The sequence below is a fragment of the Plectropomus leopardus genome, chromosome 9, assembly GCF_008729295.1.
Source record: "Plectropomus leopardus isolate mb chromosome 9, YSFRI_Pleo_2.0, whole genome shotgun sequence".
In the NCBI taxonomy this organism is placed as follows: domain Eukaryota; kingdom Metazoa; phylum Chordata; class Actinopteri; order Perciformes; family Serranidae; genus Plectropomus; species Plectropomus leopardus.
This window is the reverse complement of record NC_056471.1, coordinates 31,692,870-31,938,889: the sequence shown is the minus strand read 5'-3', so window position 1 is coordinate 31,938,889 and position 246,020 is coordinate 31,692,870. Positions and strand designations below refer to the sequence as shown.

Here is a 246,020-nt window from a genome sequence, read left to right as displayed (position 1 = left end):
AAAAACATGCAGAGGGTACCTGTAGAGCACATATAATGAACTTCCTGTGATTTTATTGTACTTGTAAACTGCCTTTAGCAGCCGTTCAGTGTGTTAGCGGATAGTTAGCAACTGATCGTTGTTTGCAGTTAGCATCCACAACACGCCAATCCATTCACAAAGTAGTTACCCAATCAAACCAAAGAGTAGTGCTTGTAGTAGTAGGCTTAGTCAAGAGTTTTCATTGTTTTTATTTACAGCATCTTATTTATTTTGAAATTCTCAGGTACTTTAGCGTTACATTTAAATAGAAGTTTAAACCATTGCAAGCCTTCTATTAGCATAACTAGCCTTCTCTGCTAAAAATTGAAAAAATCTATTGCTAGGGGCCTAGCAAGCATTTTTTTTTTGTTTTGGAATGACATATTGTTTGTTTGGCCCAAGAATATTTCAGAAAGCTACAATTACTGCCCAGTCAACCCAAGTACTTTCCCAGCGACAAAACCTTAGTAAACATCAGTGGCATGTGCAGTTCTTCAGGCTACCGGTCTCCAAAACTGGTACGCTCTGAAGTCACGTCACCATTAGCATCTCATCCACCAACGCCATCAGAAACCCATTTATCAATATCTTGTAAATGCCAATTGATTGCGCTCTAAATGGCTTATTGATCACTGCCCAAACCAACTGCCCAAGTCATGCGTAATCAATATTTAGTCGTCCAGTGTCAGAAATCCATTCCAGTGTTCAGTCGCTCATTTGTGCCGCTCATACAGCCATTAATATGATTAAAAAACTGCCTGAAAAATATGACACTTAAAAACTTACTCCTTTGATGTGACTTGAATGTAACTGTCTAATGTTTATCTCCTTGCATCTGTCTTTCTCTGTTCTGTACGTGTTGAGAAGATGCTTACTCTCGTGCAGTATTTTTTCTTTTCTTGTCTGTAGCCGGTCCTGTTTCTGTCCTCTGGTGGTTGGTATTTTGAAAAAAAAAAAAATGCATTCTTTTGTACTGCAAAATCTTCTCACCCTTCTCCCTCTCTCTATCTCCCTATTTGTTGACAAAATGTATGCATGCTTATGGTGTGCAATGTAGGCAAGGTTGTTGATAATCGTTTTGTGTCTTCTCTGTGTTTCAAAGCTCCACCTGTTAGCCTCACTGCATGCCATTTTAGACAGATATTTGAGTCTGTAACTTTCCTGCAAAAATGGAATCACCGCACACTCTGAGAATAAAGTGATTTCATATAATTTTTCATCGTCTTGTGTTTCTGCATTCAAACAGTACTGCAGCAGAACTTTGACTGCTGATCCGTTTGTGTAAAATTAAAGAAAATATAATACTATATGGAAGCAGTGGGAGTGCAACGCGTTCTCATCTCAAGTCGTCACATGTTGCCGCTTTGCAGTGGACTTCCGCGTCTACATATTATGCTCTTGGTATCTTGTGTCTGATGTTGACGTTAGGGTGTCGCTACTATGATATCAACATAAGCACATGGTGAGATGACGCCACATGTGGTTATGGTTAGCCAACAAAATCACACAGAAACAAGCGACGGGACGTCAACAAACACATGTTAGCATGGATGGTTAGTTTTAGGCAAAAGAAGCACATGATAAGATGAGATAATAAGGACATCACATTCAGACAGGAAGCAAACACCAGACTCCTCCATGAAAGTCCGGGGTTTGTTGGATCCATCCACAGCCCCTTCTGCCTTGCCCTATATGAAACTTTCAACCTGATGGCGTCCAGCGGCATATCATGCAGACACAACAAGTTCAGTCCAGCCGTGTTCTCAACTGACGCCAACTTTCTACACATCATGGCATGGTGCTGTATAGTTGTCGGTGGCGTATAGTAACACCGCAAACTGTTCCCGCCGGGTTCTCAGACAACAGCATCCAGCTACATATCAGGTAGATGCAAAAGGTGACTTTTGGTGTCGGGATCTTACGCCAACTGCACTGCACTGCAAAAAGCGGCGGTACTTGATGACTTCTGAATGAGAACAGGCTGGGTAGTGAAGAACGCTGTAATTCTGGTTTGGGAAGGGACATCGCCCCTGACTTGTGAGACTGAGTCATGGATCACATCCCATTGCATGGCATTCGTTAAGGAAGTATATGTGCAAAAACCTTCAATGTATACCACATGTTACTGTTTCTGTCAGTCAACCCTGTTTTTCATCAACATGGCTGTTTTTTTTTTACATTTTATTTTCTCTCAGAAAGAATTTCAACATCTATTCAATAAAAGCAAAAAGGGCTGTAAACCGAATGCACTGTGTTGTTCAAATCGTGATTGGAGGGGTTTTCTTTTTTAAAGAAACAGACTTGTGATCGTGTCACAGCGAGTACACCGCGGGGACATCAAAGCGATGCAAATAGCACCGCTCTCACAGCAGTTTGTTTGTCATAAGTGGGTCTGTGATATCTGCAAACCTTTTAAATGAAACAAATTCAATGAAATGATAATGGAGAAATGCCAAGGAGAGATAAGGGAAGGCAACGACTTCAGAGTTGGGTTTAATTCCAAGCACAAGAAAGGAGGCTGACATTAAAACAAAAATTAATTGATTATGATGCTTTGACATTTTCGGGTTTACTGCTTGTCAGAGTTTTTGTTTTTTTAAATGAGGTTCTTTCACAAGGTTTCTGGCGTCGCCCTTCAGCTTGTCATCTATTTAGCTTCCACTCATACATCACTGAGTCTGAAAGGTTAGCTGCCACGTCAACCATATTTGCAGTACGGCTGTGCTTTTACAAAAAGGCCTTATATATTTGAACACCTTCATTTATTTAGAGCTTCAGTCAGAACATGAATTAGTATTTTCATTTGCTTGATAAATCAGACAACCTGATAGTTTGCTGTCGTGCTTCGATAAGCACATGTGGTTTGCAGAGCAGGAGGGAACAAAATCTTTCTGGATGTCTGTTGGAACAGCTGTTGAGTGATTTATGCTCTGCTGGTTCCTCAACAGAGAAACTCCCATCCCAGAGACAGGTTGTTAATGTTAGCATACCAGTGGTGGAGGCAAAAAGCAGTAGTATTAAGTTTAACAATTCGGTACAGTCACCTTGCTTTAGTAGGCTCTAAACAAGATTTCATGAGAATTTACTCAGATCCAAGTCAAAGAAACAAGGCTCACAGTCATTTTGATGGAAAAACATACATTACTACATTCTGCAGTTCTACTGCTATCCAAGTACCTTAATAGACTTTAAACTCTTTGCCATATAATATTCATGCATGTAGCAGTTTCAGTAAAATAAATGGCCGATTAGTTAATTTTCAACTAGGAGATTGATTCATGTCATCTAACCTTAAAATAATCATTAAATGTTTAGTCTTTTGTTGGTTTGGACATGTTATAAAGGCCAATTGGCTCTGTTAAGTATCTTTGCAGCCACCATACTGCTAGTTTAAAGGCATTTTTGGGGTCAAAATCATGGCTCAGTGACAGTCAATATGTAACGAGATGTACTATGCTTAATATTTGGAGTATAAAAAACAACAACCAAAAATGTGTTTCAGGTTCAATGTGACTGAACATTATGAAACAGATAACACATTGGTTACAGGTCTTGGAAGCAACAAAAATCACAGACACAGCACAAAATGCAAAAATGGTGATTTAGAGGTTGGCTTTCCCTTTTTAGTTTTGCTGGGAATACTCTTTACAAACAGTAGTCAACAATTTCTCGATAATGCACGTCTATCAAAGTTGTTCAAATTATGAAACACTGGTCTCAAAAAAGCAAGAAACGGCAGAGCAAAGGTATCTTGATTTTATGTCGCGTCAACTCAGTAGCGTCTCAGTATTGTCGCTTCGTGTCAATTCTGTCTTGCAGAATTGTCAAAATTGTCATCCCAAGATAGACATGTACTGTGATCATTTTAACTTTCTTGCCTAATCATCTCTTTCCTCCAGTTTAATGTACACTCAAGCTTACATACTGGTGGATACTTGCCTCTTTAATGGCTCGGGTTGCACTGTGCAGCCACATTTTCTCCACTTCAGGCCTTTGAGCACACACAAGGGTCTTGGCTCCTCCTTTGCAATAAAAGTCCACGATTCTCCCTGCAGGAAACGGAGGTATAAATCAATTCCATTAGCATTCACGCTCTGAGGTAGCCTTTTCAGAACGAGCTGCCTTTGTGCTCTCTGAGCAGCACTCAGGCTGCAGGGAAGCCTTGGCTCCATTGGTGTCCTGCAGACATGCAACAGTCAATGTCAATTAACTGCTCTCTGCCTGGCACTGGACAGACTGGAATCTGGAGGAGGATTTTTTTTTCTTGTGCATGGACAGAGAGAATTTTCCTTCATGGGAACATGGAGAGAATTTGTCTTATCAATGACCATCTGGCTGTTTTGACTGCTGTGCCAATTTGTTAAAGGCCCTCTGTGTCAGAGTCTCTGACAATAATGACCACTGATGGCACATCGACTGCAGTGCTGAACTGACAAAAAGAATCCCACTGGGTGAACTAAAAGTCAGAGGGTGTAACCACACAGTTAGATGAGTAAGTGTACTAAAAACATCATGCTGAATTTCAGATGCTGCATTGCATTCAAATACAAAGTTACAGAGTGGCTATAAAATGCCTTTAACCCTTTGCAACCTGAGAAAATTGTCATGATTTCTTTCAAAAACATGGGAAGAAGGAAATAAGCGACAAAAGAAGAAATGACCCAAAAACTAGCAAGAAATTAGTGAAAAGTACAAGAAAATGATTAAATTTCATGAAGAAAGAAAGATGGAAAAAAGAAAACAATTCTAAAAAGTGAAAAGACCTTGAAAAAGTGCTTGAAATTATAACAATTCTGTAATGTAATTTTAAAAATGTAAATATAATAATTAGCTATATATATAGTTTTTATATTTTTAGGAACTCAATACTGCAAATATTACTACTGTGGCTCCAAACGATGTCATCAGTGCAAGATGGCAGAGGTTGTATTCAGGATATTTTGGCTTCATTTCTGTACATTGGGAGCATGGAGGCGTGCTGACCATATATACAGTCCTTGGTTTATAGCCACAGTTTACAGGCATGAGTCTGATGGACTGCACATAAAAACAACACAATCAGCACCCCACATGCAGCATGTGTACACATGGCAGAAAGCTTTGTGTGTGAAACACAATCGTGCCTCAGCTGTAGATGGAAATGTACAGTGTGACCAACAACGCATGACCGGCAGAGCTGAATTTCCATTTTGCAAGACTAATACTCAGAGACAGGCAACCACCATGAAAGAGCTTTGTTTATTTTCTCATCAAACCACGTCCAATGGACACACCATATGCTGCGAGCAGATATGCACGCAGATTCTCTTCTGTTATGTATAATCTCAGTATGCAAATGAACCATTGAGAAATGTGATTCATTTCAAATCCATCAGACTGCTGTTTGACTGTCATCACCCTGGAAAAGTCTTTTCCTCCACCTTTCAGCTTTAAGTCCAGGGGACCTCGATAAGTATCACAGCATCCCAGGGAAGACTCTGATTGACAAGTCCATTGATGTGAGATCGCAGCAGCCGCGGCGGCTCAAATGAAGCTATAATAGGTCCGTTTAATGAATAAAGTAACCCAGGGACCTTCCCCAACCGTATCAGCCACGGACGTGGGAGCTGCTTTTCCAACCACCTCAGTGACAAGAGGTCTGACGTATTATAAGGCATTTAATTTCAGCACAGGACTCCGAGGGGACATTCCTCCATTTCACTGTGTTAAAAAGAGCGGACAAATGGGCTGAAAAGGATTAAAAAAAGTTCGGTTAAAGAGCACTCCTGACCTCAATTAGTGAGCATTTCTCCTCTGAGTCTCAAGTGCTAGCTGGCATATGATGTTAAGTCTTTGCCACACAGCCTCCCAACCATCTAATCCTGTGCAGTGGCCTGCATTATATATACAATTTCCTCCAGAAATAGAAGACTTAGAGCAGGAGTATAAATACTGTATGTTCCACCGAGACAGTCCTCACTCAAAAACGACCCAAGAAGTTGTTTGTACAAGCAGCTCATTACAATCCAAATTTATTTTTTGGATGTTTATGGATAGGTCAAACAAGCATGCTACTCTGACCCAGGAGGCTGTTTTTCATGTTGCATGTGAAACCAAGTCAGTGCTGAGTTATTTTGATATATGTACAAAGTTAATTCACATCACATATGTGATGTAATTCAAGACATTCAGATCAAATCTATGACTCTAACATGTTCTCATCCCAGGTCGCCACATATTGCCGCTTTGCAGTGGACCTCTGTGTCTACATGTTATGATCTATGTGTCCTTCTGTGTCAGGTGTTGATGTTACAGGATGCCGCTATTGTGATGTCAACACAAGCACATGGTGGGATTACACTGCACATGGTTATGTTTACGCAAAACAAAAGCACATGGCAACCAAGTCAAGTCAAGTCAATTTTATTTATAAAGCCCATAATCACAAAACACAGTTTTCCTCAGAGGGGTTTACAGCATACGACATTCCTCTGACCTTTGACCATTGTATCATCTTAGGAAAAACTCCCCCAAAAAACCCTGTAACAGGGGGAAAAGTTGGCAAAAACCTCAGGAAGAGCGACTGAGGAGGGATCCCTCTTCCAGGACTAATGACAAAAAAGAATCAATGCCGGGATGTAAACAAAATGACAGTGAGCCTCAAGTGGTCATTTAAGGAACTGGAGTTTTTGTACTCCACTATTTCTTTACATAGCATAGTTGTTGATGCTATTTCAATGTTACATACATGATTTTTAAGTAGTTTTGGTGCCTAAACCTAACCAAACTGAGACTGTTTCACAAACTTCACCATGTTTGAACTGTGACCGTTAATGAATATATGTGTTGTTTTGGGAGTCACTGGCAAACGGCTTGCTCTGCCATTTAAGTACGAGGACATGTTGGTTCCTCCTCGAGTATTATCGCGAAGTCAACAGGATGTTTTGCTCAGTCTATAAATACCACTGTGCTTCAACAACTTTTTATTCAGAGAGGCTGTCACTCTCACGCTGTTCTGATGCTTCTCCCCGTCTGCAAAACAAGACATCATCTTTCACTCCATCAAACCTGAGCTGGTGCAGATTCTGTCAATCTGCCTCAGAATATGTTGTTTGGGGTGATTCAGTTCAGAGCACCAACCGTTAAACGCAATGTTGTTGTAAGTTTACTCGCTTCATTGCTTTTTTTTTGGTGGTGTCTGTCTTCATGTATCCATGTATTGTTATTGAGTTAAATCTTTGAATTAGGATCTGATAGAACATATGCTAAGCCTCATTAACCTGTTAAAATGTTGTTTCCGTGATTCTGTTTGAATAAATCTAAAATAAAAACCATAACAGCTAGAAAATGCATTCTGTTTGCAGCAGAAGGCCAAGGCGTGTGTGCTGGTAAAGACAACACTGCGTTACGTTAACTGCAGTGTAAAAATGTGCTGTGGCGTCAGAGAAATGAAGGGTTAATCTGTAACAATGCCTTTCCACTCTGCCCATAAAAATAAGCATTTCTCAAAAACTGAAAAAATTACATAGTTCAAATTACAACTGAGGATTGGTACCATGTTAAAGACAAAAAAAAATTCTGAGATTTCGAGAATAAAATCATAATATTCTGAGAATTAAGGTAACAATTAAGGGCAAAAAAAGCTCTAATATTATGAAAGAAAACTGGTAAATTTAAGAGAATAAAGTTGTAATTAACGAGATTGGACTTGTTAATATACAAGAAAAAAAGTCAAATCACAAGATGTAGCCTGGCCTTAACTCCAACCGTCAGCATAAAAATCTTCTTTCCTAATTTTTATTTAAATTACCACTATATTCCTGTAAATTTATGACTTTATACTCAAAATTTTTGATTTTTTGCCCTAATCCTCCATAATATCAACTAATTTATGGAATGTCAAGAAATATTTTGTTAATTTGTCTACATTTAAGATACTTTTCTATCAAATATTTTCTGATTATTTTTTTTTTTAAATCTAATGAAAAAACATGTCTGATATTTTTATTTATTTATTTTTTAAGGGCACTATTTCTTTTATCATTTATTATGATTTTTTGACTGACATAAACTTCAAGTTTAGGTTTTACAGATTTTAGAGATATGATGCATTTGAAGATATTTCAAGAGATGGTACTGCGGCAAGCAAAAATACCAATGTATGCTGGGAGAAAATTTTTATTGCAGGGTTAAAAGGGTTGAATACTACTACTACTACTAATAATAATACTAACAATAACAGCAACAACAACAACAACAATAATCATAATAAACTTTATTTGTATAGCACTTTTCATACAAGAAATGCAGCCAAACGTGCTTTACAAGAAGGAAATTACATGCACCAAGTGCTTCACATCAAAAGACATTATTATATAATAAATAATAATAAAAAATAATACACCTGCATGTTAAATTAAAAAAAGATCAGAATAGGATACATAGAATAAAACTTCACATGAATAAAACCCACTTGATAAAAGTAAGATAAATTAAGGATAAAAATGGAATGCATACGATGGAAAATGAAATAAATAAAATAAAATCCATTGACATTATTAATAAAATACGACTAAAAAAATAGAGTGTATAAAATGCATAAAATTAGGGATATTCAAAATTATAAAGAGGTGCAGCAGTGTGTGATTGGGAAGCAGAATGCAAAGCAGTAAAGTCAGGGCTAATTAAAGGCTAAGGTAAAGTGATAAGTTTTGGGGCGTAACTGATAAACGCTGCATCCTTAATATTCTTTTGGATGTTTTTTTGGAACTAAGAGGAGAAAATGAACATTTTGCACCAAAGTCATTCATTCATTCATTGCAGACATCCATGGTTACCCTTCACTGTCAGAAGTTTTACGGTTTTATGCACAGTCCTGTCAATGTTTATGAGGAATATTTGAGTCCTGACTGAGCCCTGCAGATTGTAAGCAAAGCTGAGATGCAGACCTCCACAGGGAACAGAAAGTGCTCCCCTCCCACATTTTGCTGTCTTGTTTACTGCTCTCTCTGAGCTGTGGGTTACTGCCCCTCCCCTTGTACTTTACATGATATGTTCATAAACAGGCCTGTTTTGCAGCATGGCGTCACAGGCTTGGTTTTGGGTCTTTTCCTCAGCATGGTGTTATTACGACGCACTAAATATTACAGCACATTTCGCCGGGCTAAATCTGCAGCCTTACTTCCCCGAAAGTGCTCCTCTGGATTAAGCTCTGCTGAGCTGCAAAATTGAACTGCCAGTCGTCTATGGAAATTTGATAACGCGGGGTAATGCTCTGAGCCTGACATCTGAATTTTGACTCTGTAGCAGCTGTGGCAGAAGGTTGTGTAAAGTAAATCACGCTCTCTATGGCTCTCAAGGCCTGTGGTGAGCAGTGGGGGAAAAGAGAAAAGGAGGAAACAGAAGTGTGACATACAGATTGTACTGGGTCCCAGTGGAAACAGTGTGATATCTTATTACCAAACTGTTTGATGAAACATCTGGGACTCCTCAGCCCCAGTCCCCTTGTTGCGTCCTTTAATCCGCCCACATTTCCTCTCATCCGGGCCTGAGTTGTGTCCGTTTGATCCATCCAGAAAACCAATTACATATAGCAGGCAGCCTAATTGTCTCAAATTTAATTTAAGACACTCATTTGTTCCACAGTCAAGAGATGGGCCGGGATTTATGCAGAGGGGGCCCTGTGCTCCTTCAAGTAAACGGCAGCTTTGATATTGAAATGCTGGCGTTTGTGGAGGCGTGAGGCAACTCCTGATGTTTAATCAGAAGTCAGAGGCTTCAAGAGAAGGTCATTTAATCTGAGATCCTTGTCAATGGTATTCTAAGAGATCTGTGTGCTTAAAATGCAGATTGGCCTATTACTTAAAGCATAATGTGCCACAGCGCTGCCCGAAACGGTTAACAATACCGAGATTCAACATTAAAATACAGTGTTTCATTTGTATGCTGTGGGTCATCTCAGTATTAATGAACATTTTCAAAGTCTGTGATTTCCTTTTCAGTGTGCAGCACCTCTCCAGAAAGCTTCACACCAGGGACGGACTGAAAGACGATGGGCCCCTGGGAACAGACACACTGAAGGCCCCACCACCTCTCCTACAGCAGAGAGACACAGATTTTAAGGTTTTGTTGCCATGTCTAAAGTAACTTTTTCCCTTTTTTGTCTTTTTGTGGGTCTTTTGAGTCTCTTTGAGGTCATTTTTGTCTCTTTTTTTTGGTTGTTTTCACCCTTTTCGGTTTTCTGTGCATCTATTTGTAGCTGTTATGTGTCTGTTTGTGGTCTTTCTGTGTCTGTATGTTGTCATTTTATGTGTCTTTTCTGTCTCTTTTTGGTCATTTTGTTGTCTTTGTACTCCTTTTGCTTCTCTTTGTGGTCACTTTGTGTCAAGTTACCGTTTTTTTGTCAGTTTGTAGTCATTTTAAGTCTCTTTTTGGTCTTTTTATTTCTCTCTGTACAAGTTTCTGCCCAGTTGTGGTCGTTTAATTTATGTTTGTAAGTGTTTTATGTCTCTTAATGGTCTTTCTGTATCTTTTAACACTTGTTTTGTATGTCTTTGTATTTGTTTTGTGTTCAGTTGCAGCCTTTTTGTTTCTTTCTTTATGTTTTTTTTTTTATTTCACTTTGCGCTCATTTTTTGTCTCTTTATAGTTATCTTTTTGTGGTATTTTTGATTTTCTTGTAGTTATGTCTCTGTGTTGTCATTTTGTGCCTCTATAGTTGTTATGTGTCTGTTTGTGGTCTTTTTAAGTCTCTTCGTAGTCGCTCTGTGTGTCTTTGTGGTCTTTTTGTGCCTCATTGTAGTTTTTTTGTCTCACTGTGGTCCTTTTGTAGTTATTATGTGTCACTTCGAGGTAATTATGTGTCACTTCGAGGTAATTTTGTGTCTCTTTTTAGCCATTTTAAATCTTGCGGTATATGTTAACATCAGTGATATTTTGTGAGTGACATTTTAGGCCTGTTCCCATTAGGCCCATTCAGTAATTTATCTACGCTCTAGATAGTTATCTGAATTATCAGATGGGCTACTTTTTGGAGTCTTAAAACAGACAGACATCCAATAATAAACAAGACCAGTCTAATTACAATTAAAAAACACTTCTAAGTTTTCCAGTTCGAGATAAAAAGGGAGACAACAGGATTTTTTTTTTGGCTTACTCCTTATCAGTTGCACCATATGGATGTTTAGCTCTTTGGCAAGACTTGACTGACAAAGGTGGGGAAAATGGCTGTGCTGATATTCAGGAGGATTTTCCGGGGATTGGAGTGGATTTCCTGACCCAGAAATGATAGAGCAGATGAAATGCAGATAATATGGGTGTTCAGTCTCAACAGTCACTGTTCACAGAGCGACAACATGTTAACAGTGTTCACTCCTTAGGTTGGTGCCTTAATGGGACCCAATAAAACAGACTTCTATATAAGCAGTGATGGCATTATGTCTTTTTTTATTAAACACATTTAAATATGCAAGTGTTATTATGTGATTCAGATAAGACTGCTCATTAAACCAGTGAGTCAGACACTGCATGAGGTTGCTTTAATGCATTCAATTACGATTACTGCACCTGAAACACACGCAATATTCTCATCAGACAGTGCAACAATGGAAAATCTGACACTTCAAATTGGATCTAAAAATAGAAACAGAGAGGTTGAGATAAACCGTGTGAGCACTGCAACATATGAGCTAGGCATGCGTGGGATATGGTCCACTTGCTAAACTGTCCACAGAGTGTTGGGAAGGACCGGTGAGATGGGATATAATTGGTGTATGAAAAAGGAAGACCTGGCACTTTAACACTTAAAGTCTCCATAAAACCACAGGGAATATCAGTGAAATCGTAACTTGTGTGACACTTATATTCCAGGAAATGGGTAACAACATCCCTTCTGTACTTTCAATAGCTTAAATGAATGTTTCAGCCACCAAATTACAATTTGTGTATCATTTAAGCCTCATGTTTTATGCTCCATTAGTGAATAAGCTTTTTTTTGCATGCCTCTGGTGAGCGAAGAATTCCAAATTATAGAAAATTCCCGATCAATTGAGGTCATAAAGGTTTCACAAAAACGTCAAAATATCTATTTACACACTATCTGTAGTTTGTCAAAATAATTCTTTACAACACCAAATTCATACAATAAAACAAACTAACTAACTGATCATGGCAGCCATAGACCAGCAACTTAAATAAAATGACTGTTTTTGTAAATAAAGTGTCTGGCTTTGAAGAGAGCAGAGTCTCACCATTAGTTCAGTTCTCCGTCATAAAGATGGTCTGTTTGGAAAGTACTGAGCATACGACTGGACAAATGAAACTCATACTACAGGAGTTGTGTGAAACTGATGTTTTGAAAAAGTGTTGCTGTTGTTAAACACACACCCATTTGTCTTCAATTCAAGTATTTTTGGATTCAGTGGAAGCATGAAAGAAAAACAAAGCTGTGTATTCTTTAAATACATAGCAAAATAGACAAAAACTGACTTTATTTATTTTATATTCATTTCTGTAAGGCTGCAGCATGCAGTGTTTTGTACCTGTTACATTTTGTCCATTAACAGAAGCAGGAGGACATGGTTTATATTTTATTTTTTTAAACAACATTTTTATTGAAATTTTGGTAACACAAAAAGTGCAGATAGATTGCACATCAATATACAGATAAACAACCCCTCACACAGTCACACACTCCCAAAGACAAATACAAACAAAACAAAGAAAGATGACAATAACAACAATAATAATAATTAATTAAAAATAAAACTGATGAATTTTCTTAAAAAAAGGCAGGATCGATACCTTCATGTATTCTACGTCACGTCATCTCTTCAGTCAGCGGTAGATGCCTCGTTGGCCAAGAAGGACACAAATGAATCCCAAACAAAAACACACTCTGTCTGTTTACCTTCAGCAATATATGTCAACCTCTCCAGCTGGAGACACGTAATCAACTCCTTTTTCCAAATTCTGAGTGATGGTGGTTCACATGGACATGGTTTATTAAATAAAGTTTGTGTTGTGTTTGAAGGTGAGCTTATTCATATATCAGAGGCAGTTTCTTTTATCATTAAAATGCCCCACACAGCCCTGATGCACCCACACAGGTGCTGTCACTAATTTTTCCTGATAAGACCTCATGTCAGGACTGTGTGGGCTGCACACACTGTGTTTGACTGACATCTCCCACATTCTTCTTTTGTTCCACTGTTTTTGCGATTTGCTCCTCGTTCATTTCGTTAAGACAGGGTAAGAGGCATTTTCACGCCAGGAGTTAGTTCCACCTCCATTATTTCATGCAGAGTGATAAAGCTTTGACCTGCAGACATCACAGGGCTGCACAAAAGACTGTGATTGAGCTCCAACTTAGAAAATAATGGTTATTTCATTGCTCAGGGGCGGGAGGTGCAGTAGCTGGCGGTGCCCCAACAGCAAAAAGGTTTCAAGTTTGCATGTTCTTCCCGTGTCAGCTTGGGCTTTTCCGAGGTTTCCAGCTTCCTTTCACAGTCCAAACACATGCAGCTTTAGGTTAATTATTGACTCTAAATTGCCCGTAGCTGTGAATGTGAGCATGAATGGTTTTATGTGTAAGTGGTGATCTGTCCAGGCTGTACCTCTCTTTTTTCGCTCAGTGTCAGCTGGGATCCCCCTTGCAACCTGTGGAGGATAAGCAGTCGAATGAATATTATTGCTTTTATAACTGAATGTGAAATAATACAAGCAGCAGAGACGTATCAATGTATTTGACTGCAGAGAATCCGAGGAGAAGCAAGAGGAGCAACTTGCATTGTTTTCAGCCTGGTAGCTATGTTGCTGCAGCTTTTGCACTTTACACTAGAGCTTGAGAGGGCTGGAGCGATCCATTGACATAGCTGACATCGTTGATCACATGAATACGTCAATTTGCAAAATCTGCACCAGTGCATCTCAATAATAGCTTATGTTGCACCCAGTAGAGTGGTTTGGTGTATTTAATAAATTTAGTTAATAAAGAGCTTATTCATATATTAGCAGCAGTTTCTTTATCATTAAGCTCCTGATCCACCCACTTAGGTGCTGTCACTAATTTTCCTGATTCCAGGTGATTTCAGGTGATTTCAAGTCATGCTCTTCTGAAGCGGCACATTTTTTAAATACATGTCATAATAACCATAAACTAACTTTATTTATTAGTATTATTATTATTATTTTTTGTAAGGCTGCGGCGTGCAGTTCTTTGTACCCTTCACAAAGTTTCAAAAACAATCACAAGCACATTTTCACTTTTCTTTAATGAATCTGAAACATAAAACAGGTGATAACTTTAACTTACTTATAACTTGTAACTTTATACACGTCAGGAGCATATTCACAGTGTGCTATTTCTGTACAAACACGGATGTGTAATTGTGGAGCAAAGCTGTTGACACATACTGTTTAATTCGCACGAGATGTCTTCTCTGTGCGAAAACTGTTTCAGGTCATGAGAGAAAACATTTGGAACAATTTTCTCTTTCACAATGGGAAGCAGTGACAAGAGGTTTGAGACAAATTTAGTACAACCCAGTTTCTATTGTGTTACAGTTCAGTAGCAAATACTACTACTGTGGTGTTATCTTTTTCTTTCGGTTACCTAAAGAGAAAGATGGCAATGTGACCCCATAAAAACTAACTGAGCAGATAAACAAAGAGTCTTTGTGCGAGCGCAGACGACACATTTCCACCGCACAAAAGGAAACGCTGACTTTTCTAATAGGCGCTGAAACAGAGCCCTATTTCCCCAGGTGTCACGGTGAGAAAAGACCTTATTTTTGTTCTTGTACAGGAGCAGTGTTGCACAAAAGATGCCCCGCAAGTGTTTGTCTCTTTAGTGCTGCAGATTTAATTGGATTTCTTTGAAAGTTCAGATTAACCTCGAGGGGGCTTCGGTCTCTGGTTGTGGCCTGACACCCAGTTTCAACCTGTGAGGCTGATTAAATCGTTTCTCAGGGCTGCTTTTCATTATGTCTAGACTTGCTTTTGATTGATTCTTGTTTCGCAGACAGTGTTGGATGGTCACAGGGGATTCGCGTACACATGCATTTAATCACAATCTTGAAATATATTAATGCAAAGCTGCAAATTTGTGATCGAAAAACATTGTTGTCACGCATGAATGCAGAGCTGCTTTTCCTAAATTTCCATTTTTTAAGAACATCCAAAGAAATTATCCAAACTGTTTTGTTTGATTTCCGTGCAGTAGACCTCACAGTTCCAGGCATATACATTTACACTTTAATGAAAACTAAATAAGACGAGTGTGGCAGTTTTTAAGCACTCTGCGCCCTCATGGAGACACTCCTCTAAGATATTTAATTAGCCTGCTCATTTAAATCTCGTTTGGCTCTTGGTTAACACCAGTATCTTTCCGTGGTGGCCTATTCTTAGGCCTTATAAATATTCAGTTCATCCATAATTATCTTGATTATAATCAAGTGTTTAACAATCATGTGTAATTAAAGGCTGCAGGGGTCATGAAATCCATCCTTCCTCATATTTTTTTTTACAGTTTCATGGATAAATTTAATCAGTTAATAAATTAACTTATTTATGGAATAAATAAGTTAATTTCTGAACTGATTAAATGTGAAATGTAATAGTTGACAAGCCAAACCAAACATTTATATACTAGTTTTTCTTAATTTATCAGATTAAATTGTAAATTGGAACGGTGGTTTTCAAATTTGCAGTCACATCTTGTCACAGAACTTGAACTTTTGAGCACCTGTAGGTCAACAGGTGCGTAGGAGACCAAAGGCAGACGAAGGCAGAACAAAAACTCCTGCCCACTGTTCGCCTCACTTTCAATCAAGAGTGAACTTTAAAAGTTTCGGTACAAACACCCTCATCAGTTTATCTTCATAGGTAAATAACCATTAAAGGACACACTGTCCAAAAGGTTGAAATGACCATAAACAGTTATTGTTAAATCAGTCTCACCACAAAGTCATTTTAGTGGCAGTTCTAGATCCGTTGATTAAATCACAAATTAGTCCTCTACTGTGTTTTTTAAAATTTCAAATTTTTTTCCAGTTATTGGGTTGAAACAAGATGGTTAGTCTCATTTGCATCATTCAAAAATTAGAATCACCTAAAACTACATAGGAGGAAGTGATGTGAATCTATGAATCAAATCACCTTTTTTTAGCATGCACATGAATCTTTATTGTGCGAGTTTTGTTTTTTTCTTAATATAATTTTTAAAAAAATCACTATTTGCATTTTTCCCTGCGTGCAGAATGTGCAGCAGAAATTGTGGCCTCTGCTTCACACCAGCTTTGGATCTTTACACAGCACAGTGAGCGTGCCGGTGGCCTGAAGCAAAGAGGCAGCAGAGAGCGGTGCCCCGATCTCTGTGGGGACCAGTGGAGTGAACAGATCCTGAAACATTGATGTGGAAGGCACACATGTACGTGTCCCCCGGTGCTGCACATTCTCTCAGTCACCTCCAGCAAATACTACTACAGTAGAAACTGTCAGACTGAGACACTGTCATGCTGAATAAGTCATGGCATCGTGTATTTACTGTTTATCCTGTTTTCATGGAAAGGGTAGGTGGATGTTCTGGAATAAGATTAGAGTAGCAGAAAACTGTTTCACTCTCATTTTTCTGCAGTTCCCCTCAGCTAAGTGAAACGTGGCTAACTGCAGTCACGTGATGTGCCATAGTTAGCCGTAAATGCACAATAACAAGATTTATAGTGAAAAATCCCCAACGAGGGCACTGAACCACTCAGAGTCCAGCTGTGACAAAACTGTGACGGCGTTCGGGGAAGATCTCATTAATTTTCCATCATGGACTCTTTCCATGTCTGGTTCCTGCTCCCTGATGATGTGTGACAGCTGCCAAGTATTTTTTTTTTTATCTTGTCACACACTGATTGTAGAATTACCACTGTGCAAGAGACGGAGGACACTGACACGTTGATCCAAATAGAAAAGTGACTGTTTGGTTCCAAAAAAGGGAAGATGTCCAGCAAGGCATCATTTTGGCAGAACCTGCTGTAGTGCTGAAATTTTATAATCCAATTATATATTAAAAAAATTATAATATCAATCCAAAAAATTAGGTCAGCCTTTTGTTAAATGTCTCCTTTAACTGCTGTATAAAAAATTGGATGACCAGAAATTGAATCTTTATTTTAGTCTATAAAAACCCCAGCTCTGTTTTTTATGATCGGAGTTTGTTCAGTGTGTGTAAGTGGATTTAACTGGTCTAGTTTCAGTGTTTTAGTGTCTTATATTGAGACAAATATCTGTCTGCTTTCTCAAACTGAGTGAGACATTGACTCTGCAAACAACCCAATTCTCTTACGTGTGTCTAATGTTTTGTTTTGGTTTTTTTTTTCTGTAAATGGATCCCTAAAATTGTATATTCTTAAAACCATTAAAAAAATTTGGAGTGATATCTACACCATTTCCAATGTAAACTAGCTTTTCTTCCTCCCTAAGTAATTCAATCTATATTAACTTATTGTCAATTAAAGACACAACACTCCAGACACTTCAGCCATACGACAGTAATCTGTCGTATGGCTGAAGTTAATCTTAAAACAAATGTGGGATGGGGCTGTGAAGTGGAGGAACAAGTGTTACTTTCCGGCTTTATAGCAACTGACACACCAAGCGGCAACCTTCAGGACTGCAAATGAAGCCAACACACGAGTGCCAAAAACTGCAGTTCCTCTAATGGCCACTTCAGGCTGGCTCCAAGAGCGATTCGGTTCCCATATAGCCCCCCATGTTAAAATGTTCAACTTTACAGCAGAAATAAAGATGTTTACAGTCGCACTATAGCTATTTTCCTAACAATTTTTAACTCTACTGGGGGTGAATTTAATATAACCTCCACTTATATGTTTTATTCTGGCTTAAACTTTTCATAATTTAGGCCATGACTCTTGAAATTTGTGTGTATAGCTGTAGGTGTAACAATTTCAGTGTATTTTCAGTTCATATATGTTAATTGTAATGTTTTGGTCACCTAAAAAAAATTTGTTCTGCATTTGTACTAAAAGACCTTCTAAAGAATCTGATGTTCAGTTTTCTGGTAAATACATATTATCTAAACGGTCTTTTTTCTCAGCAGTGAATATTAGCATGAGCATTATCACAGTTAACCATAGCTCTAAATGCACTGTATGAGATTAGCCCCACTATCTCGTCCAAACATGCTCACTTCTGGCTCCAAAAAACATATTGGCGTTGGCCAAATTATTAAACTTAAGGCTTTGAAATGGGAGTCCACAAACCGATGGGTGGCTATGTCAACTACTATAGTCTATGGAGCACATCCGTCTTTGAACTTGGCCTTTATTTTGATTTCAACTACACATGTGTAAACTTCTCAAAAACACTATAAAACACTCAAAAAACAAAAAACTCAAAACGGCTTCTGTGGTACTTTCCACTAGAATAAGTGTCACCAGGACCACATTTTGGCACCACACACACAGTCTCACGAAGTAAACAACACCAGGCATAAAGGCCGGCAAATATTGGTATTTTTTTTTTGCTATGTGCTTATCTCTAATAACCCAAATAATGTGAAACCTCTTTGGAGCTATAAATCATAATGATACTATCCTAGTAGCTGACTTTGATTCAGCAGCAGAAGCTTCTACATTTTTCACACCACGTTTGAAAGATCATTGTGTTCATTAGTAGCTTCAGAGACGTGCTTCACACCATGCTGGATGATTCTCGACTAAAATCACAAGCGCATAGCATCTATAATGGCATTAGTGGGTGTTGAACACTTTTAACACCATTAGGATAATCCCCATATTACTGTTATTGAATGAAACCCACATGCTATAAAAAGTGAGCTATACACTATACATTGCAACACTGAATTTTTGTGGGCATAGAGTCTGGAAATTAACTAACAAGAGACACAATGATAATTCAGCAATTTCAGCTCTTTCTGCATTGTCAATAAATTCCAGTTTTGCAGTTTTATTTTGGTGTCACCGGGCAAAAATCTCATAATACACATATTGTGGACTAATAACGTAGTATAAAGAGCGTGAGTGTGCGCAAAGGGCAAGCTGTTTTGCCTAATCCTAACCATCCGTGCCATCATGTGTGTTTGTTGACGTCCATTGGTTGCCATGTGCTTATGTTGTCTAAACATAATCACGTTGACATCAGGGTATTGATAGTGGCATCCTGTGATGTAGAGAACAGATGCAGGAGGATACCTAAAACGTAATAAACAATTAGATGCAGCGATTCACTGCAAAGTGGCAATAGAAACAACTCGGGATGAGAACATGTTGCGTGTGTGTATGACCACGGTTGTCTGGTGGGAGAGCCGTAAAACAGAGAGGGGAGAGCTGCAGTAAAAGGGTGTATTTTAATATTTTGCCATTTGTTTTTGCATTTTCTGGATTTCAGCCTACCCCAGCTTTAAAAATAAACTTGTCCTTCTAGCAACTGTAGCATTATTTATTAGTTTTTAATTTTAATAAAATTGTCATTTTTAAAAAAATTGTTATAAAAGATACAACACTAGTGTTAGTGATAGGAAAATAATTGAAAATTGTTTAGTAAAGATATTTCTGTCCCCGGAACACAACAACGAAGGGACAGATTGAGGGGAGTTTCCCCGACTGGGAGCGACAGACTACCGTATACCTTCAGCTCGTGATCAGTGTTGATTTTTCTGGGTCTTCACATTGGGGATCATTTTTTCCCCCTGATCCGCCATCTGAGCTGAATACTATACTGCCAAAGCATGTGACTGCTTTTTTCTCTGTAGCGAGATCAAAACGCTGAGCAGACCTGGCATCAAAGCCGACGACTGTAGCGCTCAAAGAGAGCTAGTTAATATCTAATGCTATGATGTCATAATGCACAGAATTAGTACCGGCAGGCAGAAGGAGGTCTTTCACCATACTGTCAGACATGTTGGCCTACTTATACTTGAGCTCCAGCAGGAGAGATGGTAAATAAATTATTAACCAGACCGCTGGAGTGGTTGAAAGGCCACGTGTGCTGCCATCTCTGAAGAGCAAAAATCCATACGCTTTGCTGTGAAATCAAACATCCTGAGTACCCTGTGACCATGTATCAGCTCGCATGTCGATATGCAGAGGCTGTGAGAAAGATTTGGAAACCGAAAATGATGGATTGCTGCAGTGAAGCTCATGACTCCCTCATTGACCAACGCCCACTGCTGCTCTCGGGCATCAGTCCCCTTCAGCAGTCTTTGTGGAGCCGTGATACCGTTCAGTGTCACGGGATTAAATACAATACTGCCCTCACACGTGAAAACAAGATTTTTGTGTTACAGGAATAGCATTTTGGATAGTTCCTTTGTTTAGGTGAACCCTTAAATGGGCTAAATGTTTTGCAAAATCACTTAATTGCTATTTACATTGCCCATTTAGGGTATAAATTTAACTCTTTCCCCTTTATTTAACAGTATATGTATCAACTTTTAAACGATTTTGTAAACAATTAATTAGCTGCTTTCTTTCATGTTTTGCAGACAATTGTTTTGTGAATTTGGAGGCTTTTACTGATGATTCTTCAGAAAGTGTTGCTTTACTCCTTTACACTCCCCAGCTGAAATTATGGTTCAGAAACAACAGATGTATAAAGAAAACTGGATACAGCATTTGAAGTGGGGCCAAGTTAATTCCTTTTTGAAGGATCTCAAGGGCACATGAAGGCAAATAAGGCTGACCTACCAGGTGCTGAGTTACCCAGATCTCTGTATTGTTTCTTCCCAAACACTACGTGCAGTTAGCTTACAGTTGTAAGCCAAAAGTGCTATCAAAACTGCAGTATTTGACAATTTAGAGATGAGGATGGGCTGGGTTGCTTTAAGAGACAGCGGGTGAATAAGGGTGTCCCAGCAAACACTGTGAGGAAAATAAATAGTTTTTACATGTTCAACTAAAAACCCAAAATAAAACTATCAACATGACAATTAGCATAAAATGTCCTCTTTGTGGTGGTATGGATTCTATCTGTTTTCATATTTTCTGGATTTTTTTGACTGTGTTTTCTGCTGTGTGCCTTCAGAGGCTGGGTGTGGTTTCTGGAGCTGGAGCGCTGCGTGCACACCTGCTGCTCGTTCCACTCATCAGCTGCAGCTTAAAAACCCTGGACGCACGCTTCCACGCTGCCAGTATTGTTTCTGCTCCTCACAATAGATATTATGGGCTAATCTTGCAGTTTTTAGAGAATTAACTACCTGTGTCATTCTCTGATTTTGCTTTTTCCATTATCAGTGCCTCATTCCTCCAAGCTCCAGCACTACAGCCAGTCACCACCCAGCCTCTCAAAACCTGCACCTCCAGCCTCGGCTCCACCACCTTTACTCCAGCCCCTCACCACCAGGCTCAGACTCACTGCAATCTGCCTGCTTCATCCAACAATAATTTCCCTTTTCCCCCTCGTCTACTGGTCTTGCTCTTGGGTCCACTTAAAACTATTGTAAACCATTTCACTCTTTAAGCACAATATTCTGTTTTTGTGACGGGCACACTTCAGAGGAACCATTTGTTTAATCACTGTAATGGTTTCATTATCATCCAGATTGCTTAACTCTTATTTTGAAAGAGAATGTGGGACACTGTATGCAGATGTAAAATACATAGTAATTTTCTAACAATAAGAGACCAGTGTTTGTGTAACACATTTCCCAATAGTTTTCAGAATGTAGTGTATTCTCAGCAATCTGAATTTATATCATGCAGCTCAACAAGAGGACGAGTATTAGAAACAAAGTGATGTGAAATATTGGATAATAAAAGCTGATGATGAGGCTGGCAAACATGCCAAGAAAAAGCCTTCAAAACATCGGTGTGAAATCTATTAATCAACAGTCTGTCATTTGATCAGCGTCCCCCCTACACTGGCGATGGCAGCAGCAAATAAAAGACAAGATTTGAGAGAATTAGTAATGAGATACTTGAAAGCAGCGCTGTGGATCCATCCTTTAAACCCCAATTCTTTCCAGCCTGTTTCACCCATGACATCCCATAACCATAATGCCTAAAAAAGAAGGGCCGACTTCAAGTTCAGGGACATTTTGGGGCACAGTGACGATATTAAATTTTCAATTATTCATTTGAATCATAACAGGATAATGAAGAAGAGGAAAATTAATGATAAGGACCACCTTTAGCTCAGAGTATCAATTTGTCCCCATGCATAATTTAATCGATTCCCCACAGAGCATGCTCACTCCAAACTCATGCGGGGAGAGATGATTGAGAGGAAAATGGAAAATTAATGTTCCAGTAGGCTCTTAAAATATATGTTGTCTCATTTTGGAAGGCTTCCCGAGGCGGCTGTGTAATATTTCGGTGTCCTTTTTATCGTTTAAGTGACCCAGTGCTAACTGAATGGCAGCGAAAGGGTGAAGTCATTTCTTTATTGGTCTCAAAACTGAAGTCCTAAATCAAATCAACCTGAATGTTAGTTCTCAATATAATACAATAATTTAATGGAAACACATCTGACATCCATCCATCCACTTAACCCAAGAAGATGCACTGAAACAACATAATTACATAAAAGGCAGCTTAATACCACTGTTTAATGTATTAAAGAAAGCGTCAATTAAAAATTCAGTGTAATAGGCATTTCAATTCATTAATGTTTTTAACCCTTTCAAACCTGCTTGATATCTTTCAAATACATGGGAAAATGGCCATGAGCAATTTAAGAAGAAATGACCCAGAAATCAGTAAGAATTTAGAACTAAAATACGAGAAAATAACCTGAAAATTAGCAAAAACACACCCCCACAAAACCTGAACAAAAAAAGTAAAAGACCTGAAAAACTGCTTTTTTATTTATTATTTAGTTTATTATTTAGTATTTAGTAAAAACAAAACATGTCATGTGTCATGCTGCGGCCCAGTTGCCAGAAGAAAATAAATGTTGTGTTGAGTGATTCTGCAAACCAAGAGTCATTGCTGCATTTTCTGCAGGGAGAGTTACATTAAAAAAAAGTTGTTTTCTATTGAGAAATTGCTACATTTCCAGCTGGGGTAGTGCCCCCAAAAGAAGGTATTTAAAGCCTAAAATAAATAATAAATAATCTTTTCCTAACCATAACCAAATGTTTTTGTGCCTTGACCTAACCACTTGATAACCACATCATGTTAAAAAGGAAAAAAATAAACGTAATGTTGCACTTCATATTATACAAAAGTAGCATATCCAGTGTTTGCAGAAGGTACAATGCCAACACTAATCCTGGTGACTGAGTTGCATGCTGTCATCTGAATGGTTGCACATTCAGTCAAGAAACTAGTTTTAGTTCAAACTGACTGAGGTTTGTCGTCGAATCCAAACAGTGTGCAACCCCCAATGTGGCTCTATAACAAGATTTAGTTTCTTTGCTCTCTGCTAAGAAACAATTGCATATCTGTGTCAGTTTCATACGTGAAGAAGAATCTGAAAGGTGACATATTTTAGTTTGCAACAACAGCCTTCAAATCATAACTGAATGTTTTGTTCAAGTACATATTTTGGAAGAAATTCAGCAAAAGTCAGTGTAATTCAGTCGAGAGCGTGTTTCTCCCCTCTCACACCTCACTGATGCTTCACTTTCTGTAGAAGTGTTGCAGGATTATTGAACATGTCACACATCAAACTCAGCACTATATGAAATAGCAATGTCTGCCCTAAAATCAGTCATGCCCAGTTATTAGTATAATACAGCAGAGCCTCTTTTCACCGAGGGATGTCTGACTGAGAAGTTGTTCAGGCATCAAAGACTCAGCGAGAGAGGAAAAGCTCTCATTTGAAAATCGTGTGAAGCCGCTCTGTTGTCCAGCTCTGCTTGTGATGGGCAGGATTATCACTCAGGCATGGGAGGCAGCGATACATGAAGGACAGCACCGCATCAATCTTTCGCCACCTTTTATTCTCTCAGAGGCTCATTAATTTCAGCTGGAAACCCGAAAGCTGTGTAGATGTGCGAGAGGACATCAGACATTATCCACACCTGACAGCCGGTCAGCTGGAAACTTTCAGACTTTCCGATAGTCAACTCGTGACCTTCTCACTGCCGTTCTCAAAGCTGCTGGTGAACTCTATCGACCCCCAGACTTCCTCCTGCATAGTTAGCTAACAGATAATGCTGAAAGGTCATCAGAGAAGTTCATTTTCATCGTCTGCTAATGTGATAAAGGTTAATAAAAATACCACCAGGACGGCACTCAGGTGGAGACAGGTTCTCCTGGGGCGTCTGTTTTGCATTCAAATTACGCTCTTTCACTTTCTGAGAGACAACGTTCAACTTACATTGTCTTTTCATCGCATTTCAAGTGCCAAATTAGTTATGTGATGTTTGATGTGCTGAGCACGGAGGTACCTCGAGGACCAATTTATTTGTGGCAGACCCGCACTGTTGACTGACACTGCTGGCCATGGATGATGACCCCAGGTAATTGCATATGTGGATGAGTGTGCGCTGAAAGAGGCGACGTAGTATTTGCAGAGAAGGATCTTGGACACAGTGAGGTCTCTGAGGTCCGGACCTTGACGACCTTTTTCTGTGAACTATTGATAACATTTAGCTATTTTTGATGTTGTTGTCCCTGTGGATATCACTGACAGTTCTAACGGAGCAGTCAACAAAAGTGAGAGAGTCAACTGAAACACTTGTGTAATGTAGCATGCTAGTAGAGTGCATACCTGCCTGGTATTAGTTACGCATGAAGGTCAAACAAAACGATCTCACTCCGGTCCTGCACATGGTGCCGCTCTGTCAGGACCTTCCACGTCAGCCTGTGATGTTTTAGGTATTCCTCTGGTCAGCTCCTTACGGTCCAGGATGCCATTACGGTTGTGTCAAAAAATGCACATGGTGGAATGACGTCATGTTGGGATGACGCAGCCCGTTGATGTGATGTCAACAAACCAAAAACAAGATTGGTGATTCTCTCCGTAGTCCATCTTTAATTCATCACAACTTGCGAACCTGCGGCTAAAAGATACGTGCTAAAGCCAACGTGAACTCCAAGTAGTGGTTAATGTAATCTTATACCTCCAGGAGACATCTGGGTCGGTAAAGTGCTGAGGCAGATGGTCCTCACATCTCCAAGATGTCTTATAACTCTTATTTTTTGCCTCCGTAGTTTCCTGAATTCCTAATTGGCATAGCCTCCAGGATAAGATGGACTATTTTTTGCCTTTTCTTTGACTTTCCATCAAAATAGAATAGAGAGGGAAGAAAGAATTGAGTGTTTCTCCCTCAGAGTGAAGAAGAATCAAAAAGTAATGAGGTGTGAAAACAGATAAATCAGAATTAGCTCTCATGGGCTCCAGCTAAGAATGCTGGGATCTGATTGAGCCGCCTGCCACAAACTTTCACAAAGTGCTGCCTGGACTCGTGGGCTTTCAGAGGGCAGCAATAACAGCCTCAGTTGTTCTAGTCAAACCCCACTCTCCTCCACATGACACTTAAGAAAAGGCTGCCAGCTCCTCCACATCAGCGGTCACCGTGCTGTCGACTGTCATCAGGGGGCCTGCAGGCAGGAAAGCTGAGGGCAACTGAGGAGGCACAAGAACGAACCGAACTGAGGGGGAAGACGAGGGAACCAGAGGCATCGATGTTGATGTTCGGACTTATTTTTAACCCTAATTTATAGATGCACCTGCAAACTTTATTGTGCACTGACAGGCTTAGTAGCTTCAGTCACAAAGACGAGCTGCATCAGACAGCACCCCATCTATTTTAACCTCTTCAGCACTGCACCTGTGAGACTGAACTCATGTACTGTTCATACTTATACCTAGGAAAAATATGCATTACAATTTGTGTATAATCTATGTATTCAGGTTGTTTGTTTTCAGATTTGCTCCTATGCCATCAAATCCAAAATGTATTTATTTATTAATTTTGGTCATGGTCACGTGGTAGCATCTGTCACGTACAAGACTGCATTTAGATTTTTAGAAAAAGGTGATGGCAAAAATGCTGACCGGTAAGACCATCCAACACGATCTCATCCTAATTCGTCACATGGAGTCACTCTGTCAGTGTCGTTCTGCATCTACTTATGATGTTTAGGTAACGTTATCTGTAAGATGTTTACGCCCCAGGATGCCGTTATTGTGATGTCAACAAATGCACATGGTGGGATGATGCAGCATAGTCCTCATGATCTCGTTCTTGTTTAATTGTTGTCATTGACGCTATTTTTGCAAAAACTTTACTTATTGTTGTGTTTACTAATGTTGGAGTCGGCGCATGTTGCTTGTTGCTGCCATTACTGCAAGCCTGCATTTTATGTCACCAAGTACAACGCAGCACTTATTGGCTGCTTACGTTGTCACCTATAGTGTGGATCACAGATTGGCCGCACCTGGACTGTAATTTCTGGAAAGTGTTTAGAGCAGCGAAGAGTCCACACTGATACAGACAGCAGGACTCTCACGCTCACATCATCAGCATGGTCTCACCAGCCAAACAAAAACTGATCATTTCTTGGAATAATGACTTTAGTATCTCATAATGATGACTTAACATCTTGCAATTATGGGTTAGTGGTGTCTTAGCCATGAGATGTTTATTTGCATTCATGAGTTTATTCACAATTCTATCCATATCCATAAACCTTTAAAATGAACTGCTCTTATTTCAAGAAAATGTCTCCATTTTCACTTCCGCACTCAGACCATTGTTATCTCTGATGGCTGATAAATTAGAAAATGTTACTTTCCAGAAACAGCAGCTTCTGTTGTGGTTGTTAAGGAGCTCATTTGAAGGTGAAGACCTGTTATCTTGCGCCCTGTGTGTCAGCGAAAGTCTCGAATATTGACTTACATTCACTGCGAGGGATTTTTCTCCGCACGAGCTTGTGCCGTTTGCATTGTTCTCTTCTCCAGGCTACATGAAAGTATTGAATCTTTCTTGTGCCTTTGTCCTTATCCAACCAATTTAGCGTTGTGAGTGCAGTGTGCCACGAAAGTATTGTCTTGAGGCATACTCCCAGGTGAATTGATTTATGGGCCTCTGCCCCTCAATTCTCATCCAGCTGTCAAACGGAGTGAAACACAAATCACAGTCAATGATGGAAATTAGCTTTCTTTATCTGACTCAGTACCTCCTGATGGTTACTTTCACTGTGCAGGGGCCGAGCAGGTCGTGTGAGGGTCGACTTTGAAACACAACATAGGAATACTCACAAATTGTAGTCAGGAAGGAGGCCCTGGGGCCATTTTACCAGCCGTTGGTACAAATCATCATCATCATCATTTATTATAGGGTTGAAAAGGGTATTGATCAATACCAATGATTTACAGGTGTTAAAATCTCCATTCAGAGCTTTAATACATATATATATACAAAAAAATAGAAAATAGTACAATATATAAAAGGTAAGTAAATAAAATATTGTAAACTATACAGGAATCCAAAATCGATAAAACAATGCACCTAAAAATCATGATGGACTATAGTTTTAACTGTTAAATTTCCCTGATGAGTTCTGTGTATTCGCCTGATTTAATCACATCATTTTAATTTCTGTAATCAATAAACCAGACTGGCACAAGGCCAGTAAAACTTCAGTCAATTAATATGATGGAGAGCAAACAGCACCAGCACAGGCTTAATTTTGCAGAATAAATATTTACCAATAAAGTCATTTCAATTACTGAAATTAAGAGATTACATGTTTAATCATTTTCTGTTATTATCTCCCCACCCCTTTCTCTCTCTACCCAGCTTCAGAGGTGGTTGTTTGCAATTTTGTGTTCATAAAAACTCATTCAGAGGTGAAATGAAAATTCTAATTTACTGCAGTAATATCTTCATTTAAACATGCACCTTATTTCAGTTTCATATTTGATTGCAACCAGTATTGCTGGCATGTTTTAATAGGAGTCTTACAGATTAGGCCAAAAATGCAATGTGATTATGTGTTCTTATATTTATGGAAATGTTTATTGTCCCCAGAGTCCCAGCCTAACAATGGAACAGGGTATTACTACACTGTATTTTGAAGATGAATCCCAGCAGAATAAAGCAGCTAAGTGCTATATTTCCACATTTAAGCTTTTGCATCTGAGATTTTGATGAGTTAAGCCCTTAACCGAGGTCACATCTGACTTCTTCCATATATTCATGCAACACAGTGGCCAGAAGAAATGTGGCATTGTGCATTTTTGGAAACTGTGGATATGTAGAATTTGTTTTAAATGAAGTGGACATGTTAAAACTTTGTGTTTTTTTACATTTTAGTTTCATGGTGTGACAAAGCTGGAAATGTCACTGGTTGCCAACAGCTGGTCTGCTGCTGTTTGCTGTTTCTCAGCCATCTCAGTTACATCCCATGTTATCCATTATCCTGCGTCCTGATAAGAAACTCATCTTCTATACATGTAGATTAAACTAAGTCACTTTAGAAATATTTACAACATACAAATGTCAAACATCCTCAATTTGCAGAAATGTACAAATCCAACATTTTATTCTGGTGACTGGTCAAACTTGAAAACATCCTATAATATGGGATTATGCTGTACCTTATGGCTTGAAATGAATGTAGTAAATGTTTAAAAAAAATAACATGAATCAAGCTGTTCTCATGCATTGTTTGTACATTTCTGAAGAAAAATAATGCACCAAAAGTCATACACGAACTATAAAAAAAACATCATACATATTGTTTTTCATGAAGGGCCAGTAATTCATTCATAACCCATTTTGAAAGGAAGCGATCACATGACCAGTGGGTTGACTGGAGTGAAAAGGGAAGCGTTCCTGAGTGGCCCAGTTAGGTTCAGTGTAGGATGGGTCAAACAAACACAGGACTTTCTAACGGGACTTTCCCCACTAGACCATATTTCAGACCCGTATGAACTATGAGTCGTTTTTAAGTACATTCCCAACATGTGTCTCTTCCTAAATCTAACTGCACTAATTTTACTGGCCTAAACCTAACCTCCGTGAATTTGTTTAATATGTAAATTTATGTGAAGTACGTGACGTAATTTGTAGGGCACTAATTGGTATTATCCAAACATCTGTGTGTGCACTGCATTTTCTAAATAACCTAATTTTAAAGTATTTTTATATGGTTTATTAATTTTAAGAAGTACAAGGAAACATTTAATCCTAAACACAAATTTGCAAAAATATGAATTTTTGAGTAATATGTCACAGGGTTTAAAGCCATACCCTAAACCCAACAAAAAATCAGCCATTTTGAACTGACTGTGCAATTTTGTGTTTTTGTTCCCATTTAAAGAGGTCACTGTTTAACAAACTCCTCCTACAGGTTTCACCTTCGTTAGTGTCAATTTTGGACAGTATTATCTACAGACCTTTGAGAATAAAGATTGTTAAAAACTTGAGTTTTTGTCAAACGGTGTGGCTATGGTGAGGCATCAAATTTCTATGTTTCAACATGACAGAGGAAACTGTTGTAACCTCATAATGTCTAATCTGCCCAAAATTGCATAGGCTCGATAAGAGTCCAGGCCTAAATGGAGGCCTATGTTGACTCCACGTCACAGTTCCACCTATTGACAACAGGAAGTCAGCCTTATGTAACAAAGATTATCTGATTTACATGATTTACATGAAATTTACATGGTGTGGTCCAATTTCCAACATGTCAGTTTCATTACTGAACACTCCAGGCAGGATGTAATATCCGTTCATCACTGCTCGCAGCTTTAATTTCATTATAAATTCCATCTCGAGAAGATCCCTCAAGTGTTATTTTACTATTTTCAGACTGAAGCTAGAAATTTATCGATGTTTGAGGTTATTGTAATGAATTTCAAAGATGAAAACAAATCCTGTGGCTTCATATTTGGGTGTCACAATGAGTAAATGGGCTTCCATATTCAAATTTATGCAGTGAACAAGTGACTGGGGAGGGACCGTCCTTCATCAGTTTCTCACATCTACTTCCCAGGGCAATATGCAGAGCACTGATGGATGTAGAAACATAATTACAGGCCTGATGCATACACTTAAACTCTCCTCCTTTGGCTGAAACAACTTCATTCTTTTAAGACACCAACTGCTTCTAAAGGGTTGATTTACATTTTGTTACTTTTTCTGCGCAGATTACAAAATGTTTTTGATCTGAGCTTTTATTCTTCTACACATTGTCTTTTTATTTGAGTTTTTTATTGTTTCTTTTTCTTTTAACCCAAATAAAATGGACCATTCTCTTATGCAACTGGTTATCTTCAGTGCCAACTCCTGCTGTTGGTCTGGGGATGTAGATAACCAGAGTGGAGCATCACCAGGAGGGTGCAGAGGTTTATTCTGTCCTCCCTCGGGGTAAACCCCCCCTCTGGGCAGGTGCCAGGACATGATCCCCCACTGACTTCCCATCTGCAAACACTCCCAGTTGTGTGTTCTTTGGAAAGCCTGAGGCGCCGCTGCCAAGGATTTAACCCTTTGTTGTTTTTGCTCCTTTTTTTCTTTCCTTTTTTTCAGTCTTATGATGGCGTTGCTACATGTCTTATCCGAGTGTACCATTTGTTATTTCCAGGATAATTAGGCCACTCAATTCCATATGTTTATTCAGCATATAAGAAGGGATACAAGAAAATGTTGGTGATCGATAGAGATATAAATAACCACATTGAGAGGACACTGCTGTGATGATATCGAAAAAATTATACCTATTTTACAACAATATAAGAACTAAAAGTGCATTTTGGTTTTTTTTTCTTATGTAGATTTATTTTGTTTCAAAATAAAAGAGGAACAACATGGCTAAAATAAATAATTAAATAAATAGTTAAAATAGAAAAAATAAATAAATAAATGCACTGAACAGCATGATACTGAAATTTAATAAGAGTATAAAATAAGTTTATATAACAAATAAATATACTTAAAAAAAAAACAAAACAGAAACAGAACTTAAAGGTGTACTATTTAGTGATGACTAGTGTCTAGTAGTGTGGTTGCCGGATGCAAGCAACTGAAACAACCTGTTTTTAGTTTCTGATGATAATAAACTAAAGAAAACATAGTCATGAATATAATATACCATATCTGCCAATATAGACCCCCAAATCCTGCACACTGGACCATTAAAGGTCACTTTTCCTCCATCTGCATGGCCAGCCATTCATCAGACAACATTTGTCCTTTCCCAACCCTTTCGTAATACGACAGACATAATAGTGAATCACAGGGTTCCCAGATGGAATATAGGTCGCCATTAGGAATATAAATGATTTTCTCCATGCAGAGGAGGAAAGACATCTCTGTGGACTACTGGCCAAAGCACAGTCTCCTGATATTTTCCATGATAGAGTTATGAGACACTTAGCATGGAGGAAAGTTTTAGGATGAATCAAAAGCTTCAGGAAGTACCAGAGTCTCTGGAGTTCCAAAAAGTACTAAAATCTCACCTGAAACTACAATCCGGATATGGTTACCTCGAGGTGACACCGGGATTGCCTCCAAATTAAGACGATCTATTCTCACTCACAAGGTAGTCAGGGTGCATTCCTGAGTTCATTCGCAAACTTAATGGAAACCAGCTACAGCCTGTTGTGATGGAACCTCAGCGTGACTCTTCTGTGAACTCAGGACAGAAGAAAATATGATAAAGACCATGATAAAGACATAAACCACCACAAACATGAAGATAGAAAGAAGAGGATGAACTGGAGGGAAGTTGCAATTTTATATTATTCTTTTTACCAGTTGCCTAGTGGAAACTGTGTGGATTTTTATACTCCAAATGGTTTTCTCCTGTTGGCTGGGCTGCTTCTCTGACTCTATTTTCTCCAGACTGGATGGCTACTGTCTCTGAGGAAAGCTATACATTCAGCTCCAGCACTCTACTCCTGGCTGACTCAAAGGTCAGCTACAGTCTAAAGGTAACAGAAAACGATTTGTTACTGGAATGACTCCAGTTTGTACCTCTGGGCCAGTTGGTAAGAGCTGGTCGGTTTCACCAATCTGTGAAACCTTCCTTTGTTTAGAAACCTGTCATATGAATGGCTGAGAGCATTTATAATACATGGAGACTTGCAAATGTCATCTCATGCAATCACTTCATCAGGATCTCATTCTCCCTCAGCAGAGCTCAGCACGCATTATGCAAATGACGGAGCGGTGGAAAGATGGCAGTACACATGTGAAATATGGTGGTCATCATCTAGAACATGCCTCTTGTGACATTGCAGGTATACAGCGTGTACATGCATTAAAATCTATGCAGCATTTACTTAGACAGATGTGTGTGGCTCTAAATCTCTGCATAATTCCAAAGTAAAACAAAAAACACACCCATTTTCATCACCACTCAAATGATGAATTATTTACTGCCTGCACGCTCAACCTTCCTGCCCATTGAAAACTACGACGAATCCAATCAAATGCAAGACATGTTGCCATGAAGGAAGCCAAAGCTTTATACATATATAGAAATCTATGCAAATTGGTTTGCCCAAGTAAAGAACATTATATATATGCATGCTTTTGAAGTACAATTGGGCTTTGAATAAATGCCCGGAAGACATACCTCTAACTAAAGAGACCATGCATATTCAGGAGATGAACTCTTAAACTAAGTAAGGGAAAATTCAGTGCCAAAGGCTGCAGATGGTAAACAGGAGGGGGGCTGTAAGTGTTGACCCCGCTCGTTCTGCCAATGTCACGGGAGCTGTGAGTATAAGGTTGTGTTTGCACACAGAGATGTCTTTTGTTTTTCGCCCAATGTGACCAATTTAAGCTTTTATTTTCTTTGAAATTGCTAAGAATTTTATGTTGAAAGGGATGTTTGAGTAAGAGAGCACAGACAGAGACTGTTTGTTCTGTCTGGGCCTTTCAGAGGCAACACACCTGGTAGGGAACTCTCTCTTATGACGCCGCGCAGCTTTGAAGTCTGTTGACGGTTTGATGTTGCAGTCGTCCAAAGCTTACTGAGCTGGGACGACGATGAGTCTGTGCTCACCCTGAGAGCTATACAATGGTGCACTCCCTCCCATCTGTGTAGTAAAAGACACAAGCGGCAGTAATTGGGGCAAAAATAGGTTTCCAATACGGCTCCCCTACTCATTTCATCCTGCCTAAAAAGCCACAATGCAGAGCTGACCAAAAATAATCCAATCAGGTCTCCTCTGTGGTTTTCATCTGCTTTTAATTGCCTTGCCTGCGCTTAGAGGTCACTCGCCACGTTTGCAGAGCTGTCCAAGGTCGCTGCCGACTACATCTCCATAATGGCTCCAATTCCCGGCGGGATTACCAGCAACAGCACCTCCACATTCTGTACGCCTCGAAGCCATTACCCTTGCTGGAGCACCCGAGCCCTGCAGCTTGTCAACTGCTGTTATTGCACATCGCTCTAGTCATTTAGCACCACTTGCCATGTGGTGTTTGGTGTTGGAGCGTGTTTGTTGTGTTGTGCCAAACCTTGACGAAGCTGCTATAGATCTCTGTTTTTTGCTTTTTACCTCTTTGTTGCAGTTTTTGGGGCCCAATAAAGCCAACAGTGAGATCTAAGCGCACAACAAAACGCTTATTTAAAGGTTTAAAAGGTTCTTTTTTATTGTGTGATGCAGTATTTTGACTTTACTTTGAAGGCCTTCTGTTTGAACCCTAAAACATTCTCAGGGCGGCACAGCTGAACATTCATAGGCTACGTCAGCTTTGGCTGATACTTAGTCACGTATACTCAATTTATTTCCCCCCCTGACTAAAGGGCATTGTGTCTTTTTTTTTCTCTTTATCCATCCTCTCTTTTTTCCCGGAGACTGAATGTGGTGTTTGAAGCCGGAGCTGCTTTTACAGCTTCCCTCTGCAGAGAGAGACGGGTTAGAGGAGGAGAGAGAGTAAATGTAGGAGCAACAAAAAGCAGAAAAAGCGGAAGAAGAGGAAGTGAGTGGGGTATGCCGTCTACACTCATCGTATGTATACAGATAAAAGTGATTGTTCGGGGGGAAATACATTCATAATACATTGAAAAAACCCTGAATGAAAAACCGTCTACCCCCACAAAGAGATAAGAGTGCAGAGAGGGAGCTTCAGAGGAGCACACAGTGCAGTGCCATGCATTCACACATGCACACCACATTCATCACAAGGACAATTATGCTATAAATCAACTTAGAACATACCTGCAGGACTGTTTATTCTGTATGAATTTGGGTTGCAATGTCTCATTTGTATTGACATTTATGGTATTGAGGTCATATTTTATCTTTGATTTTAGCGTTTACAGGTATGTAGCCTATATTGTTAAAAGATTCAATTTCCTATTGTATGCCGTAAATTACTCAGTGGGTATTAGATAAGTATCAATTTCAAAAATATTTCTTTACTGTTGAAAGCGGAAGGGTATTATTCCAACACGTTCTCAACCCAAGTCATCACATATTGCCGCTTTACAGTCTACACTCTACGCTCTAGGCATCCTTCTGTGTCTGCCATTTATTTTCTGGGATGCCGCTTCTGTGATGTCACATGCACATGATGGGATAACGCTGAACGTTGCTTTGTTTCGGCAACAAAAGCACATGGCATTTAATGCTGGGATCTTATCAAATGCACATGCTGGCAGACACTGTTGGGATTGGTTGAAGGAGACACGTATTAAGGTGTAGAGAAAGAAAACATCACATTCAGACGGGAAGAGAATGCTGGACTCCTGCATGAAAGTCTGTTGTTTGTTTGTTGGACTTGTCCACATCTACCAGCCGCCCTATAGGCACCCTCGCTCTCCTTATTTTACATCACTGCCGGCAGCATTTCAACCTAACGCCGTCCTGCTGCATTTCATGCACACCAGACAGGTTCTGTCTGGCCATGTTCTCAAGCGATGCCGCCCATGTATGTATCATGTGGACACGACAGGTACGGTACAGCCGTCTGCGTTCCTGGTTTGATGTGCATCTGCACAGGAGTCATATTTGGGAGGTCAAGATCCGCCAGTAAACAAATAAATGTGTATTAAGAAATGCAGATTTCTGTACAAAATCGACTGTAACTCACTTGATTCTGAGCCATTTTCATAAAATTGGTTTTGTTATAAACATCGGAAAGTGAACACGATATGAATTACTTGTTCAAATTAATGTCAGTCACTAGAGGCAATCCAATCAGCTTTATGACAAAACAGTAAACTACTGAATAGCCATAACACTGGGACATGCAGGCTCCCAACTTATGAATGAGCAACATCCAGTCAAGGAGTGTAACAAAGTACATTTATTCAAGTACAGTACTTTAATATAATTTTGAGGCACTGACACTTGACTTGAGTATTTGCAATTTCAGCTACTTTAAATTTCATGCAACTTCATTCAGTTCAACTCCATACTTAGGTATCTTTGTTTTTATATCTATGTTTCCCATGTAGTTGTTGTATGTAGATTAAAAACACAATTGCACCAAAACTTCTCTTAAATGTGGTCATAATGTGTTCCTGACCACCTCTGGAGGTGGTTTCATTGATTGGATCGCAATTCATCATTAGTGCATTCTGGATGCATATACACCTGTACGCTTATATGGTCAAGCATTCTCTGATTGACATCCTTTTACCCAAAATGCATTTAAAGGCAAGGTATAAAAATGTATCCCAACCATTTAATTGTGAACTCTCATCAAAGCAGGCATTTTTATGACTTATTTGCAGTTTAATGAGGTACTTTTCCTTTTCAGGCAGTTCCATTTAAATGATTTCAGTGGCCTAAAGAGGTAACAGTATTCAGTACTTCACAGGAAAGAAGCAAGGCTTGAGAAAAATCCAGAAATTAACATAATTTTCTTTAGTGCAATTTAGTTTGAATCACTCCCCAGAGCAGCAATGATCTGCCAACCAGTTACAGTGCAGAGGGCCCCCTTCGCCCTGCCACTGTGGCAACACGAGCTCTGACACCCTGTGATACATGCAATGATGACACTAATTAGTCATAGCATTCCACTTAGGCTTTGATATGATTTTCGGCTTTTACAAAAGCAATGAAGTGACTTATAGCACTAAAATGCTTTTGAGGATCTGTGTACGTATGTGTTCTTAAATTAAGCCTTGTGAGTGTTTTTATATCTTGTCTTAATGCTTTCGTATGTTTTATATAAGACACTTTCTGTTCCTTTATTGGCAAAAGATGTGTTACCAGTAAACTTGCCTAATGTGCTAATAGCTGCAGGGGAAAACAGATTTAAAAAAATCTTTTCATCTGTTCCACTCCACCAAAAGCTGCTCTACCGGTAGCAGAGGAACACGAAGCATTTCCAGAGACGTTATGTTCTTGCCAAATAGTGCCCTGCCTTTGTGCCACCTCCGTGCTGTGAGTGTTTTCCACAACAGAGCTGCCTGCTTCTGACCCCAACATGAAGGTACGCTTGATTTTTCTGCACGATAACCGAGCTCCAACAAGGTACTGCCGCGATTTCTTTGGGGTTGTGCTTTTGAATATCATCCAAAAAACAGTGTGATTTAGAAGCAGGGGAAAAAAGTGCCTTGTAGACTTAAAAAACTGATTTACAAATCTCAAGAAACCACCTCAAAGAGTGTGTGATGCTTGTAGAATAAACACTGACAAATGAATACACACTGCTGTCTTTTTTTCTTTTTTTGATGGAAATGACAGCAAATATGAATTATTAGGTAGGATTTCTTCATAATGATGAATTGCTGGGAGATGAACAGAGACACGGCTGATGGATGAGCGATGACAAAAACACTGAGAACAAAACGGCTCATTATCACAGACAAAAGACTGCGGACAATGAGACTTTACACACAAACACTCACACACCGCTCGAATGGAAACATATTCACTTAGTGCTGCAGTGGAACACATCCATTTTGCACATGTTGCTGTGCTCTTTTGGCACACACACACACACACACACACACACACACTTAGAGGAGATGTCAGCGCTGAGATGAGGATGAGGGATCAACTGCAAGGCTGCAGGTTTCTCAGGAGACTTCAGCTGAATGGAAGACATGACAGATCTGCTGTTTACTGTTATGAATTCAGTGAGGAATCAAAAACAATTGTGATGAATTGTAAGAATGTGTGTTTGTGTGTTTGTGTTTGTCTGTAATGCAATGTGTGGACAATAACGTGTGTGCTACATTGTGAGAACTCGACTCCTTCTGAAGGGCGGAAATGGTGGAAATATTTGAACCACTGATGAGTTAGAAGATGATGCCCTGAGGTTTGATGCTGTCACTCAATATACACTGTTTCATGCATTGTGGGTTTTATTATGTTTTATGTATCTGTGAGTGTGTGTGTAAACCTGATGCACTCACTGCAAAACGTTTCCTCAAGATTAACCCTTTATTTTGCAATCAGTCAATCAATCACTCAATTCATCCATCCATTATTTCTTTAATGAAATAAAATTTATTTGAGTTACAACGTGATGTGATCCCATTAGCTCCTTTAATCCTTCAAAACTTGAGCAAACCAGCTTGATTTCTCAAAAAACAAAACAAAACAAAACAAGAAGGCGATGAGCAACCTGCTCTCATTCAGAGCTATTCAAATACAGATGCTTGGTCAGTGATTTTGATGCAAAAAGCCATGGCCAGACAGCACCTGTCATGGCGGTATGATATGCCGACTGACAGTGTCATTTTTAAACACTGCCAGTAGCAAAGTAAAGAAAGAGCTGTAATGTAATAAAGGACTGTAATGTATTTAACAAGCATAAACTGTATATTTCCTGTGAAAACAGAAGTGTATTTTGACACAGTGCATTTAGCAGGTGCAAACGGACACGCCATCCCGGAGCGTAAACTACAGACGCAGGAGGATACCTAGAGCGTCATATGTAGACGTGAACACTTTTATTTTAAGCTTTGGGATGGGTGTGTTAAATAAAACTGACCCCAAAGAATCTTCTGTATTGAATTTTTCACTAATTACTTGGTCGAGGCCTCTGCTCGTGATGTGTTACTGTTTAAATTCAATTTCTTCAATGCTGTCTTATCCTATTGACACAACTCTTGACTTGTCTTTTCATGTATCTCATCTGTCAACTCTCCAGCCCTTTTCTCTGAGGGTGAGGTCCCTCAGATGTGAGACACAGAGAATAACATCAAAGACACGGACTTGGCTGCCTCCTGGGCTTTCCAAGAGAAAAAGCCCACCATCTTCACTTCAAGGACCGAGCAAGAGGAGGAAGATTAAAGAGACCGAAGCATTTGAACTTTTGACTTTCTAGCCATGCTGAATATTGGCTAAAGGGAGAATCTGCTGTTACGTTTCGATTTTTAGGTTGATTCATAGAGCACATGTCTGTGCAGGTAACCACCAGAAAATTCACTCTGATAAAACCTGTTTAAACACAAAGCTCTAAGAAACACTCATATGATTCTCATTGCTACACAATCAAAAGTTTAATTCAACTTTTTAAAGTAGCTATCAAACATCGAGTGTGTGTGAAGAGGTGACTGATTGCTCCGCTTACCTTTGGAGAACAGAGAGAGTCAATATTAAAACACAGACTGGTGTGAAATGTGATGTTCATCAGCAGGAAACAATGGAGCTGATTATGAAAAATTCATGTCAAGTGAGACTGCAGGTAGTGGTGGGAAAAATTACCATGATTATTGCTTGTTAGTGTTCACACATGTTTGAATAAGTACTTCAGTTAATTCTGGTGATTGGAGGCATTCATTTCTGTTTAGCAGGGCTGTGCTTCCTGATGTTAATCATCCAACAAGTTTGCGTATCTGAATGACAAAACAGGACGTTTCTTAGAGCCTTACACAGCGACCCATATCATCATTCAAAAAAAATGTTATATATATATATATATATATATATATATATGAATGACCCCCGATCTATATGATATATATTGAGTCTAACTACCCTCTGAAGAAATATCTGCTGCCATCTTAATCAGTCTGTGCTTCAATGGTTCCTTCAGACACTGTAATGCGGCTGAAAGGTTCTTCTATTCATCAATATTACACAGCAATCAATTTCCTGCTGTCAGTCCAACAACCCAAAGCGTACATTAAATGAATCAGTGCATGTACTCAACAACACACATGCCCGTCTCACATGTTGACCCCTCAGGCTCTACATGTAAATATTTTACTGGAGCTGCACGTAGCTGAGAGGTACCTGTGGAGACTATATACATCACTGTCAGTCACTTTACCTCACTGTGCAGCTGCACTCATACAAATGCACTCTGCAGATACTGAACATAGGCAGGTTTTCATTAACCCTTAAATTGCACAAATTGAAATTGCTGATGTGAAACACGTCTAATGGAAACACATCACTTTTGAAAAAAACTTCAATTGATCGCAATTTTTTTTTTTCTGCTTGCATGAGGTGGTATTTCAGGCAATTTCAAAAAAGTCATATTTTGCAAAACTGCAATGAAAACATTTTCTTCTGCCTCTATTTGTGACATGATGCTCTGGCTATGTGCTTGTCAGTAGGAACTAGCTCCCTCATGATGCAGCAGGAGCTACAAGAGCTGTTATTGCATCACATAACTCTGAGAAAGTTGAGCGGATCATCCGGAAGTTTTGAATCCACAATTCCTCTGTGAAATCGTGGACTATCAGCTCCCAGAAATCCCTCATACGTGACTGCTCCCACATATAAGTGGCTTGTCTTTCCATTATTGCTTCATAACACGCCTACGTGGGCTTGGATTGGAAATAATGATGGCTAGTGTGGTGGCTGCAAAACAATAAACCTGCTACTGTTTTAAACATCCATCGCCATGGTTACTGGGATGTTATCACCAGAGGAGAAGTAGCAGAACATCACTAAATGGAAACACAATCAACGTGTAATTGTGTTTAATTAACCATTCAAAAATATTGCTTAGGTTTTGTGCAAATCTGGAAACCCACCTCATGTCCTTCCTCCTAAAGTTTTATTTTAATCTGATTTGAGGCTTCTCTCGTAACTTTCAGGTCTGCTCGTGCTTTATTTATCTATTTGCATTTTATTGATTGATTTTTTTTAAAGTTGTTAAGTTTTTCTACACTTGCCTCAGCCCTCAACATATTTACTCTAACAAAGGTGGACAAAGAGGGGAGGATCAGATCTTTATCATCACAGTGTACAATTTTGGCCTGTTCAATCATCTTTTAAAAAAATGTTGTTGTGTTCTTTGTTGAAATTTTCAGCCTGTCAGTCCTCACCTGTCCACCCTCTGTCACCTGGCCCTCCTCCTCCCTGCACAGCTGCTCCTCATTCCTTCATTAAGCCTCAGTCTTTATATATACCATCCACTTTCCTGCTCCCATTTTCCCTTTGATTATCTTTGTTGCAGGAGCTTTCCAGCCATCGATACCTGCTTGGTCCCTGTGTTTTTGTTTTTTCTTTTGTTTGTTTCATGGAGTCAAACAGCTTTGTGCTGCCAGCCTTTGTTCCAGACCTCATTTTGGTCTTTCTGAAGTGTTTTCCTGTGGTTTTTGTCTCCAAACTTACAATGTTTGGAGTTTTCTTCTACGCCACTGGACACTTTGTGTTTTTGTTTATTTGCTTTTTTTGTAACTGTTTTATTTTTCAGTTTTTCTGAATTTCAAAAAGTAAACAAAACTAGCATGTTCATACAAAACAGCTTCCATATAACGGAGAGCAAATACCAAACAAAAAACTGCCCAATCCAAACGAAAGAAAGGAAAAATAATAGAACAATAAAACACACATCTGCCAGAAAACACAAATCCAGCCATGAAGAGATGATGCACAAATTAAACATTTGCAATCGTATTTCCTTTTAAACAGTCAATAAATGGAACTGACATTTTAATTAACTTATTTGCCAGTAAGTCCGCCATCTGTATTATTACAAGCATCTTGTTGAACCATTTCTTATTGAAGATGTGTCATTGTTTCTTAAGAGCTCCTGTAAGGCTCTGACAACATGCTGCTGACTGAAACTCATGGAGCACCCAGTGCTTTTTGCACTGCCGTCTTGAGGCTTCAAGTTTGACATTTCACCATCACCATCTTGGATTTTAGGAGCTAAAGAGGCCAAATTTGAACAAGAGGGTTGATCTGGCCTTTACACTTTCTAAGGGTTAACCCTTATGTAAACCCCCCCCCCCCCCCCCCCCCCCCCCCCCCCCCCCCCCCCCCCCCCCCCCCCCAATTAAACACTTGTGCATTTCCTCGCTCTTGGAGCCAGCCTCAACCTGGGCGTTATTTTGTGTCACAGATGTTGTTGCTTGGTTTTTACCTCTCTTGCTATGCTCGAAGATGAGCAAAGGGGGGAAAAAAAGCAAATGGAGATTGCTGCACATTTTCAGACCATCTGTCCTTAAGAGCATTCACCCTTTTGCACTCAAATATAAAAAATCAGGGTGACAAAAGTAGAGAGGAATGAAAAAAGAAAGCTTGAGAGAAGATAAAAGTGACATTAGAAAAGCTGCAGACAGTAAAACGACATCTGAAACCCACTCTCAGATTCTTGTGGACAACCCAACCCAACAAGCGCCTTGAGGTGTTTAGGACCTAGAGAATTCACTACATCAATGATGGTCCTCCCAAGTACTGTACAATTACACATGTGAGTGTCTTGATGGCGTGTGGTATGGTGGCCCATATCTGTAATTTGGCATGTTCACTCACCGAGGGGCAAATTGCCAAGAAGGTTTTACACGTGCCGTTGCACAAGAGTGCACATCCATTACACAAGAACCGTTGGAAAAATAACACATGGACAGTCCCTTTATGATAAAAAACAAATTGGTTTCACATCTGTGCATTTAGTACTTAACTACCTCTGAATATTTCTACCAAAAGGAGGATCTATCATTATCTTTCATTCTAATTTATCCTCTCTCACCATGGTAGTCATTAAAATGTGTCCTCAAACAAAAAAAAAATGTTATTCAGCGTAGCCTTTCAAGATAAATGCAGTTGGGGGATAAACTGTTTTGCATCACAAAGCCAGATCCTGCTGGCCTTCACCTGCAAAATGACACTTATTAACATATTCTGACCAAAAAGATACTCAAAGAACACAGAGGCACAAAATGACTACAGTCCTAAAACCATCAAGAAAAACTGATGTACCTCAGAGGGACACAAAACAACCTAAAAGACACACAAGAAGAAAACATATGTGCCTCAAAGGGGCACAAAATGACCTCCAAGAGACACAAAACAGCCACACAGAGATGCAAAGAGACACAAAATGACTACAAAACAGTCACTAAATTACCAAGAAATAAACAAGGATACCTCAAAGAGACAATAAATAACCAGAAAGAGATGCAAATAAACTACAAAGGTTCCCAAAACAACCAAAAAGGACACAAATATACCACAAAGAGAAGAGAAATGGGACACAAAATGATCTCAAACACACAAAACCACCACAAAGGAATGCAAAGGAACTACAAAGAGAGACAAAAAGACTACAAAAAGTAACAAAATCACCAAGAAAAAAACAAATATACCCCATAGTGACCCCAAATTACTTTAAAAAGACACAAAAGACACACGACCGCAAAGAGACACAAAATGACCTTAAAAGATACAACACAAGTACAAAGAGACAAAATGACCAAAAAAAAAAAAAAGAAATGCAAAGAAATGAGACACAAAACAGCCACAAGGGCACACAAAATTACCACAAATAGAAACAATAAGTAGCAAAGTTAATTAAAAAAAAAAGAGCAAAACAGTACAAAGTCTGTGTGTCTTGCTGTCATGTAGTGAGACATGGTTGTGGGTCCTTTTGCATATCTGTGCCCAGGGGCCCATTGTCCCATAATTCGCCTGTGGTTTGAGCAGCCTGCACAAAGATTCAAACTGGAAATCTTCCAGAAACATTTCTATAATTTGTACGTGTCTTCTGTCTGAAACAAATTAATTTGAGAGCTTTTCCAAAACTGTACGAGAGTTTCTGAAACATTTAGAGTGCTTTTCATTGAAACCTGTGCCAATTATTATTTCAGTGTGTTCAGTGCACCAGAGTGCTCCATTTTTAGAAATAAAGAGTATGACGTTTTAGTGATTTGTCCACTTCACTCAACCCTGCGTGGTTCCTTCATCTGAAGGGTTAATTTGCTTCCTTTAAGAAAATGTCATGATGTAAAGAACCAAGTGCAGTTTTCTTTCAGCACTATAAAAGACTGCAGAGCAAAAGCATAAAGAGCTTGTGGCTTCCTGGGAATATGAACATGGTTTCATCAACCTCTGGAGTTCTGCTGCCGGTATTAACTTTATAATACCTGCAAAGCAGCGTACCGTACAGCCATGAAATGTGGCTTTTGGTGTTGGGATCTTACACCAAAATCAAATTTGACAACATTGGGCTGGAATTACAGCATAAAGGGTCACATTAGAAGGAACTGAAAGGGCATCTTTAGCATCTCAGTGGGCATCCATAGTATCTTATCTTAAGACTCTAATGAATGAATTTACTTTTTGTCATGGCAAGAACACAATACTTAAAAAGTAAGCATAAAGATCTGCTTCTGCACCATGCACAATCAAACTGAAAAAGCACAAACATCACACTTAAACATCACATCTAAAATAAATACAGGTATTTTTAAGTTTTAGCATGAAGACACCCTTTAAACCCATTCAAATACATTTCCAAAGAAAGCCATTTGTTGACTGCACTGATACCTCTGAGTACACACAGTGCAGCAGAGTGGAAAAGCAAACATATTGTAACGGACACCTGGACAACACGTTTTACATAACGTGATGACGGACAGATTTCCCCTGTCCGTTCAGTGGCACAGATCTGCCTTTAAAGCCAAATCAATAATAATGTGTCCACATGTGGTCCATCCTGAATGAGGCGCCATGCTGCCAAGTCACATGCGTGACGGACATCGGCACCGTGTTTATGGAAATCTCGTCTTTTTTGTTCTGCTGCAGACACGAGACAGCCAGAGAAACACAAAAGCCTGGCATTTCTGCTTTGTCTATGACATTTACAAAGGGACAGATAAACACAACGGCTGTGTAACCCATCAGAGGCTCGTTCCAAAAACGCTTTCCGATTGAACTGTCACCGCGGGGCACGGTGCCACGTTAAACCCCATTTTATTTTGTCCTGTTTAATTTCTGCATTCTCGCTCTGCTGCCATGTTTTTGGCGGCCTGTTCGTGGACGGGCAGATGCAGAAGCAATGAATGAGATTGTGGGGGGAGGTTATAGCCGCCATAATGCACCTGAGTCTCTCATCACTGGATGAATTTCAAGATGAAGACCCAGAAGTGTCATCAGCTTATGTGATTCATTCTTTGTAAATGACAAAACACGGATATCGTCCCCTGGCACAGAATTAAAGCACTATAAATAATCTCTCTGACATCTTAAACATGTTGCTCTGACAGAAAAAAAAATATTTATTTTGAAGCGAATATCTGATATCTAGTGCCTTCGAATTAACCCTGTAAAACCTGAAGCAACATGACTTTTCTTGTGCTGGTTTCAGATGCTTTCAGATGTACTTAAACCTTTGACCCTGAGCCAATTGTTGCAATTTCTTTCAAAAATATGCAAAAAAGGCAATGAACAACATGGTAATGAATGTTTCACAAATTGCAAAAAATTAGTAGATTTAAATTTTTTCTTTTTTAAGGGAAAAAGCTGGGAGAAACATTTATAGGAAAAAGGTAAAAAAGCTAGGGGGGAAACTATATTTTTTTCATTGTCAACAATATTATTTAAAATTATTATTATTGTTTTGTTATTATTATTATTATTATTATTATTATTATTATTATTATTATTAGTCACATTTTCTAGGTAATTTCTGACCTGTTTGTATGTTGTTTTTTTTTTACTTTCTTGTCTATTTTTATTTATTTATTTATTTATTTATTATACATATTTTCTGTTCTTTTTGTTGCAGTAATTTCTATTACTTTTTGGGAGGTCATTTCTTCTTTCATTTCTAGTTGCCCCCTTCCCATGTTTTTTTTTTTAAGAAATCCACTAAATTCACCTATGTTTCGAAGGGTTAAACCTCCAACACCCTCATATGGAGTGTGCGTTGACTTCCTCTCTCTGCACAGGCCCTTTTATTTCCTGCAGACTGTTTGGGGCTTCATTTCCTCAAGTTGTCACTGCAGACATATGTGTGCAGCAAATATTTGCATTGCTGTTTTAATGAGAACACAAAAGATATTTCAGCCTTTTCGACCAGCGTGAACCACTTAATTATGCTCCTGGCAGCCAGAGTGTAAATCTTCTGTCACATTTCCATCCTCCATTAGAGCAACTGCAGCACGGTGTGGTCTGACGCAGAGCAAAACATGATTACATTTGCACAGTGCTGTGTGAAAGTTTTGAAGCTTTAAAAGAGCACTAAGTATTCTCTAACCTATATTATTGCAGTTAATGTGTTGCAGATGGGGTGGATTAAATGAATTAGTGCGTGGCAGTTGTATGCCTCCATGCATTACTCAAGTTGCACATGCAATTTGCAGCTATCTCTGAAACATGAAGATCTCTATAATCAGCACAGCGTCAAAATTAGAATAAAAAATTAAAATGATGTTGGGTAAAAGCCAGAAAAGTGTTTTATGCAGAATATTATGAGTTGACCTTTGACCCTTGTCCAAAATCTAATAATTTTATCCTTGAGTCCACTCAATTGCCTTCACAAGCATGAGACAGATGAGGTCAGAGTGACCTTGGCCTATAACCTATGACTACCAAAATCTAGTCATTTCATCCTTGAGTCCACTCAAACACTTGTGCCAAATTTAAAGAAATTACGTGGAGGAGTTCAGCAGGATCGGATGGACGGACAGCTGAACGGGCATCCTGAAAACATAATGCTTCTGGCCTTGGCATGGAAGAATAAAAATGTTGATGTTTTTTTTGGTTATTTTTCATGCATTTCACAACTCAGTAAAAACTAAAGTTATTCATGGTCTCCTTTTAAAAGATACATGTAATCGGTCAATTAAAGCCACAAAGTTTAAACAATAGATGTTTGAGGCTCTGCCAAGCAGCACAGTTGGAGAGTGGGATGTTAACAGTAAACGGGAGCTACAGGCGCTGCTCCGAGGCTTTTTATTTACACTTATTTATGCCCTTGAGAATATTGATTTGCTTCTCTTGGTCAATACCATTGATTTGAATTATGACTCCACATGCAGGGGGAGTCCACTGCTGTGCTTTCCTGAATTTGAGCTCAGCTGACAGGAGGTCATCGCGGCATCGATTCTCGGGGGGGGAGGAACACAAAATGCAACGCAAGCAGAAATATAGAAAAAGGTCAAAGCCTCAGTTTCAGCATCGTAGATAACAGCAAATAATTACTAGCTGAAACTACATCCTATATGACATTTCATCAGCATCAGCTAACTGTGTGTGTGTGTGTGTGTGTGTGTGTGTGTGGGCTTGTGTGCCTGTGTTTGTGCCAAGCCTATTGTCGCATTGTCTGCCTCATGGCACTGAATGAATAGCTCTCTAAAATGGCATTTAGCTGTCTTTATTTGGCAGTCACTCTCAACTGGAAGAGACAGAAAAGTGCAACTGAGGAAAAATGGCTTTAAGGTCATTTTGCAGCTGGACTAAATCATTTGTAAGAGTCTGGAAAACACTTACTGAGAAAAGTCAGCCAACAGGGAGGAAATATAGTCCTTCAGTGCCTAATTTGTCCTCAAACTTCAGTTTGAAATTCTGGAGAAAGATTGGCCCAGTGGATTTTGAGTCCCATTCCACTGTAGTCAAATACCGAATATTTGAGAATGTTGTTTGGTTCAATTACCAACCTAAGGTTGGTAATTGATGACCTGAGAATCATCTAGCTACAATTAACCATCTTTCTGCAATATTGCATACTGCACCAGTTAAATCAGTGGTTCCCAACTGGTGGGTCGCAGTCCAAAAGAGAGTCACGGGTCCACTCTGAAAGTTTGGAAAAGAACACTGTATTTTGAAGCAGAGTGAGTTTCTGGCACAGAGCTTTTATTTTGAAATGGCATCTCTGTTTATTTTTGCAAAATGTTTTATTTCTTTATGATCTAAGCCAATGTGTTAACATTTGGTGAAATCAGATTCAGTATGTGGTCAGATATTTATTAACTTATTTTTTTTTTATAAGTTAGTTTCTCTTGCACAAAAACAGATTTTTTCTGTCATCAAAAAGGAGTTTTTCCATTACAATTATCCAGGCTTGTTGGAAATGTTTATGAACTATTCATGAATTGGGATTTATCTCTATAACTTTAAAAAAAAAAGAAACATAAGGGGAGCAATGCAACAATTTTTTTACACAATGCTTTATCTCTTCATTTGCATCCTCTCAGAGCCGGCCAAACATCGATGCTGCTTTAGAGACCGAGACCCGAACTGTGGTGATGTCCCATCCGTCAGCTACAAGCTCATGAAAGCGGCGGGTCGTGCCAGGTTACAGCCGCATCTGGCTGAGGAGAGGTTCTCCGTCCCTGTGGGAGACGAGCAGGGGGAGTCATCAGACTGTCGCAGATGAACTTCAAAGCAGACGTCCCTTTAATGATTCATGGTGGTTATGGGTGCTGCGGCGTTGGGATCTCCTGCATCTCTGCTGCCGACAACACAGCTTTGTAACATTTAAAGTGTTGACAAATGTAATCAGTACACTCATAATGGCGTAAAATTCAAAAGAGAATCAGAAATGAGAGAGTATTGTTTGGAGTTATGAGAGTGGTTTGGGGGGATTTATACAAATGAGAAGTTTGAATAGTTATGGAAAGTCTTGAGGGCGCTGCACTACTTTTTAAAGAGCCAGCAGAAGTTTGTGATCATTTGCATATTACATCTGGGCTTTCTGTGGTGAAACTGAGGCCTCCAGGAGGGCAGACATCTGTGTTTGTTAGGAAAAGTAGACCGCTAGTGAACTCTTTCTTTAAGGTGAGGAAAAAAGCTCCTCTGTGAGTGTTTTCTCTGCACAGCGAGGCTCTGCCACTTCTGCAGCACCAGACTTTTGCTTTATTTTTTTCTGTGTGTACGCTGGTTGGAAATGTAAGAAAACTGCTGCTCAACATTTCAGCCTCAAGTGGTTAACTTAGAGAGGAGGACGTGCTGCCTGAGCTGCTGGCAGTGGGAACGCCTGCAACACTGAGCAGCTTCTGAATTAATGCAAACTGCAAATATTGGGAGGATCACTTGAAATAGGTCACTTGACAGCTACGCAGCAACTCTAAGGAGCAACAGTGAGACAGGAAACATGTTAAAAATGAAACTGAGCCACAGCCTCTGTCTTCCACCTCAAGTTATATATAAAGGATCAGGATAGATAACCTTCTATTGGCAGTACTATAAAAAACATGTAGATTATGATCAAAGTCATTAGGCGGGCTTCCATGACAGACTAAAATAATAATAATAATAATTTTTTTAAAAACTCTTAATGTAAGTAATCAGCTGGAGAAGTTTCATGGGGAAATATTTGGACTTTTCAAACATACAATTTTCAAAAACTTATAATACAAAAAAATAATTGTCTAAACCCTGTGAAACCTGGATCAGCAATACTTCTCTTGTGCTGCACTCCGACACCTTTCACAAGCATTTAATCCCCCGAAACATGAGCAAATTGGTTTGATTTCTTTCAAAACCATGGGGGAAAATGCAATAAGCAATTTGACAAAAGATGTTCTGCAAAATGCAAGAAATTTATAAAAAGTGAAAAATGGGAGAAAGGGACAGAGAATTAGTAGAAATTAAAAAATAATGAAATAATTGTAAATAATTATCAGATAATTATAGAATTATCATTATTATACATTTAACATGTCACGGAAAAAATAAAATATAAATATATTTCATTTTATTCATTATTACTTTTTTTATTATTTTAATGTTCACATCGATTTCCGTGTTTATTTTTTTCCCCTTTTAAAAAAAATCAGATTTTCAAGGTAATTTTCTTGTACCTTTTTATTAATTTCTTGCTTTTTTTGTCTTTTCTTATTGGGTTGCTCATTGCCATTTTTTCAGGTTTCAAGGGGCCAATTTAAGTATCAGGTGTAATATTAAAATGTTTTTAATATAATAAAAGTTTTACCTTTTTTCACCTGCAGTGTCTCCCCTCAAACAAGACAAAAGTTTTACCTTTTGCCAAAAATACTTGTCCTCTATGATAAATGGACGTTTATGGGATCCTGAATAAATACGAGACAGTATAGTTTTTGCCTTCAGTGTACGTTGGATTGTTATGGTGCTTTAAAAATAACACGTGGGAATTTGTTTTAAACTCATGTGGTGTGACTCAGGCTCAACCCTCCCGCACAGGTCAAACCACCTCGAGCTCGTCAGTCACCTCCACCCTCCGCCGGTGTGTTAAATTGTCCCACGCTGGCTGTTTTGCGGTGGAGGTGGCGTTAAGGGTTAGCTGGCAGGCAGCCAGTGCAGCAGCCCGCTTGCTGCCTGGTGACAGCTCTGTGTCGCTTTAATTGACTATGAATAAGTGATAACATGTTAATTGATTTAGGCGGCTCAGCAGTGACATTGCTGTTCAAACGCCTCTGCAGTCAACAAGATAAATGAAGGTAATGTCGAATATATCTTGTGTTTTCAAACAAGTCACTGTCGTTTTTTTTGTAATAAAGATTACAGTGATTATGATGAAAATCACTAATAAAGTATATGTTTTTTCAACCTAAAGAAGACATCAAGTAAATATCAAATACTTTATTTCACCTTTGTTTTCTAAAGTTTGAGACATTTAGGTCACATAATGACTTTAAAATTTAACATTTTTAGACAAATACACTAAAATATTCATGGCTGACTTCACATTTTATGTAACACAAACACTCATCACAGTATGTACAACACCTAAAAAGTGGGACGGTCTTTCCAACATTAAACAATCAATCTGTTTTGATCCATTATGTTTTTTAATCCGCCAACCTCAGCTCAGTTCTTCTGTTTCCCACAGATTTTGAATCTATGTGCGGTGCTCCTAATGAACGGTAAAGCTCCAAAAACAGAAAATCAATACGTGACGGCAGGTGTTATGATGGCAGGCAGCCACAAATAAATGGGTGTGTGGAAAACCCAGTTAATAGATGTAAATGCTGTTTGGCTTGTGGATATCTTTGATGTAACATACAGTACGATTCAAGGCCGTATTTTCTCTTTATATGCACACACACCCCTAATAAATAAACTTTCCGATCATCTTTCTCTGAAGTACATTAAGGCTCCTTCTCACCCAACATCCACCTACATTTACTTTGACTAACCGTCTCCTCAACACCGTGTGTGTTTGATTGACATCTCATCTCTGACACTCTCCTGTTAACTTTGTTCCACCTGTTTATGTGCAGATATTCATTTCTAGATATAATTCACTAAAGCTCTTTAGTCTCATATTTTAGATTACAGAGAGCAGTGACCTTTAAACACAGTGATAATTATATAAATTGATAATTTGAATCTATATCTGACCCCTTTTGTACCTTTTTCAAATGGTAACACTGGTGATCCAGAGAATTAAGCCGAAAATCTTCAACGAAAATGCTGCAGCACACAGACTGATGAGGCTAAAATCAGAGCGCTGCTTGTCAAACATCCTCAATTCTCCAACTTGCAAAAAAAACAAAATCTATAAATCTGTAAAACAAAGCAGTTTCATTTCTATCATGTATTATTTATTTTCCTGTTTGTGTATTCAGTTCACAAAAATGGTACTGTTTGAAACCTACAGTCCTGGTGCCGGCTGCAGCACAAAGGTAATGACTGAACCTTTGTACTTCGCTGGAGCAGACTGCAGAGATCACTTTGACCACCTCTGTTTGTGTCTGCTCCCTCGTGTCGTCAATCATTCAGGCAACCCTTCAAAACCTTTTGTTTTTCTCGAGCAGGAAAATGCTGCAATAATTTTATTTATTTGTCACCGAGGAAGTACTGACATGTGACAGTGTGACACTGCTTCAACTACAGCACATCAGCGGAGGACACTTCAGTCCGTTTGAGCACTGCAGGATTCTCCAATCAGTGTGTGTGTCTGTGTATGTGTGTGTGGGGGGGTGTGTGGGAAGAGAAACAAAGTTGCGCACTATGCTACAGAGTTTTATCCAGCTATTGTTGCTAGGAGACCTGAAAACCCTGCAGAAGACTCTTAATTAAAGAAATATTCTGGTACTTTTGTTTATGGTAGTTTAAGATTTTAATCACCAATTTTGAGATCCTTTCACCTTCAAGATCTTTCCAGAAGAGACCTTTGGATGTGGCAACATGGGCAGTTTAAGAACTTTTTTCATTTTCTTTTCTTCTGAAGTTAAGATAAAAAATAAAACATTTCACATAAACCTGGCACTTCTGAAATCTCAGATATGTAAGAATCACATTGGCCTTTCATACCTGAGCTGTCAGAGTTAAGTTAGAAATGTCAAACATAGATACCTAATTAAAAAAAAAACCAAAAAAAAACTGTGGACACACTTTGCTTTTATACTTTCTACTATGTGCACTTTTGATCTGGAGCCTCTTTATTCTAATAGAGGATATTTTATGGATATTTTGGATAATGGTGTCCTTCTAACTTTGCGGCAACAGTTTGGTGATCATCCTTTCTTCTTTCAAAACGGCAATAGTGTTGTGTAAGTCCTAAAACCCAGAAATGATTTTGCATTGTTTAGCACTCCGAGTTCCCTTGTCTCCTTGTTTTTTTGAATAACTTTAACGTCTAATGTCTGATGCCTGAAATAAGCTCTGTGGTTAACACAAGTTGAAGAGATTTTCATGTTTACTTCTACAACATTTAATACGTCAGTGCCCCACGATGGAAATTTGAAGCCTTAAGTGTCTTAAAAAGGGGGTTACTAACAGGTGCCTAAAATAAACTAGAAGCATACTGATACCGAAAATGTCTTCACAGCCCTGTTTTGGTGGCGACTGTGAAGTAATGTGACAGTAGTGTAGTTTAATTACTGCCTAATGTTAGCTTTTTGCATGTAAGCTTCAGAAACCATTTAAATGGTGTTCATTTGTGAAGATTATCCTGTTGAACAATATGTGTAAGTATCATAAACGTTTGTTCACAACAGAGCTTATTTTCTGCAATAACTCAAAATCCAATGAAAAAATCCTGTAGCCTTTTTGACAAAGCAAGAAGGGCGAAGTTAACTCCTGTACTGGCCAGTGGAAAAATGTCAGCGCTGCAGTTCTCTATATCCTCAATCACAAAAACACTAGTGTATTGAAGAAATTGTTTTTCCAGTTTGGTGTGGAAGAACATGACTGGTCTGCAGAGCTCTGACCTCAACCTCAGCTAATACCTTTGGGATGAACTGGAACACAGTCCGAGCCAGACTTCATCACCTAACACCAGTTAGACCTCACTAAGGGTTGTGTTTTGGTCTGAAAAGTGTTAATAGTTGTTCCGCTACACTGGCTGTACTTGAAGGTGTAGTGATAGTTTGTAATGAAGAGGGGGAAGACAGATTTTCTTTAAATATAAGGAGACCAACACACATGCTCACACAGTCTCTCCTGGCAGATATTCATTGTATTACACTGAGTTCCCTTCTCACCTACACAGCAGAACAATCCCGGTGTGAAGTGGACATAAATGCCACAGTGGGCGGGTTTCCATTAACCCTTAAATTAAGCAAATTGAAATTGCGAGTATAAAATACTACTAATGGCAACACATGAATTTAGAAAAAAGCTCCAATTTATCACAAAAAAAGTTTTTATGCTGGCATGAGGTGGTATTTCATACAATTCAAAAAACATATTTCACAAAGGTGCAATGAAAACAATTTTTTTTACTTTTCTAGGTCACATGATGTTATGGCTGTGTGCTTGTCGGTAGGAACTGGCTCCCTCATGATGCAGCAGGAGCAACAAGAGGTGTCATTGCATCACATAACTCTTCAAAAGTTGATCATCTGGTAGTTAAATTCACAATTCCTCTGTGACATTGTGGACTGTCACCCAGAAATCCCTCATATGTGGCCGTTCCCACATATAAGAGGCTTGTCTTTCCATAATTGCTCACATAACACGCCTACGTCGCCTTCGATTGGAAACAATAATGGCTCAGGCAGTGGCTGCAATAGAAATAAAGCTGCTAATGTTTTAAACATCCATCGCCATGGTTACTGGAAGTTGCACCAGAGGAGAAGTTGCATATATCACTCAATGAAAATGTAGCAATTGACTGATTGATTGATTGATTGATTGAACTACTTGACAGAGACAGCAAACTAGTCGACGACATGGGCCAAACACAAGCATGTGTACATTAAAATATGGAGACCTTGAACTAATAACAAGGGAGAAATCTGGATCCAATGGCTGGACCAACTGGGAACCACTCACCTAGTCTATGACTTATAGCAAAAGAAAACAAAATACAAAGAGGAGAAAAGTCAAACTGCAATAATTTAACAACAAAAGTCTGGTGGGTTTTTTAATGTTGGGCTTTTCCATGTGGTTTACATCACCTCTGTTACCAGTGATTCCTCTGCTCAGTTAACACAGAAACTTCATTACACAATGATTAATGCTCCGGGATATTAATTAGTTACCTACTCTTACCTGATGAGTTACGAGGTGCCTGGAAACTGTTCGTGGGACTGCGAGCCTGTAACTCCCCGCCGCTTCATCACAAACGAATCTGTCAGCGGGGGGTTCTGAACTTCACCCATGGGCACCGTTGACTGCATGGAGCCGTTCATCTCATCCTACCAAGCGCCTGGAGGACGTCACGAGGCAGCTGGAGCCCAGGTCGTTGTTTCTGAATTATAGCTGCTAATTATCCAGCACGTCCACGTGATGGGAATGTTAACAAATGGTCTCAATTTATACAAGCTCTTGGGTGGAGACCGCGTGCAGTGGCGATCATTTACTGTAGATGTGTGTTCATATGTGTGTGTATTCTTGAGAAAACTTACTCTAGCTCGCATTTTCCATTACCAGTTATTTGTTTTGTTTGCAACTGTGATATAGGCTCATAAACCTAAGCTAACACTATACACGTTTTTATTCACAGGAAATTATAAAAATTGAAGTGCCAAATGTAAAATGACACTGTTGAGTTAACTTAAAAAAGGAAAATATAAGAAAAAAAAACAAACAGAAAATGATAAAAACTCACCAATCACATTAAAAAGAAGCTCTTTTTACTGCAGTTTTGCACTTTGCTTTAAAACAATGGGAACTAAATAAAAAAAGAGCACTTTAACCACATTTGTTTCTTTCATGCTGGCTGCTCTGCAATAAACATTATTACAAACCGTTATTCTTTTTTTTTCCAGCCATTGTTTTTTATGAGGGGAGGTTTGCTGAGCGTGCTCTTTACAGCCTGCTGTACAACCGTATAATTAAACTCATTCACAGTGAAGCTGCCCAGTACACAACAGCAGCCTCCTGCTGTTCGCCGCTGTGCAGCTGCACCTGAACAGCTGTTATGTGAACAAAAGTTGCTCAATTATCTCAGAATCATATTTTCGCCCGTGCCCTGTGGAGGAGCTTGTTTTTAACTTCTAGTTTCTCAGACCTACAGACGTTTCCTGTAGAACAAGGTCGCTCCAGCAGTTTACCTGATTGCTGTCCACCTTGGTGACTTCGCCATAACTATGTATCTTTGTCCCATTCCCTAACATGGAGGAGGCGGGGTTTATAACTGTACTGCAGCCAGCCACCAGGGTCCAAAGGTGTAGGGCAAAAACACAAACACACACAAACTCACAGAATATGAACTCTTGACTCCTGCACGAAAAAATAGTTTACTCACCCTCCGTGTGAGCGTACTCAGACTCGGTAGCGTTATTACCTGACGTTGTCCTTCGGCGTTTCACACACACACGACCAGTTCCATCCATTGTCAAGTGACGGCGCCCCTGTGCGTTGCATGTAGACGTGAAAGGTAGCTTTTGACGTCACATTCGTACGCAGTAAGCACTGACAGAGCGGCGCTATTTGACGAGTTCAGAATGAGATCGATTTGGGGCTCATGTCGTCCATCTTTATTTGCAGTGTGGTTATTTAACTGCTGTTGGACATTTTATTTTGCAATTTTTTGTTTTTTTTTTCTCCCAACATGGCTGCATGTCTCTTGCACCCACTAGAAATTACATTCAATACCAAGACTCTAATATAGAATTAGGCTTTAAGTCGATTATGCCAATAATATCCTCATATTAATGAGTGCTGTGACTGTAGGCACTGAATGTGTGACCCAGGATAAACAACAAAAACAAACAAACCAAACATGGCCGCACATTAATCATCTGCTCCCACTCTGATGTAAACTAATGACGGTGGCTTCTTAATCATAATTGAATTGGCTTGAATTCACAAGATTCCTGACGTGGCAATGTATCATGTTTCGGGAGCTTAGTTCCACTTGACAGGTTCATTCTCTCTCGTTCCCCCTCATTCAGCTCTGGAGAGCCCTTTTAAGTCTTCCCTGCTGGCCCCGTTTGGAATCACAGATTCGGTGAAGAACCACATTGTCTGATGTGTGGGCCGCACAGTATTTCTGTGCCTGAACACACACAAAAATATGGTGTAATTACAGCAGCGACTAACCCAGCACACATTCATTTCAACATTTAATCCTGAAACTATTTGGTGATAGCATCAGAGGAATTGCAAATTATCCTCCACTTGATAAGGATTGCAGACAGTGATAGTAGTGAGACGGTTCTGCTGCTGTTTTTAAACGGGGGTGAAGATCGCCCAAAACCAACCAGAGTTCAGTATCATTCCTGTCCATAAAGCAAAAGATCTGGAATTAAACCAGAGCTGTCTGTTGTGTCACAGCAGGGAGTCTCAACTTGCATTGCTTAGGGGCCAATTTTAGCACATTTCTAGGATTTTAGGACACTTCAAGAATTTAAGGACATTTTAAAGATTTTAGGATGTTTCTAGGATTTTAGGATATTTCAAGGATTTTAGGATATTCCTCTAATTTTAGAACATTTTGAGGATTTCAGGATGTTTTTTTTCTCAGGTTTTTGGGATGTTTGGGATTTTATGACATTTCTAGGATATTTAGGACATTGCTTGTATTTTGGGACATTTTGGGGATTTTAGGACATTTCTCAGATTTCAGATCATTTCTAGGATTTTAGGATATTAGGGGCTTAGCTAAAACCTCTGTCGGGGGTGCAGGGGATCCTCCACTGGCACTTTTTTGATAAACAAGCTCTATTATGATGCTGTTTTATGCACTCTGGCACCTTATGTATACTAATAATACACAAAAACTTCCCTGTGACTCCATATATTTTTTTGTGAATTAGAAAATGGTTGGGGGGCCCACATGGTACACTATCAGGGCCAAGATTTGGTCCACAGGCTGTAAGTTAAGTATCACTGTGTTACAGGCATACATATAGTCAGTTTATCTGTCAGCTGCTTTTATATCAGTATGGGAAAGATGTGGATTTTCCACATTTACATTGATACCAAGCCTCCATCTGTTGCCACCATCAAGCTCTCCTCAAACAATATTCCTTATCAGCGGATGCATCCCTCAGCCAGTGCTGAGCAGCAGTGTCTCCAGTGAAAATAATCACAGCCACGACTGTCCTATCTGACATGTCATCTGTCTCAGAGTGATTGCTTTCTCTCTCATCTGGACAACCCATCAGCTATCACTGTGTCGCTTTGAACACACGAGGAAATTCCCATTATACCCTATATATATATATATATATATATATATATATTTATGCTGCTGCATGTATGTGCCATGCAGTAAATGCCTCTTTCAGCTTTGTGTGCATGTGATTGATCTGCCATTGTGCTGCTACTGAAGCAAACATGTATCATCTGCAGAGTGCAACCAGCTGCCAGGACGGCTGTGTGGTCAGCGCCCTGCAGGGTTATCAGGGGTTTGGATTTAGAAGAAAAGGTCAAAAAAGAAGTGCTCCTGTTACTAACACAGCTCAGTCAGTCCTACTGTTGTTAATGTTTGCAGTGAGGAGCTATGCAGAAAAAGCTTTGTTTCAAAATCAGCAACCATTTTAATGGTTTAATAATATAGCATTGACAGAATGCTAATATTGTTTAACCGTTTCAAACCTGGAGCAGCATCACTTTTCTTTTGCTGCTTTCACAATATTTAAACCTTTCGAATCCAAAGCAGTTTGGCGCCATTTCTTTCAAAAACATGGGAAAAAGGCACTTAACAAGATGGCAAGAAATGTTCCACAAATTTCAAACTGAAAAGCAAGAGAAAAACTATATTTATAATTGTCATAATTACATAGTTGAAATTAGAATTTTTAGCCACTTTTCAAAGGTCTTTTTTTTAATTTTCTTTTTAAATTGTTTTATTTTTATTAATTTTCAGTAAGTTTTCTTGTACTTTTTACTAATTTCTTGATAATTTAGTGGTAATTTCTTCTTTGGTTACTCATTTCCTTCTTCCCATGGTTTTGAAAGGAACAAAGCCAATTTGCTCAGATTTTTAAGTTCTATTTTAATACAAAACTAAATAAATTGTTATGGTCAGAGGTCCACACAGATCCAAAATCTTGGGCCTGCAGGTTTCCTTGCTGATCAGGAGCTGTTGGGTGCAGCTGTGATGTTCTCCTCAGCTGCTGCAATCAGCCGAGCTGGGAGGCTTTACAGGGAAGCTTTCTGTGCTCAGTTGGTTGTTCGGTGTCCAGAGAGTCAACATCTTCACTTGGCTTTCTGTTTTTGTTTTGAGTGGAAATTTGGGTCGAGTGTGTGTTGGATGTGCGATTCTTATTTCTGCCATTCATTATTTTCCTTCTAGTTAGTGACTCCCACTTTGCTTTCGTTTTGAGATTCTTTTGTTTGTATCATTTTGGAAAGAAGCAGTGGCTGCTTTTTAGAAGCCAAAGAGCCCAATTACGTTTTCAATCTCTTGCATGTGTGCAGTGTTTTGTAAGTTGCCAAAAATGCAACCCATGTCCTTCAGGTTTTGTTTTTTGGGGAAGCCTAATATAAGGTTTAAGAACAAGGCATAAAAAGACACAAAAATGAATAAATGAATGTAAGATACAGTTTTGCTGTCCTTTTTAGGACCATGTATGAAAAGTCCACACTTGACCAGTCGTGTTGCAGTCATGTTTTTGCTTGCAATGCATGCACATGTGCAGATATTTAGCCTAAAATATCCCCAATTTTGGCATAATCCCTGCTGGAAATGCAGTGGTCTCTTGGTCTCTCTCTCTCTCTCTCTCTCTCTCTATAAATATATATATATATATGTATACATATATTCTTGACATTATCCCAGTAAGAAACACAGTGATTGATTGCTAAAACAAATGTTTGGTGGCTAAAGAGCCACTGAGCCTCTGGAAAAAACAATGATGACCCACTACAACTGGTTTTATTGTTTGTTGATATCAAACATTAGTCTGCAGGCATCTCACCAAGGTGCCACGCCATTCATCATCCCCTCAACCTCTCAGTGACAAAATCCACTCACATATTCTGTCACTTTAGATACACATAAAAATCATACTACTACTACAACTACTGTTGACAGTAGCGGCATCCCAGAGCATCATCAGCAGGTGCAGAAGGACACCTAGGGCATAATTGGACATTAGACATTAAACATGGAAGTCCACTGCAAAGTAGCAACATGTGACAAGTTGGGATGAGAACGCGTTGTCGGCAGTGGAGCAACAACTGACTCCAGGTTATAAACTGGCTGAAGGTTAATAAGGCAGGTTTGGACTCAATTTGATGTCCTACTGAGACATCATTTAACAAAGTCAACAACACCAACAACAGACGCCTGCCGAGTTCTGGCTAATATGACCTTTCACACAAAGTTTGCAGGCTTTTTATTTGTAATGATGGCGACAGAGCCTGAGAGTGGACAAAAAGCCCAAACAGAAACGTGGAGGTCTTCAAAGCCGAGAGTAAACATGTCATAAATGGGTCGTGAGCCCAGTGGGAGAGCCGGGTTATGAGCCTCTGATTGCTTTCATTATTTCCTCTCAAATCAAAATGTCAACCAGCAGGAAGGAAGCGGCCCCATTGCGCTTGCTGATAATGAGAGGATCCATTTTCTTGTTTCACTGAAAAGCGAGCTCTCTGGAATCAAAAGGATTGGCCGGGCAAGAAAGTTGCAGCTCGGTTTTCACTTTGTTCCTCCTGTAGGCCTCCATCTAATCTCACACTAACCTTTCCATTCACCATTTTGGAGACTTTGCTGCTGTAATATGAGGCAAAGTTCTTTGATATATTTAACTTGTCTGTATTTGTGGGGTTATTTCTGCACTCTATAAAGATCACTTGTCAGTCAAACAGTGTGGGCGAGACTGTGAAATTTGTTTCCAGACATTTTCAGTTGATGAAGGTTCATTTGCTGGGCCACATATTTCATTTAACACATTGAACAGGTGTCTGAAGTGAGAAAAAAAAATGAACTGAGTCATGCAAATTAATACTTTTAAATATTAACAAAGGAGAATTGAATTTTTTTTTATACAGTTCGAGTCACAATCTGCAAAATGCCTGAGAGCCTAACATTCATGCAGCACTGTTACAAAGAGCTTAAAAGTAAAAATCCAGTGAAAGAGGATTTAAGATAATACAAAAACAAACAAAGACAGCTGTGAACACTGAGATAAAAATAAGATGGAAAAATAGTTTTACAGAAGAAGAATGTTGTGCGGATGTCTATGTTTTGATGACTGAGAGAGACACTTTTTTGGTTACTTGGTTTGTGTGGCTGCTGTCTTTGCAGATACAAGAGTTGGGCGTGGCAGAAGGCAATCAGCAAAACACCTGCTTCATCAGCAGCACTGGCAACACCTGGGCTCCGTGTGCCGCTGCTCCTTAAAGAAACCCTCAGAGTTCAGGCGCAAGCTGTCTCCTCCTTGGGTGACCTGTATGGGTTTTTATTCAAATGTGAGATTATTGACAAAACAACTTGTGAATCATGTTTAAACTGATGCTTTGGCTGGAAAATAAAGGCTGAAAAAAAGCAGAAGCTTGCTAACAAACACTCCCTTTTTGGTGGCACAATTGCTGCTAGAAACAGACAGACTGACACAAAAATAAAATCAGTGGCACAGTCACAGCTAGAAACACAGTGATGGCTGATGGTGAAAAAATGTCTTAGTGGCTGGAAACACAACAGTTTAGGTGCACATTTAAAGCTGACCAAAACAAACAGTTTTTGTAGCTTAATCACCATTGGGAACACAGACTGCTGACTAAAACAAAACTTCTCCCTGCTCAGTCGCCACTGGAAACACAGCGACTGCTGAATTTTAAAACAAAACTGTTTTAGTTGCACAATCCTTGCCGAAAACACAGCGACTGCTGACTTTTAAAGAAAAAATAAGTCACACAATTGATGCTGAAAACGCAGCAATGGCTGGCAAAAACGACAACTGTTGTCGTGGCACAATTATCGCTGAAAACAGTGATGCCACATCTGTAAAAAACTTGGTGATTTTCTTTGTTTTTTTTCGTCCCATGTGACACACACAGTTGTCAGAGCAGAAATAGAGAGTAAACACAGTGTTTTAATGGTCATACTGACTATATCTCCTCTTAATGCAATTTTAATTTCTCTGTTACAATTTCTGTTTCAAAATAAAAGCCCCCTGACAACATTTCTGTGGACAGAATCCCTTCAGTTGTTGACACAAGGCGTCTTAATGTGAAGAATCTTCAGGACCCTGCTGCTGACGATGCAGGAGCTCGCACGGCTGCATAAATGAGCAGAATGTTTGCTTATAATTGTGGAAATACAGAAGTCGAGAGTGCAAGACGCAGCAGTTTGGCAAGGTTGAATATTTTATACCTTTATTACACAGAGCTGGGGATTGAATCTCCGGTACAGAATCTTCTCCGATAAAAAACAGCATCTGATGTGTTGAGATACCTCGGACTCACTGTGATATGATGCAATACAAACTTGGCTCAGTTTTTTATGTGCAGAGAAGAAACAATTTGGACTCTGTTTTTGAATCATAAACAGGGGACTAGTGGTGAGAACTTGATTATTATAGCACAGCAACATAGGAGCAGAGCCCAAAAACTATTATATTTAAATAGTGATGCGTCTTTGAACTGAAACGAATGTGTGGAGTTTTGTTCAAGCTGTGGAGGGTTACACACAGATATTTTTCACAGATTAAATTAAATTATGTCGGTGAGGCTTGCATATTTCTTCAGGTAAAACTGATTAATTCTCATCCATATATTTTCTTTGAAACGTGCTTTGACATCCACTAATTATCCTCCAAAAACACCCCTTAACTTTTATGTGTAAGTAAACAGGCATAATTGGTCACGACTCACTTACATAAATAATGCAGTTTCTGTTTACTTATCCAACTATTTTGGTCTCAAAGATGCAGAGAAAGTTGCACAACAAGTGGTTCCTTAAATCATTTTACATTTAATGAACCCAAGAGCAAAAACACTTTTTTTTTTATTTTAACTTTCTACTTCAGGATTTTTAGAGGGTTTTGCATATCGGGTAAGGCGTGGCCTGTTTTTGTTTGCAATACACCTCTCTTACATGTCCTGAATTACATGGGGAATTTTATTGTTGTGCAGAAAAAACAAGGTGCTGCCATATAAGTGCTTACATCAAATATGATAATAACCTGAAAAAAAATGCTTAAAATTTCATAAAACTACTAATTCAGTGCAATTTGCAAGACATTTCTTGCCAAGTTGCTTATTGCTGTTTTCCCATGTTTTTCAAAGAAATCAAACCAATTTAGTCAGGATCCAAAGGTTTAAAAAAAACTTTGTTACCTTTTGGTTTTATCCTTGGCCATTTAAAACATATGTTTGGAAAGAATAAGTTATATAAATGAATCAGAAATAATAACCTGTCTCAGCTAAAACTGTGTCAGCGTGCAAATTTGTTTGATTTCTCCAGCTTAAATCTTGCCACTCTATTGCCATTTGGGATGGATAAATTGAGGTGTTACTGTATTTCATCAATTCGGCTGTCGTCCCGTTGAATCCAAACCACCCACGTGGCTTCATTGACATATTTTCTGTTGGGGCAACAAATGTAATATCTATGAAATCCAGGAAATAAGAGAATGGGGAAATCTCGGTGTAACGATCAATGCTCCCTGCATGGATAAAGTCAGCAGAGAGAGCCGGCTGCCTTTTATTGTAGATTCACTGGGTCAGACACATAATTCTCCAGCACAGCGTGAATGCAGATGAATCAGTGCTACAGCATGAATCTTAAAGCAGGCTGCACTCTGTCAGCTCTGTTTTCTGCTGGAGTTTCTTCTGCTGATATCAGGGATTTTTCTGTCCTTACACCTGTTGTCAAAGAGAAGCTGGATATAGGAATTTCCTTGAGACATTTTTCTCCTGTATTTTTCTCCTAGAATACATTACAGATGTGTTCTTTGTTCTGCCTGCTCAGCTCTTTGCAGGTGAAAGCTCACCTGTCCTCTGAAACAATCTGTGCTCTCTTCCTGTTAGCTGCTCCGCTCAATCGAAAAGCTTTCCCCATGCTCAGATAATTTTCTCTTAGGGTCGTCTCTCTAAATGCTCCGCAGTTTATCCTATAAACGCCACACCTCATTCATCAAACCGCTGCCAGTTTTATTGCGACAAAGAATAGTCGTAATTCACAGTGAGTGCTCCCTTCAAATTTTAAGCAAATGCAATTTCAGAGATGCAAGCCACTGACAAACATCTGGTTCATATTTTTGTGAGGGAACAATCAGGCTTCACACACGTCTTGGCGGCCGGCGCACACGCTGCAAAACATAATGACTTGTTCTCCAAGAGCATCCACTCTGATGTCTGCCCTGTCGTCCAGCTTTACACTGTAGATCCAGATTTGTCTAAATGAAAGGCTATTAACATGTGTCACACCCAATTATGTTCAGCATCCTTGTCTCTAACTGCATTCTGCCCAGCAACACAATGCTGGGGGATATTTACCTTCATTTATTTAGAACCACCCAGCTTGTGAATCGCAGCTGTTTTGCACAGTTGCAGTAAAGATTTGGCTCCTGACATTATAAGAGCAGAACGATAACCAGATCTTCATCAACACGTTCTCATCCCAACTCATCACATGGTGCCGCTCTGTCAGTGAACTTCTGCTTGTGACATTTAGGTATCCTTCTGCATCAGCCGTTTCGGTGATGTCAACAAATGCACATGGTGGGATGAAGCAGCATGATTATGTTTACACAACAGTACATGGCAACCGAGCAGACTGTCACACCTGGTTAGGATTAGGCAAAAAAAAAAAAAAACGCTCCTTATATTACGTGGTTACCAGCAGCGTTATTACCTGACACTGTCCTTCAGTGTTTTCATGCGCACACAACTGGTGGCCAGAAGTGGAATCACACCATTCGGGTCGACCACATGGTGTCCACGGGCCCAGAGAGATTTTTTTCCCGTTGACTTACTTTGGGAAAGAGACGTCTGTAAACCAGTGGACCATTTTTTGTGAGTGTCAAAACCCCTGAAAAATGATTCATTTCACTATCTAGATTTAAGCCATCCAGTTTGATAACAGTGAGTATAAAAAAACTTCCATGATTCTGTGAGCTACAAAATATGTAGCTCTGTCCCCAGTTCAGAAAACTTAACAACTGAATATTATCCAGGCAGCAATTATGTTTCCCATCAAAGTATAATTTCAATACAAAGTGATACATAAACATATTTTCTAGGCAAGATTCAGATGAAGCTTAATGTAGCAGCGAGCTTTTAATTGAGCCCTCGTCTTGGCGAGAGAAAGAGGTTACTCAGAGTCAAACTGCAACTCTAATTTGTACTTTGGCTGAATGAGCAAACATACAGTAACTTTGTCTTTTTCACTGGTTCAGCAGCTTGAATGTGAGAGAAGTTTTACAGAGGTCAAAACATTAATTGCAAGATGGCAATGATGCAACACAAAACACAGCTGCACCTTTGGACCAGGTCACATTCGAAAGAGACCACGAAGCAGTCAGCACAAATCAGACTCCAGCCATCTAACAGTTAATGGTGCCGGGTCAAACTGGAGCAGGTTAAAGGTCATGACAGAACAGCCCGAATGGACCTTCACACTGATGGGCTGTTGTTACATTGAAGGTCAAAGCTTTTTTTTTCTAACCTGCAGGGACCAGCTGGTCAGCTCCCAGTGGCAAAACCATCAGGAGCCACACGGTAAGCTTCAGCTACGCTCTATCAACAAAACCTTCCTTCCAGAAATAAACTAACATGTTACACAAACTGCAGCATCACGCATTAACAAATCTTTTGAAAAAAACTTAAATTATTCAACTTCATTGGATAGGTAATACGAGCTCATCCCAGTTAGGATTATTTTAATGTGTTTTTTATGCAAATACGCAGGTTGGAGGTTAAAAAAATTCAAAGGGAAAAAAAGATTTTATAATATTTTATTTAAACAGGTAGAGCCACTGATGGTACAATCAGCCTTGAAACTGGAGGGAACCTCATTCTCAGCTCAGAGCTCTTCACTGCTGATGTAGGAGCTGACTGAGATTACGGTTGCTGTCATTTGAAGCAATGAACTCTTCTTTGCAAAATGATTCACTTTCTCTGCTTTAAGGTCTCAATACAGCAAAAAATGCAGAGCAATATGTTTCATGCAGTCATGCCCCAAGACGTGGTGGGGGCTTTGATATATGTTGATATTTATGAATTGTTGGTATCCTGCTCAGTCTTTGAACTGAATTTGATAATTTGGTATGACTATAAAGCTGATACTCTTGATGAGCCAGTTGTATTCATGTGTGATGCTGTAAGCCCCCATAGTAGCCATTGCAAAGTATGTTCACCTCAGTGTATAAAATGACCTCCAGAATAATCACAAGCTCATGAACTTTTGTAACCACAGACTAAAGACCTTGAGGATATTTAGCGTTCATAGCCATGATGACAGTAAAAGGGTTTCACATGAGTTTCCAGAGCAGAAGTGCTCGCAATCCCATCACCAAAATGCAAATCTTGCAGAAATCTCAAAGATTTGAAAACTGACACAAAGTGCTGAGCTGCATCTCAAACTGATCTTCAGGTTCCAGCTGTCAGATGACGTTGATCACTTCTGTGTGCCGTCTACTGCTGACTTGCAATCAGTCGCTACAAAGGTTAAAACAGAAACTGCTAACTGGATGAGCAGTTGGGAGAAAGAAATAAAAATCCTTGAGGGAGTGAATATGATTATAGCTCATTAATAGATTTAACAGGTTCACATAAAATAAAAAAACATGTCAGAGTTCCTGCAGATCCTAAAAAGCCTTAAAATAAAAATAAGACCTTAATTGGTAATTAACTTAAATTATTCTTTTAAAAACTCTTAAATGCTCAACCATAGGAGGAAGCATTTTATGAATCTTTTTTCTGACATTGCACTGTAAAATCTCAATTGTTATTACAATTAAATTGCACTTCAGTTTTGATTATAAGAAAATTGGCCTTACAATTTATTCAGAGTGGCAAAGTCTTAACGTTCTAAATCTACCTTAAGCTGCAGGAACCCTGGTTTTATCCTCATGATCTCTACATTTTACGAGTTTGTAAAAAAATGTTTCGTCTTGAAAGTGGCTCCTTTATTAAAGCATCTCTCATCATTGGGAAACGTCCCACTCTACCTCCAAAACTGGCCCTCGAAATATCACATCAGTGTCTCTGTTCAACAGATAGATTCCCCGGAGAACCCTGCGGTTCAGAGCCATCTGGACCTTTGGACAGTCTCACCTTCATTAGAAGCAGAAAAGATCCTCGACAACAGCCACATGATTCATTCTTCTGCACCAAACTTCACTTTCTATTCAAACTTTTCCAGCCCCTTATATTTTGCACCCGTTTATTGGTTTCCTGTGAAACCTTACAGCTCTTATGAAGACCTGGGAACTCACAGGAAGCGCAACCTCGCCGACGCAGCAGCTTCAAATAGCTCACATCGGATTCCTGAAGCTCCCCTGCCATCTGCAACTCAACACCCACCAGCAGCCGATACACTCGCTGACGGGGGTGGGGGTTAATTAACGGAGCCCTTGCTCAGAAATAGCAGGCATATGCATTAATCATCTCATCTATATTTAATATTCAAAATGCTTCTGTGATTTCTGGTGCAGCCCAAGAACTCTGGGTTTTTGCTCCTTCGAAGAACCAGACTGGAGGAGTGAACCTGAACACTGTTGATCGTCCTGCTCTCACCGTGTTGGTGAAAATGACCACATGGATACACAGATGTGTTTCACTCCACTGCTGCCGCGTGCAGCCAAGTTGGCAGCCAGCGATGGCCCCCATGCCTTCTTTCCTGTCAGCTGATCCACCATCTTTCCCTCAGATTTTTTGGATGACCCGATCCAGAGACAGATGGATCAGAGCAGGCACCCTTGTTCCCTCCCCGGCATCAGGACAGCCTGCCAAATCCGCCAAAAAGTTCCTCTGAACTTGACTTTGGTCTTTATTGGAGGGAAGTTTCTCTGCTGCAAGCTGCTGACTCACTCATCAAACTGTACTGTCTGCTGCTGTTTGAAACAAAGAATGATTTCACAGTTCACATCTTCACAAACAGCTGCTTGATGAGTCAGATATTAATTGTGATGATGCAGCATATGGGATTTTGGCATGTTTATCGCCAGTTTGTTTGTCTTACTGTGGTTGTTTTTTACTTCCCATAAATCAATGTTCAGTTAGACTGTATGGGCAGCACACTATCAAACCTTTGGGGTATATTCATTAAAACAAAAAAAAAAAAACATGAGAAGAAGGCACTGTGTAACTTGAAAGAAATGATCCAAAATCAGCACAAAAAAAGAACATACTTGAAAATATGTAAGATTATCATGGTAATAATAAATATAGTTATAGATATAACAACTATGCTTACTTGCTAAACTTATATTATATTCCCAAATTTTCTTTTTTCTTTTGCTAAATCTACTAATTTTTGTGCAATTTGTGGAACATTTCTAAACAAGTTGCCCATTGCCTTTTTCCCATATTGTTTGTGAAAAAATAACCAAACAAACCAAATTGCTCAGGATTCAAAGGTTTATTGTTTTCTTTTCATTGGTTGGTCAAAAATGTCCAATATGTATTTTCTATAGAAATTTACATGGACCTTTCCTGGTTTATTATATAACTAAATAAATAAATATTGCGGCCCTTTGCTGCATGCTACATCTGCCCTATTAAATAAAGGCATGAAAAAATGTATAATAATCTAAAATAAATAAATAGATTTAAACCAGCAGAGACAGGTTGATCTGAATCATAAAGCAGCATGTTAACATGTGAACCAATCAACACACAGTATTCACACCCTTTTAAGTGGCACATAGAAGCTCACAGTTTATCTCCGTGACGCTGCTGCTGTTCTCTGCTGTTGTGACTTTGCTGCTATTTTTAACTTAAGATCGTAGCTAAATCACTGCAAGCATGTGAAGAAAGCTGTCAACCTGTACCTCCTCGATTTCCCAAACGTCACCTGTTCGATGTGCAGTTTGGATCTTTGCAACCAAGAAAATGCAATGAAGGCTGAAAGAAAATGAGGAACAGCGAACAGGGGATCAAGCATATTTATATGAAGCTGCATCAATAAATGCTAAAAACCTTGAAGATTTCCATGTGTGGACCAGCACTTTATATTCTCACCTGACTTCTCCTCATGTTGTTTAGAGATTTGATGGCACAGATGGGAGTTTTCAAGCAAGTTCTGAAAAGTTGCATCAAAAACAGCAGCATAAAAGCCTCCATCAACACTCTCTTGTTTATAATCTCCATACGCAGATCTGAACAGGCGACTTGTTAATTAAGGCTTCAGCTCTTTCAGGTGCATTACATGACGGAGCTAAAGGTCACAGCTGCTTCACACGAACTCCTGCAGCCTGTATTTTTCTTGTCACATTATCATCTCCCTGCTCCTTTTGGCAACATAACACCAGCGTCTTTCTGCTTCAGTAGCCACGAATGTGAGAATCGGTGTCATGTGTGATTGTTAAGCTTAGCGACCTCACGGATGAGTGCATGTTGTTCGAAGTACCATAAAAGCGTAATTGCACATGCACTTTGTCCACCTTTTGTGCTCTTCATCATGCGATGTTGTAATTGCAGCCTTGGTATAAAGATGGGTTGCAGGAGTACAATAATTGCCGTCTGTAACTCTGCAGGACCAATCAGAAAGCGTGTACAGAATGTAATATGCACATATAAAGAACATTGTCTTTGCCTTTTGAAATACAGGACAAACTTAAACAAACAGCAGGAGTACAAATAAAATAACAACTTTCTCTCACACCAAGTTTTTAAGAAGCTTATGGTTAGAAAGTGAAAGTCTGAGCTGTTGAGCAATCTGGCACTTCCCCTCAGGCTTGTTAATCCAACATGTTTAATTGAAATCTAATGCAGCTCATGACAATGTCGGGAAAAAAAGTAGAACATGATTCACAAGACAGAAGTGATATAAACTCAGTGGAAGCACGAATAAGACTGAGAATCTGCGGCCATGCCGGCGGCTCAGTGAAGCAGTAATTAGGGTTGAGTTAAATGCTAATGACAGCATGCTAACATGCTCACAAGAACTGTGCTGCAGTGGTGCCCCTGAAGGTGGGCACACATGGCTGCAAAATAATTTTGATGCTGTCTTGGATTCTGCGCTTATTTAATGTTCCCCACAGATTTAGAATATTTTGTGATTGTAGGGGGTTTTGGGGGGCTGACAGCTGATAGCCGACAATCATCTGTTGCTGCCGTTCGAAAATGAAGGACCGTCTTTCTGTGAGCTGCTCTTCTCTCTGCCCAGCACAAGCTAACACAGATGGCTAACATAAAACACAAAGTCACGATACGGACCCAATGATCTCACACTGACTCTCATTATTAAAAGGCCCTCAGGAACGCAACAGTTGACAGGACACTATGAGGGACCATGTGGGACATTATTCAGAATTACCTCTCACATTCACATATGAAACCAATCTCATTCACACACACAACTGAAAACCATTCACACACACAACTAAAATGCTCTTACACAACTTAAATTATTTCACTCACACACACAACTAAAAACCATATACACTCACAACTGAAATGCTCTCGCACAACATACATGTGCATCTCACACACACACTGGTGAAATGCTCTTATAAACACAACTGAAAATTTCAGTTGAAACGGAACACAGATGGAGTCAGCCTGGTAAGTAAACAGCATACAGCGTTTATGGTTTATTTTACTTTATATTTCTAAAAAAAAAATGTCTCCACAAACCCAAATCCTACCTGACCAAGCCAGTCAGTGCAGATTTTCAGCCCAAATCCAGTCTGAACCCCTTGGTTTTTTGGGACTCCTCCAGCTCGGGTTGAGATTGAGAACTCTACCATACTGCATGATTTTCAAATGGCCTGTATGCTGCAACAGCATAAACAGATGGCTTATGGTTTCGGTGTGCCACCCCAAAATTTAGGGACCCATTTGGCTACCCTTGTGAAAAATTTCTGTGCAGCTGAGGCTGACAGGAATATCAGTTTCTGCATGTATTCAGTCACAAACTGTTTCCCAAATTTTGGACCAGTGGTGATGCATGATGAAACGTCAGAGCAACAGTGCTGATAGGCTAAGTGTGCACAGGAGAGCGGTGCTACACGATTAGCGCTAAGTAGTGTGCAGTGCAGAGGGGCAGCAATTAATAACCCCCACCATTATTGTCCCCACTGGTTAACTAATTGAGTATAAACTAGCTTTAGATGATGCATTTGGCCTTGGTGTAAGTCTGCACCCTCCACATGCCCTTTAGGTTCAAAATGGTATAGTTTTATGCAGTTAATGTCAATAACTGAACTAAAATCCAGGCTGAATAAGAACTGAGATTCTGGTGCCAGTAGACCATTTATAATAAGCCTGGAAATCCTAAATAAATGCAATCAAAAGAAACAGCAGTCACCAGCAGTACCTAATGGCTTCATATGAAATTGTCATTGCAGGGAAACACTCCCAGTATAGGCGTCTTGTTATGTTTCCTGTCAAAGAGAAAACATTAAGAGGATTTAAGGATTATATTCTGTACATGCGGTGACACCACTCCTTTACATATTATTAAAGTTGGGGGAAAATACATCACGTTTTGTCATAATTGCATGCACCACATGCGAGTTGCTATCTTGGTAAAACACCATTAATTTCCTCTGCTCGCTCCCAGAGGATTTCTATGTGGGGAGCTGACTGCCAACAAATGAGACGCTGATCACACTTTGCTGAAGCAGCACAGCCTCATATATGTTCTCTGTTTCATTCGTGGTACCTTTAATGTTTTTATGTGATATGCAGGTTCATTTTCCTCCATTGTGTTTTATTTTACTGTACATTTTTCCTCTGCCCTGTTTAAATGTGGAAGCTTCCCAGTAAATCTCTTCTCTTGATGCTGGCTTCACTTACGGCTCAAATGCTTCACAATTTGTTCACAATTTTTCTCCCCATAGTATTTAATGTAAGATTGAACTGATGCAGGTTTTGGACCAAACTACCAGATGCTTCATTTGTTAGGTTAGGTTTCTAAGGTCAGGCAGGTTCTTGATTTAGACCATTATGGCACACAAAGCACAAGCACTATTGTCATTGTCAGCACTGTTGGTGTGAAGGTAACACCCAGGACACACAAGGTCATGGAAGCTGTTCTTTTGTTTCGTTTTGTGATTTTGTTAACAGCTTAGAGCAGTGCTGCTTAGGTGCATCTCAGCTGCTGCTCAGCTGCAGAACATTTTGAGATTTGGAGCCCCGACGATTTTTTTTCATACGCAGAAAGCGCAGTTTTCAGCAAAAAAGAACAGCGAATATTGTCTTTTGATGATCATATTGATATTATACCACAACTCACTTCAGTTTCAATGTTTGTCAAAGGCATGACAGAATACAAAAGTAGCTGTTTAATTCAATCTTTCCTGTTTCTGTTTCAAAATAAAACCCCTCTGACCACATTTGACAGAATAACTTTAGCTGTTAACACAATGCTTTTTTTTTTTAATTTTGGGGTACATTTTTACCTTTGCTTGACAGAACAGAGTGTAAGGGGAAGAGAGAGAGGATAATATGCAGCAAAGCCATCAGCAGGAAGCGAACCCGCTGCTCCTGCGGCAAGGACACTGGCTTTATACATGGGGTGCCTGCTCTACTGAGCTACCAGGCACCCCAGCATGATGCTTTTTATTGTGAAATATTTGCAGGACAGTGTTGTGGACACTGAAGTAGATTGCAAAGGTCCATAAATTGGTGAAGTTTGTGTTTTCATTTGTGGAAATACAGAAGTTATCGAAACAGGCAGCTCTGCAGCAGTGCGGCAACAACATTGTCAGTGTGAACACCACAATCAGGGAGGTCCAGCGAGGTAGCCGCTGCTCACACATGCAGGGTGGCCCAGGCATTAGTCATTGGCTCTAAATGTACATTGCAGGTCAGATGCCTGGCACCTGTCGTGGAAGATGATATGCTGCTGGACAGCGTCAGTTTCAAACGATTTTGGTATTATATCATCATGTAAAGAGATGTAAAGTCCCTATAAGAGGGCTGGCAGAGTTCACTATTCACTTCCAACAACTCCGAACTTGTCACATGATGCTGCTCTGTCAGAACTTTCCGTGTATACCCATGATGTTTTAGGTATCCTTCTGCATCAGCTGTTTAAGCTTCGGGATTTAGTTATGATGATGTCAACAAATGCACATGGCGTGATGGTGTCATGGTGAGGTGACGACGCCCACGCACATTGCATGTGGATTCGCCTGCTGCCATTGGGACATTCGCCAGCGTACAATAACACTACCATTTATGTCCGACCACTTTATCACGCAACGCCTTCATTGCGCATTGCATGTGAACGCAGAGGGTGGCTTTTGGCATCACACTTGTACGAGTTTGGAATGAGAACGGGCTGTCACTTCCTGTTTGAATGAAGAGCCAAACCATTATGTTTTTCTCAATTTAACCATGTGCTTTCATTGCCTAAACCTGACCACATGACATCCTGGCAACAATATCAGACGCAGGAGGATACCCAGCACACAATATGTAGACATCAAAGTCCACTAAAAAAGCAACGATGTGTGACGACTTAAACTGAGAATGAGATGCATGCACATACCTTTGGGATGAATACAAGTTCATCTTTTTTCCTGCACGTGGTGATTATTCCTTCACTCATTTCTAAAGCTAACATGGTACATCATATCTTTTTGTCTTCATACAGGAAAACACTCACAGACCAAAGTCATAAAAAAAGGCACAACATGCTTTCTGCACAAACCCACGCGCACAATAAGGTGGTGCTTCGGATATAAAGCACCATTCATCATCCAGCTCTCTGCGCTTCATCCAAGTGTTTCTCATTAAAGTAACAGAAACCACACACATTTCTTGTCTGTACAAATGCTCTGCAAAGGGGGAGAATAAGCAGTTTAGTTTAACACATATTTTCCTCCTGCTTGTGGGTGGGAAGAGGCGAAACAAAAAGGTTTAACAAGAACTTTGGTCCTCTGAGGTGCCATAAATATAGCAGCCCCATAAGACCAGGACAGGCAGTATAGGAACTATAAGACTGTGACCCAGGAGGCATCAGACTCCTGCGCGGATAAACGAAAACCCCTCCACCTCCTTTCTCATTAAAACTTCCGGATATTTAAATTTCATGTTAAAGCTCCCAACTGTCTCATCATCTCATAACTTCGTTAAAATATCATTAGGCTGAGTGGTTGAAGAGGTGGTGTAACTAAAGTGTTTCCATCCAAAATGTCTCCCTGCAATGTAGAAATCCTTCTGCAATTAAGAGGTTTGGAGTTGTGAAGAAGGCCCAGAGGGACGAGGAAGTGTGTCTTATCCACTCCAGTGAACCACTTTAGGTTTTGACAGGAATACACCTGTGGGAAAGACAGCAGCGAGGATGTTGCTCTGGTCTGGCATTAATGATTTTCCTCAGTACACTGTCGCACTGCGCCTTGCTGATTTGTCACCGCAGTTTTGGTTTTTTTTTAATCTGATATTAATAAAACATTTCTTTCTCTAGTGAATTATTGGGTGAGAAATTCAGGCAATGGAAATGCTGGTGAAGGTAAGAAGGAAGAATGAGAAGTTTTACAACTGCACAGGTAATCACATATGAGGTACTGGTTCTTTCACTGCTCATTGTGTTATTCCTGGGTTTTTGAAAGAAATTAAGTCAGTTTCTTGGGTTTCAAATGGTTAAAACTTGGTGTTCTTGTAAAAACTTTGGTGCTGCTGGAAAGAGCCAAATTTACCTTTAAAACCACTTGCTATAAATGGTAAATATATTGATTTAAGTGTTTTGGGCCAGAAATAATATTCCCTGATATTGTCAAATGAACCTTCTGATTTCATATTTTTTTGCATTTATCTTCTTTTTGTACGTCCTAAGAGCAAAATCAGGACTTTTTTGCATTTGGTATTAATGAAGCTTATGTAAGAGTGTGCGTGGGAGTGTGAAGGCAGAGCCAATGAAGTGTGTCCCTGCATTGTTTCACACCACAGAGGTGAGCTGACCTTCTGCGAGCTAATTAGGGTTTGCAAGAGCAGAGATAATGAGAGGGAAGCACACCACATGTGAAAAATACATGACTCTCCGATTTACCAACAAATTAGCTGCCTGGATGGTGAGTGACTCAAAACTACAACCGGTAAAGGTCAAAGAGAAGACGCAGCTCAATGGACGTCCTCAGGTTTTCCACCCCTGGCTGCTTTCTCCTAAGATGCTGGTAATTCCTTTACCTGAGGGGCCTAATTAGTCATCAGCGAGGATGAAGGACTGCAGGAGGAGCACAGACCTGGATGTTTTTACCTCTCCGTCACCTCCCCTGGAGCTGCTTGATAACATCGTCACCCGTGGCCAGCACTCATTACAGCCTGGGATGTGCTCTAGGACAAGAGCTCTGACAGGACTCACATTCTCCAGAGGTGAGGAAGAAGAAAGAGCCCGCTGTCACTTATTCATCTCACAAAAGTCATTATACCGGCCTACATAGCTGTCCGCAGAAGCTTCCAGTCTGAAGTCCGAGAGGACGTGTTGCTGATGGAAGCAGGGAGCTGAGAGAAAAGATTATTCACAGAGGGTGTGAAGAGTTCATTCCCGAATAATAACACATCTGCCTTTGATATTTTATTCCTGTGTGAAAAAGGAATTTGATAACAGAGCGACAGGTTTAAATCTATTCCAAAACATCTTGTAAAGTCAAGCTGGCAAAAATAATTAACTGAAAATGAAAACTTTAAACAAACTTTTTACTTCAGTTAAGGTCAATAATTTAACTGTGAGTTTGAAGTTGTAATCTGTGTGAACGCTTCATGTATTTTAATTCTGTTCATTCAGTAATCTGCTTTATCATTTCTGCAGTGCACTTCTTCAAAAGTTGTTTGACGTTGGGTCTGAACAGATTTTGAGGCAATGCAAAATTCTATCTCAAAACGCAGAGCCAGTAATTTTTTTGTCCATCACTTAGAGATGAGGTGGCACATTTTGGTTCCTCAACAGGCTACAATAACCTAGTGTCCTACTGTCTGACAGAGAGTCTTTTATTAGTAAAGTTTAGCAAAACCACAACACATTTTCAGCCTAGTCTACGGTCTACTGTCTACTTATGTTTTTGATATCATTCTGCATCAGCTGTTTACCCTCCGAGATGCTGTAAACATGATGTCAACAGATGCACATGGTGGAATGATGCTGCACGGTCTTTATGTTTACACAATAGCATATGGCAACCAATGTGGACCATCACGATGGTTAGGATAAGGCCACAAAGTCACGAATGGTTAGGTTTAAGCAAACAATGCACATGGTAAGGTGGACATAATACAACAAAATAAAATATAACAGCAAAATCACAGCCAGTTTTCACACAAGCTAAATGAACTGTGTTCTGCACACTGAATGGATTGATTTTATGTTAAATGCCACTTAATTTTAGTTAGTTTGTGCTGCAATCAGCTACAGAAAAGTCTGTTACATACATATTGTACTAGATATTAAATCAAAGAAGAACAAATACAAGCATATACAAGATGTTCTCATTGACTCTGGGATCACTAGTCAGACTGTGGAGATGTCCTCCATCAGCAGCTGCACTGTTGTTATTGTATTGAACATGACTGTACTGTACTGAGCTCCCTCAGAAGGGAGTTTCTCTCTTTAGTCATAAGATTAGACCGCGTTCCAGTGATTACTCACAGCTCAAGGCTCAACCTGCAGGTGAGAATCACGCCGATGAATATCTTTGCATATTTAAGCCTGAATAACATTGAAATCGCTGAATATTTTCATGTGCTTGATGCTGCTACCGTGATGTTTGTAGTTCACTCGTGTTCCTGTGAGGCTGCCGAGAGCAACAAAAAAGATGTGTTTCTTGGAAAACAGGAAGTGGGTCAATGTGGACACATCGACAGATACTCACACGCACACACACACACACACACACACACACAATTTATGATTCCTTGTATCATTCCTTTGTTCAATGTTTTCTTAATGAGCAACCTCAATTGTTCAAAATAGTAATTTATTAAAGACCTTTTACTGGTTTCAATTAATAATTGAACACCACCTCCAACATACTACATTTAATGCAGTCAGCTGACTTTAGATATATACCTACAAGGCACTAATTGCAGCAGCGGTAAAAGAATGGGGCTTGTGATGCTAGTGTCACAGGTTCAATTCCCAGACCAGTGAGAATATCTGGGTGGGGAAAGTAAAACACAGGTGTTTATTTTATTTTTTTAAAGGAAAATAAGTGTGGGGAGTGTAAGCAGATGAATGGTGTTAAATCATCCCCCGTGCCGCCATCTACCGAAGCTGTCCACCCATCCACTGGCCAAAATGTTTTGGATGTCGTATTGTTTGCATCATACTTCAGATTTTTGTTCTCATTTCCAACAGATCAAGTATTGCCGCTTGGTCAGTGATTTCAGCATTTGGTCAAACAAACCCCAGACTTTCACTCCGCTGTACCAGAGTTGCTGGAGGACGTCACATGAGAATGATCTCGGACGGAACCACTGACGTTGTTATTGCACACCACTGGACGGCACCATGTGTGTCCACATGCACTTGAGAACTGCCAGACAGAACCAATCATTTTTTTACTTCAAAACCTTATCATGTGCGTCTTTTGGCTAAACCTAACTGTCAGTGACTTTGCTGCCGAATCCTCACCATGGTTACAGTCTGCACTCGTTGCCATGTGCTGTTATGTAAACATTAAGTCCGTGCAGTGTCATTCCACCATGTGCTTTTGTTGAAATCACAGTAATGGCATCCAGGAGCATAAACAGCTGACGCAGACGGATATCTAATTCGTCATAAAACGTCAAAAATTGAGACGCAGAAGTTCACTGACAGGGCAGCACCATGTGACGAGTTGGGATGAGAACCCACTGGCCGAACCATGACATAAACATGTACTGCACAAGGAAATAGACATAAATATGAAGTACTTTACCAACATTGTACGTTTATTTTCAAAAAAGACTATGTATCTAATCAGCAGAAACTGAGAAACTTGTGTATTTTGAAAAGACAAAAACAGTAAACAGGCATAAATTGACACGATAACTGAAGACACGTAGCGTGTAATATGTATACTTGAAAGTTCATTGACCACATGTTGGGTTGAGAATGTGTTGTACATACGGAGCAAGTACTCTTCCATAGAATCAGCCATGTTGTTTCTGCAGTAACCAAGAATTGACAAACCAAACACTGGCTCTTGACAGGACCGTGCAGGTTTGCATGAAGGCCACGGCAGAAGTTTCACTGGTGCGATGCCACTCAATTCTAAAAACGTAAGACTTTTAAGAGGAGGAGCAGGGATGCGTAGCGTGACAGGGACGTCTTGGATTCAGACCTTAATGGGACCTTTTTTTTTCATGGTTGTTTGTTTCAGCATGCTTTTTTTTCCCCCAGAATCCTAAATAATAAAAGAAGAAAGCTGAAAATTTCCCAATATGTGTTTGTGTTTTGTGTGTCAGGTCTCCGATAGACTGGCAACTAGTCTAATAATCCTCCGTCACCCACTGCAGGCTCACAGGAAATAACCAATTATTCCTCTATCAGGCTCTCTCCATTATAGATGAATGGAGTACATTAAATGTTTTTATATGCCTTGAAGTTGTTTGGGAGCCAATTAAATTAAAAAGTAATGATATGCTAAATAATAAGGTTGGCTATGAATTAGGAATTCCTATGAGAAATTAGGAAAACTCCTGCTGTTACCACCACATGGTCTGTACCGACCTGCCTTTAGTCAGGAATCCAAAATTATACTAACTCAAACTTGTTTTCAGTCCTGATCGATTGATACAGCTTGCTCAGAATAAAATGTCGTCAATTCAGTCAGTCAGACTTTAATTGTATAGCACTTTTCATACAAAGTGCCTCATACAATACAAAAACAATACTCATTAATACCAAGTACTGACAAAACACGACCAGAGGTGAAGAAACACCAGAGGGAGGAAAAACTATAAATAGAAAGATAAAATGAGTAAATAAATAGATAAGCAAACAAGCGAAAAAATCAATAAAATGATAATAGTAATAAAAAAAAGATGAATAAAATACTCAAAATGTAAAGAAGAGGTTATTAAAAGGATAAAAGCACAAAGTAAAATAATAAATAAATATGTTTAAAAAAAATTGGTATAAAAAAAAATGTTATAGGAATTAATTAATTTTAGGGTTGTTGGTTCTATCACTGGTTCCACACAAAACCTGCTATATTAATGCAGTCCACTTACCACAGAGCAGATTTTCCATGTACAGTAGGCCTGTGCATAAAGCTCTTTAATAATGTATGTCTAAATACATTACATGTATGCAGTTAGACAAATTACAGAGCGGCTCCTCCTCTCAAGTGCACTCGCATAGTGAATATCAACAACCTGAGAAAAGCCACAGGGGCCCATATATCAAAAACGTCACTGAGGAGCTCAATAACCAATTTATAATGCGAGGGGGCTATGTGAGAAACTCAGCTCTCACCAGGGGTCTCGATGCAAAGCGACGATTCACAAGCTGCTTATCAGCCATGTCAGAGCACAGTGAGAAACAACGGCGAGATCAAGGCTCCATACATCAGCGGCTCTGTCACATCCTCTTCCACTCCCAATGTTAACCATCCGCCCGCAGCTTTCCTTGCTGCTGGAGCGAGAAGTGCAAGAGTAAGGAGAAACCTCCTGATCCCTTCCAGAGCTGGACCAACACAGAAGCGCCTTGTCGATATTCTCTTTGATCCGGCCGGCTCGCTGCAGGTTGAACGAGATCCAAGCAGGCATTAGACGACAAAGGGATCTGAGTAAGGACAAGCCACATGCATGCCGAGTTCTGACGAGGCTAGCTGATCGCACCATCTGGCCTTCCCGGGCGGGCTTGTGCTCCTTGAAGAGACACTCGACTGATCTGCAAGGACTCGAGGAAGCCGCATGACAATAGCTGCTGCTCAGATGTGGAGGGGGCGACAGAAACATGCATTCTATTTTCAGTAAAAAGAGATTTCAAGGGTAATTCAGATGGAAAAGTTGTTGCAGCAGTATGTTTCTGCACATGTTGTTATCAAGCTTAAATGATGAAGAGTACTCATAATGGCATGTAACCCTCAGGGAGTGTTTGGTGCATTTTACACGCTTTTCACTCTTCATTTTTTGATCATTTTGCCTGTGTTCATGCATATGGCATACATTTTGGCAAGATTGTGTATTTTTGTTTTATCTTTTCATTATCAGCTTCACAATAAGTCTAAAATACACTGTGTAAACAAAATTGTCACATTCATGCTGTTAAGTGCAGAAAATGCTACACTGAAACCCATTCAAACCCAAAGTTTTTGCTCCCACAGCCATCAAAGCATAAAACCATGCATTGTGGTATTTCTGGGTGTCATTCTGGGCTTTTGCCTTAGAATTTGTCATATTTTACTATTTTCACCTGATGGCATCATCTTTTATCATATTTGGCATATGGAGAAAATACATGCTTTTTCATTAGATTTGCTGTTGCAATCAATAGGAGGTTTTCACTTCCTGTGTTCCTGAGTTTTTTTCCCAGCCAATCAGCTCCCTGCCTCATCACCTCATTCCCCTCACCTGAGCTCCTCCTTTTCTCCACCTGCACTTCATCCACTCCTCAGTCTGGTTTGTATTTAACTCCTTATTTTCAGTTCAGTCTTTGCTGGATCTTGGATTTGGTCGTGTGGTGTACAAATAAAGTAACTTAAACCCGATACGGCTACGTTATTGACACAAAAGTTATGATTTTTTTGTTTTAACTATTTTTTTTTAGCCAATTTCCTGCTCCAGCAGCAGTATTTTTTGTTTGGATTTTCCCCCTGCAAAACAGCATGAGACTGCAGACTTTCAACAGGTCAAACTCATTTCAAGAGGTGCACAAACCACAGATTTTATTGTGCAGGCGCTAGTGTTGTGGCCGAGGCTCCTGCAGTTTGCTGGGGATTGATTTATATACTGAAGCCCCAGGATGCCTGCTGCTGTTTTGCCCTCTTAGATATTTTCTCAGGCAGTTTTGTTGAGATTATTGTGATTCACCTCGGCCAATTACTGCACGTGTTATTTAAAAATGACTGCAGCATTCTCTGAAGGCAAAACTGCTGTTTAACTTCATTTTTTATGTTCTAGTTCCTGAAGCAGCACCTTTCCACCAACAACCAGTGTGTCATGACCAAATGTCCAGGTACTGACCCTTTGTTGGATGAGATATAAATAAGATGTGAACTTTTGCTAAAGGTTCAAGGTGCTTAGTATTGAAATTAATAATAACCCAGAGTCCTAAATCCTCCCACCTTCTCTTTTTTTTCTCTGAAGTGACTATGGTCCAAGTCACAGCAGTGTTTGATATAGGAGGATTTTTTTTTTTTTTTATTGCAGCGAGTGAGCTTTCCAAGCGTGGGCGTCTGCTGGAGGCGGAGTAATCCTCCCTGGTCTCTGAATCCAAACAGACCCAACATGAAAGGAAAGTGCAATTACCCAGTCTTATTCCAGATCAATTGGACGCCAACATCAATAAAAGTGGAGTTGTTTCTCCTCACTCTGACTCGGGTGTCTCCTCCATCTGTGAGGGACTGTCTTTGTTTCTGGGACTCAGTGAGAAAAGTCACAGGTGTAAAAAGAGGCACACATAACAGGGATGGATTAATATTTCATTCTGATGCACTCAGTCCCAGAGTTTCTCTGTGTCATCGAACAGGTGAAGAGGAAGTACTTGAACCAAATTTTGACATATCGACACAAGCTAAGCCACTGTGATTTCAACATAATGCTTCTCTTTTCTCTACTTCTTTTTACATTTTGTCATGTATCGGATGGCATGCATAATACACTCTTTATTAATAACTTCACTGTTTCAAAGGCTCATACCTAATTTCAAGAACTGATTGAATATTGGTTTATTTTACCATTTTGGGTGTAACAACTGCGACAGGACATTTCACGTCAACACATTTCATGTCAAATATGCCATTAAATACAAATAAGAGTAAGGGAATCATATGTCTTTAGATATATTTTACAAATTACATATATCCAGTCATAAATATGCATAGCTTTAAACCCTGATGTGAACATGCAGCTTCAGAATGGATTGACTCTGTTTTGGAGCCTCAAGTGGCCATTAGAGGAACTGCAGTTTTTGGCCACTTCTGTCTTAGCTTCATTTTTCTGCCTCGGAGGCTGCCGCTTGATTGGGCCTCAGAGATGTTCCAACACATTTGATTGTTGATTGTTTAGATTGAAAAGGGAATATTTGCATTGACAACCATGGCTGTCTGAATGAAGATACTATCCCTCAGCTCAGGGCCAATCAGAAAATAATCTTCTACATCAGACTCCATACATATAATATAATGAAAATACCAACAAGATAGTGAGATCGTGACTTTGCTCAGATGGTCATGGTTACACATGTAACCTTGTCTTTTTAAATTGTTTGGTGTGAAATTATCATTTTAAATGTAAAACCTGTCAGACTGGTCAAGGTGCACGGCTCTGACAGTGACAGTCCATTTCCACAACTCATTCATTCTCGGCTGTCACCTTTTAGCTAAATATAGTTCCCAGTTCCTGCCTTAAGTGTCTGTCTGACAGGTGATGAAGGCATATCCTCTGCCGCTCAATCACAGTGACATCCACTGAGAAACCGTTCTTTTACATCACACAATGACTGCTTTCCATTAAATATGTATGGCACTATTCCCAGCTTTTAAAATAAAGTCATTTTTATGCAAATGATAATTAAAACCACTTCCAGCTTAACCAGAAACCTCCATAAACATGTAAAATAATAATAATTTCACAAGTGGAATCTCAAGTTTTTCACTCCAGAACAAACCCACTCTGTATTCTGCTCTCACATCTCTTGCATACGGATCCTCGAAGACATAATCCGCCTACGCTCTGCTCAGCTTATGAGAAATCATCCTGATGCATGGCAAATTCCTCCATCCTGAGAGGCCCTGCAAGGGCTGCGGTGTATGTGTTCTACCTGTTACATCCCACTTTAGCGCTCCCTGATCCACAAATCCACCATTTCATCATCAGATATTCATACTGTGCCATTAGTTTTGTTACGCTGATGCAAAATGTATTGTCCTAAAGGGAATGTGTAAGTTGCACTGAAAGCTGTAGCATTAAGATTATACAATTTCTCATATCAGACAAGTCGTCTGTAGTTCCACCCATCTAGTGTGATTTCCAGCCCAATTAGCAGAATAAATGTTGGCATGATACATTTTTGCCGACCACAGAAATGTTACATTTGTACGTTAGTATGTAGCAGATACACTGAAACTTTACAGTTCGACGCTGTGGTTAATGTGTGTTTTAGTCAAAGCACAACAACTTGGGTTTTTGGTTAGATGGCTGAAATAAGGTCTGTGGTTAGCAGACTTTCACATTTTGCTCTTCTACATAAAATGCATCAGTCAATACCACACTTGTTATCCTTTTAAGTGTCTTAAAGTTGCTAACAAGTGGCTAAATGAGACTGGCGAATGTCATCACACCAAACAGCTTTACAGACTCATTGTGTTGCAACCACAGAGTAGTTAGTTTGTCGCCAAATTTAGCTTACTACTTTTGGCGATTGCATTTTGCCTTCAAAAACTGAAATGGTGTTCATCTGTGGAGATTATCTTTCTTAACAAAATATGTAACAAGCATTTGTTTGCCACAGAGCTTATTTTCTGCAACAATCCAAAATCCAACGGAAAAATCCCATAAGCTTTTTGATGAGGGAACTAGGGCAGTACTAACTTATGCATTGACCTACAGAAATACATCATCCTTGGGGCGTATGGCCTGGACATGTATTGCATAAAACGGTAAAACCTTCTAGTTCATACATCAAGGCCTAATTCCACCTGTGCTGGCACAGCTGCAAATTAACCCCAAGACTGCAAAGTTGAGCACTATACTGAATATACTCAATGTTTATTATAAGGCAAAAAGTAAAAAACATCAGCAATCTTTATCTGAACTGTCTCTAAGAGTTACTGCTCAGTGATGTGGGTATAATCAGTGACAGAATCAAGAAACCATACATTTTACCCAGTTGCAGCCATTACAGGTAAAAATGTTAATATTCTAAAATATTTAACAACATCTGTGTTGAAAAATGCATCTTCTTTTGAAGCTTTGCTGCAAACACATCACATGTGAGCACACACAACGATCATGGAGGCAGAGATTTACTGTGGGAGGGGACCGCCAGAACATCAAAGGCTTAACATGCATGCACGGCTCCGATCCTACATCTTATGCAAATCATCGTGCAGGGTTTTACATTACCAACACAAGACACACACAGAGAAAATCTGAGAATGCACAGGAGAAGATGCAAGCGGGATGATGTAACTGTTTGGAACATGCAGTCGTGTTCCTGGGAGGTAAACAAAAAAAAATGAACAACCTCCCAATGTGGAAAACACATTTTATAAAGAGAAAATGAACATTAGGGATAAAGTGACCTGGTTTATTTCAAAACTAGGTAGCTGCTTTGATCAAAAATTGACACTTGACAGTTTTCAGGCCACATCAGGCACTTGAGGGAGGTGATGCAAAGATATTAAGTTATTGAAGCCATGCCACATCGACTTCTGAAGAACCTCCTGTGAAATAATTGCTCCCAAAGGCTTCTGTCATTTGTTACTCATTGTGAAATATTGCATGATCCGTTACGGGTAAACAGGAAGGATTTCGAAGTGTTTTATGATACATGCTGTATCCTGGCTGGCGATTCAGATGTGCCATGCGAGTCATAAAAGGATGTTATTATCTTTTGAAAGCCATACAATGACATTTCCCTCTTTTATTCTTCTGTGTTAGTTTCCTCTCTAGCAATTCGTGAAAGCACTTGCTGAATACCTATTGTTTGCTAGTTTCATAAAATGCTAAAATCCCTTTTAATAAAAATACAACAGAGAAAAAGAACAACACAGAAGAGAGAAAAAGGTGAAATAATGGCAAAACAGAGCAGAATGATACATACTGTTTCTGTATCCATCTTCTACTCTCGATGCCTTGTATGGGTTCATTGCATGTAGGAAAATCCCATGAGGCCCAATCCAAAGTAATTTAGTGGAACTGTTACTGGCTAATAACCACGAAATTGTCTGTATGCCTTAGGTACACCATCATCCCACTGATCATAGTTCTGTGTTCAAAACAACATGATTTCACTTTAGCATCACATTCCTTTTTCTAATTATTGTTTTCAACTTCATCTATGTTATATATTTAATTGAGTTGTGTCCAGTGTACCCAACTATGATCAAACTACTTTTACCACATTGGTTGCTCTAACTTCCATGAAAATATGCCATATCATACACCATTTTAATCATACAATGTCACCAATTAATTGTTTTGCAAATCACAAGTAAGTTGTCTTTCCACTGGAGTCCAGTGTCCACTGGAGTCAAAATGCTTCTTCATTCATCTTCATCAAACGTAATGCCATATTAACAACTACGACAACAACGAGTAAAAGCATAATACAAAAATCACAATAACTTTTATAAATTTGCATTTGCAAAACTTTTTTTTTAGAAGTTACTTAGCTCTTAATGTTAGCATTAGCTTTCTAACTAGCCTTAACTAATCGTTGTTTTGTGCTGCCTCAAATGTTGGAAGTTGGAAGTTATTGCGTCTGTAATTTTAGACCTGCTGGTTTTGCATGTTTTTTGTTGACCACTGCATAGTTTTTTAAAACAGACAAAATTATCTTTAATTGTTTTGGGGTTTTTTTAAACTGTCTCGAAGTTATGTAACATTAACTTGACTGATGCTATCAGACTGCTTTAAACACAGTAGATCTGGGAAATTAAGTGTTGACTTGCTGAGAAAAGAAAAGAAAACCTTTTTTGAGTTTAAGTTGAGTCTAACGTTATCAAATTTGTGACTTGAGTTATAGACTCAAGCAGGCTTCAAGTCATGTAACTCAAGTCCCAGCCTCTGGTAAGAAAGTATCTTCTTTCTGCAGTATAGCATCATCTTATCATTAAGTGCATGCCATGTTGAAACAAATTAATCCTGTAAAGACATGATTTATTGATATTTCAGTATTGATACACTCTCTGCAGTGTTTTACTATTGCAAGTTTCTCATGCCTGTCACCAAGTAAATACATAAGCTTAGGTAACATTCATACTTTACAATGTTCAGCATACACATTAAGTTATTCTTATTTTGTTTTTACCACAAATAACGGACATTGAGAAGTGATTTGTGCCCTAATTGTTATGCTATCCCTTATTATTCATAATTAATGTAATTTTTTTAACCTTGCCTTTAGTATTAGAGGCCTATGTAAAAGCAAGCAACAATTCTCTCACACAGCTTTTTTATGCACTGCTGGGCAACAGAAGCATTTGGCAGAGCTCACACCTCAATAAAGTCAAAGTATGTCCTGAAGGTTGAGGGAAAATATTTGCAACCTGAAGCATATTTCGATGCTTCAAGTGTAAGTGCATTAAGTTTAGTAAAACCTGGGCGTGTTGAAAGATAAAAATTTAGTTAATTTGCAGAATTACCCTGAATAGCCTAATACACCCAGAGAAAAAGATCTTAGAATCTAAATTTCATCAAATGTCACAATTCAATGTGGAAGTAGACAATTATTCAGCTAGGTTGTATTTTTCTGCAAACCATGTAACATTCAAACGTTATTATGTTGCGTATAAGTTGAAACTTAATGTTTCTATATGTTTTAACAAAGCTATGGTTAAAGTGTGGTTATGTTTAGGTACAAAAAAAAGTTATGGTTTCGGTTAGGAAAAGACCATATTTTGGCTTAAAGTAGGGTTCTTAAACAACAATACTCCAGGCCCAATTACCTCAAATTCAGGGAACCAGCAACGGGATCAAGGTTAAATATCGTCATAATTCTGAGAATTTTTTAAATCAACTAGCAGGCTTTCAAGAAACTCACAGCGATCAATTGTGTTGTGATAGAGTAATTGCATGAAAAGAACTTCAATTTGTATTCTTGCACAAAATATATAATTCCAAGTGCTGTCAGTGAACCATTTTAATTTTCAAAAACTTTCAAGGCCTTGAATTTCCTCAGATTCAAAAACTTTTACGGACCTGTGGAAGCGCTGCCTGAAATAGACCCGCCCACTTTTACACCGTAGATTAAAAAAAACACAGATTAAGCCCCTCCCACTTTAAAAAAAAAAAACTTAGAATGCTGGTGTTCTTTGACGTACGATGATGCGTACGATGATGCATGATGGAACACAGAATGTGCTTTGATGTCACGGAACCAGAGCCTTTTATTCTAGAGCACTGATCCAGACTAGCCAGTTTAACCACACTTGGGTGCCGTATTAGCGTTAAATCTGATCTTATAGGCACAATTTAAATATCTAAAGACACACAAAGTCTTCAAACCTACGTCTTAGAGACACCCGACTTTTACACTCAACTAAAGTCTACGACAGAAGAAGCAATGGAAAGACCTAATAACCCAAGCATTAATGTAACACCAGTTTGCGTTCCTCCGACACGTCCAGCACCTCCCCCTCCCGACCATCGCTGGCTAAATAATCTTATACCAATGGCATACGAAGAAAGGGCAAGATTAGAACACATTATTCATAAGAAAGATGCTAGGATTAAGCGTCTGGAGGAGCTTCTAGACATCAGGACGAGGGAGTTTGAGTCAGAAATCTCCCAGCTCAAGGCAGAGGCAGAAAAAAAACACAACGAGCTCATCAAGACTGAGGAAAGCCAGCGGACTTATTACAGAAACAAGGTGAATCAGATGGAGGAACAAATTCACCAAAGACACATCGAGATCCTGGAACTCAGCAGGAGGAGTGAAAGTCTCTCACAGATGCTCACAGAGACCACCAACAGGCTGTTGAGCGAACAGGCCGCACCCCAAAGGAGCAAAGACACCCAGCAGGCTAAGTATACCACTCTTATGGAGAAACTCAAACAAAGCCTGGCTGATGAAGAAACCACAGGGACAAAAATAAGAGCGGTAAATCACGGAGAGAAGAAATTGGACAAGACATTTGGAAAGATCCTGGCTGAGAAACTACAAAGCTGGGAAACAACGCAGACTGAACACAAGAAAAAGATTGAGCAGATTGAGGAGCAGATCCAACAGTGGAACACTAAATTCCACAATCTCACCAAGGAAAATGACAGTCTCTCTAAAAATCTCGCAGAGGTTGAAAGAGCGCTGAGCAACAAAACTGCTGACGCCCTCCAGCTCGAGAGAGCTTGGCAGGCCAGGTACAGTGCTCTGCAGGACTGCTTTCAACAAGACTTGGCTGAGAAACACCAGAGCTGGGAGGCCAAAGAAAAACACATGCAGGACGAGAAGGAGGAACTCGAAGATCTCTGTCTGAGACTGAATAAGAAGAAGAGACGCTTCTTGTTTTTTCGCAATAGGACAACGGACGACAGAGAAGCAGAGCTGCAGAAAATGAAAGACAAAATGCACGCGAAGGCGATGAAAAAGAAAGCCGAAGAGGAGAAGGTAGAAGAAGACCCGGGGGAGGGTTCTTCGATATGGATGGGCAGCTGTGGCAGTGACAGGTTGCTGTTGCCTGAGGGGGCTGGTAATTGATAATTATTCAGATTAGGCTGGACAATGATACGTGGCTGCATGTTAAGGCAACAAAATCGCATGTAAATCAACGTTAGGACTCCAAGAAACATACATACTATTATAGACTGTATATAAAGATGGACAACGTGACAGTTCCCCCATATGTTTAATTCAGTTTTAATGAGTTATTCAGTTCTACTAAAAAGGGATTTTCTGCCATGACTGACAGCTGTGACAGCCACATCGATGCGCTCACATTCAATGGGGCTGCTTGCGATTGGTGACAGGCGTTTTGGCAGAAACTCTCCTAGCATGGATATTGCTACTGCGCAGACTCTGGCTCTCAATGACATCACCAGCGCAAGATGGCAGTGGCCATATCCAGGGTATTTTAGCCTCACTTAGGCATAACAGGGGTAGGTGGGGACGCATCATCCATCTTTATCTACAGTCTTTGTACAGTGTTATTCTTTTGGAGTGAGAACAGGCTGCTTTGTTGCCTTCTACATTATTTGGGTTTTCTCCTGGTGCTCAGGTTTCCCCCAATATATTTATATATTAAAAAAGCGTCAATGTTCAAGTGCAGCTGCGCATAAGGAGATTGTCCGAGGGGATTATAGTTTTTTTATATTTTTTTATTTTTTTCAGTTTTAGCCCTTCATGCAAACTCAGACAGATGACTCAGCATTTTTTGCATATATGAACAAACCATAGCCTGTGTATAAAAATGGACGACACGCCCACACTTAATCCCTGCCATGCTTAAATGAAGCAAACATATAGTGGATACAGCTGCTGCCATTTTTGCGCTGATGACGTCATTGAGAGCTGGATTCTGCGCAGTAGCGATATCCACTGTGGGGGAGTTCCCGCCAAAACACCTGTCCGACTTTGCAAGTAGCCTTGTTAAATGTGAGCGCACGGATGGGCTGTCACAGCTGTCAATCATGGCGGAAAAACCCCCTTTTGTATATTTAAATAACTTAAAACCAAACTCATAGAAAAAAACTACAACTGAAATATGTAATGTAAACAAGCTGATGATTATTTTAAAACATACTCATCCGACTGTAAAAAAAAAAAAGAGGAGGGATTATAGATTTCTCAGGGTGTTTTCACACTTGGCCCATTTCAGCCCTCCAAGCAAACTCAGACAGATGACTCAGCATTTTTTGTGTATGTGAACTCAGACCACCTCGGGAAAGGGCTTGAAGTCCGAGGTGTGTTTCACTTTATTTGTGTATTGTGAATGCAAAGCACTCTTTGTGATCACAATGCACAAATAAAGCGAACCGCACTGCGGATTTAAAGTGAGCTGAGCTCAGGTGATCTGAGTTGGCTTTAGAGGGGTCTGAGTATTCATGTATACACAATAAGTACTCTTTCATCGATCTGAGTCTGGGGATTAAAATGACCAAGTATACAGACATCCTAATCTATAATCCTGTATCTAGTTTCACAGTTTACGGTCAGATGAGTATGTATTAAAACTGTCATCTTTAGTTTGTTTACACAATCTCGCTTTATTGCACAAATGTGTTTATTTCTATAATTTATTTTGTTTCAGCAGCATATTTTGATTTTGGCTGCTTTATTTTACATATCGAATCAATAAAGCTAATCATTTTTATTTGTTGTTTCACATTAACTCATTGCATCCCACCAAATGGCTTTCAGTGTTTCCCTAACAACAATGTACACTACACATGGAACTGCGGGCGTCCGTGTTGGCTGGTTTCAGGCTCACGAGGCACAGGTCAACTCATTTTCTGTTCCAAGTGGTTGCTATGCAACTACACGATGAGATGCCTGAAGACCCAAAGTAAACAAGCTTTATTCTGCCTTTGCAATGACAACTCTGAGAGCTTCATTCAACACACCAGGAGCTTCAAATGCTGTGTCATCTCCTGCTCATTTGCAGGAGCGTGTACGGTAAACATCTCGGGATGTCACTAAAATTAGTTCTCAGCTAAAAGCTCCAAGACTTTCATTATTTGGTGATGCTTTCAGAGCGAAACTCAAACGCTTCACAGAATTCTCAAAGTTCACAACTAGAATTTCAAGTAGCTCAGCTTCAGAGTGATATTCATACAATAAAAGATGACAGTCATTTTGGCAAGCCATGAATCTGAAAACTTATCTGCATACAATTACGTTAAGAGTCTCGGTGGAGGCGTCATTCTATCACTCAAATAAATCAAAGTGGACGTTTTAATGGAATTTCTCTTTAACTTTCAAACATCTTTCAACTTTTCTTATAGTCCAAGTGACAGATTGAAACATAAACCACCACCTGCCTGCCTTTAGGCAACATTTGAAAAATATTAACCTACAAAACTGTGGCTTGTAGGTGTAACAACAAGAAGTGTCTTTATTTCCTATTCATCCACAGCCAGAGTGAGGACACATCATTAGGTTGATTTATTGCATATGTGCAAACATGCACTAAAATGTGAAATAATTGACATGCAGCAATGAGTCAGTTTTAAGGGGCTGAGCATGTGCTAATGATGCATACCGCTGATTACAACTGGACCGCTGATTCCTTTGAAGCATATCGAGGGCATTATTCGCAACCCGTTTCCTGACTATTGTTTTGATGCAAAGGCATACAGGTCACATGAGTCACCGTGTGTGCTTTGAGGCTATAAAAGGCATATTTACATTTGTGATCATTGTGAAAGCCAGGAAATGAAGTCACTTACACTCCAAGAAATCTTTTTCCTGCTCTCTGTCAGAGAAAAATGAGTGAAGGTGAATTGGATCGCAAATAAACAAAATAAATGAACTAATTTTATGCTCTACATAGTAAGCAGTTGACAGGAAACAATTGAGTTAGATGCAGATGAATTTAAAAAGAAACAACAATGTAAAATTAAGTGAAATATCATATTTTATCAGCTTTGCAGTCTACTAAAATCTAAAATCCTCTGTCTGAATATAAGTTGCTTTACAAAGATGCATAATTTGTAGACTGTTAAAAGTTAGGAATCAATGGTCTCTATATGTTTGACCTAATTTTTCCATCAGCAAATTAGCCCCGCTGAAATAAAAAGATACTTGAAAACCAGCTTAAAGTGAAAATATTTGATGCTCAGGGCAAGTGACATGGTATTAAGAACAAGACAGTGGGTCGAGAGGACTGGAAAGTGGATGGGTCAAACAAACCCAGACTTTCACCCAGGACACCACTGTGCACGTCCAGCATAAGTCCAAAAATCAGTGCTATATTAGCATGAAAGTTTAAAATGTAAACAAAAATATAATAATAATATATATATATATATATATAAATTTAAATATATAGTGGAAATAGCATGTATTTTCTCCATATGCCAGATATGGTACACCTGACCTCATCACGTGGAAACTAGACAAAATGACATAATTCTACGGCAAAAGCCCAGAATGACACCCAGAAATAATACAATGCATTATTTTATGCTCTGATGGCTGTGGGATCATAAATTACTGTTTGAATAGGTTTTAGGGTGCATTTTTTGGCACTAAACAGTATGACTGTAACAATTTTGTTTACACGGTGTATTTTAGACTTACTGTGGGAGCTGAGCTGGAAATTCCAGGGTTAAACAAAAGTAAACAATCATGCCAAAATGTATGCCATACGCATAAACACAGTCAAAATGATCCAAAAAATGAAGAATGAAAAGCACTTTAAATGTGTCAAATAGCTCCTAGGCATTAGAAATGGCTGAATCCTTTTTCTTTTTTAAATTCATGACCCCAGTGGTGCTCATGATGGTTCGCCAGCAGGAGCTGAACCATCGTTAAATTGATCAGCTTCACCTGGTATCCTGGGCTGATGAGATGTGAGAGCTACAAGGCATGTACCCTGGCCTAAATACATGACCTGCAGCATTTTGTTCCATAAAACAGTGTCTCACACAATCAATAATACACTCAGTATACATGATTTCAATGTGCATTCCCCTCAATAAAACCAACAAAATAAATCTCCCGTCTTCATGGTGCTGAGAGGCCACAGGTGCAAATGAATGGCTCTCGACTGGCAACAACAAGGCTGCCGTTCTCTGCGCTGCCTCTGCCAATCACGACCCATTTCCTTCCCTTGTGTTGGCGCTCCGTACTCCGCTCCATCTTCCTGTACTTATCTCCAGTCTGTTTATGAAAGGAGAAGCTGCGTTTCTGCATGGAAAAAAAGATTGGGAGGGAAAGAAAAACTCCCCAGAGGTTGCAGTGCTGCAGGGCGATGAGGCAAAGATAGCACTCACTGTCGAAAACAACTAAGCACTCTGGGGTGAACTCTGTTTGTGAAGATTGAGATAACGTGTGCATGTAAACATAACATAACCAGAACTACGCTGAGCTCGATCCACTAAAGCCCATCGATGCCCGAGAAAACAATCTGTGTAATCTGGTCGTTAACAGAGGTCTTCAGTGACATTTGAGCTAATTAGTTAAAGATTGATCTCCTTTAAAAGGCAGCTGTCACTTAATCCGTAAAGACGACAAGTTATTGAACACCTTAAGCTCTTTGCATACAGTAGAAGTGAAAGTTGTCAACATCAGGCAACTGGAAAGAGACATGGACAGATTAGCAGAAGACGAGGCTATTTTGTTTATTTTTCTAACTTGCACTGCAGATTAAACAACTAGGCAAAAATGTTTTGGCCATTTTCAAACATGTCAAAATCAAAGACATGCTTCGCAAACATCAAAATTATTCAGATTAATTAAAAACCAGAAAACCTCTGCAATGTTTTCAAAGTCAATATTTTGGATGTATTATGGGGGAAAAATTCTGTAATTTGTGAATTATTTTAAGGGCAAATTGAGTCAAGGTGCTGTGATTGTGAGTTGAGATTGCTTTTGTGTTGTGTTTGAAAGCTGTTTTTTTATTCCCAGAGAAATTTATTTATTTATTTATTTTTATTTATTTGACAGTGCACCTGGTGGAAATAGCACATATTTTCTCCATACGCCAAATATGGTAAAAAAAAAAAAAAAGCAAAAGCCCCAAATGACACCCAGAAATAACACAGTGGATGTTTTATGCTTTGATGGCTGTGGGATCATAAAATGCAGTTTGAATGTGATGCGATGGTGCATTTTTTGCATGTAACAGTATGACTGTGACAATTTTGTTCACACTGTGTATTTTAGAAAAAAAATACACAATCTTGTCAAAATGTAAGCCGTATGCATGAATACAACCAAGAATTAAAAGCATATTAAATGCACCGTACAGTCCCTTTGGGTTAACATTGTTTCCTCTGCATGTTAATCAGCACAGGTGGAGTCACCTGTGCTGATCGCTCTCACTCTCTGCACCTGTGCTCTCTCCACCTATAAAAGCTCCTCAGTTTGACACTTCACCCTTTTGTCACTTCAACACTGTGGAGGAGAGGAGGAACTTTTTTCTCTCCTCTCAGACTGTCACAGCGAGGTTTTCAAGTTTGTCTCCAGAGCCTGGTTGCGTTAAAACGCCTCGATGTGAGAATAAAGCTGTGGAGCATCCATCTGCCTCTGTGTGCAGCTCTGCATCTGGTTCTCACTCTGATGAAACTGTTACACAAGAACAGTCACACACTCTTGTTTTACACAGAACAGAGGTTTTGGTTTTATATTTCTTTTTTTTTTATACATTTACACATGGTGCCGCATTTACAAAATGCTCTGATCAACATACATCTTAAATAAAATTAGGATCAGGCAGTTATTTCTAGAGACTTAGTTTGGCAGAAATGATATTATCCCTGAGAAGTCCAACATGAGATTTTATATTGAATTGTTCTAGCAGCAGTCTTAAGGCTGAAAAATGAAGCCAATGCAGAAGTGCCAGAAACTGCAGCTCCTCTCATGCCCCCCTGGTGTCTGGCTCCAGTATAGGTCATAAAGCCCGCCCCTCCATGTTAGTGAATGACAAAGGTCAAACTAAAAACTCGAAGTACACGCCAAATAAATTTTTCCTAGAGATTGTTTCTGTCACTGAAGGTAGCTCTCATCACCCTGAAGTTTGTTCACGTGTTTGTTTTTCTAAGATTGGTTTTAATTGTTCAAAAAGGAGATATTCCGCCATTACTGACAGCTGTGACAACCAATCCATGCGCTTGCATTCAATGGAGCTGCTCGCAACTGGTCAGTTATTTTGCCGGAAACTCCCCCACCGCGGCGCAGGATGGCAGCGCCAGTATACTGGATATTTAAGCCTCACTTAAGTCTAGTGGGATAATAATCCATCTTTATATACAGTCTATGGTGACACCGTGGTGGCTACATCCATCATTTTTACTGTCTATGGTCACCACAGGTCGTCTACCATAAAAGGCATGAATAAATGTGCCTTTATTTGGGTTACACAGGGTAGCGGATCAACTGAGAGATACATACGAGTGAGTGAGAGCGACAGAGGATAGAGTGAAAGCAAGGGGAGAGAGAAACATGACAAAATCAATATAGTGTCCTCCAGGGACAGGATGTCAGAGGTTTTGGGTTTTTTTTACTCTGTGCTATAATGGAGGGTTGGAGCCTTTTTATTGCAAGAGTCACCTTGTCTTATGGATGGAGGGATGATGGAGGGCAGAAAAGGACCAACATGGAAGGCAGCATGATGGGGCATGAGTAACTTTCGTACACATGAACTGGGTCTCGCCTTCAGTGCTGTATCCAGGTCTCTTAACACATCATGCACCTAACCCATCCCTCCTGGTCCGCACTCATACTCTTTGCTCCTCACTCCTCCACAGCGCCAACTTCTCATTAATAATACAGTCTATGGTCCCACCTCTTCCTCTCCTCCTCACCTCACCATGCATCCTGTGGGGGGTTGGTTGTGCCTGACTGCTTCAGCGGAGTCCCTATCAGAGCTTCCCCACAATGCATTCGGCCGAGCGGATCGCTTACAAACGGTCTGGTGCAACAGTTGTGTTTTCTTTAATAAAACTTTTGTTGTGATCCTTTATTGTAAAATGAACGATGGGAGAGAATGAAAGGATAAAGGATGAATATGACAGCAGGAAGTGATGGTGATGGAAGGAATCAACATCAATGTTTGGGTTATACAACTTTGTTTCTAAGCTAATCACCCCGTTACTGTCGTCCCCACAAGCAGAAGAAACTTCAAATGAAGCCTTGAACCCACAACCGTGCCTCGTCTACATTTTAGACTCAGCAGGACCACACATTCAGCTCTACGAGGTGCTCTGACTTATTTGTGTTTTTTTGGAAATCCCTGCAGGGAGCTGCTTCACTTCCTTTGCACCTGGGTGATTAAAAAGCAGCTTAATGGAGCCTCCCATGATGTCAATGTCGAGCAGGGTCCCTTGAGAAACCACATAAATGCTCCTGCCTGTTTATGGGCTCTTGTTCTCCTCAGCGCTGAAGAGGAGGGAATATTTCCCTGCTTTCAGCGTACGTGCTTGAAATCGCAGCAAGGGCGAGATTTCCCTTGTTTTCTCCTCTCCACTTCAACTTCGATTGTTTGTGCGTCCCGCTCTCTAAATTGCAGTGTGGAGAAAATTGCTTCTCCTACTTTCAAAGGAAACCATTTGATCAAAATCTTGCCACAAAGGCCGGCGCAGCAAGAGTAACAGACCTGAAGCTGCTAAATGCATTAAACCATATGATTCCAATGTTTTATATACACCAATTTATTTCTTTATTTATTTTGACTTTTGAGAATTTATCCCAAAGTAGATTGAAATTCAAAATGAGTAGATTGAATTCAAACAAAGCAGCCAAATGGATCAGGATATTAGCAAAACTTAATGTTAAATAGGTGTGAGAGGTCATGAGACATTTGACTATGAATGAAATCAAAGGGCAGCAATTCTTCTTAACGTATGTCTGTTTGAAATCAATAAACAGTCTTCATGTCTGGTTGATTGTAATATGTGAAGGACATTCAGCAGAAATAATCCTCAAAGTGAGGCATTCACAATCCATCAAAAGCAGCAAAGAAATGGGGAAAATGAATCTTCACTTCATCCCGAGCAGACCAGCCAGAGGAGCTGCTGTAACTGACAAAGAGAGACTATTTGAATTCAAGGCACCCTAATGTGAGCTCATTTTCTGTGAAGTGAGGTAATTTTGTAAGACTGTCTTTGGAGATTTTCAGAATAAAACTTAAATTTGAGGTTAAGATTTAGATTCAGATATGGGTTTAGTTTTAAATCTAAGATTTGCCACAAAGCTGTCATAAATTGATCCAGACCAAACTCTTCAACTCTATGAAATACAGTTAAATTACAGTCCAGATCCCAAAATTTTAGCAAGACTAAGATCCACATTAGCTGGTCTAAGAGGCAGTACATGTGCACAGAGCTTTGAGCTAAATGCTAACATCCGCATGCTAATATGATCAAACTGTAAGACACATGCATTTTACTATATATATATAGGCCCTATCAAAATATCCTAGATACACACACACACACACATATATATCGGCTGTTAAACACTATGATATACAGTATATGCAGGACATTTTTTGCTGAGTTGCTTATTAGTGTGCACTTTTGTAAAAGAAATGAACAGAGATTTAACTGCTAGTAAAAGGAGTCTGAATGTAGCACATGTAAACTAATGTCGATCCAGATGTTAAAGGGTTAAGTGTAGCGAGCAAAGATCAAACATTCATCTGAAATTGTCAGTTTGTAGATTTTTATTTCATTTTGATGTTATAAAGAGAGAATTTTAAAGGTTACGTTTTGATAATGTAAAGTTAAGGGTGTGAATTTGGCCGCTGGAACGTTGCTGTGAGTGTCGCCCACTATTTTAAATGTCTGTGTGTCGTTTGCATGTTTCCATCATAATCACCTCCTCAGACTGATTTTACAGCAGCCTAGAGGAGAAAAATGATCGGAGTCTGTGGAAATCACAGCTATCAGGGCGTGTAATTTCTCAGATGCTGTAATTTTCTGAATTTTTGGTTGTAATTTAACTTAATTGCCGCTCCTAAAAAATCTAGAGCAAGAACTTATTTTTCTTGCTGTGGTTGGAGAAATGATCAAGGCAGGCTGATCAATCAGTCAAATACTATAATAATGTTAATGTCGTGTTGTTTCCGGACCAGCTGAGCAAAAGACTCTTTTTAGAAAGTGGAGCCAATAGGAAAGCAGAGGCGCGGAGGAGCAGATCAGATGAGGTCAGTGAGGAGCAGATCGATGAGGAGTTGTAAGGAGCACACAGTCAATAGAGGAAGTGAAGGAGCTGATTCTTTGCATTGACGTCTTCCACCTCGTACAAACAACCTGAGGAGGAAGCAGCCTGAGGGAGGATTATGGCGCTGAAAGAGAGACTGTGTTCTTCGGTGGGAAACAGAGAGTCTCTCTCCTCCCAAGAAACTGTTGGAGGAACGATGATGTATGTATTTGTGTGGATGACACTGGTGTTTTTATATGTCCTCCAGTCATCTTGTACTGGACAATATATGAAAAGTAGAGGTATATTTGCATTATTTAATCCTTTTAAATCTGAGCAAACCAGCTTGACTGGAAGAAATGAGAGAAAAAGTACACAAAAAACTACCTGAAAATATTTATTCATTTAATTTTTATTACATTTTTAAAAGATTTTAATTTTTGTTTTTTTGTAAAAGTTTTTTTGTAACAAAATTGCTTATATATATATATATATATATATATATATATATATATATATATATATATATATATATATATATATATATATATATATATGAGAGCTTTAATCCTGTGAAACATGAGGAAATTGACTTGATTTATTTCAAAAACATGAGAAGAGAGCGACAAAGTAAACCAAAAATGCCTGCAAAATCAGAAAGAAATTATTCAAAAGTTGCAAGAAAATTACCTGAAAATAAGCGTTGAGTACTGAAAAATCTTTTTTTTTTCTGTAACATAATTTTAAATACATAATGAAGAGATTTATAAATATAGTTCTCTGGACATTTTTCCCTCATTTTTTGACTACATCTACTAATCCTCTCCAGCTGATTTTCAGGTAATTTCCTTGTCACCTTTACTTATTTTTTTGCGAATCATCTTGCTGCTTTATTTCATGTATTTTTGAAAGAAATCAAACACATTTTGTCAATATCAGAGGTGTAAATACTTGTGAAAGGTGTCTGAATGTGGCACAAGTAAACTGATATTGATCCAGCTGGTAAAGGAACAAACCTGCCACTGAAATAAAATACTTTAGATGTGAGAACATGACATGTTGACTGAGTTTATAAAACTGTTGTCTGTATTATTTTGATGTATAATATAATATAATATAATGCCATTTTGTCACTGTGGCCTCAGTTTAACACACTGAGACTGACAGCTGAGCGGAGCTAACGAGCCCATTCATACAAAAAAACGTTTGTTTAAATCTCAGGAGGTCTGACAGCAGAGAAACCTGCTGAGAGTTGAATTAAGAGGAGTACAGTGGGAGGCCAGGTGTGTGTGTGTGTGTGTGTGTGTGTGTGTGTGTGTGTGTGTGTGTGTGTGTCTCACTTACCAAAAAGTCTATAGTTTCCTATCGGCCTCCAGGGGCCACGATAGCGTCGAGGTGACTCTGAGACACAGTCCAGTAACAGAGAGGTTAAAGAGAGAAATCCCACAACTCCTGAAATGAGAATTGGCTCCTGTTCACTGTGGAGGAGGTTTCATACATCTGCAACCAGAAACAGTTTTCAATGGTTGGATTAGATTTCAGTTGGTGCAAAAAGTGCCACATGGACAAATCTGGACAGGAAGAATCCTTTATTTATTTTTTTAAAATGCAAATGACTCGTATTGTGCTCCGCCCAGGAGTGACTGAGACACAAAATGTAACACGCCCACCATCTTTTCCACGTCCCGAGCAGCCACAGAGACAGATGACTGAATGTGCATCTTGTTTATTTGCAATCTTGGATGATCAAACTAAAATCCTTGTCAGACTTTAAGGAGGACCAACACCCAAAACTTCATAAGCAACCGATTTAACCTGATGGAAAGAAAATAAACCAAAATACAACTGCTAATTTTCCAAACCTCATTAAATGGGAGTAAACAAAGTAAATGCAAAGGGCAGACCACCCCAACTGCCTCAATAAATCAAAAGTGGCGTGTGAAGGTGGTCGCGTGGCCAGATAAGAGAGGACAATGACCCTTTTTATCGCTGAAAGCTAAGCTGATCCAACACGTTCTCATCCCTACTCGTCACATGTTGCCGCTTTGCAGGGGACTTCTGCGTCTACATATTACGCTCCAGGTATCCTCCTGTGTCTGCTGTTTATGTTATGGTACATCACTACTGTGATGTCAACACAAGCACATGTTGGGATTACGCCGCATGCAAGTGACACCTCCCGTCTGTGTATCATATCGCCAAAGAAAGTGTCATCTGGCTGTTCGCCGGCGTGTATTAACAGCATGACCGCTTCTCTCTGGCGGCATTCTCAGCGGCGTTTCATGTGCAGCGAAAGGTGCCTATTTGGTGCCGCACACTTACGCCAAAACGTTATCTGTTGATGAAGACTGTACATGGTTGTTAGTTTTGCAAAAAAGATTTTTTATTTCCAAAGTTGAGAACTCTTACGTTCAGTGTCAGTTTGGCTTTTGTGTCTGTGTGCGCATGAGGTTTAAAGTATTGGCAGTCTTGTTAGGAACAGATCTTACAAGACAAACTTGAGTTTTGTTGAGTGCTGAACTCGCTGCGAGTGTATGTTGGTATTACTTAAGAGTGTGAAACAGGAAACATCGAACTTTCTTATCCCAAAACGTGCTGTAGTTGGCCTGTAGCCAGCTGCAGTGAGTGCAGGTTAGTTTTTCAGAGCGATAAACCTCCGCGGTCTCTCACCGCTCATATAGCATCCATCGTATATCCAGTAAGTGCAGTCTGCATGCGTCTCAGCGGAGGCTGTAATGTTTACACAGAGTCACACCACAGTTTACCTCCTTCTGTGAGGCTGCTAATTGGCGCGGCGGTGAATGTGCCCTCCATCCTTTCTGTGTGTGTGTGTGTGTGTGTGTAGGGTTTTTGTTGGGCGGAGGTTGACAGCCGTTGCCATGGTGACAGTTAATACCGGGCTTTGGGAGATGCTCCTCTGAGTGTCGTTACTCCCAGATCATGACTGTTGACACCATCTGCAGTCTTAAATCCAGTCGACATGGATCACAGTGTGCACATTTTGACTCTGATGGTGATTTAAGAACTTCAAACACACACACGCGCACACACACACACACACACAGCTGTTTCTCTGCTAAAATAAGAATAACTGATTTTCTGATGCAGAAGCCAAATGTGTCTCCTCATGGAAATGTCTTTTCTCGTGTCTTTTTTGATTTCTTGCTACAGCTCGAACCTCTTGCACAAGTATGTTCACCTCTGGCTCTAAAAAAACAATACGGTGATGGTCGAAATGCAGAACTCTAAGTTTTAAATCAGGAATCCAAAACACCAATAGATGATACATGTCCATGTAGTTTTGACCATTATTTTATGCAGTCTGTGCTTCAGACTTTTCCACGTGGAACAGTAGCTTGTGACACCGCCAGCAACTACCATAATATAAAGAACCAGAAACCCTTTTAACTGTCACACTAAGAAATACTAAAATAAGATTAGTTATACAGAAATGTTACATTAATCAATTCATTACAAAAAAAACATTTTCCTAGTATAATGCATTGTAAAAAGTGCAAAAGTCAATGTGATATATTACAAATCTTAAAATAAAAATAGCGCCACACATTAAACAAATCAAAATAAATGAGGGGAAAAAAGTAAATGCAAATGAAAATGAATCTATTAAAAGAAATCTGTATAGCATTTATTGTACCAGACAAACTCAGCGACTTAGTGTTTCGGTTTGTTCTGCTCTTCGATGATTTCGCCGATACTTGTCACAACAACGTTCAGGCGGGCGCAGTTAGGGCAAAGAGGTTATGGTTGGGTTTATACTAATGATCTGAGCATCTGGACTGAGGCACATCTGTGGGAATCAGATTGGATTTGCGTCTCAGACCACCAACAAATGTGGTTTAGATCTGATTTGAAAAAAATCGCACTTCATGCGTTTTTTTTTCTTCTTTTTTTTGCTGTTCAGACTTTCTAACATCAGTCCAGATACAGTCTGGATATGCAAGAAGGAACAAGGCCTAAGTAAGCCAATAAATGCTTGCACAATGTCAGAAACACAATAAAAAAGACATTTTCTTCTGTGGCACCAAAGTGTCTTCCTGCTGGAGCTGGAAGATATTTTTTTGTGTTGCCACCTCTGTGTCTCGGCTGATAAATTATTGACCTTTTCTTTCTCTGCTGGTCTCTCTGCCCTGCGTCACACAGAGCAGTAATAACCTGCAGCAACAATATCACCAAATCCATAAAAGGAAAAAAATTGGAAGTAAATGAAAAGAAATAAATTTTTTAAAGACAGGAAGATAAAACTCCAGTAAGGTTTTCCTCTCTGAGGTCCCATCTTCTCAAACTCCAAACATTACATTTTGTGGCTGAATGCAGTATCATCCAGTGACTGTCATATTACACTCACTGTAATGTTCAAACTTATTCTGATTTAATAACAATGACCAAAGTTTGAGATCCCGTGTTTCATGGGGCTGATATACTGACAAGGTCTGATCCTAACTGACTCGCAGTAGCCGCGCTAAGTGTAGATGGCAGGCTTTGATTTTTCAGTCGAGGCGAGAGGGGAGACGGACGGCGAAGCCGCTGTCAAAACCAGCAGCACTGAGCATATCATGCAGCACAGGGCTGCTCTCGCTGTCATTCCACCCATGGCTGTCTAGGCACATCAAGAGAATTGGGCGCTGGAGCTCTAGAAAAAAAAAAAAAGCCGTGACACTTGCTGATCCCTCCACTTACCTCCTGCTGGCATCGAACCACATCCAACGGGTCGGCCCGTACGAGGGAGATCTTGTTCCTCCACGGTGCTGGCTCAGACTTCCCCTGATCTGCTGTAACCCCACAGCTGTCAGCATGTTCACATGACGTGGAAGAGGCCATTTAAGGAAAGTTGTACCAATTAGGATCACCCCAAAAATATGGACTCACTGGCTGCATGTCTGCTGAGTTTAGTTTGAAAGCTGTGAAAGGAAACTTGAGCACTGGTGGTCCCGAGAGACAACTATAACTAGTGCAGTGGTGGAAGAAGTTTTAAAATCCCTAAATACTTCATAGCAATACGGGTCCTGCATTTTAAAATGTTATTTGGGTAACAGTAAAAAGCAAAGCCAGTTCATTTTATTAAGTACACTTAAGTTAAGTATTTCTCAAATATACCTTATGTAGTAGACATACTAATATCAATGTGCTAGTATACTTGTAAGTGTGCTACCTAAATACTTCTTGGGACTAAATTGGCCTGCTTTTTTGATTACATTAATATACTTAAAAGTATACTCAAAATGTAAGAGCAGTAAACATGAAGTCCAAAAGTATTTTACATTTTAAGTTTTAATTTGTACTGCAGCTATACCATGAACTATACTAAAAGTGTACTAATCACATTCTCAAGCCTACATTTAGTTTATGAAAATATACTTTGAAGTATACAAGTAAACGTATACATACTGTTTGTTTACTAGTTATATAGCCAACCTTTTAATTAATAAAAGGACAAATTTCTGCAAATTTTCTGCTTGTACTCCATTTGAGGAAAACACTACAGGCTACAGTTCTACACTATATTTATCTGATATTTCTTTTCCAATGATGATTTTTCAAATTACAAATTTACACAAAATAGAGTACCTCAAATCTGTAATTAAAATTAGGCTACCACAACCCTGTTTGTGAATCTCAGCCCCTAAGTCCATTAGCTCTTAGTGAAGACGTGTCTTTAATTGGGTCATAAATATGAAGTTTTTGTTATTTTGGATAGATGGAGAAGTCTGAACAGTTTACATCTTCAAGCTTCAAAAAATTATTTGAAACAATATCATGAATAGTGACAAGCAGACACAGTCATGACTTAAAAAGATTGAAAACCACAGGATCACGTCATTAAAACCCCCTTTTTTAGTGTCCCATCCTGATTCCCTGCCCTGAGCTTGACTCTCGCTGCCCCTGATGGTGTTCAAACACCATGTGGCAAAACACCTGTGATGTAAAATAAAAGACGGCTCTACAGTCTCCACACCCCAGACTTGGTTAATGAGTCAATAATACGCTTTTCCTCTTCTCATTTCACACATCTGAGCACTCCGCCCACAGATACTGACTGAAATAGCTGCCATCTAATGGTCCTGCGAAAACAAACAGCACATTGCATCCTGTTGTCTTCTGAGAGTCATTTCTCCTCAAACTGCGAGCGGCGAATAAAACCTCTGTTTCTGCGCCGCAGGAGGGGCTATCAGTATGAAATGAAGTCTTTATTTATCATTTCAAATAAATAATCGAGTATCGGTGGCACCGTGGAGGGGATTAAAGATGGCCATTTATGTTCATGCATATAATCATAAGTCTGTTTATACTGTTGCTTCAGACGCTGTTGACCGTGACGTGTTGACTCATTGTATGATTTTGGCAAATACTCAACAAAAATTAGAACCTTTATCAATGTGGTATTTATTACAAGCTTATTGCACAGGCTTCATGGCGCTGTTCCATATAGCATGCTGTTAGAGTCGCCCTGGTTTCCTGGTCAAAAAGCCTTTGGCAGTTCAAATGTTTGATACCAACATGCTTTGTCTGGTAATAACACAAAAGAAGAAGACTTGTCTGATTTTTGAAACATAAATGCAATTGGCAGTGGTAATAGGTTATAAACATGAACTTTTTGAATAAAATATACTGAGCCTTGAACACATTGCCTTGTGCCAGTTTCAAACATGCTATGAAATTTAGGTTAAATAGCCAGTTTTTTGTTGAAATTTCACTCTCATATCACACAGGGTGTTAGTGGTTAGCACAGTGGCTCCTCTGCTATGAGCATCCAAACTGGGAACAAAATGAGTATTTTTGGTTCCACTATCATGATCTGTGTGACTTCAATTTGAAATTTTAAAAACCTTTGAAAGATGAATTTAAAACTTTAACACCAATGAAAACATGATTTTAGATGAATGAATTTGATGCCTTACAAGACTTTTTAGTGATCATGGTCAAAGAAAGGAGTGACTGCAGCATCAGGAACACTTTTAAAGGCATTTATTGATGAAATACACACTTAGGTTTTGACAAAAAGCTTCTGTAGTTTTGTACGTAAGAAATTCCAGCCCCATTCTAGACCAAAAACTCCTTAAATTCAATGTGGCAATGGAAACCAGTTCATTACATGTGCAATAAATAACAATAATACAAAAGGAGGCAAGGAAAAGGACACCTGAAGAAGTGCCTGTGTTAACCTGAAAATAAAAATACAAGAGAAAATTGTCACAGAAAAAAAACTGGAGAAAAAGAAAAGAGAGAGAGACAAGACTAAAATAAAATCCAGTCGTTTTGTATTTTCGGGTGCATTAGTGTATGTTCTGAGATTTCCTGGTCACCCTCAGGACCAGAAGGCATTTAGTGACCTGAGGAACTGACTGGAAAAAACAAACAAAAGTAAAATATTGGAGTTTTATGCTGAAACCTGGAACCATCTGAGAACCGTATATTGCACATCTTCCTTGCAAATACAATAACCACATTGCCAGATTCACATAATTTCTTTTTTTTTCTTTTTTTTGCGCTTGATCTAAAAAAAGAAGACACCTATGTGTTTGTTATACACAGACGGAGCATTGCGTAGACATTAACACGCTTGGAATAATACCAAAAAAAAAGGGAATTCAATCAGATATCCATAATTTAAGCCATCTTGAGTTTTGGAGGTTTCACAAAAAAAGAGAGAGAGAAATACAAATTTTTGAGCAAAACATGAGAGCAAATCTCACTTCAGAAATTCAAAACTACTGCAGAAGTCACTTTTTCAGCATAAATAAATAACATTAATTAAAAAAATGGACAGATTTACTGATGACATCTGCTATGGCTCATGGGGGCATGCCACTGTGAGGTTTGGTAACACAGTAAAATCAGACAAGATTTTTTTTTTTATAAAAATCTAGGAAAATGATTGCATTGAAAATTTTAAGTAAATACAATTATTGATCTTATATTATATTATTATTAGCAAAATCAAGTTAAGTCTAACTTGGTTTATTGAAGTTGCTAACACTTAAAAATGGCAAGTGAAATCACCTCGTTCTTTTTAAGTTGCAACAACTTCACAAAATTAAGTAAATACAGCTACATTTCAAGTAAACTTAACACTTGGGCATAAAGTAGGCCTAAACACAAATCAGGATTCATTGTTATATTTACTTTCCTTTCTCAACGCAGTCAGTTTCCACAATTATTTTAACAAGATCGACTTGTCAGATTTTACCGTGAATCCCACACACACACAAAAGAGTCGCTGTTAACCAGTGTGTCTTTGAAAAAGGACTTGCCGATCCTGCCACCAGTGAACAATCTCTAAAAGCAACAGTCACAATCGTGATGTGGCAAAACAATCCATAATTTAACCAGTCGTTTGCTCTTCAAACTGCACCACCCGCGGCGACGTGATTCAGTGCACTCGAGTGCGCTGCTTTTCAGAGCCGAGCGGCTCTTACAGGCGGCATCAGCTGCAGCGGTGCAGTGCAGCGCCACCGTGGCCAGACTATGTACGTCTTTTGGAGTTTGTCTCAGTCCGTGGAGCCATTGGAGTGACCCTCGAGGTCTCCTTCTTTTCCACGCACAAAGCCCGCCTGTGAGATTACCGAGCTTCACAGAGAACTCAGAAATAAGGGAGAATGTGAGCTGGGCAACAAAGAAAGCTATCACACTCCCAGAGTGGATACTTATTACAGCGGAGTGAGCAGAGAAGAGCCATTTTAAGTTGCCAAGAATGATTCGGCTGCCAACAAGCTTGAAATGAATGCTGCTGCCTTTAGAGCACAAGCTTTCTGAGACGTCAAGGAGGCTGTGCACATAGAAGAATAAATTGTTTACTTCACGTCATGGTGGTGGCGCCTCGAAACAAAATTTCATGCAGCTCGCCTCTGAGGCTCGTGCAGATTCTCTCAAGAGATAACAAACAGGCTGACAGGTGTTCAAGGTCAGAGCGGAGAACATGAGGCAGAGAGCTCTGACGAATCACGGACTCCCCTCCACGCCGGAGACCTTTCGGTATCGACTCAGCGAGGCAGAGGAGAGCTTCCTGTAAGCCTCTTCGCTTCGCCACAAGGCGTAACTGCACTGATGTCTCAATGTTGGTGCAGATAAAAAAGTGCAAACATCTACCCATCCTGGTGCACAGGAGGTGGAAGATGCAGCCAGCAGTATTCATGCACACGCTGCGGGCATGAGGCGCTCAGGAGAACTTTGGAAATATCATAATCTTCAATTTTTTTAGGCAGGTCTCAATCGGACTCTGAGAAGGTGCAAATATCTCACCGGAGCAGCCTGTAATAAGTGTGAGTTTCTCTCAGAGGCAGGAAATTGCAGCTAGCACACCCAATTTCTCACCAGTTTTCTTATTTTCACAGCATCAGCCCCGTCACAGTCTATGATTTGTTAAAATTCCCTCTATTTGCTCTCCAGAGCAAGCCTAGACAAGTGGGTGAACCAAACAACGCAATGAATTAATGACAATGGGGGGAGGAGGGGGGGCAGCACCTTCTGAATCTGCACAGCGAGACAGCTCTGACAAGAAAAGACACCCAAGGACACGAGCACAAACGAGTTCAGTGCAAAGACATGAGAAAAAGGCGACGGGAGCGACACAGTGCTGTTCTGTATAAATCTTAAGTTTGAACGAGGAGTTGTTAGCACCAAAGGAAGCACCAGAGATCAGACCGTCACTGTGGCATCACCCTCTCCGTCAGGTTCCCCTTCGGTCACACAGATCACAGGGTTCTTGAAACAATACGCTTAAAATTCACATGGACAAAATGAAAGGTTTTGTTCACACTGCGGCCTTTTGTGTTAACATCAGATTTCAGTGTGTTTTTGTGTCTACTGCGTGATAGTACGAGAAAAAAAGGATGTAATGTAACTGCTGGTTTCTTAGGGCCCTTTCACACCTACGTTGTTTTGTCTTCAACTTTTGCGACTCATTTAAGCTCAGCGTTAGATACATAAATGGACACTGATGGAGCCTTCTTTCCATACTTGTCCATATTTCACCCGTATTTGTGCATATTTTCTGAAAGCTTACGGACAAAACTGAGCAGTACCACCGGAAATTGTAGGGCCAGTGTAGCGCAAGCTAACTGAGACAAGACCGAGAGGACAACGAAGACATATTAAAAAATTGCGCAACGGAGGGAATCCGTAAGTGACATGAATCCCGTGCACATGTTGGTATGTGTTAAATGGCCTCATAGACAATACAGCCGCTGTCTACAATGCTGCCTCCATCAAAAGGTACATTATTACAACGTGCTGCACTGTCGCCTTCTTCGTTCTCTAAAACTTCTGACTCTGTCCACAACACAAAGGATGCTGGAAGTATGAGGCCAGTCAGGTTTACAATGTCTGAAATGAACACATCTATTTTCATACGTAAAGGGAGTATTAATGAGCCTTTTCATTTTTAACCAAACCAAAATTACAGGTGTAAAACCTCCCATAGACTATGGTTTGGTGTGAAACATTTCGATTCTATCTGTATTCTATAGTTTTGAGATATTGAGCATGAAAGTTTTCCATTCCAAATAGCAAAAATGATATAAGTAAAGTCCAAAAGACACATTTAAAAAACACCTCTCATAGTGTTAATGAGTTGTCACAGGGGAAGAACGAATTACCCAATCTTGACAAAAAATGCCCTAAAATTCTGAGGTGAAAATGTTTGGGATGGTCTGGACTTTCAGGCCAGTACATAAAGTTTTGGCAGGCTATCATCCAGTAACAGCAGTAGTGTAGCACCTTGTGCGATCAGAGCAGAGTCAGCAGTAAAGCTGTAAAGTGGTGGCAAATGTCAGGATTTACCATACATTCATTTAGTTGTGGTGGCCCGCCACAGATAAAACACGTGCTGCCACAGATAGATTTTCTATTTTTGGAGTGTAACCATTTATTAGGAGCGCTGTAAAAAAATATATATACAGTTTGGTTATTCACTGCAGTTTGTACATGAAAAACTAGCAAATTGAGCCGTGATAGCACATGGGGAGGGGAGAAGACAACTTCGATCGATTTCGACTATTATCAAGACAGAGGGGATATGAGAGGATGGGAGATAAGCTCACGTAGTCGACGATGACAGGAATTAATTCTGTCATGTATAGGGCACTCATGACATTGCAATGTGAAACTAACCAGATCAAATGTGTATAATGTGGCAAAAAAAGGACATCTTGGTTCAGAATTTTTTGGTGTGAAAGGGCCTTTTAACAAAAAACTTTATGTGCACATCTTCTCTTTTGCAATGGTTTTTGTCAAAATCACCATGTAGGTAAAGTATTTAAACTTTTGTCACCAGTTGTACTTTTATTAGACTTATTTAATGATTTCTTAATAAAAAAAAAAGGAAAACAAAATGTTTTTCTCTTCACAGCAATGAGTAAAAATCTTGTGCTGGGAAACATAAAGGTGCAGCAGTGTGAACGCAACCACCTCAGACAACATGGGTGAAAAAAAGTGAACACACATCCAGATGTAACCTTTGTTTCAATGCCGGTTCCTCCAATCAATACAACACAGTGTCAGCAGTGCTCTGCAAAATACAGAAATGTTGAGTGTTGATAACATTAGTTTCTGTTTGTAGTCGTTAATCGTTATCGTAGCACCTTGTGTCGGGTGTTTTACAGCTTAATCACCTGAGGAAAAAGCTTATGTACATTTTAAGAGATTTCGGCATAAACAGGCTGCAGAACCACAAGGTGACGGCACGAGAACATGAAGAGGCAAAGAACAAGTTACACACAGCTGAAGGGCAAAATAACGTGGGATGGCTGAAATCAGGGGGCATCTTCACAAAACGGAAAACCAGATCACTGTGACGTCGACCTCAGTGTCTTTAAATTTACTTGACAGTTGCCTTCTATGATATAACCTGTGTATACGCCTTTAAAACACCAAGTCTGCACTTACAAAGACATAAAAGCGCACATTATTACATTATTGTTGTGGGGAAGTTCTAACACAATACTTTTCCATGTACTGACAAGCTGTTAGGGCTCATTGTTTTTGGTTTTCAATCATTTTAAAAGTAAAAACAGCTTAATTTTACTTTCTGATTGAGTTTTTTTTTTTTTGTCTGCTTCTGCTCATCAAAAGAGTTGTCAGCTGTTGCAAGAGTACAATCACAACAATCACGGATGCTTAGAGAAATAAACGGGAAGAGAAAAATGAGAAATCACAAGACTCAAAGTAATTGCAAATGCAGAATTTTTGTGCTGCAAATTATGTTTTTACACTCTGATTTTCATCTCAACCTGTCAGCAGGTAAACCAGGGTCCAAGAACCTGGTGCAACTTGTTTTAACCTTTTTTTAATACATGTGATTTTGAAATAAAAACCAAAAACAATGAACTCTTTACAAAGGTGGATAAAGGGTCTTGACACACAAAGGCTACCATAATGCACAGAGATGATATCAAAGACTGCAGGAGGAGTTTTGGTTGAGCTGGTTAGGTACAGACCTGTAGGCTATAAAAACGTCCATTTGAACACACGTCATAGGTCCTTATGGGGCAGGGTTCCTATGCATTTATCCATTTTCAATTCCTAAATTCTCCAGATTTTCAATCTAAATATTACAGACACAGCCCGTGTCTAGTTGTAGTTCAGGAGGGGACTTGGAGAGAGGGGAAAACATTCAAGTGCCTACATCTTTTGTTTAACAAGAAACTGCCTGAAATAGTCCATTTAAATAATCAATGTTTTAGCATGCATAGAGCAAGTGTATTTTCACATCTAAATGGGTGAATTAAGGGTTAAATTTCAACCAGAGTTATTGTTTGTTGGAACAGTGAGAAGACGAACCAAGACATTGATTTTTTTAGTTTAGCTTGTTTAACTTTGAACAAAGTGTGTTTTACGTGGATAAAATACGTGCTTATATAAATGGAGGCAGGTACGTTCAGTGGCAGTGATTTTGGGGCCGTTTCTGGTTAAATCGAAACAAAAAGGTCTATCTCTGCAGGGATCCTTTCCATAATTTTGTCAGAAACTTCTAATAACTGAACCAGTCCCAGTTGAAAAATACCCTTTAACTCTGGATTTTTGAGTTTATTTTTCTGTGCAGAAAGCCACACAACAACTCTTTGCATGGTAGTTACGGCTATCCCCCCCCCCCCCTGCCCCTAACATATCACATCCTTTCACATTGGGGTGGGGGCATTACCATTAATAGTGAATAGTGTCCATGTATCTACAACAGATGTACAATAAAACAACTGACTTTGTCTGAAGATGATGATGCAAAACTGCAAACACCACAATATTGGCAATGATAAGAGAATTTCCAGCTAATGTCTGTGTATCATTCCTCTTACACTTGTTAAACAGTTTCAAAAAAGTTGTCAAATTCACATATTTTTTTCAGACTTTTGGAGCCTACAGGTGCATAGGAACCCTGCATATGAACACAAAGACACGACAGCTTGTAGTGGGCAGATATAATGCAAAGGGTGAATAATTGTTTAGTTACAGACAGGTCAGTGAGGTAATACTACTTGAGGTCTGACACGGCGTTCAGGGATCCAGTCGTGGTAACGTTAAAGACAGTTTAGCAGTTTGAATGTTGAGAGTAAAGACATGTTGTGGTTGAACAGAACATTGGTTTGCTGCGTCACACAGTTAAAGAACAGCATGTTCCCGAGGAACAATCCTCCTCAGGATTAGAAACACACATTTAGAAGCACCAAATGACCAAACAGTAGTCATTTTATTCAGAATTTCATTATCAAAATGCTCAAAAACCCTCCCTGTGCGAAACCTGATTTTGCGAGTTATTTCTCAAAAATACTCGTAAATTTGTGTCGTTTGTGAAGTTGACAATATTGAACACTGGCTGCAAAAAAAAAAAAAAATCCAAGTTTTGTACTGATTTTGTGACAAAAACATCCATTTGACTTTCAGAAGTTTTCAGTGCAACTTTGCACATTTGTAGCTCCAACTGGCAGTGAGAAGTAACTGAAAAATACCCCATAAATACAACAATGTGACGTCAGTAATCTGCACTCATGTCGAACAAACCGGCCCTCTGTGTCATACTGAGGGAGTCCAGCTCTGAAGAGAAAGCTTGCAGTTTGCCATATTTTGCTCTTAACTTACAAATTCACCTACTGTGGGCGAGAAAATGTCCATAATTCAAAATTAAATTTGAGATAAGATGCTCTATTCTGTTGCAGCTCCACTTTGTCGTTGAGGGTGTTAATGAGACTTGTGTATTTTTACAAGTTACAGAAATCATTTCTGTTGCAGCTTCGAGGGTTTTGCCAGCTCAGTCACTCAGCCAAAATGTTGGCATTGTATGTTTCTGCAAACCACGAATACTTTGCATTTACTTGTTTCAGACAGCCTAACGTTTCTAAAGTGACCTAATACATCAGCTGACTTTGACAGGAGGAGGTAGAGAGGACGGTGGATGGTGTGACATCTATTTAAGACCAACAAACAACAGAGCTGTTTGTATTTTTAGCACCCAAACACTGTTTTTAGGGACCCATCCCTGTATTTCCAACAGCTTTTTAGCGCAGCAAACGTGGGTGGTTCCCAAAAGCGCAGGTGTTTCTTCCTGAACTTTGATTATTTTCCTACTGCTACTGTGTTCTTTAGCGACCACTGGCCTTTTTTTCTAGCATCTTTTCATCCTTTAAACATGGGTGTTTTTAGTGACCCTTGGCTGCTTTTCCAGCAGCTTTTCAGTCCCCAAATCTGTGTTGTTTAGCAACCATGAGTACTTGTAGAGTGGCTTTTCTAGCTGTTTTATTGCCACCAAATGTGTGTGTTTTTCAGGGATCCATGGCTGTATTTACAGCAGCTTTCTCATCCCCTGAAAACTGAAGGGGCCTGTCACCGTCTTTCCTGTGGCTTTTTAGCTCCCCACAATTTGGGGTTTTAGCAACCTGTGGCTGTTTTTCCAGCATCTTTTCATCCCCAAAACATGGGTGTTTTTAGCGTCCCATTGTTTTTTTTTCAGCAGGGATAAAGAAGTTGCTTTTTTTTAAACAAGACATTGCTTTGTTTCCAGTGGGAATTGTGTCCTCAAAACTGGATAATTTAAGCCAAAACATTTTCTTTTCCTAACATTATCCAAGTGGTGTCTACATATGACCACACATTAACAACAGCATTGATAAAAATGTAACATTACAGAATAACGTGCAAATGTATCTGTGGTGTGCAAAACATATATTTCCAACGTGTTTTTCTGGCGACTGGGTTGGTTTTGCAGTGAGAGCGTAGCAGAAGGTAATGCATGGTAAAAGGGTGCAGGGTGCAAACAACATCTGCTGCTAGCAGCTCAACTCAAAGCTGTAAACATGTGGGTGTATCAGTATTTGCCTGCCTGGTGCTGCTCAAAGACTGCAGAGACAGATGCATGGATGTTAAGGACTGCACGATGTGAGATTGAAATCTATAAATATGAACAAGCTCTCTGTCCAAATATTGCATTTTTATGTCTTGCAGGCATTTTTTTAACATAAGTGTTTTGTTTAGGAATATTGTTAAGACAGAATTGGTTGATAATGATGTCAAAACAAACAAAAAAAAGGACAACAGTGACTGTTTTCCATGGAAGGCGGGTGAGATGAGGAGCATGGGGAGGTGGGGGGAAGCTTTCTTTTTAAAGTTTTGTAATGTAACATACTCAGACCCCACATACACACAAATGGCAGAGGATTTGATATATCTGTTTTGTGTCTTCCTCAGACAACATAAAGATGCATCTATATATTTTGATACTGATAGTGAGTCTGTCTTTAAAAATCCTAATTTATCGCCCAACATATAGATAGCACTTCTGGGATCCACTCTTCTTTTTTTTAACAGTCTAAAGTCTCTCTTACTCTCTTCAGTTTCTCTCTCTCTGTAATGACATTTTATGTACAATATTGGTATATAGAACATAAATTACTACACAAATTTTTTTAGCCTATTCACAATTGACAATCATCAAGAACCCAATAGCAAATTAGACAAAGCCAACAAATGAAAATAATAATTAAAAAAAAGATTCAGAGACAATTTACTTGATAAACAGCTTAAGTTGATGCCTGTTATATAACTTTTTCCATATACTTTCTGTGCTCCCAAGACGTGTCGAGTGTATTGTTGAAGAAAAGAAAAAACACTTTATCAAAAGAAAATGTCCTCCTGTCGTCTCAGTCATTGTCTCAGGAGGATGAATCTGCATGAAGCTCAAAAAGACGTGATTCCCGACATCTTGTTTGTAAACAGAGCACCAGTAGTGTCTTGGTTCCATGTGTCTCTTCTGTACAAAAGTATAAATATATGCTTTCTCTCCATTAGTTTTTTTTTTCTTTTTCATTTTGTTCACATATCTAGGATGTAGCGGACAAAAACATGGTTGTTTAAGTTCCTAAAAACACACCAGTGTTGCCGTATCTGTGCTGGAGGTTGCCAGTTTTTTGTTGTAGTCGCCCCCTCGCTCTCTTTAGATCCCGATTTGCTGGCTTGTGTTGACTTTTACTGTCGGGTGTTTGCTTGGTGTTGGTTGATCGTCTTTGCATAAATAAAAAGGTTTCGGCACAGTCCGCGGCCACTGGGCCCCCCCCCCAAAAAAAGAAAAACAACCGTTGTGTCCGTTTTAGCTACAGCAGATCCATCTTGGGTCTGTAATGGAGCAGGAGGGGGGATTTCTGAGGGGAAACACAAACACAACCTCAGCGTGAGCTGTTGTATGAGTACTCTTCACTTTTATCGGCCACTTCTATCAGGCGACCCACAAAAGAGCATGCTCAGTCTTGCTTACAGCATTTCTGCTGACCCCTCGCATGTTAAAAATGGAGAATACCAACGTTTGCCCTAAAACAGGCGAAGTCCCTACGTTTACACGCAACAAGCGAAAAATTAAATTCATACACTGGTCTATCCTGTTGCTGAACCTAAGTCAGTGCTTATTAAGACCTGAGTCTGAGGATATCACGTCATGTTTTTCCACGGTCATGACTGTTTAGTGTCTTTTTATGGGCATTTACTGTTTGTGTAATTATAATTACAATTTGTGTGTGAACTTCATGAGCGAAGCCGTCTGAGGATGCAAAATAAATTTCGGTGCAAACTGAGGTATTGTATTGTATTGTATCATATCATATTGTATCATAAGCATAGCATGTCTGCGTGAAATTAATAAAATCATATCAAGCAAATCAGAATCGCTTAGATGCATTAACATGTCATCAGAGACTAAATTTCTTCATAGGCAGTAAAACAAACTATCACCACATTAAATGACATTATTTGTGTTTTTGAATCATGGCTTACCTTAAATCTCCATCTTGTGACAACAACAAATTTCAAAGTGTGGTCCTTTCCCAAAATTTCCTCGTTGCATAAAATGTCCAGCTGTGGAAAGACAACAAAAGAGAAAATTATGATTTTTTAAAAACTCCTGACCTCAGAGAGTTTGAACTAAGGTGAACGATATGCTTTAACAGACAAAGAGCGGGTGACCTCTGCTTTTGGATTTTCAGGCTGTGTATGATGCAGAAATAAAACGTACGCTGCCCCCTCCACTCTCATTTTTCAGCCTGAGTTGTAAAATGTCTGTTTCTCGGAGAGGAAGTATGGTTTGACATGGAGTGTGGCCCCTGGCTCCTGCGCAGCAGCGGGGCTTTTTGAGAAAACACACAAGTTCAATACTGAACACCAAATCTGCAGCTCCCCCTGTGAAGTCAACATTGATATTCTGCTGAGCGGAGCCTCGCATCTGCATCTGCCAATCAATACTGGGAGCGAGGGAGCGACGGAGCGAGGGAGGGAGGCTGAGAGCGAACACTGCCACAGCACCACCTGCTGGCTCTGACCAGATGAACACCAGCCAGCCTTTATCAGCACAGACAGAGAAACTGTCCAGGTCTGCCATTAGGAGGATACTAAAAATAGAAGCTGCAGAGCTGTGATTTCATCCCGAAAGTCAACATGGGCTTTTGTGCCAAAATAAAAAAATACAAAAAAGGAACATCTCTGATCATATTTGATTTCCTTGCACAAACTAGAAAGTTGCACATCACAGCTTTGGGGAGATTATGATCGTTACCAAAAAAAACTTCCACAAGAAGTGTAATGACATTTCTTTAAGCAGCCAGTTTTTAAGCAGAAATACCTCCAAAAATACCCCAAAAAACACCTATTTTAGCTTCTTAAATGTGAACAGTTTGCTGGTTTTCTATATGTTCTGGGATAGAAAATCGTAGATCGTAAGATTTTTGGCTGTTGGTAGAACTAACAAATTATGTGAACACGTCGACTTGGGCTTTGAGGAATCACAACGAGGACTATTCATTATTTTCTGAAACTCAGTGGACCCAAAGGATCGATCTGTTAATTTTGAAAAATAATTGGCAGATTAAAAAGTACTGAAAAAGAAAGTTTTTGCAGCTGCACGAGACAAAAAAGAGATTGATTGCAGTTTATATAAGAGAAGATCCTGAACTCCAGTTTGGGATCTAGATAATATCAAAGTGCTCAAAAGGTGAAACTTAGGGGTCATGAGATGATTCAAAAGAGAAGGAGGACGGAGAAAAACATCTCTGGTACACACAATTGTGATCTTTGCTTTGCTGTTCGATTCATGCGTTCACTTCCTGCAGACACATTTCGACGGCTGACAGGAGCAGTGAGTAAACGGCACACTGTTCTCTGACAAAGCAAAGCGTTGTAAAGCTGTGCGCTCGGCTCGCCGCTGAAAACTGAATCTGTGTTAACAACAGCTTTTGATAGTCAATAGAAGGGACGACAATGGGAGAGCGGACGTCCTCGCCAAAGTTGTGCAACGGAGGCCGACGATATGATGGAGCCTGCCCACTCATCTCTGTGACAGCCGGTGGGAAAAAAGAGAGACGGGAAATAAAAAATAGAAGCCACGAAGGCGTCTGTGATGATTATTAACGGCGTTCTAAAAATCCATCTCTCAAACGGTCGCCCACTCTTCCCCCTGCTGCTCTGAACGGGGCGGAAAACACAATAAATAGAAAAATCACCACATCTAGATATCATTTCGGGCTTGTTTCCTGCTAAATATAACAAACACAAAAGGATTTGTATGAGTCAGTGCGGAAAAGTATAATTAACTGACCTTTATGTAATTTCTCGTGATTGACTAAACTTTCTGATACACGCCGCCCAGCTGGCGCTTCCAAACAAGTTCAAACAAATGCCAAGAATTAAAAAAGATTTGTTCCAAATTGATACAAATCCATTTTTGGGGGGAAAAACAAGTTTTTGTCAGCTTTAATGAGAGAGGATGATTGTATCGACATGCACAGATGAATTAAAGATGACTGAGAACTGAGTAATCCATAGCTGCACTCATTTTGTCACAAAATGGTGTAAAATTAATTTTGGTCGCTTTCATCTTGTCCCGCCGCCGGGTAAAGATCCCTTTAGTAAGAATAAGTCATGAGGTGAGGTGTTCTCCGATTTTATAAACTTAAATATGATTTTTTCTTTTCCTTTTGTAAAAGAAACGGATGTAAAACTTTTATATACGCTGTGCAGCTTGAGTTTTTCAGAATATATCAGGTCTTACCTGCAGGAAAAAGCAACAAAACTATTTTACTGGTGCCAAATTTCAGTTATAGGGGGCCTGTTATGCTCATTTTCAGGGTCGTTCTTGTATTTAAGGCTTCTAGAAGATGTTTACATGCTTTAATGGTCAAAAAACACTTTATTTCTCATACTGTCTGTGCTGTAACAACTGTATTCACCCTCTGTCTTAGGTGCTCAGTTTAGTGTCTGTCTCTTTAAGCCCCCCCTCACAAAAAAGCTCTTATTGGTCAAAGTTTCTGGATCTGCTGCATTTCAGCATCTCTGCACTGTCAGTGTAGTTGGGTAGTGACTATAACAAAAAAAAGCGGCACTTTCTACCTTAAAAAATCAAATATAAAAGCTTCTGAGCACAACTGGACATGTTCCAGCAGGAATAAGATCTGAAATCGTGGAGAAATGAACAACATCAGCAGCAAAGATTACATGTTTTGTTCATGTTAGCATGTAGCTACATGTAGCAGTGTATGTAATTTTTGAACACTTGCAGTAGCGTGCCTGGAGCAGATGTCATATGAAGACATCCATCATGAGCTGATGGCAGCTTGTAGCCAAAGTAGAAAAAACACTGGAAACAGAGTATTCAGAGAGGCCTGAGGTGAGATTTTAGCTCAAAATGTTAACTTTTACACACATTCACTTCATCATTTAAAACTTTGTTCATGTATTTTTGTGAGCAGCCAACACTGTAACATTATTCATATGACAGAAAATCAGGAAAAGCATAACAGGTTCCCTTTAAAGGTTCTCAATATGCACAGAACTGTAATTAAGCAGGAAAATTATCACTCAACAACAAGAAATGTCTGTTGAATTTGTTTCTTTACGCTGGCGTCTCGTCATCTTCACTAAATATGATCTAGCGATTGTTTCCTGTCCCGTTGTGTGTTTTCATCTGTACCTCGTTAAATGATGTCAAGTTAAGCTTTTTGGCGATGAACTTCTTGAGGTGGAGGACTGTGGCTTGTGCTGAGCAGCGGATCCACTTTCTCTTCAGACCTCGAAGCTTGCTGCTGTTGCACTCCAAGCAGATGCTGACCTGTTGGAGGAGACACAAAAACCGCATCGTTACAAGTTACAGGCACAGGAGCCTCAATAAGACGGTATTTCATCGCAGTTTTTACAACTTTTTTTTGCCCCAACAGTATTTGAGTATATGACTTGCAGTCCCATTCAACTTTTCATCCATTTTGGCTGGTTGTTTCTGCCGCCTTTTGCAGCTACAGTTTTTGCCCTCAGAGGTTAAAATTTGGTATTTAGGCTAAGTGTGTGTGTGTGCTAAGGTGTGTGTTTCTATTTATGCCAAATGGCTACTAGCCTTCGACCAAAAGGCACACAACTTCCAAACGGATTCATGGATTTGCTCAAGATTTTGTGGACATATTGGTCAAAAGCCAAAGGCAGCTGATACAGGCTCCTGTTGCTAATCTGAAAAAAGGGCAACAAAGGGATGCATGCACGTACGTCAGTGATACTCAACTTACAAACAACAAACAAATCTTAGAAACGTCCTAAAATCCCAGAAACTTCCTCAAATCCTAGAAACGTCCTAAAATCCAAGAAATGTTCTAAATTCCTAAAAATGCTCTCAAATCCTTGAAACTTACTAAAATCCCAGAAAACATCCTAAAATCAAAGAAGTCTCCTAAAATCCTACAAATACCCTAAAATCCAAGAAATGTCCTAAAATCCCAGAAATGTTCTAAATTCCTAAAAAGAAGTTGGGTATCCCTGGCGCACATGCTTGCAGAAACTGCAGCCTCTACCCCGACTGTGGTCATCCAGTGTAGTTTGAAACTAAAAAGTGGGAGAAAAATAAGTGCAGTGCTGCTGTTTTTGAAACCAGTTAGACCCCAAGAGTTACTTATTTCCTCAAATCTTAAAAACAGACTGCAGGATTATAAAAGTGCTACGATAGCTGGTTAACTGCACCACGCGTCCCACTGAACGGCTATTGTCTGTTTGTGTTTAGCTTATTGGCTTCTCTTCATGCGACCATTGGCCCGTGCTCGTTTTTCCCCCTTGGGTGACACGGTAGGTGGTTTTGGCAGTCGATGGTTGCAGGAGTCAGAATGCATTACTGCCACCGAGCTCCTGCCCCCACATATCAAAAGACAGAAGAAGAGGAGGACAGTATTTCTTTGTTTGTGGGTGTCCTGTCACACTCAGTCTCTCTCTGGAAAAACCAATATTAGCCTTCGTTCTGCTGAGCTGTCGCTCCATAAGCAAAGAGCGACACCGTGATATATGTGCTTTCAGGTGGCAGCGAGGGAGCCTCCTGATGTGAAATAAACGCCGCGGCGGTGATCTGGAGTCCATGGCGGCAGTTTCATTACATTACAGTACATTAGTGAGTCTTTATGGGGTCCTGCAGCCATACAGCAACACACACACACACACACACACTCAGATGAAACTGATGCAACAGAGAGGCATATCAAGAAAACATCATATGTGCCTTTTTGGTGTCACACAGAGAGCGAGGCACTCTCTCACAGGCTCATTACTGAGTCCTGAATGATTGCAGCGGTCTGAGGCAATATGTCGGCTGGTATTGTGTTTCTTAAGTCTCAGTGTGTAGTTGTGTGTAAAAGAGAAGAGTCTGTGTGTGTGTGTGTGTGTGTGTGTGTGTGTGTGTGTGTGTGTGTGTGTGTGTGTGTGTGTGTGTGTGTGAGGGTTGAGTTCAGACAACTTTTGAGAATTCAAGCTTGATTAATAATTCAGAGCAAAGCTGCGTTCTCCAATTTCTCTCAAAGTCGACTCTTTAAACCCGAAATAGCTGAAGTTTATGAAATTTAAACAAACTTTTCTCAGCACACGGAGACCTTATCAGTTTTAGAAGAGCCTGAAGGTGACCCCGTCCTGAGATTTCTAATTTGAACCCCACTACTTCAGGTTTCTCTGGTTTCTTGGGACTTTATTGTAATCTTTTTATTGTTTTGTTTATTGTTTTTCAGTGTGTTACTGCCTCCTCTGGCGCCGCCTCGGTGCACAAGGTTACCGTCTGAAAGGTCGTCCAGGAGACAGCGGGGAAGTGTTCTGGAAGTCGGCCATGCGTGCAGGTTCGCCTGCCAGTTCCTGTATTTGAGTCACTTTTGCATCTTAAGTGGCATCATGATGATTCATGTCATTTTTAACCAAAGCCATCGTTTCTCTGGACAATCTTTCATTCTTCTCTCTTCATCTCTTCCATTCTCTGCTGCTTTTTTAATAAGTGCATTATGGCGTCCTCAACAACAATTATTCATCGCCTTATTTATCGAGTAAAGATGGACCAAGAGAATGAGATTTTCTACGAGCCCTGATGTGATGCTGGACTTTGCGGCTGTTTTTCTTCTTTTCGATCTCGAGATTGTAATAGTTCGAATATCTACAGCGGTGCACTGTATCTTACACCATCAGTCTCTTCATCATCCTCTTAATTTCCTGTCTGTTCTGATGAAAATCACCTTCTTTATGTCCATCATTTCCTCCTAACTCACAGGATCACTACCTCCAACATTCGGCACTGTAATTTGCTCTGATCCCACCTCATCACCCTTTCCTCTCTCTGCGAATCTCTCATTTTCATCAGTCTTCTTGTCTTCCTCCTCCTCCTCCTCCTCCTCCTCCTCATCCTCCTCCTCCTCCTCGTCTCAGTGACATTTGACACGACTGCATTCAGCTCACACAGACGGCCGTATTAGCTATTCCGAACGCATTCTGCACCGCTGCAGACTGTGCAAAGGGCAGGAAAGAGCAGCCTGCCTCCAACCGAGACGACCGGCTCGTTCCTAAAATCTGCCTGCAAATGTAGTGAACCACAAACGTAACGCTGATCTGCAGCTTTTAATGTAATAATCCCACAAACGTCATAAATTTCCCAAAAATGTGATGGCGGCTGCCTACTACAAACGTAATACAAGATTTACTGCATATGTCCAGAAAAGTGACGATATATGATGTATAAGTTAAGATGTCCCACAAACCCAAAAATGTAAAACGAAATTTCCTGCAAATGTCCAGGAAATACATCTATATGTTGTCCAGAAGAGACACCTATATGACGTCCAGCAAAGACATCTATATGATGTCCAGAAGAGACATCTATACTACATACAAAAAAAGGCATCTATGTGTGGTCCAGAAAAGACAAATATATGACATACATAGTATAGATGTCTTTTCTGTACAACATATCTTGGTGGTATTACATTTGAAGAAGGTCACTGCTGTTAAATTTTTGGGAAATTGACTGTATTTGTGAGATTATTACATTAAAAGCTGCAGACTATTTTAACATTTATGGCATTGACATTTGTTATGTTTGCGGGTGTTAAACTGCCTTTCAGAATAAAATGATGTGAAACCAGTTTTCTGCAGCGTTGCAGGGAGGACGCTTTATGTTTCGGATAGCGTCTGTCCGGCACAACAATGACTCTGCAGATTAATTTATTAATATTTTGCTTGAGAACGAGCCAGAATACAAATCTAGAGTTTCCATTTAAAGTTGGCTGGATGGCGGCGGTGTGGCGCTGTGGTGGCTGGCACTAAGTGGGTCTTTGCAAATCAAACACCGAAGACAAAAGACTGCAGTAATTGTAAACCAGCCTGTAACTCACATGGGGGCCACTTTTATAAAGGCAATAATTGATGTGCAGGCTTTTAAGGCGATTGTACCCACAATTATCACCAACAGTATTTTTATCCCGCGGCGCTTTTGTTCCTGACACACTGCTTTGTAGCCCACAATTATTTCATCCAATTTGCTTCCTCTAATCTCTGCTAAAACGAAAACCCGTGCGCACCACCTGCCACACGCCCGTGCGTATTAAAAAACTGGATTATTGTTATTATTATTAAAGGGCAGGTGCACCTAAATTAAATTTAAAAACATAAGTCCCTCTTACTACTTACTTACTGGTTTTATTTGTCCAAATTCTTAGTTATCTGACCCCGATAATTCTGCCTATATATAATTAAAATTAACTCTGCAGTAGCAGCGGTACGCCAGTGCCTGCATTGTAATTTTTGCCTTTAGTGACGTCATTTATTTGAGTATTTTCAAATGCTTCATATCCCTAAAATCTGTAAAGCTCAGAGGTTAGACAATTCAATGAACCATAATGATGAACTTAACCCTTTGATAGCTGAAAACTTAACCCTTTGATACCTGAGCAAACTGGCTTTATTTCTTTCAAAAACATGGAAGGTGACGAGCAACTTAAAAAAAAAAAAAAAATAATAATAATAACTTAAAAAGTTAGATGAAATTTACCCGAACAGAAGCAAAAAAAAGGACAAAAACAAACACAAATATGAAAAGGAAATTACCCAAAAAGTGCAAAACCGTCTTTTATGTATCTCAACTTTAAACATAATTAAGAAAATTATAAATATAGTTTTCTGGACATTATTTCCATCATTTTTTGATCAAATTTAATAATCCCCCCCCCAGCTAATTTTTAGATAATTTCCTTAATCTTTTGCTGCGGGACACTTCTTGCCAAGTTGCTCATTATGGGGTTTTTTCTGGTGTTTTTAAAAAAGAAAACTTTCTCAGTTTTTAGAGGTCTAAACACGCGTGAAGAAAAACAGTGTCAAACCAGGTGTTTAAAGGGTTAACTAAGTGAAAGAGAAGCTTGCTTTTTTGGGGGGTTATTTTTTAGCTTTCACTAGAGACGACAGCTTTAGCATTAAACGAGGAGAGAGAGGATGACGTGCAGCAAAGGGCCACATGTTAGATCGAACATGCCTTCGTGCGTGGGCCGCCCGCTCTACCAGGTGACCTTCTGGGTGCCAAGAGGTCATTTAATTACTGTCACTTTAAGAGAGGAAATAAGAAACACACACTGTGTCCATCAGTAAATGAGGGCTTACCTGCTCGTCGCTACGGTGATAGTCGTTGTCCTCTTCTGGCTTCTCCTCTCCTGCCTCCTTATTGGCCGTTTCCTCTGATTTTGTGTCGCCTGTGCAGAAAAGCGAAACACAAGGAAGAGCGTTGAGCTGCCATGGCGTGAATTTCAAATACAGATAAAACCCGCTTTAATATCACACACACACTCGTATCACAAAATCAGGCCATAAAAAAATTGATCAATTATTATGATTTTCTACTTTAATTGAGTTAATTTTTTGACCAACATCAGTCCTTGAAATAAATTCAAATATTCATTCTTTTTATTTGAATTTTAACCCTTTTTACATGATGCCACTAATTGTTTAGATGAAAAACAATGCAAAAAAAACCCATTATTTTTATATACAACATGCGTAATCATTTGCAGCAACATTGATTGTGACAGTGCACCTAGTAGAAAAAGTATATTTTCTCCATATGCCATATATGGTAAAAAAAAATGATGTCATGAGGTGGAAAACAGTAAAAATGACAAATTCCAAGACAAAAGCCCAGAATGACACCCAAAAATAAAACCATGCATGTATTTTAATGAATTTTTTATGGATCAAAAATGTCAGTCTGAATGGGTTTCAATGGCACATATTTTGGACTTTGGAAAATTCCATGATCAAACAAAAACACACAATTTTGCCTAAATTTATGCCATATGCATGAACACAGCCAAATGTATTAAAACGTTTGTTAGGGATTATATTTGCTCCCCAGAGTAAAACACAGTCACAGATCTAAACACTTCTAAGTAAAAAAAACTGATTTTGGACATTTGAGCTGAGATGATGCTGCATTTTTTGGCGGCTTGTTTTTGTCTCTCTGTGCTGCGGCTGCTGGGTGCGGTCAGCTCGTTAGGTATTGGGAACACCTGTGGCCTGAAGCTCCCAGTGTTACAAAAGCACACCTCACTGTGTCTCTGATGAGGGCCAAAGGAGGACACGCTGCTCAGCTCTTCATCATTTTCTGGATTTTCTTTAACTAAACGCTTCACTGTCCTCTCACTCACACACATGCTGGCACTGACTGCAGCACCTCGTCCTCTTTGACTATTTCAGCTGTGTTTTAGTTTTCAGTAAATGACTTGTTCATTTGCTGCAGATCTTTGTGTTGCCTAAAATTGTTGGTTGTGGTTTTTGAGCCGGCCGTAAAAAGGGCTGCACCAAGTCTGAAGCTTCATTTACGCTGACGTTTAAACTCTAAATCAACATTCAAATGTTTTCTGTTTGTTTGTTCTGTTCTTTCTGTTTATTCTACACAGTTGCAAATAAAGATTAAGCTACACTAATATCATTATAATATTTGTAAAACTGGAAACAGCAGCCACCACTAGAATCTGACTGAAGTGAGCCAAACACAAAGCCCCAAACTCAAAATATATTATTTAAAAAAAAGTAGATAAAAACATGTTGTGAAGAAGAGACATTATTATCGTCACAGTAAACAAGAGAGATGCCAAAAAAAATTATTAAATGTAAAAGGCTATTTTGAAAAAACTAAGGAAAAATGCCCTGTGATTTATATTTATAATTAAGTATTTTAAATTATTTTACAAAATTATTATAATTTTTTAAAGTTTTTTTGTGGTAATTTCTTGCTTTGTATTAATTTGTTTTACTTTCTCTTTTTTTGTTTGTTTTTTGGGGTTATTTTATTGTACTTTTCACAGATTTTTTTTCTTCTTTTGTTGCTCATTACCTTCACGTTTTTTGAATAAAATAAAACCAAATTGCTCAGATCTCAAAAGGTTAAATAAATAATTTGGTTGTATTTCCGTCTTTGCTGAACATGTTTTGCGATAAAGGAATTTAAAACCTGTCAAATATAGACGTCTGTCCCAAATATAAGCCTGTAGAGTTCAGTGATGTAAGCAAATAAATAATATTAAATAAGGATTCACTGTCCATTATGTAAATATACTATTTTCCTTTTTTCTGGGGACCCCCGAGCACCCAGGACACCTTTTGGGACTTTAGGGACAAAAACCTCAAAAGGAGCTTCGAATGTCAAAAACTGTCATTCAGTGCAGACCTAAAAACATGTCTTTATTGTGACGATCAAGGACACGGTTTAAAAAGCGAGACTTGTCGTGAAGTGGACATTTTTGTCTCTGCAGTTTTTAAACAGCCTGTGCTTGTTGGAGCGTAAAAACGCCTCCAGCAGAGTTCCATTTATAAGGCAATTACATGTCCGAGGGTGTCAAAGCGTCCTTTACACGACTTATCCGCCGTCTGGGAGCATGTTTCTTATACGAGGAAACTTCTAACCAGGAGAGAAAAAACGGTTCTGCTTCATACTGATTAGCCGACATGAGCGCTGGCGTCGGCTCTAACTTAATTGAGTTTGTCTGGTTTTTTGCCTTTTGTGGGTTTTTTAAAGGAAATGGAGGCAGATATGGGAGGATATTAGAGAGAGGAGCAATCTCTGGTGAACATGCGGGGAAATGGGAAGAAAGAGATTTCTCACAGTTACTGAAGGTGTTCAGAGAGAGACAGAGGCTCTGTTTAATAATACAGAGACCGAAGAAACCTCAACGAGGTACCACCTCACGCGAGCGTAAAACTTTACGAAACTGACGCGTCTCCCTTAGGTGTATTATTATTTTATGGGGACTGGGTGTGATTGAATACGTTTTTTGACTTCTTCTCACTTTTTGAATATGTGAAGTGAGTCATTTTGTATTTAGTCATTTCTTTTGCTTTGTGTTTTTCATCGTTGTAATTATTACTTTGCTTTCTGTTGGTCTGTTTTTGCGCAATATTTCCTCATTTCCTTTTTTACATGTTAGAAATAAATAAAAATAATCTAATCAAAATTATTTCAATTTGCACAATTTGAGGGTTAAAGGAAACCGGCCTATTAAAATCGCCTGAAATACCACCTCCCGTGATAATGTGAGGGTTTTTTGTTTTATTTAAATCACGTGTATCCATAAGGTGCATTTTATATTCACAGCTTTAAATTGTGCAGTTTGAGGGTTATTGGAAACCCCCCTTCTGTGTTTTGGTGTCAGACGGTGGGTCACTGCTGTGTGTGTGTGTGTGTGTGTGTGTGTGTGTGTACATACGTATATGTCGCACACACATAACCGATGAATCAGAGCTGGTGATTTTAATTATTGTGGTTTATTTGTTCTGGATCTGGTCGGTCTGAAGTCTAAAAACCAGCAGGTGACGTCACAGTAGCTGCGTCCATTATTTATAACGTTTATGGCTGAAACTGAAACAAATAACTTTGAGCATTTGCTCGTTCAAAGTTTCGTTCTGTCTCATTTCGTGTGTTAATCTGATTTGTGCATATAAACACACATGAAGACGGACACATAACCAACTTTTAAAACCCCCCCGTGAAGCAGCTGCTACAAAGTTATCCAGGACAGCTGTGGTTATGGATTTTCTCGATGGCTGTAATATTGTAGCAGTATTGAATTTTTAGATATGAAACGTAGTTATCAAAGTCAAAAATTGCGGTGCTGCTCGGATAGGTATTGCTTTTTCTGTAACCTTTAACAACAAAGAAATGCAGTCTATTCTTCCCGGATTCAGCGGATGTAATAACATGCTGTCAGAGTGTGTGTGAGTGTGTGAGGGTGTGTGTGTGTGTGTAGACAGTTTACTGCAGCTCAGGCTGTAGATGGGATTGCGTTCACCCCTCTGTGACCGTTTTCCGCTCAGGCTAACTGTCACCAATTCCCCCGAGTGTCACCGGCAGCGGTCTGAGCGTGCTCTGATGGCGCCGCTGTGGTCATCTCCAGAGTCGGCCGCTCTGATTACTTATCAACGAGAGGCTCGCTCTCATTGTTGTGTCTCACCTTCAAATGACCCCAGGAGTCTCTAAGTGACTCTAAACAGACATGTGTGACCCTGTGTGTGTGTGTGTGTGTGTGTGTGTGTGTGTGTGTGATAATGGGATGATTGCTTGACTGTGGGGATTTTAAAAACTGAGCAGTCTCACTCCTCTTTCTGTATTCATTTGGGATTTCTGTCATACAGTCAAATCACAGGGGCACGAACAACTAAAGTATTGAGTGAGGCCACACTGGGAATGACATGCAGTAAACTCACTGTGTGTGTGTGTGCACTCACGCATATATATAACAGTGGACTTACCTATCGTTACACAGTCACCAACAGGGGACATTTTTTAAGTCCCCACTTGGTGATGCTCTAAATCATCATAAAATCATGTGTTATGGCCTCTGGTGAAATTTTTCAGATTTTGCCAAGAGGGGACCTAAATGTGTGTGAGTGTTTATATCCATATTCAGAGCTGTCCCTGCTGGTTGGAGCAGGTATTTGAACGACCCATTCACACACGTCGCTTTTAACACTCCTCTCCAGGGTGAATGGCTTGCAGTCCCCTGTGTGTGTGTGTGTGTGTGTGTGTGTGTGTGTGTGTGTGTGTGTGTGTGTGTGTGTTGGTGTGTGTTGGTGTGTGGGAGGTTTTATTGTCATGAAAGAGAAAAGTGCACTCGGCAGACTCATCGCAGCACCGTGTCCCTCCACTTTCTTGCGTTAAGTGCTCAGGAAACACGGCAATTTAGAGAAATGAGCCTGTTTTCCAGCTGCACACAGCAATGTTTTTGTTTTGCAGGTGACGAGTAGAGCTGAGAAGAAAACTCATTGATGGGTGTGTGTGTGTGTGTGTGTGTGTGTGTGTGTGTGTGTGTGTGTGTGTTGGTGTGTGTTGGTGTGTGGGAGGTTTTATTGTCATGAAAGAGAAAAGTGCACTCGGCAGACTCATCGCAGCACCGTGTCCCTCCACTTTCTTGCGTTAAGTGCTCAGGAAACACGGCAATTTAGAGAAATGAGCCTGTTTTCCAGCTGCACACAGCAATGTTTTTGTTTTGCAGGTAACGAGTAGAGCTGAGAAGAAAACTCACTGATGGGTGTGTGTGTGTGTGTGTGTGTGTGTGTGTGTGTGTGTGTGTGTGTGTGGTGTTTTAAATATTTATTTAATCATAAATTAAGAACAGTCCAATAACACCAGCGGTGAAAATATTGTAAATACAGCACAGGCTTCACTTATACTGATTTTTTTTGTTACCATATGCTTAAATCATATTTTTCTCATTTGCATTGTCCCCATCAAATAAACTATAGAAGAAAATAAATGAAATCTTTTCATTTTCTTGTTGAATAAAAACAGATAATTCATCCTCACAAAGCCAAAGCAAAGTTGTTTGTTTTCTGTCTTGACAAAAAGCACATGTTGGCATTTCTCTGCACCGAAGACCAACTCTGGTAAACTTATTGGACTTTGTGTTAACAGCATTAACATTTCTGCTCCTCAATCAGCTCTGAGGAATTAGGAAGAGCCGTTGTGAGCGATGTGCCACAAGCAGATTTACTGAACTCAATTGATTAGAGAGGACCCAAGAGAAAGTTTCTATTTCTGAGGCATTCTGGGTAAATGAGGCTTTAATTAAGTGTACTGCAGTTCAGCTCGGCCGGCAGGAGCAACATTAACAGAGTGCCGGTGTCGCCCGCAGTTAGTGCGCCGTCTGCGATCTCTGCTTCACCGTGAGTCAACTTTCGTTTTCTGCTCTTTAAATGAGCGTTAATAAGTCTCTATTTCCTCAGACTGGAGAGTAAAAGTAAACAAACCAAAAACCTGACGAGTTTTACTGCAAAAAGCTACTTTAAAACCCATGTGATGACGCTGGATACGCGAACTCTCACCGAGGCCTTTATGAATACATTAAAAAGATGTTTTTAGCCTTTGGCTTTCAGAGATGGACGCTGATATCACCAGCTGGGCATCGAGACTACGAGGCTGAATTCATAATCAGTTCTGTGCAGAATAAATGCTGACAATACACATTTTTACCACACAATTGCACGTTGTAGACTGAAAAGTTCATTTTTCAGGTTTCAGCACCGCTGTGGTTAACACATGATGAGGTGTAGCCACAAAATATTCTGATTATTGTTGGGAAAAATCATTTTTTGGATTAAAATACCTGCTTTTGGAGGCAAAATCCCCTTTTGGAAATGCTGTCTCAGTAAAAAAAAACAAAAAAAAAAACTTTTCATAGCACTATACCCTGCTGGAAACACGGTTGGCAGGTTTCCATTAACCCTTAAATTTGCTTAAATTTAAATTGTTAATATAAAATCCGCCTCATGGAAAAACAATTTAGAAAAAAAATTCCCATTTATCACAAAAAAGTTTGTATGCTTGCATGAGTTGGTGTTTCAGGTAATTCGAAAAAGCCATATTTTGCAAAACTGCAAAGGAAGCACTTTTTTTTTTTTGCTTTTCTAGGTCACATGATGCTGTGGCTATGTGCTTATCAGCACTGTGTTTTTGCATCACATAACTCTTCAAAAGTCCCAAAAAGGTTTTGAAACCACAATTCCTCTGTGAAATCGTGATGTTGTTTTCTTTTGGTCCAGTGGGAAAGGGCCTTTAGTTATTCAGTCCAGATAGTGTCTTCAGTCTTTTGGAAAAGTGGCATCTTGTTACATAAAATATGAGAATCCTACAAAACGTTTTATACTGCTGCTGATACTTTGGACCATCTAACATGATAAAACGAATAAATGCAGTGACATCTGGCGTGTCGCAGTGCAGCAACGCCTTCGAACAAAGAGACCCATTTAGAAGATCTTTAGCCGTGCAGACTTCAGAACATTTCGCTCTCAGTGCATTTGTTATCACCACGGTAATATATTCACAAACACTGTACTGCTACTGTAGGTAAAGATAATTGATGGTTAAATGACGCATTGAGCTACAAACGTTGTGGAGGTGGGAACCAAACCTAAATCCGGCTGTAAATGGAGCTGAAGATTCACTTCTTTTCTCAGCTGCACTCGAGTTCGACAGCAGCTTTCACAATCCACAAAACACACAGAACTCAGTTATCAATACACAGTGAAATGTGTCAAAAAGGCCGAAAGCAAAACTGACCCGAGACAGAAAACATTGTGGTCAATGAGCCTCTGAATGGAATGCAGCCATGTTTCATTTTCTGCAGTTTTTCTTGTGTCAGAAGTCAAAAAACATTTGTACCACTGCCCGCGGCTAGAGATGTCATGAAATCCCTGTGTGTCTATTTCCGTTGGTGTCTGTGCAAATGATCCTTAAAATGTGTTTGTGTCTGTACGTGTGCGTGTTTTTGTGTGTTTGCCTGGCAGCTAAACCTGACTCGAAGCACCGAGACACGGGAAGCCGGAGAGCAGTTCCACTTCCATTTGAGCCTTAATTACCAAAATCAGAGAGAGGGGGGATTAAGCGAGCGATTAGGCCTGCCGGCGTGACAGCCCTCTGGGCACACATTTACACCAGCCCTCAGAAGAGAGCTGCTGCGGAAAAGCCGCCGTGCACGACGAGCAGGCCGGGGACTCATTCTGATTGGCTAAATTGCCTTCATTTCTGCTGCTTAATGGCTTCTGCTGTTACTTGTGGTCTTGCCTCTAATGTTACTCATTAAGAGTCGGATGCTTCGTTCCTTATATAGAACATGACAATAGTAAGAAGTGACGGCTTTTCATTTACCCTTTGAAACCTGAGCAAATTGGCTTGATTTTTTTTTTTCAGTAAACATGAAAAAAGAAGAAAGAAGCCAACAAGCAAATAATCAAGAAATGACCATTAAATAGAAAGAAATTGTTTGTTTTTTTAAAGTAAAAAAAAATGACCTGAAATTAGCAGAAAAAAATGAATAAATAAATAAATAAATAATGCAATTTGTGGGATATTTCATGCCAAATTGCTGATTGCCCTTTCCCATATCTTTGAAAGAAATCAAACAAATCCACTCAAGGGTTAAATGCTTGTTTAAAGGCGTCTTAATGCTGCACAAGAAAACTGATGATGATCCAGGTTTCAAAGGGTTAAAACACATTTCAGCAGTTTTGTGACTGCCTGTGTTGTAAATCTTGGGTGCATTGCATTTTGTGTGACCATCCAAGTGCTTTTCTATGTTGTTTGTTTGATCACCTCGGCCAAGTTGACCCCCACTGCTTTTTGGAGGATCTTCAACACGAAACTCATATCACATAATAACGGTAAACAACACCTTCTGGCACGCTGCGGCCCCCGTGTGTGTTGTGCACTTCCTTAAGGTCATGTTGGACCAAAGGAAAGCAGGAAGGGAAACAAATAAATCAAGTCACTAATTCCACTGAGGGTAATAATGGGAATCACTCGGGGGGCTGCCCTCACGAAAACAATTTGCATGTTTAACCAGACAGAACCAAAATCTGTGAGTGTTAATGAAGCAGCTGAGGAGGACGAGTGGGGGGGAGCGTACCGTTACGTTGATCTAGATGAGTCTTCATGTTGCAAAGCTCTCCTTTAATGTCTCCAGGAACCTCCATCCCCAACTTCTGATAGAAATCCCGCTGCTTCTTTATCTCCGCTGTACAAGAAGAGGAGCAGAAAGAGAAGAATTAGTCTTTTCCTCACGGTCACAGGTGGAAATTGGCTTGATTTCTTTCATAAACACGGAAAGACAGGACGGTTAAGAAGAAATGACAAGAAAATTAGCAAAAAATTACCTTAGAAATTACCTAAAGTGCTAAAATAAATTAAAAATATTTAAATATTTTTCTGTAATCTTAATTGTTAATGCATGATTCTATAATTAAAATAATATAATTTTCTTGATATTTTTCTCTAGTTATTTGAATATTTTTTGAATATCTAAAGATTTTGTCCCTCTACGGCTTTTTTTAAGCAAAGGTCATTTTTTGTCACCTTGTACACATTTTTTGACAATTGCGTTGCTAATCGCCTTTTTTCCCCATGTTTGTGGAAAAAAAAAAGTCAAATCAATTTCCTCATGTTTCAAAGGTTTAAATGCTTGTAAAAGGCACAAAATGGATGTTGATCCAGGTTTCAAAGGGTTAAAATTCAGTGGTGTGTGCGCTGTGACCCGGCTTTGTGTGTTTTTTTTAGTGCTCAGCAATGACGGCAAAAAAATTCTGATTTTCTGTGATGCAAAGCCAGTTTGTGAACGCGTGCAGACAGATGCCACACATGTCTTGTGCACCGTGAAAGCTGGATCATGAACAAAGAACACGTGACACTCACCCTCTTGAAGTCCCGGTACCAACTTGTAGACAATGTCTTGCATTGTTCTGTCATGGCTGAAAAAAGACAAAAAACAAGAACATGATTAGTTAACTTATTAGTTTATGACATTTAACCCTTGAAACTTGAAACTTGATTTCTTCCAAAAACATGGGGAGAAGGAAATGAGCAATGAAAGAAAAAACAACCCAAAAATTAGCAAGAAATTAGCAAAAGAACAAGAAAATTATCTGAAAATTAGTTTTAAAATTTTTTTAAAAAATCATTTTTAAAAATGGCAAAAAAATAAGGAATAACAGTTGAAAATGTGCTTAAAAAATAATAATTCCGTAACATAATTTTAAATATGAAATTGTGATTCTTTTATATTATATTATTTTTATTATAATTATTATTATAATCGTGTTTTTTCTAGCATCTACAAACATTCAGCAGTGTGGTGCTGGCGTGGTAGGTCGTAACAGTTAACAGTGAGATTGTCCCAAATTTCTAAAACTGTCAGAATTTTATCCCAGGCTTTCTTTGATTTCAAGACCGTAGCTGCAACTATCCTTGAACCTCTCTCACTGTGCGACAGAGGACCGACCGTTTTTGAGCCACGACCAAAGATATCGTCACACTGGTCATCTTCCATCTGGGACAGCCCAAAATCGTACGCTTTATACTGGGCTGAAGGCTTCTGGGAACCCAAATCACCCAAAACTTTCTGAATATGTAATTTAGGCTTTTCCATTCATGATGAAAAGCATCAGAAATGATTAAACATTAGCCTCAATTCAAATTTGAAATATCGTCATTTTAGTTTTTTTTTTTTACAGTTTCCTGAAGCTGGGTTGATTTGGGCGTAGTTATCCCCGATCCATATCAAAGCGTTTCCACAGACTTTAATGTCTAGATAATCTAATCCTGAATACAACTCTTCATACCACAAACTGTGAAAAAACTATTTTGACAAAAAGCAGGAAATTTTAACTTTGCGTTTACTGACTAATGTGAAATGATTGAGCCTGAAACGCTGAAATGACGCCCGCTCTCAGAGGCCGGTGTGCAGCATATGCTGGCAGTCGCAGTGTTAAACAGCATCTCCCTGTTTGGCAGAGCAGGTGACAGCGGTGCAGTGTGAACTCAGGTCTGCCGTCACCGTGCTGGTGACTTTTGACAACCAGCCGGGGCAGCTGGCTCACGGACACGACATGTTGGGTTTGTTGCAACAGTACGGAGATAAAAAAAAAAAAAAAAAAAAAAAAAAAAAAAGTTGGTGCATTTGTCTCCCAGTATCTGCCAGGAGTCTCTCTCGCTCCAAAAAGCAGCAAAACACTGACCCCTGCTGAACAGAGGAGGTACTACTATAATTATTATTATTATTATTATTATTATTATTATTAACAACAACAATAATAATAATATAACTACCATTAATATAATAAATTATTAGTAGTAGTATTATTGTTGTTATTATTATTATTAATAATAATAAAACAGTACTATTAAAAGTTATTATTATAATTTTTATTATTATATGTATAGCACCTTTTGTTGCTATGTTTTGTTGCTAAATGTTTTACATGCAAACCTCATAATACATAGAATTATTATGTGTGTGTGTGTGTGTGTGTGTGTGTGTGTAAAATGAAATAGCACTAAATAAAATCATTATACAGCACATGGACACAATAACTCCAGCTGGTCTGCATCAGCCACGTTTGTCTGTCTAAACAGTTGACTGATTGATGAACTGACTGAAGACTGCCGTGCTGTTTTTTTACAGGGGTTTAAAGTTACGTTAAGTATGATTTTGTGATGATTTTATTTTCAAGTGTGTGAAACTAAAGTGGATTAAAAGCATCAAGGAGAGCTTCGCTCGACAGCACGAGAGGCCGGATTAATTCTGCGGAGCTAATTCTCTGTGAGGAGGCGTCTGATTTTGAGTTAAACCAAAAAACATCATCTTTGATCACTCTCGTTGATGAGCAGATGGATTTCATCCGTCATCTGCTGGGAGTTTTGCCTTCAAATCAGTTGTGATGTTTCCCAACAACTCCAATTTCCTGCAAACAACGAGGCAAAAAAAAAACAAAACAGCTGTGCGAGGAGCTAATGTGTTTGAAATGGAGCATTTCCTGCCAAACAACGAGTGTGCAGACAGCGCAGTTTAGACGGTAATGACTAAATTACTGCTACACATTAAGTTTGTGTGTCGCATTAATCAGACATTAATGCATGAGCGCTCAGAGGAGCACCAACAACAACAACAACATCCCTCTGAGGGGAGGCTGCAGTCTGTGAGCGCCTAAAAACACAAGAAGAAGCAGAGCTGACTTCCAAAATGTTTCCTCCTCATGAGAGAAAATCATCGTTTAAAGTCTTCGGTTTCAACAGTTCGGGCCGAAGTCTGAGTGTGCAAATTTCACAGAAGGAAACTTATTTTTCTCATTAAATAAGCCAAGCCAACGTCTACTTCCTGTGGTCCACTACGTTTCATAAAACTGTGATTGTGCTCAGTTACGGCGCATTACGGATCTTGAATGATAGATAAAGTCCGATATGTCATATAGTGCAGCTCTTTGGGTGAAGAACTGCACATTACTGCTGTCCACCTCTTATCGCCAAAGCTGCTATTTTTTAGGAATTAGAAAGAAAACGCTGATTTTAAAAAGATCCAATGGAGACAGGAGGTTTAGTCACAAGCTTTTTTAACATTTTATTGGTTGAGAAATGGTAAAAACACACTAACAGATGCAGAGACGGACTGATAGAGTCAATTTATGACAAAAAGTGAAAATAGTGAAATGTGGAAATACGAGGTTTGTGCCCGACGATGATGATATCTGACTTAAGCCCGCCACAAACTAAAAGATTTTAAAATAATGTGAGCGATGGCACACATGACGACAAATAACGACAAATTTATCAGTTCTGTTTTTCTAATCAGGGATCGACTGATATTGGTTTTTCAGGGCCGATACTGATTATTAGTACTTAATAAGACAGATAACCAATATTTGGAATTGATATGCATTCACAATAAAAATAAAAATGAGTGCGAAGAGATGACCAACACAGCACACTGACAGACTAACAACCACCAACAACCAGAGTCTCGACTCTGATCGTGGAACTTTTAACAACATTGAACATGTTTAATATTAAGGATTTCTAATCAGGGCGTCCCTGATCGTCTTCGGAGCAGATCGGGGGGTAAAATCACTCTAAACACACCTTCAGGAAAATCTGGGAAATTCATCTTTAGAAACACCAGATAATCTGGCCTCTGCTGACTTTGGTCAGGAGGGAGGAATCCAGCCCAAAATCAGCCTCATGTCTTTCAGTGTGAACCCCACTTCACTGAACTGTGTATTTTTAAGAGGCTCATTTAGGAAAAGAAAGATTGCAAATGAGTTTAGGTTAAAATGCTGTTATAGCATTCATTTATCTACTGAACCCCCCTGTGATTATGTATTTATGCCTACAAAAATACAAAAAAAATTATTCAGCAGACTGACCATGGTGTGTTTTTTTTTTTTTTTTTTTTTGCTGAAAAAAGAAGCGGCACTTTTGTCCTTGGTAGGTTATTGTTTACTGGCTGTGCAGAGCTGATTAAATACAGAGAGAAACCTGAAGAGAGAGAGGGAACTGAGAGACAGCAGCTCACTGTACCTGTGTGTGTGTGTGTGTGTGTGTGTGTGTGTGTGTGTGTGTGTAGGGTCTGCGGCGGCTCCCTCACTCACCCGATATACTGCAGTGGATGGCTCTGATGAATAACAATCCTACACGTGGGGCACGTGTTGTTTTCCTCCAGATACTTCACTAGGCAGCTTCTACAGACTGGAGACACACACACACACACACACACACACACACACACACACACACACACACACACACACACACACACACACACACACACAGACACACACACACACACACACAGGGGAGATGTGGTTACTCTCAGAGCTACAGATTTATAAATACACACACACACACACACACACATATATACATATACATACATATATATATATATATATATATATATATATAAATAGAGTATATACCCACTGGACAACAATGATACCATGTATTTAGTATGTTTCCAGATAAATGCTACATATGACTAATAGTACATGAGAAAGTAAAGCTTTACTTATATATCAGCTAAATGATTATTTGACTTCACAGTGACAGAAACAAAGCAGTTTATGTGGCAATTCTGCAAAAAACAAAAAGAAAAGGACGTCCACACCGACATAATGACACACTCTTTATCCGGATCACTGTTTCCGCAGCTGCAACACTCTGATTTTGATGATCAAATAATCATGTTTTAACAGAAATGACTTCACCTTTCACCTGTGCAAATGTTGATAATACAGAACACGTTTTTTTAAAAACCGGCCCTGCAGAAGCGCCTCCATCGAACCCGGCTCCACCTGACATGTTTTACACCTCAGTTTTTACTGCGGTGGAGCTCAGTCTGTCTGAACAGCTGCATCGATGACGTGAGGTGAATCTCTTTGTCTCAACTCTCGATGGTGGAGACCCTTTTTTTCCCAAAGTGAGAGGGAGAATCAAAGCGTCTCGTCTGCACTCTGATGTTTACAGCGAGCAGAGCGGCTCCATCTGCGGTAGAAGAGCGACCTCTAGTGGAAAGACGAGGCGTTACACAGTCTGGTTCACCTGACACACAAGTTCCCTCATGATGCTGCAAGCTCGTTACCACTCAGGTGTTTCAGTATCTGCATTAAAGCTAATTATAGTTGTTTAATCCGGGTTTATTCACATTTCGCACACACACTTTCCCATGATTTTAAGGCAAATTTTTCAAGACCATAAAATAACATAAAATTGGCAGCAGCATGACCTACGTTTTTTATTTTGGCTTTGAGGAGAAGCACACATCAAATTACCATATTTTTGTTATTATTTTACTGACATTTTTTAAAAGATAACATGCTTTCCTGCAGAGTTTTGGAGGCATGTTTAAAAAATAAAAATAAAGTGGCCTTCTTCTAATATATTTCTTATTTTATTTATTAATTCATGTTTAATTTCTAAAGAAAAAAGTTGCCTTTTTTTCTGTAAAAAATTTGGGGGATTTTTTTTTTTTTTTTTAAAGAAAACATGCCTTCCAAACCAACCAAACAATTGCAGAAATTATCATTGGATTTTCAAATTTCCAACAGTCCTTGAACACATTATTTGTTATTATACTTGTTTGTGAGACAAAATTCCATGACTTTTCCAAAACTTTCAGGGTATATTTAGTTTTCCAAAGCTTTTCCAGGCCTGGAAATTGCTATCTGCAAATGCCAATAATTAAATTAGATTAAAAGGTTTTTCATGACTGTGCAAATCCTGCTTTATGCTGCAAAGTTTGGTTGTGTGGATCTAAAAAGAAGCAGCGAAGTTAAGATACTCAGAGTCAATGTTGGGATTGATTTGTTGTTTTTTTCTCACTTTAAATTAACAAAAAGCTTTCGCTCCAATCTGTTTCAGACGAACCACGGAGCGACTGATGAGTCCACGCTGCTCTTTGATTAGATTATTCTGACCGGCCCAAACGCTCTGCACCAGGAATAAATGTGTCGAGTTCGATTAATCAGCTCCAAACGCAGCGGGGGTGCCTCTGCCTCCGAGCTCTAAATCCACAGACTTTATTCATTATTCTGCGCTTTTATTATTTCACAACAACACGTCAACTCCGCCCAAAGCTCATGTGAGCGTTAAAGGGCACTTAAGGCTGCAGATGAAGTAATCAGGCTGAGACCTTGTTAAGTCTTACAAAACGGCTAATTCAAGGTCAGACTGCTTCCTTTTCTCTGCAGCAGGCAGGAAAACCAAAACCAACGTTCAGTTCAGTGCAGAAAGCTTCACCTGTAGAGCTGCTGCGAAGCTCCTGCAGCCGTTCAACAACCAAAACCAAGAATCACTGAGGCTGACGAGCACAAAGGGTTTAAGGGCCCCAAAACCTCCTGGATTTTAAAGGGAGTAAGAAAACTTTTGTTTTTTAAATATACAGCTGTCACTTCTTAATTAGGAGTCTGTGCCCACAGCAGGTGATCTGAATCACCTCAGAAAAACTGACATTCACCTAAAATGAACTGAGCAAAGAAAACAACAGCGAGAGCCAAATAATAAGAGGCTGCTACAGGCCGACACCTTCACATTTCATTCATTTTGTGAAGATTTTTTTTTTTTTTAAGTTTAGATTATTCAAGATATAAATTTGAAATAAATCACAGATTAAGGACATTGTGAAGACCTGAACACAAGTTATGTTCACATTCTTCACTCTCTTCTATTCTCAGTGTTAAAACTTCATATTTTGTGTTTTTTTATTTCTGTCTCGTTTATTTCCTCTTTTTCTCCGTTCTGTGAAGCACTTAGTAATTTCTGTTTTTGAAAAATGCTGCATGAATAAACTAAATTCTGCTAATCGAACTCTGTGCCGCCCCTCCCCCGTCTCACAGGATCACAACCTCATCAGGCACCTGTGAGGGTCTCTGGCTTGATTAAGCTCACCTGAGTAAGAGGTTTTAAAAGCTGCTTGTGTGTTCATTCACACATCCACCCTGCATCGTACATCCACCCTGCAGCGCACATCTACCCTGCATCGTACATCCACCCTGCATCGTACATCCACTCTGCAGCACACATCCACCCTGCATTGTACATCCACCCTGCATCATACATCCACCCTGCATCGTACATCCACCCTTCAGCACACATCCACCCTTCAGCACACATCCACCCTGCAGCGCACATCCACCCTGCATTGCTGTGCATGTGTTGTGCATGCACGGCTTTAAGTGCTGACTTAGAAATCTACACACTCCACCTGTAATTAGTACGGAGCCACGAAATGAATATGGGGGAGAAAACAAATAGACGGTAGGAAAAAATGTTATTGGTGGAAAAAAAATAAATGGAGAAAAAAATTAGATGGGAGAAAAAAAAATTCTCCCTAGAAACTTCTGCATTCTTCTAGGGAACTTTCAATAAACCTTAATTTTATTTTTTAATTGTTTGTTTTTAAGTAAATCCTCTGAGTGAACAGAGCCAGAAATGTAAAATGTACAGTCAGACTGGCTGCATATTCAACTTTCTAAAGCCATTAAAACACCTTTAATTGTTAAATTATGCTCATATTCCAAATGAAGAAAATAGGCCCATATGGTCTTCATGGGGCCTTTTTAATTTTTGTTTCTGAACTGCTTCAGCTGAAGCACGAGAAGTCGCATAATGTCACTCAGTGGAAACGCAGTCGTCTCGTGTTTTATCAACATTTTGAAAATATTGTTCAGTTTTAAGCAAATCTGTAATGTAAACCAGCATACTGTCAACTGGCCAACAGACACTTTATAACTGTTAGTGTGACAGACACACACACACACACACAGTCTGAAGGCAGTGCTGTAAGTCAAAATGCAGCCACAGACAGAGCTGCAGGGATCACAGAGGCATCACTCTGCCTCCAGGACTCTTCCCATCGGGGACAAAATCCTGAAGGCAAAACCTTCAGAGACAAACACAACCAGTGTGTCAAATAAAACCTGAAAACACAAAAAAAGACAAAAAAGAAAACTGACAGACAGGAAGTGTGTGAGGAGGGACCTACAGGTGTGTAAGCACTCGGTGACAGTGGTGGCGTCGATCAGGTAGCCATCACACAGACGACATGTGATGTGGGCGTTGATGTGACACAGCTTGATCTTCCTCGTCAGCATGTCGGGGTTCTGCAGAGGAAAAACACGACAGAATTAACGATCAAAGCTTGACGCAGAGGTCAAAGTTCACTGCAGCCGCTAAAGAGCTATCTTTAGGATGTTTGGACGTCTTTAATCACGATCTGTGAAATGTTGGCAGCAGTTTCATTGATTAAAAACACTTTAACATTACAACGTTACAAAATGTTACAAATGCTTTCTTTCTAATTTCAGTGAAAAACTACAATATAAAAACACTATTTGTACAACAAAAAACATGAAAACTTTATGTCTTTAGTGTAAGATTTCTTTTTCTACAGAAAACAATTTAAGTAACTACATGCAATTACTACAAAAACTTATTTTTAGGGCTGCAAATTTTTTCTTTGGATTAATCGATTAGTTATTTAGTCTGAAAAAATGTCAGATTAATGTTTCCAAAATCCCGAGATGATATCCTCAAATGTCTTATTTAAATCAACACTCAGAGATATTAATTTACCGTCATAGAGGGGGCAGGAAAACAGAATATATTCATATTTAAGAAGCCGCAATCTGAGAATTTTTACCTTTTTTTCTTTAAAAAATACTCAAACCTGATAATTGATTATTAAATTAGTTGGTGATTAACATCATAGTTGATAAGAATGCACTTTTTTGTATGTTTTTCACAGAAAAACATTAGAAAACAGCTGAAAACATTAGAAGCTACTGAATATAAAACAATACAAAGCATTTAAATTAATTCAGTACTTTTCCCTCATTCATTGTAGGGGTCGACCGATTATTGGCCTGGACGATATTTGGTATTTTGCCGATTATCTGTATCTGTATTTTATTTTAATGATTGCCGATAAAAGTTAATTAATGAAAAAGTATGCGTATTACAGTCTGCAATGCATGCAAAGAACATGTCAGCATGGAGGAACTTTTACTCTGTAAAACCTCAGGAAGCATTTGCTACATACATTTAAACAAAGTTTTGTGTTTGAGTTTGTCATATTCCAAAATCTAAATTTCACTTTTATTGTAAATGCACATCGGTTATCAGTCTCTTTAAGAGCTAATAGTCTGTATCGGATCAGTCGAGCCCCGGTACACTGGCATACAGTGAGCAGGTGGCACTTTGAAACCTAAATTATTTTGTTTTTTATTCACTTTCTGTCGGTGTATATTTGTTTCCTCACATCGAGGTTGTGAGCCTCCGGGGTTTCCTCTTAAAACAGTCTGTTTTACAGACCGTCCTGCGGGTACGGAGGTGATCCCTTCACCAAAAGGATTTCGGTTCGCTCCCTGCAGCCACTGATCTGTCCCACCAGTCTGTGTGCCACTTCCTGTTCGCCCTGTGAGCTGCTCTGAAGGCCGAATGTGTACGTTACGTAACATCACAGATGCTCAGATAAAGGAAGTTGTTAGTGTTCCTGAAAACGATGAGTGGGGAACAAACTGCAGCATTAGGGCAGAAGACACAAAACTAGTCTTAGATCTTTAAATCTTCCGTGCAGCTATCCCCGATCCCGCCCCGTGTTTCGGAAAAAGAAAACATTAAATGCATCTTCACATGGATAAAACCCACTTTTATGAGCTCTCAATGTCACGGGAGGGATAAGCGGTGGCTACCCTGCAGGCCTGTGTGTGTATAATGTGAATATATCTGTATTTATCCATTTATATGTGTTTGCATAACTGAAAAAATCTTTAAATAAAGTTCTTTTTTTACTATGTAAATGAGAAGGTTGTTGAAAGCACTGATTTGCTCTGAGTGTGTGTTGAGTAACTGAATGACTAACTGTGGTTTCACTCTGTCAGTAAAATCTCCAGCGAGTCACTGGGAGTCCGCTCCGCTCTCACAGAGCAAACTGGGACTGATGTGTCAACGGTCAAGTGACCCGGTCAGCTCCGAAAAATTGCAATTTAAGTTTGCTGGGCAGTTTTTAAGTTGAGATGAAATCATTGTAATTATTAAAAAAAAAACAAATCAGAAAATATAATAATAATAACTACAAGTTTAACATGGAAATATGTGAATAACATTTAATCTCTTAATAAAAGTGAAACACTGAAAAAGCCACAACAAGCTTCTATCTGTAAAAATGATCATAAAAAAATTAATTATTGCATCATTTTTAATTATGTTTGGATTAAATATAAGACGGATACACTTTTATCGATAACTCTGTCATATTTTATCCGAATTCATCTCAGGTCAGTGAATGACATAACACAGGTAGAAATAAGCCAAAAACATCATGTCGATGGATGTAAATGTTAGTTCAACAAGACTTTTATGATCTAAACCAAACTGCTGCTGACGTCCGGACTGATGGTTTTTTTAACGAGGAGGATCCTGCAGAGGATTTCTGTCCATCAGCCATCAGGAGCAACTTTTAAAATAACAAGAAAATCAAAGAGAATGTGAAAGCTGCAAACTTTTCTTTTGATGAAAGTTGACAGCGCTCTGGTTTCAGTGCAGAGGAGAGAAACCCCGAGGAGCCGGCTCGGCTGTCTGCCTCTGCTCGTGGTCTGACTCCTGAACATATCACGACTCATATTTGCATTAAAGATACGTTTGTGTCCGAGCACACGTTGATCTCATTCGCCGTCTTTAGTCTACCTGCTGAACCTGAAAGCTTCTGTGTCCAGCATCCGTCAAATCAACTCCATAACAAACAAATGACATATCGATAAATAAATCGTTGATCAATCAATAGGGCGAAAAGTTGACACCCCATTGCACACAGGCCAGCCGCCCCCATGCATGTGGAAATGTAGGTGGAAAAGGAAATAAATGGAGGGAGAGGGAAATAGGAAAAATAATACATAAATAAATGCATAAATAATTACGCAAATAAATTAAAAAATGAATACATAAATATTTAATGTGGAAAATAAAATGGGATATTAAATAAATAGAGGAATTTATATGCAAAGTACAAAAATAAATAAATAAATAAGCAAATAAATATGAAAATGAATAAATTGATAAATAAAACGGAAAATTAGATGGGAAAATGAATAAACTGATAAATAAAATGGAAAATGAAATGGGAAATTAAATAAATATTGTAATTTTTGTCCATTTTATTTATTTATTGGCACATTATTTATTTATTTATGATTTAGGCAGCTGCAGCAGCTCAGCGACCAGATAAAATGCACAACGCTGCTGTGTTTTTGTTCCAGGTTTCTCACTTGAGCAGCTGTGTGACGGGCCGATTAACCAACAGACAGACTGTTGCAGCACAAAACCATCAGATGTGAAATTACACAGAGCTAACAGTCAGATAATGGCTGGTTGTGGCGGCTGAGTTTGACACCGAGACAGCTGACATCCGTCATTTCGAGGCTCCGGCCTGAAATCCTCACTGAAACAATGAAACGCTGAACTCTGGACTCTCAGACTGATATGAAAAGGATAAAAAAAAACAAACAGATGTTTTCATCATCTTTGCAGAGAGACAACAGGCTCCACTGTCGGCTTTTAAAGAACTGAGGAAACTTTTTGGATTGATGATGGTGATTTTTGTCACCTCGTGACTTTTTAAAATGATTTCCTAAACACATTTTGTCAGAAAAAATATCACAGACGGTTTGTTTCAGTCATTTTTCTGCAGAAAAACCAAATACTCCTCAGTTCTAGCTTCATAGTTATGAAGATTTGTTACTTTTTTATATTTTATGATACCGAATTAGATATTTTGGGGTTTGGCACATATATTTATTGGCATTTATATTTTAATATATCAAGACATACAAAAACGTATAAGTCATCTCCCTCTGTCCATCATCCTCACTCAAAGCTACCCAAAAATCAAATAAAGAAAAACAGGGATGGCAAAATTAAAAGTAATCCTTGGTAAATAAACAGCCTAAATGATATGATAATAATAACATTACTAATATATTACTATTTAAAAATAAATAATAATGATAACAAATAAAAAAAATAAACAAAAATAAATAACAAATATTTAGATTGATGTGAGGGGACTACGACATGTCATTATTAATTAAAAATAAAAGATAATTTAGAAAAATAGAAAAATAATTTTACAAATAAATAAAAATAATATTACATTTATGTATATCATATGCCAAATGGTATTTTTTTAAATTATTTTGGACATTCCATGAATCAAGTCTTTAAACAGTTATTTGGGAAAAATGACATAATAATAACAATAATAATAATAATAATAATAATAATAATAATAATACAACTATTTAAATGGATGTAAGAGGCATATTCCATCTCAAGTTACAAAACGGGTATTATTTTTGGGTTTTAAAGTGTTTCAGATCTTAAACTGCTGAAAATTTTTCAACATTTTCTGGATTGTTTTTTTTATTTTGGACATTTCATGAATCTGATCTTTAAACAGCTATTTGAGAAAATACTATAATATTCATAACCATCATAATCATAACAGTAATACAACTACTACTAATAATAGCTACTTTAAATTTGCTATTTAAAGTCAAAATCTATTTGGGGTGATTAGTATTGATCAAGATATTGATCTATCAAGGCGCCCAGCCTGTCTACAGGCACAAGACTATTTCCAGCTGCCCTGGCTCTGGAGGAAATAACAGCAGTAAATCGATGCATGAAAACAAAGTTGATTTTTTCCCGTGGAAGCGACATGAAAACTGTTTTGGGTGTGTAAATTTCTGCTGTCAGTCAGTCGGATGAAGGCAGGTTAGTGCGTCCACTCACCATCCAAGCGACTGCGGAAAGACGGCTGATACGTTTCTGTAGTGGTGCGTTTTTCAGCACTGATAAAGAGACGGACGGTGTAGCTCTTACCCCTAATACCGCCATGCGTCGACTGTGGATGGTGCAGCAGCCACGTCTGTTCCTGCGGTTGTGCGGCCGACAGTGTTAGCTCCTCATCATGGAGAGCCTCTCATCGGAGCCTAAAACGCAGAAAAAAAGAGCAAAGCTGCTGATGAAACTTTCATCTTAAACCTTGCTGATGTTAACAAAAAACCAGTGCACCTTTAAAGGAATATTCAATTAAATTCAAAAAGTAATAAAGAACTCCGCTCATAGGGAGGTTCACAGACAATACAACAAAAAATAATAATAATAATAATGAAAAAAGGAGAAAAAATAAAACATACAAAAATACATTTTAAAAAAACAGCACCATTTTCAGATTTTGCAACCCCACATGTTCGGGGGCGACAGATCATTGGCCTGGCTATTTTTTTACTTAAATTTCACTTGACTTCATAAAAACATTGCTGTCTATGATGTTGAAAGTTTCAGTTATGTTAGAGTTTGTTATATTCAAAATTCTTAATATTGACAAAGATTTTCATTTTTATTGTAAATCCATATCGTTTTCAAATATCCGTAATCAGTCCCATTAACTAATAATAATCTGTATCAGTATCGGCCCTTATCAGTCGACCCCTATTACGTTTACACCTATAAATCCGATTTCTTATTACAGCAGAACAAGTGGGAAAGCAAACATTAGGCTTGCACTAGAACTCAGAGTTTAAACATTTTGGAAAACATGCTTATTTGCTTTGTTGTCCGGAATAAAATACAATATGAAGAACGGACTGCCCTGACTCTACAAAATCCTCCAACCAGCACCTCTGAAGCTCATCAGTTAACACCTTAAATCTAGCTTTTTTGATCAGTACAGGAACTGAAGTGTAACGAGCACTCTTTTAATCAAAAGCTCGAAATTTGGTGTGATTTTCCTGAGCAGCCAAAGAAAAAGGAGCTACCTACAGAGAGTCAAACTGCAATGGAAACTCAGAGGGATAAATACTTCACTGTACCACCCACATCGTTTGACTGACGAGCCAAATACCACGGCTATGAACGCGTGCCAGGAGAGAACAAACAAGAAGAAGATGATCTCATGGACTTAAACACACACGTTTAATACTATCCGGTGTTCCTGAAAGTTGTGGTCGTCCTCCACAGAAGGGCCAACAGCAGCAGTGACTCGTCCTGCCGTCACTTTGTGTGATTCATTGCTTAATTGTAGGAGTCTGACCACTCGAGTCACGATGGGAGAGGAAACGCCAGGCCGAACACCCACCGCTGTTTCATCCTCCTCCAAACACACATACAAAAAGAAAACAGGCTTTTAAGTCTCTGGTGACAACAGTAAGTCTGCCAGCCTGCCTCCGTCTGCTCATCAGACCGTGAAATTAGCCCAGTTAGTCGACAGAGATGAAATGTGGCGCAGGGCGGCTGAGGACACACACACACACACACTGTACCACTGCTTATTAGAGAGCCGCCACGCACTAAAGAGCCTCACACAGATGTTACTGTCACCTGACGCCCGGCGACTCCTCTGTGATGATATGTTTTATTTGTGGCGTGTTCGGTTTGGAGTTAAGGTCGCGTTCACACCGAGCAAACTCAGGAGTGTTTCCTTTTTTTTGTTTGGTTTGCTCCGCATACCTGACATAAAGATGTACAACATGACAGCTCCCTAAAAGTGTACTTTTAAATCTCGATCGCCCCCTGGTGTCTGACTGCAGTATATGTCCTAAAGCCCGCCACTGATGGTAGTTCTCATCATCCTGATGTTTGTTTTTCCGATAAATTCAGTTCTAATGAGTTATTAAAACATACGAAAGGGGGCTTTTCCGCCATGATTGACAGCTGTGTGTGCCAATCCGTGTGCTCCCTTTCAATGGAGCTGCTCGTGATTGGTCGGATGGGTATTTCGGCGGAAACTCCCCCACCGCGGATATCGCTACAGTGTAGACTTAAGCTGTCAATGACATCATCCTCTCAAGATGGCAATGCCCGTTTCTCGGATATTTTAACCTCACTTCAGCATAGCGGGGGTAAAGTGGGGGCGTGTCATCTTTATATACAGTCTACGGTTTGCTCAGACAGGTGTGAGGACATAAAACTGTCTGCACTGACAACACTGAACAGAGTGTTAAAGGATGTCGGGATACGGAGATGGATGTTGGCATCTGCTATCAGCCAGTTACTTATGCTTGAAAAGCTCAACATGTATCAAGGGCAGATGTCAAACCAACATACCGTGAATATGTGATGAAATGAGCAACGAAGTAGAGCTGCATGATATGAGGAAACTAGAATTTCTTCCTAGCGGTTCTTTGCCTCCATCAACCGAAAAAGTTAGTTTACATCCATGCTGGTAAAAACACGGATACTTCACACTCAACTTCAACCTGGCAGATCTCTACAGTCCGCCCTGTTTCGAGATCAGTCACCAATTCATTCTCTGACCGAATTTCTCCCCTTCGGTTCCTGAGATACGACGTTGAAAAATAACCAGAAAAGTGTCTTCGCAGAACATTATGATGTCACAGTGAAGTTGACCTTTGAATTTTTGGATATAAAAAATGTTATCACTTCACCATTTTAACCTGTAAGACATTTGTATGAAACTTTGTCAGGATTAGAATGATTTAGTTATGGCCAAAAACATGTTCTGTAAGCTCGCAGTGACTTTTGACAGCCAAAATCTAATCAGTTCATCATTGAGTTCAAGATGACGTTTGTGGCAAATTTGAGGAAATTCCCACAAGGCCTTCTTGAGATACCACATTCAATAGAATGACAATGACCTTGATCTTTTGACATATGACCATCAAAATCTAATCAGTTCATCACTGAGTCCATGTGGACATTTGTGCCAAATTTCAGGAAATTACCCTCAAGGTTTTCTTAAGATAATGCGCTCACAAGATTAGATGGAAAGATGGACAGAAGAATAGACAAGCTGAAAAAACAATGCCTCCAGCCACAGCTGTTGCCAGCGCGGCAATAATATGCTTTGGCAATAATATGCTTTGGCAATAACATCATTGAACATCACAATAACAATATTACTTGTAATTATAGTAATTGCTTTAAGTACACAGCTAAAACACAACAAACTGCTCACTGAATAAAAAAAATGAACGTATACTTTTGGCCATGTGGTGTGAGTCCATGTGTATTGTCTTTGCAGGCTCTGGATTAAAGTATGACTCTACAAAAACTGATTATCAAAATACAACAACTTTGAGCTCTTTGTTATGTGGACAGTGTCAAAATAAAATCACCAGACTCTCAGGCTGCAGAGGACAAAAACAAACAAACTGAACAAATATCTTTTCAAAATCAGTAGTATTAGTGGTATTAGTTGTTGTAGTGATGCCGAACCAGTGCTGGGTGACTGGCGGGATAACACTGGAGGCAGAAATATATATAAAACATGACACAGCAGCTCGGAGTTCAGCTCAGTTCGGATTGAGGCTGCTGCATTCAGGGTCAATTCAGGACACCAGCTCTGTGGACGCCAGCAGTTTAGACAGACAGCCTCCATCAGCTGCTGTTCATGCTTTTACCGTCATACTGGAAACACTATTATCTCTGTTTGCAGTCACACATTAGCAACGTCCAAATACTTTTAATCATGTAGTGTGCTTGTTATTTGGGCATGGTCAAAAAAAGAAAAGAAAAAAAACATCAGAGATTGAGGCTGCAGATTTTTGCTTGTGAAAAGACATTTGTTCGGTTTTTGCCCTCTGCAGCAGCAGCTGTGGTGGTGTTAGAGGGAAAACACTGGAGGCAAAAATATATACAAAGGATAAAACATTAAAGGAGACAAACCACCTCTGGGTTCAGCTCAGACTGAGGCTGCTGCAATCAGGGTCATCTAAGGACATCAGCTTCGTGAACGCCACTAAAACAGACAGCCTGCATCCACTGCAACACACACCCTGCTCCCACCATCACATTTTAAAACACTGTTATCTCAGTTAACAGTCAGACATTAGGGACGCCCTGATAGTCAAGTGGTTTTAAGACATACAACATCTGTTAAAAACCTCTTATTTCCTGCTTGTGTCAACTGTCAGCAGCCTAATGAGGACAAACACGCCACAATATGCCAGATATCTGGACAGCAGCATGTTCCAGAGAGTCTACGGGCATCTTCAGAGATAAATTTTCACCAAATTCAAGATTGATATGGGAACAAATCATAGTTTTTTCAAGCAAAAAGGTATATATGTGATCCAAAGCAGTGGCAGGTTTTATGTAGAAATACGGTTATTAGAGGGAATTAGGTTAACCAGCATTTTGCCAACAATTATGTGCAAGTAGAAAGAAAAAACGCAGTGTAAGGCTCAGTGTTATGTTTACAGATCTATTCAGATCTGTTGATCAGATTCTGATCAGATCATTCTTGAGTCCAAGTGGATGTTTGTGCCAAACTTGAAAAAAAAATCCCTTAAGATATTTCCGAGACAGATGATATCACAGTGACCATGACCTTTGACCAACAAATTCTTATTAGGTCATTCTTGGGGTCCAGTGAACATTTGTGCCAAATTTAAGGAAATTCCCCTCAAGGTTTTCTTGAAATATCACTTTCAAAGGAATGAGACAGATGAGGTCACAATGACCTTTACCTTGGACCACCACTGACCACCAGTGGATGTTAGTGCCAAATTTGGAGAAAAAAAGAGGGAAAAAAGAAAATTACCCCATGGTTTTCTTGTGATTACATATTCACAAGAATGGGACACACAGAAGGTCATAGTGGCCTTTGACCTCCAAATTCTAACCATTGCAACATAGTCCATGTGGATGCTGGTGCCAAATTTAAGTAAATTCTCTCAGGGTGTTTTTGAGATATTGCGTTCATGAGAATAACATGGGCACAAGGTCACAGTGACCTTGACCTTTGACCACCAGACTCTAATAAGTTTAGCAATGGGTCCAAGTGGACATTTGTGCCAAATTTGAAGACATTCCCCAAGGCTGTTCATGAGATATGTGTTTACAAGAATGAATAAGACACAAGGCTCATAGTAACCTTGACCACCAAAATCTCATCAGTTCATCCTACAGTCCAAATGTTTTTGAGACATCGTGTTCACAAGAATAGGACAGAAAATCCGAAAACATAATGCGTCCGGCCTCAGCTGTCGCCAGCGTGGAGACATAAAAAGAAATTCAGACTGAGAAATTCAGTTCGATTCATTTTTGTGGCAATTAAGCAGCTCTAAAAACTAAATAAAATATCCATATCCAAAAAACTAATCAGAGAACAATTTAAACAATTTATCAGTCTACATTAAAAAATCTGATTTCTTACCATAAAGACTTGGACACTGAGAAACAACATCAGATGAAAGTGACGGACTGATGCTGTAATACAGTAGTGAATTGTAACCGTGGTGATTCACAATGAAACTGTGGGTTCATCATCACGCATCCTCCCACTGAAACCTGTCAGGCAGCAACTGTTTCCTACAAACCCACTGACACACTCTTTATTCACACCACCAGCAGGTTCAGAAACCAGTCGCTCTGGTTTTACCAGTCATGTTCTACAACCAACAACCGCAAACATCAAACCACAGCTGTCTCGTTTCCTAATGTGTTGGATCCGAGCAGGGTTCATATTTTGTCTTTAAAATTAAATTTAAAAAAAATATATTTTAATTTTATTACATTATATTGTTCTGGATTTATATTAATATAAAATAAAAATATAATGTAATAAAATTAAAATATATTTTTTTTAAATTTAATTTTAAAGACAAAATATGAACCCTGCTCGTATGACATTTGCTCTTGAAAGCTACTAAATGTTTAATATTGATCATGACAGCTAACCTTATATCATGCACTGTGTGCTTTCTGATATTCAGGGTGAGAGAGAGGCACTCCTTGCAGCATGTTAGTTGTCTGGTATCTTTTCACCCTCAGCTGCAGAGGTTGCAGCTTGCTCATCCTCTAACCCAGAGATCCCTCAAATGAGTCACAAAATAAAGCTGAATCTGTGAAATAAGTGGATACTTTCATCTCTTTGAACCTCTAAAATGCTTCAAATAAGACCAAAATAAGACAGAAGAAACCACTTTGTAGTTGAACTGTTCACAAACTCATTTCCACCAGAACATGTGGTTTCATGTTAAAGTCTGCGTTATGTTTCCGTGCTGAATCTCCGGTGTAAACTCTGCTTAAACGTGCAGCCTACGACATACCCGGACATCAGCAGAAACAAAGGCAAAGTCCATTAAAAGTGTGTAAAACCAGACAGAATAAATAAAATCACAATCAGAATCAGCACTTTTACTTTTTTGTGTGTGTTGCATCATTCTGTAATTGTATTGTACTTTTTTTACCACTTTGGGTTTGTCTTAAGTTGCATTCCCATAATTTTGAAAGAAATTAAATCAAATTACTCAAAGGGTTAAAAAATGTCTCTGGCTGTATGTGTCCATGTCCTCTCGTCTGCTCTCCCTCTCCTGCAGCTCAGCCCAGGTGTGCTGCATCACCTAACGAGGTGAACTCCTCAATGAGGAGCACCTGTCCTGAGGAGGAGGGGCTTAAAAGCTCCTGTGCAGCAGCAGATGCGAGTGAGTGCCAGCATGAGCAGTGCTGCTCTCACTGCCTCTCAGCTTCGGCTTTTATCCTCTGGTTTGTGTTAATAAATCTCATGGATTTGCATGTTTGAAAGGAGTCCTCTGTGGCTGTCAGTGGTGGAGGGAACAAATGGGTGCTTTTCCAGGATCTGAGCCTGGACCCCTTGCATTGAAGCCAGAATAAAACCCCGAGACCAACTCAGTCAAGGAGCATGAGTCTTTGATATGATTTTTGTGGGATTCTTTGGTAAATAAATGCATGTTTTAACAGCACCGACCAGAGACTGTTCCCCTCCATCCACTTTGACTCAATAAGGAGAAACGACAAAAGAAAGAAATCCAAAAAAATAAAGATAAAGAAATGTTTCTTCAACTACCAGAGTTCCCCACAAAAGGCTGAAAAGGATAACTGATATTACCGGTGCTTATGAGTGGGACTATACTGTCAAAACACAGCAGTGATTCACCAAAACTAGTTCGTCCTGACCCAAATGTCAAAACATATTTTTTCAATCCACTTGAACTGAAATTGGTTTCTATTCGTTTTTTATTCTGAGGCCACAGCTGCAAAATTGTCAAGACTGTGGCTCAAATACACTCCTTAACCCTTTGAAATTTGAACAAATTGAGGCAATGCGCAACTAAAAAGGACAGGTCAAAAAGAGAGAGAGATTAATAAAAGGTTAGGAGAAAATTACCTCCTTAAAATGAGCAACAAAAAAAGAAGTAAAAATCAAAAACAAAAAGGAAAATGACCCTTAAAAGGTGCTTAAAAAAGAAAAAGAACAAATGTGTTTTTTAACACATTTTAAATATATAATTTATTAATTTATTTATATATTTCTATATTTAGAAATATATGTTTTATGGACATTTTTCCTAGTTTTTTGGAAAATATCCAATAATCCACCCCACGCTCAGTAAATTTTTGGGGCGATTTCAGTTTTGTGTCACCTGTTTCTAGGCACATTCATCTTTTTTTGGCATTTTTTCATTTATTTGCAATTTGTGGGACTTTTCCCAGTGCATTCACAACAAACCAGTTTTCACAGTTTTAAATGCAGCACAAGCGAACTGATGTTAATCCAGGCGTTAAAGGGTCAATAATAAATTGTTGTTGGAAAATTGTTGCACCAGTAAGAGGATCAGCTAAATGCCTTGAATGTGAAACATTTGGAGGTCGATTTTCGGTGGCGCTACGTCACAAAGTGAAAGCAGAGCGGAGTCTGGCTGCCTCCTGAAACTCGTCCTTCACCTGCGCTGCTATTTCTGCCCGTCAGTGGTCTCACTGTTTCAGGGTGACGGAGGTCAGCCGCCCTCTGTGATCCCTGCAAACGGAGCGCATCAAATGCTGTTTCACAGTTCCCCGTCACAGTCTGCCAAGCACGATTTCATACATCATAATAATGTTGTGCTATCGTGTTACCTGCCAGCTCTAATCTCAAAGCGACATAAATAAATGTAAAAAGGTACACGATGGTGAACTGTGAGTGGAAAACAGATTCACCACATTCAGTCAGCGCAGAGAAAAAGCCCTGATGCAACGACAGGGTAAATATTTACTGCTATATGAGGAAAGAGAGGTTTTATTTACAAAGACATATGTGCCCCTATAGCAGCGTTTAAAATTTAGACATATTGTGTAACAGCACACAATCTGTAGTTGGCAGCATTTCAGAGGCTGAATCCTGCACCGGCTGTAACTGTGGCCCCAAAGCAACAAGTCCAGAATCCAAAGACCTCGAACAGAAAAAAAGATTCTGGTAAACCACAACACTGGTGTCAGTTTTTGTGTGTCGGAGCTCCAAATGACTTCACAACCTAACTGATGTTTGGTTGCTGCTAATGTCGACTTTCTTTAATGTGTGACAGAAGAGTTGTTTGCTGCTGAGTAGAAACATCTTTAAGCCATGATGTTGGTTTTCAAACATCATTACCGCAAGTAAAAACCTTTTTTTGTACTTAAAGAACGGGGATGAGTCAAGAATTGGCTCCAAATCGTCCAATCCGTCCAAACACGTGGCCCCAAGCTTATCAGTTTCTTTGGTCGATGGCGTTCTTTGCCCAGTGCGAAACATTGATTTCAAACTCATGTCTTTAAAATGATCATTTCAATATACGGTGGAAAACACCTGCAATATGATAACACATCTCTATGCAACATGGGCTTAAATTTCGGGAATGCCATGTGTGTGACGCTCAGGGTTTCCCACCAACACATCCTGACTCATCACATGGTGCCGCTCCATCAGTGACCTTTCGTGTCTACCTACGATGTTTCAGGCATCCTTATGAATCAGCTGTTTGCGCTCCGGGATGCCGTCACCGTGATGCCAACAAGCACACACGGAGGGATGATGCAGGACGCTCCGTATGTTTACGCAACAGCACACGGCAACCAACTCAGACCATCGCGATGGTAAGAATTAGGCAAGAGTACGTGCACGTGCAACACGGCACATGATAAGTGTAGAAGAAATAGCCCTTGTACATGCAGCTCCCGTTCTTCCAATCGAGCTACAGCGCGCCCTCAGGGACACACAAAAGAAAAAATTTAACCACATGACCTTTCCTCTCTTTCCTTCAACAACACCGTCTGGAAAAAAAAACTATTTTTTTCTTGGTTTAGTCTCTAATAACAGCCACATTATTTGTTGTCTGAACAATCTCGTTGCATATTTTTACATATTTAAATACTGATATCAGAGTCTGCAGGTTGGGACTGTGACAAGACAATGAATGCAGTTGGAGTGTGTGTGTCTTCTGGGTGGCAGCAGCACCAACTTTGAGCCGCTAATATAATGTGAGCCATGCATATTAACCAAAGCACAAACACAGATAGACGCCCTCTGGATGCAGCAAGGTCTGGAGATTAACAAAAATTTGCAGTCAATCATGAGATGAACAACTGTCTCAGTAGCTGATGAGTACACACACACAAACACACACACACACACACACTCAGAGAGAAACACACACACTCTGGCATCACAAAGAGCCCCTGTTGGCCTGCCTGTGGGTATTGGAGTGTTTGGCCTCGGTATAAATTGGCTGCCAGCTGGAGCGACGGACACTGAAGGCCTGCATCAGTGGACGGAGCCGGGAGGAGAGGCCTCTTCTTGTTGTGGGAGCTTTGGCTTCACTTCAAAAACACACACACACACACACACACACTCCCAGGCCACACACACTTCAACAAAAAAAAGCACACAAAATTTAAAACATGCCCGACTGTAAGTATTCAGACATCCACCGTCACACACTGTTATTGTCTCCTCTTAATTCTGTTTGATGGCCCTCAATCCTCCAGCCAGGACTGGGTGCCTGGGGAAATCAGGCAGACAATAGACGCGATCCAAAGAGAAGCAGACTGCAGCGGGCCAGGAGGCCGTGCGCGCTGCCAAGAAGCAGCAACACTTGAATAATTGAGCTTTGAGTTTAGGTTGTGAAGGCCAGGAGTGAAGTTAGTGAAGCTAATGTGTAATACGCCTCGCAGGTCACACACAAACACGCCATAAAACTCACAACTACTCGCTGTTTCTGCTTCGCTTTCTAAAGACACACATATTTTCGGTGCAAATTTAATTGGAGAGTGACAATCTTCAAGGAAAACCAGCTTCTTTGGATGTGGTCACGTACTGTACCAGAGAAAGATATTTTCTCCTTCTTCACTTCAGGCTCAGAGTGAATCAGCGTGAGGAGGAAGAGAAGGTACATCGAGTTCCTCTTTGTGTCAGAAAGCGTCTCCCAGAGGCAGCACACACGAAAAGAAAAGACTCAGACGTCTGATCACGCTGACAAGATAGAAAATCAAAAAGGAACCCACCGTCCATAAGAGGCAATTTTATGTCTGAGCCCGTAGTGTCCTAAAATCCTAGAAATGTCCTAAAGTCCTAGAAATAAGCTGCAAACAGAACAATCCGAGAAATGTCCTGAAATCAACGTCCTAAAATCAGAGTGTCCTGAAGTCCTAGACATGTTCTACAATCCTAGAAATGTCCTAAAATCCTAGAAATGTCCTAAAATCCTAGAAATGCCCTAAAATCCTAGAAATGTCCTAAAGTCCCTGAATTAAGATGCTCGCAAAGTCCTATAATCCGAGGAATGTCCTAAAACCTTAGAAATGCCCTAAAATCTGAGAAAAGTCCTTAAATCCCTGAAATATCCCAAAATCTAAGAAACATCCAAAAATCTTACAAATATCCTAAAATCCGAGGAAAGTCCAATGTCCAAAAATCCTAGAAATGTCCTAAGATCCTAGCAACGTCTTATAACCCAAGAAATGTCCTAAAACATTAGAAATATCCTAAAATCCTTGCAACGTCCTAAAATCTTCTATTTCCTAAAATCCTTTAAATGTCCAAAAATACTCAAAGCATCCTAAATTCAGAGAAATGTACTAAAATCCGAGGAACATCCTAAATTTGAGAAATGTCCTCGAATCACCGAAACGTCCTAAAATCCTCTCAATGTCCTACAATCTGAGAAATGTCCCAAAATCCTAGAAATGTCCTATAATCCTCACAACATCCTAAAATTCTCTAAGTGTTCACAAATACTACAAACATCTCAAAATGCTACAAAATGTCCTATAATTGTCAAAACATCCTAAATTCACAGAAATAACTAAAGTCTGAGAACATCCTAAAATCCCAGAAACGTGTGCGGGGCTGTAACTGGCCCCTGGCCTCCTGCCACTTTGCAAAAGTGGCCCCCAGGAAAAGCAAAGTGAGCATCTTCGGATTAGAGGATAAAAATGAGGCTGTTTTGGGCCGATCGGTGTGCTTATGTCTCAGTTTTGATGATGTTTAGCTGAAGATGAGATGAGAGAGCTGATCTCAGAGGGACAGTCTCTGAGTTCACGGTGTCTCTCTGTTAGCAGAGGACAGCACTCCGGCTAAAAGGGTCGGGGAATCCCATCGGAGCCGCTCGTACTGAAACACACACACACTCACGACACTACGTTTGCACTGAATGGCATATGCTATTAGCGCCGCAGCAAATGTGTTTGTTATCGGCTCCTTTGAGTTATTAAACACAGGCTGTACGATGGAGCACGGGGCCGTCCTGCTGCACAGACGGACAGAGACACGGAGCGCAGCCTGAACATAGGGAGAAGATAGCAAAGAGTCCTCACACCTAGAGGCTCGGGACACATCGGTCTTCCCGACGGCTCGAAGACAAAAGACATCAGCTTCAAATGAGGACGAGACGCTCAGAAGAGTCTGCTGAAACATGTTGTTCCCTCTCTGTGTCTCTCTGTCCCCATCTGCTGAGACAACACGAGCCCTCATAATGACCTCTCCTTATACCGGCTCAGATGATTTCACTTACCTAGTTCATTTTCAATCATCATTTTATTTACCTGTCGGATATTTCTCCTAAAAACAGGAAATATCTGCACATTTAGCTGCTTAAATGTCAAAGCCCAGTTAGTGATCTGTGTCTGCTGTTTGGTGCCGAGCACGAGACGCGACAGCTTTGTCTGGACGGACGATGAAGTGGGAGTGACTTCAATGACTCTGGATCATAAAGCATCCAAAACTCAGGACAATGTCGACTGGCTGTTTGTCCAAAATGTGACGCACACGTGTGATGTGAGGCTGTGACGTCACCGCTCTCACAGGATCCACGCGCTGACGTTTACGCGGCGACAGAGAGGGCGGCGTTTTCAAAAAATATCACTCTGCAGCCCGTTTACAAAAGTTCGCCTTTTCAGGCCCCCAAAATGCTGTTTAAAGTTAAACATTTCATGCAAGAACTGTTGCCATGTAAACGGCCACGAGACGGTTTTGGTGAGCTTCTTCTCAACGGTGTGTTTTATGGTGAGCAAACAAGGCAATTCAGCGTTAAAGCATTCGACTCCAGCGTTATTTTTTATTGGTGTATTGTTGTATTTTTCTGTCCAATAAGACGAAGTTGAGAATAAGTCAAATCTGATTCTCAAAAGAGTGACACTTTACAGCCTCCATGATGTTAGTGGTAAACAAGACAACAACAATTGCCACTTTATTCCTTTTTAATTAAATTTGATTTATTCTACGGCACAGTGTTTTTTTTAGAGCTTTCCCTGTTAAAAAAGCTCCTACAGCTGCAACATTCACCATATAACAGCCTGCAATATGAACTTTTTTGTCCAGCATTCAAATAGCTAGTAAATATTCACATTTTACCAGCTATTAAATAGATTACAATAGTTTTTTTGTTTTTGGTTTGGGTTTTTATTTTTTTTTTGCTGGTGACTGAAGCAAATCTACCAGCCACGTGCACATTTTACCAGTATTTAAAGTAATTGGTGCTATTTTTTTGCCCTGGCTGAGAGTGAAACAGTAAAGCTAAATAATGAGCTGAAACTCTGTAAAGCTGCAAGAAGCCGAGAAAAGCTGAGAATTCAGGTGATAATTCGTCTGTAGGTTCGTCACTACCAGCGACCTTTTTCACTCTGTCACATATTCTCACTGATATTAAAATATTAGTTATAGCCAGCATGTTTCAGTAACCTTTAGTTCTGATTTCAGCTGCATCTTTAATGCTTGTATCTGCGATGTTTCTGCAGCGCCCTTGAAAACATATCAGCTGTCAATTCAACTGTGATTAGTGCAAATGTTCCTTGATTTTTCTTCAGTTCACAACACTGTGAGGGACTTCTCTTTAATTTATTCCAAACAAACAAGTGGAAACACAAAATGCATCATATCCTCGGGGACCGGGTTGTTATTTTCTTGGTTAAGATGTAGCTGCGAGCCCTGGTGTTTACACAGCAAATGAAACGGGCTCCTTCAGACCTGCTGCAGGCGGCGGCAGCCCTCTTTAAATATGAATACAGATGATTAGAGATCTTTTCTCTGCGAGTGACGGCCTGATCGCTCGTGCTGAGTTTACGTGTCGATCATTAGGGTTCACAGCTCTGTTACAGCCGGCCTCTTGATCAGCCACACCTACTACGACTGCAGCCGCTCGCGCCTGTAAACACTGATAACCTCCACTGATCCAACTGCTCTTTGCTCCGCAGGTTTGGGACTTGTGATTTTTTTGCTGCGAGAGGAAGAAAACAAAACAAAATCTGGAGGATTTACAATGACAGGCTTCATTAATGCTAACAGCAGTTAATTTGGCATAAATGCAATCCACCAGACAGCTCTGATACCAAAGAGTCTGTTTGAATTAAGTCATTAAATACTTGTAATGAGACGGCTGACTGCTGCTCCCAGAGTGACGGAAAACAAGCACAGCAGCTGTGGAAATTTAAATTATTAGATTGATAGAAATTCTGTGTTGGAGCGCGGACCGAAAGTTTTCTTTCTCAACTGAAGCTGTGAAGATACAACAGCTTTCCCCCCCAAAAAAACGCGAATATTCAATATCACAGATGTTAAGGCAGACAGATTACGCTGTACTTGTAAACACTGCAGCTTCGGTTCAAGGCGAGTTAGATTTAAGTTTGATTTGTTTTTCTCATTTGTGATTTGTAAAATAAAAGAAACAAACAAATATATGGAAAATATACTTCAATTACTCGATATCTGCATCTGTAATTCAGAATCTACACAGTTTACGCAGTAGTTGTACTTCTTTCCAGAGTGAAGACTTTAAAAATTTTAGCCAAATGTTACAATAACAAAATGATTTAAAAATTGAATAAATAAATTTTCAAGGAAAAAAATTTATTTTTTAAAGGTTTTTCAATGCAACATCAAAAAATCATAGATGCCTTCTTCCTGTTGCATTAAACACTTTTTAAAGTTTGATTTAAAACATTTTAAATGTAATTTTAGAGAAACCAAATTAGTAAAAAAAAAATAAAAAAAAAAATCTGAAAATTATTCTTTTAGAAAATAAAGACATTACCTGGTATTTCGAGATTTTACTAAGCAATGTAAAAAAAATAGATTGATTAAATCCTACTTCCCATGCCTTGGCATTTTTAAGACTTCTGATAATGAATCTGAATTTTCTGCTCAGATTCATTGTAAGACCTATTAAAGCTGTATTATTTTAGATTAATAAACTCAATGCCTTTCAAGGACTTTTAAAGATCTGCAGGAACCCTGTTTCCAGTCCTCTATTACAACAGTGTGGCAGCATTATGATGAATTTTCTGTGTTACGGCTCCGTTTATCTTGCCATAGCAGATGGGTTAGTAGCAGTAAAAAAAGCAGCTTCAAAAACCAAACTGAACCCGAGTCGACTACATCACCGACCTCCGACAGCCTTTTATTTAATCCTCTCGTCAAAATCGGCTGTCTAGAGGAGCGAGTTTGTCTGTTATTTCCTCACAGAAATGTCAAACGCTCCCTCTCTTCCTTCAGTCTCAGCAGTCAGCCAGGCTTTGGTGCAACAGTGTAATCTTGGCTACATGTCGTCAAGATGCAAAGCAGCTCTTCTCTATCCCAGATAATCATCCTCAGGACCACCAGCAGACGGCCAAATGGCGCCTTATTTTGGCGACGGCTGATGCATTAGCAATGTTTAGTTCACCAGTCACATTTTAGGATTATCTATTGATGCATTCTGGTGGAAAAACAAATATTTCTGTCCCTGACAGCTGCATGGAGGGAGTTAATTTACACTTTTTAATCCAGCCCTTGTGTGACCAAAAGGAAAATAATTGCATAATGAACACAAAGGTTTCCTGACTTTGCAGCATGTACAGCAGTTTGTGTGTAATTATCCTGCAAACACTGACATTCACAAATGGAAATAATACACCACAAGATAACAAATGATGACGCCCATTTAACACACAGTAAATTGTGCATCTTAAACTTTAATTTTCTTTAGTTTATTACATGCAGTTAAACTGTTTGTGGTGGCGCTGACTAAAACGTGGTGCAGGATGAGTTTCATGAAGCTTTATGAAGCTATGTTAAATATATAACAAAGCTTTTGATTTGATTTTCTTTATAGTGCGCAAGTTTCATCCAAGTAAAATGTGTCAATCTCGTGAGAAAGATAAGTCCTTATTTGCAGATCAAAAATGATCCGCAGCTAAATCCTGAGATTGTTCTGCACACAAGCACAGGGATTAAAAAAAGCAAGACTTTGTGATTAATTAAAGTACTAAAATAAAGTACTAATTAAAACTGAGAACAGAGGGAATGCTACCATAAGTGAGGAAACACCAGAGGCAGGATAAAACCTATAGATAAAAAATAAAATAAAAATAAGATAAAATAACAAAAATACAAAATAAAATAATAAAATAATAATAATAACAAATAAATCCTCTCAAAAGTGAATAAAAGGTTAATGAAAAGATAACAGCCCAAAGAATAATAATAGATAAAATTGTTGAAAATAATAAAATGATATATTATCGAGTAAAACAGACTAAAATAAACAGGTAAAGTTCAGTTAAAAGCCGGACTAAAAAGATAGTTTCCAGTTAGGTCTCACCTATTTCCAGTTTAAACCAAAATCACTGTTAAGGTTTGAGCTCGGTCCATTACAAGTAAAGTTGCAGATACAACAGTTGTTTGAACAGATACAAGCACAGAAAAAGATGTTTTATCTGTTTATTATAATATTATTATATAATTATTATGAGGGGTTTTTGTTTTTCTGTTTTTTTGCTTATTCAGGCCTGGAAAAAAACAGTGGCGCTACATCACACAATAAAAGCCACATATCTATTGATTGAGGTCAGGTGATTGTTATGTAGCTACAAAAAAGAGAGATTAGTTTTATGAGGATCGGCCAGATTCAGCAGCTGATTGACTCGTCAGTCACTTTGTGCGTCGGCTTTGCAGCAGTTTTTCACGGCAGGACGTCACAATGTTGGCAGAGTTTTTACATAAAGTCGAGACAAACAGCTCAATCATGTGTGTGAGGAAAATCTGAGCGCTACTGCAGGTCCGACTCCAGGCTGAATATAGTGTGATTATCACCAGCTGAGACGTGGACGGACAGGTACTTTTATTAAAGGTGATCTGTCCTTATTTAGGTGCATTTAAGCTCGGCATTGAACGTGTCCGAACCCCAGGATCACTGTTCAACAGCCAAACATCTCTGAGTCGGGATGAAGGAGCAATTACGCCCAACGACACGACAAATAAAGATGGTGTTTGTGATAATGACAGCGGTGGCATTAACCAAGACAGTGTGAGCACAGTGCCTCTAAACTGTGGCCTGCGGGGTACATTTTTTACAGCCTCGCAAACACACTTGCTTAAATTAACCGTCTGCTACAAGTTAGTCCTGAGGCTCGGCGCTCTGACGCTGCCGCGCGCTCAAAATAATCTGAATAAAAGCATGATTTAGGACTCAAACGAGCATTTGTCTGGTGGGGAAAAATCAAAGGATTAGCTCTGATCAGATAAAAGAGAGGCTGGTGATGGTTTCAAAGGCTTTAACTTTGTGACTTAATGCTGAATATTACTGTCAAATGTCATATTAAGCCATTATGCTGCAGAACAAAGTGTGATTTTGAATTATACAACAGTTACAGTAGTTTAATTTGTTTCCAGACGTTTGAGATATGGCATCATACCAGATACAATGGCAATCTATTCATCTACAGCAGTGATACTAAACTTATGGCCCACAGGCCAAATCTGGCCCCTGATATGGTGCCAGATGGCCCCACAAACTTTTCACAATGAAAATAAAGAGATTCACACTGAGGATTGTCTTAGTACTTTTCATATACATGAGGTGCCAGAGTGTATAAAACAGCATCAAAATAGAGCTTGTTTATCAAAAAAGTGTAAGTGGAGGATCCCCCGCACCCCTGACAGAGGCCCGAGCTAAGACCCTGATGTCCAAAAATCCTAGAAATGTCATCAAAGAAATGGCTTAAAATCCTAGAAATATGCTAAAATCCGAGAAATATCCTAAAATCATTGAGACTTCCCCAAATCCGAGAAATGTTCTATAATCCTAGACATGTCCTATCATCCTTTACATCTCCTAAAATCTGAGAAATGTCCCAAAATCCTGGAAATGTCCTTAAAACCGTACACATCCTACAATCCAAGAAACCTTTGGAAATGCAAGAAAAGTGCTAACACCCGAGAAATGTGCTGAAACTTGAGAGATGTACTAAAATCTGAGAAATGTCACAAAATCCTTCACATGTCCTGAAATCCTAGAAACATCCTGAAATCCTAGAAATGTCCCGAAATCATTGAAACTTCCTCAAATCCGGGAAATTCCAAAATCCTAGTTAAGTCCTAACATCTAACACCTAACATCACAGACCGCTCCTAAAATCTGAGGACTAACCACAAATTCAAGACATGTCCCAAAATGCTTGAAATGTCCTTAAAAACTGAGCGTGTCCTAAAATCCCAGAATCTTCTAAAATGTAAGAAAAGTATTGAAAAACGAGAAATGTTGCAAAATGTTGCAAAATCCTCGACATTTACTAAAATCCAAGAAACGTCCTGAAATCTTAGAAAAGTCCTAAGATTCTAGAGAAATGCTAAAATCCCTGACACGCCCGAAAAGCCTAGAAACATGTACGAGGCTGCTGTGACCGGCTCCTGGCTCTTGTCATTTTGCAAAAGTGGCCCCCAAAGCAGAGCAGTCCCTGATCTTTAATACGGTTTAATACTGAATGTACACAATATATTTTGCTTCAGGTTGTGATTTTATTGTGAAAACTTGAAGTTGTGATATACATATTTCCCTCTAATTAGCGCACATGTTCAGCTCTGGTTAAAGCGGCACAGTTTCGATGCTGAAGGGTTACGTTGTCTAATTACAGACCACATGTCACTTCAGTGTCAAAATTCACTTAACTCTCGCCGCCTGTGGAAAGGTCCCTGTCAGAAATATCACGTCTGTAACGAACTCTGTGCTGACTGTGAGTCCACCACCTGCCACTTATCCTGACAATGCCTCAGTGATACACTGTGTTTTAAACCTTTATTTACTCAGGGAGGGTCTGCTGAGCAGGTATTTTCTTTCAACATCGCTCAGCTTTATATTCTTAGTTAGTAAAACCAGCTAGACTTTACATTTCCACTGGTGTGACTGGAAGTTAAAGCCACATGACCAGTAACAGTCAGACGGTGGAGGCATTTCCACCATAAGGCATTTATGCTAAAGTAGTCTCGCAAAAAACTTGAATGCATCTACGTGCAGTACTTTCTGTTTTTCAAATTAAGGCCTCATTTCCATTTGTTTCCTGTTTTTAAGAGGACGCTGCCCTTTATTTCCCTTACTTGACTTGCATCACTGATTTTGGCAAGAAGAGGATGTGATGACAGCATCTGGTAAAGATAAAGCTACTTAACTTTGAAAAAAACTTTTACCTGTACTGCCTCTGATTTCTGGGTAGGCTTATTACCTTTGAGTTTCAGTGTGAAATTTAGCCTTTTATCTGTTCAGACATGGTGTGTTTTACTTCTTATGCAGACCCACTTTTCTATTTATTTAAACCAAACTGGAGACTCAAAAAACACCTCACTTCCAGGTGTTCAACTGAGGAACTGTAAAAGCTTTCATTAACTTGAGTTATTAGCTGAAAGATGAAAATAGTGCAGAGTATTACTCATCCTAATATTGATGTTTATTCACATATCGTCATGTTTCAAAGAGACTCTGATCTTTTATCATCCGTTTCTGAAAACTAAAACTGACTCACGACCTGTCACTTCAGGCTTACACCTGTCACAAAACCCTGTTAAGAGCAAAAGAGTTCAGGTCAAAGTGGCGCTCTTCTGAAGCTCTTGGCCCCCTGACCTCCCAGATAACGACACCAGAGACCCCAACGGCCGGGGGAGAGTTTGGGGGAGGGGAAAGTGGTTCTGGGAACCAACACCCAAAACAGTGAGATCACCTCTGCAAAAGAGGGGTCATCAGATTTATTTATTTGTGGCAGCCCACCACATCTAAACATGTGCTGCCACGTTGTGATTTTAAATTTTTGGAGTGAGACTGTTCATCACTCAACCTAAACTCCACAAAGTTACCACTGAGAAAGAAAAAAAACCTCACGGTGGGTTCTGTCAGCGCTGCCTTCACAAAACCCATAAAAACGTCCAAATTTAGAGATGCAGAATGAAAAAATAAGGGACACACATTAACAGTTGCAACGGCATGAGGTTTTCACAGTGCGATGACGGTCTCAAAAATCTCAGTTTCAGGGTATATAGTATTACAGTGTTATAGTATCAGGCCCAGCCCAGAAAATGGATGGATGGATGGAAAATTAGTATTTTTTTATTATCATTGGTTACAATTAGCTTTAAACCAGTGAAAACAGAAGCTTTTTTAACTGAACAAACTTAATATCAGCTGAAATTCACACACACAGGTGAGAGAGATTCTCTCTCTGACTGCGTTTTTCAATAAAGTATAAGAGTAAATGTACACAGTATGATGACTGTCAGCTTTCATACCACCTTGAAACTGTTATATCGTTGCATCCCCTCACATACCACTTCTTATTCTGTGAGAAGCACTGAAAGTCCATTTGACTGCACCATTGATTTTTTTTTTTGGTTACGCAATTATTTATTTTCTCTATAAAATGTCACCATTTAACCATTTCTGACAACCCAAATTGAAGTTTTAACTGTTCCTTTGTCCCAAACAATCATATTTAATCGAGATAATATAAAACAGACAAGGCATCAAAACATGACAAAAATAAAACAGCAAGAGTTTGCCTTTTTTTCCTGATAAATGACTGAAATGATCGATTTTCAGCTCATTTTCTGATGAATTAAGCTATCGATTAATCAACATTAAACACCGCTGCTGTAATATATTAAATCCCTCTCTGTCTTCTCTGTTACACACCATTTCCAACAGCGATCCATCAACCAAGATATTACATTTTGGATTAAACAAATGGAAATAATTTCCCATTTCCATTTGTCAGAGTAAACACATTCGCATGCACCGTTCAATCTGCGGTGGAGAGGCGACTTGCTGCAACACGGAGGATGCAATGAGCCATTACGTGGGTTTGCTGGTGAACAGGCTCGCAGCCCGTGTACTGCTGTCTTGCTTTTCCAGTTTTAACCACAAACCGTGGGCTCCAGGCCGCAGGCAGAGACGGGGCGAGTCGCACACAGACCCAGAGATGACAGTTATTACCCATTCACTGTACGAGCCTGGCTGAGGTACAAGGCAAGCGAGTAATTAATTCCTCGTTTGGGCCACCGACGTTCATTTACAAAGGCTTTCTGGGCTCGTTAAGCTGTCAGAGATGCTAAATAGTGCTGTCACTTGTGCATCGCTCTGTTAAAGACTTTCAGGAGATGCTGGTGCAGACATTCGCCGACCTTTGACCAGGTTTTATCAAACAGCTGACAGACCACTAAATAAAAGCTGAACTGTGTTTGGTCCTTTAAAGAGGTCTCAGTCTGCAGAAGAGCGGGTGAAAGTGTGTGATTGTTACCATAAAGTGTTAACAGTTTTATGCATCAGCTCCGTCTTTCTCAAGTCTTACTTCATGCCAGTTTTTAAGAAGCTAAGCACTTTCTGTACACAACACAAATCATTTGTTAACTTTCCTGCGAATCACTCAGCTGAAAGCCGAGTGGGCAGAAAAACTCTCATAATTAGTGTTCAAAAATATCTAAAATGCACAATATCTAACTGCTCTGTGTTAGGATTGTATCCGCACTAAAAAGGCAGAAAATGTTAGGAATGTAGAGCAAGAAAAATCCAATTTCCCTATTAAACATCTTGTGCACTAAAATGTAATTGTTTGTTTCCTGCAGGCACAAATGGCCACTATAATATCTACAGCATGGGAAGTGATATAATTTCAGTGTTGGTGATTTCCTGTTTTACAGACTCGGCAGTTAAATCACAAACTTCCCGGCACTGAGAGCCGGTGCTGGAGAACAGGCTGTGGGTGATATGGTCAGTAAATAAATACTGGCCTACAAGACGTAGCATAAAAACGACAGAAACCCAATGTTGTAAAGGTGATTGATGCATTCAAAAGGCAGGAAAAGACCAATTTCTCATAAGAATGTGAGGATCAACCTGAACAAACAGATGGGATTTGGTGTTTTTTGGCTCCTAAAGAAGCCGGTAAGGATGTCACCACCACTACTTGGTATCAAGTCAATGACAAATCCTGAATATGTGACAGCACTAGTTATTCACAAGTAACGTAGCTGTAAATGCTGCCCTGTCAGGTTCAAAAGAATTGAATCCCTTGTATCTATAAGTGTTTAAGTCTGCTGATAAATAGCAAAGAAAGCTGACTGGCAACCAAGAGAAAAACAAATGGAAGACGGGGACAAATGCAGCTGCAACAACAGCGCCGCCTCGACGTGTTTAAAATAAAAGCCATTTCCTGATTCTTTGCAGTGAGAGTGCTGATCGTCTATTCTATTGATTATCATGAAAAATACGTGGCAATTTCTTTGGTTGTGGCTCTAAACTGGTGGTCCTACGTCGCACAGTCAGAGAGGTTCAGCTGTTGCCACGGTTGTGCGTTCAAAGACAGCCTGGGATAAAACTCTGACTGTCAGAAATTTGGGATGAACATCTCAGTGTGTGACTGTGGTTACGACCTGCGTCTACTGACCGGCCAATAGAAATGCAGCATGAAATGACGCACTGATCATCGCCACACTGCTAAATGCACGTAGACGCTAAAACTTACTCCGAGCTCTTGTTGCCAAATTGGCCTTTTTCTCCTCAGCTACGACCTCACTGCACAGTCTGCACACATCAAATTTGATATCTTTCCCAAGTTTAATAAGATCCATCTCGCAGAGTTTAGCTTGCAAAAATTTCATAGTCTGCAGGAGGCTTTCGTCACGGGGGCAGAGCAAACTGTCTGAAAGGAATTTTTGAATGTGACAATCAGTTTTGTGGTTGGTTACACGGTGTAGATAAAGCCCTGGATCACGGGGTAGACTATAGTGTTGCATTCGTTGCAATTCATCAGGGATTAATAACAACATTCAAATCAACCTTAAATGTGTTCAGCAAAGAAATGCATGTGTATAAGTACAAGGGATTTACTGTTTTGTTGTCTAATTGGTGGAACTACTGAATCTCAGGTATCATGACATGCCTGGTAGCCAGTGTACTAAATTTTAAAGCTTCTTACATTATGAACAAAAAGCCAATAAACAAATCAGATGGGTTTACAGGAGGACCAAACTGAAAATCACTCGGCAACCAGCCAAGACGAGCACAGAAAATCAACATGTGTGACTTGTACTGTTTAGAAAGAGAAGGTTGCATCGGCTGAAAGAGAAACTCTTCCAGAGCAGCTTTCATTATCCATACACTCACTCTGCACCGTTCTCATTAAACTGTCTGGAAGCCGCCCAGTTCCTGTTTATTAGCCCGTCACTGCACTACATAACAAACAAGCTCAAAATGTGCAACAGAGTGACTTCTACATTTAAGAAAAAACGTGTTTCCCCTGAATTTAAAAAGAAAAAATGTATGAAACAGACACAACATCAAACTTAAAAACAGGAAAAGAGAAAGTTGTGAAACACACAGGCTGTTTTCTCCACCTAAATCTGTCTCCAGCGCCTGTCAGCTGCTGTTTTTAATGTCAACATAAAAGCGAGTCGAACCATTTAAATTCACACAACCTGTTGACGACCAGTTACTCAAGATGTTGACATAAAGCAGATACGATCAGTGAAAGCACAAGCGGGGCCGTGAATCTTATCTGGAGAGTCTGAACAGCAAGCACGGCCCGAGCTGACACACACATATATTAATCTGCACTGACTTAATGTGTGTTCTCGTGTCCTCTGGTCTTCATGCTGCTTTATATTATTCTATGTGCTCCGGCTAGAGGAGAATTTTTCATCCTGCTGCCAAAAAAGTGTAGTTTTAACACTTTTTCTGGCACTTTGTTCAGTGAGGGATGTGTGTGTTCTCTGGTCTGAATAGTAACTCAGGAAAATGAATCATCACTGTTGGATTCAGAGGCGTTTTTATTTATTTATTTATTACTTATTTATGACTATTTTAAGATTGCTCTGGGTGGTATTTGCTAGCTAATAAGTCTTTTTTGGGGAGAGAATTTGGCTACTTCTTGCTCCAGTTATGATTGCCTTTCTCTCCTGATTTAAATGTCATTGAAGAGAATAAAAAGACGGCAAGTTTATTCTCTAAATTCTGCTTTTCTGACTCTTACTATCACGTCTTAAAGCTTAGTCACGCCAGAAACTGGCACGGCAAAATCCACCCATGTTTGCAAAGTATGTCAGAGTTTTTCCCACACTTTATTTGTGGCGGCCGGCCATGATTAAAATATCTGCCACCGTGTATTGGTTTTCTATTTTCGGGGCTGGACTGGTAATTAGGAGCACTACTGAAATATATAAGTCACTTTTTCATGCACCACACTCTTGGAGCGCAGAGAGTACAGTCCAGTAGCACTGATGCAAAGTAAAAACATCTATCCATATATTCATCAGCTTTCAGATATGCCTTTATTTTGAAATTCTGTGTCACCGTCGAACAGCACCGGGCAGATAACGGCAAGCAGAAAGAAAAAGACGATGAAGAAAATGTTGTTTACTCACGAATAAATAAGCAGTTTAAAAATGTTTTCAATTTAAGAGAAAATATGGGTCAACAGACAGTATATTTAAATATTACAACACAAATGACGCATTAATGTGTCTTGTGTATTTCCTCCTTTTTACACATACTTTCAGTGAGAAAAAATTTGATTTATAATAGTGTTTGTTCATAAACAAAACAAAAAAGAAACTTGTTTTCATTTCTTTCAGGGTCATTGTAACTGATGATGATAATAAACACAATAATCGTGTAACACTAGACACTGTGATACTATCTGAGTCAGTAATCATACTTTTAAAATCTCATATCCTGCCGTTACAAACCCACATGCCACTCAGACTTGTTGTTTTGTCATTACTACTCAGACTACAAACCCGAACGTTTCTATACCAAAATGTCATCCTGTTGCCGGCAGATTCTGCATACACGTGCAGATATATGTTCATAGAGATTAACCAAAGCTTTACTTGATATTAAATCTCATATGGCTGTGCTTCAGGGTAATGTCTCCATTTGAAATTCACAGATTTTGCAGATTTAGGGGAGGTGTGGTCGTGCTTTTGTGTCAGCGCTGCATGACAAAAGGCTGCCTCCTCATTCACTTTGATAAGACCTCTGCGCTGACTCCGAATCAGTCGGCGAGCTGAGGGCTGGTCCGGTAAAGAAGCTTGAATCTGTCTCTGCAAAATGCAGAGTCAACTGCAAACACATCAGACTGCCGCAGGATAAAATGATAGTTGCTGTGATAACTTTACAGAGTTGCAAAATCCCGTCTCATAGTATCATAAACTGCTGTGCAGCGCTTTTGACACCTGATAATAAACCTATGGAGGTTTCAGTGAAACTCAACAATGCAGCTCATTTTTCTGTCTGTGTGTCCTAAACAGCTTTTTCATCACACAAATACTTCTGTTCAGTCTTATCGAGTGCAGATAAAAACCAAAAGCTTTTACTCAACAATGAATCGAACAGGATATAAACCACTCTGGGCCTGAACACCGTTCTGGTTCAGTGTTGCTTAATACTAAAACTGTAATCGACTTTACTTTTTCTACAGAATTCTTTTCTTATCAAACGTTCAAAGAAAAGGTGTTAAGGAGGAGAAAGTGAGCCGGGGATTTTTTAATTTTTTTTTTTTTTACACCTTTTCCAAACTGCAGCTGATTTGTAGGCGCGGGATTCTCCACAGTAGCTCATTTAGGAAGCTGCCCGAGATCATTTCCTGTCACGAGAAAAAGACAAATGCATCTCCTGGCGCTAAAAGTCACTATTTTTTTCATTATCAAGCTGCCCTAAAGAGGCCGTGTCCTGCTCGCCTGTCGGCCGACAGTTTTATCTGACTGCACAGCGGGACCATTAGCATTGTTTAACCCTTTGAAACTTGAGTAAGTTGGCTTAATGTCTTTCAAAAACATGAGAGGAAGGTAACAGAGCAACAAAAGAAGAAATTAGCAAGAAATCTGTTTGTTTTTTTAAAGGCAAACTTATTTTAAATACTCATTGTCTGTTTGTTTTTTTATTTGTCTGTTTTTTTTGTTTGTTTTTTGTGTTTTTTTTCCCGTAGGTGCTTTGCTGCTAATTTTGCTTTTTTGTTTGTTTCATGATAGTTTTTTAAATTGTTCGATGGGTTGCATATGGTGTTAACTATTGTTGTACCGTCTGATTTTCATTTGTACTTGTACATAACAATAACATTTGAAAATAAACAGAAAATTAGCAAAAAGAAAAAAAAACACAAAAAAGAAAATGACCTTGAAAAAATGCTTAAAAATCATAATAATTCTATTAAATATATATATATATATATATATATATCATTCTCTGGAAATTTTTCCTTGGATTTTCAAAAAAGAATTCTCTAAATCTACTAATTTCTTGCAATTTTCTTGTGAAAGCAGCACAAGAAAAGCCATGTCACTTCAGGTTTCAAAGGGTTAAACAAAGTGTGGAGGCATGTTTTTGTTGTAATTAGTCAAAATAAATATCCTTTTGCTTAATTTGTCGTCATTAAGCACTATAAATCCTCTTATAGTCTTAAAGAAGCTCATTAGTTGTTATTGAATTTCAGGTCAGAGGCGCTGCTGGTAATTGGGGGTTTCCTGCAAAGTCAGCAGAAACCTGACATGGAAGTAAACGCTTGGCCGCGTGTGCGTTCTTACGCAACGGCCATATGATATGGCATCTCTTAAGTACGAGCCAAGTGACGTTCAGCTGGCCGAGGACCATCACTGAGGTCAGCGAGGTCCTTCAGCGCGCTTTAAAAAGGAGCCCGAGAGATGAGGTTTCTACAAGGGCGACATCTTCAAATACAAGTCGAAAGCGTGGCTGCGGCGGAGAGGAGCAACCTTTCACTTCTGATTGATGCTCTATAGATTTGGATTCTGATGTCGAGCTGGTGTCTTTTCCAAAAGGAAGCAAAAAAAAATATCAAAAGAAGGAGTGAAAGCCCGATCCAGGAGGAGCTGGACTTAGATCTCTTCCCTCTCTGATGGTATAAAGCATCAGAGAGCAGCTCGGCTGTTAAAACAGAAGCACGCTGGGTGCAGTTTAGTACCAGCATGTTACAGCATTTTGGGCGATTGAAGCTCACAAAAGCAGCAGACAAAAACAGTGTGTGCACTTTTAAAAATCACAAATTATATAATTAGCAGGCAAAATGTGAGTCAAGCGCTTTAACAGCCAGCCTGTTAGTCAGGTTATGGAGGTTCACTGCATTATTTTGGGTTTTTCTGTTACCTTCTACTCCGGTTTGAGGCTGCCAACGTGCACGACAAAGCCCAGGGCAGCTTCAGTGTCAATATACAGACGCTGGCCTAACCTGAACTCACTCCCTGGCTCCCCTGCACCGAAAGCATGCTCAGTATGAAGGTTTAGCGCGCACGCATGCATTGGAACGATCTGTTACATTTGGGCTACATTTGGTTAAAAAGATTTTTAGATTTAAATTTGCAGCAGGTCTCAACTAAACTCTCCATCTGATCAAGTCCTTCAAACCTTTTGTAAGTATTCAAACCTCTGAACTCTGAGAATATCTGTGCAATTTTTTAAAAAGAAAACATGAAAAGGCAAAGAGTAACTAAAGAGTAATAGTTACTCCACAAATTGCAAAAAATAGTTTAAGGAAATTATTGCTAAAAAGCTTGAGAAAACTATATTTCTAGCCAATTATCATAATATATTTTTTAAACTTTGTTGCTGTATTTTTTATATTTTTATAATATTGTTATAATTGTTTGCAATTTCTTGCTTATTTTGGGGTCATTTCTTCTTTTGTTGCTCATTGCCTTCTTCCCATGTTTTTGAAAGAAATCAAGCCAATTTGTACGGCTTCAAAGGGTTAAATCAAGTGGGCACGATGCAGGACAACCATCGCTCTGCCCGGCTAAATACTGGCAAAGTGCTGCAACATCAGAAGGTCCAAACTGGATCGGCACTTCAGATGCACCTCAGCCAAAAGCCCCCCATGAGGACTTCGATGGGTTTTATGCTGTAATCAAAGACTTTTTCATGCCTATATGCAGAAGTAAAAAATAAATAAAAAGAATAAAAATAAGTGTAATGTGTAGACGCAGAAGTCCACATGTGACGACTTGTGATGAGAACGTGTTGCCGGGAAAGACACCAAATCTAAAGTTGCCATCGGTGGCACCTTGTATGGTTTCCTCCTCGGCAACTCTTAAATGTGAATGTGACATGAAGTGTATAGTGAAGTGAAGTGAAGTGAAGTGAAGTGTATTTTTAAACCTCTTTTGTATATTTGTCTTTTTTTAACCAACTGTGGCTTTTATCCGAATACTTCTTCAAAACTACGATTCGGCTGTGCACAGGTGTTTGGATTGACACTGATTACTTTTTACCTTTTACCTTTTACTTTTACTTTCTTGCATGTTCTGGTGAAGCTCTGATAGACCGAAAACGCAGCATAAAGTGAGATCTGCACATATGTAAGTGTGAAGAAATCTTTTTTACAAGTCTAACTCAAGTGCTACAAGAATATTTCTACCTGAATTTAAGATTGGTGTCTAAATATATGAAGAAAGATGCACCAGAACGTGTGATATTTTTGTGATACGTTTTGAGAAAATGAAACTTTTAACAATGCCAGACAACCCCAACAAAGATCCAAACCTGTCAGTGTTGCCAGGTGTACGATAATCGTATTTGTACGATAATTTTGCCCTCTGTACGATCAATCGTTTAAAATTGACGTGATGTTCGATAATTTGACCACTGTGACACTTACAATAAGCTCCTGTTTAGTTTACACGTCTCATTTTAACTTATTTCCTGGCTCTTATCTGTGTTTATGCATCATTTATTACACGATCTCCTCACAGCTGGTCACATTTGCTGTAGGCCATTTGGTGATGACATGAACGTGAGCACGCACTGTTATCATGCTTTTTGTAAACACTCGTCCGCAGGCACCATCAGTTTTGGGCTGAGCTGTGTAGACTGAGAAATCTCTTCTCTCTGTGGCAGTGGGTATGTGTCAAAAGTCATTCAAATACTTGTTTACTACAGTTAAACATTTAAATAATAATTTCTTTCTCAAAATACTATAATTTTAAGCAGCTGGTATGATAGTTTAACATTTCCAAGCTGGTAACGCTGAAATATGTGTGTCTGATGTGGTTTCGACATGTAACGGGTTAATTACCTTGTTAAAAACGCCTTCTCCGTCTTTGAGAAATACACACTCTGTGAGTATGCCAACTCACAAAAAAGGTTTTAAAATTGAACACAAGATGATCCATTTTTGGCGTTTGTGCACTCAGACATTGGTTGGGATGTCAAAAAATCCTGCTTTAAACTCAGACGTGTGTGTGCGCAGAGAAAGTTTTCTATCTGCAGCAGATGAGTGTGAAAACAGCCGTCTGGTGTCAAAGTGTGTGTGGAGTTTACAGACGCAGTTTCAGACAAAACTGATGTGATGGTCCAGGTGTTTACAGATGTGGTTGACACTATGATTTTTAATAAACCCAACCACATGTAGCCCACTTTGAGCCTCCACACCTCCATCCTGTGACCTGCTAACCCCCCCGAGCATGCTTCCTGTGTTTCACAGAGAAAAAGTTGAGGAGTCTGGTGCGTTTTTGTGTTGCTCGTGTGAATTCGTGCAATATATTTTAGAGGCACCCCCCCAAAAAAACAAAAAAAAAAAACTGCAAAGACTTGTTGGCTGCTCTGTGCATGCCCCCCCCCCCCAAACACAATGTCACACAGGGCTCCTCGCTGCAGCAGCAGTCTGGCGAGGGGCGACATCCACCCTGAAGAAAAAAAAAAATGCACCAACTTTCTGTCTTGATTTAATCCAAACCTCATGTAGATCCTCCACACACACACACACACACACACATACACACACGCACACACTGAACTTTGGACGGCAGGAGGAAGAGGTTAGCCTAATGGTGGACCATGAGATTTTTTTTTTCAATGGGAAAGAAGAATTGGCTGAGAGGAACAACAGCATTTAAACATGACGAGACAGGCAGAGAGGCGGCTGCAGGAGCCTCCTCTCCGGGCCGCCTCGCCGTGTGCATCCCGGTGGACGTTAAAGCCGCCTTTACGATGCACGTTTCCCCCTTAAAAACCCCCACCATCCCCCGGTGTGCAACTGCAGGGCCCGGCGCCGCCATACACCAGCACATAGACACATAAAACAACACGTATAGCATGCCCCGTAGCACCAAGCGGAAAGAGACAAGGCGAAAAACGAGCAGGAGGGGGACACAAACCGGGACCGCACACCGGCCACGGACCCACCGGGGACGGAACATAAAGAGAGCAAGTCTAGTTAGGCGAACTAACCTGTTCGGGAGCAGCACGGTCCGCTGGATATTGGGTTGAATCCGAGTTAAATCCACTATCAGTACAACAAAGAGGCGAAAATGACCGAGCGGCCGCGGAACAGGCCGAAACAGCACTCCTGGAGCAGCGGGGCGCATGCGCAGAGCACAGCCGGAGGTGGAGGGGGGAAGAGGGGGGGCGGAGGGCAAACTAATATTTTACAATTGATCCGCTGAGTGCGTCATTTATTATTCATTTTAAATAGGAAATAGCTCGAGTTGATGGTTGTTTTTAGAGAGTGCGGGACTCAGAGTCAAAATAAAGCAGTAATAAAGCTGTTAGTACCTCTGTAATAAGATCAATAATCTGACCTGCAGCTTATCGCCACGTGCAAGTGGTTTTTTTTTTTTACTATTTACACTGTTCATCTTGTTTTCTTGCTCCATTTTTACGCTTAATTGCTATTTGTAGTTTTGCGTCTTGTTTCTCACTATTTTCACTTCTCATTTTTACTCTATTTTTATTCTAAATTCCTATTTCTAGTTTTGCATCTTGTCTCGGCCTATTACTATTTACACTTTTCATCCTGTTTTTTTTATTTATACTTTTATTTTTGCTTTATTTCTATGCTCAGTTCCTATTTTTGGTTTTGCGTCTTGTTCTGTTTTTCACTATTTACACTGTCCATTTTGTTTTTTACTATTTATACTGCGTTTTTTGTTCAATTCCTATTTCTAGTTCTGCATCTTGTTTTTTTACTATTTATACTGTTGTTACTGTTTGCTCTATTTATCTTGTACATACTTTGCTTTGATATCCCTTTGCTGCTGTAACAATGCAAATTCCCCCATTGTGGGACTAATAAAAGATTAAAAATTAAAATTAAATCAAAGAAAAACATATTTTAAGAAATGCTGTATGTTAGAAAAGTTATTAGAACTTCACAGGGGAAATCCTTTTTTTTTTTTGAAAATTGAAAAAAAGAATTACTAAAGTTACTAAAAGAATCCCAAAAAAAAGGAGATTTTTAGTTCATTCAAGACTAGATTTTTTCCGCAGTCAAGAATGAACCTTAAATCTCTATTTTCAAATTAATACACAAGGTATTAAATTGCCAGAATTACCCAGGAGGCTAATAGATAAAAAGAAGTTTATATGTCAACAAAAGTTTTAAAGGTGCAGATGACAAATTAGTAACATGAATGAATGTGCAAGGGTACCTGCTTGCCTGTATTTAGATAAGAAATAATAAATAAATAAATTGATAAATAATAGCCTAATGACAAGTTCATCACCATATTTGTTCATGTGTTTAATCAGCATTTCTATTTATTTATTTAATATTGACTTAAATGGCATTCCAACTAGATTAAGTTATTTTTTAACTTAAAAAATCTTCATTACAAGGTAAAGAAGGCTGTATTAGATTGCACTGCCAGATACTGCTTTTATATTGTCCACTAACATAGAACTTTTTTGTCCTGAGAGAATTTGTTGTGCAGTAGTTGCAGTAAAATGTAGGGAAAATCAATAAAGGCACAAAAAACCAAAATAGCCACTTTTATATAGAGATATGTGGACTTGCACGTCAATTTCCAATTTGTTTGTAAAACATCTTTTTAACAGTTGATTTTAAATCATAAGCATTTAACATTATAACTTCGAACTTACCTTTTCATGCTTTCTACATTTTTCAGCGGAGGCAGCCGTGAATACCAACAGAGCATTTTATCTCTGTGGTTGATGCAAAAAATTATGGATCCCAACAGATTTATAGGCAGAAATTCTAAAATCTGCACAAAATTTGAACCTGATTATGTTTAAGTATAAGCCTTGAGATGGTTAATTGTAGATATAAAGATGAAGACGGTGATGGTTGGGGTTTGGTTAAGATTCAGTGTGGTTACAGTTACAGTTACAGAGTGTGGGTGGGACACGTGGCTGAACTACTGTCATGAAATATGAAGTGCTGCACGCTCCTAACTGGAAATAATGATGGTGAAACAAAAAGTAGCCACACCTGCCAAAATTTCTTATTTTAATTTCAACCACAGGCCAACATCTGCTGACCCTCGGAGGTTTAAAATCTCTGACGTTCCCATCGATGACTCATCTTCACGCTGCAGTCATGTTTTTGTCTAAGAGTTGAAATACAAATGTAAAACATCCTTCAACTGTAAGTGTAGCTCTAACGCCACAATATACAAAAAAAGTTTCTAATTCATATATGTTGCCTTTTTAACTACATTTTCTTCTTCTTTTTTCCCTTTTATTTACAAGCTGATTTGAGAGATGCCTGCAATTTTATTTTATTTTATTTTATTTTATTTTATTTTATTTTATTTTATTTTATTTTATTTTATTTTATTTTATTTTATTTTATTTTATTTTGTGTGAATATATTTAAATCTAAGTATTTGGACTCTTTTTTCTCTGACACCTGAAGTTTTGCTCAGGTGCCTCTCATTTCTTTTCATTGTCTTTTAGTATGGACCTTTTTTTTTTTAAATAAATAAATAATGAATGAATGAATGAAGTGTATGTCTCATTTTTATATGCTATTTTTTTTAACTACCTTTTTTGTTTTGCCCTTTTCTTAAAAGCTGATTTGAGAGATGCAAATGGCAATAAATTAATCTAACTCTAAAATCCCATTGTAAAACACAACAACAAAGGGGTTTTGTGCATATATACTTAAAAAAACAAAACAAAACAGAAATATCACATTGACCTAAGTATTTGGACTCTTTTCTCTGACGTCTGACGTTTTGCTCAGGTGCCTCTGATTTCTCTTGGTTGTCTTTCAGCATGGACCTGCACCTGGGTTGGAGTCCATCTGCAGCTAATTGAACTGATTGGACCTGATTAGGAGAGGCTCACACACCTGTCTATATAAGGGGTCAGAGCTGACGCGTGCACCAGAGCACAAACTAAACCATGAGGGTGCAGAAACTGTCTGCAGAGCTCAGAGAAAAGGGATTGTTCAAACAGAGATTTCGGGAGGTTAGAGAATACATTTCTGCTGCATGAAAGGTTCACAATGACCTCCATGATTCTGAAATGTTAAAAGTTTGAAGGAAGATTGTCCTCAGTGGAAAAACACATGAAAGTCTGCTTAGAGTTTGCAAAAAACAAACAAACAAAAAACACCTCAAATACTCTCAGACTGTGAGAAACAAAACAGGAGATAAAATGAAAACAGAACAGCTTAAAAAGAAACTTTATATTTGGAGTGAACGTCAAATGATTCAGAAGTGGCTTTTTGGTATCACTTTCTTTTTTCGTGAACCTCCTCGACACCAAACAGACTCTCAAAGGGTTAAACAGAGGGAGGAGCGTGTTTCAGTGCACTCAGAGAAGTTCAGGAAGTGAAGATTTCTCACTCTGTTTCTTTTAGAAGTCACAAGAAAGAAATCACCAGTAAGGGGAACAAAACTCAACACAGTTATTCAAAAATGGAAGAACATTTTCAGACACTGACTGCCAACAGTGATGCAAATAAGCAACACTAATAAAGTGCAAAATATAGATATTTTGTCAATTCAAGGCACATTAGATATGAGTTACAAATTTGTTCTGATATATTGTTCCAAATACTTTTAGACATCAAACTCTGCTCAGATTATCAAAATAAAGTGTGGGACAGCACTCTAAGCATATCTACAAATCAATAAGCATTGGAGGACTAAAGCAGACTGCATAAATGTAAAGGGTAGTGATTTATGATCCATGATCACTCTGACACTGGGGTGTAACGCAAATGCACATCCGCTCAGTATTTAAAATCTGCCCTCTGAATAGAACTTTTGAAAGTAGCAGAGGACTTTTATTTAGAGTTTTTTAAAAAAAAAAAAAAAAAGTCTGTAAACATTATTTTTAAATTCATACTGTTAAGAGCAAAAAATGTGCCACTGAAAATTCAAACTGTAATGGGCATAAAAACATAAAAGCATAAAAACATGCATTGTGTTATTTCTGGGGGTCATTCTGGGCTTTTGCCCTGGAATTTGTCTTTTTTAATTATTTTTCCACCTGATGATGTCTTATTTTTTGGCATATGGATATAAAAATATATGCTATTTCCATTAGGTGCACTGTCACAATCAATGTTGCTGCTAATCATTGACACATCCCAAGCTGCGAAACATCAAAAAACCAAAAAAAAAACCAACTTTTCAAGTAATATGCATGTATAAAAAAATCAATGTTGCTACTAATCATTGACACCCTAGGCTGTGATAATTTAAAAACAAAATCTACTTTGCATTTTGTATGCTGAAAAGAATTCATTTTTCTGCTTTTTTTTTTATTATTATCAGAAAACATAATTGCATCATAACAAAAATGGCATTTGGTTGAAATTCTGAAAATAAATGAATAAATATTAGATATTTATGATTAGGACTGATGTTGGTTTAAAAGTTAACTCAATGTAAATAGAAAATAATATCAGTGTTTAATATTTTATAAAGCTTGATACTGAAAAGCGCATTTTGGGCAAAGAGTGATATGAGTGTGTGTCATATTAAGGACGACACAGTTTGTCCATAACACCTTTGTTTATTGTTGCAAAAAACAAGTAGCATTCAAAACTTCTGCAAAAGTACACAGTATTAACTGGTGATGCATTAATGTGTAAGCATCAATAATGTTGCAGCTGCTGGATTATTTAATCCACAAAAAGACTGTCAAGATTTATTTGTTGATTTCTATTGTTTATTAATCTGTATCTGCAAAGTAACTAACGTTATCAGATAAAGGTTGTGGAGAAAAAAGCTCATTAATAATCAAGTAGTTGATTCACATCTGACATTGAGGCATAGCCCATCTTACTGGTTCAACATCAGTATTCAAAGCTTTGACTATTAGACTCAGACAATAAATGCATTAGTGTCTGTGTCCCGGGCGGCTGTTTTGTCGTCAGAGTGGTTCGTCGTGTGTAATCGAGGATCTTTGTTACAGTACAGACACGCCCAGCGGGTGCGCGTGAGTCTTCAGCGGTGTTTTGTCGACTTTTAGCTGTCAAACTGCTCTTCCGGCGTCCCTTTATGAGATAAAAATAACTTTATAACCCATCACAAGACAACAGTGGAATAACACCTCACACTTTCAAGGATTTACACCATTTTAAAAATGTTTTTATCGACCCCGTGACGCCAGCTAAACTTTAAAAATGCCTCGGATGTTTGTACAGTGTTAGCTACAAGCTAACTAGCTTAACCGGTAAACTTGTCAACAGGCGGATAAATCCTGATGGAGGATGGTGAGGAAACCTCCGCCGAGGTTCAGGCTGTCTGCTCGGATGTCCCGAGGACACCAAACAAGGAGCTGAAGAAACTTTTGTTTTTTAAAGTTTACAAGAGGAGGTGGTTTGTGCTGCTGGTGCTGTGTCTGTTAAACTGCTCCAACGCAACGGTGAGTCCTGCTTACCTGACAGGTGACAAGAGAAAGTTAAAGGCAGCTTTTGTTCACCAGAAAGTTTAAATCATTTGGTTTTCATGGCCGATACAAAAGTTTACATCTTTGGTCGCTATTCGGTAACATTTTCTTAGTGTTAAAAAGAAGTTTGATGGTAGAAAATGACACCGAAACAGGCGTTAACCGTAAAGGGTAAACAACAACAACAACAACAACAACAACAACAACAACATTGTACCCAATGGTGGGGTAAAAAGGGGCTACAACTAACTTTTTTTTTGCTTATGGATTCATCTGCCCATATATTATAGCGAAACATGCTCTGTTTAGGCCTAATTTCCCAAAATATGTATTTTATCTAACACAACAGTCCAAAAATCCAAAGCTATTCAGTTTACTTATCAAATTCCCACATTTAAGAAGCTTAAAGACTAATCTTTGGTCAGTTTGCTTAAAAAAGAATAATAACACGGTTATTCAATCAAAATTGTTGCCAATTAAAAAAAAAAAAGTAATTGATTAATCAGTCAGTCATTGTGACTCCAGGAAAAAAAGTACTCAAATCCTTAATTTGTGGAAAAGTAATACCACAGTGTAAAAATACTGTTACATGGAAAAACAGCAATACATTTTTCCATAACACCATCTGCTACCTATATATTTAATATTTGATTTACCGTATTTAATTTATTTTGTTCATTTTATTTGTTTACTCCTTTTGGGATGTGTGTTAAATTTTCAGATGCTCTGAGCTTTTACTCAGGTGTCAACATTTTTTGGTTAATTTGTCTCTACATATATACATATATAGTGGTATGAATGTGTTTGTACCACTATATAACAAGTAGCATTCAAAACTTTAGTAAAAGTACACAAGTAACAGCATTAAAATATATGCTACTTTAGGTGTCAAAAGTAAATGTACTCATTTTGCAGAGTTGCCATTTTCAGAATGACTTACACAATTATATTAACTAGTGACGCATTAATATGTAAGCATCAATGATGTTGCAGCTGCTGGATTATTAAATCCACAAAAAGGCTGTCAAGACTTATTTGTTGATTTATATCGTTTTCTATATATAAATATAAATATCTATATATATCTGTATCTGCAAAGTAACTATGTTATCAGATAACAGTTGTGGAGAAAAAAGGCGCAGTACAGGCACATAAAATGTATTGAAGTACCTCAAAATTGTGCTTGATCCTTGGCTTAGTGTCTCTCTCGCTCATTAATAATCAAATAATTGAGTCACATCTGACATAAAGGCATACCCCAGCTTCCTGGTGCATGCAGAAACATAACAAATCTCAAGAAAAATAAAATTATGGGACTTTTAAAGTGTAGAATTACAATACCTCCACTTGTAGATCTCTTTATCTCTTTCTGCACAAACCTGTGTCACCACTTTTTATCCATAAGTAAATATATTAGCTGCACCTATAATTACTTGCGTTAACTGGTAGCTTTTTGTCCTTTTCTCAGATATCTGAAATTGTTGAGATTTTTTGGAGGTAAACAGCAGATGTGGTTGTCAGTGCGGGTAGGTGACATGTGGTGCCTCCTCATGTTTTGCTGGAACTTGATCTAAATCCCCGGGGACGTTTCTCTCTGAAAAGCAGAGTGTGCCTGGAGGCGAGCGCGTCGTCTCAGTCATGCAAACGAAGCCCTCCCTCACCTTTTTCCAGCTCCCGCGGGACTCGTCCGCTCTATGGGAGCTATTGTTTCCTCGGAGCTGGTGTCCCCACTCACAAAAGACGCTCAGCTGGCCGAGAGTCATTCATGATGTGGCAAATAGCAGCTGATGAGGCAGTTAGACATCAATCAGTCTGACATTAGCAGCCCTGTTGAGGGTTCAGGGTGGGATTTACAAAAATTGATTTTGGGCTTACAAATTGATTTCGGATGAATTTTGAGTGTCATATGATATGAAAATTATGCTAATGTTTAGCCACAGAAAGCATCTGGCCCACATGGAAAAGGGGTCGACAGATATTGGTTTTTCAGGGCCGATACAGATTATTAGTATTTTAATGAGACTGACTTATATTTTGAACCGATATGCATTAACAATAAATGAAAATATTTCTGTCGAAATTTCAAAATTTGGATTATAACAAACTCCAACACAAAACATTTTTTTAAAATGCTTTAGCAAATGATAACTCAAATCTGAACTTTTCAACATCATATACAGCAAGTTCCCTGCATTTAAAAGAAATAAAGTTCAGTGAAAATATAAAGGTGTGTATATATATACACACATATATATATATATATATATATGAGGCATCAAGGGATAGTCAAACAACCTAATCTTCTTGACAGTCGACCCTCTCCTCTGCAAACAGAAACAGGTCTGCAGAGTAAGAAAAAGTCGAATGTGTGAAAATGTAAAACTCCCCCTGCAGGGGACACAGGACTGGCATTGTGTGCCCAAATCAGCTGACCAGCTTATGTTAACTGGGCTGCATACATTAGGTTTTCATCATTGTTCAAAGAGCAGACATTTGTGCCGTTGTGGTCTCAGTGTTTAGTTTACAGATCACATTCATTCACTGACTTTGTGTATACTAACCTTACATGCTGCATTTCCTCCTAAAAATCATGTTTTTTAGGCAAACTGCTGTATGACAATGCTTTGCTCTGAGTTTATAAGCTCCGGTCACATTTCAGTGTTCTTGACCCGTTTATATGAGTTACTGTTATGTGATGTAACCTGGATGTTGGTTCACTATGTTTACATGCACAGAACAAACCCTTTTGTTTGATTAAGGCAGTGATTTAGATGCATTTACATTCACTGCAGTAATATGGTTACTGTATAATCCATTTTAACAAGACTTTTATGAGCGCTATAGTGAGAGAGAGCATATAGGTTAATGTGCCTGGATTCAACATCGTGTTCTTTAATCCCTTTGCACTGCTGCTATAAAGATTCGTTCCCCATTTGATCTTTTTGTCATGATCATAATAATTATGATGATCAGGATAATAATCTTTATTTAGACAGCAATTTTCAAGGTGAAATGTTTCTGCTGCTCCGTCTGTGCCCAGAGTACGAGTTCTGCTTCGAGAGTGTGGTGCAGTGCAATACCAAGCGCTCCCAAATTACGGTCCAGCTCCAAAAATAGAAAGTCACTTTGGTGGTGCAGATGTTTTGATTGTGGTGAATCTGAATATGTGGGAAACTCTGCATATTACAGCAATCTCTTATTTTCAAGAGACAGACCTCATTTTTAAATAAATGTCTTCATGTTTCTCCCCAGATATGGCTGACCTTTGCACCGGTAGCAGACCAGTCTGCCCAGTATATGAAGGTCAGTCTGGAGCAGATCAACTGGTTGTCACTGGTCTTCATGGTGGTGGCCATACCTTTCAGCCTTGGGACCACATGGATGCTGGACACTGTTGGTCTACGGGTCACGGTACGAACGTCAGAAGCTCATGAGTTATTTGTATTGTAGGCTACAAATGTTTTGGTTGATAATGGAGTATTGAAGTTTGTACTCTACTGTACTCTACTCACTGTTTAACACAGAGCTTTAACTAAGTGATGAATGATTTTAGAAACGTGGAGGAAAGAATCACCCCTGGTCCAGGAGGAAAAGATTTAAGAATTAATCTGTTTAAAAGTTGCTTATGTCTGCTGAAAAGCTTCAGATGGACGGAGGGAAAACAGACTGACACGGAAACAACCAAAAATGAAAACCTGAGAGGTGGCCAGAGATGGCCAACTGACAAGATAAAGAGCTCCATCTAGAGAAACTTTAACTTAATTAAGAGAAAATCTTTTTGATCGGCTGGAAACATCACATAAATCAACTTTTAGTACCAGAAACAGAGGGACGGAGCGTGGATTACGTCTGGAGTCTGTTAAAACGTTTTCACCTCCTGACTCTGCAGATGATTCTGGGAGCCTGGCTCAACATGTTCGGAGCGCTGCTGCGTTTCTTGGGGACGCCTCCGGAGGAGCAGTTTCACTACCGGTACTACTTTGCGATGTTGGGTCAGCTCCTCGGTGCCTTCGCTCAGCCCCTCGTCATCTTCACCCCCACCAAGCTGGCAGCTCTCTGGTTCCCCGAACACCAGCGCGCCACGGCGAACATGATCGCCTCCATGTGTGAGTGATTGTTTGTTATTTTATAAAATGTAACTACCAGGCACATATCAGATACTTCTGTCATCACCAGCAGATTACTGTGAAGGTGAATGTAACAACCTTATCGTTTTGGACCAGCTGTTCGTCAAATCGTTTTTTAAGTATGTAAACTTTGGGGCTTTTTAAGCAGCAGTCAAACGGAAAACTCCTTTTACTGGTTGTGGTTCATCATCAGAGCTCCTTTCTTTTTATAAAACAACACCTGTGGCTGGTGGAATAATGACAGCTGCTTGTACATTTGGGTAAAATTGCTCCAAACTTCAGTGAAAAAAGCCCCAACAATACATCGACTTGTGAATTTTGTGGAAAACAAAGTTGATTAAACAAAGTATTTTATCACTATTTCGATGGTTCAGTTCTTGTGTAGAAAAGAAACACCCAGCTTTTGTCTTTGCATTTCAATGTTGGCCTTAAAACACAAGTTTACTTTTCTGTAAATATTTCAACTTTAATTTGCAGGGGAAAAGCCTTGCTGCCTGATTATTTATTTAATTTTTTTACATGTTTTATTATTTGCCCCATATTCATCATGTTGGCCCCGTTTTTTATGCCACGTATTACAAATAATAAGTAGGAAGTGATTCAGTTTCAGCACGTGCTTTAAAGTGCAGGGAAGCAGAAACATTTCTGCATGTCAGCGGAAAAATAAAGGATGTTTCCTGAGATAAATAATCAGTGTAAAACAATTTATTTTAATTGTAATGTTATGCACTTTAAAGATTAATGAATTATTTCTTAAAGATACATTTTTCATGTATTCCACCTTATTATTTAAGTGTAAAAATAAAACTGACGACTGAAACAGGGAACAGAGAGTGCAGCGAGTCTGCATGGACTCTTAAAACAGGACAGAAACCAGAATAACTCACAATTACACTTCTGCTTTCCCTCCTCAGCTAATCCTCTGGGCATCCTGCTCGCTAACATCATCTCTCCCATGGTGGCTGGAGAATCGAAACAAATCCCCGACCTGGTGAGCTGAACTTCGAGAGAGTCTTTAAATCCACTCATGAGGAGTCTGGTCAGGTTTCAGGTTTAGTGTTTTGTTGTTTCGGACATCCTGACGGGACTTTGCCGCTGTTTTTAGCAAACAAGCGCTGATGAACCACAGACTGTGTAAAAGAAGCTGACGCAGCCTCAAATCAGAAAACACAACCACAATCAGAAAACACAACCGCAAATCAGAAAACACAACCACAATCAGAAAACACAACCACAATCAGAAAACACAACCACAATCAGAAAATACAACCAAAATCAGAAAACACAACCAAAATCAGAAAACACAACCACAATCAGAAAACACAACCACAATCAGAAAACACAACCACAATCAGAAAATACAACCACAATCAGAAAACACAACTGCAAATAAGTTAAATATATAAATATGTATATATAAATAAATATTGTGTTTTGTGATTTGTTGTTGTGTTTTGCACTTCAGGGCCACCGTAATTTTTAGGTCTAGAAGAGAAATTCAAAATAAGACACGCACTTATTTTAGTGGGATCAAAGATGAGCAAGTGCAAAGAGATAGAGATCCGCAGACCAGGAAGCTCCAATTAAAGGACTTTAATTCTGAAAAATAAGTGTTGTTTGGAGCCGGTGTGCTCCTCCTCAGACTCACAGGTTTACCAGTGAGTCGCCGTTGATAACCACGTGACACCACACAGCTGAGGCCCTTCAACCTCTGAATGAGGTCCCAAAATAGAACAGAAATAAACATCAAGGTGAAAATACAAAACAAATATCCTCTGAGGAGCACAAACGCAGGATCTCGTGCTCTGCTCGGAGGGTAAGGAGCTCCCGAATCTCATTGTTTGCGGCACATTTTCAGCTGCGGTTCTTCTTTGAATTAGCCACTGCTTTTTAACTCTACTGCAGTGGGTCACACACGTAACACGCTGCCGAAACGTCACATCCACGGTCCCGTCCTGCCGGCTGTAATGTTTATACGGAGGTTGTTTTGGCACTGTTAGTACCTCAAGTATAAAAGTTACAAATGCATAACAAAATATTAAGCAAACACAGCATATTTCTGAATACAGATGACCTCGTTATTAAAAGTAAAGCGTCCTGGATGCCGAGACGTTTATGGCACGTAACGCTGCGATGACTGAATCTCACTGAGGCTCTTTGTGGTATTTAAACCACCTTCTCTCCTTCATGTTTCCTGTCACTGTCTACTTTGAACTCTCCGATTATGGCAAAATTGTCACAAAAATCAAAAGAAAAGAAAATCAAAGTAAGACATCATTTGGCCCAGAATCAGAGGATTCTCAGGGGGCATTGTGGGATTGCAGCTGCTAATACAGAAAGCTGCAGCAGCTGAACTGTGCGGCTCTGTGTCTCCTCACCTGCTAATGATGATAAATTGCCTTTGATTTCAGGTGCTAACATCCATTTATCATCGCATTATGTGTGTTTCACCCCTTCCTCTAGCTGCTCGCCTATGCCATCCCGGCGTGCATCATCTGTTTCCTAGCAACAGTGGGGATACGGAGCAGCACACCCCCAACGCCGCCGTCGGCCAGCGCCGAGTCCTCCAGCTCCGAGCCGTTCATACATGGGATCAAACTGGTGAGGATGCCGAAAAAGAAGACAAACTAATCACTCTTAACCTGCACCAGACAGATTTGAATAATATTGTACTCAGTAAGTTATTTATTAGCAGATCCCGAATGTTTTCAGGATTCCTTTTTTGTTTGAAGCTAACACAAACTCGATCGACTTTGACACTTCTTCGACTATTAGGAGGCGGCCCTGCCGGCTACCTTCATTTATTTATTATCACCTCATTTATTACTTTCTGAAGATGCTGACATTTTGTTTTCTCGTTGCTGCAGAGACTTCACTTTCCCTCGAGGTTTCTCTCACAAATCCTTCTGTCTGCTCCGTCTGTAGTTACTGAAGAACAAAGCCTACCTGCTGCTGCTGCTGTGCATCGGTTCGGGCATGGCTGTTTTCACCTGCTTCTCCACGCTGCTGGAGCAGATCCTGTGTGTGCAAGGATACACTAATGTAGGTTCACAGAGAGCACGGAGACATCGTCATGATTTACACGAGGGAGCAATAAAAGCCTCACAGACAGCTGTTTTTATAGTAACTGTCACTGTGTGTCAGTAAACTTAGAAGTGGGAAAATTGGGAGTAAAGACATCGGATCATTAAATAAGTTGATTGTATAAATGCACAAATATTCATGTCATCGCTGCAGGAGTTTGCCGGCATTTGTGGCGCTCTCTTCATCGGGTTTGGCATCGTGGGTGCCGGCGCTCTCGGTCTCTACGTCGACAAGACCAAGAACTTCATCGAAGCCACAAAGATCAACATGAGCTTCACGGCTCTGTCGTGCATCGCCTTCTCTGTGGTGAGAACACGACTCAGGAGGAGAGAAACGCTCCACACCTGTTTGTATTTGTAGTTTTTTAAAACAGAGTAAAAGAAAAAAGCTGGACAGAGTTAGGGAGAGTTATTGTTCAATTTTCTTATTTATTTAAACCTTTTAAACAAGCATTCAAACCTCTGAAACTGAAGAAAACTGATTTGATTTCTTTTGAAAACATGGTAAAAAGACCATGAAAAACTTTGCAAGAAATGTTCTGTAATTGTAAAAATTAGTGAAAGGTGGTGAGTATATGAAAATCCGAAAATCAACAGGGAAGCATTATTATTAGATTTTATCGGGAAAAAATAAGGAAATGAGTAGACAATTAAAATTATGCCACAAAAAATCCATTCATAATTATTTAATTTTATTCTTTTTAGTGTTTGCATTTTCTTAAGTTCATTTTCTTATTTTATTATTTTTTTTTTTTACTTTTTTTTGCTTATTTTCAGAAACTTGCTTGCAGATTTTTGAGCCATTTCCTTTAAAGTTAATCATTTCCTTCTTTCCCTTATTTTTAAAAGAAATCAAGCCAGTTTGCTAATTTTGTTTTGTTGCAAAGTTAATTTCAAAGTAATTTAGAGCTGTCACGTTACTGTCAGAACATGCCTTAACAAATGTACTTTTAATAACTCTCAATGTACATGAATAAACTTTCAGAACACACAAACTTCTGAGATTAAAGCAAACTTTCAGGTGGATTTCAGTGTATATTTTCAGCTCAGCGGCTGCTGTTCGCTTGCAGAAGTTTACAGTATATTAATTTTTCATGTCTGACACAAGCTGACGGCTGCAGTGTGAACAGTCAGTGTTTGATGTGCAAACACTTTAAAGTTGCCTTTTATTTATCAGTGTGTTTTGACAGTTACTGTATCTTTACTTTAATGCAAATGCAGCAGCTCAGTAAAGTACAGTACAAATAAAATCTCCCAGAGGTCACACAGAGGACGCCAACAACATAAAGAAAACTCTGTTCTCCTCTCAGGAAGACCTGGATTTATTTACAGCAGAGGAAACACTTTATAAGTAAAATCACGTTATTAAAATAGAAATGTGCCAACACATCATCAAGGCTCAGTGTTGAACGCAGATATTTGTCTTTTTCTCCACGTACACAACTCAGGCAAGGCAAGTTTATTTCTATATCACCCCTCAGACACGAGGGAATGTAAAGAGCTTTACACAGAAATGATCATGAAGTATTTATTCGCCAAAATAGACACATTTTTATTTCACTTTTGTTTATGACGTAAATGTTGTGATGTAATATGACACCTTCAGATCGGTTTCCTACGAGCCTCGATTTCACTAAAATTCTCTGTGCCCCCGAGTACGATTTCCCGTAACACGAGGGCTCGATTTGAGTAAAAAAGAAAGTAATCAAAGCGAGGATTGGAAGTTTTTGGGTAGAAAGTGTACACAGAAATGCAGCTTCTTAGAAGGATTTTAGGAGACGTTAATGCAACATTTGATTTAATAACTGGTGTTCTTCCTCCTCTCAGGTGTCTCTGATGCCGCAGCAGAAAGCCACCGTGGCCGCCGTCTGCTCCCTTTTCGGCTTCTTTGGTTTCTCCATTTACCCGGTGGCCATGGAGCTGTCGGTGGAGTGTTCGTATCCCGTCGGAGAAGCCACATCGGCCGGACTCATCTTCATCTCGGGGTACTGCCCTCTGAGCGCAGCACACGCACACTTTACAGCACGGCAGATTGTCAATAAAATAAGAATAATGTGGATTATTTGAAAAGAGCAGATTGCTACTCAGATGTTTCCCCACATTTCTGCTGTTAAATTCTGTCCTCTGACTGATTTGAAATAAATAGAAATGCAAATGAACTGTTGATTTTGCTCAAAAGAGGAAAAAAATGTAAAATGTAAATTCTGTCTGTGCTGCCCTGATATTTAAAATACATTTTATTTATTCATTTTCAATTTAAAAAGAGTCACTGATTAGTTTAATGTGCTCTGTGAAATGTGTATTGATGACGACTGTTTCCGTGTGATGTCTTCAGGCAGGTTCAGTCTGCTCTCTACATCATCTTCCTTCAGGCTTTAACCAAACGCCTCGCAGAGGTTCCTCTGTCGACCTGCGGGGACGCCGTCCTGAGCTGGAGGGGTAGGTCACATGACGTAAAACCGCCACGAGCGTCTACAAAAGACGTTAACCTCAGTGTGAATCAAAGTCAGAGAGCTCTGCTTTTGATTTGGTTTAAAACACTGCAGTCTTGTGGTGGTTTGTGAGGGTGTGAATGTATTTCACTGACCCAAAGATTTATTGGTCCAAAATATTTTAGGCAAATATATTAAAAAAAAAAGGAAATAAAATACCCAAAAGTGATATAAAAATAAAAAAGCAATAACATTAAAGAGAAGTGACATATTGGAAATAAAGAAAATGAACATGCATTAATAAAATGATTTTTAAATAATAAAAATGAAACGTCAAAACTGAACAATAATTATAACATTTGTGAAAATGTATTAGTTATATAATATATGCATTCCTTTAGATCTGATTTCTGCTGATTTTGAAAGACCATGCGGGCCTCTCATCCAAGCACACACACACACACACACACACACACACACACACACACACACACACACACAGTCAGTCTGTGTATTTTTATGCACATTAATAACTCATTTACAACCTCAAAAATAATGTAATGAGTATATTCGGTGCGGTATGACAGAAGAAGCAGGTCTGTTAATTGTAAATTTGGACTTCTGTTGATGTTGAGTTTCAGTGAACTAAAGTTAAACTTAAATCTGAACATCTGTCGCCCTCAGTGCCGATGCCGGTGATGGCGGGACTGTGCAGTTTCTGCTCGTGCATCTTCGTGATCTTCTTCCACACACGATACAGACGACTGGAGGCCGAGGAGCAAGCGATGTACGGCGGCAAAGAGTGCGACGTCCAGACGACAGACGGGCACGCTCCGAGTGAGGAGACGTGAACCTGCTGACCAGTGACAGACAGAGGGGATTATGGGTGTGACCACTGTTTTCCTTTGGTGCAAAACAGAGCAGGAAGGTAGATCATTTTTTATTTTAGTAACTTCAGATTTAGAGGTAAACACGTTCCTCTTCCTGTTGATTCTTTTGTACGACACTGAGGCCAAACTGTTTTTTTCTTCTGTACGTTGATTTACAAAAACAAACTCTAAATCTGATATTCTTCATCATTCCACCTCTTAAAATAGAAAATATGTTTTCGCAATGCAGTGAAAGATTTTATACTTTTGTACAAAAAGTAAAGTAAATAAGTAGTTTGTAGAGACAAAATCTGTAAATTATTGTTTTCCAGACGCTTTGTTCTTCAGTTAGCCGGGAAATCATTCTCTGAATGGAGGCAAAAACGTAACATTCCTACACTGATCATGTATTTAAGTGATTTTTTTGGATTGCCAGGTGCTTTTGAGATCTTAGAGTACATTTTTTGGACACTTTTCCCCCGTTATTTTGGGATCACATAACAGCAGCAGCTCACACAGTCGTCTGTAGTGAAATCACACTCTACTGTAATCATGCACAAAAAAACAGCATTCGGTGTTTTTCCCATTCCAACTTTAATGACTATGTTGTCTTAAAAGTCTCAAAACGATTGTCATCATCTTCTTTTGTTTAAATAATTTAATAAATTCCTTTTCTTAAACTCGTCACGATAGGAATTCAAATAGTGGAGTGTCATGTATACTGAGACACAAAATCGCTCAGGAATCCGTCCGGAAACGCCAGATAATTCCCACTTTTATGGTGAACTAAACAGATACTTTTATGATAATATAATACGTTCATTATCTTATATGTGTTCCACTATAAAAATGATTGTTTTTTCAACATTTACAAAAGATCGTCTAACTTTTTCTTTTCAAACATCGTGTTTTATGTTACAATAAACAATTGGGCAAAATGAAATTGTCCATCTTCAGTTTTGGTTATTGGGAAATTGGTCTTAAACACAACTCCTATCTGATTCCTAATAAATTTAGGAATATGAAAGGATGCAGCTTTTTGTGTTAAGCGGCAGGAACCCTGTGAAAGCTAAATTTGTGGATTTTGGACCGGAGCACCTGTAAGCAAAAGCAAACTGTTTTCTTTTTAATAACTGTGCCAATGAGCAGATCAACCAAACACAGTAATACTGCTGCACCACATTCTGAGTCTGTGACTGCGGCGTGAAAACGAGACGCCGCTAATGACAGCACTCGACTTGTTGATGCCTTAAATTTGAAAAAAAAAAGCTTCCATCTAAAGGACTGCAGACGTTACAGGTTAAAGGTTGCTGACATTTTGAAGACGGTTGTGGGTTTTGTGCAATTAAGGGAATAAATTCAGCGCTGATTCTGGATAGAAATGACGCATTTGTGTGCCATGTTTAACATGAATGATATTTTTTTTAAGGTAGGACTCGTGAAGACCAATAATAGAGTTGCTTTGTATTTTCCAAAGAGGCAATGTAACGTGTCAAATATGTCCGACCTCACCTCGTATTTTTGCACTTGTTCCTTCTCACCTGTTTCTGAATGCAAAGACTGCAAAAATGAAATGTTCTGTTTTCTGTTTGCATGCCTTAAAATGTCAATAAAATTTTACCTCAGACACTCAGCTCCTTTCCTGAGTTTGATTCTTGTCATGAGGGAAAGTCTTAAACTCTCAACTAAACACTCAAACTGGACTGAAAAACCTCAGTGTCACCAACTCTTTAAGCTAGATTTTTTTTGAAAAATAAAGGTGAGACTTTCTTCTTTAAGTCCCGTCTGAACACACGCCTCCATGCTGGCATATTCAGTCTGATCCGTTTTTATTTTTGCTGCGTTCGGACGTCTTTCACGAGCCATTTGACTCTTTAAAATCTGAGTTAAATTAATTTGATTTCTTTTAAAAATATGTGGAGAAAAAAACAATAAGCAACTTGGCAAGAAATGTTCCACACGCTGCAAGAAATTAATAACGTGACAAGAGAATTACCCCAAAAAAAAGCAGTGTATGATTATTTGAAAAGTATCCCAAAAAGTCAAGAAAAATGTTTGCAAAAAACTATATATATATATATACTATATCTAAATATATATATAATTTTTTTTTTTTTTTTATTATGTTGCAGGAAAGATGCTCTTGCACTTGTAAATGTCATTTTCTTGTTTGTTTTTTACTGTTTGTTTGCTCATGTTCTGGACATTTTCTTTTAACTTTTTAACCAATTTCCCGCCAATTTTTGGGCCATATAATTTTTTTTTTTTTTTTTTATTATGTTGCAGGAAAGATGCTCTTGCACTTGTAAATGTCATTTCGTCATGTTCAGTTTTCAAAGGGTTAAAGAAGAGAAAATAAAATAAGTATTGCAGCTCATTGGGTTTCATCCGTGAGGAAAAGACACACATGAATTACTAAACTATGTACTAACCACATTTTTTTCTTTTTTAAATTATCTCTGTAATTGTGTTAACATATTTGCACCATCAGAACAACACAAATCATCAGAGAAGAAAAAGACACAAACAAGCGGGCGGATAAAGACTCTGGAGAGTTTTAATTATTTCCCAATTCCACATAAAACAAATATAAAAAAGTAGAGCGCTCTCTAGATTCAGAATCAATCAGAGCCGACCTGAAATCCTCCTCCTGCCCTCCTGTGATCTCTCCTCCAGCTCTCCAGACAGTTTTTAAAAAGACCCATTCATAAGAATACGAGCAGGATGTAAAAATAAACAAAAACTGAAAACCAAGCAAAAAAAACCAAAAACACTACAGCGAATTCATCACGGAGGATTTGTCAAACTTCCTACTTTGAAAGACGTCCTCGGTGGAGTCGCACAAAACTAACGAATGGCACCAAACATGAAATTTAAAAAAAAAAAAAAAATTAGGAGTTTCTTGATGCAAGAGCTGGTAGTTTCTAATGTGTGTGTGTGTGTGTGTGTGTGTGTGTGTGTGTGTGTGTGTGTCTCAGAGCTGCAGGGCGCAGAACTGCTGGTACACAGCCAGGATGTGGTGGTCGAGCTCTGCGGTGAACAGCAGGTTCTCTAACGTTCCCATGTACTGCTGGATGGTCACATGATGCTGCGGGGACAAAGACAGACGTCACATAATCGAAAGAAAACACACAACATGTTACTGCAGCGTGTGTGTGAGTGTGTGTGTGTGTGTGTGTGTGTGTGTGTGTGAGTGTGTTAACGTCTTACCATGAGAAAGACCTGCTGCAGCCGCTCGATGCAGTTCTTGTACCACGGCGTGCTGATGTCCACGCTGCCCGTCTCACAGCGGACCAGATGCTCCGTCAACAACATGATGAAACGCTGCGGGAGAGAAAACATTTAACAACAGCGAACACAAACGGATGATGAAGCTGCAACAAACTGAATTATAAAATCGGATGAAAGTTTCCCGTCAGCACCTGGAAGATGACGAGGAAGAGGTTCTTCTGCTCGCTCTGAGCCGACTCCACCTTCTCCTGCAGCCTCTCGATCTGCTCCTCCAGCTGACCCTCCTCGTCCTCGCTGTTCTTGTCCATGTCCTCGTCGTCCCCGCTGTCCCTCTGAAGGTCAGCAAGCACAAACATCAACCCCTCGTACTTTAAAAGAAACGTCATCTGACGTTCATAACGATAATCAGGAGGAAGTTACCCTCTTGTGCTGCTGTTTCTCCAGCTTGTCCTTGGCCTCCTCCAGCTCCTGCTGGATCTTCTGGACGTGTTTGTTCATCTTTCGGATGGTCGAGTGCAGAATCTCCCAGGTGAAAAGTCTAGATGACGATAAAAGTTTTCAAAAGCAAATAAGTAACAGAGCAACTTTTTTTGCATCCTGGCGAACCGTTATTTTCTCCACACGTGTTAAACCCACCTGGTGAACTCGTGAGCCATGTCCTGAGAGAAGAGCCAGTTGGCCACAGCGGCGCAGTCCACGATCTGCGTCCGAATCATTTTGTCCACCAGCACGACGATCATCTGCGGGTGATTCCTCCACGCCTCGTACACCACCTTCAGGATGTGGAGTTTCCCCTCGTCGCTGTCTGTCAGGTTCTTTAAGATTTCGTGGAACCTGGAGGAATCAGGTACAGATGAGGCTGCAGGACGGGATTCATCAAATACAAAACTTTACCGTCGTTATACTTTAGACTTTATAAAAGCCTCCAGGTCTGAAAAGCCAAACTCTAAATGCTTTCTTGCTAATGACGAGCAGGGGCGACTCTGTTGGTTGCAAAAAGAAGTCCGATGGTTTGTGAATCAATGGCAATGCGTGCATTTTTAAAAAAAAAAAAAACACCATGAACTTCTTAAAGGGTGTTGCCCGTTTTTGTTTAAATTTTGACTCTGAAGGGAGCTGCGTTTTTATGGGATGTCCTCTAATAGGATCTGGTGTTTCCATGCTCCGACGCAGCTGAAAAATTCTGAATACAGTAACTAGACAGAGCTGCCAACTGTCGCACTGACAATGAGAGAAACACAACTTTTCACACACTCTCACAACACAAGTGCATTTCCTCGCAGTGAAAAACAAATAACGGATAACTTGTGACAGCGCTCTCTCCCTCTCCTCTCACGCGCCCGGGCAGCAGTGAGTGAGTTAACTTTGAGTTTTTAATTTTCATTTATTAAGATACTTTCAGTTTTAATTTCACAATTTGTTTGGTTTGAGACACAAAAACAGGTGAAACAAAAACAAGAGAAGAGAAATGAGAGAGAGAGAAGAGTTTTGATGGCGCGTGAACTCACTTGCCGAGGGCGCTGAAGGAGTGACTGAAGGATTTGGCGGCGAGGTGGAGCAGAGTCTGCAGGAACACGTCGATCTTCAGCGGGTTGAAGCTCTCGCCTTCATCTGCAAAAACAGAAAATCGTTTCTTTTTCTAAGAAGTGCACAGAAAAAACAAACGGGAAAACTACCTCGAATAAAGAAACAAAAATGAAGCCAAACTGAAGAAACGAACCATCATCGTCCTCCTGGTTTGGGTTGGGCACCTCTTTGAGGATGGACATGATCTCCTCGTTGGACGCTCGGTTCTTTATGGCGTTTGCGACAGTGATGGTTGCTGGGTAACCTGGTAACGAAGCTGCGAGGCAGGAGAAACACGATGTTAGTATCTGAGTGTAAACTGAAATGACAGTTACAGAACCGGTCGAGACTGACGGAGGAAATTAAACTTATAAAGTTACTGTGACAGAAAAATCCTCTCCTCCGGGTTTATTACGGAAGCTCGTGTCCCCCAGAGTAAAGAACAAAAGATAAAAACTTAGTCTTGTGATTAAAAATAAAACTTTTCTCTCCAAATAATGAAATAGTATCCACTAATTCATTATTTTTGAAATATTACGTCATTATTTTGGGAGTTTCTGAATATCTTTAAAATCTCATTATTTAGAGATACTAGGTCATTATTTTGACAGTTTCTTGTTATTTTTTTCTATAAAGTCATTTTTAGGTACTGAGTCATTGTTTTAAAAAGTTATTTCAATTATTTTGACATATTAAGTCAGTCTTGGCAATCTTTTATTATTTTGAGATACTAAGTCATTATTTTCACAATTTTTCTGATTATTTTGCGATAATGTGTCTTTATTTTGACAAACTAACTCAATATTTTAATAGTTTCTTATTATTTTAAGATCCTATGTCATTACTTTGCTTTATTTATTGTCACATTGTTGAAAATGGCTTTCCATAGAACATAAATACCAGTGAGTAAAAGTATATGTTTTATTAAAAGTCTTCTTACAGGCGCTCTCGTCACTGTATTTGTACACAAAGATGGGTTCTGCTGGGATGAGGGCTGAGAAGGTTGCGGGGACGATGTCCACTATTCTCTGATGGTATGAAAGTCTGAAGAAACGAGCACAGAGGACAGAAAAACACGAGTAAATTCACCTGAACTGAGTGAGAGAAAAGGAAAATTCACAGTAAAAAAAGCCTTTAAACGTGTAGAAAACGAGAATATTGCTCTCATACCTCATACTCTTCTCCAGAACCTCTCTGACGAACTTGGGCTTTGGCTTCTCCGGATCCACGGTCAAACAGTCCGACCTTTACAGAGGAGACAACTGTCAACTGGAGTCTTTCTTTTGTGTCATATTTCAAACACTCGGTGCTTTAACAGCTCAGTGAGTCTGTCCCTGTCACTCACCAGTCATCCCAGCTCCATCGAAACTGGAAGTTGCTCAAATGATGAGAAAACCAGTTGATTAGTCTGGAAATGAAAACGATGACAGCGTTAAAAAAAATCCCTCCTGCAGTCACAGTGCAGGTGCAGTTCACTGACCTGTCTATGCAGCTGGTGTTCATGGTGTCCAGTCTCATGTACAGCATCTCTGTGGCTTGAGCCAGCTGACAGGAAGGGGTTAAAGCAAAATCTCTTTTTTTAAACTTGTTTCAACATAAACTACAACAGCAAAAAAACAGTCAAGGATACGACTTGTGGCAACGATCCCGGCTGCAGTTTGCAGAGCTCGATGAGCAGCGTGGTGTACATGACGTCGATGTGAGGCGGAGAGGGCAGCTGGAAGAGTTCCCCGAAGATCACCTGCAAAACCAAACAGATGTCAACGTTTGAAAAAACTCTGATATTTCTAAACTTATTTCTCCTAAAAACAAAACCGTGTGTACCTCCACAATGTGATAGTTGAGCGGGATCTTATTTTTGCCTGGATAGCTGAGTAACTGGGCCGCACTATAACGTTTTAAAAAGAAAGAAAAATTAGAAGATTCAAATAAATAAATGAGAAAATATTTCGATATTTGAGTCTGTTAAACGCGAGCGTGTTTCGCACCATGTTTTCCTCTCTCTCCAGTGAGTCTTGATGATACAGTGCAGGTTTTCTTCTATGACAAACCTCTCCACAGAGTGGCTGCCGGGCATCACGGGACCCTGAGGACAAAGAGGACAAAAGTTTAGATTTTATTCTAAAATTATTTAGAGAAGGGAAAAACTCGTCCTTTGGCTTGTAGTTTCATTTTTTACCTTTTAAGCACTTGAAAATGTGTCTCTGTTATCAGCTCGGTGTTAATGGGTTAATTGAATCAATTAAAATCAGTAACATCATGACTTTATTTTCAAAGTCGGGCCGTGGCGTACCTCCGGGGCGTCGGTGTAGTCGAACATGCGGAAGACGACCCGGGGCATGGGGTACTGCGCGTCGGGCATGTGGCCCGGCGGGGTGAAGGGGGGCAGGTTGTGCTGCAGGGCTTCACACAGCACGCTGTCGAAGGCGATGTACGGACGAAGGATGTGGCGTTCCTGCCAGCGGTCTTTCTTTAGCTTCTGGATCTGCGCCCAGAGGCAGTCCAGGTACTGAGAGAAGGGACAGCGAGACAGGAGGGACATTTTCAGTGTCCTGAGAAAAAGGCATGAATAAAAATATTCGGCAGTATTAGCAATGAGCTAATACTGCCGAAAAGATTTTCCTAAAAGGCTTGTTAGTCGTGTGGAGGAATGCAGTTCTTTCGTCCGTCTCTCACCTCCTCTTGTGGGTGAGGCTTCTCTGCTGTCCACACCTGCAGCATCGGGACGTGTGTCTTTACTCGCCTCCTAACAGAGAAGTGTGACATTTAGGAAGAGCTGACGGATAAAGGAATCTCGACAATGGCAACACAAAAAACAAACCGCTATGAGACAAATGAGCAGGAAAACAAGGCGGACTTCTTACTTGAGGTAGCCTTCGATCTGGCTGAGAAGTCGGTCCATCTCGACGTCCTTCTTCTCGTAGAGCTCCTTACCGACCCAGGGCAGACAGGACAGCACCACGTACACAAACCAGTCCGACCGGACCTGGCGACAAAAACAAGACCAAAATCACAAACTGCACATTTTAACCTTAATATCACCTAAATTTACAGTGAGCTGGTGGTTCAGTCGACACACGGGACGGGAGAGAGGAAGTGACGAAATGTACGCGATGGTACATAAAACGACACGTCAATGCAGAACTGAGCTTTGTCAGGGCGACAGCTACAGAAAAATAATTTGCTGTCACGTTGCGTGGAAAGTTGTTCACATGGAAAATTATTGCTACAGTATCATTATACATAAGAAAATGACATGACTTCCATGACAGATTTTGACTAAGTGAAGTTAATCTCTCAAACTCAGCCTTCTACCCACCTGTGGTACATCTTCCTCCTGAGTAACACTGACAAAGTTTTCGAACATGGCAACCATCGAAGGAGCGGCAATCACATGGCAGTTGACCAAATCAGACAGAAAACGCACCTACAAAAAGAAGAAATTATGTAAAAAAATTAATTAAAATAAATAAAAGTGCCAAGCCTCGTTTTCAGTGTTTATAAAAAATCAGCTTACCAAGTAAACAGCTTCATTGTACAGGTTGTTTTTCAGTGTTTCCTTCAGTTGTCTGATCATTGCCTCCACAAACTCGCCCCCAAAGTTGTAGTTCCTGGCGTTCAAGAGGCCGACTAAAGTCGTATACACGGTCAGCTTCTCGGGTAGGAGGCGAGCGCTGTCAACGAAGACGACCGGGTGAGAAACGACCACACGAATCAGTGACTGTTTCAGCTGTAAACGGCTGAGAACTGGTCTGAACTTACACAGCACATAAAATGCGCAGGATTTTGTTTTTGTAGTTTGGAAGGTCGGCCTCCAGCACGCCCGCCAAACCCTCCAAGTTGCTCTCCAGGGACGATGTGCTCTGAGGAGAAAAATGAAACAAAATTAGATTGTTTCATTCAACAAACTGGAGTTAAACAAAAACAAGATGATAATAAAGCAAAGAAGACTCTTCACCTTCTCCCCCACACGACATATCAGAGACTCCAGGCGGTCTTCAATTTCAATGGGCTCCGACGTTCTCCTCCTTTTATGAGCCTGACCTCCTGGAAGGATAAACGAACATCAACAATGTCACAGAGTGGAGAGCTGAAACATTAGCTGACAGAATAACTCAAGGGCACACAGAGAGTTACACACACTAACAGATGAAATGTGTATGAAAGCAAAAAGCTGAAAAAAAAAGTCCTGCAAACTGAAAAAAAAAAATCCAAAAAAACTTAAGATGACAAGGAAATGATCTGAATATTAGTTGGGGTGACCAAAAAAAAAAAAAAAAAAAACTATCAAAAAACCCATTATGTTGTTTGTTGTTCGAATCTTTCTTCTAATTAATTAAACCAATTTGCAAATGTGTTTAATTAATTTGTTTGTTTGATTTGATTTCTTTCAAAAATATGAGGGGAAAGCAACAAGCAACTTAACACATGACCCAAAAATTTGCAAAAAAAAAAAAGTAACAAGGAAAAAACCTGAAAATAAGCAAAGAAAAAAGTAAATTAAAAAAAACAAAAAATAGACAAGACAATGGCATAGAAAAAGTGCTGAAAATAAAACATATTTATTTCATAATTTTTCAATGACATAATATGAAATATCAAATTATTATAATTATAAATGTAAGTTTTTCTAATTATTGTTAATATATATAACATTTTTTTCTGTCTCCCTTACGATACTGAACACAATGATAAATGGCTGTGTCATTAATGAATATACAATAGATCTCTGAACAAATAACAGACCAAAAACACAAAAAAGCCAAAACAAAGAAACAAACAACAAAAACCAAGAGCCAAAAAAAAAAGAAAAAAAGAAAACGCAAAACTGACAGCAACTACAAAGAAAATTCATTTGGTAATAACAATAATTGTGTTGAGAAAATAAAATAGAAAATCTAAAAACTACATTTAGTTCAATTTTAATGCAATTTGTGGGACATTTCTTGCCAAGTTGGTAATTGACTTTTTTTATTTATTTAAAGAAATCAAACCAATTAGCTTAAGCTTAATACCTAAATACTTGTGGAAATTCTGAACGCAGCACAAGAAATGTAATTTTTTTCTCCAGGATTCAAAGGTTTAAACAACAATTTAAACAAAAATATTTTAGGATGTCTTTTCTCTCCAATCGCTTATCAATGTGTAACTACAATTTTAATCAGCTCTCCGTCTGTGCATCACATGTAACTTTATTATGAAGGTTAAAAACATCATTAATGCATTTTATAAAAAGCTACTCTCTCTGATTTTTTGGTTTTATTTACATTATCGGTTGCCGCCCACATTAACGCACCTCACCGGTTAATGAAGCAGCAGTTAGCCCAGCAGCTAACGGTTAACGAGCACCGGTTAATTCTTCGTTATTATTACAGTTTGATCAACCCCACCCCTTTTAAACCACGATAACGAAATTAAACAACAACTAATATTAAGTGTTTTGTGTTTTTTTTTAGTCACAACGATGACATTACAGCCGGATCTGTTGTAATAAACCATCAGTGAGCATCAGCGCTGAAGCGCCGTGAAATACAGATCAGCGGCTAACGTTAGCTCCGCCGTTAGCCTCTGAATTAGCTGTAATACACATGTAACACCGACTAACCGTCACTCTCTCCGTCGCTGTGTCGTCTCCGGGACATTTTTCACTCCGCTCGGCAACAAATGTTAAGTATCTCGAGGAGAAAACTGCGAAACTAATTAATAAGTGCGCTAATTGAGCTTCTAGATCATTCAGGCGCTTTTTAGTGCAGAAAAATAATAGCGGTCTGATTCAAGTGAGGCACATCGGGGCAACCGGAAGGTGCAGCGCTCTTTTTCATCCGGTGTTCGCTGCTTGGTTTTCTGCTGCACGTTTTGATCTAAAAATGTAAATATCATCATTTTTACGACTTAAAAGTTAATGTTTTGTCAATGTCAGGTCAACGTTAAATGTTCAGGTGATGTATTACGCCCACAAGTTGAGACTACAAATTGGAGGTAGCTTCTTTTAACTTAGCTAAAGGCTGTTTACTAGCTAACTAAGTTAGTAATATTTTAAAAAAGATGTGTACAAACGTGGCCGCGGAGGATACCTGCTGCTCTGAGTTTATGGACTTAGAGATTGACCCTTCGACATGTAATGGACTGAAACAGGAAAAACAACTTTCTGCCTCACAAAGGAGGTGCTACAGCCTCTGCAGGAGGAAGGTGAGAGACCACAAAAACGTGTTTTTGTTTTTAACCGCGTCGCAGTTTTAGTGCTCTTGACATCTTTACGTGTCTATCAGCGGAAATGCTGTCTGTGTTTTGTTTTGTAAAATATAAGATGATGTTGATTGACCTGTTTAGCTTTATATGAGTGAATCTGTGAATTAGATATAAAGAAATTGCTGGAATAATAAACAAGAGAAATGAATTATGCCAACTCAAAATAATTTGCATTTTTGCCCAAGTCTTTGTTTTTTTGCCTCTGAATTACTGTGTAGTTGTATCCCCTAAATTATCCCCTAGTACTGTTAAGCTTATTTAAGGTAACCTTCATTTTTGTATTGTAGACATGGCTCTCTATCGAGGGTCAAAAGTGCTATTTCCACTGTTAAACACCTTTGACAGTACAGCTTTTATTGAATAAAAAACACATTGCCACAATTAAAGCACTTTTCTTCTCTACAGTCATTTGCTGCTTTTGTGGCGTCCAAGAGGGACGGCAGGCAGGAGGAAGGAGGCTCATCTTGGCTCTGCTGTAGCCAGACTTTCAGGGAACACTCTGCTATTCACAAACATGTCGCCAGGACTCATGACGGTGAAATAAAGCAGCTCACGCAGGCCGCATACGGGCATTTGTTAAACCAGCTGGAAGAAGAAGCTGAAACACAGCAGCCGGACGAGTGCGAGGCCGAGCCGGTGGACATTTCTGTGTGGATACCTGAAACAAGTCATGTCTCTGAGGAGCAGCTTCAGAAGTACTGGTCAAATTTTGACTCTCCTGTCTGGAGTCATTGTTGTGCTCACCGTGTCCTTATGATTTTTAAATAGATACTGATTCCTCTCTGTGTGACTCTTCCTCTCAGGGGTCCGGGAAAGGTTTCTGCTCTATTATCGCTACTGTCAAGTGAAGGATCCCCATGTCATCTGTGCTTGGCAGAAAGCTTTATGTGAGAAGCTCCACTTAACTGGCAAGGTAAATAAATAAATAAATAATCTTATTTTGCTTGCAGCTGGGACTGCAAAATGTTATGACTTATAGAAACATTTTTCTATAATGGTTTAAAGAAACAAACATTAACCTTAGAGACTGTTTAATGCATTTAAAGCGCTTTTCATCCTTCATTTTCTGACCATTTTGGCTGTGTTTATGCATATGGCATTACGTTTTGGCAAGATAGTGTATTTTTGTTTAATCTGAATTTCCAGCTCAGCTCATATAATAAGTCTAAAATACAAACTAAATTGTTACATTCAGGCTGTTCAAGTGCAAAAAAAAGCTCCACTAAAACCCATTCAAACTGACATTTTTAATCCCACAGTCATCAAAGCATGAAAACATGACTTTTATTATTTCTGGTTATCATTCAGGGCTTTTGTCTTGCAGTTTGTAATTTTTACTAGTTTACACCTGATGATGGCCTTTTTACCATATTTGGCATCTGGAGAAAAGACATGGTATTTCCACTAGGTGACCTTACACAATCAGTGTTACAGCAAATCATTGACATATATATTGTAGGCTGTGATAATAATAATAATAAATAATAATAATAATAATAATAATAATAATAATAAATAATAATCTACTTTGCATGTAGTATATTAAAAATTATATATTTTTTTTCATTTATATCATAAAAAAAACTCTGAAAATTAATGCATTTTTGATATTAATGATTAGGACTGATGTTGGTCAAAACATTAACTCAATGAAAGTAGAAAATATTAATGTAATGTGTGTATATATATAATGTTTCTTGAAAGCTTGATTTTGAAAAGCGCATTTTGTGCTCAGAGCGGGCGGGCCCTAAGGTTAATGATCTAGTGTAAGAGTCCCCTTTAAAAACATCATGATCGTCTTCTTCAGGTGAGGGTGGCGACTGAAGGCATCAATGGAACAGTTGGGGGCACCAGCGTGGCGACTGACGTTTACATCGACGCTATGCGTTCACACCCTCTCTTCAAGATGGACAAAGAGGATTTTAAGGTCAGACGTGGATGAAAAAAAAATCATACTGCATCATAAAATATAAAGATATGTCTTTTGTCTTAGACAGACATCACATAATGTTTCTGCATGAATATGAACTTGAAGCTATATTTTCTAACATGATTATCGTAATAAAATAAAATAAACGAGACCTTTTACTAGTAGTACCCACTGTATGTAAATGAAGTGTTTGTGTCGGTGTGTCTTCAGACAAGTGAAGGCAGCGCAGAGTGTTTTAAAGACCTGAGGGTCGGCGTCTATAAGGAAATCGTCCCAAATGGGAGTAGATCCTGAAATGATTTCCTACCAACTGGCAGGTATAGTTTCTGTAATCTGCAACAATTTCTGCTATTGTAATAGTATAAATTGGCCCAACCACCTCTGCAAGCATTAAAATGCCTTTAACTCTGTTTCTTGCATTCTCCGTACACGTACATTGGTAGAATAGTACATGGGTTTTGTGATGTTACTTTTGTAATAGGTTTTGTTTTGCAGCAGCTGATTTTGTGGTTTTCATGTGAGTAATACGTCTTTGTTTCCTCTCAGGAGTTCATTTGGAGCCGCAGGAGTTTCATAAAGAAGTGGAGGCTCTTTTGGCGAAAGGGGATTTGTGCAGTGACACTGTCCTCCTGGACTGCCGCAACTTTTATGAGAGTAAAATTGTAAGTAATGTTTCAGTTTTCAACCTGCACAGGCTCTGTAGGTTTTTCTGTTATTTATCCGTCCTTTATGGCTCATTCTGTACCATCTCACCCAGGACCTCCCAGTTCATGTCATGGATTTTCTTTAAAAAAAAAATTTTTTTAAATGAAATAAACATGCTTTAAAGTGCAACAAAGTGCTTTTAAGTTTGATTGAAGAAACGAAAACAACAAAGGAAATATGCAAAAATGGATCGTAGAAGTCTGTTTTGTGTCTCCAGGGGCAGTTCACTCAGTGTTTGGCCCCGAGCATCCGTAAGTTCAGCTACTTCCCGGATTACATCGACCAGAACCTCGAACTGTTCAGAGACAAGAAGGTGTTGATGTACTGCACCGGAGGGATCCGCTGTGAGCGCGGCTCCGCTTACCTCCGCTCCAAAGTAAGAGGACTTTTGTTTCACGTGAACTGAAAAATGCCAGTTTGACTCTTTTTAAATGTGCTTTTTTGTAACTCACTTTTTATGGAACTGACTGGTTGTACAGTAACTCACATTTTTTAGGCTGCTGAGTTTCCACAAGGGGGAACTGTTCAGTCATTGTCTGCTTGTGTCCTTGGACCAACTGTCTTTGAAACCTGAGAAAATTAGTCGCAAATTAGTAAAAAAAAAAAAAAAAAAAAAAAAAAAATGCTCCCTAAAAAGTGCTGAATATATACATATATATATAATTTTTTTTTTCTGTAGTATAAAAATATTATAATTATAAATGTAGTTTTGTGGACATTTTTCCCCATAATAAAAATATATATTTTCAAGTAATTTTCCACTCTTTTTAAAACACATTTTTAGGTAAAAATTTCTTGCAATTTGTGGGACGTTTCTTGCCAAGTTGGTCATTGCCTTTTTTTCCCCTGTTTAAAAAAAAAAAAAAAACACCAATTTGCTCAGTTTTCAAATGGTCGTATAGCTTGTAAAAGGCGCCGCCGGGAAAACTGATGTCGATCAGGGATTCGAAGGGTTAAAGCATATTGACATCACTTGTGAAATTGTAGTTCAAAGATTCAGCTTCAAAGACACATTTGCAACAGTTACAACCTGCATTTTGTGTTGTTTACGTGTTTACCTGTAGGATGTGTGTAAAGAGGTTTACCAGCTGAAAGGAGGAATCCACAAATATCTGGAACAGTTCCCAGAGGGTTTCTATCGAGGGAAACTTTTTGTGTTTGATGAACGTTACGCCATCTCCTCCAACAACGACGTCATCTCAGGTTAGTGTGTGCACTGACGTCATTTTCTATATGTTGAAATTGTTCACAGAATCATAAAACATAACTGAACAAAGGAGTTCATGATACTAGATTTTAGCTGATGTGTGATATGGTGATATTTCTAAACTCAACTGCACTGATTCTAAAACAAGAAAACTACTTCAACCGAGATTAGGTTTTAAAAAGCGACTTTTAACTTTATATAATACAACTGTCTGACCCATTTGTGTTTGTTTAGTTTTTATTAGTTTTCATGCATTTGTTTCATTTTATTTCTTTTCCTCTTTTTTAATTTCCGTCTTTGTCTGGCTGTAACGTTAGAATTGATCCATTGGTTGGAAAAAGGGATGTTGGGTAGGAATTTTTTGTACCATTCAAGCTATATTTGTTTTTTTGTCGAAATATTTGCAAAATAAAAAAAGACCTTGATCAAAAAAAAACAAAAAAGACACTGATACATATATATACATTTATTTTTTTTTGGTAACATTTTCAGACAAAACTGAAAAATTCATCTTACTTTAACAGGCTTGGCTTGTTCTATCAGCAGCCACATTCAGGGCAAACCTGAGCTACATCTGTCACATCTGCAGAAATGTTCAATTTTGGGTCAATGCCTATATTACATTTTAAAGCCTTAATCTGCCGATACACGTGACTTGCTGATACTATTGTGCATCCCTAATAAATGGCGCAATGTAGTTTGTGGTCTAATGTTAGTTTTTGTGTTAAAAGTTGTGTGAAACTTTTAATTCATAATAATTTAATAAGTTAGAGAAATAACTCGCCTAGTTTAAATAGAATTTAAAAAAGCATGGCTGACCTTCTAACCCCAACATACAATATTGTTTCCATTATCCTTTCCTCTACTCCTTATATATGAATAATATATATAAATAGAATTAAATAAAAATATAGATGATTAATAAATAAATTAATATTGTCGTTTTCATTTTAATTTCTTGCCTTTTTTTACTTTATTTTTCTCTCTTTGTTTTTCTCTTTTTTTTCAATATGTATATAATAGATATATAATATTTGTGCAAAATATATTTTGTAAACTTGTTTGCTATGCTAAACACTGTTGTCTATACATTGGTATCAGAAACTCTATTTTTACCCCATGCATTTTCAGTTCAAAAAAAATTTAAATAACTTCATTTGTATAGCACATTTCAAAACACAAAATGCTTTACAAAGACATAAAAACAAGAGAAATTACCGTATAAATAATACATAAAAGTGAATTTGTTGTGTGCCTGTTCAGACTGCAGGTACTGCGGTTCTCCCTGGGACCAGTACGAGCTCTGTTCCACTCAGTTCTGCTGTCAGCTGGTTCTGTCCTGTCCCGGCTGCAGACAGGATGGACACACCGCCTGCTGTCCCACCTGCCAAACCAAAGGACAGGCTCAGAGTGAGGCGTCCCCTGCTGTCTCCTCGCATCACAAAGAGGAGTGCGAGTGCACTGACGGACGTCCCAGAATCCCTCAGGATGTGTAGAGAGGTTATTATTGGACATCAGTGCCATAAGAAATAACGTTGCCTGTCCGCGGTTATAAATAAGAAGTATATTTTAAAGTGATTAAATGATTTTTTTTATATGAATTTTGGGAAGTCAGATTAACTTTATCTAAGAAGTTTTATTCATCCATGAGTCTGAAAACAGATAATAAAACTGTTTATTGATATTTTATTGAGAAAATGTAAGAATACATTTGCAGAATCTGTGAGATTTATTACATGACTTTTGTGACACTGGGATGTCTCGTGCTTTGTGTAAAAAAAAAAAGGGATTTTCTTTCTAAATCAGTGCTTCAGAAATTATTTATGTCAGTTGTGTTGTTTTTTTTTTTAATTTTATTGTTTTAAATTTAAGTAATTTAAAGTTATGCTGCGTACAGATATATCAAATATATGGGGAATTTACAGCCGATATTTTATGCTCTCTAAACCATGCAAACCAGGCCCAAAATTGCAGGTGTCAAACTCTTTGAAACCACAAGAAGCAACACATCTCTGTGTATATATGAGTATAAATGTGTCAGTATGAAAACCGCAAACGCAGTCAGCTAGTGACGTCAGGTGTGGAGTTCAGTATTTCAGCAGGTCTCACCATGAGAGGTTTTTATCTCTGAGCCTTCATGAAATTAAGATAAAGTTGCATAATTTTTTACTTCTGATTCACATAAATATCTCATTACTTTTCAGTTGGTAGTTGTAATAGCATTAACATTAATGTTAATGTCAAATATTTTTTTAAGCACTGCAGAGGGAACAAGTTTTTTTCTAAAATACAAAATCTGATTAATTTTCAATGTGTGCACCGCAAAAACAAAAGAGAAAAGCAAAACAAAAAATAACAAGCAGATTATGACAAGACAGCACCACGATCAAGACCCACAGCCATAGAACAATATTTCACAACACCGGTTGCAAAACGAGTGTGACACATAAAACGAGACCAGCAGCATTCTGGTAATATTCCATTAGTTTTTGTTTAAAAAAAGAAAAGAGAAAACAAAGGCACTTATGTTTTTGATTTGGCTTTAGGGGAGAGGCATACACCGTTAAATGGCTGTACTTTGTGTTTCTTTTACCATGAAACTAGTTACCATAGGATATTAAATAATGTGATTAGTTAGTAAGATAATTATATAAATAAATAATTCTTGAACAAAGCATTTTTTTAGGAAAAAGGATTAGGTCCAAATAACATTTGGATTTTTAAAGTACTTTTTGCAAGTAATTTCCCTGTTTTTTTTTTTTCTTTTTACAGGCCACTTCCCTGTTTTTTCATTTTTTGTATGTATTTAAGATAAGATAAGAAGATAAGATAAGATAAGATAAAAATTTATTGATCCCACACCGGGAAATTCACTTGTTACAGCAGCTCAAACAGAAATGTAAAAATATACAAATATAACAAAATATAAAATATTAATTGTATTATTATTATTATTATTACTACTAATACTTATTACTAATGTTTAGGTAATTTTCTTGTACTTTTTAATAATTTCGTTGGCTCATTCCCTCTGTCGTTGCTCATTGCACTCTTTCCATATTACTAAAATAAATCAGGCCAGTTTGCTAAGGTTTCAAAGGACAAATCAAGGGACAATCCTACTTCTTTTTCCTCGAAATGATGACGTTATTTGACAATAATATGCTTTTTTCCATCAATATCACGACTTTATTCGCGTACTATTACGACTTTATTCTAAAAAAAATCAATGAAATAATAAAATTGATCAATAAAATGAATTATTCATGCTTACACAGAAGATCCAGCAGAGGGAGTGTTGGGACCACCGGCAGCAGGCGGGTTGAGCTGCTCAGCATCCCCACTGGAAGCTTCAGCTCTCAGCCGAGCGGACCTGGACAGGCTGCCCGGGTCTCCACCGACCAGCAGCGACCTCTCCGCCGCATTTTCCGGGGGTGAAACCAGGCTTCGGGACAGCGCTGCTCATGTGTATTTAACCCACTCGTGTATCCGTGGGCACAAGGACGGGAGCGATGTCTGCGCCGGGTTTCACAAACCTGAACAGCTCCGTCAGCTACAGCCAGAGCCCAACGCCGAACGGCGGAGCTGCGCCCCCCTACCAGAACGGTGAGGAGGCCGGCTGAGGCGATTAGCCAGCCCGCTAGCGTTAGCATGCTAACCCTCTGAGATGTCACATTGTTTTTGTCGCGCTGTTTTTATTTTTATTTTCCACAAGTGTCCTCCGGTATTAATTATAGCTGTAACATTAAGTATAAATCGGGGCGACGTATTAATTTGGCAAAAATGACAGTTTAAGCGAAGCTAGTCAGATGCTAACATTAGTTAGCTTAGGAGCTAACCTAAGTATTGAAACCTATTGAGACGGCTAGCGGCTAACATAAGCTTTCAAGCTAACCGTAGCTGTTATAAATGTTAGCAAGATAATATTGGTTTGACAGTTTGCGAAACATCATTTGAAAATGTTCGCTTTACAGCGACGCTTTGATAAATATTCATATGGACATTTTACAGTAAAGAAATTGAGGTTTTTATCGATGGCTGCTGCTGTGCTGTCAGGGATGCAAAATATAAAGAGCTAACCGGTTATCAACCACAGACCAGTGATCATCAGCTCGCTTTGCACTGGGGCCACTTTTACAAAAAAGAAGGCCAGGGGCCAAAGGCAGCAGCCCCATACACGTTTCTAGGGTTTTAGGACGTTTCTAGGATTTTAGGAGGATTCTAGTCTTTGAGGACATTTCTATGATTGTGTTTCGTTTGTAGGTTTCTAGGATTTTGAGACATTTCTAGGATTTTAGGAGGTTCATAGAATTTCAGGACCTTTCTGGGATTTTAAGAGATTTCTAGGATTTTAGGACAATTCATGGGTTTTAGGACATTGTTTGGTTTTAGGTTATTTTGTGGATTTTAGGACATTTGGATCCTATAATGTGTCTAGGATTTTAAAACATATCTAGGATGTTAAGTTGTATTTTGAGATATAAGGACATTTTTACGATTTCAGGATGTTGCTAGGATTTTAGAACCATTTTTGTTATTATTAAAAACATTTAGGATAGTATTCAAGACATTAGGGTCATTGTGAGGACCTGTGTCGGGGACTGTGGGGTATCCTCTACTGGCACTTTTTATGCTCCATTTTAATGCTGTCTTATGCACACTGGCACCTTACTTACACTTGAAGTATAAAAACGATTCCCAGTGTGAATCACTTTATTTTTTATTTTGAATTAGAGAATGGTGAGGGGGGCACCACTGCGTATCACTGCACTAGACAGGTGAAAGGCACCATCACTGCTGAGTTAACAGCTGCCTGTGAAGTTTGTTGTTTGCAGCTTTGCAGTTTTATTTGTGAGCTTTGGTGAGGTAAAATAGTTTTTTATTGACACTAAGCTAATTGTACATGCATATGACCACCTCATCTCTCTCTTCAGGTCCAGCACAGTCGTACCAGTCCATGCATCCACCTACAGGCTGCTATGGAGCCCCACCTCAGCAACAGAGCTACCCCACCATCCCTTCCCACTGCCCCCCTGCTCCCAACAAAGCACCCATCACGAACAGTGCCCACAGTGCTAACTACTACCAGAGCAACCATCAGCAACAGCAGCACCTCTCTCAGCATCATGTAGCACCTTCCTCATACTCTGCTCCTCCTTCTCAGCCATATGCCACCCTCCCCTCTTCAGCACCGCCACCATCAAATGCCCAATACAACCAACAGCCATTCCAGCAGCAGCACCCACCCTACGCCCCTCCAGGATCCTACTATGGACAGCAGTCATACCACGCTCCCCCAGCACAGCACTCTCAACAGCAGCCCAGTTTGGTGCCTGCACCAGGTGGTGGTCCTGGAGGTCCTGTCTACCCGATTGTTTCGTACCCGTCTGCGCCTGGAAGTAGCCAGTATGGCACCCTGAGTTCCTCCCAGAGCACCTCCACGCATGGAGTCATGCCCACGCAGATGGCTGCACCCCTACATCAGTACAGCACCTCCCGGCCAGCCTCCACAACAGCAGTGCAGCCTGGGTACAGCACGGCTCCTCCTAGTCAGCTGGTGCCAACAGTGAATGGTCAAGGAAGCACAGGTATGTGTGAGTAGTTCATTTATGTTTGGGCTCATCAACTGCTGGCTGGAAAGAGACTTTCCTTAACCTCCTGAAACCTGAGCAAAAGAGTTCAGTTTCTTTTCAGAAATATGGGATGAAGGTGACGAGCAACCTAACAAGAGATGGCCCAAAACTTAGCAAGAAATTAGCAAAAAACAGGAAATTACCAGAAAATAATAAAAGAAAACAACAAGAAAATGACCTTTTTTTTCCTCTAACATTATTTTATTTATAATATTAAGAGAATTATAAATATAGTCTTCTTGACATTGTTCCTTATTTTTTGATAATACCTATAAAATTTTCCCACCTAATTTGCAGATAATTTTTTATGACCTTTTACTATTTTTTTTCCACAGTTCACACAACATTTCTTGCCAAGTTGCTCATTATGTTTTTCCCATATTTAAAAAATAAAAAAATGAAACCAATTTGTCACATTTCACAGGTTTAAATGTTTGTGAAAAGTGCCTAAATGCAGCACAAACAAAGTGATGCCAAGCCAGGTGTAAAAGTGTAAATAATCTCATAGCATGCTCATTCTCAGGTACATATTTTTATATTCGATTTCTACAAGAACATTAGAGCTTGTTTTAAGACAGTTTCTGAAATCAGCTGTGTGCATTTTTCTGTGAATTTAGCGTTTTGGTACTTTCACAGTATTTACATAGCACCTACAACTGCTTTATTATGAAAAAAATACATGAAAGTCTGACTTTTTACATGGTGGGACCTTTGAAACTATAGTTTTAAACCATAGCACTGTAAGCACATTGTATAAAATTATATATTTCATTATTTTGTTCCTAGTATCTATCATTTACTTTTAGCAGTTGCACATTTTAGTATATGCATCTATTAGCTGTAGCAAGCAAGCAGACTTAACTGTAAAGCATACGAGGCGAATATACTAACACCGATGATAACCTTATTTTATAACACGAGTTGGCGACTTAACGTCATAAATACATAAACATGGTGAGCAAAAGTCAGTGTTGGGTCAATGGTAAGAAGATTTGATCAATTCACCTATTAAATATCAACTTTTTATCACATGTAAAGTGTAATATGGTATTAATGTTAACTGCTGTCCATGTAGAGTGACCTAGATTAAATATAAAAATATACTATAGAAAATATATACATATTAACATGATGAAGTTGGAACAGAAACTTCGACCTTCTGACATCACATGAACGCGACTTTTAGTGCTGTTTTTGGGTCCTTTATTTCTCGAGTGTCTGTCTTTATTCAGCAGTTAGATCTTTGAATATGCAGACCTCCATTCTCCTGTTTTAAAATGTCTCTTTTCTTAATTGTGTTTTTTTGTTCTTCAGTCCACCAACACTACGACCAAAGTCATCAGGCTCCTCTCGGCTATGACTCGTACGGCGGGGTCGTTCACAGCAGTGGTGGCGAAGGCGCAGACCGACCGCCCTCAGGAACCCCCTCCACTTCAGTCCATTCCTCACCGGGCCACCACCAAGGTTAGATTTTATTTGATTTATATTTAAGACTCACACATGCACATAAAGATTGATCAGTGTTGTTACTGCTTGTCAGTACTGATTGGCAGCTCGAAAAATTAGATTGAATTTTTAAACCGAGGGACGTTTGCAACGGGCTCCATGTACAAATGCAAGATTCTGTATGTGCAAAGTTAAAAGTTGTCAAACTGCCATTGTGCTGTTAACTTTTTGATGAAATATGTCCTGCAGATGTTTCCAATGACCACCTAAAATGCAGTTTCAGTGGCTCAAAGTTCTCTTTTGTTTCACTGCTTGCAGAAACCAGACCTGTGAACTAGTTTCAGTTATTTTTGGTTTTTTTTGTCTTGGTGTTTGGGCATTAAGTAATTATGAAAAATAGCAGCTCTTGGTTTTGCTATGCTCTGGTTTTTGTTTTTTTCTGGCATGAAATCTTCCATCAGCTTAAGTTCAGATTCACAGTTTGAAATTCGGCTCTCACTTTGCAGAGCAAGAGTGTGTGAATACGATGTCGTGTTCACAGCTGCACTTTGTGTGTGTGGCAGGTTACGTGTGATACATTTCCAGGCGCACACACACACACACACACACACACACACACACACACACTCAAATGTGCAGGTGTGAGCAGTTATACAAATGTTAGGGTTTCAGGTTGGAAATCAGCAGCTGCTCTGTTTTGTTTGTGAATGTTTCCACTGTCAGCTCAGCAGGTAAAGACCGAAGGAGTCTTGCAGCAGCTTCACTTGCACTTAATTTGGGTTGCAAAAACAAATTGACTTTTGACATCTTCACCACGACCTAAGAAACTACATCTGAAGAGTTGTAAAAGGACTAATACCCCAAGTAGGGCTGGGTGATAAAAAAATATTTTTCCTGATTTTAAAGGCTGCATCACAGTAAAGGGATGTACTTTTCTCAACTTATCATAAAACTATAAAACTCATTTGTTCCGAGAACACCGAGGCACTTAACCTGACTCTTCTCCGCTTTGCCCTTTGGGGTAAATTAAGTCAGAAGGTCCAAAACCCAGCACCTAATGATTATCTAGCACTGACAAAGTTGTGTGATGTTGTATGTTGACTGTCATCGTAAGTAGTGATACTGAGATTGTTGAATCTCAGATGCTGAGATCGCTACCGGTTATTAATGTGTTTTTCCTTAAGTCTAAATTCTTGCTTGTGTTGTACGTCGCTTTGGATAAAAGCGTCTGCTAAATGAAATTGTAGAATTGTAGAATTATCAGATAGTTCTACTTGTTTTATTACTTGTCTTTACCCTCTTAGTCATTACATCTACGTTATTAGTGATTATTTATCACAAAATGACTACCAATAGTCATTCCTACAATATTGTCACCTCAAAGAGGGAATTTTGTTAATAAAAAAAGAGAAAAGAAATGTAAAATTCTGTCTCCCGGTTCTAGCATTAATGAAGTGCTTTCAGGAGATTTCAAAATGTCAAGATATATATTGTGTATTGAGATATAGACTAAAAGGAATCACAATATAATTTTCAGCCCATATTGCCCAGCACTAACCTCAAGGTTACAATATTTAAGGGAAATTAAACTAAAATGTAAATTTTGGGTGTAAAATAAACAACAATTAACTGTTTTACAATAATAAAAAAGAAGATATTCTGTACCTTTAAAAGTAAATTAACGAAAATAAACATCTACAGGAAATGTCTTTACTTTTAGTCTTTTTCATTTGGTCAAATTTGTCACCACAGTGAGCATGAGGAGGCTTTGGTGCAGACGGTTATCGATATAGTGTTGTGTTTGTTGTGTACCTATTCTGAACTTCTGAAATCTTGCTCCTGACAAGAACTAAACTGTTACTAAACATTACAGTTCATTACAATTTTAGTTTATTTATTAACCATAATAAATAAACTAAAATAAGTAAACTCATTCTGACTGACTGAAACTAAACCGATTTAAAAAAGAAAGAAAGAAAGAAAGAAATATTAGAAATAACAACCACAATATTTCTTTACATTTGTCACTCTCTATGGAAAGTAACCTGTGTGTCTAAATCAGTTTCCTCTGTCTCTGTGATATTAGCCTCAGGCTACTGAAAACATGTCACACAATAACAGGAGAGAAACATGACAAACAATAGACACACCTCTCCAGTAGAGACATATTAAAAGGCACACTCTCTTATTACAAGTATTTCAGATGGTTATTTTAGCCGGGTTAAAGCTATATGGTAACACTGAATACAACAACTGTGATTGTTTCGGACAGTTTCAGTAAGGTTTTTGATTATGAAAGACTGTGGGAAAAATGTTTGTTGGAGTTTGTTGGATGATCCACAGTCTGGGAGTTCAGTGCCTACTCTACACCTTATTGTGTTTGCATGTAAGTGTATGCTGCGTTCACATGAAAACAGGCAGGTGGTAGACGGCAAATGGAAAACACTTTCTGGACAGCACAGCAAAAACAGAGTCCAGTGTAGTTGCAGGACTGCAAATTTTTTTTAAATAAGCATCACCATATAGTGTTATATGAATACCTACATACCTACCTATTTATTTATTTATTGTCAAAGAATGGAACAAAATATTTGATAATGTGTTTATTATTTTACTGAAATGTTTTGGTAATGTCAAATGTGTTGTGTGTAGGAGCCACGTAACGTGGTTTTACGGTAATGGCAAAAAATTGAAATATTTTAACTTACAACAGCAATGCCGTCACCATTGCCAGTATTCTCTGCTGGCCTCACCTACTTTATCATCCTGCTCTCGTCCAATAAAATGATATCCGATTAAGTGTCTACCGTCCTGAATCCAAGGAAACCTGGAGCAACATCACTTTTCAGTATTTAGACCTTTGAACCCTGAGCAGATTGGTATAATTTCTTTAAAAAATGTTAGAAAAACGCAATGAGAAACCTGGTGATGAAGTGTAATACAATGTCTAAAATGTTGCTGGTTTTATATGCAGTCATGTGTACAGAGTTAATAGTATGCAAGACACTAAGCAACACAGCTTATTACAAAACAAGTTCACCTTCTCTCATTGCCAAAAAATTAAAAATATCTTGGCCTATTTAGATTTTTCTGGAGATAAATGGACAAATTTAGTTCATTGCTTCAACACACACCCATCACATTTAATAAAGTTTACTGCCTGATCTGGGCCTCGTTACAGTTTTCTCACGTACCTTTTCCGCTCACCCTTCCAACAGGCGTGCAATATGGATATGTTGCCAATAGTGGAGCTAGCTCTGCCTCTGCCGCCACCTCAGGCCCAGCTGCAGCCCCCTCGTCATCCAGCTCTGAGGATGATGACGATGAGGAAGAGGAGGATGAGGAAGCAGGTCTGCTTAAGCTTTTACCTTCTGACAAATCTATTCATTCCCACTTTCTCCATCCCCATAAACTCATTAAATACGCTCCTAAATATTCCCATAAAGCCCCTAAAAAAGCTCATTTTTACCGTCAGTGCGTTTCCATCCTCTTCCCATGAAGTTTCATTTTTGTTTGCCACCACTCTCCTCCTCTGTGTCACTTCTGCTCACCACACTTAATCAGTTCACAGCTCATTATCTGAACCTTCCCCTTTCTAATTGGCTAATCAGATTTTTCCCTCTCCCTCCCGCTGCCTCATCAACAGCCTCCCAAAGTTCACTGTGCTCACCATCTTTCCCCTCACAGTCATCAGCACTCTGAATCACCTTTCAAATCTGTGTGTGTCCTGCTCTGTTGCTCCGTCGCGGATATGAAATTTGCTCTCTCAGACAGGTGAGAGGTGAGTGGGTTAGTATTTCAGTTTGTCTTTACAAGCTTCAGCCAGGTTCTGCTCGTCTTGGTTGTGGTGCCGTCTAGCTCACTTTTACTCGGTAGTCTTTTGGATGTGATTATCTGTCTATAGTTTGCGACTGTAAGGGAAAAAAAAGGTCATTTATTTGTGTTTCTACTTCTGATCGGCTTACAGCTCTTGAAACTTAATTTTTGTGAAGTGCTTGGTGCTGTACATCAGGGAATTAATCAAGAACGATAGTGATGAAAGAGTAATTGTTTGACATTCATTTAAAAACCTTGGACACTACTAAAATGAAAAATATCCATTTAGCATATAGTGTATTGAAAATCATTTTTTGTGTTTTTTTTCTCTCATCTAAAAACGTGGCATTGTGACTAAAACCTGGCATTTAAAGGGTTAAAATTGTGAAAGTTAATGAGTATTTGATATTTATGATTAGAATTGATGCTGGTTAAAAAAAATAACGAAATGAAAGTAGCAAATCATATTTATTTTTTATAGCCTGATTTTGAAAAGTGTGTTTTGTGTGCAGAATGAGTGTTTGTAACATTACAGTGGGCCCTCAGGGTCAATATTTGATCAGTGCTGCCTAGTTTGACGGTTTCAGTTTATGAGCAGAGGATTAACAGCTGCGTTACAAAGTTGTTTTCATTCACATGGTAATACCATAAGAAGTACTACGATTCACTAGAGTAGGCAGAGAAGTATTTTTTTCACAGACTTTCTGTCTCATTTTCTACAGTCTAGATATAGTGACAATTAAAGCAAATCTGACAGAGTTGTTTTTATGAAACTTACCAACTACAGCTTTAAGTATTTGGACCACATAACACTGCACTGAGCTACAACAGCGTCACCATGTACACGAGTGTTGGGTCTCACTCAGGTGCTCTGCTGATGACCGTCCCTCAGGAGCTATGTCATCAGCCAGAGGTTAACAAGTTTTTAAATATAGCCACTCCCCTGCCAGCAGGTGCGGCCTCTCTGTGTACATGTTTGCTGACTCGTCCGCTCCCCATGAGAGCGCAGCGGGTGACTGAACAGCTCGCACTCATTTACACCTCTAAATAATAAGATTTCCCCCTCGTGGTATCTGCAACTCTCCACCGTCGCTTACAGGTTGTCGACTGCAACACACTACCGGCTGTTGATTTCTCGATGCCATGAAAAATCAGATACATAACACCTTATATATTCATACATATTAGTAAATCAATTCAAAATCACATACAAATAACTGTTATGCGTGAGACAAAACTTCATATTTTCTGTATTTTTTATTACTTTTATTACTTTATTTTTTATATTGATTTATTTTTTATTTCTGTTAATTCCTAATTTTTCTTCCTAGTTTTTATGATGATCATGAACATAGAATATGTTATTATTATTATTATTAGTAGTAGTAGTAGTATTATGCTGCCAGTCCTAATGGGCGAAAATCATAGTTTAACATGAAGCTGCTAAGTTGACCTTTAAATTATTATTTTTTGGGGATAAAAGCACAGTGTGACTGTTCTGTCCTTTCCTTGGGGGTATTTCAGAATATATACATTTTTGTCTTTCCAGTTATGGTTTAAGAACACAGAATAAAAAGTTAATCAAGAAAAAGGAAAAAACGATTGATATCACAGTAAACATGTCAAGTGGTAAAAATGCCCATAATGTCTTAAAGCTGACATGCTTGTAAAAATAGTTATAAATACAATAATGATAGTTTTCTTCTCTTTTCCAAACCTGCTGAGTCACCCTGACACAAGAGACAAAATGATGAATATCTTTTCAAGTGAATGACATGAGGTCAATCTGTTGTCATGGCAGTGGCTGTTCAAGCACATGTTGCATCTTGTAACTCATACAATGTGGTCTGGAAGAAAATGTTCGGGACTATGCAGCTTTTTCCTTGTTCACACTGATTATAAAATTCAAATTTATCTTTATGGTTCCTCTTAGGGAAATTTGTTTTGCAGCCAGGGTTCCCATAGATACAGCACACATCAACACAGCAAAAGCCTTTACACATAGGAGGCTTTTTTTGTGCTATTAATTTTCATGCCAATATATCTTTTTTTTTCACTTAGTTTATTTAAATCTTTTACACAGAATGCAGATATTGCTTGGCAAAAAAGCCACTTTTTTCCTGGAACAAGGTTGATTTTTCAGATTTTGCACTGCAGTGAAAGGCACCAGTCAAACATGTTGTGTCTGTTCATGAGGACTGTAAAACAACAATGTGGAGGCACCGTGATCCAAACTAAGATAGCAAACTTTATTACTTCTTTCTGCCTTGTTAAAGCTGCGCATATCACATCTACTCCTGTTCTTACCTTTCACAGTAAAAGCCCAACACATGTACACATGTATATACTGAGTAGCTGTTAACTAAGGGGAACTTAAAAATTCAGAGCATTTCACTTAAAGGACACTGAGTAAAACAGGTGCATCAATATAATCCTGGTAGTTGTCCCAAATTTGCATCGCTGCCAGTAATCTATTTGCATCAAAAAGTGCTGCAACCATAGACTATATATAAAGATGGACAATATGTCAGTTCCCATGACAGAGTAACTTTTGCATCTTGATCGCCCCCTGGTGTGTGTCTGCAGTATAGGTCATAAAGCCCGACCCTCCATGTTAGTGAATGGGACATAAGCCAAACTAAAAACTCAAAGTAATGCCAAATAAATTTTTCCCAAAGATGGTTTCTGCCACTTAAGATAGTTCTCATCACTGTGATGTTTTTTTCAGGTGTTTGTTTCTATGATAAATTTGGTTTTAATGAGATATTAAATTATACAAAAGGGGGATTTTCCACCATGACTAACAGAGTAAAGAGTAAGTGTCTACCAGAGTAAAACAACCTGTATAAAATATATTGTAAAAAAAGTAAATTGTCAATGTTATATCATAAAAATCTGAAAATAAAAGTAACTTCATAAAATAAACAAATAAAATAAATACAAATGATAATGAATCTAGTAACAAAATCTGTTAAAAATATATGATAGAAAAAAAGGTCAATTTAAAGTAATAAAAAATTCTGTTGTGTGGGACCACTTGGATACGAGGCAGCCGACACGGATCAAAAAAATAAATAAAATACAGATTTGCTACAAGATGGTGTCTGCACCACATAACAATTCTTTTTAATCATCTTAAGGTTAAACACAAAGTGGCCTATGACCGAATGATAAAAAAAAAAAACCTAAAGGAGAAAAAGGACAACCCCATCGATATCCACCGCAACATGTTTATGAACTCAGTGAGTGATCGTGCCAAAAAGTCGTGATTTTAATATTGACCAAAACAATTGTGACTCAGATTTTCTCCATACTCGAGCAGCCCTAGTGGTGATAATGAGATCTGTGTTACTTATGAGAAACAGATTAACAAAGACACGCTGTCACCACAGTACGAATGGAGCTTTAATTATCAGTAACCAGAGGTGCTAACAGCCCGGGGGCCAGCAGAGTGGACTTGTGACTAAAAATAACAAGACAGTTGAAGGCTAGAAGAAAAAAATGAAATGAAAAACTGTTAAACTCTTATAACTCCTGGCTGGCACCACATTTATAAATCCATGAGCTGTCAGGAAAAAGGAGAAGAGGCAGAGGAGAACGAGGAGGTGTCAGAAGATTCTTGAAGGAAGGAGAAGGCTAAGCTGTCCTGGTGTCCTCCTCCTCTTCCAGAGCAGTTAATCCAGTAGTCTGCTGGTCCGATTTAGTCGGAGATAATTGGATCGCGTCCTGTCCAATGAGCGCTCTGCCAGAGGCCTGTCGTGTCTTGGTTCGCTAGTGTTGATCCCTCCTTTTGGCCCACATGGATTAATGGGTTCATTCAAATATTCTACCCTTGTAATCCCTCTGGAAAAGCTTATTCATTATTGGACATGAGAGGAAAAACAGTGGCTGCAGTAGACCATGATGCAATGTGTCCACGAGACTTATTTTGTTAAGATTATTTTTGCCTTTTTGTTATGGGTTATAGTGGACAATCAGACGGGAAGCGAGGACGTTGTGGCATCATGATGCTCCAACTGTAAGACTTGTGGACTTTCTGAGTTGTGAATAAGGGCCGTCTGTACACTGATAGGACGCAGCTCATCACTTTCTTGCCCCTTTTTCTCTCTGGAAGTTGTTACAAATACTAGAAAATGTATGAAATCACAAACTAAACGTAAATGAATGAAATGAATCAAGTTGAGCATGTAAAAAGACACTCACAAATTAATGGACCCAGTGGAGTTTTATTGTAAGTAATTATTTATGTTTAGTGATGAAATCCTCTTTGACATGATCAAGTCAGATTAACTTAAGTTGCTAACACTTAAATAGAACTTGTCATTTTTAAGTTGCAACAACTTTATAAATTTAAGCAAATAAGGATACATTTCAATTAAACTTAAGACTTTGATATAAAGTAAACATAAATTGAGATCTATTGTATATATGTTCCAAGATTTTTTTAGGTAAGATCACCTTGTCAGATTTGACAGTGTATTAGTCTTCTGTACTTGTTGTAAAAATAGTCTCTAAGAGGAGACATCATGTTTCTAATAAAAAATATTTAATGGAATCATTTGTGTCAAAGTAGTAGGGATCAACAGATTAGCGGCCTGGCCGTCTATTGGGGCTCATATTTGGCATTTTGCCGATTATCTATATCGACATTTGATTTTTATGATTGCAGATAAAGTTAATTAATGAAAAAGTGTGCATATTACACTCAACCAACACCTGGGAAGGCAGTCTGCAATACATGCAAAGAAAGTGTCAGCATGTGAGGAACTTTTACTTTGTAAAACCTCAGGGATCTATTTTTATTTATTCATTTTTATTTAAATCTTAACTCTGACTCATAAAAAAAGTTGCAGGGAACTGGCTGTAAATGAAGTTAAAAGTTTCAGCATTGATTAAACATTTGATAAAAACATTTAATCAAAGTTTTGTGTTGGAGTTTGTTCTAACAGAAAGATTTTCATTTTCATTTTAAATGCATATCAGTTCCAAATATTGGTTATCAATCTCATTTAGTAATTAGTAATAATTAGTATTGTTATCTACCCTGAAAAACCAATAGCAGTCAACCCCTACAATATTGTGATAACTTTGATTTCACCAAAAAAATACACTTATTACCTTTAATTCGATTCCTTCAAAGTCTTTATTGCATATATGAGTGTGGACATACATTTACGTCTGTCCACACTCATTTTACAAATGTTACAAATGTGCATTAGAGATTATAAAAGGGAGTAAAAACGAGGGTTTTAGGGATTGTGGCCGTCGTATAATCATTGTATTCTTTTTCTATTCTCATGCTTAGATCCTCCATGTTTTTCCCTCCGCTCCCTCCATGTTCTCCATCCTTAGAGGCTTGTACGCGAGCTTGTTCAGGACTTGAGTACATCTTTTCATCATGTTTTCTTTCCAGTTTTCACTCCGCTTCATCTCTCTCTCTCTCTGAGGCCTGAGGGAGTCCAAACACAGCAGCGCTCTTCACGGCCAAACAAAAAAAAAAAAAAGCTCCTTTTCAATCCCGTTTAAATTGCCTCTTTTGGTCTTTCCCTCCTCTTCTATCTTTTTTTAATCTTGACCTTCATTCCTTCGCTCTTACTGACTTCATTTACAGATGTTGTCCTTCATTCTCGCAGGTCTTTTTTTCATCTTTCTAACTTTTTTTTGCTTGTCTTACTTTTTGTTTCTTTAGTTGTACTTTGTTCTCATGTGCTTTTATTTTGCTATTCCCATGGGCTCCTGTTTAAATATGTTAATTTAATTATTTTTTCCTCCAGTCTCAAAGAAGTCTTAGCTTTTTATTTCAGTTTTTAACCCTTTGTTTCCTTCGCTCTTTGTCTCTGCCTCTCTCAGGTGGCGACACTTCCTCCTCCTCTACTGGCAGTGCCTCTCCGGTGCCCAACAGCTATGATTCCTTGGAAGGGGGCAGTTATCCGGGTATGTTTTGATCACAAACATACTGTTCATATTAAAAACAGGCATACTCACTCGGTCTGCAACTAAGGATTTTTTTTTTGTCGATTATTTTCTCGTTTAATTAACTAGTAATGTGGTTTATACAGTGTCACATATTAAAGAAAAATGTCAGTCAAGGTTTCCAAAAGCTCAAGAAAACACCCTCAAATGTCTTGTTTTGTCCACAACCAAATATTGTGTCATAGATGAACAAAAAAAAGGAGAAAATTTTTACATTTGATAAACCAGAACAAAGGAATTTTGACTTTTTATTTCTCTTAAAAAAGTACTCAAATTGATTGGATTGCAAAATTAGTTGGCAATTAATTTAACGGTGGACAACAAATCAATTAATCTGTTTATTGTTGCAGCTCTTATGCATGCAGATATACCCCATTACAAAACTGTTAAAACAAAGCCCTAAATAACCAAATATTTTTCACCTAAAGATAAAAACATGTCATCGGGGTTAAAGAATCATCAAAAGGTGCAGGTGTCTATTTTATGTTACTTTTCTGTATCAGTTACTGTCTTTGTCGGATCTGATCGTCTGTTACTTGTCATAATAATGTATTACACAGTGCATTCATTTATTAAGAGAAGATCAAACAATTATTTTATTTGTAAGTAAGTAAGGAAGTAAGTCTTCTATTGCCCTGAAATCTATACGTGTTGTGATATTGACAACAGCAGTTAGTTGATGCATACTTCAAGCTGTGTTGGAAATGAATGCAAAAATAAAATAAAGACATGCTGCAGCAAGTTAAACAAGTAGTAGAGATATAAAAGAGGAGATATTTTAGGATGATGAGATGCATTTCTCAATTTATGTAAAAGCCTGTGATGAAAATAGGACACACAAGCACACACACAGACACACGCACACACACTTAGAAATGTCATATTTCCAAAATGCACTTTGCAGCTACACTGACCTTTCCTCTGCTGTAATCAGGTTAAAACACTAAAAACCACCAGTCTTCCAAACATACGTCACATTTATTTAATGCTGAACTCTCTTGTCCAGATTCCATGCCGCCCTCTAACAACATGACCAACCAGGCCGCGCCCTACGGTAGCTATGGTTACCCCAGCATGCAGCCAGCCTATCGGCAGGGCCACGCTGACTCCTCCCCCTCTCATGACCCCTACGGCCAGTCAAGCTACCAGCAGTACTCCCAGGTGAGGCCGCAGCTACAGAGAAGTGTTCATGGTCATTTTATGTTATTATAACTGGCAGGCATAAGTGCTGAGGGGATTGTGTGTGTGTGTGTGTGTGTGTGTGTGTGTGTGTGTGTGTGTGTGTGTGTGTGTGCGTGTGCGCGCGCGCGCGCGCACGCGTGCACATGCAAGTGCGCGTACGTGCATGTGTGCGTGTGCCTGTGCGCCTACAGCTAATCTAGCTAATACAACCTGACCAATCGCCTAATATTTTGTGTGCGCATTTACGACCGTATCTGAGCCTTTGTGGGCTGGACTTCAGTTTGAGTCACAGTGATTAAGACGTCTTAAACACAGTAATTGTCAACAGAGTACGTCTTTTAACCACAGAATAGATTAACGTTGTGATTATTTTCAAACTACCAAGACACTACAAAACAGGTATTTGTTTCATACTGTATAGTCTGCAGTCTTACTGCAATTTGTTGCAGCCTGTGCTTTGTTAAAAAAATCCACAATGGGGGCGCTGGGTGGCTCAGTTGGTAGAGCGCGCAAGGCTCTGTGTCCTCATTGAAGGGGCCTCAGGTTCAGGTCTGACCAGTGGCCTTTTTTCGACATGTCATCCCCACTCTCTCTCATCCTCATTAACTTTCATCTCGTCAGCTGTTCTGTGAAATAAAGGCCATGAAAGGTTCACTCTCGCCATATATATATATTTTTTAGGTATAGCAGGTGGCTGTTTTCATTGAGAAAGCAGCAAACAGACAGCAGACAGAGACACTTGGAGACTAGCTGGTGAAAATAGTAGAGCGTTTAGCAAAAGTAACTGGTGGAGAGCAAAATTAGAGCCAAAAGAGGGTGAATATTGCACTTACATTCGCAATTTCGCAAATTTTCTCCCTCTGCAGCCATTCCCAAACCTGTCCCAGCTGTCTGCGGCCCTCGGGGGACTGAGCGGGGTGCCAGAGCTGGAGGTAGAGGCCCTGAGGCCGGTCAACCTGCTGCAGGATAGAAACCTGCTGCCCCCCAGGCCCCTGGAAGCCCCCGAACCCAACCTCAGCCCCGACCTCAAGAAGGTCAACTGTAGTCCACAGTAAGTAAAGTGAAGAGGGCTTAAACTGCTGGGGCATAAACGCTGTTGTTAAAAATTTGCTCTTGTTTTTCTTACTTTTCATATTCGTGTAATTTGATTTCTTTCTCTCATACTGTGTCTGTGAATCTCTCACAATGTCGTGACAATGTCAATGTCATTGTGGATGTTATCTAATATTTTTCTTTCTCCCCGTGTTTCTCCGCTGATCAGGACCTTCAGGTGCACCCTGACCAGCATCCCTCAGACCCAGGCTTTACTCAACAAGGCCAGGCTCCCTCTGGGCCTCCTCCTCCACCCCTTCAGAGACTTACAGGTAGGAACTGACGTCCAAGATCCCTAAATATCTCAATAGTCAAACAGTGACACAAACCTTTGTTGTATAATGTCCCATTCAGGTTTTTTCTGTAAAAACATTTATGCCACATTTTATAGTTACCTGGTGTTATGGATAACTTATCTTTAAATATTTGGGCTTTTATGACTTTCTATTTATTTGAAGTTGTGTCTTTAATATTTGTCACTTAATGTCTTACAGAAAAAAAATCTTAAAAACAACATTTATATTGTTATATGGAAACTCAGGGTACTTTTTCTGTTGATGCTATTATGTGTAGCAGTTACATTGTTTAGTTTTTTCTGTTGTTTTACTGATTTCTTTCTGGATTTCACTTGAGAAAATCAAGTCGGAGGAGATATCTCTCTTTTTTTTGCAACTTGTGTTATATTTTCAAAATGTAATCGATTTGCATGCTGATACTTGTACATACTTGTTTGTCATTTATCTGAATAACCACCCACACCCTCCCATCCACGCTTACACAAATAACCAAAAAAAAAGAAAACAAAGAAAAACCCATACAAATGGAGGTAACCAGTCTTGACTTATTTAGGTTCAGTACATAAGTGAAACAATTCATATATGACAGCTACAAATTATTCAAATGACAAGGTTTCAAAATAGCTAAAGATACGTTTGGCGTAATCCATGTAAATCTGTAAATCTGACCTCCTCTAGTTTTAAGACTGACATCACCTCCTGAGTCTTGTGTTTAAAAGATGGTGTTGACAGATAAGGAAAAGATAAGTTGGCAGGCAAGAAGAAATAAAATAAAGAAAAAGAAAATAAAATTGCCTTTTTTGTACACTTTTGTACAGTTTCAGACTCTCTCCACCTCTCTACACTTGTATTTTTAATGTAACTTATTCACAAGTAAAAGAAACAAAATGCACAATCAACAGAGTTCATGAGTTTGACCATTAGCATTATAATTGATTTATTTTTAAATTTTTTTTAAAGATATCGCAGTAATATCATTGATGTGAAATTCTTTTTGCCATGATACAGCGTAGTGAAAATGCGATATTGTGCCAGCCCTACTTTAGCATTGCCCAAACAAAGACACTCATTGCAGGCTGCCACCTCTTTTCCTTTTCACTTCTTATTCCATTTTTTCAAAACAAATCCTCTGGATATCTTTGTGGAAAAAAGCAAACACATCATAACTTGTGCAGAACTGCATTTTTCTCTGAAAGCAGACCCCCTCCGCAGCAGTATATGAATATTGTGATTATATTTCTGTCGGTTGATTGAGTATTGTTTTACTAACTGAAGACTTTATGTAGAAGTCGTCCACTCGTAACAAAGCGAACGGGTTATGAGTCTGTTCTTTGTGAGGAGCAGCTGCAGTGACAGCAGGACGGGCAGCAGGAGGAGAATGATGATGAAGTGCAGGAAGATAGATGAGTTTATTTATAGAGGTGTTAGGCAGCTGATGTGTGTCAGAGGGTCTGAGGTGACGGAGAACAGAGATGCACTGATGCACCACGTGAGAAACGAGTCGGAAGTTTACATCCACCAAACTTTGTTCACTCGAGCAGCAACAACGGCTGGAAAAAGTTTTGATAGTATATTTTAAGACCGTTTACAAGACTTACTGAATAAAATATGATTTTACCTCAATTTATATTCATGCAGAAAAACAGATTTACCACATCAAAACTGCCCCGCGCATCTACTGTCGCCTATGGATTTTTTTTTTTTGTGGCAGAGGCAGAGCAGCTCAGTTGCTTTTGCTTTCATAGTAGATGACTGAAATGCAGGTTTCACGCTCACTTCACACTCCACCACTTGCCAGTTTCACAGTAACACAACTCTGTGCTTTTGATAATTTGTGTTTAATTATAAAACAGATATTTCTTCTCTACAGTTTCACCGTTCACCTCTGTATCCTGCTCTCACTGGTTATTTATTAAAAATAAAAACAGCTATGAATATAATTTGTTTTAGTTCCAAAATAAATGTGCTTTGTTTACTGACTCTGCATAATCTCTGAGACAACCTCACCGACAAGTTTTTTTTTTTTATCTTTGGGGGTGAAATAATTTTTGTGACAGTATACAGAGTAGCTATCCGATATACTGAATAAAAGATGGCCTTTATATTATTTTTTAATTTCAAAATGCATTGTTATTACATCCACAGGCAATACACAAATACAAATGCAAAGGGATGTCCCGATCACATTATTATTATTATTAATCGAAAAAGCCATATTTCGCAAGACTGTAATGGAAACACTTTTTTGGCTTTTCTAGGTCACATGATGCTCTGGCTATGTGCTTGTCAGTAGGAACTGGCTCCCTCATGATGCAGCAGGAGCTACAAGAGCTGTTATTGCATCATATAACTTGAAATGGAAATAAAGACGGTTCGTGTAGTGGCTGCAATAAAAATAAACCTGCTAATGTTTTTAACATCCATCGCCATTCTTCTTGGGATGTTACCATTAGAGGAGAAGTGGCACAGTATCGCTTAGTAGAAATGCAGTCATCTCGTAATTGTGTTTTATCGACATTTAGAACATATCGAGTAAGTTTGGGGAAATCTGTAATGGAAACCCACCTAGTGGGTTCCTTGAGATCAGATCGTAACATCCGTACAAGTAAGAAAATGAGATATGGTGCGTTTGCTCGTTTGTTTCTCTTCAGATTCAACATGCTAAAATAGTCAGTCTAGTGCTAACAGTACAGGACACACCACTTAAACTAAGGTCACAAATGCTCACTGACAGTCGGCCTGGTGTCTCAGGGCCTTATGGCTTTAAAATCCGATGGTGTATGTGTGTTAAAAATTGCTCTGTACTGCCTTTTGTATTTCTTTGGAGTAATTCTGTAAGTTTTTGAATTCCTAAAAAGACGTTAGTGGTTTGCGGCTTGACAGCCACAATTCCTCTGACGCTGAAAATTACCATTATCATAGTGTGCCTTCATCAGAGGACAGATAAAAATGGACTATATTCTAATGAGAAAAAAGTAGAAAAGTCTCAGGTGACCCTGGTGCACCAGCAGACGTCCTTGAGAACTCAGTCCCAGAGACATAAGAGACGGAGACAGAAAACAAAGACTTCAGCTCCAAAGAAACGTTCAGCCACATTCCCCACAAAACCAAAACAAAGCTTCTCTTCAGTCGTCTTTGGAGGCACAAAGAGAACAATGTTTAGAAAAGGTCATGATTGAGTCTAAACTTGAAAAGAAGCACAAAATGTTCAGCACACAAGACACATTTGTACTTTCCATCAGAGTATTTACTCCATTTTTCTCTCCTCCTCTGTTTTCCTTCCTTCCTCTGCAGCAGTTACCGGTGATCACGTCGAACACGATAGTGCGCTGCCGCTCCTGTCGCACCTACATCAATCCGTTTGTCACCTTCCTGGACCAGCGCAGGTGGAAGTGCAACCTCTGTTATCGGGTCAATGATGGTACGAGTCCAGTCAGGAGTCAGAAAGTCCTGTTATTGAGCTGTGTCCATCCCTTTAGTCATTATATCATTTTATCATTTTGTGTGTCACGTGGTTTTGCAGATGTCATACCTGCTGTCTTTTTTCTTTTTTATTCAGTTCCAGATGAGTTCATGTATAACCCAGTCACCAGGTCGTATGGCGAGCCCCATAAGAGACCAGAGGTCCAAAACGCCACTGTGGAGTTTATAGCCTCCTCAGACTACATGGTAAGCTGTCTCCTCTAGTGTTGCAAGGTGTATTTAAACCCAGACAAAAAACAGGAATACTCTCAATTGGTCCTGGTAGCTTTACCTGCAGTTATTTAGTGTATTGGTCCGCTACACTCAAACATCAGACCTGATATTAGAGTGTAGAATCTGGGTATCATCTTTGATCAATATATGACTTTTGACCATCATGTCGGTAAACTTGTGCCGTTCCGTTTTCTTCAGCTGAGAAATATTGCTAACCAGATGTATATTGTCTTCAATTTTAATGGAAATCCCCCTTTTAAAATTAAAAAAATAAAGATGCAATTTTCAGTCCAGTTGTTTATTTTCATATCATAAATAAGAAAATGTACATGCAATGATAATCAGCAATTTTCATGTCACATTATACCTTAAAACCAGTACATTGCTGCAACTTTAACTACAGGATAATTAAACATGAAAGAACATTAAAGTTAATATGGCACTTCATGATGATGAAGCTCAAATCCAGGATTATCAGCCTGCACACTACAGTTTAGCACTAAGTGAAAACAAATGACTCAATACACCTCCTTGGTGGTGGTCTGCGCTCTATTTCCTTTTTTTCTGTTTAGTCAAATAATTTCCTGGTGGTTTAGGTTTTTGCCCTGGTATTCTGTTTTGGGTTTCAGTATTGACATATTTAGGTAGGTATCCTATCAAAACTTTTGGCTGTTCTTGTGAACTTATGAACGTTCATGTAGTGTGACTTTTTGCCCACTAGAGGGCAGTCTTGTTTTTGTGTTACAGCATCTGTAGGCAGAAATGTTTCTGCTGGATGAACTTTAATTTAATTGAACCTTTAATTTAGTGACTGTTGTTACAGACATTACATTAGAAGTTTAACAGTACATAGATGTTCACATCCATCCCCACTAATCTTGTGTGTTTGTTTGACCTCTCGCGTGTTCAGTTGCGGCCGCCTCAGCCAGCTGCCTACCTGTTTGTCCTCGATGTTTCCCACAATGCTGTTGAAGCAGGCTACTTGAAGTACTTCTGTGAATCACTTCTGGAGAACCTGGATAAGTGAGTGCTGCGGATGATACAATAAACGTATGAATGTGGCTACTTTATGAGATTATTTGTTTACTAAGAATAAGGCCTTAGTTGGCATTAAATTGATTTAAATTAATCTTTAAATGTCTTAAAAATGTTCAGATATGGGAAGCAGGGTTTTATTAACCTTTTTTCTCACGTTGCATTTTAAAATCTTAAAATAATTGGTCACATCTATTTTTTTCCTTTACAACAATTTAATCAAGTCCTTTTCTTCAAATCGTCATGATGAGAATCCAAGTTCTGAAATCTCACATGCAGACTGAGAAACACAAAATCGCCCAGAAAACAGGCCCGAAATACCAGATATTTCCCATTTCTATTAGGTAAACCAAATAGATACCTTCATGACAGTATAATGAGTTCTTTTGTTCTGTTCCACTGTAGAAAGGGAACATTTGACGTAGAAAATCTAACTTTTTGCACTGGACAAAAATGTCATTTTTTATGAAACAATAAACATTTGGGCAAAATAAACTTCAATTTTGGTTATTGGAAAACTGGTCTTAAACTGAAGTCTAATTGGCATTAAAGAAGTATAAAAAGTCTAAATTTACCTTGCCTTAAGCTGCAGGAACCCTGATTTACGTCATGATTGGAGTGAAGCACAAGGACATGAATTTAAGTATCTATCAAGCTTTGTTTTCAAATTTATTTGTATGATTCTTTGAAAGTAAGTAGGCAGTTATACACAGCTGTCATAGCCTATTTTCTCGTAAAGTTTTTCTACTTAAACTAGCTCTAACAATTGGCTCTTAATGTGCTTCAGGTTGCCCGGGGACACACGAACCAGGGTGGGCTTTCTCACCTTCGACAACACCATCCACTTCTACAACCTCCAGGAGGGACTGTCCCAGCCGCAGATGCTGGTGGTGTCGGACATAGACGGTACGTCTGCTCACTGAAACCAGGATTTAACATGCTCTTCTTTTTCAACTACTTATAGTTGGTGTAGCAGTGTCCAAAATAAGCTCTGCGTGCTGAAAGATCATTAACAGAGAACTACAAGAAGTAGTGCAGAGATTATTTTTAGCAATATTCAACAATTATTTTAATAATTATTCATTGATAAATCCTTTTTTTTTTCAATAAAATGTCAGAAAAAAGTGAAACATGCTCGTTGTAATTTCCCAGAACCCACCGCGCTGTCTTTAAATGGTGTGTTTTGTCTGAACAACAGTATCATTCATGACACAAGCGCATCAAATTCTCGCATTTAATAATTATGAAACCTGCAAATGTTTGGATTTTTGCTCAAAAATGTACTAAAATGATTATTTTATTATCAAAAAAGTTGACATCTGATTAATTGACTTGCAGTCGTTGCTGCTCTAAAGTGGTAAAGACGATGTAAAGTAAATTCACAAAGAAAGTCAAAAAATGCAAGTTTGAAACACAGTAAAAGCAACATTTAGTGCTGTGCTTTTTTATGTTTTATTTTTTTACAATTATCTCATAATGAAAGTCTTCTAATTCTTTTGGATGTTTCACTGAGATGTTTAACCCTGTCCATTTCCTGTTATATTTTATTTACGTATTGAATAACGAGAGCATGTTCACATATGTTGAACAAGTTATGTCTGACATTTGGAGAAAAAGTGATGGAAATTAATTTATTAATTTCTTTTATGACTGACTCATTTACATAATTGATGAATTACAAATACTCACGACTCATCCCTCGTCTAATGATTTCTTTGATTTTTCTATTTAAATAATGTCATCAATGTAAGGCATCATACACATCACTGAATAATAACAAAAACTGTCATTTGATACACACTAATTCTATTGGTGTTAAAAAAAATTTTAAAAAATGGCCTTAAGTCTTTCTGCTGTGACCAAAATGTCTGTTTTTTTATTTTTTTATTTCTAGACATCTTCATACCGTCTCATGACAGTCTGATGGTGAACCTGAAGGAAAGCAAGGAGGTACAACCTTTGTTTCTGTGCACATACAAAGTTACAAAAACACTTTGCATCATCACACTGTTTTCTTTCCTTTGCTTTATTTTTCTCTCATTATTTCCACAATCCCCTCTCTCCCTTAATTAAATGTCTTCCTTCTTCCCGTCTCTCCTCCAGCTGGTAAAGGACCTGCTGACGTCGCTGCCCGGCATGTTCAGCCAGAGCAGAGAGACCCACAGCGCGCTCGGCCCGGCGTTACAGGCCGCCTTCAAGCTGATGTCGCCCACCGGGGGCCGCGTCACGGTGTTTCAGACCCAGCTGCCAACGCTCGGTGCTGGTGCGCTGCAGTCAAGGGAAGATCCCAACCAGCGCTCGAGCACGAAGGTATGGATGAATGACGAGGTGTTTAAAGGCTCTGTGACATTTCATGACAGTTATAATGCATTTCTTTTTTGATGTATTGATGATAAAGTTTCTGAGTTTACTGCTATTTGGCATGTTTTTAGATTCTTACCACCACTTTTTTTTTTTTCTTTTTCAAACATTTCACTAGACAACTTGATTGTGTTAGTAGCTAAAAGGCGAAGGTCACAGAACCACACGCTCATTCATTTAAAGCTAATTCTTTAAATGAATAAATAAATAAATAAATAAGTACATAAATAATGTCAACAATAATGTTGCATGTCAACAAACATGTCCATCTTGATAAGAAATTGACTTTACTTTAAATATTATACAACTTCCTATCAATTCCTGTAATTCGTGGCATTTACTATAATTTGGAAGTATTTAGGTGAAATTAACAGGATTGTCATGAACTCAGGGGGCACCAGTGAATTTATATATATTTTTTTAAAAGATAGATTATGTTTAGAACAAAAACACAGTTTAGCAGCAAGATAAGACCTAGATTAATATGTAAATGTGAAATTCTGAAAACGTTACCTACACTTTACAAATTAAAGTTCTACTCGAGTAAAAAAAAAAAAAAAAGATTAAAGGGAGGAATAGGCCGAAAACTTCACCTCCTTTTCCCAGCAGGCATGGAAAACCTGGAAACGTCATGGAATTTCAAAATCACATGTTTCAGGCCTGGAAAAGTCATGTGATCATACATTTAATGCTGATCGGTGAGGCAACATAACGGCACAATGTAACCACCTTGAACAGGCGTTTTAAATCTAAGTTTAAATCTGATATGTTTAAAAATAGTCTTTAGTATTTTATAAATTGTTTTGTGGGACGAAAACAGAGAAACTATACATTTTTGAATCAGTTATTTATTTATTCATTTATTTATTTTTCATTTTAATTTTATTGCAAATTGTTTCTTGATTGCACTAAAGGCACTCACACACAACCTCTAATTAATGATAATGAACCATATGACAGATGTAATACAGCAGAAGAATGACTCCTCGCTGTGTGGATTTATTCTTATTGTTTGTCATCCTCCGTGCTGTGTTGTATTAATACTCCGGCCACAACTCACTTTTATGACCAACCACAACATCATAATTGGATCTCATGTTTCGGTGTAAAGAGAGCCGTCATGATGGATGCAGATCTAAAGTCTGTTTTTTTTTCCTCCCAGGCCTCTGATTTATTGATCCTCATCATCTGTGTTCTATTTTTCGATCTGAATAAACTGCCAAGAAGTTGCAGCAGCAGCGTCCAAAGATCGTGAATTATTCGAACTCGGAACAGATGTGCTGTCTCAGGGAAAGCAATTTTCTTTTCTTTTGCTTCGGTGCTTTCAGGGGGATTTTGGACTGAAAAAACAGCAACATGGAAATAAAATAAATATACTCTTGACTCAGACTGCATCCTTGTCATGTCATACATCATTTAGTGGACACTTTTATCAAAACAAACGGGTGTATCTAATAGCAAGGGAGGCTTTTAGTAAAAACTCCCTGAAGCTGTTGATGATGATTTCTTCCTCTCCAGAGCAGAACTAGAGGATTTCTGTCTGTAATCAGTCTGTATGTTTGCAGGGAGTTCAGCACCTCGGCCCGGCCACAGATTTCTACAAGAAACTGGCACTGGACTGCTCAGGGCAACAAATTGGGGTGGATCTGTTCCTGCTCAGCTCCCAGTACGCTGACCTCGCCTCGCTGGGTAAGAACGCACCAACATTTCAACCTCAGTGTCCATATTTTTAACACAAAAGGGTTTGAAAATACGAATGTCAGTCGCGTTTTTAACACTGTGACTCAGAGTGAATTATGTTAATAACTGTTGGATAATTTACGAGGTGAGGAATTTCCTCTCGTGACTTTTATTTGTGACGGGTTACGTCAAAACCCAATGACTGAATCAGCCTTAGATGTACAGGTGCATCTCAAAAAATGTGAATATTTTGGAAAAAGTTCAATATTTTCCATCAGTTATTTAAGAAAGTGAGTATTTGATATATTCTATACTCATTACATACACGAAAATGTTTCAAGCATTTTTTTATTTTAATTTTATAATTATGGCCTACAGCAAGAATAATGTAAAAAAATAAAATAAACAAAAAATTTCAAAATATTAGAAACTAATTATATTAGAGAACCAAAACTCCACCCCTAAAACTCTCCATGCCATCCCACACTGATGCAGTAATTCGTAGCAAAGGAGCCTCAACCAAGTAATGAGTATATAAAAACATACTTAAGCCATAATCATCAAAATTTAAAAATAAATAAATAAAATTGAAATATTTTGATGTACATTTAGTGAATATACAATATATGAAAGTTTACCTTTTTGAATTCAATTACTAAAAATAACAAACTTTTTCATGATATTCTAATTCCTCCTCTTCTTCAGCGTGCATCTCCAAGTATTCGGCGGGCAGCATCTTTTATTACCCCTCCTTCCATTACATCCACAACCCGGCCCAACTGGAGAAGTTCCAGAAAGATCTGGAGCGCTACCTCACCAGGAAGATCGGCTTCGAGGCGGTCATGAGAATACGATGCACTAAAGGTAACTGCAGTGAGACGCGTGCAGAAGCTCTGTTTTCAGGTGTCTTCTCTACGTTTTTCAAACACCGTTTCTTAATCTTTTGTTCTGTTTCCGCAGGTTTGTCCATCCACACGTTCCACGGCAACTTCTTCGTGCGCTCCACCGACCTGCTGTCCCTGGCTAATGTGAACCCGGACTCTGCCTTCGCTGTCCAGATGTCAATTGAAGACTCTCTGGCGGACTCGTCTCTGGCCTGCTTCCAGGCTGCACTGCTGTACACCTCCAGTAAAGGTACACATACTCACACACACACTTATCATCACTTGTAGTTTTCAATCAATCGATTGATCAATCAACCCATCAATCAGACTTTATTTGTATAGCAGTTTTCGTACAAACAAGCCCCCAACACACATGCACACACAAGCACACAGACACATGAATAAAACCAAGACTTTGTGAAGAACTTAAGCACTAAAAAATAAGAGTACTCATCAAAACCAGGAGCTGAGGAAACACTACCACAGGTGAGGAAACAGCCACAGGCGGGATAAAACCTAGAAATAGAAAGATTAAAATAATAAGTAATAAAGACAAACCAATTTAAAAACAAAGATAATAAATAAATAAAATGATAAAAGTAATAATAAAAGATAAAGAAATAAAATACTTAAACTGTAAATAAGAGGTAACGTGACACGATAACAGCACAAAGTAAAATTATAAATGAATATGTTACAAATAATAAAATGCTATAGGAAGTAGTAAAGCTGTTAAACAGATTAAAATGTATAAACAAATAGTGATATTGTACCGAGGAGTGAACACATTTTCAGCAATACTGCCCCACTGTACATGTATAGTTTTATATTTATCTATCAGTTTAATTGTAAGTGATAGTAAAGAGCAGCATTCACAGTTGCAGTGTCCGTTGTAATGTACACGTGTATAAAGCTGAAGCAAATCTCCAACACCAGTCCCTGGATGGGCATTGATAGTTAAAGTGATTAAATTATGTTACACGTAGTGGCACATAAAATTACATTTGAAGGTTAAAAATCTTGTAGAAAAAAATTCTAGCAGTGCGCAAAAGCAGTTAAAAACGAGGTGCTCAACAGAACAAAAGTAGATACAAAAATAAAGTACACACACAGAATGGTGCTTGTGCCCGAAACATCACGCGTGGAGATAGAAAATGTTAATCGGAGCATCATCGAGTGTGAGGACTCTATTGTTGTATTTTTGAAATATTAGAAATATTAAAATGAGTACACGTAGTTATCAAAAACAAGCAGATAAATAAAACAAAACATTTTGAAAGACGCCTCTGAATATTCCTTTGTTTGTTTGTTTGTTTGTTTGTTCATTTGTTTGTTTGTTTGTAGGAAAAAGGCGAATCCGGGTCCACACTCTGTGTCTGCCGGTGGTCAACCAGCTGAGTGATGTGTACGCCGGCGCTGATGTTCAGGCCATCACCTGTTTGCTAGCTGACATGGGTGAGTGTGTTGCATAAACATCAGCTGTTTTAATCTTTTTAAATACTAAATAAATACTACTACTTTTTTTTTTTTTTTTTTACCTTTTTTTCATTTGTAAAAAATTATTACACTTTTATTACAAAAAAGTAAATGTGCAATATTAACTCTTGACTGTTGACTATATTTAACATGTAACATACTGTATATATTCTTATTGTTATTCCTACTCATGTATCACTGTTGTTTATTGTAGCTTTGCACACATATTTTTATATTACATATTTATTTTTTTACATACTAGTTTTATACAAAACCCTGTCGCATAAAGCACAGTTCTGTTACTGCATTTCTTCACATTTTTCACATACTCAGTATATTATAATATACATACTTTATTTTTAAATATTACATACTAGTGCTAATTGTTTACTATTTCTGTATTTGTATTTTTCCATACTGTTTTCTAGTTTTCTATTTCTATTTTTATATATTTGTGCTGGTATTTATTTCTACTTAATGTAATTCTCTGTGCTGGCATCAGAGTGACTGTAATGAACCACAATTTCCACCTGGGGATCAATAAAAAAATTCTGATTTATAGACAGTCACAAGTGTAGAAAAACTCTCCTTGCAAATAGAAATGTAGAAATAGACATTCCTCCTCGTGAGATGCAGGTATTTCACAGCCTTTTTGGAGACATACTAACATGTTACTGCTTGCTTTGAAACTCTTTTCCATTTTAACTTTGTTTCAGCCATCGACCGGTCGATATCGTCCAGCCTGTCCGACGCTCGTGATGCTCTGACGAATGCGGTGGTGGATCTGGTGAGCGCCTACAAGAGCAACGTGTCGACCCTGCAGCAGTCCGGCCTCGTCGTCCCCGCCTCTCTGCGCCTTTTCCCCGTTTACATCCTCTCTCTGCTCAAACAGGTGCGACTGCCGGCGCAAACACGTCACACACAGGTTCATTACAGGCTTTAGAAACACGTACGACTAAAAACACGTCAGGCAGAAAAACAAACAAAACTGTCTGAGGTAGCACGCACACGCACACGCACACACACACGCACACACACACACACACACACACACACACACACACACAAACACAAACACCCACACCCACTCCATATCTGCACCCAATAATCCTCCCCCAAATCATCCAAAAATGAGAACTGCTCTTACATCATAACTGCCCCTCCCCTACACACACACACACACACACACACACACACACACACACACACACACACACACACTCGTAAAACCCGAGTTTGCAGTCATACAGACTCTCTATATGTTTAATGACGGTATTCATCCAGCCAGGACTTGTTCGTTCATACATCCAGGGTGTGTCCTCTTCTCACGCTCTGTGTCCTCTGAGACAAATACCCCTATAGCTCTGACCACATCAGTGAACACCCAAAACACCTAAAACACTGTGTCATGATTACAGCGAAATTACTGTTGCTGTCGCTGTTGAATCCTCCCTCATTACAATTTACAATTGCTTATTCAGTCAGTATTTGTTAGTAGTTAAGCAATCTACTGAAAACTTTGTCTTTAGCAGTTGTTTTTGACCCTGATGAAGACTTAGAGTCGATACATGTTGGTCTTTTAGATTACTTATGTGCCTGAAGAATAAATTCACAATAAGATTACTTCCCCTGAAGACAGAGCGACTTCTGTTTCGACATTGTTTTCTGCTCCACTTTATATGTCAAGCAAGACTTCCTGTATCCAGTTTTTTGTCCTTTCACCTGCCCAACCAAAGAATACCTGTTAGGTCAAATATCAGAGACAAGCAGTGCGTCTGTTGTCAGTTGTAAACTTTAACTGATGTTTAGGCACTCAAAAAATTTTAAAAATGGGAAAATGAGGAGGAATTACTATAAAAAGCCTTTATTATAGTGGCTAAATGATTAAAATAACCAAAGTGTTTTGACCGCTGACTTGTTTTTAAAGTCCTGACGAAGACGAGCAGTGGTGGAAACATGTTGGCTTTTTAAATGATTTGGCCAGTATAATAAAGGCTTTTTAATGTAATTCCTCCTCGTTTTTAAATTTTTCACATTTTTGGAGTGCCCGCATTTGCCGCCTGTTTATTGTTTTTTTTTTCTCTTTTTCCATCAGCATCTGACACAATTTGTTTCCTACGTTTAATTATAGCCGAAAGAGCAATCAGCCATCTCTCTCTTTTAGCTAATGTTTGTTTGAATACTTTAATATCTGATTAATAAAATCATCAAAAAAGCCGGAAAATAACAGGACAGTTATAACCTGCAGTATCAGTAACTAAAAGAAGACAGCTTCTGAGTATGATGTGCCTTACATGTACGATCTATGGAGGACTGAAGCCGACAAAATAAAGAAATTGCCATTTTAAACCCTCACACATTAAAAATATTATGGTATTTCTTTGCAGAAAGCGTTGCGGACAGGCACCAGCACGCGGTTGGACGAACGAGTCTTCGCCATGTGTGAGTTCAAGACGCAGCCGCTGCAGCAGCTGATGCGAATGGTTCATCCTGATCTGTACCGTCTGGACAACATGTCTGACCAGGTAAGACGGACAAAACAGAGCCGAGTTATATTTAACTGTTGAGTCAGTTTATTAATTCAAAGTGTGGGAGTGAAAAACTTCTTAACAGTTTCAACATGTTTGATAATTTTTATTCACTTTCTGAGCTACTTAAGTAACTAATGGAGATTTATTGTTTAAATGAATTGAAAACCCTTTTTTGCGTGTATCCTTGTATGTATACAGAATGTATGTGTGTATCAGTGATTAATACACACATACACACACTTGTATACACAGTTCGATCTCCTTTTTGCCTCTCGTCCTGCATACCCATCAGATTGAACGTTTGTTTCATCCCCTTTTTCTTTGTTTTTGTTTGTTTTCTTAATGCTCTGCTCCGCTTGTACTTTTATTTTATGAATTCGTGTCACTTTCTAATCTCTTTTGTCTGTTTATATGTCCCTTTTTTTGCTTCGACTTGTTTCGTTATCAGCGCTCACTGTAGAGATGAAAAGCCTTTTTTTCCTTTGTACAGTAAACAACAAAACACACCACAAAAACTAAACAAACGTTCACAACCACGAACAAGAGTTCTAAAATAATATGTAAGATAAATAAATTAAATGTAATTTTGCCTTAGATAAACAGTATTTATTACATGAGTATGACTGTAATTATTGCACTAGAGCCCACTGCTCTGTGCAGTCACTTGACTTGTGAACAAAGTGACTTTTATATAGAAATAAAACCAAAAAAATGGAAGAAACTTGAACTGATCCATTGCACTGTTTGTGTCACGCCTGCAGGGGGCGCTCCATCTGAACGACACAGTGGTTCCTCAGCCTCACCTGCTCCACCTGTCCGCTGAGAGGGTGAGCAGAGACGGAGCTTTCCTCATGGACTGTGGAAACGTAAGCGCTCAGTATTATTGTTTATTTATTCATGACACTCTCTGTAAGGATGTGGCTCTTTAAGGGTTTCACAGAACATCAGGGAGGATGTTTCTGTTGCCGCTAGTCAAATTTCCTTTGACAAGTGTAGATAATTGTAATTTTTTGAATAATTTCAAGTATTTAAAGACGTGCAGTGTTACTTTGACACGTAGGAAGGATTTTGTGATGTTCTGCAGCAAGGATTGGCAACGCCCTTGTGCGGACATTTATTGTATCATTATGAACCTTAATTTAATAACAGCGGCATTGCAGCTCAGTTTTCGTTGAGCTTTACTATTACATAATTTACTTAAAGGGGATTTCCACCCAGACAAAAGTAAAGTACTAAGGAAACTGAATCCTTCATCCAAGGACATTAAATATTAGTCATATAAGTTTTATCCCTGGACTGTCAGATATTTAACGTGTCTTTTTTTTCTCACTGTCACAATCAATATTGCTGCAAATCATTGACATATCCCAGGCTGTGATAGTAAAAACAAAAATCTACTTTGCATATAATATATGGAAAATAATTTTTTTTTTTTTTTTTTTTAATCTAAAAACATAAGGGCATCATGTACTGCTTGTACACATACACTGTATATATGTAAACTCATGCCTTCACATTTCCACATAAGGCAGAGACAGATACATGAATGCATGTATGCACATCACTCCTCCCTCCCAAAGTGAAAAAAAAACTTTTTAAAAAAGTCTTTTCATCACAAATATGTTCATATGTTATTAAGAAATACTCGAGTTATGAAACAAAAGCTTTCAGGGTTTTTAATCTGTGTCAAAAAGACGAGACGCTCTGTAAAGACGCTGCTGCACTGTAAAATCTGACAAGTTGATTTTACTTAATTATCAGTCCTAATTTATGATTGTTTTATATCTAACTGTTGAGTTTACTTAAATCTTACCTGATTTTGTGAAGTTTTTGCAATTTGAAAATGACAAGTTCAGTTAAATAATCGTTTCTGTCTGTGCAGGTGTTTTATTTGTGGATCGGCAAATGCTGCAACGAGATGTTCATCCGAGATGTTCTGGGCTGCCCCAACTACGCTTCAGTGCCCCCCAACATGGTCAGTTAGACTGCAGCTGTGCACAATAGTTTCAAAATGAGAGAAAAAAAGGAGGTAAAAGGTGATGCTTTTTTGTTGTGGTGGTGATTTCACGAGCGTCCGACATGTCAGGAAATAACAGAGTAAATGTGATTGGGGAAATGGTGGTATTGTTTTACACACCACCGCCCAGTTGCTGCACGAGTGATGCAATGCAGCATTGTACATATTTCCCCTGAACGTGAGTCACAGATTTGCTTTACAATAAAAGAACGCTGCATTTCTCTCCCTGCGTTGTCAAAAAAAGAAAACAACTCGTGCAGCAGAACAGATTTGCTGGTGCAGCTACCTCGAAAGCTCTGTCACTACCACAGCGTGGGCGTGATGGTGACATCCAGAACAAACAGTAACCGTCAGCACTTGTTTATGCTGCTTATTGTATTTTTCTGGAAAAGGGTTGATGTGTCCTAGAGCCACCTACGGACCCCACATTTTAAACCACAGGCATGTTTCCGTTAACCACGCAGTGCAGCCGAGACGATAATCTACATCACACACGCAGAGCAGTGAAAACAATGTTGTTGATGTTCTGGTTCTCCTCCTCTTTTCTCTGTTTGAATCCCAGAGTCACATTCCTGAGCTGGAGACTCCTCTGTCTGAGAGAGTGCGAGCGTTCCTCGACTGGCTGCAGGATAACAGAGCGTTCAGCTCCATGATACACGTCGTCAAGTAAGCACACATCTGGATTAACATCTGACTTTAACTAGCACTCACACAACATCCAACATCCAGATGCTGGGTTTTAGAAACTCTGAGAGGCTTCTTTTTCTTTCTTTGTTTCTTTTTTTATTTTAAAGGCCACTTATTCTGATCATTGTATTTAAGGTTTCAATAGAACATAAACATGCTTTAATGCTTTAAAAAGTCTTTATTTTCCTCATACTGTCTGTGCTGGAACACCTGTATTCACCATCTGTCTGAGTCAGTCCATTTAAACCTTTTTCTTTAAGCCCTCTTCTGGGAACGCTCAGTGTCCTGGTCCTCAGTCTTGGGGCTTCTTTATCTGTGCTCTTAGCATTTCTGCACCATGGATGTTTTATAGGGCAGTTCGGATACAGCCGTGAACCTGTGATAGCCACTCATTGGCGCATGAAGCAGAAAAAGCTCTTTTTACAGGTTTAGACCTATGTGAAATACCCGGATCTACTGGCCTATAGGGCGTGCGAAGGAGGGATTAACGGCAGCCGAGTGTGCCCGAGCGGGTAACGTCCGCTGGACCGACTTCCAGATAAGCACCTCGCTACCTTAAATGGTGGTTTAAAAAATGTAATCTTGCAGCTCTTGTAGAATTTCTAAATGTTATCAAATGATGGTCTAGATAGGAGGTCTAGATATTGACAGAAGTCGAAGTCGAAGTTTCGAGGGGGTTTTGAGGCTCACAAATAATTATTAACTGATTAACAGATGTCTCTTTCCTGATGTATGTCAATGTGGAAAAGCCCTGGTCAGTGTGCATCACATGACCGACTCGAATGGTGTAATTCCACTTATGGCCACTGTGTAAAATTTGCATCAACGCCTGCTGCACTTCCTGAAACTGAGGAATTATAATAACAACACTTTCTATGATGAAAAATCATCAGTAAAGTTTATAAACAAACCGTACATGTTCCAGCAGGGATGTGATCCAAAACCATGTAGCATGTAGCTACATGTAGCTGTCTGTTAACATTTGCAGCAGCGTGCCTGGAGCAGATGACCATATAAAGAAATGTACGATGATGTGATTTTAGTTTGGCCACATTTAGTATGAACATCCATCATTGTAACATCATTCATACATATAAAGGACAATAAGGAAAAGCGGAAGAGGCCCCTTTAATATTTTAAAATGTGGCAATATGTTCGACCTCAAATTACAGAGTTTCACTTCCTCTAACACCAACTGACAAACATTTGGAGCGTCGGTGTCAGAGGGCACTGTAGTTTCTGAGATTGAGGTTCAGTAGAAAGGACTACGATATAAACAAGTTTGTTTTTATTGTCTTTCCTTCTGCTGTAATCCCTGTGTGGGGTCACTGAAGTTTATCTTCAGGGTAAACAGCTGAGATTTGGGCAGAGCAATATGAAACACCTTCAGGTTGTTTTTTTGATCATTTTTGTTTCTTTTTAGCTTTGAAATGGCCACACACAATGCTCACTTTGTTCTTCACTCCACCCAAACTGAATGTAAAAGCAAAATGTTTTCCGCAGAATTTCCGTCAGGATACCCAAATATGAAAAAAATGAGTTTATATTTTTTGCAGTGAAAAGCAGAAATTACAGCCTATTGAGGTCAAAGGTCATAATCAGCCTGTTGTTTTGTCTCTGGAGCAGAAACGCTTGAGGCTGTAAGTTAGTGCAGAAAGTATTAGTTATTAAATTAAATAAAATAAAATTTTAAACTTAGCAAGAAAAAAACATTCTCTGGTTCAAGCTTCTCAATTGTGAGGATTTTTGCTTTTTTTCTCTTTTTTTTTTTTTATCTAATATTAAAATTTACTAAATTAATGTAATTATTTTTCAACAATTATTAATTTAATTTTAATTTTCATTCATTTCTTTGAGATAAACTTTTATTTGTTGAGACAAAATAAGCTACTCTGAAGACGGCGTCTCTGGCTCTGGGGTAGCGCTGCAGCGAACGATCAGTGCATAGGTTAGTCGTCAATTTAAATTCAATTATGGAGTAATCCGTTTGAGTGATTTTTCTTTTAAAGAAAAAAAGTAAAAATTCTCTGATTGCAGCTTCTTAAATGTGAACATATTCTGTTTTCTTCACTCCTCTTTGACAATAAACTAAGTTTATTTGAGTTGTGGAGAAAACAAGACTTTTGAGAACCTCGTTTTGGACGTTGGGCAGCATTTATTGAAATTTTTGCCAGTTGTCTGATATTATTCAGACCAAACAACTAATCGATTTATTAAAAAAATGATCAACGGATTTATCAATATTGAAAATGATCCTCAATAGCAGCCTGTTCTGGGGAAGTGTAACTGTTTTAAAAAATGTTTTTTCTTTCTTGTAAACTGTTTTTATGTTTTTGTTTTTTTAAACTAGTCTACAGATTTATTTTGAAGGGATAATGACAAGGAGAGAGAGGAGGACGACATGCAGTTCTGTTAGAGTGTATGTGGTTTGTGTCATAACCATCAGGCCACAAAAAAAGCCCCAAAAACATGAATTTAAATGAAACTAATATGTATTTGCAGCCGTACTTTATGCTCCAGTCCCCCTGTGACCATTATTAGTTATTATTGTTGTCAGTTTTCTGAAAAGTTTAGTCACATTTCCAGCGATCTGCTCTCGACTGGCACCGCACAGAAACAGGGTGTGACCAGTTCTGTGTTTCGCTGGAATCGTTTTCGGTCTGATGTTGACAGAAAAATATTTCCAGTGTAAACACATAGTAAGCAGTGAGGTCACTGATTGACAGCGGTGGCGAAGGCGTCCACAGGGGACGCATTGTTTCTGCTTCCTCTCTCTCCTCCTCTGCGGCGCTGCATTGTTGCTCCACCACATGTTTACACCACAGTGTCGCTGAGGAGGACGGCTGATGTCAGGACAGACGCACTGAGGGTGTTTGCATCACTGACAGATGAGGAGTGTGTGTGATGGGTTGAATGAGACTTTTTGAGTCATACAAAAAGAAGATATTGTTACATGAGAACCAAAGCAAGAAGTTTGTCTCCAAAAAATTGTTAGAAATGAAAAAAAGTAAAAGCTGTGGTTGTGAACTTCATGTGCCTCGACTGGTTGCATTAGCTAAAGGGTGAAATTCAAAATTAATTGGCTTTACAGCATGTTCTGCTCTGTAAGTGAAAGCAGAGCCACACTTAACAACTATTTTCATGAGCTCTCAGCAAATTGGCTTGATTTCTTAAAAAAAAACATGGAAAGATGGCAACGAGCAACAAAAGAAGAAATGACCCCAAAAATTTGTTTAAAAAAACAAAAAACGTAAAAAGTTGGGGAAAAAAAAAAATGAAAATTTGCATGAAATGAGAAATAAAAATGCATATATGTTTAATGTAAATAGGAAAATTGCCTGAAAATTAGCAAAAAAAATAATAATAAAACCAAAAGTAAATAAGAAAATTGCCTTAAAATTAGCAAGAAAAAAAAGTAAAAGACAATAATAAACAAGGAAATTACCTGAAAAACATGCCACAAAAGATATATATATATATATATATATATATATATTTATATATATATAAACTTTAACTTTAAACTCCTCCTCTTGTGTTATTTAATTTGTTAATTTTTTAAATATAAGAAAATTCGAAATAAGTTTCTTTCATTTTCATTTCACTCTTTCGGTTCATTCATTCAATAAGCATGTTATTGTGATTTAGGGGTATACTGAAAGCAGCAGGAAGGCAGAACTAAGTGTACTTTAATATCTGTTTATTTATGGCAAATAATATCATTTTTGTGATATTTAACGTTAATGCATATCACACATTTTCCTCATACCGTGCTGCTGCTCTTCCTCTAACCTGCTCTTCTTTGTTTTTCTTTTCTCTCCTGCAGGGACGATGCTTCAGCTAAAGCTACTTTCTTCCAGCACCTGGTGGAGGATCGGTCTGAGTCGGCTTCTTCGTACCACGAATTCCTGCAGCACATTCAGCAGCAAATGTCCAAGTAGGTTCCCACCTGACGGAGAGAAACTTTGGCCGCTTGAATCCTCGAACCAGAGCGGGACGGGATTTCGACCTTGTAGAGTGAAAACCAGCGTTAGAAACGACGGACACCCATCGCTCCTTCAGACCGGTTTTAGCGAGGTGGGTTCTTCCAAACAGTCTTAATAAAAACAGATCCGACCGCCAGGTTCGTCGGTCAGCTGGGATTCGATCATCCGAAGGGGCGGACGGTTATAGGAAAGAGTTACAGAAACAGATAAATGAAGAACGGGGATTTGTTCCACTTCAAAATGAATCATTGAACGCGCTCCTCCAGCGTCTCCTCGCTGCCTCTTAACCACTGTCAAACCCCGTTTAGCCTCTCGTCAAACCCCTCGCTCCGGAGAAACGAAGGGGGACGTCGAGCCAAGAAGATGCCACTTCAACATGTTTTTAGTTCGATTATGTTTTCGTGAGCCTCACATGTAGCTAGTGCTGTCTTTTTTAATTATTTTATAATTTATTCCCCTCCTCACTCCCTCAGTTTTATTTAAAACTATTTTGAATACACTGGAGAACAGAAACAAGCATTCCTTCTGTTGTTTTTCGGCATGAAATACGAAACGCATGTCACCGTTTTGTTCGCTGCTAGTCTCTGAGCGCAGACGACGACCGTCTGTGCGACGGGAATATAATTCGACAGTGGTTGGATGTTGAAAACCCCCCTGTTGGCTCCCTCTTCTCCTCCACTGTGTGAACTCCTGATTTGTCGAGATCAAACTCCAAAAAACTCCCCCCGACTGTCAACAATCTTCTTCTAATTTGATTTTTTTTTTTTCCGGGCGCTAACTGAAGTTGCTATCCTCTTTGTAACTATTGAAAAAGAATCTTTTATGTGCGATAATTTATGAACCAGCTTATTAAATAAAAAACAAAAAGGGAGCACTGCTTGTTTCATGTCATGTTGCCATCAGTGACATTTAACTTGACTTTTTTCTCTATCAGGGTAAGTACGGTTATGAAAAAGTTAGGACGTCACGCCGGGAAAAGTTTTGAAAACCAAAATAATCCATGAAAGTTTTGGAAAAGTCATGGAATTTTGTTTAACAAACCTGTATAAGAACACATTATGTGTGTTCAAGGACCGTCTAGAAATTTGAAAATCCAACAATTACTTCTGTATTTACAGTTTCAGATTATGATAAATGGTGCATTTTTTTTTAGATTTTTTTTAAAGAAAACGTGGGTTTAGAGGGAATGTTTCTTTAAAAAAAAATCACCCCAAAAAAGTTCAACAAAAAACAACTGCCAATTTTTCTCTTGGAAAATTGCTGAAAAAAGAAAAAATAAAGCTCACAAAGAAAAGGTTTTCTCTTTAAAAAAAAAAATCTGAAATTTTTAAAGAAACACACAGCTTAAATTTGGCTTTAAAAACGCAACAAAATTAAAGAAAAAATCCTTTTTTTCTTTCAAAATTGCCCAAAAACTTTTAAAAGAGAAAAAAGCCAAAAATGTAGCTTTAAAAATCACCCAAATTTTTTTTTTAAAAAAAGACCAACGTTTTTAAAAGAAAATGGGTTTTCTTTTACAAACAGTGTTAAAATAAACACAAAACACAGCCATTTAAAGTTGCATACCCCTCCCCTTAGCTAAAATATAAAACAGAAGTCCTTCCCCAGCACCTAAAAATTATTTGATATGCCTCTCCCTTCTTGCACCCCCCCACACACACACACACACACACACACACACACACACACACACACACACACACACACACACACACCACACCAAACACACACATGACTCACCCCACCCCCTAAATGACTCACAGTCCTTAATAATATTACTAAGTCCTTATAACAGTACGTGTTTACAAACAGTTTGTGCGGTCACAGCTTTCCCACAGTTTCTCGGACAAACACACTCTTATCTTTGAATCAGGGTGACATCATGTGACTTTTCAGGACGTCGACTAATTCCTGTCATGTTTCGACACATTTCCATCATCTTTCACTCCCTCCGCTTCCCGTCTCAATGCATCTCATGACTCCTGCACACATTTTACAGCCGTAAAAACGATCTCAATCAGGAAGATTATTAGACTTCATAAATCACGTGTGTTTGAAGACTTTGACTCGAATAAGCACGTTGGTACTTCTCATCAAAACAGCTAGATATGGGCCTGTTTACAGATCTATTAAGATATATCACTGGTGTAAACAAACTTATTTGGTCTGCAGTTAAGTAAGTAATATCGGTCTCAGACCTTTGTCTCCTTTCTCTTTATAATTTGCATCAATATTCATACTTATATCCTGGGAACCTTTGGGCCAGGACACATGAAGCATCTTTTAACCTTTAGAAAACACGAGGTCGGACGCTGGGTGCTGCTCGTGAGCGAGCCGCCCTGCAGCTCAACCCGAGTGGAGCTCTGTCTCTCTCTCACATGATGTTTGTTCAATTCCCAAAGATGGAGCAACATTAAAGAACTTTTTTTTTCAGATTATTGCATACGATCATATCCTTCTCATTTTTTTTGTTTTCGATAAC

At 39.0% G+C, this 246,020-nt stretch overlaps 5 protein-coding genes across 8 annotated transcripts; 3 read left to right on the top strand and 2 right to left on the bottom strand.

The window, feature by feature from the left end:
- Positions 1-109,223: 109,223 nt before the first annotated feature.
- Positions 109,224-173,035, bottom strand: LOC121948077 (polycomb group RING finger protein 3). 2 transcript variants are annotated; one of them, XM_042493338.1, is made up of 10 exons: positions 172,931-173,035; positions 143,067-143,176; positions 138,172-138,289; positions 134,282-134,378; positions 130,554-130,609; positions 129,772-129,879; positions 121,481-121,569; positions 116,523-116,660; positions 113,339-113,419; positions 109,224-112,713 (listed from the first exon to the last, which is right to left on the bottom strand). In XM_042493338.1, exons 2-10 carry the CDS (start codon positions 143,079-143,081, stop codon positions 112,666-112,668), a joined length of 750 nt encoding a protein of 249 aa, XP_042349272.1. In that variant the 5' UTR covers positions 143,082-143,176; positions 172,931-173,035; the 3' UTR covers positions 109,224-112,665. The 2 variants fall into 2 exon arrangements, with proteins under 2 accessions (XP_042349272.1, XP_042349273.1); XM_042493339.1 differs by lacking the exon at positions 172,931-173,035 and adding an exon at positions 148,366-148,384.
- A 4,860-nt stretch (positions 173,036-177,895) lies between these two features.
- slc49a3 (solute carrier family 49 member 3) lies at positions 177,896-190,492 on the top strand. The gene is made up of 10 exons (XM_042493700.1): positions 177,896-178,324; positions 181,601-181,759; positions 182,238-182,454; positions 183,390-183,466; positions 184,939-185,076; positions 185,401-185,517; positions 185,713-185,865; positions 187,386-187,543; positions 187,894-187,997; positions 188,675-190,492. Exons 1-10 carry the CDS (start codon positions 178,163-178,165, stop codon positions 188,839-188,841), a joined length of 1,452 nt encoding a protein of 483 aa, XP_042349634.1. The 5' UTR covers positions 177,896-178,162; the 3' UTR covers positions 188,842-190,492.
- Positions 190,493-191,398: 906 nt separating this feature from the next.
- LOC121947950 (nuclear cap-binding protein subunit 1) lies at positions 191,399-199,424 on the bottom strand. Its single transcript, XM_042493155.1, has 22 exons — positions 199,262-199,424; positions 197,615-197,703; positions 197,419-197,519; positions 197,174-197,330; positions 196,976-197,083; positions 196,521-196,642; positions 196,333-196,402; positions 195,950-196,165; positions 195,645-195,742; positions 195,481-195,544; positions 195,287-195,397; positions 195,137-195,201; positions 195,002-195,064; positions 194,827-194,901; positions 194,597-194,700; positions 193,811-193,933; positions 193,599-193,701; positions 192,727-192,924; positions 192,511-192,628; positions 192,282-192,422; positions 192,070-192,183; positions 191,399-191,947 (listed from the first exon to the last, which is right to left on the bottom strand). The coding sequence occupies exons 1-22, from the start codon at positions 199,296-199,298 to the stop codon at positions 191,834-191,836; spliced, it is 2,391 nt and encodes a 796-aa protein (XP_042349089.1). The 5' UTR covers positions 199,299-199,424; the 3' UTR covers positions 191,399-191,833.
- Positions 199,425-199,577: 153 nt separating this feature from the next.
- Positions 199,578-205,496, top strand: LOC121948265 (thiosulfate sulfurtransferase/rhodanese-like domain-containing protein 2). The gene is given in 11 exon segments (XM_042493610.1): positions 199,578-199,845; positions 200,311-200,600; positions 200,709-200,724; positions 200,726-200,818; positions 201,713-201,832; positions 202,046-202,111; positions 202,113-202,152; positions 202,382-202,497; positions 202,758-202,916; positions 203,605-203,743; positions 205,011-205,496. Coding segments are annotated over 11 exon segments (1,416 nt in total). The 5' UTR covers positions 199,578-199,701; the 3' UTR covers positions 205,244-205,496.
- Positions 205,497-207,083: 1,587 nt separating this feature from the next.
- sec24b (SEC24 homolog B, COPII coat complex component) lies at positions 207,084-244,409 on the top strand. Of its 3 annotated transcripts, none has more exons than XM_042493160.1 (24): positions 207,084-207,353; positions 208,682-209,335; positions 210,695-210,844; positions 214,045-214,176; positions 220,493-220,576; positions 221,622-221,776; positions 222,664-222,848; positions 223,059-223,161; positions 226,483-226,606; positions 226,745-226,854; positions 227,792-227,904; positions 228,704-228,822; positions 229,811-229,866; positions 230,020-230,226; positions 231,843-231,966; positions 232,663-232,821; positions 232,918-233,091; positions 234,186-234,296; positions 235,034-235,209; positions 236,705-236,842; positions 237,610-237,714; positions 238,731-238,823; positions 239,428-239,531; positions 243,379-244,409. In XM_042493160.1, exons 1-24 carry the CDS (start codon positions 207,260-207,262, stop codon positions 243,491-243,493), a joined length of 3,585 nt encoding a protein of 1,194 aa, XP_042349094.1. In that variant the 5' UTR covers positions 207,084-207,259; the 3' UTR covers positions 243,494-244,409. The 3 variants fall into 3 exon arrangements, with proteins under 3 accessions (XP_042349094.1, XP_042349093.1, XP_042349095.1); XM_042493159.1 differs by having other exon boundaries at positions 226,480-226,606; XM_042493161.1 differs by lacking the exon at positions 214,045-214,176 and having other exon boundaries at positions 226,480-226,606.
- Positions 244,410-246,020: the final 1,611 nt, after the last annotated feature.

Bases quoted from the DNA above. Each gene is read 5' to 3' on its own strand.
- LOC121948077 (XM_042493338.1), bottom strand. The intron at 129,880-130,553 runs GTGAGTGTCACG...CTTCTTGTACAG, and splicing joins GGTACCGGGACTTCAAGAGG to CGGAGATAAAGAAGCAGCGG. The intron at 112,714-113,338 runs GTAAGCCATGAT...GTTTCCCCTCAG, and splicing joins TCACAAGATGGAGATTTAAG to AAATCCCCCCTCCTGCTCCA.
- slc49a3 (XM_042493700.1), top strand. From the start codon at position 178,163: ATGGAGGATGGTGAGGAAACCTCCGCCGAGGTTCAGGCTGTCTGCTCG. The intron at 178,325-181,600 runs GTGAGTCCTGCT...GTTTCTCCCCAG, and splicing joins TAAACTGCTCCAACGCAACG to ATATGGCTGACCTTTGCACC. The intron at 187,998-188,674 runs GTAGGTCACATG...TGTCGCCCTCAG, and splicing joins CGCCGTCCTGAGCTGGAGGG to TGCCGATGCCGGTGATGGCG.
- LOC121947950 (XM_042493155.1), bottom strand. From the start codon at position 199,298: ATGTCCCGGAGACGACACAGCGACGGAGAGAGTGACG. The intron at 197,331-197,418 runs GTAAGTTCAGAC...CTTCGTTGACAG, and splicing joins CTGCGCATTTTATGTGCTGT to CGCTCGCCTCCTACCCGAGA. The intron at 195,202-195,286 runs GTATCCTTGACT...CCTTCCTGTCAG, and splicing joins CGGGATCGTTGCCACAAGTC to CTGGCTCAAGCCACAGAGAT.
- sec24b (XM_042493159.1), top strand. From the start codon at position 207,260: ATGTCTGCGCCGGGTTTCACAAACCTGAACAGCTCCGTCAGCTACAGC. The intron at 214,177-220,492 runs GTCTGCTTAAGC...TGCCTCTCTCAG, and splicing joins AGAGGAGGATGAGGAAGCAG to GTGGCGACACTTCCTCCTCC. The intron at 226,607-226,744 runs GTACGAGTCCAG...TTTTTTATTCAG, and splicing joins CTGTTATCGGGTCAATGATG to TTCCAGATGAGTTCATGTAT.